General features: G+C 35.0%; 1 long non-coding RNA gene across 1 annotated transcript; it reads right to left on the bottom strand.

Moving 5' to 3' along the window:
- Positions 1-67,660: 67,660 nt before the first annotated feature.
- Positions 67,661-253,071, bottom strand: LOC129144975 (uncharacterized). Its single transcript, XR_008549902.1, has 3 exons — positions 252,980-253,071; positions 166,333-166,457; positions 67,661-67,724 (listed from the first exon to the last, which is right to left on the bottom strand). It is a non-coding gene; the product is annotated as an uncharacterized LOC129144975 (long non-coding RNA).
- Positions 253,072-288,358: the final 35,287 nt, after the last annotated feature.

Genomic DNA, 288,358 nt, shown 5'->3' with positions numbered 1-288,358 from the left:
GGCTAGAAAAAGGAGGCATTGGAAGAGGAAACCAGAGGTGAAAGAATACAGTATTCAGGTTCACAAAAATGCAGAACTAGTATAGCAAAATACAGTAACCAAAATATGTATTTGGTACAACTTGAAGTAGAGTCACTTCAACCTAAAACTAATATAGACAAACTCAAATTAAAGATGTTTAATTCACCAACCTAGATAAATTTAAATTCTAATTCCAGAGAGCCAACCAACTTGATGGTACATAAAAAGATCCACAGAAAACTGGGTCACACCTTTCACATTTTAGTTTCTTAAGTAATGTAGAATTTTATTTTATTTTATTTTTTTTAATAGAGGCATGTTTTTATTTGTTTGTTTGTTTGTTTGTTTTTTGTTTATACATGCACTGGGTACAGTCAGAAGCGCAGGAGGGTGAGAGAATTCACCAGAGTCAGAGCGGGGAGCAGAGCAGGCAGAAGGACCGAGGTACACTACTGAGGGGAGCAGCGGGAGGCAGGAGAGGTCTGCGCGCCATGTGGGACCCTCCTCTGGTGGCCGGGGAGCAGCTGGGGATTGAACTGGCGCTGCAGAGGCCGCGGGCAGCTTCGCAACCCAGCGCTCCAGCGCTCTACCGCTGCGCCACCGGGGAGGCCCAGTAATTTAGAATTTTAGAGATGAGAGTTCACATGCTACATTCAGATTAACCTTTGCAAACACTGATGAATTCAAGGAAGCCAGGATTGATAATGCTCAAACAAACTTAAATGAATTTTCAATGAATTTTTTTGAGGTAGCAATTGGTGAATACAGCAAAGCCCCAACATAGACAATAATACTTACTGATGCAGGACTCAAAACATAATTATTTTCAGCTACAGTGTACTGATGTCACCTACACAAATAAAAGAGAAAAAGAGAGCAAAGTTGCACAAAATAAAATCTTATATATTTAGTATAGGTAGCTACTCTACACCATAGTCTCCTTCATTTTATAGAGGTTGGGGGGGGGTGTGGTTTGACGGAATGAATTTGTTTTTGTCCATTATTCAATTCTAACCCTCAATCATTTTGGGACTTGATGACCAATTCTAATCAGAACTGTGGAAAAGAATCAGAAAATCAAGTTTTGAAATTCAGAAATCTAGTTTAAGCTCCATTTCTTGATATATTCCTAAAAGTGTAAATTATGAAAAAAATTTTCCTCTCTGAATGCCAGTATCACTTCTGTAAGTTGGGGATAAAATTAATGTCTGCTCAACAGGAAATTTTTAAGCATCACATGACATCATTGATATAAAAGTGCTTTGCCAATTGCCATATGCCATGCGATTGTTTAATTACTAGATGTGTTTGCTTGTCTCTAATGTGCCTTTGAATCCTAAGAATCAGGACCCTGAAAGGGTTATGAATATTGTGAGGAAATAAAGAGACATTGTAAGCCAGATTCAAGAAATATTTTCATGAATATAAGTAAGATAACCATTTATTTTCTAGACTTAGACTAATTTAGGGTATTCTGTATAGTTACATGTCAACTTCAAAACAAAATTACAAGCCTCCTGAGAACAGGATGGATTTTTTTTTTAAAGATTTTTTTATTTCTACAAGCACTGGGTACAGTCAGAAGTGCGGGAGGGCGAGAGAATTCACCAGAGCCAGAGCCGGGAGCAGAGCAGGCAGAAGGACCGAAATACACTGCTGAGGGGAGCAGCGGGCGGCAGGAGAGGTCTGCGCGCCATGTGGGACCCTCGCCAGGCGGCCGGGGATCCAACCAGCGCTGCAGAGGCTGCGGGCAGCTTCGCAACCCAGCGCTCAACCGCTATACCACCTGGGAGGCCCATGGATCTTATCTTCTATCTTCCATTCAGGCCCATCCTCTTGATGAACTAACTTCAATCTGCAGTACCTAATTAGTATATACAATTAAAGTTTTCTGAATCCAAGGATAATATAGCAGGTATGTATTTCTGTACAATGGGAAAGTTGTATTTTTAAAGAATTCATTTATTTCTTTATTCAGCATATTAGCCAGACACCTTGATTGGCAATAAGAATACAGCTGGTCCAAGGCATCACCATTGTCAGCTTAATTGTTACTTACTAACACCTCCTTGCTAAACTCACTGCATTTACTTTTACCTTTTCAGTGCAAAATTAACATGGTGGCCAGAATGATATTTTAAGGACAAAAGGTATATCATATCACTCCTCTTCAAAATTCTGCAATGGCCCCTCTTTCATCCCTTTACTGACTTCGCTGTAGTCATACCAACATTCCCCATCATTCTTAATGGATTCAATTACTACACTGCTGTAAAGCTTTTATTGCTGTTCTCTGTGACTATAACATTAATCTCCCAAATAAATGCTTTGCTGACTTTCTTCACCTCTCAAATCTTTGTTAAATAGAGCTTATCCTGAATGCATTTACATTGGAACATATGATGTCTTCTTATCCCCATAAAGGTCATCATTTTATCCCATTCCCTTCTTTCCAAGGTATTTATTATCTTCTCACATACTGCATACCTTATTTGTTATTTTCTGTCTCTCCCTACTAGGATCGGAGCTTCAGGATGGCAGGGGTGCTTTCTTTGTTCACTGACATATTACAATACCAATAACTATACCTGGCAAAAGACAGCCATACGTTAGGTTCCCTGACCTCAGGTTATAAGCCTCTTAAAAAGGCTTACAGTGAGAACCAATTATGAGTAAACACTCTCTATCTCTGCCTATGTCTATTTTGTGCTTTTTCTGGAATAGCTTAATTTGATATTAAATTCTGTTCTGACAAGTATTTATTATATAAACTTTGATAATGATATTCCATTTCCTCTATCATCTAATTTTGCTGTTGCAAAGTCTGCTTTAACAAAAATTGCTGTTCCACTGTAGGTCATTTTTTTCCTCTAGTTACACTTTTAGATGCCTTTATCTTTGATGTTCTTCAGTTTCACTAAGATATATCAGTTGGACAATATATCTAATGCAGACTTCACACTAAACCCCATGAAATTAGGCCGAGGGCTTTGAATAATTACAAATAACTATTTTTTTACCTGAAATCTCAGGAAAAGAGACAAATGTTCTTTTTGGTCTCCCTGTGCCATCAAACACATTTTATCAAGTCCAACTTTTTACCAAGCTTGTCAGTACTCAAAAAGCTGATTGACTAAAGATCTCATTCTTGGGCCTCCCCGGTGGCGCAGCGGTTGAGCGCTGGCTTGCGAAGCTGCCCGCAGCCTCTGTGGCGCCGGTTCGATCCCCGGCTGCTCCCCGGCCACCGGAGGAGGGTCCCACATGGCGCGCAGACCTCTCCTGCCGCCCGCTGCTCCCCTCAGCAGTGTACTTCGGTCCTTCTGCCTGCTCTGCTCCCCGCTCTGGCTCTGGTGAATTCTCTCACCCTCCCGCGCTTCTGACTGTACCCAGTGCATGTATAAACAAAAACAAACAAATAAAGAAAGAAAGAAAGAAAACATGCCTCTATAAAAAAAAAAAAAAAAAAAAAAAAAAAAAATAAAGATCTCATTCTCACCTCACAAAACCAAAGCTTTATTTCCCCTCTCTAGGCACTAAAATCAAAGAGGTTTCAATGTTGTAGAAAATTCCCACTCCAATTCATCCTCCATTCAGTGCTAGTGCAAAATCAGTCTAACACTCCCTCTTACTTTTGTAATTCTATTCTCATTTTGGAACATAAAGACACCCTTCCCTCTCCTGTGTACTCTCTATTTGCTTAAAATGCTGCATTTTTCAATATTTATTTATTTTGTAGTTGTTTAACTTCATTCCCCATTTCATGAGATTCTACATTGTGTGAAATGGAACACTTAAAAGTTTGTTTCAGCAAGGAAGAGCTTTTGTAAAACCACACACTCACACACACACACACATAAACCCTTTTAAAAAATAAATCAGTCATCTAGGAGATTCATTTGATGGAAAGGTGAAACAGCTAAAGAAATAATTGTATTTAATGTGGCAAGTGTGATGAGGGTGCTCTGAGAGCACAGAGGAGCACTGGGAAATGCAAGGAGGTCAAATAGCTATCAGAGAAGGCTTTACAGGGGAGTTAAATCTGCTGTCAAGAAAGAAAGAAAATGAACACTTTAGACCCAGATAAATGAAAATATTCAAAGAAATACAAGTAATTATTTGCGGATGACGCATAATGCAATCTGGAAGAGTAATTGAAGATAAAACTGAAGAGCGTAGTTGAAGCTGAGATCATAAAAGGACCTTTGCTTTGTTGATGAGTTTAATTTGCAAGATTTCAATGACTGGTAGATGTGCACTGTATAAACCACATATGACAACAATCAATGTGAAAGTTCGATTGAGAGGGTAGGGATAAAGATCATTGCAGTAAAATGGATCATAAAATGATGGAGGCCTAAGTAAAACACTGGAAATGTGAACAGGGAGAATGGACATCTTAAGCATTAATTAGGGGCAACGTAAATAATTTCAGGAATGTAATTGGATAAAGCAGAAATACTCTCAGGTTTCTACAATAGTTTGAGCACTTGAGTTTATATTTAATCACTAAATGAAAAACTGCAATGAACATGTATTTGCTAGAAAGATAATTTACTCATCTTCAGAGAAGTTAGATATGAAAAACATGAGGTATTTAGAGAAAGATAGCTTCCCTCTGAACACACACACACACTTTTTTTTTTTTCACGCCACATAAAAGCTCAGAATTTTGCCATTTAAATGATAAGATGGATACTTCCATTTTATCTAGTCACTGGTATAATTAGGCCTGCAAACAGGATTAGTTTCTTGGACTCATTTCATATGATAATTGGTAGATAGCTAAGCAAATGTTAAGACACACAGTCACCACCTATAGCCCCAAGACTAGAGATTCTGACTTTACTAGGTTCTAATGTATTCTAGGAATTTGTACTTTTTGCAATTGCCTTAACTGATTATGAAGTAGTTATTCCACTAAACACCCATTAAAAACACAGGCCAAGACCCTCCTATTCTTTAAACAAGACCTATAACCCCAATTCCTTTGCATACTGCTTTATTTTCATGTTAATCAATGTTGCAATAGCAGCAGAAAGTCTGTACTTACTTTGTTACTAAAGTCACCATCATGTTAACTTTTGACAAGAATTACACATAGAAATCGTATTACAGAATTTGACTAAAAAGTAAGTAGCCAGAACCAATTAAATGCCAGGTATGAAATTTTACACAGCCTATAAACGTTTCCAAATAAACTAGTTGAAATCACTGGTGTCATATATCCACCTGTCACATCACCAATAAAGCATCACCCACTGGTCATTTTCTTGGTTACTGTCTGGGTGTGGGATAGTGGGAACTGTCAAATGTGCAGTGGTGAGAGAAAATAGAATTTTTTTAGAAAGAAATGATGGGTATTAAAAGATATACCTGTCTTTTCAACAAATGGTGTCAGAACAACCAGTCATCCAGATTAAAAAAAAAAAAATTGAGTATAACGACAGACCTTACACATTTCACAAAAATTAATTCAAGAGGATCATAGTCCTAATGCAAAATGCAAAACTCCCAAACTTCTAGAAGATAACACAGGAGAAAAAAATCTAGGTGACCTTGAGTTTTATGATTACTTCTTAGGTACAGCAACAAAAAGATAACCATAATAGAAAAAATTATAAATTGGATTTAACTAAAATTTTAAAATTCTTTTCTGTGAAAAAGACTGATAAGAGAATAAAAAAAAAATAAGTCACTGAGAAAATAATTGTAAACATATATTGCATAAAGGACTGGTACCCATAATATACAAAAAAACTCTTAAAATTCAACAATAAAATAAACAACTAAAAAATGGCCAAAAGCTCTGACTATATGTCTCACCAGTGAAGATATATATGGCAATAAGCTTATGAAAAGATGTTCAATGTCATTTATCATTATGGAAATGCAAATTAAACAATGAGATGTCATTGTATACCTATTAGACTGGCTAAAACCCACAACACTGGTAACTGTGGAGAATATGGAACAATAGGAACTCATTCATTGCTGGTGAGAATTCAAAATGGTGTAGCCACTTTTGAACAGTTTGGAAGTTTCTTATAAAATGCTAAATATCATGAGGCAGGAACTAGAAAAGATCTCTGCATTTTATGAGAGGCATTTTAAAGAACAAAAACAGATACACTGACCACTCAATACTTCTTGTTACTTTATTTTAATACATCATTTGATCTAACTTCACAATCATCAGGGTCTCTGAGCAGGACCCACTATATTAGAAACACCTTATTTCGCATCTCAGTTCTAAAACACCTTTGAAACTTAAGACAAAGTAAAAGGAAAGTTTCAAAATATTATCTTTATTTTCTGATGAAATCTAAGGCTCAAGCATATAGCCAATAGGCTTCCTAGCCCCGAAAGAGGCCATTTTAGTTACTGAGGCAACAGCACTGAACCTATTGGGTCTCTTTCCTTACAAGGGAGGAACCTGCTCTTTGGAGGCTCTGCACATTGTAGATCAATGTGTTCTGTGGGCAGTGCATTCGTAAGTACAAGAGCAGCTGAACAAAATAAGCATGTGTGGATATTCCTGAATTTACCAATTTTATAAATGATTCCAGTGCTTCTTGAACAGCCTAAGAAAAGGAACAGAAAGGAACTAGAGCTGTTACATTTAATAAGGACACTTCACCTGGGAGGGATAATTAGGAATAGGGAAGACGCATTCACTCCCTCTCAACAATTATACTGAGATAGTTTGTATTATGTCCATAATATAAATTCTCAAATTGTGTTTTTGCCTTCAGACTAATATCATCAGTGGTTTGGAATGTTCCATAAATATATACATACATTCATAATATAGTACTTGGTATAGGATTATATATAAATATATATCATTTGTTTTCCATGACCAGAACACCAGGCTGTCTAGGTTTGCTGAGGATTGGTACTTAGAAATTAAACCTTAATATATTTTGCCTAGGCCAGAGAAGAGCAAACTCCAGTTTCCACTTTCTAAATATGATAATTCTATTTCTATAGTTTAACAATGACCTCTGCTAACATTTTTCAAGCTCCAATGTCTCATGCCAAACATTCTACATGAAGTTTTTTTATTCTGTCTCCCAAAACCCATAAGAAGTAGGCACTATTCTTGTCACATTAAACAAGAGAAAATTCAGGTCAAGGGAGATTAAAGGATTAAAAGAGATTAAGATCACACATTTGAAAAGAGAACTGGAACTAGAGCCATTTTTACCTCAAAGCCCATGCCACTAAACATGTCCTGTGCTCCTTTCTTTTAGATTACTTCAACCTTTCTTTTTCTTCCTTTTTTTTCCAGAGAGGAGGTAGTGATATCACAGAGGTAAATTCAGAATGTGCTAAAATGAATGATTATGAAACTTGATTACACATTTGAATCACCTTGAAAGTTTTTAAACTTTCTGTTTGAGCCTTACCCCAGACTAATTAACTTAAGTTTCTGAGAGTAGAAACTGTGCACTGGGAGTTTTTAATTCCACCCAGGTGATTGTCACATGTAGTCAGCGTCAAGATCTACTGCCTTAAATCCTTTTTATATATGTTGCTATTAAGTCTATCTTGCTTACCCTATGGCTAAGTAGTTGATTTGAAGATACATATGCAGACCTAACATGTATTACAATAAAATTTTCTGTTACTGGATTTGGTCCATTATTCCAGCCTGTCAAGACCTTCATAGAACCTGATTCTGTCACCCAGCATATTTTTTACACCTCCTATTTTTATATCATCTGAAAATGTCATAAGGATTTCTTTCATATTTTTATCCAAGTCTTAAAGGAAAAAAAAAATCAATGAGCAGGAAATAGCTTTTAAGCATGTTGGCTTGATATCCTTTGACATAGGCATACAAATACAAATTTACATAATTATGCCTGCCTCTGGTTCATTTCCCCATTTTATTCTTAGGAATGTCATTAATGACCTTTAAAAAGACTTGGAAAAATACAAATATAGTATCTGTAGCACATTTCTTTGCTCTACTAATAGTCTTTTGATAAAAAGAATTACTGTGTCCCTACTGTGGCTTACCCTTATTTATGGTTTATTAGCTATTTTTATTTATGGTTTATTCTTGGTCTTACTTTCTAAAAATCCTCCTGCATAACAATCCCCAACTCAGAATCTTCCTCCCAGGGAACTCAACCTATAGCACATAGGGTTCAGTGTGAGTCTGAAATTCACATAGCAGGATAGTGGGAATGTGTGAGATGAGTGAAAAAAAGTGAACACTAAGATGGCAGTGGACAGAGTCCACTATTTTAGGGACTTTGGGAAGTTTTGTGTTGATGGGGAACTGGAGACATAGGGAACAAGGAACGTTAAAAGTGGAATATCACAGTGGTCGAAAGAGGAAACAATTTCAAAAAATGCTGCAAGAAAGATGAGGATGATGATAGTTAAAGACACCCATGTTTTCATGTCTACACGCAGGAGGTCTTTGGGGAGGCCTTTTAGGATAGAAAACTATAGAAAGAGGTAAAAATGGCACAGGGAGAAATTGTAATATTTTGATACAGTCAAAGAAAACCTTCACCTTGCAAGGAATTATAAAGATAGGATGATGACGTTGGATGAGAAATATAGGCCTTAATGTTCCAGTGTTGATCAATCACTAAATGTGGGTGCCCCAGGAAGGTAGCAATCGTCTGACTATTGGCAGTTCTCGGTGGAACAGTCATAAGTGATCTTTCATAAATTTTTTATCATCCCTTTTTTAAAGTTGTATAAAGACTTCTAAAACATACTGCTTAGACTGACTGAATCAAGTTATCTCTCTGACTTTACTGCTCCTTCCACTCTCCTCTGTTCTCACTTTCAGATTGCTTTTGTAAAATGTCTGATGAATTTGTACCTTAAGGTCTTTCCAAATGTTGTCCCTTTTACCTTCCTAACTAACCCTAATTTGATCCCTCAGAAAGGCCATTCCCCATCAAACTAAAATAGACCTACCTCTGCCACTGAATTATGTAACTATTTTCCAACTTTAAATTATATACCTACATAATATGAACATCTAAAAATAACAACTTTCTATTATATATTTAAAAAGTTAATCATGGCCCTCAGCTAAGCATAATCCTTAACTTGACATGAAATAGACCACATACCATTGCAAGGCAGTTATATTTCTAAAAGACTTTAAAGTAGATTGTGGCAAAAGATTATTGATGCCTTGGTGGTAGGTATGGTGCAGTAACCTACACCTGAAAAGGTTATGAACCTAAACCCTTAAATCATATACAGTGTTTTAAAACAATGTAACTTCAAGGAAAAAATGATGCATTTTTAAAAATAAAGTGATAAGCATTGGATAAGACATTGAAACTAACAGTATTACAGCCTGAGATAAACCAGGAAGGACCATTTGGCTTCCTAAGAATGACAAGAAATTATTTTTCATCAAATTTAAATAATATCCATTCAATATTGTTTACTGCCTTGTTAAAAAATAAACTATATAAATACAACCTCATGTTTTAATCTAGGAGGAAACAATTATTTTTGATTTTATTGCATCATGCTTTATAATTGCAAAAAAAAAATCCATTTTGTGTTCAAAAATTGTCTACCTTTTTTTCTTTAATGCAATGTATTTATCTCATCTCCCTCCTGGATTGTGAGTTCCATTTACAACATGGACATTGTTTTGTTTACTGCTAGTCTTGTTCACTTAGTACTAGGAAGAGTTTAGTCTATTGAAGCCATTAAATAAGTATCTTTCAAATATAAGTAGAATTTGTTCTCTAGGGACTTTGAGAAACAATTTTTACGAGAATGTTACGGAAGAAAGCAAAAATGCAGAAGGATAATATATGAACATGACATAAGAATGTATAGCCAGATAACCCAGTCAAGAAGCCATCTATCAATTAAGGGAAGAAAAGAGAGTCCCAAAATGACCAAGAAGGAACATTTATATAACATATGGTTAAGATGGGACAATGGAGGGAGAAGCTGCTAAATGAATGGGAAGAAATGAAACGTCAAATAAGGAGGGAATATATTGTTCAAGACTCTTAGTTACAGAAACTCACATTGAATTAGATTGGACAAAAAGAAATGAAATGACTCAATTAAATTGAAAGAAAAAGTATGATGCTGACCTTAGTTGACCTCAAACAAAAGCAATCAGTTATTACAACAACAAATAGGATTTATTCAGAAACAAAAAAGAGCAGAGAAGGCAGATTGGAGAGTGTGTTCAAGGTGAGACCCACAAGTACTTCCTGGAATTCAAGGCTGATGAGTCCCTAACTAACCTCAGGAGGCTCTCCACCCTGCCCCGCCTTTTCAGATGATGAAACTGGATTTTTTCTTGTGGGAGATCCAAGACATGCTGGTACTACAGTTTGCTAATATGTATATATGGGCATTCTCTTTCTAGCCTCCAGACCTCATTTAAATAGAGCATTAAAAGATTAATGTTTCCACCCTCAAAAGCTAAAGCTAGTAACATTTATATTGTTAATATATTTCTTCTTTTTTATCTAAATTCATTTCTGCTTCTTTATGACACGTTTAGTATCATCTACTGCAGACTGACTTCACATTCTCATAACTACTAGTGGCTCCTAAACTAATACCTAAACTTTTAAACATGGGGAAAGAACATGTTCCCCAGAACCTGATGGGAAAAAAAAAATAGGAACTCTGACTGGTCCTCATTGGGTAAGAGGCTCACCCATATGTCAATCATAGTGATGAAGAAGAAGGGGACTTACAAGCATGTGATTCCCATTTGAAACATAGATTAAAGAAAAGATAAAATTAGGGCCTCCCTGGTGGCGCAAGGGGTGAAGATGCAACCTATAAAGCTGTCCACAGCCACTGAAGCACGAGTTCGATCCCCAGCCAGGGAGCTGCCCACATTACGCAGCAGACCTCTCCTGTCATGCCTGCTGCTCCCCTCAGCAGTGTATTTCAGTCATTCTGCCTGTTCTGTTCCCCACTCTGTCTCTGGTGAATACTCTCACCAACCCCCCTCACACCTCTGGCCTGTACCCCAGCTTTTGTATGCATAAATAAATAAATCTTTGAAAAAAGAAGAAGAAAAAGATAAAGACAAAAGTAGCTCCTCTAAAGAAAAACGGTAGATGAAAGAACAGGCAAGGCTGCAGCATGGTAAAGACAACTGGATTGCTTCCTTCAAATATTCACAAACAAATTACAACAAAAGGAAGTCAACAATCCCTGAAAGATAAACTGATGATTATCACATATAGCAGGAGCAACAGTATGGTGAAAAGGAGTAGAAGACACCATAACTAAAATGTGTTTAGAGTAATACCAATGCAGTACAATCCACCAGAAGGAGGGGCAGCTGCTGTATGGTGCCTCTCTGCTGTTGTTCACTCAAGGGCACTTGCCCACAATGAGGACATTAAAAACTGGGCACTAAATTGAAGAAGAGGGTGTACAAAGGTAGTGTGCAGGGCAGAGGACCCCTGTTACCCAGTTGGTGGAAACATAAACTATTACAGCCATTTTGGTAAGAAATCTGAAATTACCTTAAAAATACTAAAAGTGAAAACACCATATGACCCAGCAATCCCGCTCTGGGCATCTTTCCAAGGAACATGAAACCAGCAACTTCAAGAAATTATATGTTCTACAATGTTTACTGCAGCAAACATTATTTACAATGTTTATTGCAGCTATTATTATAGCTAGGACATGAAAACAGGCTAAGAACACAATGACAGGATTAGATCAAAAAGATATATTATGTCCACATGATGGAATACTATTCTGCCATAAGGAAAGATGAAATGTTACCATTTACATCAAGATGGAAGTGTTATAGGGCAGGTAGAGGGGCACCCCAGAATCCCCAAACCTGCCCCTTCTGTTTTCCCTGGGGACCACCCTGTACAGAAGGAGTTCAAGGGAATTATGTGTATTAAAGCAAGGCAGAATGATAAAGACTAATATTGGTTGTTTACACAGTGAACTGGATGATTCAACAAAGTAAATACTTACAAAAAACTAGAGCACACAAATAGAGTGAGGTTTCTGAGGTTAAGCCAGAAAAGGGAGAGGGAAGGGTCAAAAGAGTATGAAGTATTGGGGGGAAAGGAAGGATACACTTAAGATTTATTATAGGGCCACATGATAGTTAATACCATCAAGTTTAAAATATATTTCGATAAATCAAGAAACAAATTCAGGAAGGACCAAAAAGAGATTCCTTTTATGTAAATCTTTCAGGCATCTTTTTAATGCTTTTATAAATGTTGTATTTCTCAGTTTCTTGTGTAATATAGTACTCTCTTTGTTTTATCTTAAAAACACATTTCTAGTTTGCCTCTTAAAATCAACTATAAACTTCTAGTTACAGATGAAATAAATCCATTGTCAAAGATACGGATACCACTTTTTTCACATAACGTAAAATAAAAAGCAGCTTGTCTAAACATGCTAATATATTCAAATGACACTTTTCAATCACAATTTTAAATACATGGAAAAGAAATTCAATGACCTTAGAAGATGCCAGTGACTCAAGCTGCCAAGGAGCATAACCTGGCTGCATGGTGCTATGAAATCTCTTCTAATGAGTTTTCAATTTCTAGTGCACAATAGGCTTATCCAAATTCCAGGAAACAAAATATCAAGACATTTCTAGGCAAAGATATTGATTTATTTGAGTAAAAAATGATTCAGAACTACACATACATACAAATTAGCAAGACATATATTTTTTCCTTGATTTCCTTTATATCCAAAGTTCTGATACCTCATCATGCAAATTACCAGTTTTTGTCTCATTCCATCTTGTCACATTCAACATTATCATCAATTTTAAATTTCAAAAGGAATGGAAATTTTCATTTCTCTTCAGGCCTGGATCATTCTCCCTATTAAATCTTTATGCTTCTATTTCTTAAATGTCTCCATTTGCATAAAATTGTCTGCAAACAATTAAAGTTAATTAAGATAATTTATCACTTGGAAGTAAAGCCATCTTATCAGCAGGTATCAGCTTGTTAAGCAAACAAAGCACAAGTTTCAAGGAAAATAGTCAGCCCTTGGTACCAAGTAAGGCACAAGTAGAAAAAAAAAAAAGGACTCCTTTCTAATTCTCCCTATTTGAAGAAGGTGTTATGTTTTCAGAATCATTAGATGCAATTAGCTAATCATGCTTCTCTAGCAGTTTATTTTGCAACACAACACTATAGATTCAATAATTTACACTTTGGCAATCATCTTGCATATGAATTATGATAAATTCTCCTAAAAACAACAAGTCTTCAACTGCCAAAAGAGCTCTCTAGCCAGAGTTCTTTGGAAATTAAATCTTTTTTAGTGTATGAGGAAAGCAATATTCATTATCAGTCGTTACACTGATTTTAGATAGGCATTTGTGTAGCTTTCTTATATAAATAAGCAATTAAAAAGAATTGAAAGTGCTGAGGCTTCTCTAGGCATAAAACAGGGTAGCAAAATTATACATGGAAATTTTAAAATCCATGAGCGAGGCAAGAGAAACCTTCTGAAGATGATAAGAAATTTACTAGAATACTAAGTACATAGTAAAATTCAATAAATGTATTATGATTATTAATGTTAGGAGGTGAAAGAACATTTTTATTTTTGGAAAAATTATTTTCTGGGTGACAAATCAGAGGGTTCTGAAGCCATAAATTTAAATTTTCATATTAAACCTACCCTTTGTGGGAGGAAAAACAACTTTTACTCTACCCTTATGAATTCTCAGGTGAAATCCCCATGATAAAAAATAATTAATAAAAGAGAAAAAATAGAAACTTATTAACATGTTGTAAAGCAACCAACCTATTCCGGGTAGGTTTATGAACGGTTCTAGCAGCCACATGCTCTTCGCAGTTGTTTGTAGTCGCTGTACTCCTCTGTACACTCCACTCCTCCACCCTCGACACCGCACCACCTCCACACCGCTGCACCACCCTTATAAACCAGTCTCTTAGGTCCGTGTACCCACCTACGCATGCCCACACCCTACTCCAGGTGCCCGCCATCAGGCATGCACTCAGGACCACAGGGTTTCATCATTCATCCTAATGGTGGGAGAGCAGAAAAAGCCTGATACCTTTTACCTACCCTACACATGTATACCTCATAGTAGATGTGAGGAATTACAGTTTGTAACAGCTTGTCTGAGAGTGGTCACTTTTAGCTTCCTCCCTATGATGAGTCTATCTTTCCTGGTTAATGAAACGTCCCAGGAAGAAGTTTATAATCTTCCTTTTGGAAGACTAGAGGAGCAGGCAGACAAGAGGAGCTGAGAGAAAGCTACTGCCATTCTCTGACTGTGATATTTTTCAAGTACCTACAGCTTAAAATAATCAATATCCCAAAGTGGCATATTTTGGGGTGGCATATCCTGAACTCCTATACTCATATTTTGGGTTGCTATATTGATGAGCTTCTTATATTTTAAGGTAATGAAAGGACTATGTAGAATATAACAAAGTAGGGCACATATTGTAATATGTAAAATAACCACTAAAACTAGAAAAAAAGTCTATACTAACAAATATTAGCGGGTAAAATGGATGAATAAATAAACAGGAAAAATGAGCAGAAATCTTTAAAGGAACAATGAAAAGATGAGTCAAAGATAATTAGAAGAAAATATAAGTAATATTTATATGTCACTAATTGCATCAATGTAGATGAAAATTAACTCCCTAATTAGAATACAATGATATAAAACTAAAACAATTCCATATGAGACTTAGAAGAAAAATATAAGGATAAAAATCTATAATATTTTAAATTAATAAGGCAAGATTACTCAAAATATACCAAAATTTGTGTGATACAGGGAAATTAGAACTGAGAAATATAGCCATAAAGTATTAGTAAAATAAAGTCTAAAACTCAGTGATCTAGGCTTCAATCAGGAAGCTAATGAAGTAATATTTTAAATCACAAAATATAAAGCAAACTAAAGATATATAAGAGGAATATGAATAAATCAGGAAACAAATCTAAAATTTAAAAAATGAGTAGGCAAAAATTCAGGTATATTTAATAAAATTTTATAAAACCCTAGCAAAATTGATTAAAGAAAATAAAATTACCAAAATGTAAATTCAGTTATCAATACTGATCAATGAAAATTTAATTAAATAAAGTCCTTATGCCAAAAAATCAAAACCCAATTAAAGTTGATAAATTCAATTTCATTAAAAATAGAAAATTGGAATGTTGCTATAGCTACTAAAATGATTGAATATATTTAAATCTTTCCTACCAAGAAATGCTATGCTAGTTGTTTTAACTGATGAATTACTCTAAATATTAAGGATGAAATTATATTAACTTCAATAAACTCTTCCAGAAAATAGAAAATAAACATATATTTGCCATAAAACATTAAATGAAAGAGAAATTAACCATCTCCCTCATAAACATGACTCAAATTGTAAATGAAATATAATATTAAGAAATCAAGTCTCTCTCTCTCTCTCTCTTTCTCCCTCCCTCACAACCCTCCCCATCAGGATAATAATTAATGACCAAGTAGAAATTATTCCAGAAATGCAAGATCTATTTAACATGCAAAATGAATTTGTTTCTATACTGTTTGTTTCTATAATAAATACTATAAATGACTGAAAGAATAAAGGAAAATAATAAAGCTATTTGACAAAATCAATACCCACTCAAGACAATAAAGCTGGGTAAATTAATAGCCAAATAAAGAACATGCAAGAGAAACATGTAGCAAATTGTGCTCTCAACAGTAAAATAGTGACTACTCTGAGGTGAAGATTGCTATAAGAATGCCCACTATTAGTTACATCTTAAACATAAAAAGTAATTTTTCTATTATTTTATAATGTTTGATTATAAAAAAGATTTTAAAATTGCCAAGAAAAAGTTTGGTGAAAAAGGGCAATGTAATTAAACATTAAGTTACACTATAGGGCCTCCCTGGTGGTGCAAGGGGTTAAGCACTGCACTATGAAGCAATCCACAGCCTCTGCAGCACGAGTTTGATCCCTGGCCAGCCAGAGAGAAACCCACATGCTGCAGCAGGCCTCTCCTGTCTCCCTGCTGCTCCCCTCAGCAATGTATTTCAGTCAGTTTGCAAGTATGATCTGCTACTGATCACTGGAAATAGAAATCTGAACACTTTGGTCCACTTTATCCTAAGGAGTTGCCAAAGAAAATGCAATGCAGTCAAACACTAGACGAAACACCACTTCACTTACATAGAGAGAAAATGACAAAATCTGTATTAGTAGGTGGCATCTGTCCCACAAGGGCTGCAGGTTTCTTCTGGTGCCTTTGCCTCGTGCTGCCACAGAGCATCCACTATCTGCAGGCAGAGATAGAGTGGGCTTGACTAGGTGTCATGGGTTGTATACACTTAAAGAAAACAAAGGCACATACCTTGAGTCCAAAATAGGGAAAGATATTGTCACAAAGACTGACAAGGCCGATACAAACTATAGAACTCTGTTTCTTGCAAGTTTCCTCACTAACTTGTGTGTCAAAAGACTGCAAGACAACACTGTCTTTCCCAGTTTGGACAACATACATCATGCAGTGCAGTTATAAGAATTAAATAGAAAAATGTCTGAAATATATCTGGGATGATACCAACTAAGTGCTTATAACATAGATACACTATGCATTGGGTTATAATTATATAAACTATCTTTTAAAAATAAAACTGTATTTTAAAATGCACATTAAACTATACTCAAATTTTATTTATATATATTTTTTTCTGACAACTAAAGACAGGTTTCTTTTCTACAATGAAATATAGTAATTAGGTTTTTAGGCCCTATTAATTTACATTTGGATCCATTATTAAAGGACTTTGAAACAGACTCTTACATCTTCAATAATCAAAAAAAATTATTGCCCACAATATCTCTAACGCCAAAATAATAATCAGTGTCCTACATATATTATAGAAAGAATCATAAAATTATCTTTATTAAGACAGCTAGTCATATTCTGAAGGAACTCTTTTATTGTGTGCAAAATCAATAAAGTAGAAAAAGTCAGCTAAATTGTGATCCAAATTTTATGTAACTGACAAAATCCTAAGGGCATGTTAAAAACAAATGGTATACATGGGAGATTAGACCTATCAAATCTGGAAAAGATCAATTTGAAAAATACTGATTGGTTCAGAAAAGAAGTCACTGTCCCCAGAAGCTCTCCTATTTTCAGTTTGGCATGATTATAAAATGCTAAAAGCACCAATGTTTCATTTATCTTGAAAGTGCTAGGGACTAACGTAGCAAAGCAAAAATTCTTATGGAAAGTATATAATATTTACAGTCAAAATTTGGCATCACTGATGACAATTTTAAAAGTAAACAAACTCTCCATTATTACATCCCTGAAACACAACTTTAATTGTGAAAACACAACCCCAAAAAGTGGTGTGCTGCTTAATCAGGTCTTCCTGTGAGTAGTTGTATATTTGCATTTATAAAGGCATTAGTTCATCAGGGTAAACTGACTTAATGTTGTGCTAAAACTGCTAAAAGGCAATGAGGAACAGTCATTTTAAAAATTAATTTAAAACAATTTATGAATGTGCCATGGGAAAACAAAAGTCATTAGGCAGTATTATTAATATTCACAGCAGCTGTTACACAATCATGCATCAAGTCCCCGTGTTCAAACTTGCTTTTTAATCTAGTGCCTTAAAATACTCTATTAGTCTGCAGCCCATCATACATCAATGGACTGCAAATAGCTTTAGTTTCAATTTCTTAACAGTTTATCATAATGTTTATAAGAGGTATGTGATATATGCATGGGATTAACTCTTTTTGAGTTGCCTTAGAGAAACCTATCAAAATGCCTATTGTTACTTCCAAAGAAAATCCTGCAAACAAACTGAGATAGCTTTTTCACCTCTACCTGACTTCTTTGTTTAGGATACCTAGTGGCCTACAACCAGCGAACCATAATCTTCTGCTGTATCTACAGGTCATCTCTGCCTCTATTCATGCTGCCTACCATCCTTAAACATCATCCAAAGTCCTGGCAGGTCTCTAGAGACACTGAAGTGCTTGTATTAAATCCCACAGTGGAAAATACACAAGAAAACATATGACTGGCTGAACCAGGTTTGTCTAGATCGAGGTCAGGTCAAGATCATTTCACAATTTAAGATGATATGCTCCTACTTGTGCTCAAGAGAAAAGTGACAGAACCTTTTCCCAAGGAAATATTTGTATACAGGAATATGGGTTTAATGTCTCGAGATCGCAAAGCCACCATCTCCCTTCCAGTAGACTTTATTATTTTATTTCTTCTAAATAAGTATTTTCATTACTAATAGTTTTCTTCTAAAATAGTTTTCCTTACTTTTGTTTTATAGTAGTGTCCTAAATATTTCAAATGGTTCAGACAAGGATCTTAAAAGATATAACCTTTTCTTAATGCTGCCTATACAACCATATTGTATCTTATAGCAATGAAGTATGTTTGTGAATGAACAGATATGCATATATAAAATTGTGCAGTTATTTGTGGCCCAAGATGCTGAAGTTTAGGTATGTTGTAGGGAAAAAGGGCATACATAATTTAATTTGCCAAAATCATAAAGGATTCTGAAAGTTAGTTATTATTTGTTCAATATTGATGAGTCTTATAAAGATATTAAAGCCTTATACTTCTATAAAATATTTGGCTTAATATGCCTAACCATAATATAATAATTTGAAGGATTTTATTGTCAATAGTTTGTACTAGATTAGTGTCCCATTCTCAACAAGCTTTTTATGGTCACTTTTTCTTGAAATAAAAAAATACTTCTATTTTTTCTTTTACTTTTTTAAATTCGAAGTTGCCAAGACTTAGAGCTTAGCAAATAAACTGCTTTATTGGATTGTTCACTTTGAAATGTAAGATATGTACATATTTCAAATGAATGTTCTGTATACATATACATATGTATATAATGTATATAATATATAGGTAAATAGAATCTTCCTTCTGAAGCTGAATTGTCTTCAACAGAACAACAATCAGAATGACTGCTGACTTCTCAACAAAAACAGTCCATAATGGAAACTTCCTTTTGAAGAGTACACAGAATAATAAAACAAGATTATTAACACATTTCTACAGTGTTATACTGTAAGATATACATATATGAATTGTTTTTTATATATTAGGATATTCAAATTTAGAGATGTTAAAGAGGTAATTGAGGTGAGTCAAAATGTAGATATAATAAAAACATTACCTCCTGACAGCCAAATTTTTGTTGAATATACTATATTTAAGATTTATTCATTTACTTCTATCTTAGGTATTGGCAGGTAGGTAATTTTAAAGGACCATCTCACCAAGAACACTTTATGTATATGTCACATAAACATGTCACATATGTATTACCTGAAGTATATGTCACAATATATTATCCAAAAGCATCATAAAAGAACAAGGGGATTAATCATTATTTTAAAAAATCTTCTTTTTAAAAGATTTTATTTATTTATACAAGAGCTGGAGTACAGTCCAGAGGCATGGGAGGGTGAGAGGATTCACAGGGGACTGAGTGGGGAACAGAGCAGGCAGATTGACAGAAGTACACTACTGAAGGTAGCGGAGGGTGAATCAGGAGAGGTCTGCTGCACCATGTGGGCATCTCCCTGGATGGCAGGGAATTGAACCGGTGTTGCAGAGGCTGAGGGTTGAGGGCAGCACTATTTTAAAAAATCTTAAGGAAGGAAATTTATAGATGGAAACTTGACATTTAGGAATACTGTTCTCTAGCCAGGTCTTCAAGTTTCAGAAAAGGTAACAAAGTTACTAAAATGGTATAACTGTTTTTATATTCCTGGGGTTAGGATAAACAATGAAAGAGAAAATCTTGGGCCTCCCCGGTGGCGCAGCGGTTGAGCACTGGGTTGCGAGGCTGCCCGCAGCCTCTGCAGCGCCGGGTTCGATCCCTGGCTGCTCCCCGGCCACCGGAGGAGGGTCCCGCATGGTGCGCAGACCTCTCCTGCCGCCCGCTGCTCCCCTCAGCAGTGTACTTCGGTCCTTCTGCCTGCTCTGCTCCCGGCGAGAAAATATTTCAATATATCTTAATACTTCAATATATCTTAATATTTCAATATATCTTTCTGGTGGAAAGAAAATCAACCCACATGTAAGATATTAAAGGTAAATCTTGCTTTCTAATGATAAATGTGCAATGATTTCACAAAATAACAATAGTAGCTATATCATATACAACTAGAACACAGTATAGAAGGGAATTAAAAATTTAAAACATCAGTGACTTATAGGTGTGGAAGAAATAAAAGGAGTAAAGGGTACAAAGTATTGTATTTCCTGGTATGAGATTAAGGCAGTAATTAACATTAGGCTTTATTTAAAAATGCATATTATATATAACAACCATAAATATCAATAGAATAAAGTATATAAGTTCTAATCTAATATGATCTGAAAATTGGAATAATAAAACTAAAAATGAGTTAAAAGATAGAAAAAATAGTAAACAGTTTAAAAAATAGAAAACAATAAAATAAATTTTTTAATTTAAAATTTTACTTTTGCTTTAACAAATCAACATTAATGGAATTAAATATAATTGGAATATATACCTGACTTAACAGAGATAGACGGGTCAGAAAGTTGCATGGAAAAGAATAGACAAAGATACATTCTAAAAACACTAACCAGCGTCTCCCTGGTGGCGCAAGGGATTAAGGCAAGCCAGGGAGCAACCCACATGGTGCAGCAGACCTCTCCTGACTCACCCTCTGCTCCCCTCAGTAGTGTACTTCCATCAGGCTGCCTGTTCTGCTCCCCACTCAGTCTCTGGTGAATCCTCTCACCCCTACACCTCTGGCCTGTGCCCCAGCTCTTGTATGCAAAAATAAATAAATCTTAAAAAAATAACTAATCAAAAAAACAGATATCGTAACATAAACTGGATGAAAATGCAAGAAGCATAATATTTTATAATGATATAAAGGTCACTCTACCGGGAAGATATAACAATTTTAAATTTGTTGCCTCTACAAGTAAAGTCTCATATAATATAAAATAAAAATATATAAATCTTCAAAGATATAAATATTCACAATGGAAGAGTTTAATATGCTCTTTCCAGAAAATATTACAATAAGCATGTTAAAACTATGTATAGTTTTAGATAAACTGATTGGCATACTAAACAAATCTGATTTATTCACCCATATATAGAGTATTTCATGTAAAAAATATGACTTTTTTAATGGCATATAAGACATTTATATTAACCAGATCAGCAGTCATATAGCAAATGTCAACAAATTTCAGCGCATTTAAGTTTTACAGAGCAGGTATTCTGATTACAGAAAAATTGGGCTACATCAACAATTAAAAAGATAATTGGAAAACCATCAATCATTTGTGAATTAAACAATACATGTTCCATTGATGAAAGAAGCAAGTAAAATGAAAAGTAGAAAATATTTTAAAATAAATGACAATAAAAATCACATATATCAAAGTTTTGTGAGACACAGCTAAATTAATACTTGTGATGAGTTTATGACTTTAGATGTATGAAACAGAGAAAAGATAAAATCCAATGTATTACCATCAAGCCCCAAAACCTGGAAGATTAACAGCAAATTTTAAAAATTTAAAGTAGAATGAAGATAATGTAATCAAAACAGGACCTCAGAGATTAGGGATAGGAGTTATTAAGGCAGTTAATTGCTTGACTGATTTACTTTAACCATGACTCAACATACTTTGCAGACCAGGTTCCAACCACCTTTACCCCTCTGAGCAGCATGAAAGCTCAAGAAAGAGCCATGGCATGCGCAGTTTCCATTCTAAGTGATCTGAAATCGCCTAGAGCCTTATTATGTTTCTAAAATCTCCACTCAGGGAGGAACTAAATCACCATTTCCTGATCATACCACCTATATTGAAACTTGTTCTGCCTCCAGTGCCTGCACAGGTGTCCCAGTGCTTCCTAGTACTCCAGCACCCACTCATATAGTACTTTCCTTTTTACTTCTGCTCTTCTCCTTTTCAAATTGTTTACTCAGGAAGGCAATCTTTGGAGATCTGTCTTCCTGACTTCTTATTTGTCACAGTAACATAATTGTTCTTTCTTCCACAAACTTGGGTCTGGTTTATTAACTGACACTCCCAAGCAGCAAACCTCTTAAGTTTGTAACACTAATGATGAATATTAAATTTATTGATGGAAAAAAAATCAATAAATTAGAGATAAACATAAAATAGACATAAAAAATAGCAAAGTTTCTTTTAAAAGACTGAAAAGAACTGGTCCAGTCCCTATGGAAAACAGTGTGGAGGTTTCTCAAATCACTAAAAATAGATCTGCCACATGACCCAGCAATTCCAATTAACTCAAAGAACACAAAAACACTAATTCAAAAGGACATGCCAATGCTTATTGCAGCACTATTTACAATAGCCAAGATGTGAAAATAACCTAAATGCCCCCCAAAACACATGAATGGGTCAAGAAGATATGGTATATATATATATATGGTGTATATATATATATATATATATATATGGTATATATATATACACACACACACACACACACATGCAATGGAATACTATCCAGAGAACAAAAAAGATAAATTCATGCCATTTGTGGCAATGTGGATGAAGCTGGAAGAGATTATACTAAGTGAACTAAGTCAGAAGAAGAACAATAAATACTGGATGTGGAAAGACAAATACTTATATGTGGAATATTCAGAAACCAGGCAAAAGGTCAGATAAAGACAAACCTTGAAAATTAACCATGGATCTGGGGTATCCAAGAGGGGAGAGGGGAAAAAAGGAGGGGTGAAAACAGTAAGGATAAGAACACATACCATTTTAATTTAAATTTAACTTCAAATTTAAACTTCCTAAGAAAAACTCAGTTAAAATGTAAGTTAAGACTGAGAAAATATGACTTCCTACAAACAACTGAACTGCTTATGTTATAAATTAAAAGTAACTTCAAATTTATCAATGTAAAATTTTTTTCTGTTGAGATATGGATTATTCGATCTTTTTCCTAAAAATAAGCATTGTAAAAGCGATTTCAAATTAGTCCTTAAATGTTATACAATTAAATGTTTTTTGATGATCTTGTCAGATCATTATCTGGTTTCAAATATCTAACTGAACCAGTTTTGTGGAATGACGTCTGCTCCTTGACAATGTACAAATAATTGTCACTGAGTTTTCCTTAATGATAAATTATGTATCATCTTTGGCATTCTGCACAGGCAGATGCCAATTTAGCAGGATAGTCCATGAAATACTGACCTGCATAAAAGTCCTGACTTTCTCCACAGGCTATTTGTTTGCTTCCCTATTTTTTTCTTTAAATACATCCCCACTTTATGGGAAAAAAACTAACAAAATGATACAAAGCCCAACACAAAATTTAACAAAATTGGCTGGAGATCACTGATATCTTTGAAGTATACCAAGGACATTTAATGAGTGTATACAATTTGCATATACCCAAACTGTAAAAAAAAAGTTTACAAATTAATAAATACAAACAGAAAAGTGGAAAGGGGCACCACTCAATTCTACCAATCAGTAGGATTCAAGTCACAATTTTAGTGTGTATGTTTGAAAAAATATATGGTTTAATTGGAATGTTCAACTGTTTTAGCTACAGATGATATAACTGAATGACTATTACATTCATATTACATACATGTATTCAAATAAATGTTTCTTAATATTATTGAAGTCATTTTTACTCATGGTGAATTAGAGATTCACCTTGGTCATTTTCTTGTAGCGCCTAACATTCTCCCAAAAAATGTGACCCAAAAATATCAAGTTATTTTCACATATGTTTAGAATAGTAAGAAGAAACTTTGACTTTCAATAAATTCAATCATACCAGATGAATAATTTTTGCAATAATATAGTTGAGAGTTATGTGATCTAAAAAGTAAGTTGAGGGCCTCCCCTCGTGACGCAGGTGGTTGAGCACCGTGCCGTGAAGCTGTCCAAAGCCTCTGCAGCACCAGTTCGATCCGGGGCGGCCAGCAAGGGTCCCACATGGCGCGGCAGACCTCTCCTGTTGCACCCACTGCTCCCCTCAGCAGTGTATTTCATCAGTCTGCCTGTTCTGTTCCCCGCTCTGTCTCTGGTGAATCTTCTCACCCTCCCACGGATCTGACCTGTACCCCAGTTCTTGTAATAAATAAGTAAAATAATCTTTAAAAAAAAATTAAAAAAGTAAGTTGAATTTATTCACACCATGGATCCAAGTCACCATAATTCAACTGATATAAAATTATGTTTTGCTTAAATATACTTTTTTACTCCAAATATTCTTAAAAGAAATAATAGGCATATATTCACAATAGAACAAAGTTTTTATTTTACTATATTACCCAATATTTTTCTATACTTATTTAGTAAGTACCTACTGCATGCCAGATAAATGACAAGTGGGAAGCAGCCTATGCAGCAAAATCAAAGGAGATAACAATAAGATTTTGGGTTAACATAATGGGAGTTTAAAATGAGAAGCAAGTAGTGTCAATGAGCTGAGCCATTTGTAAAGACCAGAACAGAGGAGAATTTTTAAGGAGTTTGAACTTTGTCCTGAGTGTAATGGAAAGTCATTGCAGTAGTATGAACAGAAAAATGACATGACTAAATCTGAATTTTAGTAAGATTACTGAAGTACAGATGTTAGGTTAGAGAAAATGAAGTTGAAGAAAAACACTAGCAAAAAGTTTATATAATCTAAACAAGATTTATGATATAATACTAAAATTGTGGTAACAGGAGAGAAAGTAGTAAAAAAATGGGTGCTATATATTGAGGTTGAATCTATAATTAGGTGCTTACTCGGATTATGGAATAAGAGGGAGAAAGAAATCAAAGACAACACCAGGTCTGAGATTCATGTGCAGGAGAATATGGTGTGTGATACACTGGCACAAAGAGAGATGCATGTTATATATGGATGAGGATGACTGTAGTGGAGCATATATGAGTTTAAGATAATATGGGTTTCCAAGTGGGACTATCCAAGAGGTAGATGCAGTATAAGCTATAACAGAACTGAGCCCAAATCCACACATGCACATTATAAACATATCTGTAATATTGGAAGTCCTAAGAGTAGACAAGACAATCCAGAAGGGATGTTCAAGAGGACAGAATCCTAGGATAGAATTCCAGAAATGGTCAACATTTTTAAAAGGAAAGAAGTCAAGGATACATGTACCACTGATAAATTGAAACTAGAGAGGCAGGCAGAACACCAACACAATATGTTGTGCCCCTCAGAGTTCTACAGTCATACACTATAGGGAGCAAGAGAGTACAGGAAAGGAAAGAGAAAGTCAATAGTAAATTTACAACACAAAAATTATATTACTTTGTTTTGTTTGGTTATTTTTATCTCACTCATCTACAATATAATATGTTTCAGAATTTATACAAATAGCTCATATAAAGGAGTCACAAATCTCTCAGGAATAGTGAAAATAGGAAATATTGAAATGCTATGACATGTTGTCAACTCCAATAGTCCTGTGTCTGTGACATCTGAAAATATTATAAAATCAAAGATTTTAATTTTGAAGGACTGAAGTTTTAGCAGTTAGTAGAGTTAATAATTAAGTAAAGCATATTGCTAAAAAAAAATCAAAACCCTTGTTTATGTTACTATAACTCTCATTTACTTAAACTCTAGTACTTGATTATACATGGTCTTTGGAATATGCTTATTTTGAAAGAAGTATTTTACCTGATGTCTTCTATGACAAATCAGTATTTTCTAATTATTTAAGAAGTTTCTTTAGAAGAAACCCATTCCTATTGTGTACATCTTTATTTTTTTATTTTTTATTTATTATTTGCAAAATAGAACCTCATTTATTAACATGTGCTAAACATATTTATTCATTGTATCTTAAGAACTACTATGTATCATGTTCTGCAATAAGGCTGGCTATTTGGTGGGTAAATTAGAAGAAATAGCTTTTCCCTTATGAACAAATAAATTGTTCAATTTCCCTTAAACAAATAAATTCAAGTCTGAGACATGTGGTTTTATCAGCCCTGTATAATGGGGTTATCTAAGTCTACTTCGAGAATCTATAGAAATATATGGGTAGTCAGAGGACATAATCCTTTAAGTGTGTTTGAATATTTACACCTTAACTTCACATAAATATGTTAGCATAAATCAGAGTAATAAAACTCTTAGAAAATAATTTTTAATTAAACTCATTAGAGTTATGCATAATTATCCAAAGGCAGAAATATAATTTATGCAATATTGAAAGTTAAAAAAATGGAATGCTACATAACTAAGATGTGACAGATAATTGTTTTTTCTGGTTAATAGAGTTCTATGAGTTTTTATAGCAATGTCACATTTGAATTTTTTAGTACAATCATGTATTTTAATTGGTTACAAAACTATAATCTGAGATTGTCTACTATTCTACAGAGTGAATATTATAAAATTTGGGAATCATACATTCTAACAATCTTCCAAAGAACTGAAAGAAAAGCCAATGCAAATACCTTAAATGTAGGAGAACATACTTTAAATTCCCTTTTCCATTCACTCTTTGACTTCTTTTCCAAGTAGAATCATTTCCTGCTCTTCTGTTATCTCAATGTTGGCAGTGACAAACATAGGGATATTTTACAATGGGAACCTAAACCTTCTTATAAATCATCCCAGAGGACACATATTTTAGCTTGTCACTTCACAGGAAGATGTTATTAAAAGTGAGCTTGGTACAACATGCAATTCAAAATAAATTTGTTGCTGATGCCTTCAACATGCCTTACATTTTCATCAGTGCTAATAGAGGTAGAAGTGGAAAATAGCACCAGATGATTCATCTGACTAAATGATAATTGCTTTCTTTCAGTTAGGAGCAAGTCAGGTGCTTTTCTTTAATAATACAGGATGTAAGCATTTCTACAGGAGCTCTTACCAATTAGTGGGTACAGGGATGATAGGTTTATTGTTTAGACTTATTGGTGGAAATAACATAGTTAATGTGTTCACTTGTGGTTCTCAGAGGTCCCCTCACCAAATTTTAATGATGTTAAATTTTTTAAAACAGCACTGGCACATCTTCCTTTCCTCCTTTCTTTTTCCTTTCCTTTTTTTCTTAAGAAACTGCACAGACTTCCTACAAATAAATATTATTAAATTTATTTAAATTTCCAAAATGTTTTGAGATGGTACTCAACAAAAATGCATGTAAAATAATTTAGTAAAATAAAAACAGAATATCATGGAAAAGAAACAAATACTTGAGATAAATGTAATCACCTTGGGCCTCCCTGGTGACGCAAGGGGTTAAGACAGAACCTGAGAAGCTATCCGCAGCCACTGCAGGACAAGTTCGATCCCCAGCCAGGAAGCAACTCACATGGTGTAGCAGGCCTCTCCTGACTCACCTGCTGTTCCCCCCAGCAGTGTATTTCAGTCAACCTGCCTATTCTATTCCCCACTCTGTCTCTGGTGAATCCCCTTACCCCCCACACCTCTGGCCTGGACCCCAGTTATTGTATGCATAAATAAATAAATCTTTAAAAAAAATGTGACCACCTTGAATAATATTTGTATTTTGCCCAATACTTCCTGGTAGCTTGGGCAAAAAAAAGGAGAAAATAAATACAATACCTCTTATTATCAAAAAGAAATTACATCATCATCTCAAGAGAGAGAAAATTCTTCCTGGCACAAATTACAAAAGAAAATTCTCCCATAGAAACTGAAGTACAATTGATACAATGCATATAAACTAATGAAATAATTAGCAACTATATAAGTAAAAGAAAATGATTTCACAATTGTGTTTCTTTAAAATGAAGGAAATTTATCATTCCCTTAAATTTGTATGTGTGTGTGTTTTATTGCATTATGTAAAGATTTAATATATTTGCTTGGGTATAAACACCCTAAATTTGGTTCCATGGATATATGTAGTTTTAAATTCATGCATACACCAAAAGGCCTATTGTTCTTTGCATGAGCTTCATTTCCCAACATAGGTCTATGATTTACATTTAAAAAGCAAGCTTAGTGAATTTCCTTAAGAAAAAATAAACTGTAGTTATATTTCAAACACAATTATATATCAGGTTCTGCCCCAGGACATTTGAAATCATCCATAATCCTATGCTTTAGAAATGGCTGAGTGCCAAGATAGAAAAAGATAAAACACAGTGAGAAAATAGCTGGTAATTTTCACACTGACAGTGGATGGCAATTTTTAAAAGTAATTATTTTCCAAATAGATGGAAAGGGACATATTTATAATATATTATTTATAATTTCTCTCCTCTCCCCAAAACAAAAAAGTTAGACTCAGAATAAGATTTAGAGTGAGGAAAAAGAAAGCAATAATTGAATTTTGACTTTTAGGAATAAGCTACTTCAGAATATCAATTATGTGTTTAGCACCCTATAATAGTAAAATTTAACATGACATACAAACCTCATGTTAAAGAGTATATATAATTGAAAATTCTAATAGAACCTTAACAACAGAGGAAGATAACGATGTTCAGATCATTCTTTCTTAATAAAATTTAGTAGATATATTTTTTCATAGAAGATATGTGAATGGCCAATACGTACATGAAATGCTAAAGATACTTAATGTCATTAGTCATTTGGGAAATAAAAATTAAAACCACAATATCACCTTACAGCTATTAGAATGATCAGTATCAAAAAGCTATAACAAGTATTAGTGGGGATTCGGTGTTAGTGGGAGTGAAGTTGGTTTCTTTTTCCTTTTTGTATCCATATGAGATGATTAATGTTAACTAAATTTATTATGGCAAGCATTTTATACTAAATGTATGTCAAACAAATATGGCAGACATTAAACAATGCTGCATATCAATTATATCTCAAAGAAATTGGAAACAATGAAGAGTCATAATTGGGAAGGTATGAGACTAGAAATAAATCCAATGAAATATTCCCTTTGTGAAATATGATTTAAATAACTTGTTAACCACACAAATTTTTGAAGCTCTAACTCCATTAAAATATTGTGCACTATGTAAATTTTAAAAATAAAAGTGGCAGAATAAAAGAAGTTGAAAAGTAAAAAAAAAAAGGAATAAATAATAAAATGGTGTTTTAACAGCTTGGACTCTGGTCCCAGACTTCCTGATTTTTCTGGGACTCTGCCACTTACTAACAGATTAGGTTGGACAACTCATTATATTACTCTAGTTTCCTTACCTAAAAATAAAGATAATAGTAGGATGTAACTTAGTGATTGCTGGAAGAAGTAAATAAGTTATTGCAAGTAAAGCATTCAGAATAATGACTCACAGGTAGTAATTATAAAAAAAGGTTACATATTTTATGATGAGTCATAATATTTGATGTGGGAGATTGTAGCTATTCCTTTAATGTAAAGGCAATGAGAAAAATAATAACAAAATTTAAGATCAATAGTTGTTTCCTGTAGTGGTACTGCCCATATTTGGAAATAAGCACGCAGGGGGGTAGGCAGGTGAATGGAGAGTTACCTTATTGATTGGGAAGGAAGGTGATGAGTGCTTGCTACTATTATTTAGAGAGTACAGAAAAAAGAGAGTAAAGGTCCAGTAATGTGTAGGAAAACACCACAGTGTGATAAATCTTCTTGCCCCAAATGCCAATAGTGCATAGTTGAGACACACTGCTAGAAGAATCAAGTTCTAAAAACAAGTCTCTGTGGCTGCAAAGCAATTAGTAGAGCAAACTTATTGACCTCTTACAGAGTCTTTGTTTGATATGATCATATCTCAATTATATCTAGTTTTATTTATGAAACACAACAATTCCAGGAAAATAAGTAAGCTATTTTAGTACAGTGGCTACTTAGTATTCAGAAGGAATTACAAAGTAAAGGCCACTTTAAACTTGGCAAAGACAATTGGAAACTCAATGCTCAAACTAATTAGTAATGTCCTTAGTCATAGTAAAATTTTATTTTTAGTAATTATTTATGGAGGTTATGAAGGCATGTCTTGAGACATAAATTAAAAAGGACACTCCAAAATACAAAAACAGTTTAGGTAGAATGGAAGAGAAAAAGAATATCAGCAGGGGTTTCTATACAATTCATTTTGGTCAGTTATTTAAAAAGAACTTTCTTATACAACCCCAGTGAGTCATGAGAACAAACTGTTGAAGCTTACAGTGGCAATCACATGTTTTCACCATGACTTAGTATGTCAAAATTTGACTGCAGAATTGAGGCTAGCAGGAGGGGAGGATGGGGGAACAAACAATGCAGAGGGCTCGACGGACTATGGTGGAGGACTATAGGTACATTGGTGGTGGATGTGGTGTTGGAACATATATCTAAAAAGGTGTGACTCTATTTCCCTAAATCATGTATGGTATTGTAAACCAAACTATGACAATAAAGAAAAAATGAATGAATGAATGAATGAATGAATGAATGAATGAATAAATAAATAAATGAAAATTGGCCATTTTTGGGAAATAAATATAAGTAAACACATTTTTGAAAAAGATATGTTGAGAAATAACATTTTAAATTTCTTGTACACTGGAAGGTTGAAACCATTTTTTCCTAAAGAATATTTGTGTCTTCAGAATTGTTTGCAATAACTTTGTGTGATTCTTTATTACACAGATTTAGAAAAAAATCTTATGGGATTTCTTACCCAAAATAGAAAAAGTTATTATTTTCTCTGTTGCTGAGACTTATTTTTTCCTGTTTTGGAAACCAGTAGGTGACTGCCCCAGACTTAAAAACTGAGAAATAAATAGTTCTTAGTTATAGAGAAAGCTAACAATGAATTGTTGTGGAGAAAATATTTATCTTTGTGAAGTGCAAGTTTTCTAGTACATCTAAGCTATTCTTCAAGGAAAAAAGAGTTTTATTACATAAGGTCAATTCTATTCTAGGGAAAAAAATATATACACAGCCATATTACCCAATAGAAATAAAGTATGAGCCACAAATTCAAGCCACACAAGAAATTTTATATGTTAAATTTTTCAATTTTCTAGTATCCATATTAAAGTAAAAAAAATCAGGTGAAATTAAATAACCAATTATAAAATTAACTAGTTGATTAATCACAATAATATATTTTGTATATTCAAAGCAGATTTCAAAATGCATTCAATATAAAAATGTTACTATATTTACATTCCTGTATTTATACTTAATCTTCAAAATCCAGAGTGTATGTAATAGTTAAAGCATGTCTCAAAACATTTCAAGTGTTCAATAGCCACATGAGACTAGTGGCTACTACATCAAATAACACAGATCCTGAGTGTCTTCTTCATTCCCTATCAAGTCTACCTGGATCTTTTACCTTTTTCTAAAGATTTAGGTGCCTTTAGCATACACTGTTTAGTAAAAAAGAAAATTAATGAAGAACCAATTACCCAGCACCTCACAGTTACAAGCACATTATTCCTCCCTCTGACTTCAAGGATCTTACATTTATTATTTTTAAAAAATATATAAAAATAACCATAAGATTTAAAAAATAAGGAATAAAGTAAAAATTTTAAATGATGTGATAGGACTTATGCCTTTTAAAAAGTTAATATATCTGCTATGACTTTATTTTGCACATCTTCTGTTAATATTATCACAAAAAATCATTTTTCCATACTACCTGTATTAGTGATGATGGGAAGTTAATTTATCTTAGTTCCAAAATAGTTAATAATACAAACTAAGAATTGTAAAGTACATTTTATGTGATGAAGATATATATCTAAAAACAAAAATCAACACTAACAATTATCCAAATGTATGTCTAAAGGAAAATTAAGAGAAAAATCTCATTGGGCATAATTTATTCCCAAGAAATTATTATGGCATTATTATCCCTTATTTCCTATTTTCTAATTAGATGTTGAAAATAATAATCTATTCTTAATAATATCAGTTTCTACAAGAAAATTCAGAGTAAGTAGTTCTCCTGCCAAGTCTTTATATTCCTTTTTTGCTATTGCACATAGGAATTCTATTCTTTCTTATTTTCATATATAAATACTCTTTGCAACAAGTAAAGAAAAAAACTGAGTGGATTTACATGGTGATGTCTCAGAGATTTAATGCTTATCTATGGGAGGTATATGTGAATGTCTATGTTTTATTCAATAGTTATTCAGTTGAGGATTACCAAAAAGATGAACAGATACATCTGCATCTCATATAGGGAAACCACTTAAGGACACAACTTGGAGTTGGAATGTCAAACACTGTAACTGTGCTGTTTGTAGTACTTGAAGCGCAAAAGGCCAGTGAGACATGGCCTTCTGTTACTTATACTGAATAAATGATGCCTGGGGTATATACTGAGTCTCCCAGATTACCTAATCAGTAAGCATGAATTGGGGACAGACCCTGTGACAAAATTTCTCTGGATATGAGTTAAGGTCTTCCAAAGTGAGGAGTAATAGAGATTCAGACTATAGAGTTTTGAGGAAAGTCCTCAAGGAGGAAAAAGGCCTGCATATAGAGCATTATGGTTAGGAACTTGATAAGTCCACAAAAGAATTCCAATGGCTTGCCATTGAAATAAAGAAATAATCATATTTAGTAAATAGATTAAATGTGGAAGGCATTATATATTTTCCTTAATTTTCTCCAATTCTTTGGTAAAATCTGATACATCTGGCCAGTCCTCAGTGATAGAGGTTGGAAAGTAAAGGAAAAGGACATAAAAGAGAATGCAGCCTACCCATTTCTTCAACCAAGACCCATGCCGAGGTAGTACCTACTATGAAGAAGACTGGCAGGCAGCAGGAATAAGGGTGACTAGTACAAAGGAAGGATTTTCCCTAGCTGAAATTAGGAAGCATGGAGGGGCATCAGGTGTTGGAAAGAACTTCCAGGTTCTGAGTAAGATGGATATACGAAAACCTTACTTTGTCTCATATATCTGAGAAGGGTACTTTTATTAGGCTGAGTGATATAGCATGTACAAGGAAGGCTGGAGGAAGATGCACCTAATTTTTAATCTTGCTATCCCTAAGTAAGACAAGGTAGTTATCAAGAAGTGGGATATTAGGTATCTTGATATTTCCTATTTGAACTGAAACAAATTTTCTTCTTGGTTTCCCGTCAATAGAAATGATATTAATATTTTCTTTGTAGTGTTGTGAGAAATAAATATCATACATAAAACATTTTAGTGAAATACCTATTATAGAGTTAAATGTTTGATATTATGTAATATTATTAGGCTTATTATGATAGCCTTTATATTTTCATGCTTAGACACTGTTTTATTACTTTAATAATCATAAATTAATTTAGTTTTTCATTCTCAGTAAAGATACATCCATGTTGTGGGGGAAAAATACTGGTCATTAAAGGGATGTTATGAAATTTCCACTAAAGTTTTGGTATTCAAGAACTCCCCAATCAAATTGAAATTCACTTGCAAAATAGATTTCTTTAATTTTTAGTTATTTAGTAATCACTTACCCTGAGAAAAGTTGAGATATATACTAAGAGGTCATCTTTAAAGAGGTTACAATTAAAACATATAAATTAAGCAAACAAATAGTATAGATAAATCTAGGAAACATGAGTATGGCCAAATTGGATAGACAAGAGGTAGACTATAAACTTCAGACAGGATGGAGAATAAAAGGATGCACAATATGTTGAAAGCTAAGGGGAGAGAATTTCAAGAGAGAAAAGATAATCAGTGCCAACTGCTACAGAGAGAACATGGAGAACTGACAGGATTATTAAATTAAATTTGGCAGAATGTCAAAATGTAGGAATTTTTTTTTGAAAACCAGCAAGTTGCATAAATGTCAATTTTATTCTGTTTTCCCAAGAATTTTGAAAAAGAAAGACTAGATAGTGGAGGAGTAACTCAAAGTTGGATGGGCAAAACAAAGGATATTTTTGGTAGATAAAGAAGCTGATCAGTCTGAAGGCAGAGAGTAATTTGCTAATACAATTATTGGCAGAGTTTAAAGACTAAATTTTTATAATTTCTGAAGGGATATACTCTACAAAGCTGTCCCAACATCCCAAAGTGATAAATCTTGGAAACAATCTAGATTGGAAAATGAGTGAACATATGTTCGTTACCCTCTGTTCAGTGTGGGTCTATCTGCATGGGGCTATGCAGGGCAGCCCTGGATTCACAAACCAAAGCTATCAGTATCATTTATCTAGATTTACTATGTCTGAACAAGAATGTGCAGCCTTTTTCAGCCCTTCAGCCTCCTTCCCAATGTCCCCATTCTGGAAAAGAGAGTACATTCTCCTGACAATTACTGAGATTTCTCTTCATCCAATTAGAAGCAGAGGGAAACTAATTGCACAAGTAGTTTTTCCTCTGAGCCAGGTCTTTTACCTTTGAATCTTGTAAGATTCCTAAGCAAGAAGTTTTTAAAGAATTCAGAGAGCACAAGGGACTATGGTGATGGTGCACGGTGAATTGGTGGTGGGAATTCTATGGGGACTACACCTGAGAGGAGAAAGCAAACATTGTACAAAAATGAACAATGGGGCCTCCCCTGGTGGCGCAGCGGTTGAGCACCAGGCTGTGAAGCTGCCAGCAGCCTCTGCAGCGCCGGTTCAATCCCCGGCCACTGGGCGAGGGTCCCACATGGCGCGCAGACCTCTCCCGCTGCCCGCTGCTCGCCTCAGCAGTGTGCTTGGGTCCTTCTGCCTGCTCTGCTCCCAGCTCTGGCTCTGGTGAATTCTCTCACCCTCCCACGCTTCTGACTGTACCCAGTGCTTGTATAAATAAATAATTATATCAAAAAAAAAACAATGATGTAAAATAGATACAAATAAATTATATAGATACATATATAAAGAATTGAGAGAAAACTTCATCCTACCCCTACCTTCCCATATCAGATTTACTACCAGCTTTACCTTAGCTTTTTAGACAAATGTCTTTACATTCACCATCATCATCATCTACATGTTTATACCACTTTAATATCTCTGTTTTAGAAGATGGAACCTCAAAAAGACTGAGTGACTTGCCCAAGGACATATTCCAATGAATAGCAAAGTGTTTCTCATTAAACCTATAAGTTTTCATTATTGGCTAAGGGTTTTTATAAATTAACCAAAATGCATCTAATTTTTTTGAAAATACTAAGTTTTCAGTATAAAATAACAAATTTTGGGATGTTTTGCTGAAGAATCAAACCTTCTTATTATCTCTAAATAGATTTCTAGAGGGCACCCCATTTAATCACAAGTAAGAGAGGAGCTTTCATTTTATTTCATAGAATACCCTATTAATAGATTATTTCTACTCCATTAGGTTGAAAATAATATAGTACTAGAGTAGAATAATTGCACATGTTTTAGAGGATTTGCCATTTTTTATTATTTTTGAGGAATATTTCTACCTGTCTAAAAAGAAATGAATTAGTCAAAATGGAGGTGTCTTTCCTATCTATGGGCATACATTTTATAAATTTGACTCTGTACTGAATGACATGCCTTGAAAAATAGGCCCCTTATAGTCCTTTCATACCTTTCTCTGAATTCCTATTAGAGCTTCAGCTCAAGCAGCAAACTACTTGCTCAGAAATTGGTATGTTTGAATAAGAGAAGTTGAACTAGGCTTTGATAGAAAACATTTATAATGCTCTTTTAAATTTCAATTTGCAACTATGAAAGCCAAATTCTGCATTTTTTTCACTTTTAAAATATAATTTTTTTTTATAAAAGTGTGACTATAGGTAAAGTCTCTAGACTTTATTCTTGTAGAAGTAAAGAAACCCTTGGACAAAAATATGACTAGCATATTACATTGCAATTGTACTATCTTTAAAAATCTTTTCCATAAGACTTCAAAAATTACATTTTGCCTTCCCTAAGTCCATGATTCTCTGAAATGTCAGCAAGGATTTTCTTATCTCTTTTCTACTTTCTCTCCCTTCAGCACTCATCAATGAAGAGTTCTTTCTTTTTAAAATGTCCATTTTTCTGGAATTGTGATAGCTCACCCATCTGATTGCTATTTAAATTCTACAGGGATTCCCAGTTTCCTTCCTTGGCCACTCTTCTTTCTACAGGGCCCTGACTGATTTCCAGTGCTGACTTCTCTCTCACACAATCCTCTTTCTTTCTTAAAGAACTCGAAAGAATTCCATGGCAATAATTGGCATCTAAATTTTAGGCAAATAAATTAAAGGGGTCAAAGATACATATACACAAAAAAGGAAATCTTTTCTACATAAGCATAGTTTGTCTATGGGTCAGTTTTACAGATTGTTTTTCTATTATATAGAATTAATACACCCATTTATTATAACAAACATTAAAGCCAACACTTTAAACGAGGTCTCCTATATTTGTTACTGTGTTACTTTTTCCATGCCACCACTTTCACCAAGCTGTCTTTAAGATCAAGAATGGCTAACGCTCTACTCAAAGGAACTTCCCATCAAGTCTTCAGAATATTGCTTTAATAATGTGATTTTAGGGGCCTCCCTGGGGGCGCAAAGGTTAAAGTCTCAGCCCTATCAAGCTATGGCCAGCCACTGGGGCATGAGCAGCATCCCCAGCCAGAAAGCTAAACCACATAGCACAGCAGACCTCTCCTGTCTTGCCCGCTGCTCCCCTCAGCAGTGTGTTTCAGTAGATCCACCTGTTTTGCTCCCCACTCTGTCTCTGGTGAATCCTCTCATCCCTAACACCTCTGACCTACACTCCAGTTCTTGTATGCATAACTAAATTAAAAAATAAAAATGTAATTTTATAGTGTCACTCTCCTGTCCCTCATATAAGTCCATAACTAACACACAACACTATGAAAAAGCCCAAATCTTTAACATGGCTTTTGCCACTCTAGCCGCATAGTCTGTTCCCTTTCTCTATCTCCAATTTTATACACCTTCATTGTCTTCTCCATAAATCTTGCTCCAACTATAGTGGGATTCTTGCAAGTCTTTTCTACACTCAGAACTTAACATAAATGGTTTCCTTTTTCAAGAAAAATCACCCTCTCTTCCCAAAAACCCATCATATGGTTAATTTGTGTTCACATTTCATGTTCCTATTGAAAGTTACTTTCTCAGGTAGTATTTAATTACATTCATGTACAGACTACATACTCTATTGGTATACTATATAATTTTCTCATTTTATTTAATACAGCTGTAGTTAAGTAGGCATTTGTAATTATTTAAATTCAATCTTCTAGCCTAGCCCCCAGCTATTTCCACTCATTTTCTGTTCTTCAAAGATGACAAACTCACTCCTGCTCCAGAGTCGCTGTGATTGCTCTTCCCTCTACCCCTCTACTGGATACTTTCTTCTTTCAAATATTCACCCTCTTCCTGTGTTCTCTGTTCCAAAGTCACATCAGCAGAGAGACAATCCCAGGCCATGATATATAAAGTATCCTGCCCTTAATCACTCATTATCATTTCCCTCAATCTGCTTTAATCTTTTTCATTGTGCTTATTACCACTTAAAATATTATATATGTCTGTATATCTATATCAAATCTATGTATAGCTATCCATACAAACGCACATATATAGAGAAAGAGCTAGAGAGAGAGAGAGAGAGAGGAATGCAAGTTATTTAAATGTTATTGTGGAAATAATCTTTAATCCAACCTGATACACAAATATCAGCACCATAATTATCATCAATAGCATTCGTCTATATATAGACCTCACAAATGATTATGACATACTATAATAGCTAATCTAGTATAAACAGAGAGCAGCAGCAAAATACTATAACTTAAAAATTTTTTCAGTGTAATTTTTTGATAGACATCTAAACCAGTAAGAAAATCTTATCTTCATGTCTCACTCATTCAAATGTTCATGAGTGACTTCCATCCTACATATCTTTAGTATGAAGTATCAAAATATCCTTCTGATTTCACAAAAGACATTTTTTCTTTCTTTAAAGGTCACTAATTATAACTGTAATTTACCAATTATAAATAAATCATTCCAACAAAGAAAATACAATTATTTATAAATAAACCTACTTTAATAAATGCCTATTTGAAAAAAAGAACAGAATGAATTTAACAGTTTATCTAATAAGTGTTGCAAATGTGCTCCAAATGGCACATGTTGGAAAGGTTGCAGCCCACAAGCACAGCTAATAAAGGACAATAACACTGCTTAATGGTTTGATGGATGTGTGGAGTATCTACTTGAATGTTTAAATGGCAGTAATTTGAAAATGGAATACATTAGTGCTTACACACTAATATCATCTGAACAAATCCAAGTATGTAACAGCAATACAAACCTGAGGTACTGTATTTGCAGGTGTATAGTCTAAGTGACTCTGTATAGACAAGGGTACATGTTACACCTTTCTTCCTGAAACATGCTGTTGTATAAATGAAGCAAGTAGCATGCTGCGATCATGAATCTTTGCTAAACTGAAGCACATGTAATAGATATGTACTTTCTAACAAAAAAAAAAGGCACTAAGGAAAGTTTGAATTTGGTACTTTTAAATTTTGCTTGAATAAATCAGACAAATTATTCTCTTTCTAATCCACTTGTATTGGAATTAGGGATACTTAGTGCTTTCTTTTCAAGAAAATATATCAAAAATTATTATATTCCAAAACACAGATTTCACATTAACAAATGATCAGTTTATTCTTTCATTAACTGATTTTTAAAAAGTCTTACATGGTTTTTATTCCAAAATGACAAATAGTTAATACTTAATTTTCTGTCCCATGAAAACAATTACTACCCTGGAAAATATAGATGTGATTACTGTTTTCAGGCACTGAATAACAAACAGCATAGAACTGACATAATTAAAAAGGAGGAAAACACAATGAAAGTAATCCCCATGACTGTCCTATGACATTCTGCTTAGTGGCAATTTGCTAAGGAGCAGAGAAGTAGAACCTGAGTTGAGCAGAAGTATTCAATGATGAGGAGTCCAAGATAGGAATTAAAGGTTTGATGGGACACCAAATGATTTAAATTCTCCAATAAAATGTGAGCCAAATAACCGTTCAAATCCCACCCTCAGCCTCAGCATCCCAGGTCCCATAATTTCTTTGCTACTTAGAACCTCACTATAGCCTAGATATGCTATTTAATTTCCAGGTCTTATTAGCAATAAGCCTCTATTTTTTCACTTTCTTGATGATGGGCATCTTGCAATAATAATAGAACCCCAAGGGCTAGTCCAGTCATAATACTGACTTAGAGAAATATCTATGGGAAACTCACAAGAGCCCAGTCAGTGCCTCCAGGCATTTTCAACGGAAGCATTACTATCAATAGGCTAAAACCAACCCAAAACAATACTGATCTATCATCTATCCATCTATCTGTTAATTTATCCACAGAGAAGTAGAAATTAAATATGTTAATACATATACACACCTGTATTACACACAGATACACTGTTCTGTTCACTGAGTAGTTCTTAAAGCAATGATATCAGTAACAACAAACATGTATAATTCCAGTATCTTGATTTATTTCACCAACAGGGTTAGGAGCAATGATATAACAGTGGCAGTTAGCATACAATTTCCAAACTTGGATTCAAAATACCATTATCCACTAAACAAAAGTGGGCCACTTTTATCAAAATAGCTGACTTACAGATTAGGGTAGGGAAAACAGAATATGAACCTTGGGACATTATCTTGAGCCTAAAAGTGGTAGAAATCTATCAAAAAGATATAGAAATCAGCTTGAAGGGTCCTATTACCCAAAACTGATACAATTTAAGTACCAAAGAAAATAACTACAGCAAAGGATTGTTTCTACAGAATAAGATTCCATGAAACTATGGAGATTTTATATTATATACAAATATACTCATATATAACAGAAGGGGAGAGAGAAAAATTTTCTTCCTTAGAAATAGAATGTTAACTAATGCAGAAAGAAGGAATTATGGAATTAGAAAAAGCATTATTAGATACCATAGAGTGAACAAAAGTTTGCATAAAAGGATATTTATAGAATCTTAAAATAGGTATTCACAAATTAAAATAAAAAGACTTTAACATCATGGCAAAGTTAACATCATTAATACTGGAACAAACTGATACATTGTGCCTCCTCATAACATACAATGAAAAGGACATAATGTCAGTTTTGTGAAATTCTTGCCAAAAATTCATAAATTGAATCTAATACAGGAATTCAGACAAAGGTAAATTGTGGAAAATTCTGGCCAGTATTCTTCAAAATGTAAGTCAAAAAAGAGTAAGGACAGCCAATTAAAAGATATTTAAGGGACATGACAACTAAATTAAATGCTTGATCCCAGAAAAGGGTATTAAGGAAATTGACATGAAATTCTTCATATATAATGTGGATTAGATAATACTATATCAATATAAAAATTCTTACCTAAAATTTATACTGTGGGCCTGCTAATTCTACATGGCCTGTTCAGCCACCATTTTTGTTACCTACAGTTCTGCATTCCTATACAAGGTCAGAACTGCTCAGTCAATCAGTTATAGGAGCCCATCCCTGCAAGGTGTCTTTCCAATTAATCAATCAAGAGCAGAAAGCTTGATCACCTACCATGGGAAAGGTATGCATCTGAGGTATGACCAGGGGGGCCCATTGACTGATGTCTAACAAGGAAAGGACCCCAGAAGCAGATCATTGGAAGGCCCTGTTGATATGATTGAAACCATGGCTGGGGATCTAGGGCTTCATTTCAATTACAGTATCAAGTCATCAAACAGATGAGAAGTGTCTGGGGCAGAAACACGACCCCTGAAACTAGAGATGACATAGCACATTTTCTAGTTTCACCCCTCCCCTCCCTTTTCTTTTTGTCCTCTTTCCCCTTACAACTGATGCTGGATAATTCTTCTATCATTAAAAAGGCCAGGATCTTGCTCTTAAAGCAGCATCCTACATTATATAGCTTGCTCCACGAATGCCATTTGTCAGTGTGGTGTGTCAATGCAACATTATACTGTGGCTACTTCTTAGGAAATATATACTGGAGTATTCAGTGGCAAGTAAACACTAGATCTCTAATACACTTGTGAAAATTTTAGGGAAAATATACAACTATTAGAGCTTCATGTGAGCATGTGTGGCTATATGTATATTAGAGAATAATAAACTAAATAGAGGTGAAGCAAAATATAAACAAATGTTGGATCTGAGTAAAAGTATTAAGAATTTTATTATGCCATTGACATATTTGAAATTATGTAAAAAAATAACAAGGAAAAATTCTTATTTTGTGAAAGATATGCCTATGGAAAAAATTTCGTAAGAAAGCAGGAAAATTATTTTAAAAAATGAAGAAATTTCTGAACACTGACCCAGAGAACAGTAGCACATTACTTGATCAAAATGCCCAGGAAAACAGATTTATTAAAATGCACACAAGGTCCATGGGAATAAATTTAAATTATAGCTGATGTGACAGAGAATTAAATAAATATATAGGTAAAAAAAGTTGTGCCATATAGGCTTTGATAAATTATATATTTATTTCAAAAGTGAAGTTTCTGATCAAGATGAATCATTCTCCTCAACTAAATTTTGCTATCAGTGTTAGGATTTAAATTTGTTATTTTTATTCGCAGTCATTATGAAAATGGACATTGATCAATGAAACATTTATTCCAAAAAAGGAATTAACTTTTATTTAAATGGGTAGTATATAGGTCCATCTCTAAGCAATGTACAATTTAGAGTGGACAATAAAATTATATTTTGTCTCCATTATACACAGAAGCCCAATTTTATTAGGCTTTCAATTGCCTTTATACATCATTACCCTGCTGGCTAGGTCATTGGCCCATGAATTTCAAAGCAATGCATGGGATATTACCATATAACTCCCACCGACAAAATTCTTGTTTTGTCCAATGAAGCTACAGGGTTCAGAGACTGTGGAAATGGAAATGTCTCATTAGGTCATCCTGACCATTATTTTGAAAGATTATTACTCATATGGTCTCTATTCCCAACTGGTTTATCCAGTCAGACTTTTAACAACTCTAGCATTACAACTTTCTCTGCTGACTTCTGAAACTATTTTAAAATACCCTATGAATTGAACTCACAGATATATTTTCCACAAAGAACTTAAAGGATGAACTAACAAATTGTCTTGCTTCTCTGTCTAAATTTAATATCTTCACTAATTTCTTCAATACATTTTCTTTCTACAGAACATCACAAAATTTTGCATCAAATTTAGACTACAAGCAAAAAAATACTAATTCTTGTTTATATTTGACTCTTCAAGGGATGTATTCTGTAGACATAATATAAACGTAAATGTTTTACTCAGTAAGAAGAGACCCATTAATTAAAATCCAAAAAATTAATACTAAGAATATTTGATTCTAAAGTAAAATTTTACTGTAAAATTCATTTTTGATATGTAATATATATGGATAAATAAGCCACAAAAAAGTTTAATTTTTTTCCTGATTGTATTATTTATCTAAAGTACAGGGTCAATATTTATTTCAGTTACATGTTAGCATTACTTATAAACTGGCACTCTGAAAACTGTTTTTACATTCTTATTTAGGACTTGTCACTAAAGATTGCTTCTGAGATCATGATTACAGTTACTACCAAAGTTCTAAAATAGGTATGAAAGAGGGGCTTCCCTGGTGGCCTAGGTGTTAAGTCTCAGCATTATCACAACAATGGCCTGTGGAGTTTGATCCTGGACCAGGGAGCTAATCCATATGATGCAGCAGACCTCTCCTGTCCACCTGCTGCTCCTCTCAACAGTGTATTTCAGTAGAACTGCCTTTTCTACTCCCCACTGTGTCTCTGAGAATCCTACCACCCCCTGCCTCCACACCTCTGGCCTACACCCCAGTTCTTGTATGCATAAATAAATCTCTTTAAAAAACAAATAAAATAAAATAGCTAAAAAAGAGAGACTATTCTGTTCTTAAAACATGCAGTCATTGAGTCCTTGTATTTTTATATCATTTTCATATTAATCCAATATAAATAGAATACTATGTTTTTGGAAAATATTAGTTCTTTCTATGAGAACTTAAAATCAATCTAATTATTTGGCTGTCATTTTTAATCACCATGAAATATTTTGAAATGTTTTATTTAATATATCAATAAAATGATTTAATTAGTTCTGCTTTTTCAATATGTTTTAATTTAATCAAAAAGATATCTAAAAATGTCAAAAATCAAAAATAATACATACATACATCAAAAAAATACATACCCTGAGCACACTGTAAATAACATAATAGTTAAGAGCAAAAAACTTAATAAAATAGTCAAAACTCAATCATGTGTAAAATAACAAGCAAAACCTCTCCCTGACACTTGGATAAGAAAAAAATATTTTTATATAAATCTTGATTTTCCAATAAAAGTTTCTAGAAAATCTACTTTTTTAATTGATAAATTTATAATCTTGTTTATAAACTAGAAGAATTCTGTTTACAAGCAGTTATAATATTCAAAAATAAAATGCAAATGAAAAAAAAGCACCAAAGTAATCTCAGTTGCAGCCTCAAGAATTCTATCTCAGAATATATGACCAAAATCTAGAGTCTTTGATATTTTTAGAAAAAAACAAGATACTCAAATAGAATCAACAAATAGAATTTGCAGCAATTTATAACTAAAGAAAAAGACAATAGAATAATCATAACAACAATGTAAAATAAGTGCATCTAATTATTCTCTTTCAGTGTTCCCATATAAATTTATTCATGACTCTGCTAACATATTTATCACTTTTGTTATCATTTATTGCTCTGAATGTCAACTTCTATGAGAACACACAATAAATCATAGCAGTAATACTGTTTTATTCATTGATCTTTTCCCAATACCTAGTATAGTATCTTACACAAAATAGATCATCAAAACACATCTGTGCAGTTATATAAATGAACAGGTATAGATGAGCTATTGAATAAAGAAATATATAAACAGAAAAAAGTGCAGAACCAAGTTGACAAAGCAATATGGACCCTGAAAAGATGTCTGTAATTTATTTGTCAATAATAGGAGCCAAAAAAGTGTTAAGCAGATTAGCGTCTACTTTTGCTTGTTGATTTTTAATAATATTTTCATTAAGCTAATACTGGCTTACAATACTGTATATAATTCAGAGATACAGGATCACACCTCTTCGGATGTCTGTTATCACACCACAGCCTCACCAAGGCCCCACAGACCTGTGCTCTTTCCCACCTTTGTCTACTGTGCTCTTTCCCAGCTTTGCACCCCAACTTCCCTCTCCACTGGCAGCCTGAATATTGCATTTTTACAGTTAGATTTCAAGGGATTTTGCTGGTGTGGATTTTTTTGGTTTGGTTTTCTCTGATTTTTTTTTTCCTTTATATTACATATTAGTAAAACATCTGGTATTTGTCTTCCTCCTTCTGACTTATTTTGCTTACCATTATACCCTCCAGTTCTATCCCTGCTGTTACATGTCATAAGTGGCAACAGTTCATCCTTTTTTATAGCTAAGTAGTATGCTACGTGTGTGTGTATGTATGTATGTGTGTGTATATGTAAATATATACATATATAAACACACACCCCTCATATTCTAATTCACTTCGGGGCACTTAGGTTGTTTCCATAACTTGGCAATTGCAAATAGTGTTGCAATGAACATAGAAGTGCCTATGTCCCTTTGAATTAGTGTTTTTGCATTCTTCAGGTAGATATCTAGGAATGTAATTGCCAGATCATGTAGCAGATTTATTATTACTATTTTGAGAATCCTTCATACTGTTTTCCACATAGGTTGGACCAGTCTACATTCTACTAACAGGGTTCCTTTTTCTCTGCATCCAACAATTATTTCTGGTCTTTCTCATATAATTTATCCTCTCAAGTTTATCCATACCATCACTCTTATGTACTTTTATGTATATTGTATATATGTGTACATATATGGATCAAGTTAAGTCCCAATTCCATTACAAAGGTGATTGAAAATGGAGGAATTTAGCAATTCAGCATGATTTTATGATAATATTAATAAATAATACCAGCAATATCAAGAGGAAATAACATTACTGGATGCCTTTTCAAAAGAGACAATGAAATACCAGTTTGTGATAAAATATTCACATAAACTATTAAATATAATATTAACCCCAATTACAGAAATGAAAACACAAGTTAAGAAATAATAAGTAGGTTACACAGGGCTTCATAATTAAAAGTTGTGAAAACAGAATCCAAATTAGAATGATATATCTGGGCTTCCCCGGTGGCGCAGCGGTTGAGCGCTGGGTTGCGGAGCTGCCCGCGGCCTGCCGCGCCGGTTCGATCCCCGGCTGCTCCCCGGCCACCAGAGGAGGGTCCCACATGGCACGCAGACCTCTCCTGCCGCCTGCTACTCCCCTCAGCAGTGTACTTCGGTCCTTCTGCCTGCTCTGCTCCCCGCTCTGGCTCTGGTGAATTCTCTCACCCTCCCGCGCTTCTGACTGTACCCAGTGCATGTATAAACGAACGAACAAACAAACAAACAAATAAATAAATAAATAAATAAATGCCTCTATAAAAAAAAAAAAAAAAAAAAGAATGATATATCTGATTCTAAAGTCACTTTTTCATTTCTTGTAGTGCAAACATAATAGTAATATCTTACATATCACTTACAAGAGCATGTTTACTATTAGACCAAGCTAATTAAATTCTATTAAACAAATAATTTCAAGATTTTTCATAAAAGTAATTTCTGAGAAGTTAGAAAGGCACTGAAGTAGTTATCTCATTTAAATGTCAAATAATCTCCTAATTTCTATCAATCTAGTAATTCTTTCATTTTAAAAAAGTAATGCATTATAAACTAAACTGAAAAAGAGGTTTAAGTAAAGGCAATTTGTGGAACAATAGCTTTTCTTCTCCCGAATCTCTGTGGCTTTCATGGCAGACACTGTTCTGGTCAAATGGGAGGGGGGAATTATTCCCTGAGCCCCTAATCATGAATCTGAAAAAGGTAAATGTCTTAAGCACATTGGACAATGCCCCTTCAATATAGTTCCCAAAAATTTTGGAATATTTCCTATTACAATCCTAAGATAATTTAATTACATATCAATTCTATAATAAAGGTTATTTTTAAAAAACACTTTAGAAAATGACACCTGCAATTTATAAAAACCTTACAATTTTTATTTTACTCCAAATAAAGCCAGGGAACTAGAGATATAAAATGCATAGCTGTTAAGAAAAGCCCTATAAAGAGGATATACTGATTGTGTAATATATTTATTATTTATTTCCAAAAAGTATAATGTCATTTCAAAAAATACTGTAGAAAATAAATTTTTATGCCCAGGCTCATTGTGTTAGTTTTTTCTATATGCATTACTATATCACAGAATTGCTGATGAGTTCTTGATGTATTCCATTTACAAACATAATTATTTCAAGAGCTGATTGTCAAACTACCAATCAAATCATCAATGTTGTACTGTTCCCTTGTGACTATTCTAAATCTACTTCTTTCACTCCTTCTATAAGTTATTAAGTAAAGTCTTACTAAATTCTTATATTACTAAATGCACTAACAAATAGATGCAATCTGGAGCTTCTGTAGATATTTTATGTGAGAGTTTACCAAACATTCCCTATAGAAATCCTTCTTTTAAATGTGATGGGGGCTTTGGGAAAATCATTTTAAAATCAAAATTGGTTCTCTATTTTCTAAAGTGAATGGCTTTTTAATTCCCTAATGCAAAATAGTCTTTTGTGGGTTTTGAATAAAATGCCTTTCTGAGGCAGTGGCTGTAATTATGCTCAAGCATCAGCAGAAAAAAATAAAATAAAATCAGACAATGAGAATAAAATGTCAGAGCATTAAGCTGTCAACATATTTATGTTCCCAAGATTATTCACATTAGGACATTACATTTAAAGACCAAGGTAAAGTTCAGTGAGAGCTGTAAGTCTTTAAATTTCTGCCAAAGCATTTAGGAAATGAAATAGAAAAATCTATTATTCTGGTTTAGAATCACTTTGTAAAATGAAAACTTTCAATGCTTTCAAGTTTTAGACCTTCACAAAAACAAACCATTCCCCTAAAATTCCATTATATTTCCTAATTCTGATCCTAATGTCACATACTTCTCCCAACACTACAATTCTAATCTAATTCAGCAAATTGATTCAGGAACAATAGATTTGTAGAGTAGAAATTTCTCACTCACCAGAAGTTTAACAGATGAGGAGGAAAGAGATTATTTAATAATTTGTTAATTTATTTTTTAATCATCATTCAGTAATGACACTGAGCTAGAGAAGTCCTTTTATTTCTGAAATAAAACTACCCAGTGTGCAAGAAAAGGTATATATTTTCCATATAAAATGGGAGAAAAAAATATGCCCCAAGCATATTGTATTGAATTATCTTTTCCATGGGCTGTCCAATTCATCAAAGTTGAAATGATATATGCAGACATACACACTTATAAAAATATTTGAAAATGTCTGTGTTATCAAGTGAATCATACCATCTCCCTAAAATAATAATATTTAAGAAATATCTTTCTAAAGGCATGAAAGGGGAGAGAATATATTGTAGAAGAATGGAGGATAACAGAGAGATTCCACTACCTTCCAGCATGGTTTTGGGCAAGTTAACAGCAATATACATTGTTTCACCTAATATAAAATGTGGGCAATTATCTAATCATAAATGGCTAATAGGTTTTTCCTTATAAAAAAATTCTGAATTCATGTGACTATTGAAGTACATGTTGAAAAATAATCAGAGTTTATTTAACCTTACAGTCAGAATGCAAGAACCCGATGAATTAGAAACAACTACTACCATAATCATGGGATGAATCAATGGTAATGATGTATGCCTGAAATTAATCATTTCTAGACTAATTAACAGTCAAATGTCTCTTAGACATGTCTATAAATGTAGTAGCCCTATAGATGTGCTTCACAGAGTGCAAAAGACAAAGATATAATAGGTCAATATATTAGGCTTTGAATCACAGAAAGAGATAGTGAGGGAGGAGGGAGAGAAAGTAGGAGGGAGAGAGGCAAAATTTTAACAATAAAAGTTTTTTAAAATTTTTAGACTAATATATTTTGCTTTTACATGAAGTTCTCAGTTCAAAGATGTTCTGTTGCATGCACAGTATGCATGCACAGCTTTAAGTGATTGTAGCAAGGTAAAAAATGAATTCATTTCAATGAAAAATATAACAGCTTCTCATATGAACTCTCTTAATAACTGGAAAACTATATGAATAGAAAGAATTAAATACCCCCAGCTCCTGAAATGTTCACAGACATTCTGAAGGGAAAGAAGACAAATGATTTTTCACTCCATGAGTGGGCTGTTAAGTTTAACCACTCCCCTTCCCACAATCGTCTTAAAATTAGAGATTAATCTTTCCACTGACAATACTGGAGGTCATCATTTAATTTAATTATATGTTTTTAGCTGTTTACTTAACTTGTGGTTCCAGGAGTGGAATTAGTGAGTGATCCTCAAGAAAAAGCTGAACCTTTAAAGTAAGAGTTGAGCAGTGTACCTCAGTCCTTCTGCCTGCTCTGCTCCCCGCTCTGGCTCTGGTGAATTCTCTCACCCTCCCGTGCTTCTGACTGTACCCAGTGCTTGTATAAATAAATAAAAATAAATCTTAAAAAAAAAAAAGTTTCCATTTAAAAAAAAAAACCTCACCCTGGCCTTTTAAAAAAAAAAAAAAAAAAAGAGTTGAGAATGCAAGGATGAGCCATTTCCTGCAGAGGAATGCATTTCAAATCTTAAAATGTGACATTTAGAAGAATCATAAGTTTCTTTTATACAGTATACCAATAAATAGAGAGATGAGGTGTAAAAGTTTCAGTCTCATTCTGTCATAAGAAGCTAGAATTCTGGTGGCAAACATGAAGGAGTACTTACGGAGCACATAGTTTAAAAGACTACATCTGAAACCCATATGTTATAAAACCAACATTGCTTCAATTAAAAAATAAAATAAGTTCTGAAAGGAAATCATATACTAAACAAATTAAATTATGTGATAAATAAGGACATAAACAAGAGATCCCAGTTACCTTTCTATGGGGAATTAAGGAATTCTCCTTGAGGAAAAAAAGAATTTACGTATGAACAGTTTACCATTAAAAAGATGGAGATCAATACACTCAGATTAGGAAGGTATATGCTGAAATTGGTGGAGATAAGAGAGAACTTCTACATAAGATGAAAAGGAAAAAAGCCCGGCAATGACTGTATCAAATGGAGAAGGGGACAGGATTACAAGAAATTACAGAGAACTTTAGAATAATTTTATGGGAATCCAACTTTAGCAATAGATGAGCGTTACGCAAGTAAATCACTTGATCATATTTTTATGTTATAAATTATCATCCTAGTCACAAATAGATGTATGCAATAAAAACCTTAGAAGACTGAGCCTCCCTGGTAGCATAGGGGTTAAGTCTCAGTAGCCACTGACTGAGTTCAATCCTAGGCCAGGGAGTTAACCCACATGGCCCAGCAGACCTCTCCTGTCTCGCCTGCTGCTGCTCCCCACAGCAATGTATTTCAGTAGATCTGCCTCTTCTGCTCCCCACTCTGCCTCTGGTGAATCCTCTCAAGCCCCACCCACACTTTTGGCCTACACACTAGTTCTTGTATGTATAAATAAATAAAAATCTTAAAAAAAAAAAAACTTTAGAAGACTACTCCAGTATTCCAGCAGGAGATAATTGCCGTGACTATGGTGGTAGTAATGGGTTTAGATAATATATGGAATTTCAAATTTACTTTAAAAACTAAAATTAAAATTACTTACGACCTCCATAAAAGCAAATGCTTTCCTGCATTAATTTTTTTTTATCTCAATGTCTGCTACCTACTTAATATTAGACAGAGGTAGAATGAATTTTACTGAATTGAACATATATTAAGACAAACCACTTATTATTTGTTTCCCTAAATCCACAAGATAAATTAAAATAAAATTTTAACAATTTAAACAAGAAGTAATTGAACATTTTGACACCCACAAGGGCCAAAAAGAGGGAGTTGTGAAAGAAAAAATTTATAGTCACTCACAGAGTAAGTAAATTGGCATTTTTTTCATTTAGCTTTCAATTTTTTTTCAGAAAAGGAATATGATGTTATGATGAGAAAGTAAAATTACATTGACACTGCCTAAAATAATTGCTGTATTGTAATGAAAATGAAACCAGTGAGTGTACTTGCTTATCATAATATCACACATAATTATGGATTAATTGAAATTCTTGTAATTATATTGTATAAATGCCTGAGTTGAAAATTCTTTCAAAAATAATTCACATGGGAGGAATATTTAACAGTGCATATCTAGATCACCAACACCAACTGAAAGTAAGAAGACAATATTGGACTAAAAGTATAGTCAATGTGTGCAATATGAAATCACAATGTGACAAAGATGGGGAAAAAAAGATTTGAATCTCCTTCAAAGTCAGACTTAAAGACTTTAAAGTCATTATCACATAAATAGGCAATATTTCACTACATGTCTCACTCTAGATATCATGTCTGGGAACCTTTCTCTTCCATCATGGTAGGCATCTATTTTTCTTTTTTTCTTTAAAGATTTATTTATTTATCATACAAGAACTGGGGTCCAGGCCAGAGGTGGGGGGGGGGTGAGAGGATTCACCAGAGACGGAGCAGGGAGCATAACAGGCAGACTGACTGAAATACACTGCTGAGGGGAGCAGCAGGCAAGACAGGAGAGGACTGTCTGGCCGGCCGGGGGATCAAACTCATGCTGCAGTGGCTGGTGATAGCTTGATAGCACTGAGACTTTCACCCCTGTACCACCAGGGAGGCCCCATGACAACCATTTTCAAGAGGTGTTGTAATATAACTGAGTTACAGAGCAAGGTCCAAGCACCCATCCATGAAATCATGGAAATTCAGATCCCTTCAGTGATAACAGGCCTTGGACTTCTTATCATATTTACAGTGGTAGATCCTGCATTTGTTCTCTTACTTAAAAAAAAAAATAGGAGGAAAACACCTTGTTATCTGACAATGACTCCTGTTCTATGCTAGACAGTCTAAAGTATCTTGAACCCATGAAAGTATCTTAAAAACATAATACAGGGCCTCCCCGGTGGCGCAGTGGTTGAGCGCTGGGTTGCGAAGCTGCCCGCAGCCTCTGCAGAGCCGGTTCAATCCCCGGCTGCTCCCCGACCACTGGAGGAGGGTCCCACATGGTGCGCAGACCTCTCCTGCCGCCCGCTGCTCCCCTCAGCAGTGTACTTCGGTCCTCTGCCTGCTCTGCTCCCTGCTCTGGCTCTGGTGAATTCTCTCACCCTCCCGCGCTTCTGACTGTACCCAGTGCTTGTATAAACAAACAAATAAATAAGTAAGTCTTAAAAAAAAAATTGTTTAAAAAAAAAAAAAACATAATACATATTGCTAAGTTAGAGAAGCCAATATGGAAAAGGCTACCTACTATATGAGTCCAACTCTACAACATTCTACTGAGATTGGAAAGATCAGTGATTGCCAGGAATTGGGGGGAATGAATAGGTGGTCAAATAAATTTCTAGGTCAGTGAAGCTATTTTGTGTGATACTATAATAGTGAATAAATGCCAATACATTTATATTCAACCCATAGAATATTCAACACCAATAATGAAACCTAACATAAACTATGGACTTTGGGTGATAATGATGTGTCGATATAGGTTCATCACTTGTAATAAATGCACCACCAAGTGAACATGTGGATATTTGAGAAGGTTGGGGGTAGGGGAGATACATGGAAATCTATGTACTTTACATGCAAATTTGCTAAAACTGCTCTAAAAAATAAAACTGATTTTTTAAAAACAAGAAACATCCTAAGCATTTGACGCATCACAAGTATCGGGGTAAAAACTATATACCAACCTAGTGTAAAAGATGATGAGCTATATAGCAAATAAAAAATGATTTACAAAACAGTAAGAAAAAGATCTAAATCCTAAGGGTTATATACCTCATTATTAGAGCTATGTAAAATTTATACAAAAATAAATATAGGTAAAGAGAACTTGGGCTATTAAATAGTTTAAGTGAAAATAGTTATGTGGGGGCCTCCCTGGTGGCCTAGGATTGTTTCAGTGTTATCACCATAATGGCCTAAGTTTGATCCCCAGCCAGGGAGCTAACCCACATATGACCCAGCAGATCTCTCTAGTCTCTCCAGCTGCTCCCTTCAGCTGTGTATTTTAGTAGATCTGCCTGCCCTGCTCCTCTCTAGTCAATACTCTCACCCCCTGCCCTCTGGCCTACACCCCAGTTCTTCTAGGCAAAAATAAATAAAATCTTTTTTTAAAAAGAAAATAGTTACATGGTTTGTTTTGTTTGTTTGTTTTTTGCTTTAAATTCTTGCAATGATTTTTCTGTGTTGCAAAGAATAAATACTTCCCAAAGGAGGATCATGTTATGGTAGGACTCATTCAGTTGTAATCACACAGTTAGAAATATTATCAATGCTCACTGAGGATCAATAACCTTTACTATACTTTGGGATCCCAAATCCTAATTCAACAAATATCAAACAGAACATCAATTAAATGCTGCAAGTGCTATTGGTCACTGTGGCTAAAACTGTGAGCAAAACCTGACATAATTTCTACTTTCATGGAGCCCTGCATTTACAACTGGGGAATTATAAATGAAACAACAGGGCAGATTATTAAAATGTCCCACTGAATATATTTTACAAGAAAGAGTATATTAAGGTTACCTTAAAAACAAATAATGGGTGACTTTGATTTATTAGGAGGGTGAAGAAAGATTCTCCAAGAAGGGCACTTGCGTGAGGTTCAGAAGGATGAGTCAATATTAATTAGGTTTTTTATGGGGGGAGGAGAAAGCATTCCAAACAGGAAATAAAGCATGCAAAAAGCTTTTGGGCTGAAAAACATAGCAAATGAGTGATATTGAGACAAATTTGGTGCGACTACAGAGAGAAACAAGATTTGAGAAGCAAGTAGGACCTAGTAGTACAAGGTTTCAGGAACATCTTGAAGAAAATTCTCTTTAAAAGCCAAGAAAGCCTTTGAGAGTTTAAGAAAGCAGGGGAGGACAATTTTAAGTCTAAATTATGAAAAGTCATGTGTAATGAAAGTTGAAGTAAATTGATATATGAGCTATTAGAGTTCTAGACAAGAGATTAGAATGTTTTAGACTACATTGGCAGATGGAAGGAAAACTAAATTCATCTGGCAAATGGGATGTGGACCCATGAAATAAAGCAGTCAATAGGACATGGGTCATTTTCACTAGGATGTCTTGGAAAAATATTTCAAAGTCATTTTCAACCTACCTTTTTGCAACTTATACTCCATTCACATTGGAATATCCACCATTCTCTGAATATGATACACTCAAATATCTGCTTTTTCCTACCCCTAAATTATTCTATAATTTTTGCTCAAAATTCACTAGCTTAAATTTTACCTGTTCTGTAAGTCTTTTTTCCCCTTTCGTTCATGCTGACTTAGCTGTTCTCTGGGATGCCATTAAAGTTCTCATATGCCTTACTACACGTTATAGGTTGAATTGCTTTCCTACAGAACTCAGGTTGAGTCCTAACTCCATATTTTAGAATATTACTGTACTTGACTGTAGCAACTTTAAAAGGGTAATGAAAGTTAAATTAGGTCATCAGTTTGAGACCCTAATCTAATAGGATTGCTGTCATTGCAAGAAAAAGAAATAGCAGGAATGCACATGCATGGAGGAAAGTCCATGCAAAAACAGAGAGAAGATGACCATCCATTGCAATACAAGGAGAGAGATCTCAGAATAAATCAATGCAGACATCTTGATCTTGGACTTCTAGTTTCCAGACATCAAGAAAATTTCTGTTGTTTCAGCTACCTGGTGTGTAGTAATTTTTTATAGAAACCCTAGAAGACTAATATACTAAATTAAATTGGATTTATGTGCCCTTCTTTGTTAAAATAGACCACTGAGACATAAAATGGTCATTCTACTTTCTACTTCTAGTGTCTGGTACAGTGTCCACCCATACTAGATCTGTGACAAAATTTTGATTAAATTTTTTTACCTACCTGTATACAGTTCCCCAAAACATTACCTTTATTCTCTTCTCTTCCTTCTTCAAGAGTGTAACTAAACTTTTCACTAAGCCTTCCTTTATTGGTGTTCAAGTCAAAAATTTCCACTCACCTTCTACATATTTCTAGTTGACTATCACAACTTCACTTTAAGTTGAATTTATCCATAACTAATTTAGCATTTTTGCCATCCAAACACCTTCTTCTCTTAATCCCTGTCTCCTTATACTGACATTTGGTATCTTAGATTCATTTCATTTATCTTTCCACTCCATATGTCTAATAGTGGTTTCCCCATAGTGTCTCTCCAAACTGTATCCTCCCTTTTCCCCAGCACTTCTTTTAAACCAACTCATGCGTGTTTGTATGGCATTTCAAAAGCTATATATGTAAATTTTTGTTCTTTCTGTGTCTTTTCATATCTTTTAAAGTACCAATTTTTATTTGATCACTTATATATTCCAATGTATAAAATATCATGATTCATTAATAGATGCCTAACAAGAGATCATAAAGAGAACTAGGAAAGGCATGTGATTAAATTAATGAAGATTAATAAAAAGTAAAGCTCACTGGGCCTCCCCTAGTGCCACAGCAGTTGAGCACTGGGCTGTGAAGCTGCCGCCGGTTCAATCCCCAGCCGCCAGCGAGGGTCCCACTTGGCACGCAGACATCTCCTGCAGTGCCCGCTGCTCCCCTCAGCAGTGTATTTCATCGGTGTGCCTGTTCTGTTTCCCGCTCTGGCTCTGGTGAATTCTCTCACACTCCCACGCTTCTGACTGTACCCAGTTCTTGTATAAATAAATAAATCTTTAAAAAAAAGAAAAGCTCACAGATACAGGGAAATGAATTGAGGAACAGGAGGGACAACATAGTAGAACAAAAAAAGGGCAAACCATGGTAATATCTAAGTAATTGTCACATATAAGAATCATAACTATAAATAGGCAAGAGGCAGGATCTATATGCAGTCAACTTTTAGTTATCTGGAAATTGGCTAACTTTATTGGGATTTATCTCCTACCCCCTCTTTCCACACCAATCTATTTCTAGACTGTTTTCCACTTTTTTTTTTTTTTCATACAACAGCAGGACAAGACATAATAACTGTTTCAAGCAAAACATGAGTGTTTCAGGAAATATGGTGATTTGCTTGCTATTGGCCAGAATGATGTTTAAAGGATTATCTCTCAATTCTCATTTATAAGTGGAACATTTGCCTTGGTAATAAAGTATATAGATGCTGGATAATTCTCAGGTATTATATAATAAAATGCTACTCTCACTGAACAGGAACATAAGTCTCAAATTTATAGAAAAAAAATTTTCATATTGTTCCTTCTCCTTGCCAATGTATAGAGAATCCAACAACCTCAGGTATCTGTTAAGTTTTAGTTTTCAACTTACTTTAGCCTTGGAATTGGTCAGCTGATTTTTTTCCATGTCTGACTTAATAAGGAAAGAGGTCTCTGATGAGACATTTGTTAGCAGAAGAGAAAAAAAAGTCACTCTAAAAGGTGAGGTAAGTTACAGAACCAAATTTTCATATTCTAATAACCTTGGCAACTGCTTTGAGTATTTCTAGGGTAATATTGGCTTTTACTTTTAACTATCACTCATTTTCTAGCTTGTATATACATTTTTAGCTGACTTGGATTTGCTTGTGTGTATCAAAACCTATGAAAGGCAGAATGAAATTTTTGTCTTAGCCAGTTTAAACTCAATTATAAAGTGCTCTGCATCAAGAAACTTCCCAATGTTGAATTCAAATCTATTATTTTGCTTCCGTCATTCTATAAATAACCAAAAAAAGACAAGTTCATGTTATTATTACAATGATTTTCTTTCCACTCATTATTCTTCTAACTATGATATTTTAAAAGCAAAGCAACTGATCTTATGTCTTATTTTCTCTTTTGTTAAACTTTATATGAATCCCCATCAACGCATGTGGGAGGGAGAGTTAAAGTAGGGAGAGGGGTGAAATTTATGACTTTTCTAGGTTTTAGTTTTTGACGAGTTTTTTTTTCCTGAATCTAGCATTCTCCAAAAAGAAAATAATTACTTATCCATACTCCAATTGGACATAAAAAAGTCACTGACAAGTTAGATCATCTAAGATATTCACTTGAATATCAGGTAGTAACATTTGTATAGAGATATTAGATTGAAGATGCCAGATGAAGCAAGCATTCCAGGCTATTTTTAGGTGTAAAGATAATTTAGAAATAATTTTTTGCACTGATTCCTTTAACGCTAAGAAATAACTTATTGAACAATCCTAATGTCATCTAAGGAGTGTTATTTCCTTACCACCCAAACAGAGTAGTTATATTTTCAGTAGAAGTTTCACATGTCAAATATTTTCTTTGCCTGGCCCATTAGTCTGTAAATTTGAAAAAAATTGTTGACTCCATTTTATCAACCACCATTTACTTTCTTATTAATATCTTCTACATGTCAGATCATACATTAGTCACCTATGCTTTAAAAGACCCTGTTAACACTATGAAAACAAGACTATATAAATTAACTTTAATATTATACTCCAACATGCTTTTTATGTGACTATTGATTCCATTTTTATAAGCTATTCTACAGCCTGAATTACTAACCATTTTCAGTGTAAACAGCTTGAGACCAAGTTTCACAGAGATTTCTTGAAAAACATGACACATCATGACACATCTACTAATAAGCACGTTGAAAAAGCAATGTTGATTCTGCAATATGTTTCTGAAGTGCCAAAAAAGTAAAAGGTTTTTTAAAAGCCTTGTAAGCACACATAGCATTTTCAACACAGAAACAATGGATTCATGTGTGAACAAAATTTAGACAAGTATCAAAACCATCTTCTACTTTGTAATTTCTTATTTTCTATTCTTCAAACTTCCTCAGGAAAAACTTTTTTAAAAAATTGCAATTAATTGAAAACTCCCATTTTTCCCCCTCTCAGTAAGAATTTTCACCCAACAGTGAGAAAAGCAGTTCTAATAAGTAATATGTTGTTGTTAAGGACATACCAATCTGTCCAAAAACAAATTGTGAACTGCATATTGTTTCAAATGACTCAAGAATTTAAGTCTTCTTAAAAATAAGCAATGTATTTGGTCATTAAAATTAATATATGTGGTCATATTTATTTTCAAATGAAATTAAGGGTGATAGAAGCTCTCTTCTATGGTCTACAGTATTTCTTAAATTCAACCATTCTAACATAATCATTTTTTATTAGTCTGTTATAGTCTGTCCTCAGACCCAAAATAACTCATGTCCTTCTCAAATACAAAATATATTCAACACTCCCAAGGTTTCCAAAAGCCTGATCACATTATAGCATCTGGTCAATTTCCAAAATCTCATCATCTCATCAGTTCAATGTTCAAAATCTAAATCGGGCCCAAGTGCTGATGAGTCTTCTCCATTTAATCCATTAAATTAAAAAACAAAATTAACAGGCAACTACAAATCAGAGACATTCTGCAGGGGAGGAGGAGATAGAGGGATCAAAACAGGGGAAGGAAGTGCATAAGAGACTATGCTGATGGTGTGCAGGTGAATTGGTGGTGGGAATTTTACAGGGACTACACCTGAGAGAAGGAAGCATACATTGTACAAAAAAAAGGATGATATAAAATATATATAAAATAAAAAAGACAGTTGCTAAGGAACAATTCCTCTCTATCTACTGACAGTGAAATAAGACAAGTTATCAGATACTTCCAACACACAGTGGAAGGACAAAAAAGAACAGTTATAGATAACCAGTTCAAAAATGGGGGAAATGAATGTTAAAACATATCAGTTCTGATCCAAGTGAGCAAATGAATTTTTCTGCATTAGGGTGAATCATCTGGAAAATATTTCTGGTGGTTCTTGACCTTCCCTTCAAATATCTTGGTTCTACTTTTTGAGTCATCCTTTTTCTATGAAAAATAGCACATGTTTGCAGATGTCCAAGAATAAATTGTAAACAACATATTATTTTAAGTGATGAAAGAATTGTGTTTTAAGTAAAAGATTTTTTCATTATCTCTTTAATCTTCTTAAATTGAGGAATTGCAAATTCAATCCACAATGAGATACATATAGTCCTTTCCACCTAAATTTTTTTATACTTCCATATATCTGTTCGAGTGACTAAAAATGGATGAAATGGATAACACCAAATGTTGAGAAAGATGTAGAGCAACTAAATTCTCATACGGTTGAAATAGGAAATGTTATAACCACTTTGGAAAAGAGATTTTTTAACTTTTAATTTTTTAAAGAGTATCTTAAGATTTTTTTAAATAAGTTTTTAAATAGATTTTACACTTTTTAACTTTTTAAAGAAACTCATACATCTATGCTATCACTCAGTGATTCCACCCCTAGTTTCTTATTCATAACAAATGTAAACAAATGTCCATCAAGAGCCTTGTACAAAAATATCCATAGGAGCTTTATTCAAAATTGCTGGTAACTAAAAACAGTCCAGTTGTCCTTCTAAAGGAGAATGAATAATACACCTTGGTTATACTCACATAATATCACCTTGTGATAGAAATGAATAAACTACTGACATATACAATAACAGTGATGAATTCCGAAAACCTAATATTGGATGAAAAATCCAGACAGAGTAAATAAAGTGCATTATCATATGATGATTCAATTTGTAAGAAATTCTAGAATATGCTGGGCCTCCCTGGTGGTGCAACGAGTTAAGCACCGCACTATGAAGCAATCCACAGCCTCTGCAGCATGAGTTCAATTCCTGGCCGGCCAGAGAGCAACCCACATGGCGCAGCAGACCTCTCCTGTCTCGCCCCCTGCTCCCCTCAGCAGTGTATTCAGTCAGTCTGCCTGTTCTGTTCCCCACTCTGTCTCTGGTGGATCCTCTCACCCCCTGCATCTCTGGCCTGTGCCCCAACCCTTGTATACATAAATAAATAAATCTTAAAAAAAAAAGAAATTCTAGATTATGCAAAAAAAAATCTATGATAGAAATAAAATCAATTTTTTTTTTTTTTAGCAGTATGTAGGTGGGCTGTGACTAGGAAGAAGCTGATGGAATTATCTGGGGTGACAGAATCTTTCTGTAATCATGCAAATGTGAATTATATACATGTAGGATTTGCTAGAGCTAATGGAATACTGAACAACAGCCATAAAATGTAAGCATTTTATTGTAAATATATCTCAATTAAAAGGAGGATAAATTCATCAAAACACATTAGTACAAAAAAAAAAAAAAAAACACATTAGTACATTTCATGTATACCTTGAATCTTTATTAAAATGGGCACTACTATAACTGTAGGTATGGTGAGCATTTTCACTTGCTCTTTTTCAGAATCTCTTAGTAAAAGACATGCTTACTTTTAACATAAAAAATATCTGTAAACCACATGATTTCAATTATTAAAATGGAATTAACCATCTAAAGTTGTTTTGATTTTAAAATGTAGTCAAGTTCTTGCTAGGTTAAACAGACACCACTCAATTACAAAGAAAATGTTTATATTTCAAAATTGTTTCATCTTCAACTCTCAATTAAGGTGAAAAGAACAAATAAAACCTACAAGAGCAGAAATGTGTCCAATTACTATTTTCAATGATCAGAAAAATTATAAAAGTAAAATTAGCAAATTGTTATATTTCATATGTATGTCTTCCAATAAGCCTTTTGCTTTTATCTTTTTTCCTTTCTTTTTTTTTAAGTTCTAAGAGTTATAATTCAAGGTGATTGTTCTTTTTTAAAATTTATTATTTTTTTTAATTTTATATTTTTTACATCATTTTTCATTTTTGCACAATGTATGCATTTCATCTTGGTTATAGTCCCCATACGATCCCCACCTGCCTTATTTTGGTCCTACTCCCTCCACCCCCCCTTTAAGGTGATTGTTCTTCTAGAAGTTGCCCTAGGTGAAAATATTGTTCATTTTAATCAATCATTCCCAGGCATAAACCTTTAAAAAACTGATGAATATAATCACATTAACACAAAAGCTTGCTTTCTGGTCCATTGGAAGAATATTTGATACATACTTTTCTTCCTTCAAACTGAAAAATGTAGCACCTTCAAATCATATGAGTCCAATTTTATGTGGTTTTTTCCTTTAACAATTTGAAGGTAGTAATGTAATTTTAGCTAAAATGAAAAAGATTTTTACTCGTTTTCATTAGTTTTTTTAGTTATGTTCTGTATGTCAAACCAAGTATTCCTTTTTCTTTATTAGAGGCTCTAATATAGACACTTACTCATATATCCAATTTCCCCAAATTTCTCTAACTTGGATTCAATATACTATTTAAAATAATTGTGCAGACTTAAGGAGGCATTAAATGAGATACTCTTTATTAATTGCACCTAGGTTAAACAAATTGATAAAGCATGACTATTATCCAGGAAAGCTCCACGATGTAAAATCTTAAAACAGATCATTTTGAAACAAAAGGACTTTGGTCTCAATTTGTATATGTACTGGCACACCTCAAAGTTACTGCTAATGAAGTCTCAAACCACTGAAATAAATCAAATATCACAATAAAGCAAGTCATGTGACTTGTTGGGGGCCCATTGCATATAAAAGTTATTATTACACTAACTGTGGTCTACTAAGTGAGCAGTAACATTATTCGGGGGAAAAAAAGGAACACTGTGCAATTCTTGATTAAATGCTACACTAAGACACTAAGTAAGCATATGCCATTGGAAAAATGATAACTAAAGAAATGCTTGAGACAGGGTTCCTACAAACTTTTAACTTGTAAAAAATGTAGTATTTGTATGGTGTAAGCAAAATACAACCAAATGAGATTTGCTGTATAAAGAATAGTCAATTTTTCCCATTTTTATATATCTAAAATATGAATACATGTATTATTCCTTCAAGAATGCACATGAGAAAAATATTTATGCAGAACCCAAAATTTATTTTCATTGTGAATGATCGTATCTGGTCACCCACACAGCCCCAATTCACCAACCTGTCAATATTTCAACTTCATTTTTCACTGTGAATATTTGACTATTCAATTTATACTGCTAAATCTTCCATCTATCAAGTGCCTACTCTATGCCAGACACTATTCAAAATGCTTTATATCCAATGTTAATTTTGTTTGTATTAAATCTAATCAAGATGGATGTTATCTTTCCTATTTCACCTTAGACTGAATCTCAGAGATAATAAGTAGCTTGTCCAAGGTCAAGTGGTAAAGCTAGAATTTGAGTGCTGGTCTTTTGACTCCAACTCTCTAAGCATTATATCACATTACCATGTACAATTTCAGAAATTTTCAAATGGTTTACTTTTTTTTCTTTTTTTTACTATTGCTTTAAACTTATTTCAATAGTTAACTCATAGAGGAAGCAAAAAGCAGTTTTTGGTTAGGCAATATTAATGCCACCATAGGAACATTCATATAGTATCTTTCCAAATGTGTTTATGACCTACATTTGAGAATGAAACAAAAGATATTTGATTTCTTATGTTTCATATTAAGGTGATATTTTCCAGATAATCTTAATTTTTCTTTAGTAGCTAGATTTTGCAACTAATATTTTATGATTAATTCAATATTTGCTAAATATATATTAGATTTATGCCCTAAGCACAAAAAAAATGATCTTTATACCATTTGAGTTACTATGAAATCTGCTATACTGTTTCTCATGTATTTTCCTATACATTATACATCAGAAAGAACCACTCTAAATTCTTTTTTACCCATCACATTCATCTCTCATGCTGAGTGAACTGAAAGCTAAGTTGATGGCTCATAAAATCCCCTGCAATAAATTCATTTCAGGTTGTTCTCCCATTCCATTTTTGCACATGACATGTTTTACAGAGGCCATCAAAGTCATGTTTTCATTTGGTGTGAATTAAAAAGAGATAAAATATGAAATCTAGCAGTATAAAAATCTAAACATCTTGTTGATTGCCATTTAACAAAGCTATTTATAATCTTGTATTTTACTCAGAACAATCATATGCCACATATTGAGATTTGCTTGTTTGTGGATGAAGGAAAGTCTGAAAAGTACTCAATTAACCTTTGTGTAAGAAGCAGTGTGGCATATGATAAAAAATATGGATGAGTGAGGGTTTCAACATTATTTTGAACACTTACCCTCCCCAGATTCCAATCTTCTTAGCTGTATAAGCATAAAAACTTGATTTTTGCAGGTTGTTATGAGAACTTAATGAGATATAGGTAAAGTGCATTACAAATGACTAGTGTGGACTGAAAACAGATGTTCCAACTGAGAGCTCTAAGTAATCATGAACTTGCAAAACCTAACAATGCAAATAATTATTAAAAAACTTTACATTTTCAAACACATTTCATATAGTTTCCATAATAATACAATGATGACAGTAGAACCATTTCATATTTTACAAAAAGGACACTGCAAAACAGGAAGTTTACCTAAACTGAGAGCAATATAATATTATAATACCTAGAATTAATATTTAGTCATTTTAGAACATTTTCAACACCCCCAAAAGAAACTCCATGCCCACTATTAGTCACTTTTCATTTCTCCACAATTCTCCCCTCATCTCTAAGCAACTATTTACCTAGTTTCCTTCTCAACAGAGCCACCTATTAGCAAACATTTCACATAAATGAAATCATATACATACTGACTTCTTTCACTTAGCATACTGGCTTTGATACTTTGTTCCCTTTCTATTGACAAATAATATTCCATTTTATCATTCATTAGTTGATAAACATTTGAGATGTTCCTACTCTGGTGATTATGAACTATATTTTCTAGTGAAGATATTACTCTTCTTTTAGATGTCTGGCTGCTGGCAGTTTTTAAGACACTCCTCCCTCTTTCCCTTCTTCCCACCATCTGAGAAACCTGGTAAGAAATCCCAGGTACTCCCTCTTTTGGCACCAACAGAAAGTTCAAGTCATGCACGGAAATCCTCCTTCCAGTTCCTAATTAACACAAAAAACCCAAGCCACACTTCTTTTTCTGCCTTTTAAGCCATTTTAGACCTTCTGGGAGCCTTAAAAAGCCTTAAAAAGCTTTCAAATGTTAGTAAAAAAAAAAAAAAAAACACCACTTCAGTTTATGTGCTTGTGGGTGGCATCATCACTCTCAAATATGAACCAGTTTTGGTTGGGAGTCCATCTGCTTCTGCAAGATGGTTAAAAAACACTTCTGTGAATATTTGTATACAAGTCTTTGTATGGGGCTATTTTCAATTATCTTGAGTGTATACTTAAGAGGAGAATTATTGCATCATACAGAAACTCTGTATTTACCTTTTTGAAGATCTGCCAAAATGCTTTCCATAGTGACTCCATCTTACAATTCCACAAACAATGCATGAAAGTTCCAATTTCTCTATATCCCTGACAACACTTACTGTCTGAATATTTTTATTATAGTCATCCAAGTGTGTGTGGCAGTATCTCATTGTGGTTTAGATATGAATTTTCATTTCTTAATTACTAATATTACTAAGATGGGCTCATTAGGAATTTTTATACCTTCTCTGAAGAAATGTTTACTCAAACCCTATGCCCATTTTTACATTAGGTTGTTTTTTCTTGTGGACATTTTTCAGCTGAAATTTGTATATTAGTTCAAAGAAAGTTACTTCATAGTTCATCATTCTTTTGAATTGTATGTATTTTACATCACATTTGATGTCAAAATGATCATAATCTTATCTACACGTAATGCTATGAAGTATATGGAATATTTTGGGCTAACATTAGTGTTTATTTACTTGAAGTATTTCACTTTTTATGAAGAGTTCTTTATATATTCTATATACAAGTCCTTTTTCAGAGACATAGCTTGCAAATGTTTTTTCCCATTTTGTATGTTATCTTTTCCCTTTTGTAGTATTTTGTAGTATTTTTGGAGGCACTAAAGTCCCATTCAAGAACTTAAATCTTCAGCTCACTGATTCTAGTTATGTATTATGGCCACTTGTACTGCATAAGGGGTTGGGAAATGTTTTCTACCAGGAAAAAATAGGTACCTCCAACAAAATTGTGACTTCATTAGTATGAGGAAGGGCAGAATAAATATTATGGTAGCTACCGGCAGGTTGGCATTTAAGGTAAAGGGATGAGTCAACAAATCACTTATCAAAGCTTCAAAGCTCCTCAGAATATATCTTCTCAAAAGTCTGATTTAATCTCTTTTTCTTTATTTCCAAAATTCTGCCAACCTATGCAATGTCTTCCTTTCACTCTAAAGTCATAGACCAAAATTGGCTTATCAGAATCAATAATTGACAACCTCTGTATTCTACCAAGCTTTCTTGAGCTATTCATCATTGTTATAAATATCTTGCTAAAACCCATGGGAAGTTTTTCATATAATTTACTAATTACAAATGCATATAAAAGAGTTGTCCCTATATAATCATCTTTAGATTAATAATTTGATGCTACAAGCATAAATGAAGAAAATAATACAAGCAAACTGATATGCCTCATTTTAGATCATCACTGTTATTGTGTGTCTGCTTTGGTAAAGCTATGCTTTCCACTGCATAAAATTGCATTTTGTAAGTTTCCAGCCTCACTGTTTAGTATTGATTGCTTAATGAAAAATATAGGATTGGGCCTCCCCAGTGGCGCAGCGGTTGAGCGCTGGGTTGCGAAGCTGCTCGCAGCCTCTGCAGCGCTGGTTCGATCCCTGGCTGCCCCCTGGCCGCCGGAGGAAGGTCCCACATGGAGCGCAGACCTCTCCTGCCGCCTGCTGCTCCCCTCAGCAGTGTACTTCGGTCCTTCTGCCTGCTCTGCTCCCCGCTCTGGCTCTGGTAAATTCTCTCACCCTCCCATGCTTCTGACTGTACCCAGTGCTTGTATAAATAAATAAATAAATCTTAAAAAAAATATAGATATATATAGGACTATGGCTTATATATAGGACTATGGCCAAACACAGAATGTTAATTTACTTTTTATCCATTCATTTCCCATACACACACACACATACACACCCCACACATATATACACACACATACACACATACATATACACACACACATCAGGTATTTACTGTGTACAAGACTCTTTCCCTCAATGAGTTTACAGTTCAGAAGGAGACTGAGGTTCAAAAAAGCTTTGAACCTCAGGACATAGGATATATTCATTTAATATCAACATTGGGATTTTTCCTTCATTTTTTTCCTTTTAGATTTAAAATCCGTTATAGTATCTATGTTGTAGTTTTCAAAAGTATTAATTGTTGAGGGTACCAGAGGGGAAGGTAGAGAGCAAAGGAGGAAGAGATCCTGTGGACTAATGTGGAGGACTATGGGTGACTTAGTGGTGGATGTAATATGGTAATATGCATCTGCAGAGGTGTGAGCCTACAATTCTGAATCATATACAGTATTGTAAACCAATTTTATCTAAAAATCATTAAATATAAAAGTGAAGAAAGTGCAGTAGACTAATAAAAATTTTTAAGAATTAAGAATTAATCTTTAAACAAATTTAATACAGAAGTATATGTGTAGATAAAATTTGAAACATTCATATTTAATGGGTTTCTACATCTTTCAGTTAATTCAAACTTTTACAATTATTCGATTATTTTTTAGGTCTCTGTGTTCAAATTCTCATAGTGATTTCTGAAACTACAGGATATGCTAAGTATCAGTTATGGATACTGTGGAAGTGAAATAGGTAACATGACAAAGTTATATTATCTCAACGTTTGGTTTAAGAAAGCACAATGAGTAGGTATATTTAGGAACTATGTAATAGATTAATATATAGATATCTTTTTTTAAATTAAATAGTCTATAAAATTGAATATTTCATTCACAATGTATGCAAAAGGATATTTGGTATAAATTACAAGTATTTTCCAAATTGTATTACATAATTTCTAAGTCATTCATAATTTCCCTCATACTATTGATAAAGCCTGAAATTATCTTTTTTCTGAATTAAAGTATTTTGGTCTCCCCAAAATAATCACCACTTTTTTAAATTCTTCCAATCATCTCTGCAATCTTCCTCAATAAAAGTAAAAATAGAAAAAAAGGAGCATGTAACGGAGGATCGTGCTATAACCTTGAATGATTATTTGATCCCGGAGGCATGCTGTCTGCTTGGAGTTACTATGTCCATATCTCTATGAACATAATTGGGGTAATTGAAGTATGACTTACTTAAAATTATCTTGGCTACGGAAATAAAGGGGCAAATATCAGTTATTAAATTTTACATTAGGATGTATTTCTAGAGCCAGTGGAGTTTTATATCATCATGGATAAATCCTAGGAAGAGTCACAAACAGTACCACTTTTTAATGTGAATTATCCTTTTCATCAGCTGATCACTTAGCCTTGTTTACTACTTTATTTTAATGCTACAGAATGGCTGGCCTTCATTGCTGTCACGTCATTACTCTGTAAAGGACATTTTTCCATGGTCATACAAAAGCAATGCACCTAAATAGTGTAACAATTTTAAAATCAGTAGAGGGGAAAGGTTGCATGTAGATACTAATGCAGGAATAGAGATTGTAAATATTGCTATTACATTGTAAATATTTCTCTACATTTAACAATAGGTGGATTTGCTTTAGATGAGTATGTCTCAGTTTTGGAACAAGTATTAATCTAATGTTCCAGTCTTAATCTAATGTTCCAGTCCATTTGCCATATTCCATATTAACCTTCTTACACTTAAATATATTGAAGGAAAATTTCTCATCCCCAGTCAGATTCATGGATTTATACCATGAACCCAACATATATCTGAGACAATATCAACATTATACAACACCTGGTATACACAGCATGTAGAGAAGATCTACTAAATCCAAACTAGAATTTGAAAAATATCATGATTAGTTGACACTATTATATTAAGAATAATGAAATGTAATCACATAAGTGATCTATCTATGAAAGATGTCAGTATTTAAACTATTTCAGAATATAATATAGGAATTATAAAAGGATTTTGGTACAGGTTGCATTCATTAAACACTTGATAATTTGAGGAATAAGTCTGGCATAACTTTCTTTAAATTCTGAAGTATCTTTTAAAACTTAGATATTTAATAAATAAAAACAAAACCTAGATGTGCAATATCAAAAGAATATTCTAAAAAAGAATGTGTATAGTGTCACATGATAAACAACTAATTTTACTTTTTAAGCTGGTAAACTACTTCTATAGCATTACACAGCTTCAAATCATACTTTTGAAAACATACTTTTGCCTTCATTGAATTGTAATAAATTCAGTGCCTTATCTTCAAATGCAGACAATAAAATGCCCCCTGATAAGACTAACAAATGTTCACTTTTAATGAAATTCTAGTCCTACAAATGAAATTAAATGTACTTCTGTTAATGTATGACTTATAATATCTGTAACAAATATTGTAGAGAATAACTTTATAGAGTACAAAATTATGACCATTATTAAACTTGTGTTAGGGCTCCCTGGTGGCCTAGAGTTTAAGTCTTAGCATTATCATGGCTATGGCTTAAGTTTGATTCCCAGCCAGGTTGCTAACCCACATGGCATAGCAGACCTCTTCTGTCTCGCCCACTGCCTCAGTTAGGTGTGTATTTCAGTAAACCCACCTGTTCTGCTCCACTGGGTGGTGAATCCTCTCAACCACTGCACTTCTGGCCTGCATCCCAGTTCTTCTCTGCAAATAAAGAAGGAAAGAAAGAAAGAAAGAAAAAACAAAAAAAAGTTGTTTTATAGTCATAAGCAGTTTGAAAACAGATATTCAATAATATGAAATGTTATGAAATGTTTGTGCTTGACACATTCAAAATTCTACTTTGAGAACTTGAAGCATCTCAGTTTGCCTACTATGAAGGCAAAAGTTTACTTAAACTTAAAGCAAATTAGAAAAACAAACCCTATATTTTAATAGTTTACTTATTCTTTAAATAATATTCCAACCCCTATTTTCAGTTTTTCCTTCTTTGACATAAAGGTTTTATTTACTCTGCAAGAGCTAATAAATTTTTTTTAGTTCTCAACATTAAGTGTTGTAAGTGTTAATATATATGTTACAAATGTTCTCAAGGTTTTTACTCTTCTAAGTTTTAGTATAATTTTTGATATATTGAGGTTTTAAATCGATGCTATAATTTTGTTATGGTTTCTGATAACTTGTCCCAGAGTTAAGATAACATTAACATACTTGGGGAAACCCCAAGTATCTCTGGAATTTAGATACAAACCCAGGCCCCACAGAGTGAGGACACATCCTTTATACCTCCAAAGCCCCTCAGCTTTCCTACCATGACATTTAACAGGTTACATTAGCAATGTCTATATATTTATCTGTCTCCACCACAAACCATGAACTCCGTGAGGTTACAGATAGTCTTATTTATTTCTTGGCATCAATGGGAACTTTGCCAAATTAGATTTCTCAGGTATAGCCTTCACAGGCATTCATAACCTGTATTTCAGTTTACTGGCATAATTGCACTAACCTGGATTAACTGGTACAAGTATTCAATTATATAGGCATTTAGTGCCATATACTGCCCTTCAAAATAGATGCCACAATTGTAGTACTTATAGTAGTCATATATTTGCTAGATTAGTATTTGCTGCCTCTAATGAAAGAAATCAAATCTATTGTACATTATGGGACCATTACATAATAGGTGTACAATAAATGACATGATTGTGAAGGAATGAAAGAAAAAATAAAAAACATACTTTATGGAACTCTAGACATATCTATCACCATAGTTCTGACTTTTTTGGATTTAACAATTTAGTATTCCTACTTAAATTATGATAGAAAACACTATATGCTACAAAAGACCATGAAGATAATTTCTAGTTTAACTTCTACTTTCATATTTGTGTCATATAGAAACAACCCAGAGTGCCTTTATTATTTAAATTTTGAAATAACCATCAATGTCACCATGTTGAACACTTCACAGCAAAAGCATTTTACCTCAAGCTGCCAAGGAATTGGTCTTTTATTTTGATCATGGACTCATTTTATGTATAAACATCAAAGCACAATGCTGGACAGGAGAATAATAAAAACAGATGGAAGGCATTTTCAGTTGGATGACCTTTTAGTTTATAGGCTTGAATAAGACTGAATCCAGTTGTGCTAAATAACTAGTGGTACCTTGAGCACCTGTTCAGTCTCCTAAATGCATTCAACCTTTACTACTGGGTTCTTGAGAATAACAGGATCTTGTGATGGAAGGCAGATGTGACTTGATGTTGATGTGGTTGTACAAGCCATTTTAGTGAATCCTTAAGGGTGAGAAATGCACAACCTTGAAGATGAACCATAGAGGTGACAAACATTTTTTCATGGCATTTTCTCACCATAGGAAAAAAAATATTTTCAATGTAGATCATAATGCTGTACTTATTTTTCACTTTTTTAGTATAACAGCTGACAACAAAATCAAATTGGGTTTATTCACAATCTTTTTTAATATATAGAAGATTCAAAGTATATTAAACTCATTTTTAGTAAGCTAACCAACTGTTTTATTTAACAAAACAGTACCATAGCTCAGATGCTGGGTCAGCATCCATGGACTAAAACCTCAGTTCTAAGTTCAACATTGCATTAGCCATATGAAGTGGGACAAGTTCCTCAATGTCTGGGTTACTGGTTACAATGCCAATAACAATTGTCTCAAAACAATTAGATACTTCATCATGATCACTACCATATGTACATTAACTATAAACTATTAATGTACATAACTCAATAACTATTCCCAATTATTAAGATTATTACATGAATGAAAGCTAAATAAGCATAGAACCCTATCTAACCTCTAAGATCTAAATCATGAAGATTTCATTGTTTTATGTAATCTTTCTTACCAGGCAGATCTATTGATAAATGCTTATTCATCTGAGCAGCTATTTCCTCATGATTAGTTAATAAACTGAGATTGATTTCTTCGGTTACTATTTAGGTAAGTCACTTGGGAAGGGGTGAGAGTCTTCATATGATATTCCTTGAGCAGAAACAAGTATTCACAATTCTATTAATTATGGTGGATTTTGTTTTACTGAGTGAAGTAGCCACACAAAATTGCTTAGGGTAATACAGGCATCAGTATACTAGAGGAAAAAAAGTGGAGAAATGAGATGGTCAAGAGAATTGAGAAATCTTAGAGAGAATATAAATACGTGACGAAACTTATTGTTTCTGGTATGCATTATGCAATGTGGTTTTCATTTTTTATATTTTTAGTGAAATATCGATTTCTTACTAAATCCTTGTAAAGTTTGGCAGACTTAGAAGAAAGGATACTAAGTGCATGCTGAATGGTTCAAAGGGAAAAAGGGCCTCCCCTCGTGGCGCAGCAGTTGAGCACTGGGTTGTGAGGCTGCCCACAGCCTCTGCAGCGCCAGTGTGATACCCGGCCACCAGCAAGGGTCCCACCAAAAAAAAAAAAAAAAAAAAGAAGAAGACTGCTAGTGTGAGCTCTGCCATCTACTCATTTCCACAGTTACCCTGTGTGCTCCTCCAGATGGGAAAATGTCATTATAGTTATATCCTGGCAAAGACTCTACATAGGTCCTGGGGTTATAAGAAAAGTTCCTATAGGCTTTAACCTTTCCAAACTATGAAATCCTCTCTTCCATTAACACTGTGAGCTGAATGTGGAAATGTCGTCATATTATCCCTTTAAAAGAAGGTGTAATTTTTACAGTAATGATGTACCTAAACCTGATAGCAAATACATATAAACAGAAGTACTCTGATCACACTTACATATACAAAAAATCAGCTTATTAATGATTTTTCAAAGTTTTCCAAAAATTTATTCTTAACATGGCATCCTAAAAACTTATTTTAAAGCCAGTATATACCAAAACAGCATTTATGATTTAAAAATTTACTAATTACACAGTGATTTCCAACATTTCTTAATTATAAAATCACATATATATTGCTAAATATGGTACCTTTTCAGATGGGAATAATAAAGCTAAAACAAACTAGTAATACCAAAGATGTAGGGAGGGGAATCATATTTTGAAACATGGTATTGGAGCAGAAGAAAATGTGGTAAGCAAATCTAAATACATTGTAATAAATGCATTGTGTATATATATATAACTGAAATGTATTCCAGATAACAGTTTTCAAAATTAAGTCTATAAACATAGTCATTCCTATCTTTTTATTACAAAAATCCACTGGCAATTACAATTAAAAATATTAAGCACATCTTGCACACCTAATTACATGTTGGCAGATTGATCAATATAAATTCTCTCAAAAATGTGGATAGATTTGCTAGATTGTATTCCTTTTGCCCTTAGTTTCTAATTGAAGACTATGAGATTAGGCATGGATAATTTTACCTACAGTATGAAGAAAACTGAGGAATGAAACCAGTGATATACTCTAGTTGGGATGCCAAAACCCACAAAACTCTTAAATGTTTCACACATGGCTTCATCACTTGGACTGAACTTAATACTCACTAGTGTGTCCAACTTCGCTATTTAGAACCCGTTGAACTGATGCTGAAAAATAAGCACAAAGAATACTGGAGTCCCTCATTTCTCAAGCTTTGTAAGCTCTTCTAGGAACTAAGAAAGGGATAATAAGTCTTTGAATGTTCCCATAGTCTCTGCTTGAATATTCTAAGAATGTTTATGCCTACCTCCAACTGTTAAACTCTCTCTAATTTAAAGTTTTAATGGGATTACATAACTCAATGAAAGTTTTCACATCTTTTAAGTTGTGAACTTTGGGAGTTTTTTGTTTGTTTGTTTGTTTGTTTTACTTCCTATAGCTAGGTCTTTTAAAATTAGGATCCTATTAGCTGGCTTTGGAATGATGATAACATAGCTTGGCCAGTTCAATTACCACATTTTGTCTCTTGTTTTCCTCTCATACACTTAATGTCTGCTTTGTTCAAGATAAAAGACATTTAGTGCAAATCCCCCTTGAAAATGAACACATAGAAGTTCACATAGTCATAAATTAGTGACAGGCAATCTTTCATTTCTACCTGCTTGTATCCTTTTGTCTAATTGCTCCATTAGTCTCTCTCCTTTGAAGTTTCAAATAAAGAAAACATAATGCCACCTTTAAGTATAACTAGAATGGATAAATGAACAGAAAAGTGAGAAGTATTCACAGTCATTAATTGTCCTATTGGATTCTATCTGGAAAACATGGATAATGAATATGATAAACCAAAGAAAAAATACACAATTATGCTTAGAAATAAAGTAAAAATCAGCAAGATAATCAGCATACAAGAAGAAAATGCAGGATCCACATTGCTAAGAGTCAGTAAGCAAATGCTGTTTCTTTATTATGTTGTTATCATAGGTATGACAGCTATGCTGATAGAAAATTTTGTGTTTGGGTGGATGAATACTGGAATTCACAGTTCTATTGACAGGACTAATATTAAGATAACAAAGTCTCATTTTTAGATAGTGTTTAAGTATTCAAACTATTTGATCACTTATCTTTTATTTTGTTACTGAAAGTCAAAAGAGATTTTGTTGTTCACATGTGTTAAGAGATAACCTGATGCATATTAAAATTTTAAAGAGTTTATTTGAGCAAAAATATGTTCAAACTATTCAGTAAGAAATTGGAAGTGATTAGAAGTGGTCTGCTGACAGGAAGTCAGTTGAAAGACCTCTATAGACAAAAAGCAGAAGCATATCAAAGAAACAATTGCTTGGCTAATAGCTTAAACTCTAGCTGGTATTTGTAACTGGTTGTCCTTAGGTTTTGATTTTGTAACCTTGACACAGCTTTAGGCTTAGATTTTGGTTTGCTTATATAGGACAACAAGGTATTAAAGCCACCTCAGTCTAATTTAATTAACCTAATGTGTGGGGTGTGTGTGTGTGTGTGTGTGTGTGTGTGTGTATGAGAGAGAGAGAGAGAGAGAGAGAGAGCAAACTTTTAGACTTAGTTGCTAACATTGGTAAAAATTATATAGCAAGAGGTGAGAGGGCAACTGTACATCTAAACAACTCTAAATTTCTCCCCCTATCAGAGATAGTGTGGTAAGAAAGTTAAGACTCAAAAGCATATTTTTTGACTCAGATCTCAGCATTGTTACTTACTAGCTCTGTGATCTTGGGCAAAAAACTTTTTTCTCTATGCCTGTTTTCTTTGTAAAGTGGTAATATTTATGCCTAGCTAATGGGATTTGTGAAGAATAAGTGAATGACTATATAGAAACTGCTTAGAATAGTATGTAGCCTATGACACACACCCCTTAACAATCAGGTTAAATACAAAATATCATGACATAGTGCTCTCAATTGTGTTCTGACTAACATTGGAAGATGCTATCAAATTTTACTTGACAATGCAGCATTCAAACAATCTATCAAAATTCTGAAGAGATAGACTTTTGCAAAATATAAAAATACTAATGAATATTATTTATACTAAAGGACTGCTCTATTGAGCTGGACACAGTGAACTTTACCAAAATCATGAAGATAAGTTTGTTATCATAGACATCAGAGGCAGTTGCTTTCTCTGCCATCTCTGAACCTTTCTGGTCCCACTTCTAATGTAACATAAATCAGAAATTCAAAGTTCATACAAACTAATAGCCAAATGTCCCTTAGATGCAAAAGTATAATTTCTAAAGGTATCTAGTTCCTGTTTGCTATTCCTATTTAGCAGCTTATCAATAAAAAACTGACAAATTTGGGACTGAAGCAGAGAAATAGCTTGATCTGGGGAATATGTATTAGCAAACTAGTTTCTACTCTTGTCCCCACCCACCATTACAGCTCAAGTCAATAAAGCAGAGGAAATGGAGAAATAGGAAAATATGACTTGCTTGGAGAACTGCCAGGTATGAAGAGAAAGGGGAAAGCAGTGCATCTCCTGACAGCTCAACTTTATGACTTTTGGAAATAATAAGCATAATGGAAAGAAGAGAAAAGCAGTATGCCTCTGTCTACATCTCTTATTCCTAGTTCAAACCTGATGTGTATTTTGAGAGTAAGAAAACAAACTACAGAAATACCCAGATAGGAAAAGGAAAGTAAGGGAGTTAAGGACATGCTGCCTGCTCATGACCTTGAATAGCCCACAAGCTCCTAAAAGACACCCTCCAGCTACTCAACACCACATTTATTATGAAATGGGAGAGACAGCAATTCTTATCCATGCCATTGTAACTCTGCAGCAGTGCAATGGTGGCAGACTGCACAGAAAAAAGTATCAGGAAGAAGTAGAGACCAAAGACAGAAACCTAACACCTGAAAGCAAGGGTAAAATTAGACATCATGGGTCATTACGATCCAAAAGGTAAAGTAACAGGTTCATAGCAGCAAAGTTCAGAGGCAGAGCAGATTGGGCCAACCTACCTAGAAGGACAAGACCAGAGTACACAGACAGGAGACCCTCTCCTTTGTGTACATAAAATCAAATCGCTCTCCCACTCCAACACAGCAAGGTACAATAGTGGGAGTACAACAGAAAAAAAATCCACAAGTCAGATCATTTCACCAAATAATACTTAAGTAACTGCATTGAGTGCTTAAAACCCAAAGTCTAAAACATGTCTAAAATTTTCAGTTGAAATTATCTTTCCACCTTTACACACAATACTGTCCCAAACCAACTGAGGGGTTCTATTAATAATTACATTAGTTATAGAGAAAATAGAAAAATTACATTTTCTTTCTCAATAGTAGTGTTCATGAAAAGGTGACCCCATTCTGGGCCTCCCCTGGTGGCGCAGCGGTTGAGCGCTGGGTTGCGAGGCTGCCAGCAGCCTCTGCAGCGCCGGTTTGTTCCCCAGTTGCAGGCAAGAGTCCCACAAAAAAAAGTGACCCCATTCTACTTCCTTTCTATGTAAAACAATTGTAATGAAATACATGAAAATTTGCTCTACCCACACTATCAAGAGGCCAAATGTGTTCTCACATAGAAGTCAAAATAAATGAGTCTTGTTAGTACAGAGAAATAAAAAAAAAAAATGACAAAAAAGGGAGGGATATCTTCTAATGAATGGAAATTTGGGGTTGTTTATATTTTGTTGGCTTGGGGTTGAGGGACTTGGGATTTGGGGTTTTTTGTTTTTACATGCTGTCATAGCTTTTGTTTTTCAGGAAACTAAATTGTCCAAGGGAGAAGAAAACACTTACAAGTGAAGCAAAGAGGACACTGACAGCCCAGGAGAAATTAGTATGATTTTCTATGCCTAGAATTTGCATGCAATTTTAAACAGTTAGGACCTACAGGCCAAGAATGAACATTTAGATTGCACTACTTAGCATCTCAGTTCTTAGTTTTCCCTGAAAAAAAAGTCTACAAACACACACACACACACACAAACACACACATTTATTTAACCTCCTTTACTGGATATTATTAAACAAAATTTTTCCCAGGAAAAATGAAAAATATATTTCCCAATTTGAACTAATCATATTCTCTGACACTAACCCAATCTAAAGTCAAATATATGATGATCCATGAGGGGAAAAAAAGACATTGTTTTCTAATACAACTATAATAAAGTTTTAGCCAGATTTTCTTGACAATATCCCTAAATTTTTTTAAAAAGTAAATAAAAATTAAGTTTAGGGTAGGTAATTGTTTCCCTTTCTTACAAAACATACAGCAGTATTACATATACATGTACATATATTTAAATAATCTGGGTGTAAATATTTTTATTTAAACCTCAGAATTATACTGTGCTATACAGAAAGATTAAGAGAAAATGTCAGTGCAAGTTTAATAATGGATAAAAATTGTAATATATTCATAATTCACAAAGACAAGGCATCAGTATCCATTGGATTTTTTTAAGAAAGTAAGAGTTTTCAGTGTTTAAGATAGGAAACAAATACAGTAGCAGGTAGATATGAAAATCTGATCTCTAGATCTGAGTCTTAGAAAGAGTTAATCAGACCACACCAGGATCCAGATTTCATACATGTTTTTTTCCAGACACTTTTTTTCCATGCCTCCTTTAATGAAAAGAGCAAGTCTAACAGACCAGTGAGATGTTTAAGAAAAGGTGATCCTGATACCCATGGAAGGCATGTTTCCATCAGAAGCTGGGCAGTGAACTGTGTCTCTTGACTCCTTATCTCAATCTATATGCTCACTGTTTTATCTCTTTCCAAGGCATGCAAGGAAAGTGTAATTTGGAATAAAATTAAACTGATGACAAATAAGAAGACATAAATTCATCCGATGTTTCACCTCTTCCTTGGATGTCTATTTATATAGAAATTTTAAGGAATACCATTATAGAAGGATAAGGGCCAATGCATAATTAGCAACATGAGTCATGGACTGATAAATGATTTTTATGGATGCAGAATGGCAAGAATTAATACTGTGACCTTGTCATAAGTACAAGTCTATTTTTAAATTTTCTATTTTTTCCTTTTTTGTAACTTTGGTATTTTTATCCACTCTGACTCATAGTATTGTTTTATTAGCTCTGGGCTCATGAATCATAAAGGAACCTATATCAGCTGTTGGTAATTGGTACTATGGGTAGAAAGGTCAATGTATTTTGCTTCTCAAAAGTAGGCAGAAGCAATAAATAGTTTCAGAGATCCTCCTCAAAGATAAAACTCTAAGAAACTAATTCTTCCCACTAGCTGTATTCTTCTGTATAGAATCCATTCTTTCCATGCCTATTCAAATGTCTGTTTCTTTCCTCTCCAGGAAAATGATGTTATAGGAATTATTCAAGCCTCTCTCTTAGTCTTTCAGTGGAAAGACTTTAAGACTTTCTTAAAGGTTTGTGTGACCCCACAAAATAATCAAACAGCTAGAAATATAGCATTAATATAAATTACTCTCTGTTCTATTTAATGTGGAGTAAGGAAACTCAGAGATTATAGCATCCAAGATTTTAAAACAAATGAAGTTAAAACATCACACTAAATTGCCATTATGCTAAGCGAAATAAGTCAGAAGGAAAAAGATATCAGATGGTTTCATTTATATGTGGAATATAGAGAGGCCGAACAAAGGATTAGAAAAAAGACAAAATTTGCAAATAGATTATATATATGAGACATACAGCAAGGGAGGAGAGCAAGACAGATCAAAACAGGGGAGGGGAAAGCATAAGGGGTGGGGGAGATGGATCACGGGTGCTGTAGTGGTGGGAGAACTATGAGAACTAGCTAAGGGAAGAAATCAAATACTGTGCAAAATTAACTGTAAAAAATATCATACTAAGTAGTATCTATTTGCAACAAATAGCAGCAGAAACTTGTTGCAAGAAAAATTAAGTAGATCATTAGAATCATGATTAGTCATATTTTAAGGAAAATATTCCTTTATAGATATATTTTATAATTTTTAAAATTTTACAATAGTAAACATGAAAACAATGATAAAGATAACATTTTATCATATATCTTACAAGAAAAATATACCAAGATATTTTATAGTTTCTTAAACTATAGAAAATTAACAGGCTTGCCAATATTTATTAAGAATATTAGATTTGAAATTTCCCTTTAAAACATCTAATCCCAAAAAAGAAGCGAAAAGTTAAATTAACTACATTGAGTATAAATTTGTATAGTCATTTTGGAAAATTCTTTTGTGGAGACTTAATATGAATATATGTGAATGCTATAACCCAGAAAATTCTGCATTCAGGTATATAGCCAACAGAAATGTGATGATACATTTACCAAAATACATAAATATTGACTAGCAGCATTGTAATAGTCAATGTGAAACGATCCAAATTTTCACCTATATTTTAGAAAACAAAACATTTGATGTACTCTTACAACAAAATACTACACAGTGATAAGGATATATTAACTAGAATTAAATGCAACAAAAGGTATAAAGCTCACAAACACAACCAAAATGGAAGAAGCCTGGTCCAAAAAAAAGTGCATGTAAAGTTATGAGCCCTATATCAAAGAAATTTATGCCACCAAGCTGTCTGAAATGATGATATGGCAGCTCCTTGAAAAGAAATACCGCGTACTTGGTATAAATGAATAACAATATGTAGGGTTCCAGTATGATGTCATCAGCTGTATGAATTTTCTAGACAAGTGAGTAAGGGCCAGTGATACAAAATGACATAAAAAGTGAATCCCCCAATATATTTTCATTCTACGAGGGGCAAGACATAAGTAAGTCAACAACTACAGTGACATATAAGAGAAGAAATATGCATGAATTTTCGGTGTGCTGATAAGAGCACAAGTTAAAACACAAACCCCATATTTAAGATCTTCACAGAACATGTTACTATTGGGCAATGTCTTTAGTAAATGTGAATATAGAGGGAAGAGGAATCAACTAGGGAGATAGAATTCTGACCAGTGAAAATGGTATATGATTAAGTACAGATATCAAATCTCTAGTTCATTAGATGAATACAGATTTTTATATAAACCAGACAATAAAATAAGATGACTGCAAATAGTTTTTTAAAACAGGAAAGTGATTACATCTGTTCAAGTAGCAAGAGATGAAGTTAGAATAACAGGCTACAACCACATCATAAAATGTCTTATGTGGCAAATTGAAGATTATCTTTACCCTGAAGTAATTTGTCCAGTTGTAACAGATGAAAGGAGATCTAGGACTTCAATCCCTATCTGATTCCACAATTCATCTAATCATTATGCTATATTACTCAGAACTGATTTTAGAAAGTGCAAATATCTCTTTGAAGACAGAGTATACCAGATTGTGAGCAATTAAAACATTCTAAGGGTGATTGAAAGGATGAGGTCCTAAGTGGAAAGGAATGGGAAGAGGGATTCACTAGTCAAAAGACAAAGTTTAAAAATCAGTTCATGGGTTTAAGGATATTAATAAAATGCCTCCACAAAATTATGTTTAAGTAGGTTCTGTTGCATTTAGGATAAAGAAAGCATTTAGACAAACCCTAGAAATCTGATGGTAAAATTGAGGCTACCAGACAGGGTGGGGAATAAAGTCTGGAGGGAGCCCAGTGGTCTATGGTGAAGTATTATGGGTGCCTTTGTGGTGGCCGTAGAAAGGTAACATACATTTGAAGAGGTATGAACCTATAGCTCTGAATGGTACATGGTATATACCAAGGTTACTGTAATAACAATAATTCAATTAAAATGTTTTTTTAAAAAGAAAAAAAAAACAGATAAACCATCACCCCCAATCTTCGATTTGTTTGGAGTGTATCCGATCTATAAGTTAATTACACTAAGCCTTCACCAGTTGTCTGTGAAATGGGAGGAAAAATGCTTACTCCCATAGAGGAGTGAAAATTAAATGAAGGAATGCATTTTATAATATCTATCACAATGCCTAACACACAGTAAGCTTTCTCATACTAAGGTTAAAATCAAAGTTCAGCAAATACGACTCTTTACACAAGTAGAGTGGATCATTTCAATGCTATTCTCCTAAAAGATCCTATTAGGAAGTACGTAGTAAACACTATTTCCTTAGGAAGATAAATTAGATGGTAATTCTACATAGTACACTGATGCCACTGACTTGGTAATGTATGTTGTGCCAGTTTCCTCATGATATCAATGTTTAGGAACCACTTTGGGGAACAAGTAATGTTAAAGGATAGGTGCATATAAATAACATTTGTCCCTTTCTCTCAAAGCTCTTTTCCCTACTGCTCTTTTTTTCCTAAGGCTTTAAGAAATTTTTCTTTGTTTGTAACTTAAATAGGTTTACATTTATTTTGTTGTCTGTGAGTCAAGAAAAGGTGAGAAAATGTTTTTCTCATTGAGGAGAAAAGCATGTACTTGAAATATAAATCTGTCCCAGTAACATAAATGCATGAACCAGAAGTAAGGATTTCTTAGCTAATCAGTACCATGGATATAGATTCAATTTATCTCTACCTTTATCCCAGAGATAAATATTTTAGGTCAAAATAGGACATCAGAAAATAATCAGTAGACCAGAGATCTCACACTAGGGTAAATTTACAGTTATAACTATTTACCTTAATCATAACCCTTTTGTAATTTTCAAAGACAGTATGGTTTCCACACTTTGAAAGAACATAATGAAATGTCATTGTGCAAAATAAAACCACAGGTCACTGTTTCCCTAAATCTATGCCAAATTAAGGTCATTAGAAATGCCTATCCAAATTAGAAGTATAGAGTTGTAAGACACATATATCATGATCATGGAAAATTTTTAAAGACTTAATTTTCTTAACTAAGGTCTTTAAAAGTAGATTCATCCTCCATCTTCAATGCATTCTTTTTTTGCATTATGAAAAAGCTAAATAATAAAGAAAATTCAGCCTAAACAACACACCAAAGATGTGTGAATCTTGAAATCCCACAAATCTTTTTTTTTTTTTTTTAATAGAGGCATGTTTTATTTTATTTATTTATTTGTTTGTTTGTTTTGTTTATACATGCACTGGGTACAGTCAGAAGCGCGGGAGGGTGAGAGAATTCACCAGAGCCAGAGCGGGGAGCAGAGAAGGCAGAAGGACCGAAATACACTGCTGAGGGGAGCAGCGGGCGGCAGGAGAAGTCTGCCGCCATGTGGGACCCTCCTCCGGTGGCCGGGGAGCAGCCGGGGATCGAACCGGCGCTGCAGAGGCTGCGGGCAGCTTCGCAACCCAGCGCTCAACCACTGGGCCACCGGGGAGGCCCCCCACAAATCTTTGATAACATATTTACCTACTTTTATTTTATTTTTTGACAGATGACTTGACTTTATTTTTTTAATAAATTTTATTTTTATATTCCCCATACAATTGCAACCCCCTTATTTTGACCACAATCCCTCCCCTCCCCGCCCCCCACTCCCCATAGAGTGTCTCTGGTTCATAGTTTTTTGTTGATTTTGATTTTCACTTTCTTATAGTTATTCATTTTCCTGGTCCCTTATTTCAGTTTTCTAGATTCCTGCTATGAGTGAAACCATCCGGTATTTTTCTTTTTCTTTCTGGCTTATTTCGCTGAGCATGATCCCTTCCAGTGCCATCCATGTTGCTGCAAATTGCATGTGTTTATCTTTTTTGAATGCTGAGTAATATTCCATGGTGTATATGTACCACATCTTCTTGATCCAGTCATCTACTTTTGGGCATTTGGGTTGTTTCCAAAGCTTAGCTATTGTAAACAGTACTGCTATAAACATAGGGGTACAGGTGCTCTTTGGAATTGATGTTTCTGTGTCCTTTGGGTAACATATTTACCTATTTTTAATAGTCAGCTACAGTTTATACTTCTAGCCCTACATAGTTCTGTTTAAAGGTCAATAGACAATGCTGATAAAAACAGCAGAAATTTCCAGTAGGAATGCTTTCCTTCTGCACTGTGCTAAGGTTTATATTAACAACAAGGATTCAGGAAACAGCATAATTACTTTATATATTGCTAATCTTAAATAAAGTTTTAGTTATACATATATGCTAGCAATTGTTAAATAGCTACTACTAAAAAATATTATCTACATATCAAGATATTGCTGATAAATTGCTGTATAGAAAATATTCATTTGAAACTTCTTTCTACTGTAATTTAGAGATATGGTTTTCCTCCTTTGGAGTATTAATTTTTATTCCTAAGTATCTTTTTTAAAGATCTTATTATGCAATATATATAAGAATGTATAAAACACATTTACAATCTAAAAATAATTACGAAGGTTATAAGCCAGCGGAGGCTTACAATCATCTCTGAGGTTAGGAAATAGATCTTTTGTTGCACTGTTGAAGCACATTCTTTGTCCTTCCCTGTCAAAACTCCCTACCTTAGCCTAGGGTTAATTACTGTCCTTACTTCTGTGAGTAACACTTCATTGAAAGTTTGATTTAGAACTTTTGAAAGTTTTGATTTAGAACCATAGAAACTAAATGTTTTAGAATTGTGAAGGTCCGTTTGAAAAAAACTTGTTGATATTCTGATCTTTATTATAAAATGACAATGTTGTACCCAGTCCTCACTTAATGTTGTCATTAGGTTCTTGGAAACTGTAAATTTAAACAAAAATGATTAAGGGAACCAATTTTACCATGTGCTGATTGATATAAACAAGAAAGAAGTTCCTCAGCATATTCTCGTCGCAAAAATATCACCAAGATTCTTCATATAGATCCAAAATTCTTTTAATACTAAACAACAATTTGCATTCATGCATGCATGCATGCATTTTTCTAATGCACTTGTTCCAATGCAGGACCAGAAAAGGCTAGAACCTATCTAAGGCAGCTCAGGGTACAACACAGTAACCAACCCTGAACACAACCCCTTCTATGTCAGGGTTCCCTTACACACACACTCCTTAAGACTCAGACAGGTTAGACACACCAATGAATATAACTGCACATCTTTGAGATTTGGCAGGAAACTGAAGTAGCTGAAGAAAACCTATTAAGATGTGGACAGAATAGCAAACTCTACACCAACAGTGCCCCTAGCTGGGATCTCTCTCTCTCTTTTTTTAATCAATATTGTAAGTAAAGTTGAATGAAACAATGTTATTCTAGGTTTGATTGTCCCTCTATCAATATTATGTGCTGACACACGTAACATCTATACCATGGCATTGAGCACTCAAAGAGTCCATCTTCCTAATTGCTCGTGTAGAATTTCAAATAAGCTCAAAAGAGAAAAAAACCCCAATCCAAAGAAATAGGTCTCATGGTGCATTATGATAAATAGAAATGTCTGTTAAATAGGGATAGAGCAAACATTGATGGCCAATATAACTGAGATGTTTTAAAACTGTGAAGGTCTGTTTTGAGAAAATTAACAGTATAATCAAAAATCAACTATTAAACAAGGTAATGAATCTATCTAACATCTTGCATTTCAGGTTCTCAACTTTGGACTGATTTTACTTTTTAAACAAATTTCTTCTGAATTACATGAATTTTTAGAGTTACTGGAAACCAGTTGTTAAACAGGACCTTTTTCTTTTTACAGAGATAAACCATTTGACTCTATTATATTTGTAATAACAAGATAAACAATATTGTTGGATAGTTTCAAAGACTTCATAGTAGACTTGTTCAAAGATCTCTACATATATTCTAGCCCCCAAAGAAAAATAAAAGGTAATATAAACCACAAATACATGAGTCTAATATCAATTAGAATAAAAAATAGTCTTACTAATAATCAAGTATGCCAGCAAAAAGATTAAGCAAACAAATGAAAGATAGAAAAAATGAAAATTTTACATAATCCCTTTTTATTGTTATGGCAGTAACATTCATTCACGTCAAAGCCAAGGTCAATGTGTATCATGTTTAGTTTTACTTCATCTTTCACGAAATTAATCACCTTGAAGTGGCTACCACTGTCATATTAAAGGTTATAGATCTCTTCAAAATTGTTACTGTTCTCTCAGGAGAAAATAGTTTCAATATATATTAACCAGCTAGATGTATTTTGGTGATCACAGTGTGACTTCCTCATAACCTTTCAAAACACAGAAAATACTTAATGGCATAAAATCACATTCTCTTCGTTCTTTTTATTCTCCCAACTACCTTTTTTTTCATCTTTTCAAACCTGAATTTAATCCCACATGATGTTAAAAAAAAAGTACTTGTAAAATTATTCTTTACTTAAATAAAATAAAATAAAATAAAAGCCTCAGAATTTGTCTCCCAAAAAATCATTTAAAATTTTAAAGAAAAGGTTTTATAAGAGACAGTGTCTCTCAGCAATTCTCCATATTTCCCTATTAGTAATTCAGGGATTTAAGGCTTTATATTAACTTAAAAATTCAGAAAATACACAAGAAATTTTCACTTGCCTTTTTTATTCCCTCATATCCCCTAGTCCTATAAATATCATGAAATAATTGTGAATAGTGCTTTGCCCAATGTGACCATACAGTGCTTTGCCCAATGTGACCATACAGTAAAAATCCCAATGTAAAGAGACAGTAGGTTTCTGCCCATTGTGAAGACATCTCTTGTTTAAACACACATTAAATCTCTAATAGAGAGGACTGAGGTTGTATAACTACCAACCACTGGGCAGCACCACTCTAGCATTTATAGATTGAAGATACTCTTATAAATTCTCATCTGGTTAAGTATCTCAAGGAATGCACCATAGGTTTGTGAACATAAATGCAATTTCCACTCACTAGGATACTTGTCAGAGGAGTAAAATTATGGCCTGCTTCTACATGATTTTAATATGCTTGGAAATTCATATTCATAGTCATAACTTTCAATGTTTAGTTATTTGAAGAACAGTCACCTCTGTTTCTTCTCCCTTTCTTTCTTCTGTTCATATGTAATTAATTTATAAGTAAGGCATCTAACTCTTCCTTCACATCTCTTTAACGTTTGCTACTATATTCACCCCTTGCTGCCTCTGGTACATCACTGCACCTTTATGAATGGTATGGACTCTTCATTTAACAAATATTCCACCAGTTCATCAAGTACAGAAATTGTCTCCCCCAAATCTACTTAATCTGAGTCTTACCTAGCATTTTAGAAAACAATTTCAACTATTAGTTAGGAACACAGATTATTATTACTAGCAATTCAACATCATCCATCTACTAGTCATAAATTGGTAACTTTTCTCTTTCTTGATGGTCCCAACAGTGTAGCAGCTAATGAAATCCCAGGACAAAATTTTGTTTTTAAATACTGCTCTACAATTTACCTGAGTAACCATTAATAAGCTGTATTACTTTACAAAGATTCTTTTTTCTCATATATAAATTCTTCACATTTGAATAATTTCACTGTTCAATAGATGAAACTTCTAGTACCCTGTTATTATAAAAGTGATGAGATGGGACACAGTTACTTCATCCCTAATTAGGAGGAAAGTAAGTGTTCATTATTACTGTGAATATAACATTAGCTGTAGGGTTTTTTATGGGTTGTCTGCCAGGCATATATTAAACAGAAAATCAGCATCTTAAACCATCCCATCCTCAAATCTTATAGTTATACATATTTCCTTGTTGTATTTTCAACTGATATAAGCTAGAGCAGGGGGCAGAAATGACAGTTAAAGTTTGGCGATTTTAACTCACTTAAAAGGCTAAAAAAAAGTATAGTGCTATGTTTGTTGTCAGTAGAATGATTTTGTGCACCACAGATTCATTATTCTTTCAGGGAAAGCCATATCATTTATCCCTTTCAAATCTTAAACATTTCAATTTCCTCTGATAATTTCACCCCAAAATTAAAATGCATGTTAATGAGACATAATCTTAGTTTTCCCCTAGTGGGCTACTCAGAACTGAGAGAATTTAAAACTTTATTCTTCCTAGCTGGATTGAACCCATGAGAAAATATTTTCCCTTCTTAATAGATCATTACAAAATATCCACAGGGACACCAAGCTCACATGCACATATACTATCCCCCATTGTTAACAAAGATAGATTACTTCCTCATTATTTCTTCCTGCATGACAAACCATCTCCACTTTGTATGCTGTTTCAGATCCAGAGACAGTTTATAAGATTGAGCTTTCATTAATGTTTCATGTTTACAATAATTCTGAATCTGATTTATATTAGTGGTCTTTTTGGAGAATAGTATATTTGCAATAGTATATTTCTTCCTTTTTGACAAAATTATCTATTTTTTGTATATAATAAACAATAAACTTACATATTCTGTGAATTTGATAATAAAAACTGTGTTTGTTCTGGTGATATTAGGCATTATTGGTAATTTTCTCTATGATTCATCTTGCTTATTTCTTCAATATCAGAATTCTGCTACTTTAGTTTTCTTTATTTAAACAGATGTGAGAGATGGAATTCTAGGTTCCTGGTGAATAAAAGCAGTCACCTGAATTGATTTCTTCACACATCATCTAAAAATCATATCATTTAATAAATAGAGAACACAAAACCATCTATAAACCATACCTCTAGGACAACTGAAGGACAGAACATACTCGAAAACTTAATTTACATGTATATAAAGAAATAAACATTCCATACCAGCTCCACAATCCAGGCTAGACTGGAAAGCTAGCAAATACTAAGCATAAAATAGGAGTGAACTCTGTGCACAAAAAGACAATAAAACCATCATCACCATCTTCTAAAAAAGAGGCCTACCCTTTTCTGAGAGAAAATCTTAGATCTCTGGGTTCAGGAAAATGAAGTACATATTAACAGTAGTCATGGTTAAGAAATGCTTTCCTAAAAAAGGAGAGGGAAGGAACATAAACAGAAGCATAATTAAATATCTAGTGGTAAAGCAAAATAAAAAAGCAGGCAGTGGAATTTAAAGATCCTAACAAAAAAATCAATAAAATCACAAAATCAGAAGATACCCAAAAGAGCCCCACATTTTAAATAACCTAAACATCATACTAATAGAAGGCAGCAGTCCTAAAAAAGAAGACACAGAAAGACCCTCTAACTTTTCTCTCCACCCTAAATAGTATCACTTCTTGCTATTGATCCAGCAAAAAATAACAAGGGAAGGGGGTAACATAGATCTGGAAAAGGGGGTAATTACATAGTGATGGATAGGAGTGAACTTTTAGTGGTGAACTTAATGTAGTATACGCAAAGTTTGATCTCTAATGATGCACACCTAAAATTTATAAATATAATGTTATACTGCAGTGTTACTTCAATAACTTTTTAATGACACTGTAAAATAACAGAAAATGACATGTAATAACCATACAAAGTCATTATTAAAAGAAAATTAAAATGAGAACAGAAGCATTTTAATAGATAAAATGTCCCCTCAAAAACAACCATAAAACAAAGAATACAATAAACACTGTAAAGTAAGTATCATTAACAAATATTTATAGATATAAAAAGTTAAAATGAGAAATAAAGCCAGAAGATGTGAAATTATTCCCAATATTTGAATTTAAGAAGAAAATATCTAAATATGTAAAGAACTCTCCAAACTCAACAATAAGAATTGAAATAATCCAATTGAAAATGGGCAAAGAATTAGATATATCATTAGACATAAGAGCAAATGAACACATGAAAAGATATAAAACATAATTAACCTTAACCATTAGGGAAATGCAAATTAAAAATTGATGAGATTTTATAACATTATAAGTTATTAGAACAACTGAAATTAAAAAAAATACTAACTACAAAATGTCAGTGAGGAAGAACAGAAACTCAATCTGAGATACTGGCAGTGTACATATAAAATACTACAGCTACTCTGGAAATTATTCTGCTATCATCAACCAAATAATTAACTTGATTTATGTAAATTTAGGTCTCATGATTAGATTTAGATCTCTAGTTATTTCTCCCTCCAGTCAAACTAAACATCCTGGTATCCGTTTCAAACTTCTGTCCACTAGAAGTTTTTCCTGTACACCATCTTTCAAGAAGACCTTGGAGAAGGACTGTAGGCCTCAGATGAACCATTTGGTAACTAGGCCTAAATACTTTTCTTCAATTTCCTTTCATATAGTCACAGGTGGAGAATGAGAGGTAGGAGACCATGTAGCCACACAGTAGAATTACAGCATCTGGATCAATTACTCATGCAATTTTACTAGTGCCTTCAGGACTTATTTGAGCCTGGTCCTGTGTATGCTACTCTGATTGATATTGGAGTGCTGCTATACATGCCCAACTTTATGGCTAGCTCACAATATGGAAACTTACCGGACAATGGTCAAGCATTTAGCATTTACTAAGGTTTGCAGTTGTTTCTCCAAAATAGAATAAGCTGCAATTCACTATTAGAGAGATGCTAAAGTTTCTATACCTCATTTCTCTTAGCCACAGACATTTCAAGCCCTATTGGATTTACTTGGGCACATATCCCAAGTTGGCACAGAAGCTGGCACAGAAGCTTGGACCTCTTACTAAGACTTCCCTTATTCTGGGCACCATCCAAAACAGTCAATTTTCAGATATTTGTTAATACAGTCAGAGTAGCTCACTTAAATGAGGTATTTGTTGCCTCCAAAATCCAAAGAGGCCCATTTAAGCATTTTGTCTCTTTTAGTAGTGAGATGGACAAGATGAAGCAAATTTCATCCCTTGGAAGGGTATCTCAATATATCCCAATCTAGTGGACTTTTAGAAATGTTGTGGAGGTGAAAAGTCTCTGAAATTCTGTGGAATTTATTTTCCAATATTGGATATGCATGTGCTTTACCAAGGAACCTAGAGTAATTATTACTTCGTGGTCACCAGATTCAATCAGCATGATATCATCAATATAATAAACCTCGCACTATGGATTCCTCTGGAAAGGAAAAGCAATCAAGTTAACCACAGATTACATTTTGATATAAGACTGGAGAACTGAGATAGCTATAAAGTAGAACATTGAAGGCATAATGTTAGTTCTGCCAGCTAAAAGCAAGCAACCTCTGATAGCTTTTACTAACATATAATGAGAAGCATGACCTATATATCAAACTTGCATGCCAACTGCGGGGGATATATTGGTTTCGGATAGAAAACAATACCAACATATGTCTGGATAGACAATTACAGTCTGAATCACTGCCTTATTAAGTTTATGATAATCTATTCTTCACAGACTCCAACTATCTTCTGCACAGAGCAAATGGGCAAGTTGAGTGAGAAGTGGTAGGACTAACTAGTGCTACATCTTTCAATTCCTGGATTGAAATTGTGAGCTTTCATCTGTGAGCTATTATCATGAATATTGTATTGTTTTAATTTAGCTATTTTGGTAGGTACTGTATTAGTCAAGATTCTCCAGAGAAACATAATCAACAGGATATATGTGTGGAGAGAGAGAGAAGGGAGAAAGAATGTATCTTCTCACAGGCGTTAGATTATACTCTGAGGGACCATTAAATTGACCACTGGTCTCACTCATAGCAGGAATCTAGAAAACTTAAATAAGGGACCAGGAAAATGAATATAAGAAAGTGAAAATCAAAATCAACAAAAAACTATGAACCAGAGACACTTTTTGGGGGGCGGGGGGGAAAGGATTGGGGTCAGAATTGGGCGTTTGCAATTGTATGGGGGAATATAAAAATAAAATTTAATATTTAAAAAAAAAAAATTGACCACTGAAATTGATTTGTTCATTTAAAAAACTCAGAAGACAACAAAATAAGAAATTAACAAAAGCAAAGTACAAAAAGTCCTTACATCTGAAAATTATTACAAATTATTAAATTTTACTTATAAATTTATAAAATTTACTACAATTATGAAAATATTAAAACTTTAACATTAAACAACCATTATGTTAAAAAGCTCAAATTTAAAGTAAAGCATTGGTAAGATATAATAATAATGAGTATATGTCTTATCAATGATCAGAAAGGAATTCTTAGCTTTAGGTCCTGAGAGTAATAAAATTGGAAAATAGAACAAAAAAGATAAAAATTCTCAACTCAAGGGCCTCCCCAGTGGCGCAGCGGTTGAGCCCTGGGTTGTGAAGCTGCCCATAGCCTCTGCAGTGCCAGTTAGATCCCCGGCTGCTCCCCAGCCACGGGAGGAGGGTCCCACATGGCGCGCAGACCTCTCCTGCCACCCGCTGCTCCCCTCAGCAGTGTACTTTGGTCCTTCTGCTTGCTCTGCTCCCGGCTCTGGCTCTGGTGAATTCTCTCACCTTCCCGCGCTTCTGATTGTACCCAGTGCTTATATAAATCAATCAATCAATCAATCAATCTTTAAAAAAAAAATTCTCAACTCAAAAAAATTAGAAAAATTTTTAGAAGAATCTACTACATTCCAGGTCTTCTTAGCCACTTTGTTATTAAAGTCATTTATAAGCATTTACTCAAACTAGGTAATATACAGGTATTTACTTCATTTCATCCTTAAAATTCCATGAAGTGAAATTATCCCCAACTACAGATGAGTAAAATGAAACACAGAAGAATTTATCCTAGATCTACATTTAAGTGAGAGAATAAAAGTTTCAGAAGAGTCATTTGACAACTTAATCTCTTCACTCAGCCTTACTCTCAGATAACATACTTATACAGGCACTGCATACTGCATACTTGTATTATTTACAAGATTATCTTTCAACCATCTTATGTCTTTGGAATGTAGTTTTCTATTGCCTATCCCAATTCTGAGTCTACATTTCTTATCTCTTTAAGCATGAGTATATAGAACTCCAACATTTAAGAGAAAAAGAGGGATTTCTAAAGGCACCAAAGCAAATTTGTGAAAATTAAAATGCTTCATAGAATTAAACATTACTTGATGATAGGGATACAATGACAGCAAAAAAATTATTTTCATGCCTCTACCTGAATTTATGTGAATTTCTATTTTGAAGTATCCACAGAAACCATATAAATTAAGTTTTAAATATTAAATTGACCCTCCATGCTACATGCATATGATTTTCTAAATTCACCTAAATGTGTAGAGCTTCCAGCGGGCATGTGAATACATTCACACCTGGTGATTTTGTAAAATATGAGTCAGGTGTTCTTTCTGTTCCTAAAGCACTGGTGATCCAGCCTGAACATAATAAACCCTAAGCAGTCTGGTATTAAGTGTGCATCACTGTAATGCTATAGAAACATGATTGTTCTACATGAAATCTGTTATTACAGATAAGTACTGGAATTTATTCAATTTAAAGCATTTCAATGTCAGCTTCAAAACTTATGCTGAAATATGTAAGAGTTCAAGGTAGGAAGAGTAGGAGATACTGTCCAAATTGATTTAGTCATTTCTTTCATACTTTTATAGACATGCAATCTGTCTTAGTTTATTTAGATTGCCATACCAAAAATCCATAGACTGAGTATTTTATAAACAATAGAAATTTATTTCTCACAGTTCTGGAGGCTGGGTAGTCTAAAAACATGGTACCAGATTGGAATCTGGTGAAAATCCTCCTTTAGGGTGCTGACTATCAATTTCAATGTCTTCATATGGTAGAAGTGGGGAAGGATCACTATATATTCTTTCTTAAGAACACAAATTCCATTCTATTCTAAGCACCTCCTAAAGACCTCTCTCTTAATATCATCATATTTGGCAACAGGATTCCAACATGTAAATTGTGAGGGGGATACAAAACATTCAGACCATTAACATCAGCATATTGTACTTCCCTACAATAACTATGATCAGACAACTCTTCCAATCACACAAATTTTAATTCCCCTAGTAAATTATTTGATTTAATGGGCCTTGCAGTGAAATCTTCTGAAAGCTTGCCTTTCAATACAGTACAGGAATAGCCATTTAAGCAAAGAAGGTCAAGAAAACTTCCCTATGTACAACTCATATAAATACACAGTTAAGATAATCTATGACCTAGAGACCTCAAGATAATGTAACAATATTTAGTAGAAGAACTAGTGGCACAGGAATATAGAGAGCTGATTAAATTTCTACTCTGCCACAACTGACTATATATCCACAGGTGAGACTTTTACCTACTGAAATTATATAGGACCTGAACTTTTCAATGGAGAAAAAATCATATGCAATCTTTAAGTTTTAATTGAGGGCTAAAATTCTGTAGTACATTATAACATAATTCTTGACCAAATGGCAAACAAGCATGGCTTGCTGAATTTCAAAAGGAAATACATACTCAAAAAGAGAGAGGGGTGGGGAAAGAAAAATCGATTGGAAAAGAACAATTGAATATATGTTCCTGTCTTTATCTTTCATTAAATTGAGACAATCACTAAAGATCACCACAGGTATTATTATCAACAGCCTAGAATTCTGGTGAAAGTAAACAAGAAGTTCTAGCAAGTCAAAACAAAAAGTTATGCAATGATAAGGGAAGTCCCATAGTTGTAGTCAGGCATTTATTCGTCTGTACTTTCCACTACATACTCCCAGAGCTTGGGGATAAGAAACTAAAATGATATATTCCCTTAAGTGCTGTCTCTTCCTAAGGGTTCAAAGGTAAAACAAGGAGCAGAGAAATTATCTGGCATGGTGCAACAAATGGGAGCCACTCTACACATTTAGGTGAATTTAGAAAATCATATGCATATAGCATGGAGGGTCAATTTAATATTTAAAACTTAATTTATATGGTTTCTGTCATCGAGTGATGTTTAATTCTATGTTGGTCATGAAAGCACAAATTTGCTTAGGTGCCTTTAGAAATCCTTCTTTTTCTCTTAAATGTTAGAATTCTATATACTTATGCTTAAAGAGGTAAGAAATATAGACTCCGAATTGGGATAGGCAATAGAAAACTTGCAAACAGCTAAACAATTGAGGAGTACAATACCACAAAAATAAATCAACAATTTTAAATAGTTCAAAATTTGGAAAATTCAGGAGGGAACAAAATTGTTAGGACAGCTGGACCAACAGTTGTAATAAGACTGAAGAATATACAAGAGATAAGAAAAGATATTGATACATAAAAAGAAAAAAGATTAAAAGTCAATAACTATTAGGTATGAAATAATAGATGATCAAAAGAATGCTAAAGTATGATATAAATAGTATGACAGATGGGACAAATAGCATGATAGATACAAAAAAATAAGTCAGATGGATAATCATATTCAGAAACTCCTGGGAAAAGCAAACCAGGGGAATATCACGGCAAATGTAAGGTCTAGCAGATTTCCTTGGTAATAAAACAAGAAGCACTTTTAAGATTCATATATTTTTTATGAATTTAAATTCACAGTGAAAGGCAAAATAACCAAAGGCAGAATAACCAAAGAATTTCCTGTGCATCATCAATACCACAGGACAGCGCCGAATGAAAAGGATTTATGACTCCAACATGAATGGATACAGCACTGCTAAGGAAGCCAAGGCTATCCTGCATCTAGTTTCATAGTTTCATATCCCTCAGAATGAGTGAAGCAGATGCTCTCAGCCTTCACTGTAACCAGGGAGGTGATGCACGGCTGTCTCATAATAGCCTCCTTAGTAGATAGAGAGGCAAGGAATAAATGGCCTTTAAGCAGTTCTTCACAGTCTCCCATGGCCTTATGTTAAGGGAGGATTATGGGGCATACTGCTAAGACTCAGCCCACCTACGGTTTAAGCCTTTCCAATATTACCTATGAAATATGTTGAAGATTGCTTTGGTGCCATTGTAGGCATTCCCCTACAGAGAAATAGTATAATAAAAAAAAAATTAAAGCATGGATAATATAGGTAGAAATGCAAATATCTAGATAAAGGGAGAAACAAGAAAGAAGAACAAAAATGGACAGGAAGAAATTGTAGAAGGAATGAAGATAAATTTTATATAAAGTTAATAAAAATAAACTTCCTCAGATTAAAATGTCTAATAATGTTTCAAAAAGGAAGGAAAATGAAAAAAAAAATCTGTTTGAACATGAGAGCTGGAAATTTAAGAATATCAAAGGTAAAGGGAAATTTCTGAAAATCTCCAAAGAGAAAGAGAAGGTAACCAACAATTAAAAATAAGGTCTACACTTGATTTAACAAAAAAAGTGAATACATTAATACTTTTTTAATACTAAGGGAAAATAGTTTTTAAATTAGAGTTTTATATCAATCTGGTAGTCAAATATGAGGAAGTAATGATATTCTCAAGAACTTCTAAATAGAAGTTTGTGACTATAATATCCTAAAACAAAGAGGAAAAGCTATAAAATTCACAAAATCATATTTCAAATCTATCAAAGAACCATAGAAACAAGGACTAGATGCAAACAGACTCCATAAAGAATACAACTGTGTTCTGTGTGTGCTAGAAATTGCCAATTATATCTTTTCCCCCAAATATCTGCTATTCTAGACAAAATTTGAAAATCTTGTTTGTTCCAGGTAAATGGCTTCCTTTAGATCAAGAAAAATTAGCAAAGAATTTACTTGGAACTGAGTGACAAATTATAAATTTGAGGAGTCTCACTCAGATTACCATTACATATACACAAAAACAAGTATGTGTACATATACACATAATATTTGCTTATTTCTGGGGCTGTATTAGGAGGCTGGAAAGATATGCCAAAAGAATCTAAAATGTGTATTAAGTTCTCATAATGCTTATGAAGCAAAACCCAATGGTAGAAAGGAGTCTTTACAGATACTTAACTATCCTCTCCATCATACATTTGACAAATTTTGAAGCTACATGGGACAAAGGTTTAAAAAAATAAAATGAAAGCCCCAGGTGGGAATAATTAATCACCCAGTCTTTTGGAGATGTAGAGACAAAGACTCAAGAGATTCTTAGTGAATAACTCATGACTGTCACAACATGGGAATAGGTACAATCCAAAGACTGCAACTCAACCTGTTCTGTCTCAATTCCTGACTGAAATCATATAATCATCCTCCTTATTAGCTTTCATATAAAGGGAATAACTTTATGTCAATAAGAGTAGAGCGAACAATTCCTATTCTTTGATGTAAAATAAATAACATACAAAAAATACTAAACTTGAGAAGAGGAGCCACATGACTAGTAATCAATAGTCAATATAAACAATGGAAGCAATAAAATATTATCCAGCTACGTGGGTTAGCAGACAAAAACACTGAAACACATTAATGTATTAAAGAAAATAGTAGAAAAGATGACTAACAAAGATAAAATTTATAATATTACAACTGAACTTTTGTTAGGGGGAAAAGCCCCGATATTGAACAGGTTGCCTGGCTGTGGGTCCTCATCCGCGCGCTTAAAAGGGACTTATTAATACTCCACTACAGGCACACACAAAAGGTTAATGAAAGGTTTATTTACAAGGGAAAAGGAAATAAGGAAAATGTACAACTCAGGGAGAAAATAGGGAAATAAAGTCTTTAATGCATCCTACCCGATCCAGCGACCTGGAAACCCAATAAGCCACTCTCAGAGCTGGCTGGAGACTGCGAGCTGGCTTGAGCCAAAATGGGGGCCCCCTCCAAAGCCCACGTGTCTGGCTTTATACCAACCTGGCTGCTTAACCCCACCCTCAGGTCCCAGCCACCTTCCCTTTGGTGGTGATGGGATTTGGAGTTCCTGGTGGCTTTGGCTTTGGCCTGGGGTGGGGGTGGAGTCCACAAAGCCTGTATAGAATTAGCTTTAGGACATCCTTTTCCCCCTAACACTTTGACACACATATGAATCAACTGCATATCCTAGAACTAACTATTTCCTGAAATAAATAACTTAATTTATATTAACAGCAAAGCACAGGATTGGCAAAATGAAAAACATGTCAATATAAAATAAACAAAATGAAAAATTGGTGGAAAAATAATAAAAAACATAGGACATGTTCAAAGGTTTAATATATATGTGATTAAAGTCCTACAAAGAGAGACAAAAATAACAGAAAAGTAATTTTTGAAGAGATAGTTGAGAATTTTTCAAAATTGATAAATAATAATCAACTCAGATGGAAAAGTTTCATTAAACAAACTCACAGTTGGCATATCATGTTACATCAGTTGAAAGCATAAAACAAGAAAAATACTAAAAGAAGCAGGAAGAGAGTTACATATTGCCTTAGTAGGATGTAAGACTAAGAGCTAACTTCTCAGTACAAGTGATGAAAATCTTAAGATGGAATAGTACCTTTAAATTGCTAAAAGAAAATATTCTTTTTAAGATTTATTTTTTATTTATACAAGTGCTGGGGTACAAGCCAGACGCACAGGAGGGTGAGAGGAGTCACCAGAGACAGAGCAGGAACAGAACAGGCAGACTGAATGAAGTACACTGCTGAGGGAAGCAGCAGGCAATACAGGAGAGGTCTGCCGTGTCATGTGGGATTCTCACTGGCTGATGGGGATTGAATCCGCTCTGCAGAGGCTGCAAACAGCTTCACAGTGTGGCGCTCAACCGCCTGCACCACAAGGGCGGCCCCTAAAAGAAAATAATTAACACTCCTTGGTATTTTGGCTAAAAGCAAGTGCAAACGAAAATAACTATCAATCAATATTCTATATCCATCAGGGATATCTTTTAAAAATGAAGGCAGGGCCTCCCCTGGTGGCTCAGCGGTTGAGCACTGGGCTGCCAGGCTGCCCGAAGCCTCTGCACTGCCATTAGTTCCCCAGCCGCCGGCAAGGGTCCCACCAAAAAAAAAAAAAAAAGGCAAAAGAAAGATGTTTTTAGAAAAAACAAAAACCAAATGGAATATATATAAACTCTATACTTCAGTCAAATGTGATCACAGATAGAATTACGGACTATGGAAAAAAATAAAAACACTGAAGAGAGTAAATGTAAAATGAATATAAATTAACATTACTATAGTTTTTGTCTCTTCATAAGTCTCAGAGTGTCTGCTTGAATTACAGAAGTGTAGAAAAATAACACTAAAGATCCTGCTATAATAGCCTTCAAAATATCTACCAAAATCAGTAAGAAGCACAGTATGTGCCCAGAAGATGAGGGAAGGGAATGATTCCTTTGTGCTGAAATGTTTAATGTCTAGACTTTATGAAGTTAGACCTGAGATGAGCTTGAAGAATAGTTGAACTGTAAATAGAAAAGAGGCAAAAGGTAGATATTTATGTAGCAAGTGCATTCAGCACAGAATATGTATATCAAACAAATTGGAAGTAGAGGCAGAGAAATTGAGTCAATTAATTTAAAAAAATGTTAAACTTGAATGATGAGGAAAATAATAACAATTTGACCAAGTCAAAGAAGTCTGCAAGTAAAATTTTATTTAAGACATATTTAATTTTAAGTGATGGCAATGAATAAAATAAGTAGCCAGAAGAAAGATGTTAATGGAATACAGGGTCAAGGCAAGGTAAGGGCTAGAACTGATCACTTTGCTCTATGAAGTCACATCCTTCTTTTTTAAAGTAGTCAATTCAAATCAACTAACTTAGAAATTCATGTTCTTGTGGAAGCAATATTTCTTTCTATTTTAAACTTAATCAAAGCCTCAAATAAACCTAAAAATTGTATCTCAGTTTGTTCCTTTTTGTAATTCTATTCAACAACTTCCTTTGCAGAGTAAGAAAGAGAGCTTATTTAAAAATAGCTTGATATTCTGATTTTTGGGAATGAATTACTAATGTGTGAGTCACTATGGATGATTAAATATAAATTAGAATTAGTGGGTATTCGTTCTGCAGAGAATGAATATCAATGTGTCATTATTCAAGAAACTAAAATAACAACCAAAATGAATACCTTAATACATCTGGATATTGATGACCCCATCACTTTAACAAAAAGGAAAAGGTATGGTATTTTGATTCTAGCTAATGTTTTTCAAGTGCTTAAAGTAATGACTCTAAAGGGATTTTTTAAAATGAGGGTTTTTTTTTCCCATGTGAAATGATATCCATTGACACTTAATTTAGACAGCAATATGCAATCATCTAGGAAGCTTTATTTTTCAGGATGTTTTTATCTAAGTGAGACTGAGAATAATTTTCTTTGAAATTTTTGTAAAATACATTCACCATAATAATAAAGCATGAAATAAAAGTATTACTTTGATATTTTGAATAAAGTCGAAGTATTGTGTGTAATAAAACACTGTTTATTGCTAGTGTTCACATAGTTTTATATTTAAATTTTTCACAGAAGTTCTAACAATTTGGGGCAATCTAAAATTTATAGCATGCAGAAAAACATACACCATTTTTTAAAATGTATAAAGCTAATAAAACAATTCTTTATTCTCATTTTCCTTCAAAGAAAATAATTTCTACATTACTCATTATCTTTCCCTGTATGTGGAGAAATCACAGTAGTTTGGTCCAATAGTCAATGATAAAGATGGTCACTCAGACTGAAATGGGGGAAGGCAGTCCACAGCTCCACAGGAATCTGTTTACATGATCTTTTGATTTGATGGTATAAAAGGGCATATATACACACACACACACACACACTCTGCACACACACACACACTCTGTGTGCATTAAAAGACCCCAAAAGATCAACAGTTTCCAATACCTTAACTATAGCTCAGAACAAAGGCAAAGAACTTCCTTACCAGCATTCAAAGAATAAGGGGAATAGTACCCACAATAAAGGGAAAAGAGTCAATACAATTAAAACTGACTAGGAATTGACATAGATGTTAGTATAATAAGGAAAATAACAAGTTATTAAAATCACATGCCATGTGTTCACAAAGCCAATCAGATATATGGAAGATATTAACAAAAGGGACTCAAATCAAAATTTTACAGATGAATATAGCATGTGTAAAATTACAAAATATTGGATGGGACTTATGGAAAATTAAACTTTGCATAAAAAATAGTGATTTTGAAAATAACAGTAGGAATTATCCAAAAGGAAATAAAGAAAATAGAATTTAAAACATATAAAGAGGAATAGTAAGCTGTGAGACAACTTCCACAAGCTTTACAAACATTTAACTGAAGTCCTTGAAAAAGAGAAATGGAGGTAAGGTGCAGAAAAATATTTGAAGAAATAATGTCTGATTATCACAAAAGTCAAGACATGGAACAATGTACCTAGGCGTCTCTATTCATCAATAGATGAATAAAGAAAATGTGGTATATATTTACATCACATACTATAATGTTGTATATCTACAATTTTACAAAAGTAACACTCAATCCATGTAATTCCTCCTTTGTCTCTTTTGGTATACTATATTTCTTAAAGATAAGGATTAACATAATATAATTTAAATACCCATTGTGAAAATAGTACTAACCTAGCTAACTAGTTTAATTTGCTTCTTTTAATCTAATTTCTACAGAGTATTTAATGCCTCCATTAATACTGTCAAGGGAAATTTATAAAAGATTATACGTATTTAATTGCATGGTGCAAATCAAATGTAAGCTTTGAATTTGCAAAGTGATTCAGCCAAAACAGGGAAGAAAATTAAAGTTAGATTAGTATAGAGAAAGCAATAACATGGCAAAAATTCACAGTAGTAATTGATGGCCCAGAAATAAAAAGGGAGATATGTTTTTTAAGAAAGTTTAGATCAAAGGAATTGACTCATAGGCAATGAATTGAAAATATAAATTGTGTTATATGGAATAACAGAAGAAACCATATTTCTAACACATATTTAAAAATAAACATTCTACTCATTCATGGCAATAAAGTGACAATATATTACTAAGGAAAATTAAATTACTGATAACTGTATCTTAACTTCTCATTAGAGTCTATGGAAAATTAAATTTGAAAACTTGGAAACAAAATATCATTATCAAAAGAATAATTTTTAATTCATGGTTTATTTCATATACCCTCTATAAAAATGTATACTTTATTCATTTTTATTAAACCTAAATATAAATACCAATAGATCACCTTTAACTTACAGATAAAAGCTATGGTTAGTCTCACATGTTGTTATTATATAATTCAGGGATTTTAACTTTCATCACTCATTGGTTAATATGCACAGGCCCACATTTGACACAATTGGTATTTCCAAATAATATCTGGATTCTTGCCCATTGTGAAAAGATAAAAGTGATAATTTGAACAATCTAAAATCATGCAGGCTGGCAGGATTCATCAATTACAGTCATGATTTTTGGTTTCAGTTTAATTTTGTGGCTGAATATATCAAAATTTTCTCAATTGTCCTAAGAGATAAGGAAGAAATTTCAAAAGTTTTTGGTATCTCAAAAGCACCACCAACTCACCCTTATTTCACCACTATAGACCATTGTGCTTCCTTATCTCTTTGTTCTTACTCCTCCCCCAACATATCCCCCCCTTGATGCTTCAGCGTAGTCGGCTATCAAGGGTTAGCTTTTAAGCTTGTCTTTATCTGACTATTTAGTTACTCTTATACTAGTGACACCATTCCAGTATTTGTTTTTCTTTTTGACTTATTTCACGTAGCATTAGTCCTTCCAGCTCCATCCAAGTAGCTACAATTGGCATGACTTTATCTTTTTTATCACTGAGTAGTATTTCATTATGTATCTATACCACATCTTCTTGATCCACTCATCATCTGTTCTGGGGTACTTTGGTAAATAGCATAATAATCATAGGAGTGCAGGTTTCCTTTTGAATTAGTGTTTGTTTGTTTGTTTTTTAATTTGAGGGGGGTAGATGCCTAGGAGTGGCATTACTAGGTAGAATGGCAGATCTATGTTTCATGTTTGAGACACCACCAAGCTGCTTTCCATATGGACTGGACCAGTTTGCATTCTTACCAGCAGTATAGGAAGGTTCCCTTTCCTCCATATCTGTGCCAGCACAAGTTGTTTCTGGTCTTTCTGATAAGGGCCATTCTCACAGGTGTGAGATTGTTTCTCACTGTGGTATTGATTTGCATTTCTCTAATAATAGGTGATTTGCATTTCTCTAATAATAAGTGACTGTGAACATTTTCTCACATGTGTTGGCCATTTGAATGTCTTCTTTGAAGTGTCAGCATGGGATCTCACCAGTCTGGGCAGGCACTAGCAGCGTCTCACAGAAAGTCATGAAGCTTCTGCAGGTCCAGATGGGTGCTGGTGGGTTCTTGCAGAAGATCACAAAACCTATGCTGGTCTGGGCAGGGGCTGGCAGCATCTTACTCCTTTTTTAATACCAAATACATAGCTTTTATTTGTCTTTTCTTCAGTGGTAACTTTTTAAAACCATGGTTAACAATTAGTTATTTAAGAATTTCAGAAAATGACTCCTTATGATAACAGATTTATAGCTACCTCTGAGTCCTACTAAGAAGAATATCAAGACCAGAATTCTTTTTAAACAAAAACTAAAGCTTTCATAAGGAGTTGTGATTAAATTCTCTTTTTAATTTTTCCCTTGAGAAAGAACACCTGGACTAAGCCTCTGTATTCAAAGACAGTACCAGAAAACAAAATGATATAATATATAACTGTTCTGCATTTTTTAAAGAGCTATATTTCATCAATTTTCAGCATACACGAAACACCTGAAATGCAATTATGCATTTTCTATGGCCCAATCAAGATAAAATTCAGGAGATACACTTTGAATTCATGTCAAAGGCACTCTCAAGATGGATTATATATAAAGATAAATGTATCATGGGACCTGCCCTTCAGATCCTCACCATCTACGTTTATGAAGACCACCATGTGATGGCTAGAGAAATGCTGTTGGGGTTATATGTGCTAATTGCTTTCGAAACAAACTCTGCTCTAAGAATAAGTACTCCACCCACAATGCACCACCCATTGCTGCCTTTTAGTCCCTTATCTAGGATAGCAACATTTACCAGGTGCAATGGAGAAAAAAAACCCTCTTTTTTATGCTAATTCATACTAGAACTCTAAATTATATCTTACTAGAGCCAATGCATAGATGCAAATCCTCAGAAATATTTCCCAAAAGCACTTTTTTATTTCTTTACCGAAGTAATCATTACTATCACATGAATATTTTGAGAGTTATATTCTTGATGTTTATTCATGATTTACCTTACTTAGTGCTATGAAAATCTGGATAACTTTGTTCCCTGGATAATCATTCTGTATAGTTGCCTAATTTCTGGTCTATGTGTACTATGGTTTTCTCCAACATGTAATGAAAAGGCATTACACAAATTCCATCTGGAAATTAAATAGAAAAGCCATGCTTCTTTAAACTTGGCATATTTCATGGAATTGATGTCTACTAACACAATGCATTCTAAACCAATTACTCTAATGGTTTTCAAAGAATGTGTTTGAATATCATCATCTACATTATTCTCAAGAGACAGACTTTATGTACAGTGACTACATACACTTTTAAACAACAGATGCCTTAGGTGGAAGATGAACCTGTCATAAAGTATCTGCCACCTGCTTTTGCACATCATTATTCCCTTAATAGTTTACTACCTGTGGGTACATTGAGCAACCAAGAGAAGTGTCATTCCCAAAAGAACCACCACAAAAGTAATATGTATGAGGTTGGCATCAGAGAGCCAGATGAACAGCATTTCCCAGTATACTACTGCAATATGTCATTTTTGAAAATGCCATGTTAGTGAATATTACTTTGGGAATTGACTTAATAACAATAATAACAATAAAAATGGTTAGCACTTAGAAAGGAAAGTGTTTTTCATCCCAAAGGGCTCACAAGTGCTTTAGATTCAAATGCAGTCAACTAAAGGGTGATGGCACTCAACACAATAACAAAAGCTCAGAAAATGATTGCCAAGGAGAGCATACAAGTGCTCATCTAAAAGAGGTAATATAAGCTTTTTATTTTTGACATAGAACGCTACAACCTTGGATTTTCATCTCTTTACAAAGGTGCCAATGCATCAAAAATATCTTTTGTGTTTCACTATAGGGAAAAACTTTTGAGTGGTAAGGAAAATTGACTTTCCAACTATGGAACTCAGGTTTAGAAGGCATCAAAATGGATCTAAATCACCTTGGCATACCTTTTTACTACCAGAATTTCAACGTAGCCTTCCTAATAGAGAGATACTGTTAAAATATGGCCAACTGAGTTTCTACCTTAAAGAAAAGGAGGTAATGAAGATTGAATAGCTGGATAATTCCTAAACTCTCAAACCATGTTTACAGAAAAGGTTTCATCACATCAGCTAATAGCTTTTTGATCTTGCTGAATGAAACTGCCATTGCTAGGACTAGCTACTTCTTAGACTCATTTATTATATTCATGTACAATACTGGTTATGAGGATATTTTCCCTGACACACAGCAAGAAACGTTTGTGTACAAGAAATTATTGTGTACAAATGATTATCAAGAGTATTCTTTTCATGAGTCATAGTTTTCTTCTCTTTAACATAAACATGTCTTAAATATAGTTTTTAAGGTATGTATTGACAAGTTTGATCTATTATAAAATTACTTTGATTTAATACATATTATCTAGATAATATGTATAATATGATTTAATTCACATTATCTACATAGTCTGTCCTCTGGTTTTGCTGATAACGACAGACTAACCATGTTAAATGAGTTTATTTGTGAAGGTTTGACTTTTGCCAATAGATTTCAAAATTATAGATTACTCCATTATTTAGGTAAAACAGTACCTTATTTTGCTTTCATGTCCATACCACATCTCAAAAAAAAAAAAAATTTAAAAGTTAATTCAATTGGGTTTTTCTCTCAAAGGTAAATTTTCTCCTAGAAAATGTAATTATTGACAAAATGGTAATGGAATAAGGACTGCTTTCATCTCTGAGTAATGCATACATGATGTTTCTACTGTCCCTTGACAGGAATTTGTCTTCTGGAACTGATAAAAGCTAATTTGTATTCCTTAGAATAAAATCCCCATGACCCCAAAACCTACAGCATTATACTCTATAATAGTGTTCCAAAGTAGTATTAGTTAGCCCAGGGCCTTAGCTAAGATCCATACTGTATGAAAAGCTCTGAAGCTAGGGACCTATATCTTCAAAACTCTCCATAAGGGTGATTTATCAGTTAAAATCTATATATAGCTGTTAGTAATAAAAAAAAAACTTTAAATAACTATGCTTAAAACAGTGAAAGTTAACTTTTTTTTTTGTTTTAGAAGTTGAAGATAGGCAAGGTCAAGCTGGTATAGAAGCACCATCAAATCAGCAGATCCCCAGTCCCCTCTTTGTGTTCTGCCATTTTAATCATGGTTTTCACCCTCAAAGTCACCTAATGTTCCAAAATAACAGCTCATTATCCTGTCCCCTTTACAGACAAGCAATAGAAGAATAAGATATGAGGGAAAACTGAGGCACTTACATGATAAAGGATTTCTCTATAAGTAGCCTTCCTAGTATGCCAGACTGTGAGTACATACATCTCATAACAGTGAGTTCACACAAGACACTTTATATAGGATCCATTGTCATAACTGGATACCTGATAGCCCTAATAAAATTGGAACCTGTTTCTAGGTAAGACAGAGACAATAGACACAGTATAGACAACTAATAATCACTCCTCCAAATGCTCAACAGTTTTGAAAAGTGGAGGAAATTTTAGGCCAAGATGGTGACATAGTAGCCTCATGATCACATTAAATTTACAACTATACCTGAAACAATTTCCTGTGAAGGAAACCCAGAAACTAGTTGGGAGAGTCCTACATGTTAGAAGAATGAGATATTCACAGTACTCACACTGATTTGGGTAGAAAATGTTGAGGCATTTTCACCATAAACCCCAACCAAATGTAACATCATACTTTTGGGAGATAACTCTCAACCCCCAGTTACTTCCTGAGGTGCAAAGGATTTGAACCCCACATCTAACACTACAAAATCTAAGACTTCTACCTGAAGGGTAGGTCACCAAAATACCTATCTCTGAAACACAGGTTTGCAGCATAAGAATACAGCAAACAAAAACAAAAACAGTTCTTAAGGGGCTCTTGATAAGTCCCTGTAACTATCCCCCAGGTCTCAGTGCAGAGGGAGCAGCAAATTTCCTGCCTGAGAATCAGGTTTCTAACTTAGCAGGCACCTAAGTATTAATAGTGATCCTCCCCAGAGATAGGAAGGCAGCAGATACCACCTGTAACTTCTCACTCGAATCTATTACAAATCTCCAAAATCTCCCTGAAAAGCCCTCATACACATGTCTGGCACCAAAGAATTTGTGGCTGCCACCCAAGAGATGAGCACCCAGATTCTCTGGCTCTGGAGCCAAAGGGATTTGCATTCATGAGTCCCACAGGAATCTTGAAAATGAAGAAGTACTTATTAATTGACAGAGGTTAACTTACCAATCCTCCAGAACTATACACACACCTGAGTCCAAGGCAGAATAATTGGCAAATAGTGCATCTCCCAGGAAGGCACTAACAACATCCTTTCTCTTCTGCCTCCATCAGCCTGCATCTAGATGTTAACTGCCATCCTCCCCTTTCAGACACTGACAGGTCTAGGCACAACCCTCAACTACTGGGGCCCACAAATACCAATGAAGACAGTGGACCCTCACACATTTTTTAGACAGAGAGAAGAGTTTGGGTTAGGCTAATCTATAAGGTTCACCTTCTATACAAGATTACTCTGTCAAGACTGGGAGAGCGGCTGTGTGATCTAATGCACAGAATACATTACAGAGAGTCAAAGAAAATGAACAGAGAAATATGTTCCAAACCAAAAGAAAAAAAAAATCCATTATAAAACTTTAGGAAAAAAACTTAATGAAATGGAGAAAAGTGATCAAAATAATGGTCACAAAGATGTTCACTGGGGTCAGGAGAACAACACATGACAGAAAACACAGAACTGAAGAAAAGATTAACTGAACTGAAAAAAAAAAAAACAATAAAGGAGTTCAAATCCGATTAGATCAAGCAGAAAAAAAAAGATCAGCAAACTTAGAGACAGGTCAATAAAATTAATCAGGGGAGCTAAGTGAAACAAATGAAAGAGTAGAGAGAGCTGAGCAACATATGCATTACAGGGTTTCAAAGCAAGAAGTAAGAGAAAAGGAGCATAAAGCTTGTCCAAAGAACTAAAACTGAAAACTTCCCTAACCAGGAGAAAGAAATAGACATTTAAAGCTAGAGATTTAAAAAAAAAATGATAAACCCAAAGAAGTCCACACCAAGACAAATTAAAATTAAAATGTCACAAGTTAAAGACAAGGAAAGAAACGCAAAAGCAGGAAGACCAAATAAATAAATAAATAAATAAATAAATAAATAAATAAATAAATAAACAAACTACTTAAGATTATAAGCAGATATTTTGAGCAGAAACTTGAATATATATCAAGGTACTAGGAGGCAAAGATTCCCAATGAAGAACAATCTAACAGGCAAAATGGCTCTTAACAATCCTAGGAGAAATAAAGAACTTTCCAGACATGCAAAGCTGAAGGACTTTATCACCAGCAGATGGCCTGATAAGATGTTAAATGGATTTCCTCAAGCTGAAACAATAAGTGGCTAATTAATAACAGGAACACACATCAAAATATAAAACTCATTGATAAAAGTAAATATAGAATTAGAATAGAATTACATTTTGAATACTCTGATGTGAGTAAATTACTTATACCTCTAGGATGAAAGTTAAAAGGAATATTAAAAATAACAGAAACTAAAATAATTTGTTAATGTACACACAAGGTAAAAATGTGTGACAATAAAAATGTTAAACTAGGTAGTAAGAGAAAAAACATAGTTATACTATGTAATCAAATATATTATTACCAACTTCAAATATTTTGTAAAGTTTTAAAAATCTTATATTTGTAATTATAATTATATTATAATGTAATATCACTTCATAGACATAATAAAGTATAAATCTATAATAGATTCACAGAAAAGAAAGAGAATCTAAGCTACCACTATAGAGAAACCACCGATCAAAGGAAACAAGCAAGAGAAGATGAAAGGAATGAAGAAATAACAAAATAGTCAAGAAAAAAATTAACTAAATGGTAACAGAAAGCCTGTAAGAACTTTAAATGTAAATAAACTATATTCTCCAATAAAAAGACACTGAGTGGTTAAATGGCTACAAAGCAAAACCAAACCAAATGTTCTCACCAAAATAATAACAATAATATTAATATGTGCAGCAAATGGTGTATTAATTAATTTTTCTGTGTTATATGTATACATAACAAACCATCATTAATATTAATCATTAATATTTTACAATTTGTCAATTATACCTCAATAAAACTGAAAAATAGAGAAAATTAGTGTTCTAGTCAACTTGGCTAAGAGTGATTAGATAATTAATTTTTACCATAAATGTTATATGGTTGAACAAAATAATATTAACTAGTATTGAGCAATTACAGTTTGACAGGAACTAGCCTAAGAACTATACATGCCATTTAATCCTCACCCAAACTCTAACATGTGGCTTCTAAAGCCTCATTTACCTGGGACGAAACACGCACAGAGAGGTATAGTAACTTGTCCCAGAATACACAGTTAGTAATTGTTAGCGGTCAAGGCTTCAGACAGCTATCAAATTACACATTTTCATTCATTTAATTTCCAAATTACACATTTTTATGGCAGTTACTGCCAAAGTTTTGAGTATATTTCATATAGTTATACTTAAGGCAGAACAAGTTTATTGCTTTTCTAGGCACTAGCTATTTGCTGCCTTAAAACTGTCATTTTGAAACTTCCAAAAAGGCAAATTGTAATTTATCTTGATAGAGAAAATTCCCCTAAGAAAAACTGACAACCTTACAGAGTTATTAAGATATTTCCATGTCAAAATACTTTTTATCCCGCAGAAACTGCCTTTTCTAGCAAAATCCCTGAGGTGAATCTGCCAAAGTTACTTAGGTTTGTAATGTATGCTCTCTTACCACTCCCACATCTGGAAAATCTTTTTGTACAGCACTTAAAGATGCACTTCAGTGTAGCAGAATTGGATGTTACTGAAAAACACAAAGGATTCAGTCCACTGTGGCTAGAAAATGAAATTTTTTTAAAGAAGTTATAGGGAAGCACAGTTCCATATCATTCATATGGCAATTCACACACACAGCAGTAGATATGAAGATTATCTATATGTCCATTGACAAATAACATGAGGAAATTCTACAATCTTAGATATGTTTCTCTGTCACAAAAAACTTGTGTGACCTCAGGTAAATCACCTAATCCTTGAGATTTGGGGTAATCATGTATAACAAATTAAAGTAAATGAGCCTCAAGCTTTCTCCAAGTTCTGCAAATATGTTTTTACAAACTTTCTTTAAACATATTCTCCAGTGATCTGCACACCACTTTAGAGATATGAGGATTCAGTATGCATTGTATTGTTGGATGAATAGATATTTGATAGAAAAATATATGAATAGAGATGAAAGGGGGAATATATATATATACATATTTACAAAGTATATATATTTACAAAGTAAATATATTTATATTTACAAAGTAAATATATTTATATATACACACACAAAGCAGCTTTCTCACCCAGAAAAAATCACAGCCAGTATTTTTAATCATTTAACACATAACCTCCTTAATTACAAATTTATATTTTAAACTTTTTATAATGGGAATTTTCAGAGAAAAAAAGAAGACTAGGATAGATGTCCATATACTGCTCACCCAACTCCAAAAATATTGTTACCATTCTCTATTTAACCTATCCTCACCAACATTTTTCTATTAAAATAAAGCAAATCTCAGATATATCAATTCATTCACAAACCATACTGATCATAAATTCTACTTTCCATGTTACTATAGTAACTAAAATAGGGTACCTCAATTTAATTGCTGGCAATCCACCTGTCATTTTCTGTTTATTTTGAATGTTGTCAGAATCCTAATTTTAAAAATCATTGAATACTTAAACTTCTACACAACATTTTCCCTTTCAGAAGGATATGGAAGGGTAAGAATGTTTAGCTTATATTTTTATGAGTCCTACAATTCAGTTACAGTGTAAAATGAAAGCAAGACTGATAAAGATTCAGGAGAGGAAACTGGAATAAATTCCTGAAACAGATCTTTATAACATTTAGATTTTCACTTGATTTAAATTCCAGACACTAAGCAAAGCCATGTAAAATTAAGCTCCATATCCAATTTATAGCACACATGTATGAGTGCATGCACACACACATACACACTTTCAAAGTTAACTAAAAATATTTCAAAGTTATATATCTTTTGTAATTGACATTTCTGTTCCTATTTACATCAAGGGAAATAAAAAAATTAACTAAATTCTCTGTGTGTACACTTTTCCTTCCCTACCACATCTTTCTCTAGCTATTCTTTCTTGGCCTGCTTTTACTTACAGCTCCAAATTTTGGTTAAATATTAGGTAGCCATTAACATACACCTCAATTACCTGTAAATTCAACCAGATTCATCACTTTCTTATTTATTTATACTTTTTATTTATTCATTAATCTCCCTGAGCTATAAAAATTAACACAATAATATCAGTGAAATGAACTTGAATTTGCATTTCATTATAAATCAAATTTCCTGGTCTATACTATATTAAATCCCCATTATTAAAAAAAAAAAACACTATCATCAATTCTTCCTCAAGGATCACTTCTCATTTTTTTTTGTCAACCTATTTGGTTAATAAGGAATAGAAGAAGGAAATTTTAAAATTGAAATGTATCTAGTCTAGACAGATCAAAGGTAGGGCCAAATCAGAAAATTAACACCACAAAGTATTTAGAAAAAAAATACAGCAGAATATTTTCATAACATCAGTTTAGAGAAGGGCTTCTAAACAAGACACAAAAGTTATTAGCAATAAACAAAAATGATTAATGAATCTGGCAAAATGAAAATTAAGCACCTATTTTCATTAAGTCACTTTAAAGAAAAATTAAAAACAGGTAACAAGGGGAGAAGGCTGTTGCAATACATATCAAAGGCTAAGTATTGAGAAAACAAAAATATTTCGTCAACCTTAGACTAGTCTTTGTGGACAAGTCTCCAATGACAAGGGAAACAAAAGCAAAAATAATCAAATGAGACGATGTAAAACTAAAAAGTTTCTTCACAGTAAAAGATACCATCACAACATGACGTGGTATGTCTAAACTACAGCATGCTCAATTATAAAAAGAAAATGAAATCTTGCCATTTGCAATTACATGGGTAGACCATGAGGATATTATGCGAAGTGAAGTAAGTCAGATGGAGAAAGACAAGTATGGTAAGATTTCCTTTGTATGTGGAAGATAAAAAATAAAACTAACAAAAAACAAAAAAACCTCTTGAACTATAAGAACAAAATGGTGGTTACAAGAAAAGAAAGAGCAAGCGGAATGGAGATGGGTAAATTGGCTAAAAAGGGTCAAGTATATGGTGGAAGACAGAAATTAGGCTTTTGCTAGTGGCAATAATACTTTACATACAGATGTCAAATTATAATGATGCACACCTGAAATCTATATAATGCTACAAACCAATGTTCAATAAAAATTAAAAAAGCATTTCACCTGTAATAATAGTCTCAACACTGCAAAAGCAAACTGGGAAAAAGACATGCACAAGAGTATTTAAAAAGTGGAAATTTAAGTGACCCACAAACACTTGAATTAGTTGAGCTTATTCTTATCACTATTTAGAGAAACAACTTTGCAGAAAATACTATTATGCACTCATTCAGTTGGTGAAATATTTAATTAAATAATAACAAATGTTGGTAAAGATGTAGACAATTGGGACTTCAATGAACTGCTGGTAGAAATGATCACAAGAAGTCAGTTTAGTATGATAGTGAAGCTGAAGATAAACAATCCCTATGACCCTTCTATTTTATGCCTAAATATTTGTCTTAGATGAATTTACACATGTGTACACTAGGAAATACAAATGCAAACACACACATATGGATACATCTATCTATATATGTATGTATATATTATATATAAATATACACACACGGATATATGCCCATATACTTACACATACACACACATATTTGTTTCATATGTGTGTCTGTGTACATATGTGTTTATATACTATGTAAAATGCAAATGTGTTGAGAAGTATTTCATACAGCCAAAATAGAAAACAATTCAATATGAATTAACAGGTGGATGGATACATTCCATAGGACAATGACAATGAGTTAATGATAACTAAATGCAACATCATGGATAATTTTACAAACACAATGCTAAGCTAAAGTAGCAACATACAAAAGATATATATAGTATAATTTCATTCATAAAAAGTTTAAAAAATAGTAAAACTAAGCCCATTCTAATTTTAGTAGCTGTAATATTCTATTTCTTGACCTGAGTGGGAATTATATAGGCATTTATTTAAATATTTATTAAACAGTGTAATTGCATTTTATACTCTTTTCAGTATCAAATTTTATTCCACAGTAAATTTTTATGTTAAGTTGAACTCAGATTCAATATTTTCCCTTGTTAGTCCTTAACTATTAATATCTATATGTGGTCATGAGACTTACCACTTTTAACATAAGGATTTAAAAGTTTTTCTTAATATTTTAACATATAAGATAACATAAAGGAGACAAAATTAAGCACCAATTAAATTTTTATCATATTTACTACAGAGGCATCTATTAAACAAAGTAATAAAAATTGTAAGTATAGCTTCAGCTATATTTCTCCTTCTTCCCTTCACTAAGATAACTATTTTTTACTTTTCTGAAACTAGGGAATATCATTAGTATGCATTTTTTACACTCACACATACATATATAACTGCAACTATAAATAACAGAAAACTGGGTTTATAATTTATATAAACTGTATCATACCATAGTTACATTTTTGCAAATAATGGATGGAAACTAGACTTATGATAGTGGCTATGATGTACAGTGGAAACATATCTTACAAACCATTGTTACATAAATAAAAATTTACCTTAAAATTATACTTTTAATCATAATGTATATTGATTAATGTTCTAATTTCTTTTTCACATTTTAACTGATACAGAGTACTGTACTATACCAATAAAACTATCTATTAATTAATTCCCTAATTGAAGGATAATAGTTCTATTCTATTTTTTTGCTATGGCAAAGAATTCAGCTTTCAATTATACACACATACACACACCTATATACACACGTATCCTTGCATACATTAGAGTATCTCAAGAATTTTTAAAAATATACAGGCAACACTAAAATGAAACTTAAGTCACTCAATCTCACCACTAGAGATAACTGCTTTAAATATCTTTATGCATACTATTTTTTCATAGACATAATAAAATTGGGAAATTATACACCATATACACACGTGTTTGACAGTCTGCTTTTTACTTACAGTAAATAATTTATCATAAAATAGCCTTCAAATACATACATGGTCACCAATGGCTACAGGGTGTTCCTTTCCATAGATGGACCACAATTTATAAAATGATTTCTTATTGGTAGACATGTAGCTATTTCCAATTATTCTTTTCTCTCCAATTTCCTGTACTCCAGGCAATCTAACTTTCTCTCAGTTCTTCACATTTAACTGCTTGTTTCATGCATCACAACATCCGTACAGATGGATCACCCTTTCTCACACATTTTGCATGGGCAGTTTCTTCTCATCTTTGAGACCTCAAAGTCAATATTCTCTGGCAAAAGAGACATTCTCTAAAAGCTCTGTGTAAATTATTACTCTGTTGTTCAGTTGCTTTTTCCTTTCCCCAAATAATATTTCGCAGGCCATGTACACATAGATAGATAGCTGAGCTGATAGATTGGTAGAGAGTTGGTAGGAAGGTAGAGAGGTAAGGAGGGATGTGGGGAGGTAGAGAGGTAGATAGATAATTGATCGATTGGTTGGTTTTTATTTTTGTGTTTATTTCCAAGAGGGCAAAGATGTGGTTGCTCTTTATTACCTTCATATTCAGATAGGTTATGCATTATCTACATAACTGTAGAAGGGACACATTGCAGTCATCATATAATTGTACATTTATTACAATAGTACTCCAACAGATAGTCATAAAGTATCTTGAAAAAGGAGTCCCTATTTTTTTTTTTAGAGGCATGTTTTATTTATTTGTTTGTTTGTTTGTTTTGTTTATACATGCACTGGGTACAGTCAGAAGCACGGGAGGGTGAGAGAATTCACCAGAGCCAGAGCGGAGAGCAGAGCAGGCAGAAGGACCGAAGTACACTGCTAAGGGGAGCAGCGGGCGGCAGGAGAGATCTGCGCGCCATGTGGGACCCGCCTCCGGTGGCCGGGGAGCAGCCGGGGATCAAACCGACTCCACAGAGGCCGCGGGCAGCATCGCAACCCAGTGCTCAACTGCTGCGCCACCAAGGAGTCCCTATTTTAAATTTAATTCAGTGTTAGCTTTGGGATATTCAATAACTATTCATTGAATGATTGAACTCATAACTTATGGTTATCCCCAACAACAATATGCTTCATACATTCTTTTCTTCTATGGTTTCTTAGACATCCATGTTAACACTGATATTTACCACACAGGATGATTGCAATAAGCACAAGCACAGAATCTTTGTCAGTTTGGCTCTAGGACAGTAAATTGATATAAAAATTATTGAATAAAATATCATGTATTTTTGATAGTTAAAAACATGCCTAAATACCACATATATTTAATTAATTTGATAAAAATAAGTAAGTAGATGATCAACATGTTGCAAAATGGGCATCAGAATTTTGGTGTGTTCTGACAAAACTAACGAGACATTGTGCTTATTTTGTTGGCATTATTTTCATATTGTATATGTAAAAATTAAATGTTAGTATATACAAATAAATGTATCAAAGATTAGTTAATGTTGAAATTACAAACACTCCCATTTCTGACAATACTGTACACTGACACTTGTAGACCACAAGAATCTACTCTACTTTCACTAAAGCAAACACCATACTATGCTTGTAAATTCAAGAATAATGAAAGCATATTTGGCAAAATAAGAATAAGCCTCTTTCTACATCTGCCAGTATGAAAAATAAACCGTGGCAGCTGCATTTCAGCTATGTTAGGAATTTTCTGACAGCTTTCTTCTCTATTGCTCATAAGAGGACTTAAATGAATTAATGTCAGGCAGATTAGTCAAATTCTGTTCAAACTGACGGAATATCATGTCTGTATAGCTTCTTTAATCTCTCAACCTTGGTGTAAAGAAGGGAGAATGTCCTGCATTTAAGATTAAGTTTTTGGTTATCTAATGTATTTCCTTGAGAAAAGTCAACATTACCTCTAGTAATATAGTTTAAAAAAAATAAAGGTACAGCTCAGTCAAATATAGAATTAGGACAACCCATAAAGCTAGATTATAGTTTATGTATATGGGCACTTGGGTGTTTACCTTATAGACCCATAACTGATTTGGATCAAATATGATAACATAGTAGTAATATCTAATTTCAAAAGTTTCAAATCATAGTTTTTAAAATTGGCAAAGACACTTTAAGATTGAGTAAAGCAATTGTTTCACTTTATAGATAAGGAGCTAGGTGAGAAACAAGATAGTGATCAGAATTGCCTGAAGATATACAACTAGTTCATTTCATAGAAGACAAGAGTTTGTCTACATACTAGAGAATTTTATGTTTTACATCATCTACAATAACAGTGGGCACAAAAGAACACACAATACCATATCTACAATTATAGTAATTTGGGTTATCATTTTTAACAACATTAATATGTTTTTTATTGGTAACTTTACCAATATCCAAATAGATCTACCTCCACAATTATTGGTTAAGTTCTGAACTTTTTCTCACTAATAACCATTTCAAAAATACATGAAATGTCTAATGCATTTTAAATTTCAAAATTGCATTTAGGGCCTCCCCTGGTGGCGCAGGCAGTTGAGCGCCAGGCTGTGGAGCTGTCTGCAGCCTCTGCAGTGTCAGTTCGATCCTGGCCAGCCAGAGGGGGTCCCACATGGCGCGGCAGACCTCTCCTGTCTTGCCCGCTGTTCCCCTCAGCAGTGTATTTCGTGAGTCTGCCTGTTCTGTTCCCTGCTCTGTCTCTGGTGAGTCCTCTCGCCCTCCCACGCATCTGGCCTGTACCCGGTTCTTGTATAAATAAATAAATCTTTTTAAAAAATTGCATTTCAATATCTTAATGGTACTTCTGAATGACTAAAATATCATTCCCCTGCCACTCCAAAAAAAAAAAAAAAGTACCCTCAGAGAGAATTCTGGCTACAACCAAGTGAAGAATACAGTAAATTAATTCTCTCTAAAAAAAATTAATTCTCTATAAGCCTGGACATATTTGATTAAAAAAAAAAAAGAATGTAAACATAGTAAACATAGAAACCAGTCAAAGGAATACAACAATCTGAGAAGAATTTCCAGTTGGAAAACCTGCTGAAATTCAGGTAAGAATGGTGAAAATTCATGGATGTTCTTTTTTTTACCCCTCCCCAAACTCAGTATGTGTGAGCTTTGTCTGGGTGAGTTTTGACTCTGTTCTACTAGGTTAAAGTGTGGAACTGATTGAAGCAAGCATTCTCCCTGGATAAAACTCTGCATATGCACAGCTCTGTCAGAGAAGTCTCAAGCTATGGATACATTCCTGGTCTATCCGAAGTTACAGCGTGCACATGGAAACTCGAAATGACTGAGCAGAAAGTGAAATCTAAGGCAGCTCTGAAAACACCCTGAACTGTGAACATGTTCTTCCAACACACAAATCCATCATTAGATGATGGACACCAGCTGCAAGGAAATGACACCTAGATGTAGAAGTGGTAGAAATCCACAGGAATAAATGAAAAGTACCAGAAATGGTAAATATATGATTCAACTTGCAAGACTATGAATAATTTTTCATTTCATCTCTTCAAGAAAAAACATAAGATTGTACAAAACAAAAATTACAGCCCTTTATGTCAGGCTTATGACAGATATTAATGCAACATGGGTACCAGTAACAGCGCGATAGAGAATATAAGAAAGGGAGATACATTAAAGTTTCTGTATTTACTGGAATAAAATTAGTATTCACCTGAAGTAAGGTGTGATAAGACATACATTTTCTTTTTACTTCAAGAGGGACTTGTCTTGCTAAAAGAAAAGGAAGGTGCCATTCTGTTTCTTATGGCAGTGTGACTGTGGCTGAGTCAGTTCCCTTGCCCTTGCTTAAAACTGAAATACATTATTCCATTTAGGTAGTTTGCCATTATAATTACTTTATACCAGTCATATGCTTGCTTAATAATTATTTGAAAATATCCTAAATTTGCCATTGGGAAAACAGATTAAAGCAATGTGTAAAACCAAATCTCAAAGAATAGCATTTTTTTTTCTGTCACTAATTGCTCTACTTTAGTTCCACATTGAAGAAATAATTTTGATACAACTAATTCTACCTAGTTTGCACTCGTACTTTATCTTTTTCTATTTATTTATTTAAAAATAAATAAATTCTCATACAGCTTCCCTTAATTTTTATTCTTTAGTATGACCATACTTAAAATACAAGTGACAGGTTTCAAACTATGTGATATTTAGATGTAACATTTTAAGGACAATTAGAATTTACGAAATTCTGTGGTTTAAGTTAGATTTTACTTTGATGGTTTTTGCTAGTAAATTGTATTTTTATTTTAAAAGTATGTCTTGACTTTTCAAGCTTTCATCTTAACAAGAAAATAACCTCAGTAATTGCAATCCTGCTTGCTAAAAGTTTACTTCTACACCTAACATTAACCTTGACAACTAAAAGTATAAAGGAATAGATTTCATTGATCCATTGACTTTTCTCCTCTCACTTCAGGCTTTCACCATATCCTGGCCTTCAGAAAATTTTTTTCTTATAAGAAAAGATGTATTGGGCCTCCCCGGTGGCGCAGCGGTTGAGCGCTGGGTTGCGATGCTGCCCGCAGCCTCTGCAGCGCCGGTTCCATCCCCGGCTGCTCCCCGGCCACGGGAGGAGGGTCCCACATGGCGCGCAGACCTCTCCTGCCGCCCGCTGCTCCCCTCAGCGGTGTGCTTCGGTCCTTCTGCCTGTTCTGCTCCCCGCTCTGGCTCTGGTGAATTCTCTCACCCTCCCGCGCTTCTGACTGTCCCAGTGCTTGTATGTATGTATCAATCAATCAATCAATAAATAAATCTTTAAAAAAAAAAAAGAAATAGACATGCCTTCTTTCTTAAAAAAAAAAAGAGAAGTATTCTCAGTTAAATGTTATGACACAAAACAAGTGGCATAAATGACTGACAACTAAACATTCACTTAAAGGAAAATCAATTATCAAACATTTTAGTAAGTCTATTTACATATCTGCTATCAAATCCAAACATGAATATTTGCTTGAATATTCTCCTTTTATCATTAATTAAATATTAAGCAATTGAAATTGCTACATATTCATTCATAACAGAGGAAGACTGGTAATATTTTGATTAGCTATCATCAAGGTGCTAAGACTTACTTAAGTTAAAAAATTAATATTATTTATAATAGAATAAGGATCAAATATTACTTGCTTCTGCTGACCATAGAAATAACATGGTACTCCTTAGATATACAGTAAGAGTTAAGGAATCGCTGCTCTTTTAGGTAAGAGTAATGAAAGGATATTGATCAGAGGAAATGCTATTTTATTAAAAGGAAAGAATGTTTGCTTTTATTAACATGTACATTTAGATAAGCAGTAAAATTTATTCTTTTTAAAATAAATATATAACCTAAAAATTGAAATGGTTCCTTGAAAAATGCAGACATAAGTAGTGAAAGTAAAATAGGAATTACTATAAACTTGTTTTTTAAATTTTAAATAATTTAGGCTGTTACTTTCAGATTTCATTCTCAATGTGATAAGTATTAGACTTTGCTTTATTTAGCAAATAAGAGACTTGTGGCAAAGAGTGGCAAAGCGCTCTGGCGTATTCTAAGTTCAACCAGTTTGGAAAGTTAGAGAAATCACTTCAACTTCTATGCTTCAGCTTCCTTGTCATAAACAGTTATGGTGAAGATGAAATATGTTAGTTCATGTAAAACAAGATTATTACTTGATCACACAATAAGTACTCAATAAAAGGGCTATCTTATATGTTAATATATATATATACACTGTCTTAGCTCAGGCTGCTGTAATAAATACCAGAGACTGGAAGATTTAACCAATAAACATTTATTTCTTACAGTTCTGAAAGCTGGGAATTCCAAGATCAAGATGCTGGCAGATATGGTGCCTAGCGAGAGCCCTCTTTCAGATATACTGCAGGCTGTCCTTCTTTTATAGTATCATGTGATCTTTTCCTTGGTGTGCCCATGAGGGGGAAAAGTGAAATCTCCTGTCACTTCCCTTTTTATAAGGACTTTAATCCCATAATGAGGGCCCCATTATCTATCTGTTATATGAATATAAATAAAACATACACATAGTTAGAAAATATACAAATTATAAAGATGGAGGAAAATTCCTGAGGATCAGATAGTACCATTTCATTAATGCACACAAATTTAGCATAGCATCTGGCAAAATTGTAAGTACTAAATAAATATTATACTTGTATATTTTCTTAGAATCTGACTCAGTTCTGCTTTTAATTTTTTGTTCAAAAACTTTATTAAAAATGTTAGTGTAACTGATGTAAAAATACTTCTTTCCATTAAATTATCTTTTGAAAGCTTATGATTTGATTTTTCACAGAACATTATCTAAGTTCCATAAAAAGATCTAAAATACACACTTGTATCAGAATTTAAGTGCACTTGTACAAGGTAAATATGATACATTGTGGCATCTCCTCTATAGGCCATTTCATTAATAATATGGTTATAAAAAAAATCCCAAATCTTCAAAGCACAAAAAAGTTATAAATATTTCATGACAGATTCAGGCTATTAAATTACACTTACAGAGAATTCTGCAATCCACAGGCTAGACAGAGGTAATGACACTTGGCATCAAAGTGCCAAAAGATTCACCTGATAAGGAAAAAATAACCCCATTTTGTTTAAGCAGGAGGTCAATGTTCAGCAAGCTTTTCCTCCCTGGAAGGGTAATGATTTCAACACAATTACCCCTCAGCTGTCAAAATCCAAAGGTCAGATTTGACCATTTGCTATTTTTAAATGTACTTACAAGGCCTATCTATCACCTAGCCTGAAGTTTGTAGTTAACTATATAGATAATTTTGAGTGCTGGTGAGAAAGAAGGGAACCTTGAAATAGAAAGTGCAAGTTAACCTGTGAAATGGACATTCAGTAACAACTCTAATGTGTTGGGTGATTTTGAAATATTGAAGTTTGGAAACCTAGTTAATACCAGTTAATGAGAAAATAAACAGCTTTTATTCTATCTAATCTACCAGAGAATGGAGGAAATAATCTCAGTTGTTTTCAACATTACTCACAGCTTTCAAAAAATTCAAAGAATTTTTTTGTCATTCTCGTATTATTATTTTTTTCTTTCTGTATCCTCAAATACATTGCTTAGACACTCTCAGAGTTCATTTCTCAATGTGCCCCATAAAGAAATTCCAACTCTTTCACAGTTTCTGTGGTATTAATTATTAAATCTGTAAGACATTTAGACTATTGTGTCTAGTTTTTGAAATCAATAATTTGAAGATTCTCTTATTTCAAGAGTTAAAATACATAATTAGTCCTTCCACTGAGACAATAACATCTGACACAAACTTTTGTTTTCCTACAAAAGGAAGGTTTTGGCTGCCCATGGGGTGTTGATGTTCTGGAAATTCCACTCATTACTGGGTGGTGGGGTTGGGTTGGGGGGTTAGGGAGGAACCCTCTGGCTCCAACCCATTATTTCTCAGTCAGGTTGATAAATGGACTTGGAGTTGGGGCACCCTGTTCCTAACTGACTGAATATACCCATTTCCTAACTTCCTCCTTCAATGCCACCACATATTGAAAATTTATAGCATTTGCCCTGCATAACTTAAGCAGAAATACTCTCAGTAGATGTGGAAATCAATGAAACAATTATGTATACCTTTGGGAAAGCTGGACATATGTAACCCTGAGTTGTGAAAATAATGCCTGGAAGAAATAAACCATGCCATATATTCAATGGTAATATAACTGTCAAAACCTAACTTTGTACAGATAAAGAATTTTGATATGGTGGACACTAACTGGTTGCTTTGACTATCAGTTCGCAGTTATTAATTCTGTAGGTACTTGTCTGACAGTCTCTAAGAAAAACATTCTCAAACATACAATTTGGGTAAGTGTGGTGTGAGACATTGGGTTCCATAGTTATAAAACTTTTCTAAATGATCAAATGAGTAGCCATATTTGCATATAACTGGCTCAGGAGATCACTGTGGTCATTTGGACTCCATTTTTATCTCAATCTATAACATGAACTTTACAATGAGTTGCAATAGCAAGAATGGATATAAATTGTCACACTAAGAAATTTACAGCAGAGTATATCTTAAAGTTATTAAAAATTACTCTGACAAATCGCAGACAAATTTAGTTGCTTTTGCAAAATTTCTTGTTCTCAGTGAGGTCTCAAAATAAATTCAAAATGAAATATCTAAATAAATCTTTGTCCAATTTCACAAAACACACATAATAAATTATAAATAATAACTCTATTTTAAGACTACTGACCAGCAATATACATTGAGCAGATACAGTTTATTCTTATTTATGAAAGAGAGCATTTTAAAGAAAGAATAAAAAGTTATTTCTTAGAGAACAATGTAACTTTCTGGTGGGGGCCAGAGGGAGGACTCAGTTCCATCCATTTTTTGACTTGGTTAAAATCTATCACTTTGCATATTCACCTAGTCTTAGGGAGCAGAAAAACTATTTATCTTGGAAATAGAATTCAAATTACTAAATGAATATTTCCCTTCAGAACAAATCAGCTCAATACTTATGAAGTCCATTTTAATAAGTAAATTTGTTCAACATGCAGATCAAATTCCAATGTTAATTAACATCTTTCTAGAAAACCCTGAATAATAAAATTCAAACAGAGTTTAAATTATAATTTACATGAACATTGATTTCTATTTTGATAAATTATTTTCTCATAGCAACTTGCATTTTAATTGAAATGGTAATAACTCTATGTAACCAAAATTTTAGTTGTGGAGCATTTGAGCCACTAAAACTCATAAAAGAGAAGGACAAAGCTTAAATTGGAATTAACTAAAGGAGTGGATGAGGAACTAGCAGTAAAAGATTAAAGAGAGAAAGGTTTAGAAGGAGATGAAAAGAACCAGAAATATAAGTCGTTATTAAGGTATTAAGGTTTGGGTTTTTGGGTGGTTTTTTGTTTTTTGTTTTTTGTTTGTGTTTGTTTTTTTGTCCGTCCTTGATATGGGTGCAAACAGCTGGTGATGAATAGGGAAGAGAAAATATTAGAAAAATATTAGACGGTTGGCTAACTCCAGCTTAAATGATGGCCCAACCCAAAGGCTACTTGCCTGAAAATAGCATTGAAGTAAATGGATAGATTTTCAATTAGGAACATCGGTACTGGGGTTGATGATGCTTTGAAAACTCAGGAAAGTGACCCTCAGTGGGGCAATGATTAAAATCTAAGAAAGAAAACATAATCATGGGGAAAAATTATTTATTAATATTTGATGCTGCCGTAGACCTCCCCATATTAAAGCATTAGGGAATTTGGGATAAAATCCATTCATTAGTGTATAGATGTTTTTAGTTCCCTGACTTTTGACATGTAAAAAATTCCAAGCAGGACCATTAACATATGGCAGGCACAGGCTAATAGTGGAGCATGAAGAGACAAAGCAAGCAACTGGGCATGTGAAAAAAAAATGTTTATCATCACATATCATCAAGGAAATGCTAATCAAAATGACAATGAGATATAATCTCACACCTGTGAGAATGGCACATATTAAAAAGACAAAAAAAAACAAGTACTGGTGAGGGTATGGCAAAAAAAGGATCCTTCTCACACTGTTCATGAGAAAGTAGCCTGGTCCAGCCCCTATGGAAAGCAATGTGGAGATTTTCTCAAAAAACTAAAAATGGATTTTCCATATGACCAGCAATTCTACTCCCAGTTATCTACTCAAAGAATACAAAAACACTAATCTGAAAGAAACTTGTACCCCTGTGTTTATTACAATACTATTTACAATAGCCAACCTATGGAACAACTTAAGTGCCTAAAAACAGATGAGTGGATCAAGAGGATCAAGAAGATACGGTATATATACACAATGGAATACTATTCTGCAATCAAAAAAAAAAAAACTCTGACATTTGCAGCAACTTGGATGGAGCAGGAAGGGATTTTACTAAGTGAAATAAGCCAGAAGGAGAAAGATAAATACCAGATGGTGTCACTTCTATGTAAATTATAGAGAAACCAAACAAAGGTTCAGACAAAGGCAAACATTAAAACCAGCCCTTGCAAGCAGACCGCACAGCTGAGGTAACTAGAGGGAAAGAGGGGAAAGAAGGAGGGAGAACAGGCTGGGGAGACAACACATGGACTATGGTGGAGGACTATGGGTATGAGTTATGAGTATGCTGAGTTGTGGGTATGCTACAGAGACTACACCTGAAGGGGGAAACCCAATACTTTCAAAATACTAAGAATGATGTAAACCAATAGTACTACAGTAAAAAATATTTTTTAAAAAAATGGTCGTTGTATGCTTTAGAGCAGCATTTCCCAGACTTTAGCATGCATATCAAACAGCTGGGGATCTTGTTAAAATGCAAATTCTTATTCAGTAAGTCTGAGGATAGTTCTGATATTCTGTCTCTCTAGCAAACTCCCAGAAGATCCCAGTGTTAATGGTCTGAGGGACATGCTTTGAATAGCAAGGAATTAGAGACTGGAAACAATTTCTAGAAATAAAGAAAGGTAAAAAGTTCTTGGCACTGGATATGGAATAAGTAATACAAAAGAGAGGGCAACGTACAACCTATTGTGTATTAAAATATAGGAAGAACACAGTCGAACAACAACCTGGTACATCTCAATTCTGACTACCAGAAACTTCTTAGCAATTGCTTTTACAATGGGCAGTCCAAAACCCAACAAATGGAACACTAGTCCAGGAAAAACAATATGTGCATTCCTCCATACAGGATAAACCTTTATTAGATAATACATCTCCACACTAGACCTATTTAACGAATAATAAATCTTTATGAACTTGCATTAAATTTTATATTTTTCCATAAATATTATATTTAAATTCAAATCAGAAATATTATAGAACCCAAAGATATTATGAGTTGAGGTAAATTATAACCTTATATAAAAAGACATTTAAAAATACCCATTAACCTTCAATATACCTTAGATACGGCATGAAATCAATATTTAGTGACCAGAGAAGAACTTAGAAGAAAGAGAGCAAGAGACAGAATTCCACAACATCCAAGCTTGGCTAGGTATGCTCTGCAGCAAGAACACCATTTGAAAAACAGTGAAGAAAAATGATAGTCCAAAAAGTACAAAAGACAGATATCTATGGAAACATGTGTAAATTAGGTGACAATAACATCTATTCAGATAATAGATGGCTTGAAAACATATTGCATAAGTATAATAGCACAAATAACAAGGAAACAAAGGATGATCTTCATTTGACAAGTCCTTTTATTGCCACTATGCAGAAGAGTCAATATATACTTAGAAAGATCTATTTCCAAGGTAGGTACTTAGCTGGCATCTGGAAACTTGGATTTCAAGAGGATAGAGCTCCACTATCCCTAGAATGAGTCAGAGTCACTCACTGTGCCTAAACTTGGTAAACACAATGTGGTTTATGATACATGACTACTTTCTAAATGGAAAATGGGAAAGAAACTTGATACAGTATAGGCAAAGAGTACCAGCATGACTGGCCACAATAAAAAGTTTGGACATTGAAAATATAGGGAGTTTTCCTATTAGTATTTCAGGTATGTCATCTCAACTCATTGTCATGAAATTATGTATTCTCTGTGACTCTATTGGGAGAGTGAAGCAAGCAGTTCAGACCTGGCTTCATTGGGACTGTGACCCATAAGCCTTTTTCCTTTACTAATTTTGTTTTGGATCTTTTTACTATAACATGTCATATCTGTGAGTATGACTGACTATATGCCAAGCTATATGAGTTCTCATAGAAAAATCAACAAACCTGAAAATCATAGTTGTAGAGACTCTGACACACCATTCACAAGTGTGTCACAGGTATAAAATAACTATGGAGAAAAAAAACAACACTGAGTTCGGTTCATGCAATCATCTTTGAGCTTTGCAGCCCAATAGCATTAGGCATCATCTGTATTTAATGCACTTAGAACTTCTTGGTAGTCTTCATTTTCTCACTACAAATTTTTACTCTATTTTGAAACCCTACTTGCAGCCACTATCTTCTTACCATCTACATATTAATTAGATTTCTAATTCATTTAAGCTTCCCTAAATTTCACATAATCATTTTTACTGTGTGCCAGCTCTATCTTCATTACTATTGAAACACCCAGATTTATTTTAAAAAAAAAATCCTTATTTTAAATATATTACATACTAATATGGTAAAGACTAAAATCATAATATGACCTATAAAGTTCTGAATTGCCAAATCCTTACTGTTCTAATGTCACCATTCATCTCCTCCTCTGAGCTCCAAATATGTTGGCCTTTTTTTTCCATTGCTCAAATGCATCAAATTGCTTCAATCACAGGACCGATACATCTTTTTTCCCTTTTCCTGTTTAAATCCAACTCTTCTTCTATACCTTGACTCAATAGGAAGCCTCACTTATAATATGTTCTCATAGCACCATGAATGCACTTAGACATGGAGCCCTTCACAATGCAGTTGCATTAATTTATATTATTGTCAAATAAATGTCTTTATAGGGATGAGATATTCTACCAAGTTATGGATTATGTCTCTTTTTTTCTTTGCATTTATCCCTGCAGTACTTGAATAGCACCTGGAACATGTTAAGTGCTCAATAAGTATTTGTGAATGAACAAATGAATGAATAAATTTATGAAACTACTAGTTACTGTCCTAAAAAATGAAGCAGATAATAAAGGTAAATAGAATATAAAGTTTTCCAAAAGAGAATTCTATCTCAGAGGCAAAATAAGGAAATATACGCCACTAAAATACAAAGCAGACCATATTTTCAAGTGGAGATAGAAGAAAATACCACTTTCCACTAAAGTAACCAAGGGGGAGAAACTAGAGCAGTTTAATGGTCCCTTATCCTGGCTCTTCCCACAGCAACAATCCTATTTAAAGCTATAAGCATTTCTAGCCTGTAGTCAAGTATCTCAGCTAACCTTCTATATTCCAGTCTTTCCTCCCACCCCTTCAAAATTTTCTCCAAAATTCAGTAGGGAGATCTTAGTAAAATGTGATTCTAATAATATATTACCTCCCAGTTTCTTTTTTTAGCAAAGTCTTCTGGTTTTATTGTTGGCATTATCATAAAGAGCATGCTGTGCTTATTATCTGGTTAACGGGGTTTCATTCTATGTAATGGTGAAGTGAGATATAATCTTTTTTTGGTGTATTAATTTTTCTTTTTTTCTTTTATATATTTTTACATCATTTTTCATTGTTGTACAATGTATGCATTTTCATTTTTGTTATACTCCCCATAAAATTCCCACCACCCTTGTTTTGATCCTACTCCCTTCTCCCCCTTGTAGTGTGGAAAAAGACAAATTATGATAAAGTAAAAATCAAAATCAACAGGCAACTATAAACCAGAGATATATTACCTCCCTGTTTAAAACAAATAGTGGCTTGCAGGCTAGGAGATAAGTTTGTATGACCATGTTAAGTAGGTAAGAATTAAAAGAAAGAATACCATAATCCCACATTCCTGTATTATTACATACTCAACTCCACAAATACTGACATCATGCCCATTTTCAGGTCAAGAGCAATATGGGAAGAATTAATAACCCTTTTCAAGCTTTGTTGCACCATTAGAGTTTCTGTACTCCAACAAACTTTAACTAATTCTTGAAATAAATAAAAATGTTGCATAGGTAAATGCCTATTCTACCCCAATGAAAAGGAGAACCTCAATCCAAATGACATTTTTATGAGGAATAATATAAACAGTCTAAAGAACAATGCAATAAACAAAAGCTGAGCTTCCAACCAGTAGTGTGGATGAAAAATAGATTAACACGTTAGTGGATCTGAACCATAGTACTAGGCCACATATTCTAAAGATGACAGCTGCTACTGTGTCCAATAAATTGAGTTACTTTCACATGAATAACATTTCTGTCTTTATGGCAGTTTGCCACTTCTGGGAGTGACCAAGGAGTAGAAAAGGAGGTTGTCTAATAGTCTTAGTGCATGCAAGCAAGTAGGGTGACAGTTCTAAGGTAGCTTGCAGACTTCTCTTTGTTCTTGGGATAAAATTGTTATTATAACTCAGGACCTGACTATGGTAATTTACTACACACCACTCACTGGTGACTACACTCAAGTGTCCCTGGATGCTTTCAGTTCCTCCAGAACCATTTTCCTTTCTCCCTCCCTTCCTCCCTTCCTTCCGGTATTATCTCAAGCTCTTCATTATGCCTAGAAAAGGGTCATTTGCCTATATTTCATTAAGCTTTTTTCTAACACTGCTAAGGTGTTCAAATTCAAATCAGTCTCAAGTCTAGGATAGGACTTCATGGTAAACACACTTAACACAGTTGTGCTTTTCTGTCATAGCTCCTGACAGAAGTATGATTTATGTGAATTTTCTTCAATTTGTTTCTCACCAACTTGTAAGTTCTATAATGCAATGGGCCCTGTCTATCTTGTTCATTACTATAATCCTATTACTTAAAATGGTGTCTGGCCCACATTAGGCACTTAATAAATATTTGTTGAAAGCAGTAACTTTAAAGAATCATAGCATTCAATGTAAAATAATATAAGAAAAATCAAGGAATCACAGATATGGGTATTCTAGCAACTATGATTTTTGGGAGAAAAATAGTTGACAAAATCATAAGGTTAATTAGAGGTAATTTGAGCAAGAACTTAGTTTTATGATTAAATAGTACCAATTGAGTAGTTAGTAAAGAACATACATAAGTAAGTGACATGTTAAAGTGATGAATCAGCTGTGGGAGAATGGTTAGAAAGGTATTACAGTCATAGAGAAAACTTTATCCAAGATTGCTACATGAACACTTTTTTTCATGTGCACACAAACACTTTCAAGGATAGACATTGACTTGTGACACAAGTCAATTATCAATAATACCACAAAGACCAAAATTATATCTAATATTCTCTTTGACCATCCAATCATATAAGAAGTAACTATAAGGGAAAAAAACAGGAAAAGTTATGAATACATGGAGCGTAATTATGTCAATAAATTCAATAACCTTGAAGAAATGGATAAATTTCTAGATCAACATAATCCACCAAGAATAACCCTAGAAGAACAGATGAATTGAACAAACCAATCACAAACATGGAAAATGAAACAATAATAAAAACTCTTCCAAAAGCAAAACTCCAAGACCATAAGACTTTATAAATTAATTCTATCAAATTTTAAAGAAGAGCTAATGCCATCTTTCTCAAATTGTTTTTAAAAATACAAGAAGGAATCCTCCCTAATATATTTTATGATGCCAACATATCCTCCCGCTCTGCTAAAATTCTGGTTTTTCTAATGCACAAATTTTTTTCAACTCTATTGGTTCACCAGAATAGAACTGCTTTGTTAACACATGATCATACAATCTGTAAATATATTTAGTTCAGATACATTATAATGGATAATGCAACACTGTCCATATATTTCTACATTTGTAGTAACTGATCTTTTAACCTTTTAACTTATAAGTGAAATATATAATTATTAATTGTATGTTTGGAATTATGAGAAAATCCCTTCTAATATTTATGAATATAGAAGCTGCCAATTTAAACAAGCAGAGATTCATTAAGCTAAATGATATTAAAACAAACAACATAAACAAACAACCCAAATATCAGTAGCTTAATAAATTCATGGTTTCTTTCTCCTTCTCATGTTATAGTCAATAGACATATACATGTTTCCTGTCATGTCACATGTCACTGTCAGCAGCATGCTGGGGGGAGGGTGTTTTGGTCAACTACTTCACATGGTCACTTAGGAACGCAGGCATTTTGCATCTTGTAGTTCAACCATATTCCAGTCTCTTTTTATAAAAGCAGTATATGTATTATATTCCTTTGATTCCCAAAAGCCCTCATACTCTAATTCCATTCCATAAAAATTGCAGAAAAATTGCATTTTTCTAAAAAGTATAATCACTGAATCTAAATAACTGGAAAACCTTTAATAGAAAAACTCTTTATAGTTAAAGTTCCCAGCATGTAACTATGGTAAACATAGGCATAAATGTATAAAACTATAGTCTAAATTTTGATCATAACTCACCTTAAAGGGATAAAAGATAGAGACCTACAAGCTATAGCTCAAAAACCTGTATACCTTGCAGGAAAGGAACAATACTTTATTTCACCATATTATAAAAGCTAAAAATAATTAACTGCAAAAAATATAATCATGGTTATTAATGCTTCAAATGTCCTAGCTTTGTAAATCCTATAAAACTAGTAAAGTCTGATCCTCCAATATGAGTGTACAGACAGCACAGCAATACATTAACTCACACGGTCCATTTAATGTGAGCTATGATGCTTGGGTGCAAAAGGCCAATTAAAGATGAAGAGCTCGGAAGTATTTTCCCAGCCTCATGAATTAGGAAATATCCAGTGTACGCTATTGCCATTTGGTTCCTAAAGCTTATCTAAATCATACAACCTACTGGAAACCTAATAAAATAAATGTAACTCTTCTAACTCAGTTCATACAAAATTATTCCTATAGCAGGGATCAACATATCCCACTAGACTTTTGCCTTTTTAGAGTAGCTATTTCAAATAGCTTTTTCCTCACTCTAGTAAATAACCCAAAGTCTATGAGAAACTGCATTTGGCAAGCTAAGCCATGGTTTTCTAATTAACAGGAATGAGTGTTGGTCATAATGAGATGGGATGATTCCAAACACTGTAACTGAATTTTCTTTCACCTGCCTGTTATTATCCATAGTTCTTTAGGGAAATATTAAAAGGAGGTATTCCAGGCAGTTGTACATGTATCAGGAAGTTAAAATATAAGTCTTTCTGATTCAATTTCAGTTGAGAACAAAATAAAAAAGATATACATCAAACATGTAAATGAGCATAAGACAGTTGACCATATGAAAAAATTTACAAAGAATATAGTAATAGCAAGAATTCTTGTACTTCTCAAGCAAATCAGATAATAAATAAGTCAAGGTAGGAAAAGAGTGGATTTCTGCAAAGTTTCATTGGTTGAAGTAGCCACCTTCCCCAAAAGGAATGTGATGAATGAATGTGGGAGGTGCTAACTTTTCTATCTAAAACCTTAGAATGGGCATTTCCATTGCATTAGCCCCAGATCCTAAAATGTCAACTCCCTAAAGTTTGAAGTTACAGAGGAAGTCTCAGGGTCTAAAAGTGGCTTGTGCAGCACAATAAATGTGGCTGCCAGGCCCAAGATATTGAGCCATGCCTGGAAGAAAAAAAGGCAAGTCTGGAGTTATCTTAAGTGAGAGTCCCTACCTTTCCTCAGGAAACACAAACAAACACATACATACACACACACCCCTACGCATAAGAAAAAAAATCAGCCTATAATATCTATCAGCTCCATCAAGCTTGAAGTTAACTTATGACATAACCAGACATTTTCCAAGTAAGAGAGTTCTCTGTCCTATGTTATTTTCTCTCCACCTATTTCTATTTGTTGATGGTACAAAGTAGAAGAGGGAGTGTGGTAGGAAGGGGTATAGAAAAAAATAAGTTTATCATATATACTATCTTACTCCCTTTATTAAACCCAAGTGTGCCATCTATTACTGATCTTCACTAAAGGAGAGAGAAACTACCAAGAGCTGAAACTTCATGTAGAGGGAGAGGAGTTTGTAATCTTTAAGAAAGGTTAAAATGCTGTCTTTACATAGACTGAGATTTTTACTTAGCATTATATTTGTTAGTTAGAAGAACACAAACCATGAGGTTGTTGTTATTAAAGAAATGTCTGTCTGCCAAGATTCCATCAAGGATCAGGTTAAGAACAATGGTCCTCTGAATAAGTCATCATGGACATGGAAGCTAAATATAAAATTGTTTTTAATTACAAATAAATCATATATACTAAGCAAACAAGTGAAATTATATTCATGATTTAAAAGGACTTTGCCCAAAATGATTTTAGGGCCCACATCTTTGACAAATGGTTTAGAACATCTATATAGATCATCTTCTTGTTTATATTAGGAAGGTCAAAGCAGCCAAGTGATTTCCCTAAGGCCACAATGTTCTTTGGTTATCAGTATTCCATGCTGCTAATGTTAACAACACATCAAGGCTAAACCAGTGTAGGGTAAAGAAAATATCAGGCTTTTCTGCCCTTCCGCCATCAGGATAGATGATGGATCCTTGTGGTCCTGAATGCATGCCTGATGGCGGGCACCTGGAATAGGGTGTGGGCATAGGTAGATGGGATTCAGCTGAGCTAAGACTGTGCTTTTTAAGGGCGGCATCACGGGGGGACGCCAGCAGCACCAGTAGCAGCAGCAGCAGCCGAAGCAGAAGCTGAAAGAGAAGCCGAGATCACCAGAGAGCCCAGATAGAGTGAAGATTTGCTGGGGGCTGGGAGGCCTGCCAGCCTCCTGGCCCCCCAGCACCCCTGCCTGCCATATGCCTGGTGAACCCCAATAAAAGACCTGCAAAACCACTGAGGACTCTGACTCCTCCTTTACCCGGTCTGCATGGGATCAGAAAACCTGCACTGTATCCAGTCCTGCCTTTACAACCAGTTTCTCCCAAAAGCATAAAGCATTTGACTAAAGTTTTTTCAAATAAAACATCTACAACATGATATTACTAAAACAATTAATTTAAAACTAATACTCCAAAGAAGTAATCATAAAACAACAACCAAAGGAACACTAAACAAAAGAAATATAGTTTAATTCTAACATCTCTGTCAGATCTGGTTCTGCTGCTTGCGTTGTTTTTTACCTTTTAATATGCATGCAATTCTTGTCTTGATAGCCAGATATAAGGTGCTGGGTAAAAGAAATTGTTGTAAATAGGCCTATAGTAATATGGTGGGTGAAAAGAATTTTTGAATCTTGTGATAATTTCTCAATGTTTTAGTGAAATTTTGCCTCTACACTGTGAACTTCACGAGTGTTTATTTTTATCCCTTCCCACCGCACCCCTACTTTAGGTGGGACAAGAATTAGAAAGTGCTGGAATTGGGTATTTCCCTTCCTCCAAGTGACTTAGTTTCTGATAATACCCCAACAAGTGAAGTTCTGGTTAACTAGTTCCTCCTGAGAGTAATTCTTATTAAAAAGAACAAAATGTTCTGGTATTTCAAAATGGTTCCTATTCCCTTCTCCTTGGCAAAACCTCAAGGGGATTCTTCTGCCATATTAACTGGGAAACCAGGTGGAACTCCTGGATGTAAATCTCACAACATTGTGCCACATCCATGACAAGATCCCACTAAAGTTTTTAACCCTCTGAGGTGTCCTCCCTGAGACTCCAGCAATCCATCAATTATGGTTCACAGGAACCTAACTCTGGTTCCTGTGATATTTTCTGTTCCTGAGTCTCTATTTCTAGAAGCCATGACTCCCTTTATTCACCTGAGTCTCCGGACTTGGGGAAAGTGTGTCCCCCTCTCCTAACCCTATGTAAGTGAGAGGAGATGGCTAGAAAGAGTACCCACACATGTGTAAATCAACAAACTATAGGACCCAACATTCCTTGATTTTCTCCCTGCTTCCTGCTCAGCTGAAACTGAGGGATGTCCCCCAGATGTAATATAAGGGATAGTTAGACTTGGATTGGGGAAGTGTGTATTGCTCTAGCATGAATTAACTCTAACTTTCTGCTTTTCTATTGCTGTTTGTTTGCTTCCACATAAGCCCTATTTGTTGTCTATTTGTATAGAGAACAGTTTTAAGTTGAAAGCCCTCTAAATTTTATTTAAAGACCACAGCCTAGTGGAAGAGATGAGGGCTTGAATAAAAGGCAGAGGTTGACACATTCTCTACTTTACTAAATTGAATAAATATCAACAAATTAAAGTTTTATTTGCTATATCAAATTCAGGATACAAGTTCAAAAGAGCTCAACAACAAATCAAAAATGAATATAGTTCTCTTTACCACATATAACTTTCTACCAAAGGCTTTTATCTTCATATATGTAAATATAAATTCTTACTTCAAGGATACAAGGAGATGACAATTTTAGTGTTATTTTCTAACAATTGGCCCAATGTTTAAAAAACAATCATCTTAGGAATATTAAATATTAAAAATATGATTTTGAACTCAAAGTCTCAGAGCCATGGACAGCATCCCAGTATTAAATTCTGAAGACATTCTCTTAATCATTCTGAATGGAAAGGCAGCCAACTCCAAGCAAGTAGAGGTTACATTTAACTAAAATTTGTAAGGAGAACAGATAATTCTACAGTTGTTGTGATTGCAGGTGTTACTTAGAACCAGAGACTCACTGTGATATGTCCTGTGAGTTTGGAGTTCTCCTGATCTCCCCTACCACCACAACCACCAAAATGGGAAGTTAGACTCTTGTTAGTGGATTTTAAGCTATTAGATATTTTCAGTATAGGTGGTAGATGATTATAGGTAGCCTAGCGCCTGAGAAGAAAATAAGGGTCCTTCCTACTCAGGAATTTTATAGCAATATAAAACATAATTATTAGTTTAGTTGCTATCATCCTTCATCCTGATGAAACATTTTCCCATTAGTGTTGGTCTCATAAATATCCTATAATAATTTCTGGTCTACAAATATCTTCTTTACCTGGCTGCCAATTTAGAATTAGACCCTTTAGAATCCATGGTTTTTGACTTAAGACAGTTCCATTTAGCCAAGCTAAGCTGGGGGACTTTCAAATCTCAGTATTCTCCAAGCCAAATCCTCAGTTTCCAAATTAATTCATTTAGAGTAGAGTCCAGACAAGATTTTTTTGAAACAACAAAAAGGAATTGAGATAAGCTGATTTGGCATGTGTAGTACTTTTGTAGGAAGGTGCATTATATCAGGTGCCATGCATGTTAAAGTAGACAGAATACAAAATCCATAGAACCACTTAGAGGTATAAAGGAAAAAGGGAAAAAAAGACAAGATAGATACTTAAATTGTTCACTGCAATATTTGCTAAGACCAATTCTAATTCATCATCATGGTTAAAAGAGCAACAAAGCTTGATGAAAAGTAGATGGTCTTGCAAAAGTTTCACAAGGTGAATTTTACAAAACATGTCCTGAAAGTTTATTTATCATGGTTGACTTCTTTCTGAGAAGTTGCACAAAAATATTTGACATGCATTGTCTTCACCACAGTTCTTAGCTCAGCAGGTGTTTTCTCTATTTCAGATGGAGGAAATTTTCAGAGACAGTAAGTAAACCCCCCACCACCACCACCACAAACTCCAGGTCATCTAACATTCTCTGTCACTCCAAGAGGGAAAATAATAAGTTAAATTTAATAATAAGTTAAATTTAAAAATAATAAGTTAAATTATTTCAAAGAGAGCTAACACACATTTCCATGTGGAGGAAGGTGGCAAGACTCACATTCTCTCCTAGGTCAATGTTGCCAGTTAGACATGCAGATGAAAAAAAATTAAAGAGTTTATAGAAGGTCCCATTTCTATGCTTCAATTTCAAAAGCTTTAACACTGGTAAATAAAATTTAAAACCTTTTCAGAGTGCTATAAATTTTTGTGGATTAAAGATTTATTCTTAAAAGGATAGCAAGGCTAACTCCTAAAAAACAAAAGGAAAATAATACTTTCTAAATATTATAACCACCTTTGTTCAAAATACAGAAACATTTCAATAGATAAGTTTAAAATAAATGGTTTTTGTTTTAAGCTGGAAGCTAATCTTTTCTGTAACTTATTTTATTGCAATTCCAGTAAAATATGTGTTCTTTGTAACTTGCAAGCAGGGGTTCTTCACTTACTGGAGCATATCTGTGTTGACTGAGCATCTAAAGCAGTCAGGTGTGTTTTCTGGAGTTATACCAGTGTCAGGAGATTATAATAGCAACATGCTACAAATTGAATAGCACTGATGTAAACATTTAATTTTCCTTTTTTACCAGAAATTAGGTTTGGGAGTTAAATTATTTAGCAACCAAATGGAAAGTAAACAAATATATAAAATCATGTTACCTCTAGATGATGTTGTTAGCAACCAAGACTGATGACTGGGACATACAAATTACTGCCCTAAGGTGAACTGTGAGTCCATCTACTCCCCCCTATTCAATTTCTTGAAGTGATTCTAACTGCTAATTAACCGTTAAAAGTTGTGCTGTGAACCTTTCACCTGACATTCTTCCAAAAGAGTAACATTTTTCAGGAGAGCTCAGAGCAATGTATATATAATCAATTGCCATTTCAGTGGTGACCTGCTGTCCTGTGGAACAGAGCCTCAAACTGTGATTGTACAGTTCTGAGGGTAGGAACTTTCTTTTTTACCTTTATTTGTAATTATGCAAAAACACATCTACTGTTTTTCAGTCATTTGGTTTACTTCTCTCCCAGACCTCAGATCTTTAGATGATCACACTCAGGAACAGGGCAAAACTGATTCCTGCCTTATATGCAGAAAGTGCTAAAAGTGATCTAGCTTTGTATGCAGAGCCCAGACTTCAGACTCCAAATTTCTTGCTGCTGCTTATGGCTTCACAAACCAGAAAAGTGGCTCACAGTTTTAGCTACATAATGGAATACTACCTGGGAAGCTTTAAAAAACAAACAAACAAACAAACAAACACTGATGGCTTGGTTCTATCTCCAGAGATTTTGATTTAACTGATCTGGAATGAAACTTGGGCACCAGAGAAGCTTTAAGTTCCCCTCAGGATTCTAATATTCTGCCAAGGGTAAGAACAACTGATTTAAAAGGAGGCTCTAATTAGTGCTGATTATTGCCTTTGGAGACCGATTAAGACAAGTTTGTCAGGCTCTGGTTACCTTCAGAAACCACAAGAAGACTGACTCTAAGTCCTCTGATCTATGATCTCTGTGATACAGTTCCATACAACCCCTTATCAAATATCAATACATTTTCCCATTTCATTCTCATCTCCACATACTCTTCCACTTTACCCTAGAAAAGTCACACTCTGTCATCAGCAAAATAACCTGACTCCATAACTATTTATTACCAGTAACTATACTCATTCCAGTTTATTTCTAGTATTCCACGATCTATAACTAAGATATTGTTGGATCTTGCTGTCCAATCTCAAACAATTTTTGGCCTCACTGGGACCCTTAATCTATTGAAATATTTAAATTTTTGATGTTCCATCACGTACTTCATAATTTGTTTTATCCTTACCCTATTTAGAGTCCATGTTCTTCGATACTCATATCTTTGTCCATCTCTCACTCCAATACACTAATTTGACATATCCCAACTCTGGTTAACTTCTGGTCCTCACCTACCTCCTACTTTTATTTGAGCAGCTGAATGTTGCTATAAATAAATAAATAAATAAATAAATAAATAATCAATCAATCAATCAGAGCCATGCAGGTCTCATGTTAAGAACATGACCACAGACCTCAAGAAGAGAGTAATATTGCATGAATCCCCTGAAAAGTCCATAGTAAAATTAGACTGCTACACTCCTAGTAATAATTTCTTATATTATTTAGGCAACATTCAAAACCCATCTTACCTCCTAACTCTCATCTAGTTTCTTTCCTCTTAATGCTATAGGGAAAACAAGACCACCAAAGATAACTTACTCATCCTTCTACCATCTTATCACAATCAACAATGACCTCCACATTGCAAATTCAAATGTCACTGTTCAATTTCCTTAGGAATCCTCCTTATAATTACATTCCTTCTTTCTGAAACACTTCATTTGACCTCTAGAATCTCTCCATGCTTATCTTGCTTTCAGGTCTTACTACCTCATTGGCTGTAACATGTGGGATTTTTCTCTTTGCCAGACAACTCTTTTCTTGTATATTTTGCTAGGTTGATTTATCCAATCTTATATCTTTAAGTATGATCTCTTCCCTGAACCATAGACTCTATTTCCAATTGCTTTCTTGTCGTCTTCACTTCAATACCTAACACAAATTCCTTACTTAACATACTGTAAACAGAAGTCTTGCTCTAATTACACCCCCAAAACATCTCTGTCTCATCTTAAAAAAAAAAGTCCAGATCGAAGATAGTGAACTCCTATTTTGCCCTGTATATTCAAAGTAAAGCTCAATTTCAACCACTTTTCATATCATATGATATGATTAAAAACTCTCAGAAAATTTTGTTATAAAAGGAACATTTCTTCATATAATAAAGGCCATATATAACAAACCCACAGCTAACATCATACTTAAGGGCAAAAAATGGAAAGCTTTTCCTCTAGGGTCAGGAAAAGGACAAAGTAGTGAATTCAGTGTAGTATATACACATGTTGATTTTCAATGATACAGACCTGAACTTACATATGCAATCTTAAATAAATAAAAATTTAGTAAAAGATATTACAGGCAACTTGAAACTAAGAAACAGCAGAAATAACTATATTTATACAAGACAAGGAGGCTTTAAATAAAACATTTTTAACAAAAGACAAAGGTTATTGCATGATAACAAAGGGATCAAATCATGAAGAGAAAATAACAATCATAAACATATGTGCACTCAATATCAGATCACCTACATATATAAGCAAATATTAACAAATCTGAAGAGATAAATAGATAACACTACAATAATAATAATAAGGGGTTTCAATAACTCACTTTTCACAACCATTAGAAAATCCACTCAGAATCAATAAAGAAACATTGAACTTGCCTTATAATCTAGAACAGTCTTAACAGAAATATGTAGAAATAAACACTGCATATGTCAGCAGCAGAATGCACATTCTTCTCAGAAGCATATGGAACATTTTCTGCAACAGTCATAGATTAGGTTACAAATAAGTCTTAGCAAATTTAAGAAAACTGAAATCATGCCAAGTATCCTTTCTAATCATAATGGTAGATTCAATGCTATTCCAATCAAAATCTCAATGGCATTCTTCAAAGAAATAGAACAATTATTGATGAAATTCATATGGAATCACCAAAAACCACGAATAGCCAAAGCTCTACTGAAAAAAAAAGAAGGAAATGGAGGCATCACACTCCCAGACTTCAAACTATACTACAAAGCCATAATCATCAAAACTGCATGGTATTGGAACAAGAACAGACATACAGACCAATGGAATCGAATAGAAAATCCAGAAATAAACCCACAGATTTATGGTCAACTAATCTTTGACAAAGGAGCAAAGACTATGCATTGGAGCAAAGAAAGTTTGTTCAATAAATGGTGCTGGGAAAACTGGGTCGCTACATGCAAAAGAATGAAGCTTGACCACTACCTCACACCATACACAAAAATCAACTCAAAATGGATTAAAGAACTAGACATAAGACCTGAAACCATAAAATACATAGAAGGAAATATAGGCGAAACACTACGGGATTTGCACATCAAAGACATCTTTACAGACACATCACCCAAAGCAGTGATAGTGAAGAGAAAGATAAACAGCTGGGACTACATCAAATTAAAGAGCTTCTGCACAGCAAAAGAGACAATAACAAAAACAAAGAGAAACCCCACCAACTGGGAGAACATTTTTGCACCCAACACTAATGATAAAGGACTGATCACAAAAATCTGCAAAGAGCTGATGAGACTCAGCAACAACAAAGAAAATAATCCAGTCAAAAAATGGGCAGAAGAGCTAAAAAGAAACTTCTCTGAAGAGGAAATGCAAATGGCCAACAGACATATGAAAAAATGTTCGACATCACTTGTAATCAGGGAAATGCAAATCAAAACTACCATGAGATACCATCTCACACCAGTGAGAATGGCACATATTAAAAAAACTAGCAACAACAAATGTTGGCGAGGATGTGGAGAAAAAGGAACTCTTGTGCACTGTTGGTGGGAGTGCAAACTGGTCCAACCACTATGGAGAGCTGTGTGGAGATTTCTGGACCTACTAAACATAGAGCTTCCATATGATCCAGCAATTCCACTCCTAGGTATTTACCCAAAGGACACAGAAACATCAATTCCAAAGAGCACCTGCACCCCTATGTTTATAGCAGCACTGTTTACAATAGCTAAGCTTTGGAAACAACCCAAATGCCCAAAAATAGATGACTGGATCAAGAAGATGTGGTACATATATACCATGGAATATTACTCAGCATTCAAAAAAGATAAACACATGCAATTTGCAGCAACATGGATGGCACTGGAAGGGATCATGCTCAGCGAAATAAGCCAAAAAGAAAAAGAAAAATACCGGATGGTCTCACTCATAGCAGGAATCTAGAAAACTTAAATAAGGGACCAGGAAAATGAATATAAGAAAGTGAAAATCAAAATCAACAAAAAACTATGAACCAGAGACACTTTTTGGGGGGTGGGGGGCGGGAGGGGAAGGATTGGGGTCAGAATGGGGCGTTTGCAATTGTATGGGGGAATATAAAAATAAAATTTAATATTTAAAAAAAAAACAAGAGTAAAACTGGATAATTCACAAATATGTGGAAAAAAGCACTACTAAGCAATCAATAGGTCAAAGAAGTCAAAATGGAAATTCAAAAAAATACTTTGAAATAAACTACAATGGAAACATAACAGACCAAACTTACAAGATGCAAAAAAGCAGTTTTAAGATGGAAGTTTATAGCAATAAACACCAAAATTAAGAAAAAATATAGATCTCAACATACCTAAACTGGAACTGGAAGTGAATAACAAACAAAGCACAAAGTTAGCAGAAAAAATGAAATAACAACAATCAGAGCAGAAATAAACTTGAGACCAGAAAATCAATAAAAATAATCGATGAAATTAAGAACTATTTTTTTAATTGCAACTAGCCTTAGAGAGAGAGGACTCAGTAAGTAAAATAGGAAATGAAAGAAGAGACATTATAAATGATACTACAGAAATACAAAGACACATAGGAGACAGCTATGATTTATCATCATGTACATCACAATCAGAATGGACAAACCAAACTCTGAACTTGTAAAAGATTCATTCTTTAGGGCAATTTAAGACTACACTTTAAAGCAAAACTAACTTCCTATTAATAATGCAATTAATACCACATTCAAGGAATTTTTTGATATACAGAGAGATTCTGAAGCTTCAATAAAAATCATGAGCCAAGACTAAAAGTAGACAACCTCTTCCCTCATAAGTATAAAATGTTCAATCCTAAGCAATTGAAAAATACGTATGTGGAGAAAAATTAGAATAATTAGGATTTTCAAGAATTAGGTTTTTAAAAATTAGCATTTTTAAGAATCCCCAAATAGTACTGCAGTGAAATTTTTGTATGTATTTAGCAAATTAATGTAATTAGAGAATAGAAATTATACTGTATTTACAATTTTATTTCCATTTTCCATAAAGACTGTGATCATTTTCACATGTCATTAAATGTTCTTTGAAAACATCCTGTAGACATATTAAAATAAACCAATCCTTTAGGGAATATTTAGAATGTATTATAAAACAATATTCAAATGGCTTTCTATCACACACAGATTTTAGAACATAAGGGATTCCCTGTAGGGAGTAGGGACAAAGACTTTGTCCTCTAAAACACTTCTTGATCTTTATATAAATCTTGCTAACTGAAAACTGCTTTTCTCAACTTTTGTCCTACTTCAATTTTTTTCTGAGTAAATGTCACCCTACCTATGCAGAATTCTGTTATTTAACATTTCTGTCTTCAGAGATTTCCCACTTTGTAAATCCAGACAAATACAAGTTCCATAAATAACATATACAAGTCAATTACCAGAATTTTCTTTCATTAACTAAAACTTTTAAATCCTATATGAATTATGTAAATATTAGGCAAAAAAAATTTTATTTATAGAGTTCCAGCCACCATTTATGTACCATTGTTTAAATATATATACCCACTCTAACTAGACAACATTTCTCCCTTGTAATCTTGAGAGGCCATCTCAAAATTATATTTTGCTGCTCTGAGGTTAATACTCAGTAATCTTCAATTACCCTGGAAAACTTCATTTTTTTATCCAAATTAGAAGTAGTCATCTTCTTATCCAAAAGTTCTAATTTTAGTATATAGTCTTTTAAAAAGAAATGGATTATATGACTTAAGTAAAGGTTATATCTCACTTTCATAAAATGTTTAACTTAGAAAATTTCATAAAATGTTTAACTTAGAAAAAAATCTAGTTAAATAGTATGTAAACTCAGAATTTCTTATCCCACTCTAAATACTTGTTTGGATCAGGGTAATAACACATGTGGACTAATTTGAAATTATTTACATATGTTCTGTCAACTACTAGTGCTACAAGGAAACTGACTAAAATATCTTTCAGCAAATGTGAAAGACAGATTTTATAAGATGTTATAAGCCATCTTAAGTGATAAGGAGGTGTTTTTATTTCTTTTTCCCATTTTATTTTTTTAATTTTAATTTTTTATAACATAGTAATACTGAATTATAACACTATACAGGTTTCAGGTGTGAATCGTTGAAAACTCAACATGTATATATAATACTCTAAATTCATCACTACAAGTCCAGTTCTATTCTTCACCATACAATTGTCCCCTTTGTTCCAATTTACCCATCCCCCTTCCTCTTTCCCTTCTGGTAACCAATAATTGGTTTTACAGTCAAAAAATGTATTTAGGAAAACTGGACCTCCACATGCAAAAAAATGAAACTAGACCACTACCTCTCACCGTGCACAAAAAATCAACGCAAAATGTATGAAAGAACTGGACATAAGACCTGAAACCATAAAATATAAAGAAGAAAATACAGATAAAACACTACAAGACATACATCTCAGAAACATCTTTTTTTTTTTTTTTTTTTTTTTTTTGTGAGACCCTCGCTGGCGGCCGGAGAACGAACCAGCACTGCAGAGGCTGCGGCAGCCTCGCAGCCCAGTGCTCAACCGCTGCGCCACCAGGAGAGGCCCCATCTCAGAAACATCTTTAAAGATTCACCACCCAAAGCAGTGATAGTGAAGGCAAAGATAAACACCTGGGATAACATCAAACTGAAAAGCTTCTGCACAGCAAAAGTGACATTAACCAAAACAGAGAGACACCCCACTGATAGGGAAAAAATATTTGCACTCCATCCAGCTGATAAGGGACTGATCACAAAGATATACAAAGAACTCACATGGCTCAACAAAAATAAAATAAGCAATCCAGTCAAGAAATGGGCAGAAGAACTTAAAAGACATTTCTCCAAAGAGGAAATGCAAACGGCCAACAGGCATGTGGAAAAATGTTCAACATCCCTCATAATCAGGGAAATGCAAATCAAAACCACACTGAGATACCACCTTACACCAGTAAGAATGGCGCATATCAAAAAAAAACAAGCAACAACAAATGTTGGCAAGGATGTGGTGAAAAAGGAACTCTCCTACATTGCAAACTGGTCCAACCACTATGGAAAGCTGTCTGGAGCTTCCTCAGTCTACTAAAAATGGAGCTACCACATGACCCGGCAATTCCACTACTAGGGATCTACCCAAAGGACACAAAAACAGTGATTCAAAAGAGCACCTGTACCCCTATGTTTATTGCAGCACTATTTACAATAGGTAAATCCTGGAAACAATCCAAATGCCCAAAAATAGATGACTGGATCAAGAAGATGTGGTATAACTACACAATGGAATATTATTCAGCAATCAAAAAAGATAAACTCATGCCATTTGCGGCAATGTGGATGGAGCTAGAAGGACTTATGCTCAGTGAAATAAGCCAGAAGGAAAAAGAAAAATATTGGATGGTTTCACTTATAACAGGGATATAGGGCAACCAAAAGAGACATCAGTGTAAAAAAAAATAATAATAACAGTAAAAAACACAACAAAGCAAAAAACAGACCATTATAAATAAGACACATCCTGCAGGGGAGGAGGAAAAGGGATCAGAGGGAGGAACAGAAGAGCACAGGGGACTGTGGTGATGGTGTAAGTGTGCCTTGGGGAAGGAAATTCTATGGGGGCTCAATCCGAGGGGGTGCGGAGAAGCAAATATTTTTAAAAAATTTGTTTTAATTAAAAACAAAAACAAAAGAAAAGAAAAGTAGTTGATAGCAAAAAAAAAAAAGGTATTGAGGCCCTCCATTTGTTGGTTTTCTCTATATAACACATATGAGTAAAATCATATCATTTGTCTTTCTCTATTGTGCTATTTCACTAAGCATAATACCCTATAGGTCCATCCATATTGTTACAAATGACTATTTCATTATGTGTATGTAGCACATCTTCTGTATCCTTTTGCCAGTTGATGGGCACCTGGTTGTTTCCAGTTCTAGGCTATTGTAACTAATGCTATAATAAATATGGACATGCATACAACTCTTCAAATTAGTATTTTGTATTTTTTTCAGGTAAATACCTAGAAGTGGAATGACTGGATTGCAAGGAATTTTTAATTTTTTGAGGAATCTCCATAATGCTTCCCATAGTGGCTGTAGCAATTTACATTCCCAACAATGGTATATAAGGGTTTCCTTCCTCCATATCCTCTTCAACACTTGCTTCCTGTCATTTGGATAATAGCCATCTTCACAGGAGTGAGGTAATATCTCATTGTTTTTGATTTTCATTTCTTTTATAACAAAATATCATGGGCATCTTGTTGTGTATTCACTGGTTATGTGTATTTCTTCTTTGGAGAAGTGTCTCTTCAGATCCTCTGCTCACATTTTAATTTGGTTAGTTTTTCTACTATAGAATTTCATGAGTTCTTTGTATGTTTTGGATACTAGACCCCATCAGATACATCACATGCAAATATCTTCTCTCATTTAGGAGTATGTCTTTACATTTTGACGTGTGTCCTTTGCTGTGCAAGGTTTTAAATTTGATAGAGTCCCTTTTGCTAATTTTTTGCTTTTGTTTTCCTTAATTAAACACTCCAAATTAATTAAACACTCCAAACACATCTCCATGATTTTGTTAAAGAATACTGCTTATGTTTTCTTCTATGTATTTTATGGTTTCAGGTAATACATCCAAGTATTTAATCCATCTTGAATTAATTTTTGTGTGTTGTGTTACATATGGTCCAGTTTCATTCTTTTGCATAAATATAGTTTTCCAACACCATTTATTGAAAAGACTTTCCCTGCTCCATTATAAGTTCTTGGGTCCTTTGTTATAAATTGGTTTTCTGTATGTCTATGATTTCATTTCTGGGCCCTCAGTTTGTTCCATTGATCTGTGTGTCTGTTCTGGTTTTTTTTCCATTACAAGCTAATTTTAATTGCTGTCACTTTGTAGTATAGTTCAAAGTCAGGAGTGTGATACTTCCACTTTTGTTCTTTTTTCCTCAGGAGTATGTTTGCAATTCAGGATTTTTATTCTAAGTACAATGGAAGGCGATTATAGTTCCAAACAGAAGACTAATATAATTTGATTTATTTTTTAATATAACAAACTATCACTTAATATATATGTACAATTGTTAGACAATTTGCTAAATGATTTAGAAATGTCATTTAATCATTAAATCAATCTTGTTTTATACCCATTTTACCAAATAGGAAATACAAATAGAGGGAGGTTACAGAATTTACACAAATCACAAAATTGCCCAGTGCTGAAAGAGGAATTCTAATGCAAATTCCTCATTCTAGAGGCTGGCTCATAACTGTTCTACACTCCTATATGATGCTATGTTCCTCAGGACACATACACAATAGAGTTCAGTCACACAAAGGGACTTTAGGAATTTTTCACATAAATCACAGAGGAGAATTCAGGTATATAGCTATAATAGAATATTTCTTGATGCTAAAACTATATGATGTCTTAGTACTCAATATAAGTCATCAATTTTATTTAAACAAATTTTTGATCAATTTTATTTAAACTAATTGCTGACTAAAGATGTCAGCAATTACTACTTTCTACATCTTTTTCTTCTTAGGAACACTAGTTACCTCAAACATCTGAATTCTCTACATTCCCTAACACATTGTCTTTCAAAAAGTGAGAGCTTTAAAGCACTTGGGGAACTAATGAAATATCACAAAATAACAAAAAGAATATCCTTTTTCACTGCCTGGAACCATGGGAAATCCTGGGCCTAACAACCTCCTTGTATTGGTTAATATTGATACTGATTCTTAGCAAACCAGTTTCAGTGGGTTTGCATTGAAATTGAAGCTACACTTTGAGAAATCTTGAAAGTATCATTAAAAGTATTCAATACCTGGCATTAGACATTTTCACACTGTACATTCTAGATGTGTTTCCCTGATGTTTGAAATAACAGGTACCCAGTGGATATACTTAAGTCCCTGACTTTGTTTGTATTAACTAGATAATTTTACAGTCCCATTGTCAGTTGGATAAATATATCTCCTCCCCTGAAAATTTCCTACTCCCTTCTAAAATCCTCGGGAGGATTTATAACAGTAACCCCTCTCTGTTAAGTTCTGATCCTTCCTGTAATTTCTTGTTTCTTTCAGGATAAAATGTAATAACAACAGCTTTGATGTCTTTATTTTGCATTATCCTTTCTTCTTTAAGAAGCAGTTCTTGTTCATTCTTGGCTCTCAGGACGTGCTTTATGTAACATCAGCATGAAATGAATTAGAATGGAAATGTATATTCTTTTTTGGAACTGTACCTATTTACCTAATATAAAAGATACAGCAGTTTTTTTTTTTTTTTTAATGTGGAAGAACAATGCTGTACTCTTCACAATTTCACAGTAACATCTGAGTGTGACCAAACTGTTTGACAAGAATGAATATTAAATCAAGACATGGGGAAGAAAGATGATAAAGACCTTTCTTTAAGAACAAATTAATGATAGATGCATATTAAAATAAAAACTGATAATTAAAACATGGCTTGAAAGAGGAGATAGAAATAGCCACAAAATAATTTTTAAATGATTTGATTCTTTAATTTTTAAATGAATGGTTTCATTTTTTCAATGGAATGACACCTATTTTCATGTCCCCCACCCATCCAACTTTTTTTTGCATTGTTCTCTTCCCATCCCAAACTCTAAGAAATTATAAACAATCAACCATTATTTATGGAATATCTACTATGGGTCCATAATTATTATAGGCAAAATTATCTACAACATGGAACTTACCCTTGACAGAAATCTTGTTGACACAAAAATAACATAACCAAATAGAACAAAGATTATTAAAGCTAGAGCATAAATCATGATGAAAAGTATAACAGGATTTCCAAGACAGGAGAGAGTGATAAGAATTCAAACAGTCTAGGGTAAAATTATCAAAGAAAAGTTATTTTGAGCTAAATATTTAAGGTCAGATATATTCACAACACCTTAACTAGGCCTAATGGTTTTATGTAATCTGTCTCCTATCTCCTTATCTTCATACCCTGTGCAGACACAACTGGTTTGTTATTCAGTGCTGAGCTCATACACATGCTTCAAGCCTATGAATTCAAAAATTCAGAAAATAAATTGGAACTCCATTTAAGAACCATTATCCTAAATAACTTCAATCACAGTCTTAGGAATAAATTGTGACAACTCATCACCAACTTTAGAATTGGGACCTAAACAAAAAGCAAAAATATTTTCAGAGACTGAATGAAATACTACAGGAAATAAGTCTCTTAGATACTTGACTTTCAAAAGGATAAGACTGGCAAATTTTCAAATATACCTGGATCATATCAAAAATATTCTGATTCACAAAATCTGTAGCAGCAAAACTATTAACAAACTTCACCAAATATTTGTACACGTTTGCAGCAGAGCTACCGCCAACGTATTTCTAGCTTTGTCTAACTTGTCAGTGTATAAACTAGCCTAACACAGGGTTTTGTACTTACCAATTACTCAGTAAGACTCTATTAAGTAAACCGAAGTATAAAGGAAGAAATGAATGAATCACATCATTTGGTTTTCAACCAGACTGAACTATGACATCCTGGGAAAATGGCCTACCCTTGCACAGTCACACTAACTTGATTTTAACAAGTGCAACTAAAAGAGCTTCGCAAATTGGGCCTCATGAAATTTTTAATGTACTTTATATTTCATAGATCCTCTTATGACCTTAAATTTAGATTTTGAAGACTGTACCATTGTGTTCACTTCTGATTCTTCCTGATGAAATCTATCTCATTCTTTTAAACCTAGCTCTAAAATGCAATTTTCTGTTAAATCTTATCTGAATCCAGCAATTGCACTTTTATTTAGACTTTATCACAAAGAAATAACTGCACAAGTGTGTATAAATGCACAAGGATGTTCATCACAGAATTGCCTCTGATAGAAAAGAAAATGTTACCTGAGTCAAAAATGATTAGAATGTTAAATAAATTGTGACTTATCTACTTACAACTACTTTTAAGTCAATAAAAATTATTAATATCTATTTAAAAAGTCACAAAATACTGGTAAATAAAAAGAGAATGGAAAATATGGTTCCACTTATAATATATAATATATATTATATTATAATATTATGTTATTATTATAAATGGAATTTTGGAAAACTAAATGTTTTCCAACATTGAATCACATTGAAATGTTTAAAGTCATTAGTTCTGGGTGGTGGGATTATATACAATTCAAAAAGAAGTGTTAAATATGCTATAATTTTTCTATAGCAAGTATTACTTATAGTTTCAGAAAGGGACAAGTAAATATGAGAGTATAACTGCTATGAATCCTTGACTTATCTTGTTTTCTCATTTTGATTTACCTTCCAAGAAACATAGAATCAACTCTCAGGACCATAACTAGTGATATATCAAATCCATGGCTTATTTTTGTATATTAATCTTATATCTGATTTAATTTTATTTTTATATTTTGTCTTCATCCTGGTTCCTTCACTCATTTATACCTTCTATTTTATGCTTTTGTATGTGTTGTAGTTTTATGTACCATGGCACATCACAACACTGTGGTTTAGAGAGGGTGGTGTACAGAAGGGCCACACTAGGTCATCATTTATATTGGTAAATCCAATACAATATAGTCTGGTCTTCAGCCTTGTGGATTCATGAAGCTATTTTTCTGGATTTGTCTCTCCAACTCAGTTCCAGGGACCAATATAAAGTAGGAAAGGACTGTATTAATTCACAGTAAGGAAAAAATATATCATTTATACAAAGTGTCCTTATTGATATGAACAGCTGACCACTTTCTATGGGAAAACACAGAGGGACTCAAATTATCAAAAGGTTGCTTGGTGGTCTTGGAATTAGAAAAATGGGCATTTTAATCTTCTGTGTGGTCATTAGGCATTGAAATTACTTCTAAAATATAGGTGCTTGATTTTTAACAAACACTTTCTTAATATTATTCATATTTTCATCTATTATAGTTTTCCTCATTAGTCTTCACTAGAGAAAGAGTTGTAGCATTTTTGTTTTAGAAAAGGAAATTAAAGTTCAGAGAAATGGAACAAATTTTCCAAGCATGACTCTGGTAGATTTCTTAATTAAGAATATCAAACCCTGGGCCTCCCCTGGTGGCGCAGCGGTTGAGCACTGGGCTGCGAGGCTGCCCGCAGCCTCTGCAGTGCAGGTTCGTTCCCCAGCCACTGGCGAGGGTCCCACCAAAAAAAGAATATCAAACCCGATATTCTTTTTTTTAAAAGATTTATTTATTTATACTAGCACTGGGTACAGTCAGAAGCGGGAGGGTGAGAGAATTCACCAGAGTCAGAGCGGGGAACAGAACAGGCAGACCGACGAAGTACTCTGCTGAGGGGAGCAGCGGGGGCTGCAGGAGAGGTCTGCGTGCCATGTGGGACCCTCACCCGGTGTCTGGGGATTGAATCGGCGCTGCAGAGGCTGCGGGCAGCTTCGCAGCCCAGCGCTCAACCGATGCACCACCAGGGGAGGCCCAAACCCAATATTCTTTATGCATATTGCCTTTCTGCTGCTGAATTAGATATAATTCTATTTCTGATATAAATTATAACATGCTAACATTTAGTGTCTACCCTCTCCTTGTTGGTGAAAAACTGGAATGTCCTCGCACACATGAAAAGAAAATCAAATCATACTCTATTTTAATAGCTACGTTACCCTCAGTTTTACTGGTGTGTGTGTATGTTGATTTGTTGATTTATTTTAAATTTATAGACATTCCTTCTTTGATGACATAGTAACCAGATCAGAGACACATCCAAATGCACACTAGTCCAGAGTTATAAACAGAAAATGATACCAAGGGGAGCCAACCTGCCTAACAAAACAGTCCATAAGGCAGCATTACCTGTCAAGTCATAATTATGAATATGTTTATGGTCCTACATGAGACTTCAGTAATTCTTCTAATCAGTCTCAAAAGTTATCCATGGGATTTGAACAAAGTAGCACAGGAAACAATATGAACACTTTATGGTTATTGCTTTCTTTCAGAATGCATAATCAAAGTTTGGCTTCCCAGTCTCCGGTTAATTGAAAGCGAGAGAGATCAACCGCCAAGAGTAATAGCTATATACATGTTATATAAGTATCTATGAATTTTGTGGGAAGGGATTTCAGTTCATGTACTGTAATATATGAAAAAAATCTAGCACACCTTCCTGATATCTAGCAAGACAACACTAGAGATGAGAGAAAGAAGCAAGCAGATTTTGTAATTTCAAAGTTGCTATCTCCTTGATCTTGATGGTTGCACTGAAATTACATATCTTTTTACACAGAATAAAATCCTTCATTCACCAAAAAAAAAAAAAGAGAGAGAGAGAAAAAAATGGTAGTGAACAGCTCCTATGAATAACCAATAGCTGCCATAAAAATTTGAATTACTATCATTTTAGTGTCGTTTCTCTTTTATGAAAGGCATGCAGTAACAGTATTGGTTCGGATACAATAAAATACAGCAGAACTAGAGAGAAAATCTCAAAGTATTAAATTTATATGTACTCATAGTAAAATATACAGAAAAAGTAAACAATGACAATGACTGGGTATATTAGGGTTATATACTGGAGAAAAATATAAGTTTACGCTTTATCATTCTTTACTCCTGAGTAAAGAGTAATGCGTGCACACATGCACACACACACACACACACACACCCCACACATAATTTCAGAGTGACCATGAACTGGGATGAAAGAAATGAACTCATAATCCCTCTAGGTCAGATAGTCAGGCATTCTAGTTGAGTGAGCATACAGAAAGAAAGGCTGAACTAAAAGCATTCCCTCTATAAGTAAACCTATATAAATCCCATTTCATGAAATCATTCAAAATTTCTTAGAGAGAAAATGCTTTGGATGAAGGACTACCTTGGTAAATGATATTTAGAAATGTTGGCTAACTTATGATGACAACTTTTCCCTCCCTCACTGAAATAACCAAAATTGTAGCAGGGAGCAGTGATTATGTCACAAAAACATCCAGTTTGCCAAGCAAGATTCACAAAGCTCCAAAAAGAGATTATGTAGATCTGCAGATGAAAGAGAAAAGCATAACATTTTCTCAAAATGCTGGACCTCTCTTAAAACTCTTGTGGCAAATTAGAAGAGTACTATAACATGTCAAAAGGCTTAACTTGAAATAATTTCTCTCATGAGATATTATTGCCTCAACTGGGTACAATTTCATTAGCAACATTATTAACATCTTGGTCATTATGAAATATGCTGAGAATTTTAGAATCAATGTGTCATACTAGCAAGAATTTCTCATCTTGATTTTTCAGGTACCATTAGACTAATTTTGACAGTCATAATTTCTAGACAAGGGAAAAAAAAAAACCCAACCAGACATTTCAAAAAATGCAATAGCTTCATCATGGCTTTTTATTATATTCACTTCCCTTTTCCACCTTAAATTCTACTCCAAACCAGCCAAACCCAGTAAGTGCCTAGTTCATTCCAGTAGTGTTTCTCAAGGATAACTGCCTAATAGTTTTCATTCCGACATTTTTCTTTTACCAACAGCTTTATATACACAGAAAATGCCAACTGAAATCTAGACACCAAAGGTTCAAACACAAATGTGAATAAGAATAATCTAAACAGAACTCAACTCTCCCTACAATCAGCACCCTTTCCCTACCTTCCAATTACCATCAGCACCAGACTCCCCCCTCCTCCCACTTTACCATTCTTAGTTAATCAAAGGTCTGTCTAGTCCTCTTCTGAAACAAAATGTAGTCTGTGAATGATCTGCATCAGAATCATCTTGAAGTCTTGTTAAAATACATATTGCTGGGCCTCCCCGGTGGCGCAGTGGGTTGAGCGCAGTGCTGTGAACCTGTCCGCAGCCTCTGCAGCACAGTTTCCTGGCTGGCCAGGGAGATTCCCACAGGGTGTGGCAGACCTCTCCTGTCTTGCCTGCTGTTCCCCTCAGCAGTGTATTTCAGTTCTTCTGCCTGTTCTGCTCCCTGCTTCATCTCTGGTGAATCCTCTCACCCATGCCTCTGGCCTGTACCCTAGTGCTTGTATAAAATAAATAAACTTTAAAAAAAATACATATTGCTGTGATCCACTCAAACCTGTTGAATCTGAAATATCTGGGAGAGGATCTCAGGTATCTGTACTTGAAAACACTACACTGGGTACTCTTCAGGATCCCAGAAATACAGTATCATCCTTCCTAGTTACTTTTTAATTCCTCCTGTCACTTTCCTAGTGTGGATTCTTATCACTGCACATCAAGAAGTTGATACAAATCTGGCAGTTTATCTCTTTCCTCTAGTGCCTTCTCCAGTATCCCCAGCATACCACAGTAAAATCTCAATCCTTTCATCACATATCTTTTCTACCCGAACTCCTTAATTGGCTTTTTAACCATGTTTCAGGACAGTCCAAGTTTCCCAGCTGAGCATTTAAGTATTCCCATGAAACGACCCAATGTGTCTGCTCTACTAACATTTCTCACCACTCCACTCTGGAGTCCTTCTGTTCAGTTCGGATCAAACTAGATAACAGCCCTATTTCTTGGATGTCTTTCTCCTTCCCATCTCTGTATCATCAGTCTTTGACTTTATATGCCCTAAGGCTCTCTAGTTTTCCAAAATATAATATTTCTTCCAAAAAGGAAATCAGACTCATCTTCTTTAAAAGGGCAGCAAATATATTAAAATGCCATGAGATACTACACATTCAAAAAATTTTAGCAATATATTCACTACTATGTGCTTTGGAGCAAATTTGTCTAATAAATGTAAAATAATGTACCAGATATCTGGCACATTACAGGAGTTCAATAAACACTAATTTCTTCACTGTATCATTTGTTGTATAGTGCAACAGTTATGTTCTTTGTCTAATATTATCTTTCTATGGAATCTATTTCTGCTGGAAGTATATGTATGTGTGTGTGTATTTTCATGGGAAACTCATTTAATGAGGCCTAGATGGGGTTGACCTCTCCTGATCATCACTGCCACTGGAGTGGCCATGTTATACAAAACCAGGAAAACAGAGTAATCCATCCATCGCTCACCCATCCACACACTCACATACATACACAACAAACAGCAGCAACTGCTTCAGGAAGGGCATGCCTCTCAGGTCAATCAGATCAATCCCTTAAAATTTTGCTGGATCCTGAAAACTTTTCATTCAGGGGAGCTGATGAAGTCCTTTTAGGCTAAGGTAGTTTCCACTCTCATTTTTATAAAAAGACACTGACTGATATAGCAATATCACAAGTGGGATGTCACAAGTAAACCATTTTAAAATGTGAATGGGTTAACACAGGTGATAACTTGGGAGATAAGGACAGTCCTCGAATAAGATATTCACTTGTCTCTCTTTGCTTGTGAAGTAAGGTTGTAAATCTAATACTTCCAGTGTTAGGCAATGGCGATTTGAAATGATCCATATAGGAAGAAAGTTTTTTGTTGAAAACTGGGCTGTGAAAATTACAGTTTTTGTCTGTTCACCCTTCTTTTGCTTGCCCTCCTTTTGTTCTACAGCCTGCCCTTTTCACTGAAACCCTATTCATGACCCTTAACATCCAACCCTCACTTTCCACAGGAATGAGCACATAACTGAGGCTGGAACAATCAGGGTACCCTAATATTTGGTCACAAGGATAATCAGGATGGCCAAATGGTCTAGTTCAGAACAATTACAATCTTCCTTGGAACTTTAACTGCAAGAAATAAGCATATTCTTTAGTTGGACCTGCTAGCTGCAAAGAGAATATAAGTTATTGTTTCCCTCCAATAGCTAACACTATCACCAATGAGGAAGACACTGTCTGAGACTACAGACATTTAGGAAAGAGACAAGATGATAGATGGAGAGAGAATTAGTGACTTAATGGCATCCATTTAGCCAAAAGATAGCTCTAACCCCTGTGCTTCTGTTATGTAGCCCAATAAATCAATTTTCCTAAACTAATTAGACTAGGGTTTTTCTATTTGTACCTAAGAATCCTGCTTACATATCACCTTACAAATGTTCTCTAGGTTTTTTTATACAAATATTCCTCTAACTAAAGAATTATACCTTTGAGCAAAATATATTGTGTCATTAATTTCTCTCTGTCAATTCTTAGAGTTCCAATAGAACGTTACAACTAATTAAATGGAAATTTAGGCAGTCAACAAGTTAATTCCTAAGGATAATAAAAATCTACAGTCATCTACTTCTTTCCATTTAATAGTCATATTTAATTACTTTTCCCCAGAAATACCTAAGGGTATACCATCCTAAGCAAAAAATAAATTAATAAAATCATACCAAAAAAAAAAGAAACAGACCTGGCTTCCAATTCCTTTGCAGTTTTTCAGAAATTTTCAACTTTCATGTTAAAGGCCCCTTTCAAAGACTACAATTCTTCATACATGTGAACTATTTCAAACTCACAAAATAACTAGTCAGCAGTAATTATGACACAATCACCAGTGAAACATGACATTTTTCCATGTTTTTAAAAACACATATTCCAACAATAGTACATATAGTTCTACTCTCATCCTTGTGTCATTATTTGACTCTTTATTTCCATGACTCTGCTCTCTTATATACTCTTGGCTTAAAAATTATTATTACCAAAGGGTCCAATATTATGTTTGTGAACTTAGTGGGGGCAAGCACATTCAAATATTGTGTCCCAGATCATTTATTGGTGGATGCATTACATTAATGCAGAATGGCTAAAGGAAAACTAGACTCTGCCCATTTCCTCCCAATTCCTCTTTTTTCCCCTTTTCTTCTCATTTAATTGAATCAAAAATATACTTTCATGATATAGTCTTCTATAAACAAGAGTGTAATTAGAACATTGAATAATTCCTGGCTTTTCTTCATATGGAAACTAAAGAATAAAGAACCTTAGAGGAAACAGAATTCAGCCCCAGTTGGATTCAGATATAGAGACTGATAAGGTGAGATGGGTGAGCAGAAATAAGTGAATAGACAAAGAATGGAAAAGCAGGTAAAGGCCAGCATTAGCGGAAAGTCAATAACTCAAGAGCTGAAGGGACTAAAGAATAGCCTCACCTGAAGCCAGCAAAGTTGAAACTACAGAGGAGGGGCCACATGCAGAAGCTTTAGTGGTAAGAAAACAGCGATCACCAGAGGTGGTCAGGAAAGGATTAGGGAAGAAGTAACCTAGCTTCTATCTGTCATTTCTAATCTCCAGCCAATGCCTTCCATTGGCAAAATCAAAGAAGTCATTCTTGAGAGGCACAGATCTGGGCAGAGAAATGTGAAATGGTTCAAGGGGGTGGAAATGGACAAAGGGAGAACAACCAGATATCAAATACAGCCATCACCTCATGGAATATCCAAGGAGAAATACTTCAGGGTCAAGCTTTTCCTGCTAACTCTATTTTACTGCACCTTTGCATCACAGGAATGTGACTAGATGTTCTAGAAAAGAGATGGGGCCTGCACAAAAACTACAACTCTGAAACTAATAAATTTTTATGAAACCTTTCTCTAACTCAGGCTGACATTGGGATGAAGCCTGATTTCCATTCATGGAACACAACAGACTTACAAGAAAATTTCTTACAATTCTTCCAGTCAAAGAAGTCCACACATGTAGGGCTCTGGCAGCTTGTGGCCGTCATCCTACCAGAGAAAGTTTTTGCATGTTTCAGTGGTCACACCTTACTTCTTTGGTTGCTGCTGGCCTCTTTTTTTTTTTTTTTTTTTGAAGATTTATTTACTTGTGAATACAAGAGCTGGGGCAGAGGCCAGAGATGTGGGGGGTGAGAGGATTCACGAGAGACAGAGTGGGGAACAGAACAGGCAGACTAACCAAAGCACACTGCTGAGGGGAGCAGCAGGTGAGTCAGGAGAGGTCTGCTGCGCCATGTGGGTTGCTCCCTGGTGGGCTAGGGATCGAACTCATGCTGCAGAGGGCTTGGATTACTTCATAGTGCGGTGCTTAACCCCCTGCACCACCAGGGAGGCCCCATTTTAAACCTTCTTTCCTGCTTAATTACTACCAGTTGTGCCTATCATTCTCCACACTGCATCACCTGGCTCATCTTACTTGTCTCACCAAAGTTCCATCTGACAAGTATTACCCAAGTAGAATCCATTCCCAGTTATTCCAAAATTTAATTTTACCTGTTGGTTAATAGTTGGCAATGTTATACCCCCTTTTTTTGGCAATAGTATAGAGCAATTGGAAAATTTTTTAGTCTTTTTTTTTTTCAAAGATTTATTTATTTATACACACAAGAGCTGGGTGTAGGCCAAAGGTCCGGGGGGATGAGAGGATTCACCAAGGACAGAGTGGGAAGTAGAACAGCCAGATGGACTGAAATACATTGCTGAGGTAAGCAGTGGGCAAGACAGGAGAGGTCTGCTGTGCTATGTAGATTAGCTCCCTGCCAGGGATGGAACTCGTGCTACAGAGGCTGAGGACAGCTTCATAGTGCTGAGACTTAACCCCTTGCACCACCAGGGAGCCCCCAGATTTTTTAGTCTTTTGTGTGCTTTAATAATCAACTCTTTCCCTTCCCACTTATATTTTGAAAGACAATTATGACTTCCTGTTTTTAATATCTTTATCTCTCAAAATATGCTACTTTGCTTTATATCTTGAAATACTTTATAGAATATCTGTATCCTTTAAATCAATGCATTGGCTATTTACCTGCATTCTAAAAAAAAAAAAAAGATTCAACCCTGATTTGAAGAATTTGGACAAAGCATTTGTATTAAGGAACTGAATAAGAACTCTAAGCCTAAATGTCATTTCCCAGGAATCCTCTGGGATATTTTTCACTCGGTCCAATTCACTAAACATTTACTCAACACTATTTAACAGACACTTAATGTTACCCTAAACTACATATGCTTTTAACAAGGAGTAAGAAATCCTTAGCTGAATACTATGGTGGAGTGGTTGTTATTTGAAATGTGTAGGTAAAAAGGATGTTAGCCAGTAGGTTGACAGAGAAATGACTAAAGGAAAAGGGGTGGGAGATGGTGAAAAGGTTAGTCAGTGAAATCTCATTTCTGTGGATTTTTTCTTTAAATTCTGACATCCCCTCATTTGCTAGATTGCATCACTTCAGCATTTTGCTATCCTCCCTAGATCATATCCCTGGGCCTACTATAGCAAGCAAAACAATTCTTCTGACATAACAAGGCAGGGGGAAAATGTGATGAAAAAGGAAGGACAGACACCAAGATGCGAAATAGCAATGTCAGTGGCCCAAAGGTTTACAAATTGCTTCCCAGAGTTTGCATCACAGCAATTTTCACTCACTTTCAAGGTTTCTCAAGGGCAACGAATGTTTTCCTCTCCTAGCAAACAATTCTACTTGCGGCAGGAATAAGGTGTACTGTGTATATCCAGACACCAAAGCTAATAAAGAAAACCTGATAAGAGGAGGTTCAGAATTGAATCTCTTCCAAATGATCTTGTTCTCTCCACTGGGAGAGAAGCACTTAGTGTATTAGTCACACATTAGCAGACGATGCATGCAGAACTCATTGGTAAAGAAAAGATAGCTTTAAATGAAAACCAGAAATGTTGGATTTAAAAAAGAAACATTGATAAAAGACAAAGAAAAATGTTTGACTTGCCCTTGCTTATTCATTTCAAACTTTAGGAGACCAACTTTTACAACGATATCTACCAGTTAATGCTACTGGTGAGGAATTTACTAAAAGACAATTCTGAAGTGAACGTTACTATTATTTGGACAATGGTCCATGCCACTGCCTAACATGATCCATACAGAACTTCCTCATAAAGACAGTCATGTTAAAGCAGATTGCACCCGACTTTAGCAAACACTGAAAAGTAAAGTGAGTCCAAGTTTAACTTCTGCTAGAAAAAGTCAAAATGGTCAGATCAGTAGAAGTTTCTTTTGCATAATTTTTGCCACAGCATCCCTACTAGTAATGCAAAATAAAGCAGAAAATCAAAAATTAGACGAATTTTGCACAGGGATATAAAGCATAGGCTCTGAATCCTTTTTATTTCAGATATTTCACATATTAGGCCACTACCAAGTAACACTGTTTTAATCTTTTTTCTTCTTAAGAACTATATGTAAAAAAAAAAAAACCACAGAGAAACTTGCTTTGCATGGACTCACTACTTTTTGCTAGAGAAGTTGGTAATGACATTTACTGAAAAAAGAACATAATGATAAGCCACAATAAAATATTGCATATTAGGGGGCTTCCCCGGTGGCGCAGCGGTTGAGCGCTGGGTTGCAAAGCTGTCCGCAGCCTCTGCAGCGCCAGTTCGATCCCCGGCTGCTCCCCGGCCACCGGAGGAGGTTCCCACATGGCGCGCAGACCTCTCCTGCCGCCCGCTGCTCCCCTCAGCAGTGTACTTCGGTCCTTCTGCCTGTTCTGCTCCCTGCTCTGGCTCTGGTGAATTCTCTCACCCTCCTGCTCTTCTGACTGTACCCAGTGCTTGTACAAAAAAATAAATAAATCTTTAAAAAAAAAAACCATAAAAAAAAATTACAAATTGTCAATAACCATAAGGACATATTTCTTGATTCATTATTAATCAATGAAATGTAAGTTAAAACATCTGTTAGATGTGGGGTTTTTTGCCCAATAGATGAGAAAATATTTAAAAGCATTCATGAGGGGCCTCCCCGGTGGTGCAGCAGTTGAGCGCTGGGCTGCAAAGCTGCCTGCAGCATCTGCAGCGCCGGTTTGATACCCGGCCACCGGCGAGGATCCCACATGGCGCGGACCTCTCCTGCCATGCCCACTGCTCCCCTCAGCAGTGTACTTTGTCACTCTGACTGCTCTGTTCCCCGCTCTGGCTCTGGTGAATTTTCTCACCCTCCCACGCTTCTGACTGTACCCAGTGCTTGTATAAATAAATAAAAAAATCTTTAAAAAAAATTAAAATTATTAAAAAAAAAAATTTAAAAATAAATAAATAAATAAAAGCATTCATGAGGGATCACATCCAGGGTTGGGTGAGGAAACTAGGTTCTCATACCCTATACCTCCCCTGGGAAGAGAGGGAAGGCAAAAACTGTAACCACTCAAAAGCAATAAATATATGTGTAGTCTTCCTCCAAAATTTATTTCTCCGATTTTATGCAAAGGAAGTGATCACATGTCTAAAATTTAACGAGATGGTTTACAACAACCAAAAAATCTAAACAACATAAATGCCCAAAGTGAAAATGTGGTCTTCTTTTTATTCTTAGCATTTATTTTTGCAACAAGCACATGTTATGTTCCTATTCAGAAAATAAATATTGATTTCTTTGAGAAAATATGTGGGAAATACAGTAGAAAAACAAAAATTATAACAAAAGGAAAACAAAAGCAAGAAACATTCTGTAAAAATTTTTTAAAATCTTAGATCTGTTACCAAGGCATAATATTTGTAAATATATCTTAAAAATATATAACCCTTTTTCATTTAGAAGAAACATATGGTATTAGATCAAATGAACCAAACAGCTCATATGTTAATAGCAGCAGAGAAAAACTTAGAGATTTATATCAGGTTACAACTCTGATCCTGCGCATCCCAACTTTCATGAAATATGTTCTTTTTACACCACATAGATTCTACTACATCACCCTTGTGCCCTACCTTCCCAGGTCCTATGGTCTCTAATTCTCTCTCTCTTTCTCTATTTTTCTCTGTCTCTCACCTAAATATGTATTATTTGCCTATCTATTGAACTATCTACCTGGCTTGTTATCTAGTTGCCCACTTGCCTGTATGCCTTTCTCATCCATCTTCATCCCCTCTTAGCCCCCCTCTTTTCTCTCCCTCCTCCACAAAGTAAGACTTTAAAGTTTTTGTGAAATGAAATTGTACTTTTTAGAAATCAGTAAAAGCACAATATGAAACCATTGCAGATATCTGTCAGGGGACGATAAAGGAAAAAATTAGTATGTGAGCTGTATTGGGCTAGAATGAGGACAGGAGTAGGATGGGAGAAACCAAAAGATCTTTCATGAGATCACTGCAATCAATCAAGCATAAGGTAATACAAAAAATGAAAAATGAAGGCATTCAAATGTTCAAAGTCTGAGGGTAATCCACATACATAAAGTTATGAAGAATGCCACAGAGAGTTACACACACTGAGTTATACACAAGATAAACATTGTCATACCAGTTATATCAAGCATTCAGTCTATTTGGAATTCTATCTCTACAAAGTAGCTATGCACCAGAGCACTTAGCTAGACTTTTCACATTTTTCAATCTCTAATTTTTATACTAACTTTAAATGGTAGGTATATTATCTTGAATTTACAGAGAAAAAAGCTCAAGCTATTAGAGGTTATTTGCTCAATATCACACAACTAGCAAATGGCAAAGTTGTATTAAAATCTGGGCTTAAATGTAAAACCTACCATTGTGTTACATTTATTTCTTATGATTTATTCCGAAGGCTTAGCGATATTGAGCTTCTGATTTCTTAATAATAATCTACCTTTCATGAATTAATAAAAGAAATCCTGAGCTGTTTTTATTTTTTAATTTACATTAATGTATTCATGTTGAAGATGTATCTGAACACATATAAAGTTCATGTTCCTCAGTATGCAAATTTACTTTCTACTGGTAAAAATCCCTACAAGGTCTTGTGAGTTCCGCTTCCACAGTAAGAATGAAATCACATATGTTGGTTGGCTGAGTAGTACCTGCTACATCTGTCTTACAATCACCTATTCAAAGACATAAGACCTGAAACCATAAAATACATAGAAGGAAATTGAGGTGAAACACTATATGACATGCACCTCAAAGACATCTTTACAGACACATCACCAAAAGCAGTGATAGTGAAGGCAAAGATAAATAGCTGGGACTACATCAAATTAAAGAGCTTCTGCACAGCAAAAGAGACAATAACAAAAACAAAAAGAAACCCCACCAACTGGGAGAACATTTTTGCACACAACAGTAATGATAAAGGACTGATCACAAAAATCTACAAATTGCTGATGAGACTCAACAACAACAAGGAAAATAATCCAGTCAAAAAATGGGCAGAAGAGCTAAAAAGAAACTTCTCCAAAGAGGAAATGCAAATGGCCAACAGGCATATGAAAAAATGTTCAGCATCTCTTGTAATCAGGGAAATGCAAATCAAAACTACCATGAGATACCATCTTACACCAGTGAGAATGGCACATATTAAAAAAACTAGCAACAACAAATGTTGGCGAGGTTGTGGAGAAAAAGGAACTCTTCTGCACTTCTGGTGGGAATGCAAACTGGTCCAACCACTATGGAGAGTTGTGTGGAGAATTCTTGACCTACTAAAGATAGAGCTTCCATATGATCCAGCAATTCCACTCCTAGATATTTACCCAAATGACACAGAAACATCAATTCCAAAGAACACCTGCATCCCTATGTTTATAGCAGCACTATTTACAATAGCTAAGCTATGGAAACAACCCAAATGCCCAAAAATAGATGACTGGATCAAGAAGATGTGGTACATATACACAATGGAATATTACTCAGCAATCAAAAAAGATAAACACATGCAGTTTGCAGCAACATGGATGGAGCTAGAAGGGATCATGCTCAGTGAAATAAGTCAGAAAGAAAAAGAAAAACACCAGATGGTCTCATTCATAGCAGGAATTTAGAAAATCTAAATAAGGGACCAGGAAAAGGACTAATTAATACAAAGTAAAAATCAAAATCAACAAGCAACTATAAACCAGAGAGACACTATGGGGAGTAAGGGGGAGGGACTGGGAGAGTAAGGACTAGGGTCAAAATAGGGGAGGGGGTGCAATTATATGGGGAATATAACCAAAATGAAAATGCATACATTGTGCAAAAATGAAAAATGATGTAAGAATTATACAAAATAAACTATTTTTTTAAAAATCACCTAGTCAAGATTCAATACAAATCCTAATTTTGCCTTTTCTTCCTATCCATAAGTTTACAAATGTCATAAATTCTGTCTACTCACCCTTCCCAGACTGAAGACTTCTAGATTTTCAGTGCAGGCTTATCTAAAACTACTCTATTATAATGCTTCTTTTTAGTACACTTTCCTTCATGAGCTTCATTTTATCCAGATAAAGATGAAGTTAATCCTAGAAATTCAGTTACTGTCCTTCTAGCCTAATTTGCATTGTGACAAATCTTCTTAACTCTCTTGCAGCTGGTGTTCAGATGTGATTTTATTTATTCTATTAGACACATATGTGAGAGACATACTTCTGAGCTGAAGTAATTGAAGAAAAATAAAACTTATTCATCCACTTGCTGATGTGGATTGCTGCAGAGACAACGACGTTCTCAAGCCAGCAAGCTGTTGCAGCAAAACCCTTATTCAAACTGACCCAGACAGAAGCAAACAGCAACCTTGCATCTTATTTCTGTGGTGTGACTTTAGAACACTATTCTTCCCAATGATTGAAAAACCTATTTGATATTTGGTAATAAATCTGTTTATATTTAAATTAGAGTGGATTCAAGTCCAACGACTGATTTTCATCTGTATATTTAGCTATTACTATAAGAGATAAAGATCATCATTGAAATATATTTAAATGTGGCTAATTTTCTACATCACTAGTTGTTTTTACACAACTCTATATTGAAAAAAAACTAATATAAGTCATCTACATTCCAGAGATTTTTTTTCTCTTCCCAGAAGATATTAACTGTATTATGTGAGCTCTCTCTTATAAAGACTCAACGTTGAATCATTTTCAAGTGCATGATGAGATGAAACAAGAGATGAAACACACAACAAGGTTGGGGCTGTAGAATACACAAGTTTCTTAAAATTCCCTCATGCAGACTCTCCCATTAAGCAGATGTCAAAGTTGCTATTTGTGATTAATAGTGAGGTGGTACCCCTTTTCCATGTCTATGCAGTCACTGGGCAGGCAAAATCATTTGGTTTGCAGAACCAAATACTGCCCAACAGTATTTTGAGAGTAGTTGAAACATCTACTCAAATTCAACTCACATAAATAAATTCCCCCCCAAGAGTATATTAGCTATAAAAACAAGTCTCCCTTTTTATGGGGAATATAACCAAAATGAAAATGCATACATTGTGCAAAAATGAAAAATGATCTAAGAATTATATAAAATCAAATATTAAAAAAAGAACATGGAGGTTAATATCAATTCTGAACAGAATTAAAAAAAAAAAAAAACCACCAAGTCTCTCTTTAACTGCCTGGAACAGTGACTAGGGAATACCCCTATCTAACAGCATAAAACCAAATCCCATAACGAACATTTCCAACATTATAAGATAAAATAGCAAATTCTTCATCATCAATTTAGAGATACTTTTCATCAGTAATTCAGTATTTTTCTTTTCTTCTCATCAGTTTTGGCATCTCTTAACATGACCTCCCATTAGCAGTAGATAAGTTCCAGGTAGATGCAAGGCAGAATTATAATCTTAGCATGAGGATTATCACTGAAATAAAATGATTTTCAAAATTGCATATGTACCACTTATCAAATAAAGGAATAATCTAGCTTTCTACCTAATTTAATTGCCTAATACTCTAATTTCAAAAAGTAACTTCAAAAAGGAAATGACATTTATCTCCGGATGACCTTATCCATGGCTAAAGAGATGACAGACTTTAAAATACACAAAGTCCCATCTAAGAACACAAAAAAATAAATATAAACTCAGGCAAGATTGATACAGGTACTAACATTAAACCTCTGTCTCTACATTCAGATAGCTTAACGAATTTGGTTCTAGTGATCCCCTCTTTTAGGTTATGAAAACATGAACGCCAGCTTAGAGAATTGTCCTTGGTGAGAGTCACAATACCACCACTAGCACCAAAGGGAGGGAGGAAGGGAGCTAGGGGTGAGGGAGAGAGAACAACAAAGTGGAATTCCTGCCCCAAGGATTCCAACAACAAGCCTATGTCTCTAGTTCATATCAAGTCGTGAATGAGTAAAACTTAATCAGTTAAATACTTTTAGGGCCTCCCTGGTAGCACAAAGTGTTAAGATACAACCTATGAAGCTATCCACAGCCACAGCAGCACAAGCTCGATCCCCTGCCAGGGAACTACCCACATAGTACAGCAGACCTCTCCTGACTCCCCCGCTGCTCCCCTCAGCAGTGTATTTCAGTTAGTCTGCCTGTTCTGTTCCCCACTCTCTCTGGTGAATCATTTCACCCCCCACACCTCTGGCCTGAACCCCAGTTCTTACATGCATAAATAAATAAATCTTTAAAAATAAATAATTTTAGGCACAATTCTGGTGATGCACAGGACTGCTGCTCCTGACGGCTTGCAAAACTACACTGCCATGTGGCCAGAACCTCTGAAGTATGAAACTGTGGTGCTCCATCTGTTAGATCCTGCATGTAGTTGTCTCTGACCCTCAATGAATAAACTAAATAAAACATACAGATGAAGCAGGACTTCCTGGTGAATATGAATGACTGCAAATTAGTCAGAAAACAAGAAAGTGGATCTCCACCTGAGGGCTATCATAAACCCCATGCAATTCATGATTTCACTGATTTAGTAAGAATCTGTAACAAGCAAAGACTAGGATTATACTGTATGTGAGCAGTATTTGCCTCACTGATCAGAAAACAGAATTTGTAATTAACCTAGCTATAAGATTTAAAATAACTCTAGCTACCTAGCCACACACATTGTTTAAATGCTCTGAAATTCTGCCATCTTGTGGGAATTTAGACATATAACAAATGACTAGGTTCAAACTTTCATTTCTACATAACTTAAAATGTTGATTCAATTGCAAAAATGAATGAATAAGGTCTCTATCACCATCTAACATGCCAAAGAATTTTTTATTTTCATTTTTATTACATATTTCATAAAAAACAAAATCAAATAATTTTAACCTTAGTAATTTGAACTAAGCAAACCTATAATCAGAAATAATTTAAATGTAATAGAAACTTGAAATAAGTTATAACATTTGATCCCTATTTTTCTCATATATAGAATAATAAAAGTCTATTTTAAAGTTGTGTCCATTTACTATTCAGATTTTTTAGTTTTCATGTAGTATAATTTTCAAGAGTAATACTATATTTTATACCAGTTTATTATTTGAATATTTTATTCTTTTTCATTATCTTCCTCTCTCATTATTATTTACTAAATTTATATAATCATCATCATTTTATTATCTTCTTACGTAGGTATTATACTTTAGATAAGTCTATTTTTTTCTAGCTCAGCATTAGTTGAGATCCACATATATTTGGAAATAGAAAACAATGAAAATTAAATATTTATTTATTGGATACATAGCAAAGTCATTCAAGATTTTTTCCAGAGGCTCTGCTGTAGATGATACTTTCATCATAAATTACTAGTTGCCTATTCATGTCACTAAAGGGAAACAAAGCATGTGAACTCTAGCAATTCCAAATTTGTTTTCTAGTACAGGAAGGTGTTGCAAGGACATGTGAAAAAGAGAATTTGATGGGTTTACTCAAATTTTAATATAACTATTTATAGCCTTCTATACATATAGTCTTCAGTGCAGGTCTTCCTTGAAATTAAGTCTTGGATAAAATCATATTTCACATCAAATTCTATTTGTAGGGGTAGCAACTCAAACATGAGCAGAAACTTTCCAATGCAGAGAAGGTGATGAGGGATGGAATGCAGATGTTATTAAGAGATATCTTTTAAAGACACAGAATAATAGGATTTTAAGATTAATGATGAGAAGAACTGTATTCTTCCAGATTCCAGAATGGTACTTAGTTCATAACAGCTGCCAAAAATAAATTAAAATATATGCTATCCAAATAATGCAAAAAACTAAATTAAAGGAATAGATGCACTCCTATGTTCTTTGCAGCAATATTCACAATAACCAAGTTATGAAAACCACCTAAGTGCCCAATGACAAATGAGCGAATTAAGAAGATGTGGTATATCTACACAGTGGAATACTACTCAGCCATTAAAAAGGAAAAAGAAATCTTGGCCATTTGCAACAACATGGATGGAACTGGAGGGGATTATGCTAAGAGAAAGAAATCAGAAGATAAAGAAAAACACCAGATGATTTTACATTCTTTATATAAACATAAAGAACCCAAACAAAGAAACAAACTAAACTAAACTAAAAAAAAAAAAAAAAAAAAAACAACCTTAGAAATATAACTGTAGAACTAAGACTACCAGAGGACAAGGAGGAGTCTGGGGAGGCAGGACAGGGAAGGAAGTCTAATAAACTACAGTGGAGGGTTATGGGTTCCTTGATGGTAGGTATGATGTAGTAGCATAGATTTGAAGAGATGTGAACTTATACCTCTAAATCATATATGGTGTTATCAACCTACATTACCTCAATAAAAAATAAAACAACTAATAAATTAAAATATAGATAAATATATTTGCCAAATGGAGTGTCTATTTCCTTCATTTTAGGGCTACAGCAATAGTCTCCCATCTTAAAGAAAACTTTAAAGTCAATTTACATTTGTCTTTGAAAAACAATTTTTAGTTACTTAGTAAGTTTACAAAATGTACGCTAAATTAATGATTGCATTAGGCTTTATGATCTGAGTCCTAAAATAGGAGTCCCAAGGTTGAAGAGAAGAGAAACTTGAGCAAAACTAAAAATTAGCTACCAAGGACTCAGATATATAAAAAAATAATTGACTGATGTGATAAACTAATAGCTTGCTTTCAAAGCAAAAATCAGTCACATCCTGATAAGGAATGGAGTGCTCTTGTTTCATCAGGAGTAAAATTCACAAATGGATTTCCCAAAAGTGGACCCCTTCACCAAAAATTATAAAGTGGGTCACTGAACTTTCACTTTAAGAAATATCAAAGGATATGTAACTTTACTTTTTTCTTGTTTCTTCTGGTATCTTCTACAATCCTACACATACAAGGCTTAGGAAAGAGCCTGGCATATAGAAATGCCCAACACATTTTATTATGATGATATTACTCTTCAAATGCACAAGGTTTGAGGAAGGGTGAGAGAGAAAGGGGTGGGTGAACATATAACAATATAATTATTTGAATACTGTTAACTTTCCCAAAGGATCAAAGAGAATCCTTCATGCAGCTTTTTTTCCACAAAAACCCAGGATTTGATTTCTTTTTAGTTTTTTTCTTCACCAACAACAGCTATTTAAAAAAAAGGAAGGAGAACAAATGTCATAGACAACTGACTAGTTTGTGTACATTTGTTGTTGCTAATGAGAAAAACTTCCTTCGGGATAAGTAATTATTTAAGAGAAAGAACTTGAATTCCACCACAGGTGAACTTTAGGAGCTGAAAAGTATTTGCACAATGCATGTAGGTTACTAAGAAGGAAGCATCAGACAATTAAATTCTCTACCACGTTCATATTTGCTTGGTTAGTTCCTTTTCTTTCCTAAGGAGGTTATAAAATCCATGCTAATTACCCATCTACCTCATAGGGATGAATCAAGGAGTAAATGGCAAGGAAGCAGCTGGAAACCCCTGAATGTTACATATTCATGGGAAAAGAAAAAGTCCCACTTGATCTGGGAAGGCTGAGCCAAAGTCCTGGACCCAAACCTTGCATCATCAAGAGACTGCCAACAGGCACACCAGGTGCACTGCAAGGTCACAAGTTTAAAACAAGAACCCTCTGGGAACAGAAAAACTGCAGAGCAGCAAACAATAATATCCATCCTACCTAGAAGTAGCACTGTTCCAGGGTTATTCTCCAGAGAGCTAAAATCTCACACTTTTGTTAGAACAGGTAATTCAGCTACAATTTTTTGTCACCCGTGGCATTCTTGACCTCTTTCCTTCAATGTTAGCAATCATAGCTAATATATTGAATGCTTACTATATAATAATCATATTGCATTCCTTGTCTGAGTTAATTCTAGCCACTCTGGGAGATAGTTATTTCTATTACTCTTTGTTATGGATGAATTTGTGCCTGGAAAGATTAAGTAAGTTACCCAACAACTTGCATGGTGAAGGTATACCAGAATTAGACTCATATCTCTAGAATTTGCCTGAAAAATCATGATGGCTCTTAGATATTTCTGTGACCCCCTTTTAATTTCTAAATATTTAATTATGTCTTCTTGTCTTTCCCTGTAGGCTACTACCTGTTATCTAACTGCTACAAGGGTAGAACAACACACACACACACACACACACACACACAATGTTGTTATTAACCAGTTCCCATCCCTGGGCTCTAGATGCCGAGCAAACACCTTGGGGGGGTTGGGGGGAGTGGGGAAAACAATGTCCTACATCCGAACTTGGAAAAATGTAAAGATGTGAGCCACAGATCTATTTAACAACTATAACCTAAAGGGAAATGTCAAGCTATGCCCACTGGAAAAGGAGAGTCTTTTGAGTTTTCTTTGAAGGACTTGGCAAAGATCCAAATACTTGAATTTATTTTATGTTTCTGTTCTGAGACTGTGAAATGCTTTTAAGTATCTGCTAAATTTTACTCTAATGTAGAACAGTAGGGAGGTGTTCTACCTCCCTGGAGCCACTTGAAAAGCTCACCATTGCTGTTTATCTATGAAGTGAGTTTAAGAAACAAACCTGAAAAGTGGCACAAGTCCATCCTGTCTCCCTTCAGAAGCTCTAGCAGACCATGGAGTGCTCACAGAGAATGCAGCATTTCACACTACTTCACAGCAGCTTCTCAAATGAATTTTACATTTAGCCTGTGACCAAACAGAAAAAAGGAAAGGGAAAAAAAGAATTAAATGGCTTTTACCTGGTCTCTTCCATTTCACTTTGCATGAACACTTATAAGCTTGTTTACATATCAAAGTAGACAAAAGATGCTGTATTTTACTTTAAAGGATAAAATAAAAATAATGTATTTGGAGGGGAGGAAATTTGCCACCAAATATGTCTCCTTTTAATGCTTTTAACTCTGTTGAAATGCTAAGAGTCTATACAGGATCATCAAAGAAGCACAAAGTGAGAATGTATAGTCACAAGAATAAGGATGTAATTCAGCTCTATTCACTCTTAAAAGAAAAAAAATAGGGACTTTTAACAGTTCTCGGTCAACCGTTACAGTGTTTAATCACAATGTGAGGTGAAAAGCGTCTGAATAAATGAATTATATTATTCTTTTGCTGCAAATTAAGCCCCCTGCTTCTCTCTCATCCCCATTAGAGATAGAAGATAAATGAACACAATTCTTTTCAAAATTCCTTTTCAAATGCTTGAATATTATTGTGCATCTTCTCCAGCCTAATTAAAAAAAAAAAAGCCTCTCAATATATATTAACTCTTTGCTTTTCAAAATGTCCATGACTGTATTTCATCTTGTTGGCTCTCACTTTTGAACCCAAAGTTCAAAATCATAGCAATTCTCTAAAAACAAGTTTGAATGTAATAAATATGCCAGAAGAGTTACCTCTAGCTCCCTAATACCAACTATTTCCTATAGCTTTCCTAAATTAACATTTTTAATCAATTGCTCATTTTTAACTTACTATTGAGATTAAGTTGCTTACTTGTTCTATCCAGTCTTATTTTTGAATGCTTTATATAAATATATATTAAAAATGTCTCTGCTATATTAATCCATTCAATTTCCTTAAAAATTAATCTCATTTAGGGCGGGGGCAAAGGGAAGAGGAGGGGCTGATGGAGGATTACCAGGGCTGGGGGTTGGGGGGTGAAATAATATACAATAGTAGAGGCCTAAATCTATACTCCCAAGATACATACTGTGATGTAAACCATTACCTCAATAAACATAACTTAAATGTTAGTAATAATAATAATAATCTCAATTTAATAAAACACTTCTTAGATTTATCAAAGGAATTCTAAACCTCTTTTTCCAAGATAATATAAACCTAACCAAAATAGCTCTACAAGTTAATGGAAACAATATTAATTTCATCATCTGCCAAATTGTAAAATCCAAGATGTGAAGTAGTCCTTTAGAGGCAACTAGGTCCAATCCACTCACTTTAGAAATGAATCAATGAGAAGACAGGAGACGAAATGTCTTATACAACTCTTAGCAATCCAGGCCTCATCTCCAGATTCAGTTCCTCAAATACAGTGCCTGCTATGCATAATAATACCTCTGTTACATAGCTACTCTTATTCATTACACCATAAAAATTGTATTAGTCAGCCACATGGGATATTTCCTGACACCAGAGTCCTGTATAGGTGTACAATATACTCATATCTACTAATAACCTTGCTAAAAAGAACATTTGTTTAAGGAAAATACTGATTGTTCTTAATAATACATAAATATACAACTAGAAATACATCTTATATCCACATGTTCAAATATCTAAATAATATTCACCATCATGAAAAACTCAGTAAGATGAATTATTTTTATTTCTAAAGACACATGGATGAGTTCCATTTCTAATTGCTGTTACCACTGAGTTAGATCCACTAAGTTCTGCTTATTTTTGAAATGTTACCACATAATTTATCAATCATTATCCACTAGAGAATAGTCTGATCACTTTTTTTTTTTAAGATTTATTTATTTATTTATATAAGCACTAGGTATAGTCAGAAGCGAGGGAGGGTGAGGGAATGCACCAGAGTCAGAGCGGAGAGCAGAGCAGGCAGACTGACAAAGGACACTGCTGAGGGGTGCAGCGGGCGCAGCAGGAGAGGTCTGTCGCACCATGTGGGACCCTCACCCGGCGGCTAGGGATCGAACCGGTGGTGCTTTTCATCTAGCTCTCTTCAAATAATTTGTCTGGTTCAACCTTTATATCAGGTCAAAAATAGGAATGGTAGCAATACCTGAGGGGGGCAGGGAGCATCCTCTACTTCCAAAATATCAACAATCATGAAAGCCAATGTTACCTCAATTTAAAATAATAGTTAATTCATTGAAAAAAATTAGATGGAATGATAACAGACACAGTATACTAAGGAATCCTCACTCTGTCTCTCACTATTATCACTACTTCAGTCAGTAGTGGATGTCCTACAAATAAAGCCCTGGAACTACAGATGCAGCCAATCCTCAGTCACCATGTCAGTGCCCAGAGCCACAATCCAGATACTAGAATTAGAATTGAGCCGTCCTCGTACCTGAAACACAGGTAATAATAATGACACCTCTCGCTTCTCTTCACTCTGAAGTGGCCACCTATTGCAATTCAAGGTGTATGAAAGGGCTCTGCAGATATATGCGTTATGCAGTTCATCCTTTCACAGACCCTGAGAAGCAAGCACAAAAAAGGAGATTGGTCCATAACTGTATACCGATTTCAGCACCACCTTGAGACATAGGACACTCTGGAAAAACCTCTACGCCCACCTTCTAGCAAGCTTGAGTGTTGTGAATTTACAGAAGCTCTTCAAATTTCACTCTTTAGAAAAATAACTGATAATCTATGTTCCTGTCATTGTGCTAAGTATAACACATACATATTTTTTTACTCTTTCTTCACAACTCCATTAAAACATGAATTATTACCACACTCTACAAATAAGGAAGCCAAAGCCAAGAAGTAAAATGACTTTAATAAGGTCTCTTATCAAGAGACAGGACTCAACACCCAATCTGTTGATATTTTTCCATAATATCACACTGCTACAAATAAAAGATACAATGTTGTTAAATAATGCTTCTTTTTAAAGTCACAAGTTAGAAAAATAAATGTTTTCTTTTTTTGAAAATTAGGAACATGGCAGTAATTTTGGGAATATTATGCAAAACAGTTTTTTTTCTTTTTGAGAACATTCCATTCAAATTAAAAACTTTGACATGTTTGGCAAGAATAAAAACTATACATTGTGGGCCTCCCCTGGTGGCGCAGCGGTTGAGCACTGGGCTGCGAGGCTGCCCACAGCCTCTGCAGCGCTGGTTTGTTCCCCGGCCACCGGTGAGGGTCCCACACAAAAAAAAAAAAAAACTGGAAAATAAAATGTATGAGGTTTTCTTTTCTCTTAGTAAAACAGACAATCAAATAATTAAATTTAATAAGCAGGACTTAGTATCCTTCTGATGACCACCACATAGAATTATATACTTTAAATATCTTTAATCTTGCATTCAAAGATGGAAAAGGCACAAAAATCTAAACAGAGACAGGCTTATACTGAGATTAGTATCAGTTCAAACCATTAGAAACACTAGCATAAAAGAATATGATATAAAATAGTGAACAGTCTAATGAAATAATCATAAAATTTAGAAGTCAACCACGTTGTCACAGAAAACCACCTCTGATCCCTGAACTCTACACTCGCAATGCTTAAGATTTTAAGACAAATAAAAGCTATATATATTAATCAGAATTCTCACAAATACAAGTAACTAACTACAGAAAACAACACCAAAAAGAAAAAGATTAACTTCAAATTGTTTTTACAAAAAGCCTGGGAGAGTATTATTGATGCTCAAAACCACATGAGCTTCACATATGCTTTATCTTTGCATATCACTTGAATATTTAAAATATTCAAAATGCTGTTGTGATTAGTTTTCAAAATGAAACCATGAATTAATTAGAAATTTAACCTTTGTTACTTCAAGATAGAATAGATTTTTCTCTTTTTAGGTGCTGCTTATAATTAACATTTTCTCCTAGTTTCCCTTCAATGAAATATTTTATATTATCAAGTTTTTTTAAAAACTTACTTCTTTTCTAATTTTACTATGCAAAAACTAATAACAAAATGAACTTTTATTTCATAATTCTTTACCATTTTTATTCACCCTCTGGGCACTGAATTATAATTAATTCTGCTTTTCTTTCTCTAATAGATTTATGTGTATTATCATATATATTAAATTTTCAGTTCTATTTTTCATTTTATTGCTTTGCACATTGACAATGTACATTTCATTAAAAACATGTAATCCCTTAACAGTGATCAAGACATAATTGCAAATCTTTAAAATATAATAACATGCATATTCTTCATATTTTATTACAAAAACTCCCCTATTCCACTTGAAAATTCTTGATTTTCTATCCTCTTAAAATGCATTAAAAGGAGAAGATTTAAGTTTCCAAATTTTTATGACAAAACCAGCAATAAGCACGTCTATTTTTTTGCCTCCCTCTAAGTTTAAATGTACTTAACATCTATTTTTATAAAAGACGGAGGATTTATATAATTTGAAGAGAAACCAGAGTATTAGTCAACTATTTTTGTCAATCTGATATTTAGATTAATTTAGATAAACACAATATAAAAGGACTTTTTTTATCTTAAAGTGATGAACGTCTTGAGATAAAACGAAGCCACAACTCTCTGCTATTAAACTAGTCTTTGACTCAATTCACCTTTTCCAGAAGATGTTTTAACATAAACAAGTAGGGCCTCCCTGGTGGCACAGGGGGTTGAGCAAAGCGCTGTGAAGCTGTCCACAGCCTCTGCAATGCAGGTTCGATTCCTGGCTGGCCAGGGAGATACCCACATGGCACCGAACACCTCTCCTATCTTGCCCGCTGCTCCCCTCAGCAGTGTTTTCTCTCCGTCTGCCTGTTCTGCTCCCTGCTATGTCTCTGGTGAATCCTCTCACCCTCCTGCACCTCTGACCTGTACCCCAGTTCTTGTATGCATAAATAAATCTTTTTAAAAATAATAATAATAATAATAATAATAATATAAACAAGTCAAAAGTCCAAAGTACAAAATGCAGTGAACCAGGACAAGGAATAGAGGATTTGAATAATTCTCTATTCATTTGAAAAGAAGAGATACTAGTAATATCTCACAGATGCTATCATTGCCCCTCATCCCACATGAATTTTTGATAACATCCTAACCTGTCCAGAATCCATCCAGTCTTTTTGGGAGTTCTCAGAATAGTGGCCAAACTGGCCAAGGATTTTATGAAAGGTGATGGGATGGGCAGGGATTCTTGGAGATAATTGAAAGTATTCTGCAAAAGTTTGCTGGAAATTTCAAAGTACAAGGGTCTAAACTGTTTAGCACCATAATCTGAAAAACAAGACAAAGTTAATAAATCAGATTTAAAAATCATCCCTTAAATCACAAGAAATTGATGAATAGATTCAATAAAATTGTTTTCTCCTGCCTGAGCCATTTCTACTGTTTGTCTACACAAAGTGACTACTGGAAACAAAGTCCATCCTAAAAGATTAACTAAAGGACTTGAAATTATCAAAAGTCAAATACTTCCTGAGTTAAAAAAAAAATTCCTAAAAGGTAAACTTCCTCAGTTCAGAATACCTTGACTCTTTTTATTGTTCTTACAATTTAAAATAAGACTTTCGCGAGGTACTTTCTAAGATCGACTTACATTCTTGACTGCCAATCCTTTGACCACTGCAGTTCTTTTCTACTCTAGTGCTGTCCTTACTTGTTTGATCTTTGAAATATAAAGGTTCTCACTCCTGCTAAGAATATTAGAGTAAGCCACTAAATTAACCATTTCTTTTGCAAGCCATGAAGACAGAAGTCTTGTCTGTCTCTTGCACCACCATATTATTCCACAATGTAAGAGTAAAATAAATAAAAATGTAATGGCTCTATAACCTCTATTGTTCCATAGCTTACAACACACACACACACACACACACACACACGGCCCTTTTTACCTAAATACTTGTACCTTCTTAGATGTCATTCTCTCTGGGACATCTTGTCTAAAATTTCAAAGGTGGTGGGTACCCCTAGGATAGGTACTCCTATGGCATCCTATGCTCACCCTATGAGATCACATAACTGTCTTTTATACCACTTTAAAATATTTGAGAAGAGGGCCTCTGCCTTCTATTTCTTTTTTTTTTTTAAGATTTATTTATTTATACATACAAGAGCTGGGGTACAGGTCAGAGATGCAGGGGGGTGAGAGGATTCACCAGAGACAGTGTGCAACAGAACAGGCAGACTGAGTGAAATACACTGCTAAGAAGAGCAGCGAGTGAGACAAGAGAGGTCTGCTGCGCCATGTGGGTAGTTTCCTGGCTGGCCGGGGATTGAACTCGTGCTGCAGAGGCTGTGGATTGCTTCATAGTGCGGTGCCTAAGCCCTTGTGCCACCAGGGAGGCCCTACCTTCTATTTCTATTTCCTCAATATCATGCACAGAATCTGGAACGCAATAGAAATTAAATATATATTTAACTAATTCATGAACGAAAATATAGTAGCTGTCAGGGTAATGTGACAATATCCCTAACAAAACAGTATAGAAACCATGTTGCAGAAATGAGATTATATATGGAATTAATCTGCCCCCTTGCTTTGCCAGAGAATACAAAGTTAGAGCCTGTGATAGGGAGAACGATGGTCCTTAACAGCATTCACATTTTAAACTCAAGAAACTTTAAATGTTACTTTACATGAACTTTAACCTTAATGAGAATGAAACATTAGTCTGAATTATCTAGGTTGGCCAATCTAATTAGATAAACTTTAAAAGGAGAGACTCTTTCATGTCATGAGGAGATACGACAACAGTGACAGGATCTGAGAGATGTTACTATATTTGTTTTAAAGAAAATGTTCCAAACCAAGAAATAAAGCACCCTCAAGAAGCTGAAAAAGGCAGGGATGTAGTAACACCTAGTATCTCAAAAAAGAAATACAGCCATGCGGACACCTTGATTTTAGTCCAGTGAAGCCAGTAGAGCATTTACAGAACTGTAAAATAATAAATTTGTGTTGTTTTAAACCTTTAAATATGAAATGATTTGTAATGGTAGCAGTAGGAAACTACTGTAATACAGAGCCAAAGGCTGCCTTCTAAGAGGCTGCATCCCTAGACACATCTGGTATTGCTTGTAATAAAATTACCTCAAAAGTTTTTTAATAAAACCACCAAAATAAATCCATTGATATATGTACTGATTCTCTGTTTTGGTAAACATCTTGTTATATTAAACAAAATATTCAAATAATGATTGAAGATGTTCCCTCAAAATAAGATGTCTTTACCTATATCTGCTCATCCTACTTACTTTAGGGGAAGATTTATTCAGATTGAACATAGCATTAAGTTGTTGCAGCTTGCTCAGAGACTTAGCAGAATACAAAGTACATTGATCCATCTTCCTTCTATCAACTACACAACATTTCTGTTGTTTTAATGCGTATAAAACATATTACTAATATATATAAAACAATATAACTTCTCTATCACTCTGGTTCAAATAAGCATTTCCCAGTTTCTCCTTATATGCCCTGCTGGATGTGCCAGGTTTAAACTGAATGCTATTGTGGTATGCAGTATCACCCTACTCTCAAGGAAACTGTACTATTATGTCAACTTGTGACTAGCCTATAAAAAAGATCGTTCCATTTTCTTTGCAATATCAAGTTCTCCAACAATGTTCTATTATTTTTTCATGAAAACAATATACCACAAAAGTTTTGACTAGTAATTACCTTCTAATAACTGTCACCATAGGTAAAATTTGAATTTCAAGTTCAATAGGAAAGCATGAAGTGTTACACCATTTTCAACTCAAAATTAAAGACCATTTCAGTTAAAGAAGGCATTATGTGGACAACACCAAGATACCTGAATATTGATTACCATTAAATGAAAGTTTTTCTTTAAAATACCTACTCAGTGAACATAGAGGCTGATATTAATAAGTCACTAATACATGACCAAATTTTCATGTGAGTTAAAATTGCTTTTTCATTTTTGTTTTGTATTGTTTCTCTGTATTTTCCATGTCATGGAAAACAATTGACAAGTATTTAAATCCACAAATATGATTATCTGGGTAGCTTTGAGAGAAAACTTCTTATCTCATTCTGCATGAAGGGCTGTATAGTGTCAGGATACCTTACAAAGTAAGGATAAAGGCAGAGAATAAAAAAAGTCAAAGTTCCAGAAATTTGCCTCACTTCCCCACCCCCAGTAACAATACAACTGCACAGTCAGCAACGCTCATTTAACCTCAGAAATAGGTTTATTTACCCTGGATAAAGTGAACAGAGGATGTAAACTTACTACCTCAAGAACATTTGCATTGGGAAGGGGTACTCTCCTGGGTGGAGCAGGTGTTAAACACAGAATATCAAGCTATCCACAGCCACTGGGCATAAGTTTGACCCCCCACTGACCAGGGAGCTGACCCACATGGTGCAGCAGACCTCTCCTGTCCCGCCCAGTTCTCCCCTCAGCAGTGTATTTCAGTCAGTCTGACTGATCTGGTTCCCCACTCTTGTCTCTGGTGAATCCGCACACCCTCCCACACACACCTCTGGCCTGTACCCCAGTTCTTGTATGCATAAATAAATAAATCTTTAAAAAAATTAAAATAAATGGTATTTCCCCACAGACAAAATGTTTTATTTCTATCTGCTTATTGGTATAAAGGAAAGTTACTAACTTTATTTAATGTGTATACATATTTTACAGGCCTTAATGAATTATTTTAATTTTCATTAATAAAGGAATTAGGGCCTCCCTGGTGGCACAAGGAGTTACATCTCAGCACTATGAAGCTATTGGCAGCCACAGCCGCAAGAGTTCTATTATAGCCAGGGAGCTGACCCACATGGCGCAGCAGACCTCTCCTGCCCCGCCCACTGCTCCCCTCAGCAGTGTATTTCAGTAGATCTGCCTGTTCTGCTCCCCACTCTGTCTCTGGTAAATCCTCTTACCACCCACATCGCTGGCCTGTACCCCAGTTCTTGTATGCATAAATAAAAAATAAAATCTTTTTAAAAAAAAAAAGATCATTTTCATTGTGAGAAAGAGTGAAACTCAAGCTTGGAAATCTGGGGATTAAAGAGAAATCTCTATATTGAATGCTGGAATCCCATTCTTCTTTCCCTATTTTTAAAAAGTTGGTGTATACCCTTATACTCTAGGCAGAGACCCAAAAGGCTTCAGGAGGAAAACAGTGTCCAGATATTATGACTGGAGGTCATCACAGTGAAAATTGCAGCTCACCAGATACTATCAACAATGGTTAAATTCACTTCTCAAAATGTCTTATTTCCCCATATTGAGCTTCTAACATTTTAGCGACTCACTCTCAGAGATAAAGAACAAGTCATCAAATCTTGTGAAAATATTCCAAAATAAGAGGCAGGGAACAAAGTAAATAATTTTTAGTCGTGGCTACCTGTAATACGTCAGGAAGGGTGGGTAAAGGAGACTTACTTCACCCTTCAAAATGCAATTCTATATTCTTTGGATGTGGTTTCAACAATTTTTTTAAAAATTTAAGATGCATATAATTGCACAAGAAAAACCTGCTTTTGCTCTCTTGTCTAGGTGATCATAATGGCAGAGAGAGCTAGGTAAATTTCAGGAAAATATGCTCCATTTTTCTACAGCCAGACATTATGGCCTCTCTAGCATCTGCCAGAATATGAAGTCTCACAGAAACTCACTGAATCCAAAACCACTACCATTCAGTCCCTCAGCTATTTCATAACATGCCAATTAGTACACCATATTTTTTTTCTTTGTGCAGCAGATGGTGTAAGAGACAGTTTGCAAGACTTCTGCCTTCCAGAAAGATTTGATTCAGCTTGATTGGTTTCATGAATTGGTTATCAAGGGACAAAATGAAGACAAAAAGGATATTATGACTAGACTTTCCAGTTGGTGAACATACAGTAATCAAATTATTCCAACCAATCATATAATATTTTCCTACATGCACATGGAATGTTCCACAGTAGAATAGCCAGATTAACCATCCCAGTGGGGACAGGCAGCACAGACTCAATTTATTAAGTCTCTGAGTTGATTTTTACTCACTAACAACAGTGCCATTATAAAACAAATGGTGAAACATTGGAATATTATACCTGATTTGATTTGGTAAGCTTTTTAAAGTAATTTGTAATTGGAAAATTGGGTTGTATTTCTATTAGTTAAAAATGAAATCTACCTTTCCTAAATCATATATCCTGAATACTAACAATTTGACTTCAAAATTCTTGCTTAGTAGGGTATGCTAATTGAAATTTTTAAAAAATCCAAAACTGTATATTAGCTCAAGCACAGAAATGAATTTTTTTCTTGCTCAAAGTCTAAAGTGGGTGGATGGGCAGCTCTCTCCTAAGAGGTAATGCCAGGATTCTTCGTTCTTATGGCTACAAAATCTGCAATGTGCTATTTCCAGAGTCACAGGGTTTGTCTGCAATCTGTGAAGAAGAAAATGTCTAGAGTAACTTGTATAGATATAGTGTCTACACAGTTTGTCTAAGCCGGGCTACTTTCAGGAGAGGAAGGGCCACAAATCAGATTTGACAAGTGTAAACCAGGCACAGAAAGATGATGGTAGCTCTTTGCATGGGAGCTTTTGTAGACCAGGTCTAAAAGTGGTGTACTTTACTCCTCCTCACTTTCCAATTTACCATGTAACTATAATATTTCCCACTACAAGCAGGCTAAGCAATCAGGAATTGGCATGTCCCCAGAAAGAGAAGGATGCAGATTTGGCCAAAGCTAGTGAGCCAGCCTATCTTTGATATTCTTGTTTTTGCCACACTTAAAAATTCCATGGCAAATGTTCTACCTGAAATTATCCACTTATTCTATAATGTAGAGACAAAGTCTCTATTTGGAGGAAATTTGCATTCTAGTGTGGGAAACAGCAACAAATAAGTCAATATGTAAAGAGTACAGTGTCAGACATATATACATTTCAAAAAGGAAAAAAATAAGTCAGGTAGACAGTAAAAAGTAAAGTACTTATTAGGACAGTCAGAGAGAGTCTCACTATAAAATGGAACACTAACTTGAATGAGCATAAAAGGGAGTTGTTTGAGTATTTGGGAGAAGACTTTTCCAAGTAGAAGGAATGAAAATAATACGTATTTTATAAAGGATTCAAATAACTCAGTCAATAAATGTTTCCTTTGGTTTTTTGAGAAGTCTAATAAAAATAGTGAATGATGACAATCACCACTCCCACTGTCATATTTTTAAGAAATCTTTAAACTAAAATGAAACTTCATTTTTCAGGCTCTCTGAGAAATTATAACTAAAATTTTTCTTTCAATTACTGTTTTCCTTTTTTAAGAAGAAATTATGTTATTTTAAAACCCTATAGTGGCGCGCAGACCTCTCCTGCCGCCCGCTGCTCCCCTCAGCAGTGTACTTTGTCACTCTGCCTGTTCTGCTCTCCACTCTGGCTCTGGTGAATTCTCTCACCCTCCTGCACTTCTGACTGTACCCAGAATAAAATAAAATAAATAAATAATAATAATAAATAAATAAATCTTTAAAAAAAAAACCCTATAGTACAGAGTTTACAATGAAAGTGTTTTCATTACAATAGAGAACACTTTTTTATTATCTAAAAGAAATTCCTGATGATGTTTTATATGCTTTTTGTGACTTTAGGGATAAGCAACAATATTAACTCATATTAGTTCATACAAATTAGGGAGCTGTATTGACTCAATGGACTATATAAAATTTTGATTCAAGAACTCTTCTCTCTGTTATCAAGATTTTGTCTCATTCTGCCTTTAGTTTCTCGCTACATTGAGATTGTTTCTCTTACTTCAGATGACTTTCTCCAATTCTTTGGAAAGAACATGAAATGGCTTATATTATCAGTTACTACTAAACTTCCAGTTTACATTTTCTTATTATAGCAATCCTAAAGGAACTAGAAGTCTCCTCACTCTCTTTATATAACACAAGTATTCTGGATGGCCTTTCTTGAGTCACATGCCACCCCTCATGCTAATCACTGCAGTTGGGCAGTGATAGTTCCATCAACTGAAGGCTCTGAGAACTACTTTGCAATGGAAAGTAAGTGCTGTTAACAAAAAAAGGGAGGAAGTATTTCTGAAGAAACCAAAACAACAGATTTCACTCTTGCCCTCATTACAAATGCTGATCATTTCAAGGAAGGCGCCACATATTTACTATGTACCATGTGACACAGACATGAAGAATCAAGTAGAGTTGGGTAAGAACTTTGGCTCCATACACTACTAGTATGCAACTGTGGGCACATTGGTAAACTTAGTTAACTTAGTTTCTTCATCTCTATCACATATTTGGTACCTATGCCATATTTGGTACAAACTGTTATGATACAAATTAAGAAAATATTTAGCAAATGCTCAGTAAATGATTGCTACCATTTTTTTCTGGTTATTTAATTAGACTCTGAAAGAAAATTAGAACACTGATTTGTGAGTGTAAATTCTATTTGTGAGAGCAAACACAGATTTTGTAGTTGGTTTCTACGCTTTTTGACCAGCCATCTTACAAGACAGGAATGAGAACTAGGCCAGTTGGTACCATTTTAACTTTTTTCAGTAAAATCTCATGACAGTTCTATGAAATAGGCATTATTAGCTAAAGAAATTGAAATACAAAGAAGTTCAGTGACTTTGCCTGAAATAGAGAATCTGTGTTTGAGTTCAACCCCATGTTTGTAGGATTCCAAAGTCCATTCTCATTCCACCATACCACATTGTCTTAGTCATTATATTATATAACTCCTTATAATAATCTGCAGAGTCTACTGAAATACAAGAGAGTTATTTTCCCCTAAATTAAAAATCATCACCCTTGTCCCCTGTACATTGGATTTTCATGCCTCACCAGGTAATCTGTCAGTTCTTTTTATTGTTCATGTATACGTGACCATGGAGAAAATGAAATAGTCAAACAGAGAAAGTCAGTTCATTGCTGACAACAAGTGACAGGAGAAATCATCTAACCAGAGACTCATTTTATTAGTTTAATTTTTTTAAACTCTGAAAAGATGTCATATTCTAATAAGACAGCTATTAGTATGGAAAGACAGATTCTAGAGACCTCAACTCAAAACCCAGTTTCAGTATCTGAGTCTCAGTTTCATCATGAAATTGTTGTACTAATTTACAGAATTGTGTGATGATTGAATAATAAAAGAAAAATAAAAGTATTTTTGAAAGTAACAAAATAGTAAATAAATAGGAGGCATATTATTGATAATAAGGCCAAGAATAATACATTTTTATCAATTTTTTAAATCTTAGTATGAACAAGTTTCAGGTCCTATAATAAGAGCAGCTTTTGAAGAAAGAAAGAGTCTGGGTCTCAACACTTAACACGGGAAAAGAGAAAGTAAGAACTGCTTTACAAAAAATGTAGGGAAAAGGGAGCCTGAAGACAAGTAATCCTTCATAATTCTGCCTATGGCCCTGATAGTACACCTTTCCTTATATATAAAACAAAAATACACAATTATGTGGGTTAAGAGAGAATGGTCCTCTCTAGCACTCTCACAAAAATTTAACTACACTACAGCTAACTCCAAAAAAATGCGCAAGTTCAGAGACAATTTATAGTATATATTAAAACATCCATTTCAATGGGTGAACTTTGTGCATTTGCAAATGAAGAAATTAACACCAATAAATTGCTTTGGATACAATATTGTCACTTGTGTGTGCTATTAATTTACTGTACTAATTAACTTACTGTCTCTCACCAAATCAACATGCCTTCTCTGGGATGAACTCATGGACCTGCCTTAACTTTTTATAAGTACTCCTCAACATACAGACAGTATTTCCAAAAATTTGTCTATTAGTAAAATTTTTCATTTAAAAAGCCATTATTCCACAGTGATAATTATTTTATTTCTAGCATTTCTAATTAAAGAGCCATCAATCTTATATTTAGAATCTCGCTATATATATTTTTTTGATTGCAGGAAATTAAAATGTACTGAACCACTACACAGATGAAGGATGTTATTATAGAAAAACAGCTCACAAAATGAAAGCATAAGACATACTATATAGCTAGTCCATATGGGAACAGAAAAAAAACTAAAAAGTGGGTCCTTTTTCTATCTCTTAGAAACTACAGGGTTTGGTTTCTGCTTCACTTTCATTGTCTCTTCATTTTGCTCTATACCTATGCTCCATTTTTCTTTTCTCTCAACTTACATATCAGAATTGTAGCTCAGTGTGGCTTCCACAGCTAAATGTGTATGACCATTCATCTCAAGTACCTATGATAAACTAACAGCTGTTTTAGTTTGAATTCTCAAAAGGAAAAGGAGGAATATGATTGACTTCACCCATTCTAATGGATTAGTTTCCCTTGGGGAAGTTGTTTGTGCTAGTTTCAACCAGTTATGGGCAGAGGACACTTGTGGTAAAAACATGACCACCTAGCTTTCCCCTTCATCAAAGATTACAAACAGGATGAGTTATTGCATAGCATAGTATGAGACTATTTCAGTTTCAAATAGTAGAGTATATTTAAAATTTCTCTCTTCACATCTTAGAAATCACTTAAAAGTAACTAGGAAATTAAGAAGCTGCTAAGTATATCTATATTGGAAAAAAACTCAGAGACAACTAAAATCACAAATCAAAAATAGCTAAAATCACTTGAGTCATTAAAGATCAAAAAAGAGTTCAGAAAAACACGGAGGGAGAATACATGTTGCTGGTAATCTTGGCAAATCAAGGTGTCCAGTGTCAAAGGCAATTCTTTTAAAATAAAAACTAAAATCCCTTATTTCCAACAGTGGTAGGAGATAACAATATAGTAGTATGAGCTCTCAATGAAGCAATTTTGTTTTGAGAACAGAAGCAGTTCTGGGAGAGGAATCACCCAGATAAGTCATATTTGTGGGTAGATATCTATAGTTTAAGAGCAAAGGGGAGAAAAACTCAGTATTAATAGCCCCAAAACTTCTTATCTCTTTTGAAGAACTCAAGTAAAAGAACCTCCATACACATCCTTAAGCAACAGAGAAAATTCCTACTAACCTGCAACCCAGATCTTCACTTTAGAAAAATGTACAAATAGAGGTTCAAGAAGAACTCCTTTCATTCAAAGATGAGTAGGTAAAAGGACAAAACATAGTATACTACAAATATAGCATATGAGAAAAAGAATAAGGAGAGGAAGGCAAAAAATAAAAATTTCTTGTAAGAAAAATATTTTAATGGGCCAAATGAAAATTATAACCACACATAGCACTAAGATATCAAAACAACAAAGAAAGAAAGAAAATATCATAGGCAGTGTTTAATATAGAAAGAGCAAAAAATGAAAGCATCATAAAAATAAAGGTAAAATTGAAATTGCAGGTAACACACATATACACACAATAAAAACAGACATGCTAAAAGAACAACAAATGAAATAAGAGTACAACGATGAGGAAAATATATCAAGATAAAAAGAAAATAAAGCAAAAATATTGCTCATGTCATTTGTGTCTAGAATTAAATACACAACTTAAAGGAAATAAGTATAATATGATAACATAAACAAAACAAATACAATAACAGAATGAAGGGAAGGGAGTGGCAAAAATATACATTAATTTTGTCATTGATGAAAGTAAAAAGCCAATGCACCTGTCTTTTAAAAAAGAACATTGAAAGAATTATAATAAGATCTGATTTTAAAGACAACCACTAAACAAAAACTTAAATCTTACACATTAACAAAATAAACACACCACTAAAATAGAGAAAATGTTGATTACATCATGTACAAGCTCAAAAACTAAGACTAAATATGTAAATCACAAAACAAAAGACATAATACCAAATGTATCTCCCAATGTAAAAAGCTAAGTTTATCTATTAAAAGAAAAGTACTTTCACAAATAACCAGGAAAAAAAAAGCTGGGCTACATATATGATATACTTCAAAAATAAATAATTTTTAAATTATATATTATTTCCTTAAATCTAGTGTTAGATTTCCTCTTGAAACCCTCACTGGCAAAAAGCTGAACACACAAGTATAGCACTCATTGCTTTGGAAATATCTAGATTAGGTCATCCCTGATGGTTATCTTATAGGTCCAAAAGAAAAACAGCAACAGAATGAACAAATTATTTTTTAAAATATATGAAAAATGGCAATATAATATTAAAACTCAATCTAGGATTAAAACTCAGTAAGATTTACAGTAGGGATTAGACATAGGCATGTTAATAAGGAATTACTTCTGAGCTGAGGACAAAGGCATGAATTAAATGGCAACTCTTCTAGAAACTAGGATGGGGATGTAGATACCTACTTTTATGGTTAAAAAGATTTTTTCAAATGTTTTCTAAATATAATGAATATTTGCTGAACATAAATTTCCTTGCCTTGATCTGTGCAAACAAACAATATTTATCCTTACAACAATCCAATGGTGAAGATAATTATCTTCACTCTATAGATATGAAACCTCAAGTTTAGGAATATTGCCTGAGATTCCATGACTTACAAATCATAGAAATGGTATTTAAATCTGTATTTTTTTTTAAGATTTATTTATTTTATACAAGAATTGGGGTACAGGCCAGATGCATGGGAGGGTGAGAGGACCAACCAGAGACAGAGTGGGGAACAGAACAGGCAGCCTGAAGAAATATACTTCTTAGGGGAGGAGCGGGTGCGATAGGAGAGGTCCACCGCACCATGTGGGACCCTCGCTGGCCCGCCAGGATCTAACCGGCGCTACAGAGGCTGCAGACAGCTTCACAGTGCTGCGCTCAACCGCCTGCGCCACGAGGGAAGGCCTTTAATCTGTATATTTAAGTCTAGCATCTCTACTTTCTCCTTTAAACCATGTGAAATTCTTGGTTTGTATAATTTGAATCCTAAACTCAGTTGTGGTAAAGTAATCAAATTAAAACAAAACACATGTACACATAATCTCAAGATAAAATGTATATTCAGGGCCTCCCTTGGTGGCACAGGCAGTTGAATGCCACACTGTGAAGCTGTCCGCAGCCTCTGCAGCACCGGTTCGATCCCGGCCCGTCGGCGAGGGTCCCACATGGCGAAGCAGACCTCTCCTGTCTCGCCCGCTCTCCCTCAGCAGTGTATTTCATCACTCTGCCTGTTCTGTTCCCCACTTTGTCTCTGGTGAATCCTCTCACCCTCCCGTGCATCTGGCCTGTAACCCGGTTGTTGCATAAAATAAATAAATAAATCTTTAAAAAAAATGCATATTCATCTTTTCAACTACTCTATCTCCTTGTACAGAGACTGGCTCTTAGCAAGCATTCAATGGACTTTTTTTTTAATTTATTGATACAGGAAGTGGATTTGACTAACTGCTGATAAAACATAAAGGTGATGAAGGAAAAAAGAAAATAAAGGGAGCATGCTGAAATTTTCAGACAATTCTTTTTTTTCCATTATGTAAACTTTTACTCCCCTCATCAAATAATATAAATGACTATGATAAAAATCCGCCACTCTTCATTAGCATTTATGTCTAAAAGACTGCCCTGATCATAATTCTTAAGATAAATGTGAGATATTATTCAGATTCTATTAAAATGTGTTGAGAATCTTTTACAAGTAATATACCAGAAATGTTTAATATATCATTTCATTTAATCCTCATTACAAGGAAGGAGTGAAGTATACAGATAATAAGTAAATGTGTCTGGATTGCTATGACAGTAAGCATAGATACAAAATTGAAGCTCAGGACTTCCAAATCCTGTGTGGCTCTCATTTTATCCCTGGCCTCCAAAGTGGAGTGTATCACCCACAGAATTTTCAGAATCATCTAATAACATGGAAGGAAATTATCAAAACCTCTATTCATATATATTATAAATATTAAATTAATAGTATAAATTTTGTATTTAGATTTATATGTAAATTTTAATTCTTGCTTGTTTTATGACTTACAAAATATATTAGTGTAGTAGTACAAGTATATAACTCATTTATTATTTATATCATGTAAGCAAACGTTTATTGATGAAGATCATAGTCAAAAATCTACAATATAACATACTGTCTTTCCATGACATGATATTCTTTCTCAACCACATATGCAGGCATATACACACATTTAAAGGAGAAAATCTTCTAAAATCTTTGTCTATGCCCATTAGATGCTAAACCTTCACATAGATTGATCATCAGTTTAGATTTTTAGCTTCTCCATTTATAGGTCAAAATTGGTTCAAAAAGATTGACCAGGATGCCAATATACATGATATAGGACATCAAGAATAAAAGAGTCTAAAGAGAGCTAACAAAAAAGAAAAGCAGTCACTTAAGGTATTTTAAAAGTTTTTCTTATCATTTCAACTAAAATCCAACTCTAACTTTTTTAAAGTTGAAAATCAGTAAGATATTTTCAAAACAGATTCATCAAAATCTTTCAACAACATTCCAGCATAGAGCAATAGATTAACACCAGTTCCTTAAGCACTGTTTATTAAAATGTAGTTAATCAGAAAGGACAACCCAAGTAAACAACAAATAACCAACTTAGAAGAATTAAAACAGTAAGCAGAATACTGTCAGGAAAAAATTTAAAAGTATGAAGGAAAGGTAAAAATCTTACATCAGTTCAAACTGAATAGCTTAGTCGCAATAGCAAATTATCCTAAAGCTAAGAAAGGAAAGAACAGGAGAGGGACGAGGGGAAGCCTATCAGTTTAAGCTACCTTCAAATGTAAACCATAACATTGATAGTGTAAATGGGTAAAACACTTAAAAAGTTAAGAATTAAGCCAAGTAGTCCAATTTGGGGATAACCTCTAAAAATCTAATTATCATTGTATTATATCCACTGCTACCTCAAGGTAATAAGAATGATCTCAATAGCCCTTGTTTGGTCAGCACATATACTAAAACTGAAATGACAGGAAAGATTACTATAACACTATAACCCCTATGCAAGCATTTTTATGTGTATCACATTTTTCTTATTTCCAAAGGTAATGTGGGAAGAATAAATTAGAACTAATGAGACTGGTTAATGAAAGGGCTAAGTGAGAACAGAGAGAAAAAGAGTATGAAGAAAGCAGTGACTCTCAGTATACATTTCATATAGTTTCGAGTTTGACTTTTTGAATCATGTTAATGCTTTATGAATTCAAAATATAATTTTTAAATGCTAAGACAATAAAACTTAATATAAATAATACAGCCTAACTATATACCCAAATTAAAAATAAATAGCCACACTGAAGGGGAAAAAATAGAACTAACCTGAACAATTTGGGAAGACAGTTCTTTGACTATATATCCTGAGTCTATAACCAAAAAGAGCAGTAGACAAATATGGAACTCTGGCTAGAAAATCTGTTAGAGGGCCTTCTGTGTATCATAGCACTAAGCAAATGATTAAATATGTAAAAGGTTAAGGAAATCCTATTTCTCACCTTTGGAGAAGGTGATGACAAATACAAGGAAAGCTAGAATGAATCCTGTGGTATTGAATTGGAAGGAAAGTTATCAGTATCAATTGAAGGTTTTAATGGATGAATAAATGATGATAATAATGATGATAGATTAGATAGATAAGAGAGAGAGAGAGAGAAAATCGATGGAGATATAGTCATATTTCTTGTCTCTCCTGTCAAGAAGTTCTAGACGTCACCCCTGCAACAATGAACACACCCTAAATCCCAACCTTGTTTTCTAAATAGTATTTCCCATTAAAAGGAAATGGCCTTTTTGAAAATATGGTTGACTCTTATTGTCATGTCAGGCAAAGTAAAAGATGAGCCTGGATCATCTCATAGTTCCAGAAAGAAAAAGAATGCTCAAAACAAAAAAAAAGAAATATGGAGATGCATAGGAGTTAGGTTGAAGGGTTTCCACTACTAAATATGAAACAAATTGAGCATGAAAATGAAATAATGGTAATAATAGAATATTCAAGGGGCAAAAGGAAATCTATGAGTCTATACTTGCAGAAAAAACAAATGTACAAGTAACTTATGAGATAAGGAAAATAATTTTTATAACTAGTAAATTAAAGAATAAGTTTATAAAATTACCATTTGGCAATTATAGTCGGCTAAATTTAGCCAACAGTCCTTCTGAAACCTTGATGATGACAGATGTCAAATCAGTGACATCTATGTGGACAGGATAACAAGAGCTTCTTGTTTAAAAGATAAATCAACAAGAATATTGCCCTAGATTTCTATGGTGAGCTCAGAAAAATGGCCTTAGATTTTAATAACTGAAATTTCCTGGGTATTTAATAGCTTATAATATGTCTAATATGCTTCATTTTTCTATCAGGTTACCCAATTATGTCTCAAATCACCTTTCCTTTCAGGGCATACCAATGAACTAGAACATGTCTACTACTGATATATTCTAAATGCTTACCATTTTCATTTTGCTACAATGCAGGCTCAATTTAATATTACTAGTTTAGTCACATGGGGAAACAGAGCATTAAGCAATGGAGTTGATTTGATGATTGCATATTCCAAGATGATAACATATCCTTAACAGGAAATGTTTGTCATTTTAAAGGCAAGGTCATCTATAAACAATATTGAGTCAGGATTCATAAAAGGATTATCTGTAAGATCAGTTCTAGACATACCTCCTCAGTTACTGCTAACCACTTATGAAATTTCATTTTATCTGGAAAGACTAAGAGTTGAGCAATGTTTAATTGTGTTATGAGAAGCAAAAACTTAGGAAGAATTTGTATGCAATACAATGAATAACAGAGAGATGTTGAAAGTTGCATAGAAGTAACATATTGCACAGTACCATGTTATACCTTGATAATCACCATGCATTTATCCATGCATTTTTGGTAACTATATTTTAGTATCTGTTATATAACAATTACCAACAGATGAAAAGAACATTGTTATAGTATTAGTCAAGAGATCAAGAGCACCTTTAAAATGATGTTTTAAAAAATATCCTCTGTAGAATATTACACTGAGATTTGAACATAGTTGCTACTCAATAAATATCCATGGATTCACTATAATGTAATATTTCAACAATGGAAAAATAATCCTGCATACAGGACACTGGGGGCCTCCCTTGGTGGTGCAGGCGGTTGAGCGCTGTGCTGTGAAGCTGTCCGCAGCCTCTGCAGTGCTGGTTCGATCCCGACCAGCAGGCGAGGGTCCCACACATGGTGCAGCAGACCTCTCCTGTCTAGCCCGCTGCTCCCCTCAGCAGTGTATTTCTTCAGTCTGCCTGTTCTGTTCCCTGCTCTGACTCAGAAGAATCCTCTCACCCGCCTGTGCATTTGGCCTGTGCCTTGGTTCTTGTATAAATAAATAAATAATTTTTTTAAATAAATAAATAAATAAGACACTGGTTCAGCTGGTGGAATGAAGGAGAGGAACTGGGACCCAAATAAGCTAACATTGGTAACATTCAAATATTCAAGTTGATTTAGAAGAATTAATTTTTTTATTTTAATTTCATTAGTTCCAAACTCAAGATTTAGGGACATTTACAATTTTATGAAAAATATAAAACCAATAAATGGGAAATATGGGACAAAGGAACCAGCTATTTTTTTTAATTAATTTTTCCTCAGCAGGTTTGGACCCTTAGTTATCCTGTATAGTTCAATATAAAAATAAGTTCACAGTACTAAGTATAATAAGAAGAAATCTAAGATGTTCACCCCATGGTACCCATCCTGACTATACATACTCTACATAATGCTCCACCCTTCAGTGTGGGCTGGAGTATAAGTATGATGGATTATACTCCCTTGATTAAGTAACCTACTATGATAAAGATGAAAGGACGATGTAGCTGGAACTAAGATCTCAAATTATTTGATTTTAAGTTAAATAAAAGGGAGATCATCCTGAATGGGCTTGACCTAATTGAGTGAGCCATTTTAAAGAATAGAAGCATTCCCCCAAAGAAGGCATTTAAAGCTTGAAAAATTCTCCTGCTGGCTTTGAATTGGTAAATTTGTCAGGTTGTGACAGTCACAGGATTGGGACCCTTAAGTACTGAGCTGTCCCTAGCTGACAGTAAGAAAGCAGTGACCTTAGTCTAGTGCTTTCAGGAATGGAACTCAGCCAACAACCATGTGAAGCATGGAAGTGGATTAGGGCCTCAGACAAGGACACAGGCCAGCCAGTGCCTTGACTACAGTCTTCTCAGAGCCTGAACAAAAAAAAAAATCCAGCTGCAATGTGCCCAGAATTCTGACCTACAGAACTGTAAAATAATAAACAGGTATTGTTTTAAGTCACTATGTTTGTGGAAATTTACTATATAGCAGTAGAAACCCAATACGCAGAGGCAGGAATGGGACCAACTACACACTGAAAACATAAAAAACTGGCCTCTGACACAAGTACCCTAGAAAGCACAGAATCAACTGCCCTCAGGTATTCCATGCACATAGAAAAGCATACATCTCTAAACAAGTCTTACATAATCTGAGATTTTTATTGTTTTGTATTTTCACAAATGCAATAAAATAAAAATGAATGTCTCAATATTTAAATAATATGGGGGAACACCAGAGGCCAAATATAAATAACTTCAAAAACTCTTATAATAACAATTCTACATTCTCTCATCAAAACTATAATTTCCTTGACACTATGCATCTCAGGTTTCTGAAGGATTAAGTTTCTGTTTTGAGAATGATTTAAAGATGAACTCAAGTCTACCTATGCCTTTTTGCCATTAGTACTAAGACTTTGTTCACCCTGACTACTCACAATTTTTCAGGGACCAATTTTCTCTGCTTTTCTCATACTGGAATGGCTTGATATTGAGAATGAGACTATTGCAAGGATATTCAGCTTTATATCCTTGGAGCCCATATCTCCCTATCATTGATGCTTTTATAATGTTTATTTTATTGTAAGATTTTTTTTTTGCAAGATTTATTTTTATACAAGAGCTGGGTACAGGCCAGAGGCACAGGAGGTTGAGAGGATTCACCAGAGACAGAGAGGGGAGCAGAACAGGCAGACAACCGAAATACACTGCTGAGGGGAGCAGCAGGCATGACAGGAGAGGTCTGCCACGCCATGTGGGAATCTCCCTGGCTGGCCGGGAATCGAACCCATGCTGCAGGGGCTGTGGACAGCTTCACAGCACTGCGCTCAACCCACTGTGCCACCGGGGAGGCTCTTATAATGTTTAAATTATACAGTCAGAGGTGTTGAAAAATTGCATATTTCATTCAACCCTGATTCTCTCTCCACTCCAACCCCTCCCCGTTTATTGGTGGTTTTAAGAAATAAAACCAAAGAATTGAAGGTATTGTTTCCCAGTAGTATGAGAAATAGACTAACAGTCTGAATTCTGGCAATACAAAAATATTGTATGACTAAAAATTTACAAAGTAGTCCTTTAGCTACAAGCAATATATTTGCCATTTCAGAAGTTGAAATACTGAAAGTCCACAGATAGATTACAGGAGCACACAAAGCAAAGAACATTTTCAAGCTATTTCATTCACTGAGTAAGATCAATGTGGATCCCACTGAAAATCAGGATTGTTAACAAATCTAGATTGCACACTGGTTAGATCACACAAAATCCTTTTCTAAAATTACATTAATTCTTTAAATGTGAATTTATTCTTTGACAGATTATTATACATCTAAGAAAGAAGGTCTGGAATCTGCATTTCAAGACAACCTGGAACTGTCCTATTACCACAAAGATGAAGTGTATGCAACCAAAACACAAATTTTTTGAGATATTCCAAGAAAATCATGGATAAGTGAATCTATATAATGTGGAGATTATAAGTACAGCTATTTCTTTCCCATTAAAAAAATCATTTCTACCAGAGACACTTTTTGGGGGGTGGGGGGCGGGAGGGGAAGGATTGGGGTCAGAATGGGGCGTTTGCAATTGTATGGGGGAATATAAAAATAAAATTTATTATTTAAAAAATAAATAAATAATTAATTAATTTAAAAAAATCATTTCTAGCAATGCAGTGTTCTGAAAAACAAAACTAAATGATATCAAAATACCAGATTTTTAAAACAGGAAAACAACAAAAAAAAATAAGCTAAAAGTGCTGTTTTCCTTTATGAGAATGCTAATTTTGAAATGCGTAGCAGGAAAGAATAAAAGACAGAGAGAATTAAGGAAGGTGGGGAGAGATGAAGCAGGCGTGGGGCTGGGAAAAAAGAAAGGAAAAGATGAAGGGATGAGGGAGGAAGGTAGGATGGAGAAGGAGGGAAGAAAGAAAAAAAGGCAGAGAAAAAAGAAAGAAAATAGGTTGGTTGGAGAAAAAAAAGGAAGGAAAGAAATAAGAAATAAAGACAAGAACGCAAGGGAAGAAGCTTCAGAGGAAATATTTTGCAACCCAAATCTCCTTCAGTCATTCAACAAGGGTGTGTTATGAGTTAGACACTGCTCTTGTCACTGAAGATACAAAGTATTGATAGCTTAGGACAGAATCCAGTGAGAATAATAAAAATATATAAACAGATGATTACAATGCAAAATGAGAATCATAATACAGGTTTGAGCAAAGAAATGTTAACTCTGCTCTGAGACTAACAATTCTCTGAGAAGCGAGGAACAAAAAGGGAGGGGGTCCAATGTCTGTGGTTGAGGATTATGGGTGCTTTGGTGTGGTTGCAGTACACATTTAGTAAGGTCCAAACTTGCAACCCCTTAATCATATATGGTATTGAAAACTAGTATTATGCAATTACAAATAATTGTTTTTCAAAAAGATAAAGAAAAGTGTGGTGAACATAAGAGCCTATTTGTTAAATGCATGGAGAAGCTGACCAGAGTTCTTTTACTTAATATCTTAATTCAGAGATTTCTAATGATTTTTTGTGATCACATCAACCAAGTTCTTTTCTACAACTTACACATTCATCCAGTATTCTCATAGACAAAAAAGAATGGTGTAACTATAAAAACGATGATCATACACAATGGCTGAGTCTTTAGATTGAATAGAATAAGCAATAAATTTGACTGGAAAATGTAGAGTGCTGAGAAGGCTAAGGAGATTCAGGATGGCAAGTGTGGTGGGGCAAGTCTTATTATGGCACAATGCAATTGTCATGTTATTATTCTGTCATCCCACTATTCTCAGCTGATTTAAGACCAGAAGTAATTGAACACCACTACAGTGCTCTTCTCATGCATTCTCTGTTTGAGCAGAAGTACTAGAAGTTTACTGATAAAGTTCAAGTATTCAAGATTTATAACTCAATTCCTCTAACAGGGAGAGTTTGAGCAAATTGCCAAACCGAGATTTGTGTTTAAGACTTTACAGTGTAGAGTTGTATTCTACTGTCTACAATCAAGCATAATAATGAGTTATTTAAGTGATATTGCTGCAGTCAATTTTATCAAGTTTCTGCCCTGTTCAAACAGCCATAAAGTCAAGATTCACACTCCATTACAAAAAGAGCTTGACCATGTAAAAACTGCAAGTGAAAACAGTCAAGCAAGGATGAAACATTCTCAGTTTGTCATCAGGTAGCAAACAACATGTGATAAATCCTCTCCTAGAACTTGTACTAAAACTATTTTTACTGTGTGTTTACAGATCTTTTTATTTTGTTCATTATTTTTTAACTTGCTTTGATTACTGCTAGCATAGCAACTGATCAGGAGAATAATATATATTGTAGTCTGTTACTTCTCTGCACACACACCTCACTAATAGCTTCCTAAATCCACAGGGATAAAGTGAGGTAAATGTAGGATAAAAGCAATTTTTCCCTAATTTACAGCCCTCAGCTAGATGAGGCTGAGCTCCATCGATCTTCCTTAATCGCTTGGGAAGAATGCTCAATAAAGGCTTATCCTCCTCTTTACCTAAATAATAGCAATTGCTATAATTAGCAAACATTGTAAATACTCTTCCATTTACTCATCAGATACTCATACTCTCTCTGATTCCCAAATTTTACTATCAATGAGTAACCTGTGCAATGTTTAATGATTATAGTCACTCAAGTAAAAACGGGTCAAGTACGAATTCTTTCTTGCATCTTACTGATATTTAAAATTAAAATGGGTATTGTTCTAAGAAATACAATTATGGAAGTTTGTACCCTAAGTCTCAAACTCATATTCTGAAAATAGTATTACAGATATCCCTCTCTCTTCTTTAAAGAAATCGTATTTTGTTTGTTTTTAAACAAAATACAATGAAATATTTTTAAAATATTCTGCTCCAGTGAGACACATTATGTTTTATAAAAATTAATCTGATATGGTAGGAAAACTATCTCAGTTTTCAACTACTCACACTCTGCATCATGACAATAGGCAAGTGACAACTTCTCTGGGCCTCAATCTTTGCATTTAATTATCTGTTTAAAGGTACAGCAGAGGGCCTCCCTGGTGGCACAGGCAGTTGAGCGCTGTGCTGTGAAGCTGTCCGCAGCCTCTGCAGCACCCATTCGAGCCCAGCCTGTCAGCCGGCGAGGGTCCCACATGGTGCGGCAGACCTCTCCTGTCATGCCCACTGCTCCCCTCAGCAGTGTATTTCATCAGTCTGCCGTTCTGTTCCCCGTTTTGTCTCTGGTGAATCCTCTCACCCTTCCGTGCATCTGGCCTGTACCCCGGTTCTTGTATAAAAATAAATAAACCTTTAAAAAAATATAAAATAAAGGCACAGCAGAATAGACTATATAAGGTGCTGTGCAACCTTATATGTGCAAAATTCCTGATATATAAGCCATGAGAATGGAGTTGAGGGTCAAGAGAATAATAAAGCAAGCTGTAGATTTGTAGGGTCATTTCCACAGCAGCATCATTTTCCTCTTTATCTCATTTGAGCCTCACAACCTTCTATGTAATAAATGGGCTTGTATTATTAGACATTTTCACCAGATAAAGAAACTGAACCTCAGAGACCTTAATGCCTTTACAAAGATCACAGGCCTAATATACTGAGCCAACATAATCAACTTTTGATCTTCTGACTCCAAGTCTAATGCTCTTTCTATGGTGCCATATTTTGTCTCACAATAGGTCTCAAATTGTATTCTCAAATGCAACCTGTTAGCTTTTGAGAAAAGCACACCTTTCCAATTTTACACGGCAAAGTTAAATTTATAAACGTTAAAACTGAGTAGTGCAAGAATATGTTTTGAGTTTATGAGCGGTATCAAAGAAAAAATTTTCCAATTTTCATATATCTCTAAAGATAATCCACAAACAAATGGTTCTCATGCAGATAATTGAAAGTCAACTGCATACAGATGAAATACAAATTCACTGCTTGAAGATTTCTCTTCTCTTGCTATTTTTGCCTTCTATCGTCTGGAGAGATATTCTTGGTCCAAGCAACAGAATAGTCAACTGGCAGATGTAAACCAATTAAGACATCTGGTGATAAATGGAAGGACTAACCTAAGAAATAACCAACTAGAATTTATAGATTTTTTAAATGTAGATAAGAAACAATCAATATTTTAATACCCATTTCTAGTCTTTGTTCCTTCTTACACTCCCCCACAGCTACTCAAGCTTTACATTAATCTCTTCCTTGAAACCTTTATGGTCTGTACTATCCCTTCCTTTTACATTGTAACTTTTATTATATTTGAATTGCCACAATTGTGAAAACTTGACTTTAAAAATCACCTCTACATCCAAATGGTCATACTCCCTTTTTTCATACTTCCCATTTATCACCAGGCTACCAAACACATATCCCAGTCCCTGTGATATATGTAAAAGATATGTTTCTGATATTCCCAGTAAAATTTAGGATTATTTTCTCCTAGGAATATTTAAGTCTTATTTATTCCATCAAATGTAAGCATACTAGATTTTCTAGACTGTATACACAATTTATTTTCCTGTGAGGACAAAACATTCTGATTTCTAAGAGACTATTCTCCACATTTTTTTAAATACACTTCTTTATATATTGTGAACAGTCCATATTCCAACTTGCACTGTTCACTAAAAGCATGTCTTCTTACAATCATCCATTTGGATATGAGAGTTACTGCTCTATCCACTAAAATTTCTAAACTGTTTATCAGAGTCCTGAATCTATAGCACATGCTCCAAAAAAAAGAAATACTGACTGATCAAAAAACACAGTTGTTATACAAATATTAATAAAGTCACAGAAAAACCTATAAATTACTACTGTCCAAAATCAACAAGTATAGCAGCATATGTTGATATTCAAGCTATGTAAATATTTCACAGTATTCTGCCATATATATCGAGGTCCTGGGCTTGTTGCTTTAGGACAATAAGCAGAAAGGCAGAATGGGGGCCTCCCCTGGTGGCGCAGGTGGTTGAGTGCAGTGTTGTGAAGTTGTCCACAGCCTCTGCAGCACCAGTTCGATCTCGGCTGGCCGGGCAAGGGTCCCACATGGCATGGCAGACCTCTCCCATTTCGCCCACTGCTCCTCTCAGCAGTGTATTTCAGTCAGTCTGCCTGCTCTGTTCCCCGCTCTCTCTCTGGTGAATCCTCTCACCCTCCTGCGCATCTGGCCTGTACCCCAGTTCGTGTATAAATAAATAAATAAATCTTAAAAAAAAAAAAAAAAAGAAAGGCAGAATGGCATCAGGAGGTAAAGGGAGATGAGCTGGAGAGAGAAAGGGATAAAGAATAACACATAAGGGAAGAGAAAATGAACAAGAGAGTGGGAAAAGCAATGAGAGATCCAGGGACAAAAAGAAAAGCAAAGGGAAACAGACATTAAAATAAAGCTGAAATGCTACAAATAAAAAGTACCCAAAGGTAAGCAATTATTACTTATCTAAAGGAATATACTTTTTCCAGATTTTGTTTCTAGATTTTTTAACGTTAGTTTCTACTCAAAAATGAAAGAAAAATGAGAGTAGGAAACATAAAAATAATTAAATCTACTTAAAGTATACATTCCTGAAAGGTATTTCTCAGGGGGAAAAAAAATCCTGTGCAATAGAAATAGTTGTGACTATTTCCCAAAAATTCTTTAGAGTCCTTGCCTCCTCGTGATGGGATTTTTTTTTAAGTTTTATTTATTTATGCATGCAAGAACTGGGGTACAGGCCAGAGGTGTGGGGTTGAGAGGGTTCACCAGACACAGAATGGGGAACAGAAAAGGCAGACTGACTAAAATACACTGCTGAGGGGAGCAGGCAAGTCAGGAGAGGTCTGCTGCACCATGTGAGTATCTCTCTGGCCGGGGATCAAACTCGTGCTGCAGTGGCTGCAAACAGCTTCACAGGTTGTGTCTTAACCCTTTGTGCCACCAGGGAGGCCCCTTGATGGGATTTTTTAAAAGGGATTTAATTTTTTTATTGTTACTACAAAAGTCAAAGTTTTAACTTCAGTCATTTGAATAATGCAAGAGTGGACTGGAGCTAATCCTTACACAGGCACCAAGTCAGGCATAGTAGGTAGCTACAAATCATTAAAAAAAAAAAAAAAGTACTCTTTACCTTGGATTCTCATAATTCCTATCACGCAGTCTACCACACTCTGGAATTAGGTTGAAAAACACAATAAATCTAATTAGTTCCCTTTAATTCTCTGGTATTTTTTTTTAATCTATCTTTAGAAAAGGTTCTAACTTGCCTTCACACTACAGTTTAAAAGACTAAATCTAGTGTTTAGGGCAACTGGTTAACAGTAAAATGTCCAATTTCTTGTCAAAATAGGAACACTTTGAGAGTGAAAGGAGGTACTATTAATAATTATGCCAGGGAAGCAGATGTAAAGCAAGACTGATCTAGAGGAATGGGGATGTATGATCATCCCTAAGTAAGTGACAGACATTTTGGGAAAAGAGTTCTTACTGCTCCTGCACCACCTAGTAAAATCATCTCTACACTAGAGCCTCTTGGACCAAATTACTACACTGAAGTATTTTGTCTATTCTCTGGATGTTATGGAACAACAAGATATGCAACACTTCAAATTATGATCCTATCACAGTCATTCTAATGTGATCTGTCTTTCTGAATACCTAATGCAATAATTTACAAGAGTGTTGGCTTATATAGCCACAAATATCTGCCAATTAATTAGCAGTGCAAGTAGAAATGGTAACAATTGCCGATTTGCATTGATAGGTGATTTTAGATCATCCAGGTCAAGATCTCTCCTACTTTTTCCTATTTTTATAGAAAATTCATGTTAGAATTCAAAACATATATCCTAAAATAAAGCAGAGATAATTCTCAAATAGAATTTATACAATAATATATGTATATGATTCATTATATTTTTGAAGGTTAGCTCCACAAACCACATAATCAGCTGGCCAGAAAATTTAATACTAAAAATTGGCAAATATAGATAATAATATTGTGTTAATAATACAATATTACTTCAAATACAAACATTATAAAGTGCTTTATACATACCATATACATTTTTCTAAAACTATTCCACCCACAGTTCTTCAGTCACTTACTGAACAGAATCACCTACAAAGGAAAGGTGGGGTCTAGACTAAATTGGGTCATAAAACACCCACTTACTTCTAGTTGCCCACACCTGGTATTTTGTTAATCAATGGTACTGATGACATATTCTATGCAGGTTTCTTATAAACTTTCTATAAACAAAGAAACATGCAGGCAATAAATTCAAAGTTTACTGGAAAATATTCTAAGCTTACTTGAAGACTGTTCTGTGGGTGTCTCAACTATTTCTAGTATAAGTGTGAAAAATCAGCACATTGTAAAGTTTAAAAAAAAGTTGATAAAAGTAAGAAACATCAATTTGTTATTTATTGAAAAATATATGGAAATATAATTAAAGTAGTAACACTGTTACAGGATCCATGTATACTAGAATGAACCACACAACAGGATCCTTATCCCAATTGAGTTTACGTTGCAACAGGGAAGAGTAAAATATATATATATATATATATATATATATATATATATATATATCAAGGTCAGCACTAGACTATTCATATTTCCCTGCTGTGCAAAACAGAATTTAAGTAATTCCCAATCTATTTACATTAAGTGATATAAAGTGACTAGCATGCAATATGTGCTTACATGGGTAAGTCAAAGTGGGCAACTGATGTGTTACTGGGACTACAAATGTTAGAAGAGCATTTCTTCTTAACTGGTTAGGTTTAAACACTGAGATTTAACACTAATCCCTGTAACACTGAGATTTCATGATGCAGTTAAAATTCTGCTATGCTCTTCACAAATAAAGAATATAAGCTAGAGCCTCCCCGGTGGTGCATCGGTTGAGCGCTGGATTGAGAGGCTGCCCGCAGCCTCTGCAGTGCCAGTTCGATCCCCGGCAGCCTGGGAGGGTCTCACATGGCACACAGACCTCTCCTGCCACCCGCTGCTCCCCTCAGCAGTGTATTTCGTGGGTCTGCCTGTTCTGTTCCCCGCTCTGGCTCTGGTGAATTCTCTCACCCTCCTGTGCTTCTGACTGTACCCCATGCTTGTATAAATAAAAATTAAAAAAAAAAAAGAATATAAGCTAAAGAGCATAAGTATTAGTCATCAGATAATATAGGTAGTTAACATGTACTATACACTTGTCACTCAATGAGAAACACTCATCTTGCTTATTGCTTTTCACTTTTCCACAATTTCCATTCACACCTATCCCAGATAACTCAAGAAGGAATAATACTATGCTGCTCTCTCAAGACATCACATTATCTTAAGTACTATCTGAAAGAACTTATGTAGTGAAATGGGTCCTAAGACATGTCATTAGCAGAGTAGTTTTTAAATGGAAAATCTTTATGGAAATAGAATCAGTACTCTCTTTAAAATTAAAAACTAAGCAGATATAATAGAGTCACAGATTAAGTTTCATTTCATCTTCAAGTGCCAGGGTTATGGCTTATAGTTGTGCATTTTGCCATTAATAAAGGGATCTGTTAGAAGGTGTGAATGGGGATAAATTCAATCCATGCTCCACTCACTAAGCCTGTACTTCGATTTAGGGCTCCATCAGTTTTCAGGAAAAGGGTGCTTCTTTCTAACTCATTTCCTACAAATGCTTCCTTTTATAATTCTCCCCAAAGACTGTGTAGGCTAGCAGACCTTGAACAAGTGCTACTAGCACTACAGCCTATCACACAACTAAAGTCAGCAACAAATAACTAAACAAAGAAGGTCCCACAACACAGACTAATTCTTTTTCCTGTCAAGCAAGCACTTAGGGTTAATTTTGACAGTAAGAGTTGAAATGAAGAGAGTTATTTTCAAAAACTATAAGCCTAGGATAATCAAAAAAAAGTCTTAGAACTGAAAATGCTTCTAGAGCACATGCTACCAACCACTTTGGTCACATAATTTAAAGGCATTTTCCCCACAGTGGTAATGACTGACACAAATTCACACCTAGTCTATCACCAAGCCCCACTTGTGACTAGCAACAGGCCTGAGACAAGCCATAGAGAATACTGTCTGACTAAACAGACTGAAAGTATTAAACCAATTACCTTGACCTCAGCAACCTGTGATCTAAACTTTGAACTAATATAACACACCTATCCCAGATAACCATCCCTAAAGATGGGAGCCCTGTTGTTGGGAACCCCTTGAGGGTCTTGGCTCTTATTGACACCTCTCTATCCCTGCTCCCTGCATAACACTAGGCAAGTAGACTCAATAAATGTTACTTGAACAAATAGGAGACATTTAGAAATAGCCATTAAAAGGTCCTTAATATCCATGCTGTAAGCTCAACAGTGAAAGTAATTAAAATCCTATCAGCTGTGGAATGTATGCTCATTACCTCTTATTAGACTCTCAATTCAATTCTATAAATATTTATTAAATACCTATTAAATGTAAGGCACCACGCATCTAAAACTGTGAGGAATACAATGAATGATACATTCATACAGAGTTGCTGCTTTTAAGGTAATTAAAGGTGCAAAGACAGTGCATTAACCATCAAGTTGTCATTCTTTAGTAATAATAAGTGAAGGAAAAAAAAAAAAAAAACACCTACAGACAGCAGAATTCATATCAGAGACAGCTTAGGAATTTGAGCTGAGCTGTCATTGCATTGAAACAAACTGAATGGCAAGAGCTTTGACATTAGCAAGGAGATTTTGTTGAACATTTAATCCCAGATTTCACTAGGTTCCAACATTTAGTTGTTTTTCTAGGGAAGACAGAGTAGATGTTGTCATAGTACACAAGAAGGCAGCAACAGGATTGATAAGAATGGAAAATCTTTTAGCATGAAGCTAAAAAAAAACATAGGGACCCTAGACCACTGCCCAATAGAACTGGAAGTGTATTATACACTCCCTCACCTTGATTTCTTTCTATCCCCCAGGCTAGTCTAGGGCCATACCACCCTGAATGTGCCCGATCTCTTCTATCTTCCAGGCTATTGCCACCCCATCAGAATTTACAAGTCACTTATGTCAAGTAATTAATGCTTAACTTTCTAAGCCTCAGAAGTATAATGTTTGTAAATCTTATGCTTTTTGTATCCATCTTAAGAAATAGTAGAACTGTCCAATAGCCTATCAATACTATACCATATTTGGGGAGAAAAATGCAATTAGTTTGCATTGGTTTCAAAGTGCTGCTATCTAATTTTAATACCAATCATTTAAGGAAAGCAGTTCATAGTGTGATATTATCATACCTCACTACAATCTTGTTTAATGGGAAAATTGTATTGTAAGATTGACACTGCCTTTGAATTACAGGTTCTTAGCGTTCTGCATTTGAGTTATCTAACTCTTTGAACCATAAGTCAAAATGCTGCATAGTCAAACTGAATGAGACAGTTGCCCAGCAATATAGTATAGACAAAAAATAAATAAATTAAAATGTTACTGCACTCAGCTATCATTAATAAAATGTAATAGGCATTTCACAATCTTATATTTTCATCACAGAGAATATAATGAAAAAGAAAATGTCACATGATTAATCATTACTCCTGATAAAAACTTCAATAGGAAAGGGAGAAGAATGCAGTGTAACCAATGTAAATCAGTTATTATGGCCTTAATGTTTTATTTCCATGGCACTCCCATACCACTGTGTTCAAGATAGCCTGAATCTCACTTCTCCATAGGCATCCGCTGGTTTTGAGATAGTCCCCAGAATGTGACAAAGCTTAAAATACAGCAAAAAGTATACATAAATAATGGATAATTTAAGAAATAACTTGCCATTAATGATATGTTCTTCATTAAAATTAGCTCTTAATAAATTGAAGCATTGATGGAACATCTAGCTCCCCAAATACCAAGGACAGAAACACACTATTTCTTTCCATTAAAATACACAATAATTAGGATTATATCAAGAAAAACAAAATAAAATTAGAAGCAATGTGGAGGAAAAAATGGCTCATTAGTAAAGGAAATGCACTGACTATAGGATATATACTAAGTTCAACAGGCAGAAAATAGTTTTCACTACAGAAACACAGAAATTTCCTCTTAAAAAAAGAGATCAGAAAGCTTTATCAGTTTCAGTCCTAGAAGTTAATATATGTAATTTGCATTTAATTAAAAGCAGGATGATGGAAAATTAGCGAGCAACTATAAAACTTAATATTGGACTGTATGATGGAAATAAAATTGATATTAGGAATGAAATAGAATGCTAAAATATATTCATAAATTTAGCTCTGCAAATTACTTGGGAATTTCAAAATTAAAAATAACAGTGTGATTCAGTTCCTTTAATAAAGGCCCTTAATTTAGGAGGCATTAGCTAACAGGATGGCATCCTGTTCAAAAATGCATGTCAAGAACTGAAGAGAAAAGTGTAATTAATTTGGCTTTCTTCCATTCCACAAATCCAAGTGTGAACATATGCCTAAGAAACACAAAGACGAAAGACAACTGCTCTTCCCAAAGAGATTCATCTTTGATTTGAAAGAATATCTGCAAAGGCAGAGAAAGCAGCCGATTTGGCACATAGGTGGGTGGTAATGAACAGCACTGGGAGAAACAGCCATAAAAATACTCTCAGAAATTCCGAATGTTTTGACTCCTGAACCAATCACTTGTTTATAAAAAGAAATAATAATTCATATGTTTTGGTATGAACAGTAAAAATACAAGATATATAAAGCTTCATCTTTAAAGAAGGAAATTATTGAAGGATCTTGTGGACATAAAGCTTGCATGTTTTGGGCTCAATTAAATGACTGGAAATACTAAAACCATAGAAACAAAATACCATAAACTCAGGGAAAGAAGAGAACAGAAAGTTCCCAGCCAGGGATTTGTGGCAGCTGAGAGCTGTGTGCTGTGATGTGTGGCAGGGCCATGGGATTAGACACAGCTCCTGGAGGGCTGCTGTAAATTATAAACCAGCATATGTGCAAGGGGAAGAAGCAGCCCATTAGTAAACCTTTCAAATATAGATGGGCTCCCAAGAGGTTAGTTTGTACATTATTCACAGAAATAACTTTGACTGCACAAAGATTTGTGGAGCATTTCAATTGCCCTGAGATAATTAAAAATTTGTTCAGTGAACAAAAATGGAAACCTTAAAATCACAGTAGCCGAACAAATTATTTCAAAATGGCATCATTTATTTGATAGCAAAATAAGTTTGGACAAAAATTAACAGGAGATTCAGTTGGTCACTTAAACTGTCTGAAGGAGTGCAAAACAAAGAACAGAAGGCCATTGAGTTGTTGTGTTGCCCTTTCAAAGAAGGGTAAAGGGTGTCCATTAAGGACTGCAATTCAACATGTACCATATCTGACTGAAATTCAATGCATTTCTTGGCCTATAACTTAGAAAATGTCTCATAATAGATTCCCTATAATCATAGCATTGGTACAATCTGCTAAAATGTTCAATAAGGCAGTTGCACTTGGGCTCTAAGCAGCATACAATTTTCATTTCTGCTCTGTGATTGAGTGGCTAACACTGGTGAAAATTCCTCTGGCTAAATGCAGCTTTGAATAATAAACTCGCTGTCCTTTAGGAGAAGAGTGCTAGATGTATGAAATGAAGAATGGCTTTCACTTAAGCCTAGTTCCATTAATGCATCTTACTTACATTATTCCCGTGCTTGGGAGGGAAATATACTGGATGCAGCTGAGAGAAAAGCTACTTTCATCGTATATTTAAAGGAGACACATCAAACTCACACAAGCAGAGTACTCTACTATGCAAAAGAGTAGCTATAAATATAGATAACAAGAACAAAAGGAATATAAGGAGCAAGGACAAGCACACAACTGAAAAATAAACATGATCAGAAAAGTCAGGGAGCAAAAGGTGATGAGCAAAGTATTCATGATTTCACTTTTAACCACTTCTTACTATTTTCCCCCAATCTCTTTACCCCTCCTCAATATTTCTTCTAGAAGGATTTTGATAACAAATATACTAACACTATTTCTAAGATCCTCCTTTTATCGTGCTTATTGGTTTTATAGCAAGTCACTCTTCCTTTCTCACAGGGTTTTTTCCTAAGCATATTACATTTTGGGAGCCAAAGAAAATGTCAGTGGAGAAAATTCTGGGGGTCAGAGAGTTCAGATCATTATTCCTTCTCTGCCTTCTTTTAATGGAAGGAGTAAATTACTTTATTACTCATAGAACCAACTCAGAGAATAGAGAACAGCACCAGAGCTTGATATCTAAGCCTAAAACTGGATCTGGGCACATTCCTTGAGTCTAATAACTTATCATCCATGGTATTTATTTTTTAAAAAGCAATCCGAACACATTCCAAAAATTTCCAAAGTCACCTGCTCTCAAATCTAAGGTTCAATGTCATTTTGTTAACACCGTAGGTCATGAGCCTAGCAGATCCTAACAAAATCATTTCAGCTTACATCTCAAGTTTCTTATATAAATAAGTCCTGTTACATTATCCAAACACAGGAGGAAAAGAGTTGAATATATCCTTGGATTTTTCTAGCATGGACCAGTCATACTGATGCAAAAGCATACTTTCTCCACTTCCGTTCAGCTCATGATACCTAAATATTATAAATGGTGGTAAGACTCAGGTGGGCTAAAGAAGGTCCACATTCATTTCTCATAGCTACAAACATTATTTCCATCCTTATTTCTCAAAAATACATCTGTGTAACCAACCCTGACCTCTCCCCTATATTCAAGGCCTGTATTTCCAATTGCCAAGTGGACATCACCACTGATTATTCCATGTCCTCCAACACTAGACTCTATTTCCAAATATATCACTTCCCACCTTGAAATGAATCTTCTTAAATAAATAGTATGAAAGTGAGTAGCACAGTTCTTGGCATATTATTAGCCAGTGCTTCCAAAGAGTTAGGTTCTTTTTTAAAATTCCCTATCTTGATTAGAACTCCACAAATCTATTAGTCCTCAAGTTTAATATCTCAAATCTTACACATTCCCTCTGCTCTGTTGTCCTTATCTAGGTCTCTATTCCTACCTCTCCTATTCCAGGTCAGAGTTCTTTTTACCTGCATCACTGCATTAGATTCCTTAATTTATCTCTTTCTTAATTCATTTGCTCCCATTCTGTTCCCCACCACCCTCAATTTGATATTTCTCAGATTAATCTCAATAAAGACCTACATTTAGCAAATGGCTTCCCTTCACAAAACAGACAGTAGACTTGTAATGTGTAGGTATTTTGGTGGTGGGTGTGGTGTGGTAACACACATCTCAAGAGGTATGAACCTGTACCTCTAAATTGTATAGTGTTGTAAAACAACATTATCTCAATAAAAAATAACACAATAAAAAATAAAGTTTGAACATGTATATAGATGACAAGATATGTAAGTTGAGACACCCTAGTATTTCCATGCCGGAATTGCTTCCTGGCATTTCCTGGGAAACATATCTTTTCAAATCCCAAATCCCATAAAAATCAGACAATAAATGAGAAAGATGGAAAAAGTATTCTAACTCTCCTTCAAAAATTAAAGTTTAACAACAACAGTATTAATAGTGTGAGAAAATCACTAATGTCAAGTTAAAAGCAAGACCCACTGACACATAGATTGAAGGTAAAGTCTACATTTCTAGGAAAAAGGAAAAGAGCAATAGGAGAGAAGTATTCACAATCTGTTCAGTCAGTCTTGCTTCTCTAATATTAATGGTCAGACTTATCTATATTTATGGTCAGCCATTCTTTCAAGCAAAATAAGTATTAATGTGTTTATATGAGTATATTATAAACAAATTTTGTGAGTGAAGTTCTAAGAAATACTATTAATGGAAGCAAAATAAGTCCTTTTATTAAGACAAAATAAGTCCTTATATTTGACAGCTGATTCGGTAGTGCTATGAACATTGCTAAGAGATCCACATATTACACTATTCAAACACTATGCCATAATGTTGGCAAGCATTTTCCAGCTACAGGCTATTCTCCCTATAAATACTCCCAAGTTAGTACTCCCTATTTCCTGCACAACTTTTAAAATTTTAAAAATACCTTAGGACTTCAGGAATTCCCCAAAAGTCCTGGAAATTCCAATCTTATTCTTGAATCCCAAAGATTAGTATCTGTCAGGAATTTGGAAATAGTAAGAGATACATAAACATAATTCTAATAAGTTCAAAGAAAATAAAAATAAAACAGCAACAAAAGGCCAAGGACGTGATATGAAACTAGCTGTAAACATTAAAGCATAAAGAGTTCTATAAATGAGAGAAAATTAGTTAGATGGAGAAAGAAAAGCATACAGAGCACCATGGCAGTGTAAAGCCACAAGCATATTTGGGGAGCATTGAGTCATCTAATTTGGTTACTGTGTGGAGTACAAAAAGAGGATAGGGCAGATAAGACTAGGGTAGAAAAAATGTTGAGGCTACATTTTGAAGAGGGTTGAATGCTTAAAAGTTAAGTGTACCCAATGGAATACTATTCAGCAATCAAAAAAAAAGATAAACTCATGTCATTCGCAGCAACATAGATGGAGCTAGAAGGAATTATGCTCAGTGAAATAAGCCAGAAGGAAAAAGAAAAATATCGGATGGTTTCACTTATAAGAGGAATATAGGGGAACCAAATAAGACATCAGTGTAAAAAAAAATAATAACAGTACAAAACACAACAAAGCAAAAATAGACAATTATAAACCAGAGACATCCTGCAGGGGAGGAGGAGGGAGAGTGGTGAGAGGGATGGAGGGAGGAGCACAGGGGACTGTGTTGATGGTGCACAGGTGCCTTGGGGAAGGAGATTCTATGGGGACTCAATCTGAGGGGTTGGGGGGAAGCAAATATTGTCAAAAAAATAGAAAAGAAACTTCCAGGGGAAAAAAAAAAGTTAAGTGTACCTACCTGAAATTGGTTCACCATATAGTTGTTGAAGTATCTCCCAATAATTTTCACACCTCCTTCTTTGAACTCCTATATGTTAAATTCCTATAGAATTTAACATTTTTTTTACCAGACGGCTTAACAACTGTGAGCCTGTGAGTATCTCAGGGACAAGTTTCAGTGTTACTTGATTGTTTTACCACTGGGGAACGAGAACCGCCAGACTCTTGTCATTTCAAACATCTTATTTTTCCTTGTGGCTCCTGGGGGAGTCCTATGCACCAAGGAAAATAGCAGATTGGAAATCAAATTGTATTTATAGCTGAGTAAGTAGCAGCAGGCCCACATGCTTAATCAAACCTAACTTATAGGACCCGGAAGAAAGGTCAGAATCTTGGCACAGATCACCACAGGTTCTCCAAGACTTGAAACAACAAAACAAGAAGGCAGTCCACACACAACAAGGATAAACAATTCTCTCTGTTTTAGTATTTTCTGCGTCTTTAGTGAGAAAAAGCAGACTACACACAGAGCTCCCAATATCATTTATAGTTAACTGGATACAGTACTACTTAACTGTAGTGCAAACTGCTCTTAGTTCTATTTCTGTGCAGTAGATTCAGCTATCCCATATCCTTTCTTTCTGTGGTACTCAAGATGGCTAAACTAAAAAACTCATCAAGGTGAATATCCAGGTTAGTTAAACCACACATATCTATTTTGGTCACAAGCCTTGTGACAATTACTGTGTGGATGATCTACACATTTCAGCTATTCAACATCTATCTCTCACACAGTAACCTCTTGGCTCATACCCTAAAATTATCTCATCCTGCTTCTTATCTATGGAACAAAGAGGTGTCAAATGCAAAATGCACAGTTGCCAATATTCCTCCAGGCATTCTGGCTGTCACTACAATATTTACAGGGCACTTATTATAAGCTGGATACTCTGCTAGATAAAAAGTACACAATTCCTACCCTGTAGACAGGAGGGTCTATAAAAGGACAATGATAAGTAAACAAATACATTACATGACAATGTAAAGAGGTCACTGACAGAAAGAAGCTTCCGTGCCATCTGGATAAGAAATGATATAGAAGAAGGAGTGCTTAACTCATAATTCTAGAGGCATCAAAGATTACACATGGGATCTGAATCTATTATGATGTGGAATACACTACTCCCATTAAAAATCTAAAGAATCAAGATGACTGCATCTTTTTATCTTATTTTTTAACTTTTAATGTCAATTGATTTCTTTATTTCTTTTATTGAGATCACATATTTACAAACTGTATATGACCTAAAGAAAGAGGTTCACACCTCCTCTGATGTCTGTCACCACACCACACCCACTACCAGAGCACCCATAGCTCTCTTTCTATTTAAACATGCTTTTCCAGCTGAGTTTTCCATTTCATGATTGTTAATGTGTTACTGAATTGTCCTTAACCTCCCCCAAAAAGCCAAAATAGCAAAATGTACTGTAACTAAAAATTACAATATCGAAGGATGATCATCTTCTCACCATATTTTACAAGTTATTTTTAGAAGATATGGATTCTACATAAAATGTTACTTATGATTAAACCACATTTCATGTAATTGATCTTTATGACCTCATGCTTCCTTTGCTAGAGTCCTATAATTACTTTATAAAAGAAAGAACGAAGTAATAGATGACATAAACATTCACTGAATTCCCTCTCGCCCAGACTATCATCTGGAATCTCCAAGTCTCTCAACCTTTCTCTAAAGCTATTAATATTATAGCTGTGTTGACCTTTGCTGCCGTTTGCCATTTTGAAATTTACAGATCAGCAAGCTCCAGTAAATCTTGTCAGAATTAATGCAAATGTAAGACATAGTCATTACCGACTCCTCACAGTAAAGAATAGCTTGCTACAATGTTATTACTGAGACACAATTTATCCTGATTGCCAGAAAGATGAGACGCCCTGAATGTAAGCGGTAAACTCGCTCAAGAAATAAATTTCACTGGCGTTCCCCACACGGAAGTTTGCTCTCGCCGATGAATGCTGTCAGTGCCTCGAGTAGCGGAGTGATTGATTCACTCCCCAGCATCTCTCCTCTCCCCCTGCTGAAAAATGAAAGTTAACTTGCTCTCATTCGTTTTCTTCAGTACAGTAGACGTTTTTTAGGGATTCAACTCAAGAAATGAAGACAGGTAAATCACGGTCCAGATGATTCCTTCCCCACCTTCATCCTCTGCACTGAATGTTCCTTTATATTTCAGTCCTACACATTTCTTTGGTAGGGCTCTCTAGGATTGATATACCAATGAATTCCAGGCCTAAAAGAAAACATTCTTTGGTCTGTTGGATGTGCTTGTTTCAAATACATAAGTGATTCCAGAAAAGAGTTGAGAATATAGGTACAAGATTCCAATTCATGACAATTCCTCCTAGTTGGTGTGTTTTTAAAACACACTTTTCTCTATGAAGAATTCTGACAACATTTATTGAACTAAGAATTTTAATGCAGTAGTCTTTTTAGAAGAGTGGGAACAAATAAGCCCTAGAAAATAAAACTAAAGAGATTTTTTTAAATATATTTCCAGAATATAACTAGCTGAAATGTATGTGTTCATCAATCCTTGGGGAAAGGAACATTCACAACAAATAGATTCTAAATACATGGAAACAAACTTGTATATATGAGCAAAAGTGAATATAGATATGAGGTGGCTTCCAATCTCAACTGAAAACCTCAGACTTTGGATGGCAAGAGAAATCACAACTAGAAATACCTTAAAGGGATGCTTTTAAGAACAACTACCAAGAGGGAAAAATACCAAGATTAAGACAATGAGAACATATTTGCAAAACAAGCATTCAAAACACACAAAAAAAAGAAGCAGAAGTAATACTTTAGGAGAAATTAAAGCATATGGAAAAACCCATTGTAGAATTTTATAATCTTTCAAATAAATTATAAATCATAAAATTCTAAATGTAATTTGAAGAATAAGAAGATAAAATAAAAAACAATGTAGGGTTTAAGACCTATATAACTTTCATGACACACAAGAGTAGGTCCACTAAATAATCTGTAGTAAAATTTATATGGTTATATTTATAAACAGAAGGGCCTTGGAGAATGGGCTCTATAATAAAGAACACACATACACACATATGATTTAGGAACTTTAGGACCAATAATTTGATTCTTTGAATATTTATTGAGTGCTTTCCACATATTAAACATTATTCTAGATGCTGAGGATAAAAAGAGCCTCCCTTTAAGAAGTTTATGATCTAAAAAGAAAGTCAAATAATATGAATTTTAACTTGTGATGCTCTGTATATAGTGGAGAAAAGAAGTGAATCTTCTTTTTCAACAAATAAAAAAAGTGTGGGGAAAATGGAGGATAAAAATAGCTCCACTTCTGTGACTAGATAACTGATCCTTACAGAAATATTTTTTATTAAATCCTTTCCATTATCAGAAAAACTAAAATGCAAATACGAAGTGCCAATGTTAATAGCAGTTGATTAGCCAAGATAGTCCATTTACTCTGAAGTAAAACCTTTCTGAAGCACATATCATTCCAGGCACCCATAAGAGTGTCTGAAATTGCTGGAAATCAAAAAAAATATTTTGAAACCAAGAAATATTGCTCTATAATAAAACTTTAGTCAAAGAAAACTAAAAATGCATTAGTAAGAGTCCTAAATCTATACCGAACCTTTTCTCCCCTCCCCCCCCCAAAAAAAGTATACTAAAAATGAAAAATCAAAAAAGGATTTTGCAGTAGAGCTGGGGAAATAACCTGGTACTTTGGATTTTCAAACTAATGTCCCTTGAACAATAGTATTCTGCATTCCATATGTTATCTTTCCTCCATAAGAACAAAGGTTTTGCCTTTAAATTAATTACCGTAAATTTTATCAAAGTTTAAGAAAAATACAATTAAATAGACCTAAAATTAAAAATCTAAAGCTATAAATCTGTAAGAATGAATGGGAAAATATTTTCCCAATATTGGGGGAGGCAAGGATTCCTAAAGAGTAAACAAAGAGCATTAATTATAAAAGAAACAAAATGATAAATTGGATTTTATCAAATTAAAAATGTGGTCCTAAAGATATGCTAAGAAAATTAGTCAAGGCACACACACAGAGGCAGTCACATACATTCCCCACAAAGTCCCAGAATATGTAAAAACTGCTACAAATCAGTAAAAGAACACAGCCTTTTTTTTTAAATATTTATTTATTTGTTTATTCAAGTACTGGGTACAGTCAGAAGAGCGGGAGGGTGAGAGAATTCACCAGAGCCAGAGCAGGGAACAGAACAGGCAGACTGACGAAATACACTGCTGAGGGGAGCAGCAGGCACGGCAGGAGGGGTCTGCGTGCCATGTGGGACCCTCGCTGGTGGCCGGGGATCAAACCAATGCTGCAGAGGCTGCAGGCAGCTTCGCAGCCCAGCGCTCAACCGCTGCACCACCAGGGGAGGCCCCACAGCCTTATTTTTATGGGGAGAAGATATAACAAGCATATTTTTTAAATTTAGCAACTTTAGTCATCAGGAAATTGCAATTAAAGTCACAGTGATAATATTATTTAACTCACTAAACAGCTAAAATCCAATAGAGGACAAATTCAAAAGTTGGTAAGGAACTCCCAACTCCCAAAAGTTGGCTGATAGAATTATAAAATGGCATCTACTTTGGAAACATGCTTGGCAATTTCTAAGTAAAGTTAAATATATAGAGACCCCATAATTAAACATTTATATTCGTGGCCATTTACTCAGACAACTTGTACAAAAGTGGCTTTAATCATAGTAACCAAAACTGAAAAGAGCCTAAATAGACATCAACAGAAGAAAATAAATATTTTGGTACAAAAAAATGAGGGACAAAAGAAGGAGGAACAAACTACCGATAAAAGCAAGACAATTTCCAAAATATGTGCATGTGAAAGAAAGTAGACATAAAATAAAATAGATAGAATATTTCTTTTTCAACATAAAGTTTTCATACAATCCAAACCAGTATACAGTAATAGAAATCAGAACAGTGGTCACCTGCGTACAGAAAACTTTCTGCAAAGATTGAAATGTTAAATATTTGGATTGAGATGCTGTGTACCTGGATGCATACACATGTCAAAACTCATGGAATCACACATAAGACTCATGCATTTCACTATAGGCAAATTTGATTTCAATAAAGTATTTTAAAATATAAAATACCTTAGTTCATTAGTCAACAGCCATAGCTGAAATGACATTATATTGGGCCAGTTAAAGAAGTACATGTTCTAGAAAATAGAGTAAGGAATTTTGTGATACTACAGAGTCTAGGATATCTATTTTGGTGTTTGGAAATAGCAAAATCTTGACCAATGCATGAAAATGAAGTATATTATAACATACTTTATAATGGATACAAACACAAGGCACCATGAAAGAACAATGTACTTTGCCCAAACTATATTATCAGGTTATTTGCGATTAAAGGTTAAGTCTAAAATCCAAGGTTTTGGACTAGCATACAGGCTGGTAAAGAGAAAATGAAAATCATTAAGCATGTGGCCGACACACATTGAATTTTCTCATGATCAAGTCTGAATTTTCCAGGAAATACAAAGCATATTTCAGCTTTCTGAATTTTATGTGCCAACAAACAATATGCAGGGGTTTTTTACTATGTCCACTAAGGAAATGGCTATATCATGATTGAATTTATTTCATAAGTAGAAATACTGAAGAAAAGGGAAATTATAACTATATTCATAACTATTGTGATCAATGTGACTAGTTTAAAGAGGAATATTTCTAGTGGTCTGTCACCTGGTTGTCTTGATTGCTCAAAATCAAACAACTAATAAAATTTGTCCTTACTTATTAGACCATTTTTAAAATAAGCATCACAATCTGCTCTCCCAATATTAAATGACCATGCACTGGAAGAAAAACACTTTAAACTTCTGATTTGAAGTATTTTTTCCAGCAAATAGCTCCTTACAAACATCGATAGCAAAATAAAAGTGAGGTAATTATAAAAATACAGGTTAGTATAGGCAACATATTCCTGAAAGAATAAATAAATATATCTGAATTTTTTTAACTCTAGGCAATTGCAAGAGTATATTTAATTTATTGTTGGAATATGCCAGTCTCTCCTACAAAAGTTTTTCTTACTTGCTGACTTAGAATTTTTTTTCATTCCTTTGAAGTATAGTTTATTCAAGGAAATTCAGAGTGCACTCATTCTTTTTAGGTTCATCTCTACCCCTCATAGAGAAGTTTCCAATCTTGTTATGGTCACATACACTTTTGTTAATTAGATGAACATTGCTGTGGATTCTCTCTATTAAAATGAACATATGCTTGTTCACATAAAAGTTTGCAAGTAATTTCTAAGCGTCCATGAACTTATGGTTAAGAAACCCAGCTGTAAAAATCATATTTGAAACTTAGAGATTCTTTAATGACCAATTTAATTCTAGCTATTATTGAACATATTGGATAGAGAAGTGGTTCACAACTATGGTTATAAGAAATTCCTTTTTAGATTTATAGTCAAAATATTCATTTGATACAGGTGATACACTGAGAAGCTGTTAAGGAAATGAATAATAAAAAAATTACCATGCTTTCATTTCCATTTTAAATAAATTTAATCCCAACTTCTGCTATATTTAAAAATAATGACTCATGAATGTGAAAAACAGGTTATTCCATCGAGCAACAATGCTTGGTGCACAGACGGATTTACAGACCCTCGAGAATAACTCCAATACCCACCCACTCCCTCCCAGCATAGTCAAGAGACTTCAAACAAAAATGGGGGGATAAACAGAAATAGATTAAAAGTTCCTAAGAGAAAGTATTTTAATTTAAATACAGAAGGATATCCTCTGACAGAGAGACTATTAAGGAAAAAGTTTATTGTAATACAACCCCTATAATTATATAGCAATGCTCTTTTAAAATAGCCTTAGTTTGTTTCAATGTTATTTGCATTTTGTTTCAGAAAGATTTCTTAACAGCAAATTGTTTCCATTTTCATTTATAACCTGTGGTGACACAAAGTGAACCAGGTTCTATAAATTACCATGGAAAGTGGTAAGCCAACAATTTGGCAGAACAAAGCCCTGAGGATATGACAAGCAAGAGGGGAATATGGTGTTTGCAATTGCAGGCTAAAATTGAAAAAGAAAACCATTTGAATTGCAAATGCCATATTAAAAGTGGACCCTGCTCATGACTGCTTTATGCAGTAGTTTTGCAGGCCTGAGGTGAGAAATAAAATATTGGTTGCTCTGTTTAGTACCATTGAATACTTAGATACTTTTGTAGCCTGAAGTACACAGAGTATCTAGTTCTTCACTAGAAGTATACATTAAGGTCATTTGCCCTTGATTGCTTCAGGCTAATAAATATTTTTAAGGCGCTTTAAAGCTTTACTTTGGACAGAGTCATGATCAGAAAACTTAATAAAGTCACTTTGTGTGGGACCATGGCTAAGTTTTGCTGTGTTTACAGACAGTTTGTCACAGAATAAAAGTTAACTTTTTTTTAAATTCTCTTTGCCACAGAGGAGAACCCAGACATGCTCTATTTGCAAACTGACTGCATGAAACGAAAAGCACAGTAATTCTGAAGCTGGTGACTTGGATAAAATGAGAATGTAATTAAAAAGAAAAAGGTTAGTGAAAGAACATGCTGGGAATTGAAAATAAAAATCTGCGATGATGTCCCAGCCTGCCCATAAGGTCTTTTTCACAGTGAAGAGAGCCATCTAAATGCTCTACTTGTCCCAGAGTCTGTTTTTTCACTGCTGTTGCCTGTTCTTATGTCTTCTGTTTTAACAATCAAGTGCAAATAATCAAAATTATTTACATTCAGAATAATTGCTATATTTTTCTAATGCTAATAATTATATCAGGTTATTTGTTTGCATATTGAAAAGAAAAAAATTCTTTTTAGCGCTTCTAAACTCTGTCTTTATCTTAAATTCTAGCTCCTTTCCCAAAAACCATTCTATTTCCACCAAGGACACTATCAATATCTTCAGGAAAATTCCAGACCCATATTTTAATCTAAATTATTTGGGGGAGTATGAAGAGGGAAAATTTTTTCACTTTGTTTCTTCATATTTCAACAGTATAGAAAACACAGAAGCTCTTGAACACATTTTATGGGAATCACTGACTTAGAACTGAAGAGGATTTTGGGAATCATCTAGTGAAACACTCTCATTTTTCACATAAAGAAACAGTGACCCATATGATTTATTGGGGCTGACCCAGTTAGTGGCAGTTAGTGCCAGAGAGATCTCAAGTCCGTAAACCAAAAAGCCCCAATGATGCTAAATATGTGTGTACTGGAGTTAAAATCCTCCCAGTTGATAAGGAGTAATTTCATTTCATTTCTTCCATTTCTATTTATACAATGACTACCCTGGTTTTGGTTTTAATCTCTACCTTGTATGACTTCAGACTCATTTTTCTAATTACAAAACACTCCAATACTACACTAATCTTCCTGAACATCTCCTTTTGTCTACTTTGATCAAGACAAAGCCTCTTTTTCTAGCCTCTTTAAGAAGAAGCAGAATGAAAGTAGATTAAAAATAAACACACAGACCAATGGAACAGAACTGAAAGCCCAGAGATACACCCATACATATACAGATATTTAATTAAGGGAAAAAGCAGCCAAGAACACATAATGGAGAAAGAAATGTCTCTTCAGTAGTCACATGCAAAAGAATGGAACTAGACCACTACCATGTAGTACACAAAAATTAATTTAAAATGGATTAAAGACTTGAATGTATTACCTGAAAATACTTAGGGAAAAAAAAGGTTATCTACTCCTGACATTGGCCTTAAAGATGTCTTTAATTCTACTCCAACAACAAGGGGGAAAAAAACAAAAATAGATAAAAGGTACTACAGCTAATGTTATGGGCTTTTTATTCCATTAAATTAAATTTAAAATGTTGATTTTATTGAGAAAGAGTGAAATCTAAACTATCACTAATATTATCATCTTGGGGAAATTATTTAGTAACATGGAAGATCAAACACTTAGGAAAATAAAATATAAATCACAAAATAAATAAATGACATTTCCTACAGGGAAGCCTTTAGATAGAGGTCAGCAATTTTTTTTCCCTAAGTGATTAGATAGTAAATATCTTTGATTTTGGAGATCATATGGTCTCTGTTGCAACTACTCAACTCTGTTGATACAGTACAGGGCAACCACAGACAATGTGTAAACAAAGGAGAGTGGCTATGTTCAAATAATACTTTACCTATAATATTAAAATTTGGGTTTTATATAATTTTCATGTACCATAAAGAAGTTTTCTTTTGATGTTTTTCACACAAATAAAAGTATGAAAACCATACTTAGGTGGCAAGCCCTAAGAAATAGTGAACCAAATTTGATCAAAGGGATATGTATAATTTGCAAAGTCCTGCTTTATACATACCTGTTTCCTAATTTGGTCAATAACTAAAACTGGTTTTCTTATTAATTTCATTCTGAGTACTGCAGAAATGCTTTATTTACAAATTTAGCACTTAGAAGTATGTTACATGGTTATAACATGAAACAAATAACTTTCATGTGAAATATCTTCATGTGTTTTAAATTTTTGTTTAATCTATATTCAGTATTCAAATTTTAAAAACCTGGCACCGTTAAAAGTCTTTAGCAGAAGCTTTGGAAACAACCCAAATGCCCAAAAATAGATGACTGGATCAAGAAGATGTGGTACATATACAGCATGGAATATTACTCAGCATTCAAAAAAGATAAACACATGCAATTTGCAACAACATGGATGGAGCTGGAAGGTAAATGCTCAGCGAAATAAGCCAGAAAGAAAAAGAAAAATACCAGATGGTCTCACTCATAGCAGGAATCTAGAAAACTTAAATAAGGGACCAGGAAAAAGAATAACTGTAACAAAGAAAATATCAAAATCAACAAACAACTATGAACCAGTGACACTCTGTGGGGTTGGGGGGTGGGGAAAGGAGGGGTTGGGGTCAAAATAAGGGGGTTGTAATTGTATGGGGAATATAAAAATAAAATTTAAAAATAATAAAAATATAAATAAATAACTAAATAAATAAAAGTCTTTAGCAGGATTCAAGGTATAAAACAGCTGGAAGAACTATAAGTTATCAAAAAGATCATCTAAGTGACCTTGTAATATTACTATGTACATCAATGCAGGTGACCAAGTCCAGGGGAGAGTGAGCTTAACTTAAGGACTCTAAATGCAAAGGAGACTTTGGTTAGAAAATGATTACAAAGGAGAGAAGACCTCTACTGTGTGAGTGGAGTAGGAGCATCGTATGTGTTTGTATTGGCTTCTGGGGCAAAGGATGAAGAAAAAGCAGTCAACAACCTTTCTTTAAATAACTGCAACCACTTACAACAGTATAAAGAAAATCAAAGTGTAACAGAACACTGTTCTCCCAAGTAAAAAAGTGGATAAAGCAGGGGGTGGGGAGAATAAGAAGATGACCTTGGAGTTAATGAGTGCTCAAAATGCAACTTAATGCCTTCTTTCTGAAAACTTGCAAGCAATTAATTTGAAGACATAGTAAAACCATCTCTTCCAAATGCTTGAGTCCTTAAGTACCAAAGTCAAGAAGGGTGAGTCTATGAACTTTAGATGACTTCAATTCTAAGAAAAAAGTCAAAGTGACAATATTTTATTAATCATATTCTGAAGAATAAAAAAGCTAGTGTTCATCAATTGCCTACCAAGTACCTGGCAAAGTCACAGATGAACTTAGTATAACCAGTGTACAAAGATCTCATCTTTACGAAGAGTGAAGAAATAAGTAATCTTTCCAGTATTACACAACTATAAAGAAGCCAGCCAGAAATTTGAACCCAGCTTTGGGTCTAAAATTGAACCTCTTGACTTGACAAGCACCAATCAGGAAAACTATGCTCTCTGACCACGGCATGACAATGTGGCGCTGTGAGCACTCCCATGCACGCCTAAACAAACACTGCTCTTAAGAATGCCTAGTGGTCCAGCTGATGGCTCATATGGCATATGAATGTTGAATTTCTTAGTCAAACATCAAGCTGATTTTAAAAATGGCCATTCTTCATCCCCCATTCTTCATCCCTGCCAGCAGCACTGTACTAATGAGAGTTTCAGTTTCTCAATGTCCTCACTACCACTTGCTATGAGCAAACTTTTAAATTTGAAAGTTATGTAGGTGTTTGGTGACATCTTGTTATAGTTTTAATTTGCATTTCCCTAATAATTAATAACATTGGACATCTTATGTGTTGATTGGCCACTTTTATATTCTTTTCAGTGAAGTATCTGTGCTAATCTTTTGCACATTTTATACAGTCACGCCACTTAAAGGTCTTTAACAACAGGGATATGATCTAAGAAAATGTATTGTTAGGGGATCTTATCACTGTGAACTTCAGAGTGCAATTACACAGAGATGGTATAGCCTGCTGTGCAAGCAAACTGTACGGTCTTACATGTGGTTCATCATTGAATGAAATGTTAAACGAGGCATGATGATATTGGATGTCTGTTTCTAACCTACAAAATCATGATCTTTATAAAATGGTTGTTATTTTACACCACTAGAAAAATATTAATTAATTAACTAATCATTAAATTCATGCTCCTTCTGATTTTTTAGCAGTATAAAACTTACTGTGGTGTCCCAGAGCAACCTTTCCATACTTCTTAATGTGCAGAATGGTAATGTACTGTAAACAAGCCAGCAATACACAGAAAAAGGAGTCTAGATACCTAGCTGCCTGAAGATACAATTTTCAAGTCTCAGTATTTGTAGCAGAGAATAAAGGACAGAGAATACAAATATCAGTTAAAAATCCAGCTAAAATTTGGCAAATGTTCTGCAAAATAGTTTTTGAATACCTTTTGCACAACAACTTTGCTCATTATGAGTCTTGTAAGAGAACTGAAAAAGATTCAGGAATAGAATTAAAGAAAGATGGGGTAAACACTGAAAAAGAAATATAGAAGGTAGATGAACAACTATCCCATTTATCTTCATATTAAGTTAAGCATCCCTGGCCATTTTCCACAATTTGTGAATATGATGAGCAATTTTCTGACAGGACAATTTGTCTGTGATGTTAGAGCCCTTAGCATAAGGAAAATTCAGACTTTCTGATTCTGCATTTTCTGAAGATTGTTCCTCTCACATGACTTGGTCCTTTAGAGTTGTTCTTGTAACTGCAATTCTCCTGCTAATCACCCTGGCAGGCCTGGGAGGTTATTAACACCGACCTACTTTCAAAGACCTAAACCTAAGCCCCAAGGTACTCAGTTGTGAAGAGAAACATAGACAGGGACATGGCAGCATTTCTGTATCTTTACATGGAAGAATCATCCCTGTAAATTAAATGAAGAGATTGAAAGACTCTTGGAGAATTGTTTGTAGCTCTCTTGCAGAAAGTCTTTGGAAGTCAAAGCTCCAGTTCAAGCTTTTACTTTGTGAATTAGAATTTGAAATCTTTTCATTAAGGAAAATTAAATCTTTACAATCAAATCTCTAATTTCAAACAAAAATCATAATTTTCAAATGTATATTTGAATTACTTACCCATCTATTCTTGTAATTATAGCTCTAGGGAAATAGTCTAGAGATTCAAAATGATGAAATACATCATAGTATCAGGGACACTTGGAAGATAGAGTCCATTCAGTTTCACCGTTTCAGTATTACACTTCTGAAACTCATATCAAACTGAATGGGTCACATATTATAAAGTGAATGACAGAACTATACCAACTTCAATTGGAAAACTGTGGTATTACTGAGGTCTCCACATTCTTGACTTTCACACAGAATTTCTAACATAGACTTTGAGTTTAATCTGAAGTATGTCATGATTTTAAAATAACTTTTTTTTAAGTCAGTTAAAATTCCAGGTATATTATACCCTATGTATTTTCATTACTTTTAGAATTTCCATTAAATTGCAAATGAGTTATGCAAATTACACATTAATTCATTCTATAAAATGATGAAGATCTTATCTCTTTAAAAATAGTCCTTTCTATACTGAAAACAATTGTATACTTCTGTATTTCTATTTTTGTTGCTTCTGTCAAGATTTTACTATGAATTTTTAAGGAGTAATTTAAATTACAAATATAAACTATGTATTCAAATAAAATGATTTTTAAAAAAAACAATGGGCTGCAGTAGTTGGACTTGCAATAGGCATTAATACATGATCAAAAAAACAGAGTAACTATAAAGCTATTTTTTTTTTGAAGTTTAAATCCTTACTGTTTTATTTTTATTTTTTTTTTAATAAATTTTATTGTTATATTCCCCATACAATTGCAGCCCCCCCATTCTGACCCCAATCCCTCCCCTCCCACCCCCGCCCCCCTAAAAGTGTCTCTGGTTCATAGTTTTTTGTTGATTTTGATTTTCACTTTCTTATAGTTATTCATTTTCCTGGTCCCTTATTTCAGTTTTCTAGATTCCTGCTATGAGTGAGACCATCCGGTATTTTTCTTTTTCTTTTTGGCTTATTTCGCTGAGCATGATCCCTTCCAGCGCCATCCATGTTGCTGCAAATTGCATGTGTTTATCTTTTTTGAATGCTGAGTAATATTCCATGGTATATATGTACCACATCTTCTTGATCCAGTCATCTATTTTTGGGCATTTGGGTTGTTTCCAAAGCTTAGCTATTGTAAACAGTGCTGCTATAAACATAGGGGTGCAGGTGTTCTTTGGAATTGATGTTTCTGTGTCCTTTGGGTAAATACCTAGGAGTGGAATTGCTGGATCATATGGAAGCTCTATGTTTAGTAGGTCCAGAAATCTCCATACAGTTTTCCACAGTGGTTGGACCAGTTTGCACTCCCACCAACAGTGCAGAAGAGTTCCTTTTTCTCCACACCCTCGCCAACATTTGTTGTTGCTAGTTTTTTTAATATGTGCCATTCTCACTGGTGTAAGATGGTATCTCATGGTAGTTTTGATTTGCATTTCCCTGATGACAAGTGATGTTGAACATTTTTTCATATGCCTGTTGGCCATTTGCATTTCCTCTTCAGAGAAGTTTCTTTTAAGCTCTTCTGCCCATTTTTTGACTGGATTATTTTCTTTGTTGTTGTTGAGTCTCATCAGCTCTTTGCAGATTTTTGTGATCAGTCCTTTATCATTAGTGTTGGGTGCAAAAATGTTCTCCCAGTTGGTGGGGTTTCTCTTTGTTTTTGTTATTGTCTCTTTTGCTGTGCAAAAGCTCTTTAATTTGATGTAGTCCCAGCTGTTTATCTTTGCCTTCACTATCACTGCTTATAAAGCTATTTTTTCAAAAGATTGCAAAAACTTTGAGACTTTTTCATTTTTCTGATATGTGATAACAATTTTTTCCAAGAACCATCATTTCATTTCATTTAAGTATCTATCCTATCTACAAAAGGCAAAGTAGCAAGTTAACTTACTGTTGCACACCAGTGAAAACATGAAATTTTTTTTTTAAGATTTATTTATTTATTTATACAAGCACCAGGTACAGTCAGAAGCGTGGGAGGGTAAGAGAATTCACCAGATCCAAAGAGGGAACAGAACAGGCAGACTGACGAAACACACTGCTGAGGGGAGCAGCAGGCACAGCAGCAGAGGTCTGTCGCGCTATGTGGGACCCTTGCTGGTGGACAGGGATTCCTGCTCAACCGCCACGCCACCAGAGGAGGCCCAAAAACATGAAAATATTTTTAATTAGAAAATGTCATGTTCTTGTGTTCTAAATGATTAATTCATTTTCCACTATGAAAAGAAATGGGTGAAGATGACTCAACCCTATATGCTGTGATTACATAAGGTTCACTTCCTATTTCACTCAAAACCCAAAATTTTTACCAAGATCTACAAAACTTCATGTGATCTGCCCTCATTTCTATACCAATCCCAATCTTATCTCCAACCACTCTCCTTTTTTGCTCCTTCTCTTGATTTTTCATTCTTATGTTATTCCTTCTAGACCAGAGTACATCCCTGCCTCCAGTTCTTAGCACATACTGTAATGTTCTTCTCCCAGAATACCACATGTCTCAATTCATCAGGTCATTTAGCTCTATGCTCAATGCTAACTCAGAGAAGTCAGTCATCCCATCTAAAATATCTCATCTTTTATCCACCCCATTTTTTCTTCTGCTGCATATTGTAAGTGCTCAAATATTTGAAATGTCTGAATGACCACTGCAGTAAAACAATGAAGTCAAACATTAAACAATTCTTCCCAAATATAAGGGATGTCTTCTTTGCAACCCTTAATAAGAATCTAGAAGGGTGAGCTGAAACCCACTGGGCAAAAAAGAGTAAGCCATTGTGCAAAATGGCTAGTGGATCAGGAAACTGAGGTAGAGATTAAAAGCAGGTTAGTTGTTAGAGATGTGACCCTTTCTGCCCTGCAAAGTAACTTAGTCACTGGGGAGCAAGTGGGGGGTTTCAACTCTAGAAGAGTTAATACAGAACAAGAGCAGATCTTATGGAAAGACACTGCAGATAAATGTATGAAGGACAGATTTGGGGCAGGTAAGAATGGAGTTCAGGAGAAAATTTAGTAGGCTAGCATAACAGTCTAGGTGAAACATAGCTGGAGTTTGAACTGAGGCTATATAACATGGAATGTTAAGAGGATGACTTTTGATTCTAAAAAAAAAATTCAACAACAATAACTGGCAGTCAAAAATAATTTTCTTCATATTAACATACAGTGATATTTGTTGAACAGATGCAATATTAAAAAAAGAAATACAGAAAAATATCTAGTTCACCAAACAATTTACTATATTTCCTAAGAGACAACAGGTTCATTGAGATGGTCTTTCCAGGTGCTGCTACATCTTAAAAATGCAACCATTGAAATTACATACTAAAAAATGTTTCTAGAGCTTTTGGATTACTGAGACAAATGCATTTGAAAAGGTTTGCAGGTTGTACATGGAAAATAATTGTAAGCAGTATATAGGGAATCTGATGAGTAGGAAAAGCTGTTCACAGTAAGATTAATATATAGTATTAAACTTAAATCAATAAAATTCTCTCTGGATTCAAAAATTATCTGGTCTTCACTTGGGTGGTAAAACTGAATGATGAAACAAACCACTCCATTACTTTGCCAGAAAGAGGTATAGTATTACAGTCCAAAGATGGAATTTTTAAAATATTAGAAACTTTTTCATGTTCAAAATAGCTTCAGATCAAATAGGATTGTACCCAAATATATTGTTTTGTATAGAGAAAAACAAAAGGATTCATTTTTTGTTTTATTTTCTATTATATCAAAACTATTCTGTTTATAAATTCAAAGAATACACTTGACCACATTTGCAGATATATTGCCTCCCAACTCCAAACCCACCTTGTTTTTCCTGTAAAGACTACACTATTCCGGGCCTCCCTGGTGGCGCAAGGGGTTGGGATGCAACCTATGAAGCTGTCCACAGCCACTGCAGCATAAGTTCGATTCCCCATCCAGCCAGGGAGATGACCCACATGACACATCAGACCTCTCCTGCCTCACCTGCTGCTCCCCTCAGCAGTGTATTTCATCAGTCTGCCTGTTCTGTTCCCCGCTCTGTCTCTGATGAATCCTCTCACCCCCCACATCTCTGGCCTGTACCCCAGGTCTTGTATGCATAAATAAATAAATCTTAAAAAAAAAAAAAGACTACACTATTCCTTTGCCCTAGCTCACTGTTAGAAATAGTCATTCAAGAGTCCTGGAGGAACACTGCCAGGCTAGAAAAGGAAGGAAGAGACTTGTAAGGATCCACGCATCCAGCATCATTCCAGGCAGTTCAGCAGTGAGTGCCTATCAGCAAGGCATCACCTCAAGAGTAGTGCCTATCAAGTTTTCAAGCATCCAGTTCCCAACAAGCTCCTTGTCAGAGAAGGTCATCTAAAGGACATGACCTCTGGTTGACCTATGAACTAGACCCCAAGAACCTAAGGGTCCTCAACCCCTCCCATGTTTTTAAAATGCATATTCTTTCCATCATTCCTAAAGTAGGAACAATTTTCTAGGACTCAGCCTTGAGAAAGCAATGAATTATTGAGATTATCTGTTACATACATATTATATCCCATTGAAGACCTCTACAGAGACTTAAGTTTCTAGATCTACTCATTTCTTGGTTGCCTTGCTTATTAAATCTGCCATTTACCCTTCTGGAATGGTCTACCTTTTTCTTCAGGCTTTCCTTGCCCTCCATGTTTGGAGGCCAGTTTTAAATTTCACCAAGGATGAATTCCTTGTCCCAAGTACACAAACCAACAAACATTTATCACCCCAGTAGTGAATAGGATGATCTTGTGCAACCACACCTTCTCTTGAGAGAACTGAGTCAGAGTCTTGAAGGATCTTCCACTCAGTTCCTTCCATGTTGGCTTTTTCCCCCAGTTCTCAGCCAGTCTCTACAGATGCTACTTCTACAGATTTTGGTGTTCTCTTTTATCCTTTTTAATAGTTAATTACCTTTTATATAAAAAAATTCTTTATATTGAAGTTTTCTCTGTTCAGATGACTAGTTTGGCTTCTGATTGAACCTTGATACAGTGTATGTTTGACAACACGCCACATGGATGTTTTTCATCTCCATCAATATTAGCAGGAGTTAGGAAACTAATACACAAATCCAACTAAAAGGTATCTGAGAAATTTAAATATGTGTGTTCATGAATCCAGTAATCCACTTACAGGAAATTATCCTACAAAAAATCATTAGATAAGTGCCAAAATAATTAACGCACAAGAATGTTTCCATCAAAGTTGAACAAAAAAGAAGCAGATTGAAATGAGTTAAAATAAAAAGGAGAGTTATTAAAGTATACCTAATTATCACAAAAACTAAGTACTATAAATGAGAACAGCTGGGATGGATTCTGCAAACTGAATCTAAAAGCTAAAATGTTGCCGGGACCAAGGCTGCAGCTTTCCCCATTTGTTCCCTAAGAGGCACATCATTCATCCCTACAACCTATACTCCCATTTTCCTTATTCTTCTCTCCTTTTTCTTCTTTCCATAGCATTCCAGTAAGCTATATTGCTCATTTAAAATGTTGATTGTTTATTGTCCTGCTCCTCTAGGGTGAAAACAGACATTTTTGTTTTCTTCACTGATATATCCCAAGCAGCTAGAACAATGAGTGACGCACTGCAGCACTCTGTACATCTGCTCCCTTTTTTCTCTTTCTGTAGACTGACTCTTTAATCATCAGCTTGCAAATGGTCAAATATGACTCTTCTAGCCCCCAATTAAACTATTAGTAGCTATGACTATTGAATCACAGTTCCAAATTATTCAGCAAGAAATTTGACTACTTCTTATAATCATCACTTTGGTTTAAAACACATTAGTGAATCCTAGATTAATTAGCTAGTTGTGGGGAAGGGATAGATGCAATACTTTCTATTCTACCACCAAATCAGAAAAGCCTAAGGAGATTTGCTTGGGTCACGAAATGTCCTGCACCTCTAATACAAAAGTAATTTTTACTATTGTATTATTTTTCAACAACTATTAAGTAACATTAATTTTGAGGGAAAAATATAAGTTGTCTAAATATCCATAATGTATCTATCTATATCTGAAATTTTTTTATAGAGTTTATATTTATTCACATAGAATGCATTCACCATACATAAAGTTTAAAAGGATATCACAAAAACTGGGCCTCCCCGGTTGCGCGGCGGTTGAGCGCTGGCTTGCGAGGCTGCCCGCGGCCTCTGCAGCAACAGTTCGATCACCAGCTGCTCCCCGGCCACCAGAGGAGGGTCCCACATGGCGCGCAGACCTCTCCTGCCGCCCGCTGCTCCCCTCAGCGGTGTACTTCAGTCCTTCTGCCTGCTCTGCTCCCCGCTCTGGCTCTGGTGAATTCTCTCACCCTCCCGAGCTTCTGACTGTACCCAGTGCTTGCATAAATAAATAAATAAATAAATAAATAAATAAATAAATAAATAAATAAATAAATCTTTAAAAAAAAAAAAAGGATATCACAAAATAGAACTAAGAGTAATAGAGTAATATGTCATTTCTATATATTATGCATAGAAAATTCTATAAAATACTTACCAAATGTCATACTGGCTAGTTTTAAGTGGTAAGATTATGGTTTTATTTTCCTTTTAATACTTTTCTGAATTTTCTGATTTTTTACAATAGTATATCTTTTATTACAATAAAAGAATAAACCAGTTACTTACATTCTGTGAGAAGAAACAGAAAACAATAATGAAATAGAGCAAAAAAAACTTCAGTCAACGAATAAGCTATCCCTACCTAGATAACAATGACTGCCTCATAATGTAAGAATTAAACAAACGTTAGTCATATTGCATGTGACCTTCAACAATGATACAAATTTCAGTTAATTAAAATTTATCAACTATGTTAAAACATGACTTCATAGTATTTTAAATATTTTTCACTTTCAGGTGTTGATAGGGAACTAACTTATTATCTCAAAGACTAGTAAATAAAGGGACATAAGAAAACATTTATCAAGATTTTTCCCATATGAATTATACAAGTAGATATATCTAAATGGAAGATGTGATGAAGTATCTTTTCATAAAAGTGTTCCAGTGATAAATGAAAAAGAAGATAGAGATAGAAAATACAAATTTACAACTGCAATTAATGGTTAATACAGGCATTAAACATCAGAGCTTGCTAAATTCACAAAAAGAAAGACAACTAAACAGGCTTTCTTTCCTTTCTCTCTTCCTACAATCATTTCAAATACTATGTCCCGTCTTGTTAAAGGAATCAAGCCTGAAGTCAGATCTACCCTTGGATTTAGTAGCTAGTGTGCAAGAAATATCCACGACAAAGAAACAGGGAAGAATCATCAAAATCCAAAATCCTAGGGCCTCCCCAGTGGTGCAGCGGGTTGAGCACAGCGCTGTGAAGCTGTCCGCAGCCTCTGCAGCACAGGTTTGATTTCCAGCCGGGCAGGGAGATTCCCACATGGCACGGCAGACCTCTCCTGTCCCGCCTGCTGCTCCCCTCAGCAGTGTATTTCAGTCTGTCTACCTGTTCTGCTCCCCACTCTGTCTCTGGTGAATCCTCCCACCTTCCCATGCCTCTGGCCTGTACCCTAGGTATTGTATAAATAAAAAATAAATCTTTTAAAAAAAAATCCAGAATCCTAGATCTTTGAAAGATGCAGTATAAAAAAAAAAAAATGAAAGGAATGAAAAGGGAACATAGACACTCATTTTTTTAAAAGATTTAAAGTCTTGCCAAATTTTTTAATGTAAACTAAAATATAGTGGACAAGGATACATAGTTGAGTGATAAAACTATAAAAAGAAAAGTGCAAGTCAGTATAAAACTCAGGAAAATGTCAGGAGGGAAGGGGTTGTAATAAGGATAGGACAACTAGAAGGGACATCTCCGTGGTTGGAAGAGTGTTTTTTTCTTGACCACAATGAAGCTTACCTTAACTCAGTAAGTCATGCATTTGACTTGGGTGATTTTCTGTATCTGTGTTTTATTTTACAAAAAAAAAAAAAAAAAAACCAAAAAACCCACACCATTTAAAATGTAAACAGAGGGCCTCCCCGGTGGTGCAGCGGTTGAGCACCGGATTGCGAAGCTGCCTGCAGCCTCTGCAGCGCCGGTTCGATCCCCGGCTGCTCCCTGGCCACCGGCGGAGGGTCCCACATGGTGCGCAGACCTCTCCTGCCGCCCGCTGCTCCCCTCAGCAGTGTACTTTGGTCCTTCTGCCTGCTCTGCTCACCACTCTGGCTCTGCTGAATTCTCTCACCTTCCCGTGCTTCTGACTGTACCCAGTGCTTGTATAAATAAATAAATAAATCTTTAAAAAAAAATGTAAACAGAGATGACATAGAGTAGGATTTAATGAAGTTTTACCTTCTTTTTTTAGCAGATGAAGTCTCAGTAGGGTAAAAGTGAATGGCAGGAGACTGGTTAACAAGATGTTACATAGAGGGTGGAAAGTAAAGTGAAATACAGTATTATCCACTGGGCACAGTCATATGAGGACCTAGAGTGAAATGATCCTTCCCAGCCTGATTCTAGAGGACAGTTTTTCAGATAGTCTTGTACTTAATAGATATATATTAAGTATATTCATACAATTATGAGTAAGTGAAAGTTAAAAGGCAATAGAACATTGGAGATACATGTTAACTGAATCATCATTCAGTGGTTTCCAAACAAGCAAAATAATCTATAATTTTTAACAATTGGCACAGTTCAAACTCTAAATTAAATTAAACCACTTTAAGGATCTTAAAACAATATTTGCAAGTTGCAGCCTCACAGAACTAAAATATAAATCACTTGTGCAGAGTATCCAGGAAATAAAATCTCTCTCTCTCTCTTTTTTTTTTTGTCCTTCACCAAACTACCCATGCTGATACTCCATCTGCCTCCTTTTCCCTGTTCCTTCTGGTAACCATTATCTTCTTTTTTTGCCAAGTTCAGATTTTTATTTCTTCTATTGTTTGCATGTAGTTGTTTTCTGCAGATGAGTGTAACCATCTGATCTGTCTTTCACTTTTTGATTTCACTCAACACAGGCACCTCAAGGTCCATCCATTTTGTGCCAAATGCCACCACTTCATCTTTCCTCAAAACTGTATTATTCCATTAAACATATGCTCCACAGTATCCATTCATCTACTGCTCCACAGTTTCCATGGTTGTTTCTATGACTTGGCAATTATAAGCAATGCTGCTATGTACATAGGTGTAGCTCTTTTTGTGTTAAGTTCTCTCAGTTATTTGGATACAAACCTAATGGTGGTATTACTGGGTAAAATAGTATTTCCTTTTTTATTCTCTGAGACATCTCCATATCATTTCCAGCTTGCATTCCCACCATAGTGGATGGGAGTTCTTTTTTTCCCCACAATCTTGCCAACATATGTTAATTCCACCAAATTTATTTCAACTGTTTTATCTTGTCTTTTCCCATCTCAGTTATTTTTCTATTTACACTCATTTCTATTCTTCATTGATCACCATTCCAAACTTGGATGTCAACCCAAAGAGACTGAAATGGGGGAGGGGGAAAGCAGAAGAGGAACACACATCAAGTTCATGAGCAGAAGCAGGACACAAATGAAAGCATATTTTAGAAATAATATCTTTCCAAAGTTGTAAAGGATGCATTAGGGAAAGAATGATTCAAGGAAGCAAATGCATGGGGAAATCAGTACAGAAAATATTCCAAACTGTTTCTAAAACCTGGATTTTAAAACCAGACATGATCAGGGTGAACTCAGCTATTGCATAGACCCATCTGTCTCAAAGATTATGCCACACAAGTGGAGATAACAGAAGAGAGAAGAAGGTCCCTTTTAATCTAACTCTGCCCAACTTTCCCAGCCATGGAAAGATTTGAAAGGCATCTCTGTGAATGATACCTTGCACCCTGAAAGGAGAAATGTTAATCACTTAACACTAAAATTAATCTAACCATGGTGTTTCTTGAATGATTCCTAGGCTCCTAACTATGTAGCAGCAACTAAACTTATCATTATAAAAATCAACTACTACTGCATGTGTGATGTATTAAAAAAAAATGATATCTGAGACTTCTGATAAAGAGAACTCTAAATAAATAATAGCACTAAAAATGTGTTAGTAGGTTTCCTTTTAATAATCTTTTCTCCTTTTCTCCAGTCAAAATTAAAATACTTACTGAGAATATGTCTTCCAAAGCAAGTAAAATGACACTTAAAAAGTCTAACAACATTTTCCAAATCTAGGACACATGCTGTTTTTAAAATATATTTGGTCATAAATAAATATATTGAGCACATTAATAAATGCCCCTTTCAAAAGCTCTTCACTCACAAGGACTTTAAATCACTGTTCAGAAAATAGAGGACCATTGGGAATTTGAAAAGCAAGCATAATTCAGCCCTCTCCAAGTTATTCTGCATTTTTTCAAGGTTAGTTGTTCTTATAAAACATATATAAATATGCATATCTTGTCTCTGAGTCAGGCTCATTTCAATGTCCTGAAGCAAAAGGAAATAGGAAAGTCATAAGAGACTTCAGATACCACAGCCTGAATGAAACTTGAATGCCATCTATAAGCTTGTGCTGTTACGTGTTTTAATATATTTTAATGCATGAGCTGCATTTGTATCTGGCTGCAAGGCATTTATATTGGCTGCAAGTCTTGACAGCATCCTGAGCAATCCATTTTCAGTGGGCACTGTGGTTAATCCAACTACATGCAAAACCTGAATCCCACTGACTCCGCAATACTTAAAGAAACAATGTGTTTTTACATGGAAGACTGAACAAATAAAATCCTGTTCTTCCCATCATACTATAAAGACAGAGAAGTCAATTGACTATTTTCTGGGACAAAGTATTCTTTACAAATTTATTTTTTAGTTTATACCAATATTCAGTCTCTTCCATAAAGGGGCAGAAAGTTACTTTACAAAGCTAAAAACCTTACACAAACAGATGCCATATTTAGAGGGTTCATTCCATTCAGGAATGAGGTAGGCTTGTTGATACAAATCTTTCTCCACTATTTTCAGTATTGTTTCCTTATTGAATTAGGACTATTTGAAACTAAAGCTGAAAGGTCCCCTTCCTCATATTTAAGTAAACTAACATACCTTGTTACTTATTATTTTTAAACTAAACTCACTAATGAGAAAAATAAAACAAGAGAAAATGAGACAGAGAGAGTGAGAGAGAGAGAGAGAATCATGAAAACTCTTCTTACAGTGACCTGGAACATATGCTAAACTCAAGACTTGTCAAATAGGATAAAGCAAGACATTATTGCCACACTGAATATTAAGTGCTCAGATATAAAGGTTTATTTTTGTTTAAAATACTAGTGTTTATTCTTCTCACATTCTTCACTGAAAATTGCTGTAGTAGCCAAGAGATCTATGCAATACACAGACTTATAAATAGGATACTAACAGAATAATTTATCCAACCACATGTAAGTCATTTCAGCTACAATTTCCAAGTCAATGAACACATGAAAATAGGTTTCAGGTGATTTGATAAGTTATCAGACTACTTTCAAGACTTGTCCTTATGCTAATGTGGCAGAAACACTAGTGCAACTCAGAACATGATATGTCCAAAGCATGCATTGCTTCTTTTTGCATAAAATATTATGTGATCTCCCCTATTATAGCCAATGTGTAGCATAGGATGGAGTAAATTTCACCTTTGAACTCAAATAAGATGAATGGCAGTCTTGGAAATTTGGCTAAATTAACCAAGTATCATGATCCAAATTGAGTCTATTGTTCTCCTCTAAATTTATCCATTATCAAAAATTATAATAGGGCCTCCCTGGTGGTGGCCTAGGAGTTAAGTCTCATTGTTATCACCACTATCACTGCTATAGCCTGAATGTGATACCTGGCCAGGAAGCTAACCCACATATGGCTCTGCAGACCTCTCCTGTCTAGCCTGCTGTTCCCTTTAGCAGTGTATTTCAGTAGATCCACCTGTCCTGCTCCCCACTCTGTCTCTGGTGAATCCTCTCACCCCTCTCCCACTCCTCTGGCCTATACCCTAGTTCTTCCACACACAAAAAATTATAATAAAAGTTTTAGCTAAACATGATTCTTTCATATTAATTCAACAATATTATATATGCAATACCCTGTGCTCATCACTATAAAATATAAAAATAAAACACAATCTTTAAAAGTTAGAATGGGAGGCAAGAATATACTCAACCAGAAGGCAAACGATAAAGGAGTAAGCTTAAATTCTTTCTGTGAACAATGACATTGCATATTAAAGAATTCATAATCTGACAAATCCTCAGATCTTCTCATTTCTTTACTATATGTTCCATTTATAAATTAAAAAAAAACAATTTCATAGGAAAAAAGTCACTTTTAATGTACTAAATCAGATGAGTTCTTCAAAATCACCATGACTTACATATGTAATGAAGACTACTTCATGAAATGTCTAAACTATTTGGTAAGTCACTGGGCTCACTTGACAGAGATTTTCAAGTCCAAACAAAATGATTCTAATATCTTTAAGATTCAACAATATATCATAACCACAAGATAAGTACAGTGAATCCTGTTAATTAGAAATTATCATCCTACTAAAAAGCATCTAAAACAAATAGGAATATTAAATGTGACTTTATACCACAGACCCTAGAAAGTATTAGAAATAAAAATTTGGCAAAAGCCAAAGGATACAAGTTAGGGACAAAGGTCTGTTCAACTCCTTACATAATGATTTTCTTGACTGAGCAGGAAATGTTAGACATGCTGGTCTTGTGCACATTTGCTGAACAATCTTTATATTCAGTGGAATGCTGAGATAGACAAGAGAGCTATATCTTTGAATTTAAATCAATCAGGAAAAAATATTGCACCTTCAAAGTTTATTTTTCCTATTGGGTTCTGTCAAAAATACTCAAGTATATTCAGCTATATCCTATACCAGTAATGACAAATATTAATGACTGATACTCTCTGGAACTCATAAAATACTTTTCTACCAGAACTTAGCCATCTAGAACAGGACTGTATCTTCTCTGTCATTTTCCATCAATACCAGTACTGTAACACGGAAATTCTAGGAATGTCAGTCTTTCCACAATACATCATCAATAACATAACCTGCAGGAAAGTGATTCACCCAAGAGTATTAATATAACAAGAAAACTCTGGCAAAAGAAAAATGTTATTCCATATCTATAGTCCAGTTATAGATCTAAGTATCTGGTTAGATCTATAACTATCCAATGCATGCTTAATTTTAAAATTTATGTCATCCTTATAAATTCTAAGCACTCCAATTTTAGCATAAAAGCAAAGAAAGAAGCTATGAACACATAGTTTTGCAACTACACTAAACCTGAGCACTTCTCTATCCTTAGAAACAATTCTGAAAGCTGACAAGGAAAAAGAAATATAATCTAGGAACTCAATCATGATTAATTGCTTCCATTCTTTAAGCAGATTATTAATTGTGAAACACTGGATTGGCTTATCTTGTCCTGCAGAACTTGCATTTTATTTTTGTCAGAGAGACCAATTCATCTGAGGGAACCAAAAGGTTATTTTTTATATTTTTGATAAAGAGACATCCAGTCAAACTCCCCCTGGATGGATACTGTAGAGTGGATAGAAATATCTATTTCTTGGATTAGAAAAGTACATTATCCATTAAACTATTTTTTATATAAATTCAAAGCATATGTACTCTTGTGCAGTCCTCCTATGGAGATAATCTGAGTGTATTTTATGTTACTTACATCAATCATATTCATTTGGGCAGGGCCATCCTTTTGCAAAAACATTATGAGGCTTTGCAATTACAATGAACAATTCATGAAAAATTTTGTTGCACTATAATGCCGAAGTGGCTTCTTTTTTTTAAGATTTATTGATTATCAATACTTTATATAACTACATAAATTGGGGAGTACAACTTCACACCACCATATGTGAACATGCCTCACTCTCAACCAAAGCTCCAGCACCACAACCCTCTCACCTTCCCTCCCTTACTCCCATCACCCTAGCCCTGCCCCCATCCTTTCTGGTAACCTTAAAGCCACTATTTCATCTCTTTAATAGCTGGTTAGTGAAGTGGTATCTTAATAATTAAAGAATTTCTTCACTGAACCAAAGATCGGGAAATGTAGATTACAAGTCAAGGTTCTTATTTCAATTTTATTTATTTATTTTTTTAAAGATTTATTTATTCATTCATACAAGCACTGGGCCACTGGGCACAGTCAGAAGCACAAGTGGGTGAGAGAATTCACCAAAGCCAGAGCGGGGAACAGAACAGGCAGACCAACGGAGCACACCGCTGAGGGGAGCAGCTGGGGGCAGGAGAGGTCTGCACGCCATGTGGGACCCTCGCCCGGCGGCAGCCTGGGATCGAACCAGGCGCTGCAGAGGCTGCGGGCAGCTTCGCGACCCAGCGCTCAACTGCTGACCACCGGGGAGGCCCTCTTATTTCAATTTTAAAGCAAATATTGCAAAAGTCAACATAATGAGTAAATAGAGTTACAAAAAGAGAAATGCTTTTTGAGTATTCTATGAAGGGTTAAAAGAAATGACCAAATAAAAATTTAATAAATACATTAATAATATAAAATCAAGCTTTCATTTTAGTAATAAAAGTCACAATGTAATTATATTAAAATGATACAAAATTGCAATTGCATTTTTGAGTTGGAAGGGATTTTAAATTTAGGAGCACTGGCATACAAATAACATCCTTTCCTGGCTAAGTATAGAACAAACAACAATTTCCAAGCATGTTCTTTTTACAATCATTAATATAAATAAATGAAATAAAAAGGGTGGGTGATTGATTTTCAAAACTGAGAATTAAGAAAACTGACACTTATTTTTATACAAAAAAAAGTTTTTAAAAAAATGCCATCATAAAAAAAAATTTCTAAATATTTTCACAATCTTTCTAAAATTAAGAAATTTAACTCATACATAAAGTAAATAAAATCTGGAGTTAAAAACAGATTTACTACAGAGACACACTACGAGGGGAGAGGGGAGAGGGGAGAGAAAGGGTTGGGGTCAAAAAAGGGGGGTGCAATTGTATGGGGAATATAACCAAGATGAAAATGCATACATTGTGCAAAAATGAAAAATGATGTAAGAAATATATAAAAAATAAAAAAACAGGTTTACTATTAACCATAAAAGGAATACCCAAACTTTCACAATTTTAATCATTTGTGACTTTTTATAATTTTAACTATCAAGTCCTTGAACAAAACTAATTTATGATAGAACAATAATAATTACATTATCCATGAGCTTACTATTCAAAATTAACAAAAAGTACCAGTATTATCCTATTAAAGGTGATCAAAATCTTTTCTACCTCCAACTATCTGAACACAACATGGAATTACTCTGATAAAAATCAAATTTGCCCAAAGGCATGCTTAATCTAAACATGAAATGTCTCAAAGCTGAACGACTATAATGTGAGCCAAAAATAAAATAACTCAAGATAGAGAGTAGCCTGCTTTCTTCCTAAAAGCAAAAAAAAAAAAGGGGGGGGAATCTAATTACTGATCTGTTTCAACTCTGAGGTTTTATATTTAATCCACTAGAAGTTAAAAGGCAGTGCATCAAAACTATATGCCTGTGGGGAAAACGCTGCTCCAGAAAACCACCTGGTTTCACATCCATATATTTAAAGGTCCCCTGTTATTCTTTTTTTCTCTTTTTTGATCCTCTAAAACTTGCTATGTTAGAGACTTATGAGTACTATTTCTTTCAGTGACTTCAAAAATCACATATAAAAGACACTTGGATTAAATGCATTTAATGACCTTACAATTTAACAAATAGATTGTTTGGAAGGCAGATATTTCTCCATCAGTTTAAGAGGGGGGGAAATAGAAGATAAGACAGGGGAAAAGATTCAGATAAGAAGTCAGATTGATAAAAAGAAAATTGCAAATAAGAAAATCTGTAATCTTTTCCCAGACTCTTTCTAAAGAGTTAGCCACTTTTTCCCAAAGTGTTAGCAGACAGGGTGAGGGGCACTCTGGAACTCCCAAACCTGCATGTTCTAAATGGGTTCTGCCATCTACCACATCAAGACAAAACATTCTCTAGTGCAAAGACCCTCAATGTAAAGGAACTTTAATACAATTAGTATATGACAGAGAAAAGAAAAAGAATATAGTTTAAAAGTTTTCCCATGAAGCACACAAAGTTACCCATCCCCTCATGAGAAAATGCCCAGCCAAACAGGGTTGGCCCAAAGCAGGACCACTGAGACCCAAAAGCTTGCCACAAGTCTAAGGCACCTTCTGGCAGGGACCCGTAGAAAAGGGTCAGAAATGGCCAGACAAGTCAGGAAGGGAAAGAGCAAAATTAAAATCCAAGCCAAGATAAAGGCTGCCCATGTCAGCTTCCCTACAGGTCTCTCATCCATATCTCTGTCTCTTTTAAGTGTCTCTTTCCATGTCCCCCAAGTCCCTGGTACAAGCAGAAGGCTGAGAAGCAAGCATAGCTTCTTCAAATGTCTCTCTGCTCTTTTCTCTTATTTTCAGCATTACTATCTTTAAAGATTAAACTATTTTATACTGTCTCTAAGTATTTCATCTCATGGGAATTCAGAAAAAAAATCAAATATTATACTGTATATAGAGAAATTTTCTATACTACTACTAAAAAGTAGTAATGAAATGTTTTATATTAAGATATTTTTAATTAGAACCATAAAATAAGAAATAACATGATACTTAAAAGTAACATTTTTAATTCCTATACATCTTTTGTCTTTCTACATTGGGCTAATATTAGTAGGGGCTCTCTGTTTTCTTATTTCCCACCTCCTTTAAATTTAAGAGTCAGGAAATAGTTTCCTCTTTTTTTTTTTTTTTTTTTTTTTTTTTTTTTTTGTGGGACCCTGGCAGGCGGCCAGGAACTGAACCAGCGCTGCAGAGGCTGTGGGCAGCCTCGCAGCCCAGCGCTCAACCGCTGCGCCACAAGGGGAGGCCCTCATCTTCCCTTCTGAAGCAACCATTAGGTCACATGCTAAAATAGTGATATCATAAAATAAAGGAGCCATGATCAACCTGGGTCTGTGAATAACCACATTATATAAAGCTTCTGTCTTGAACATCTAGTCAAAGCAAGAAATAAACTAGTGTTAAGTCACTGACATTTTAGAGTAAATGATTTAATGCAACATAATCTATACTACCTAATGAATGCAGAATTCATGCCAAGATTGAGATGCTGCCATAACAAAAACCTAACATATGTCACTGGCCTAGAGGTTATATAGCTGGCAGCAATGAAATTGATATCAGAGACTAAAGGATGGTCATCCAGATCACACCATGGCAAAATATTTGGTAAATAGTTATATGATATAGCTTGGAAAGCAAACAACAAAGTGTTAACAAGCAGCTCTAAGGGAAGAGGATGGGAAAAATGAAACAGGCTATATGTTGGTTACTAATGGTTTAGTCTAGCATGTAGATACTAGAAAAAAGGAATTTACTGGTTCTAAGAAAAAATGAAGTAAGAAGAGAAAAAGTAAACATTAAAAATTCAGGACCTTGTAGCTTCTGTAAGTCTGTAAGGTTTTTTGCTTTTAAAAACCTAAACTAGGGAGGGACAGTGAAGATGACATCAGAGTAGCTTCCCTGCTTTGCTGCCAGAAGGATGGTCTGGATCCAGAGGGTCAAATGACCTAGGGCAAAACATTGGAGACCAGAGCTGACTATGCCAGAAGGGACATTGAAAAACTGAGCCCCACACAACTAAAGGTGGAGGAGAGAGAGAGATCTAGAGAGTATGCAAGAAGCAGAAACCTACCATGCAAATAGCAGAGCCTTTCTGCCATGTTTAGCTGGCAGCCCTAGGGACAGGAGACCTGAGTGGTGTGGAGACATCCCTGGGCTGAAGAGAAATGGGTGTGGAGAGATGGGGGTGTGTCAGCTACTAAAAGAAGTGTTTAGATACTAAAAGACAGGAACACTATTTTCAGAATTTATCCTTATCTATTCACTTTCCTTCTTTTCTAGAATATTTTTTAAATGACCTGTTTAAAGATGAGCTTTAAAGTGTCCCCCTCTGGATCTTTAAAATTACGGTAAGTGAAATAAGTCAGAGAAAAGCAAATAACACTCATGCATGTAGAAGATGAAGAAGCAAAACAAAAAATGAAACGAAACAAAAATGAACTCTTAGATAATAAGAACAATATGGTGGTTACCAAAGGGAAAGGGGAAGGCAAACTAGAGAGAGAAGATCAATTGTGTACTGGCTGGTGTGTAAAAACTAGACTTTTGGAGGTGATCATAATATAGTATATGAAGATGTCAAGTTATAATGCTGTACACCCAAAACTTATATCATCTTTTAAACCAATATTGCTTCAATAAAACAAAACATTTTAAAACAAAGCAATGACCCAAGGGGAACTATTAACACTGTATTTGTCATCAAACACATCTTATCACATAAAGGAGAAAACATTCAGAAGTGAGAACCATGCAAAAAAAGTCCATGGTGGGGCAAAAGGAGGCATCATCAGTTCTTTCTTTATTGATTTAACCCCTCCCCCCCCACCACACGCACATGCACACACACACTCACAAATTGAATTGCTTTTCAGTATCTGTGACTGAGAATGCCTAATTCCATCAGCTATGAAGTAGACCAAATGGGATTTGACAAAGCCAGTTCAGAAGTTTCTCAACAGACAAAGCCCCAAATGGACACTTTAAAGCTCTTCTTTAAACAGGTCATTTAAAAAATATTATAGGAAAGAAGGAAAGTGAATAGATAAGAATAAATTCTGGGGCCTCCCCTGGTGGCGCATAGGTTGAGCGCTGGGCTGCGAAGCTGCCCGCAGACCCTGCAGCACCAGGTTCGATCCCCGGCCACCAGCATGGGTCCCACATGGCTTGAAGACCTCTCCTGCCACGCCCGCTACTCCCCTCAGCAGTGTATTTCATCGGTCTGCCTGTTCTGTTCCCCACTCTGGCTCTAGTGAATTCTTTTACCCTCCCATGCTTCTGACTGTAGCCAGTGCTTGTATAAATAAATAAATCTTTAAAAAAATAATAATAATAATAAATTCTGAAAATAGTGTTACACAATGTGTTATACAGAAGGCCAAACCAGAGAAAAATAGGACTAATTCATCAAAGGAATATCAAGTGGAAACTTTTGTACTGCAATAATAACAAAAAAGGTTATTTATATATTTCCCAATTTTGTTTTAAACAAATTATCTTTTACCTCAGCTGTGAACATTTTTTAAAATAATTTTAAGAATTATTTTCTCGAAGGACATTTCCCAATCTCTACCAAAAGAAGTGTTACTAATACATAACTTTTCTTCATAGAAAAAAAAGGAAACATCTGAATTTCAGTATACATTTTTTTCAATCTAACAGATTATGAATTTTGAAAGAACTTTGTTAGTTTATAACACTTTTCTAATTAGCTGGCATCTCCCTACTTTGATGTTTAGGAAAATGGCCAGCCTCCAATGTAGCAAACTTATTTTCATCATTTTTCCCTACCATATCCCTTGTATTCCTTTGTCCCTTTCTCTCTTCCCTGCCATCACTAATTAAATTGAAAGTATTGTGTGATTTCCAAACAACAGCATTTGATAAAACATTTTGATCTAATAAATAATTTATTATAATATCTATGCTTAAATTTGTCCTTGAAACTTCAACTGTAATTTTGAAACTGTAATAGACAATATTTGTTGGAAGTTTGTTATTTTATACTGGGATTTATATATTTCCCAAGGAGATAACTTTACAAACAGGGTAATATAAACTTTGCAGATCCTGACTCAGATAATTTAGTTCTTGTTTTTTGAGCTATCCTTGAGATGGAAGGTCTAAATAGATAGTTTCTTCTGTTCATTTCCAGCTAAACTTTCGTCTACATTAGATTATTACAGATAATTTTTCTTTCAACATTCTAACCACTTTGACCATTCAACTTTTATTGTGATATTATCAAGTACCTCTATTTATATATAGGGTTTCACTGGCCATGATGGAAAACAAGGGAGGAAGGAAGGAAAGACAGGGAGAGGGGAGGAAAGGGATTATTCCAGTCTTTGAACTAAGACTGCACTGTCTGCTAAAAATGCAAATTGTGCCACAAATGTGAGTCATGTGTCATTTAAGTTGATAGCTACATTAAAATAGTAATGAGAAGCAGGTAGAATTTCTTTCAATATGATACTTTATTTTATTTGAACTGATTACAAAAATACTATCATCTTAACAGTTCATCAATAAAAAATTGAGACACTTTATAAATTTTTGTACTAAAAACTTTGAATTCCAATGTGTGTTTGACACAGTACATCTCAATTTGGACTACTCAGATTCACATGGTCAATCAATAGCCACATGTGGCTATCAGCCAACATATTGATCAAGATATGTCTAAAACGAAAGTTGGGGGGCACGGGAGAAAGAGAAGTACACACACAATAGAGTAAAACATACACATATGGAAATATTACGTATTTGAAATAAATAAAGCTGTTTGGTCAAGGAGCCCACTCAGGCATTAAGTGCTACCTCAGTCTATTTCTTCAATATTAATAATGCTCTTTCTCAAAGTACTGTTATTAAGTACTTGAAAATATTCACTGTATCTCTTGCACTAAATTTCTTGTTGAGTTTTTTAAAAGGAAGCCACCTTAATTTTCAAATTCTGATATATCAAATTTAAAGTTTCACAATGGATCATGTGGACATCATCACCTCCTGTTGAGATATTATTCCACATTCATAAAATTAATTTTTTAAAAAGGAAATTTATTTATAAAAACTAAGGCAAAATTCTAGGAATGATAAGTATAAATTCAGGGAAGTCACATAGTTAGAGAAAAGGAAGGATATTTTAGGGCTCAGAAGGTAATAATTAAGAAAAACTAAACTTCTAAGCAAAAGCAATAATTCTTAGCAGTCAAGCCAATTAATATTTGCTGTTAATGGTGAGTGACTATATTATACAATAAACTTGTTGCACAGTTCTAGTCCAAGACATTTGTCCCTGCTTTCTGGGACACTGCAATACTAAGTTAGAGCATGCACACTGTAAGATCAATCAAAAATTAGAAATGTGTTACTTGATTTTTCAAGGGGAATTGGATCTAAAGGTGACATAGGTGGGGGGCATTTAAAGACATGAAGTTGGAAACAAGACTCTCCAGGAAAGGAGGGTTTATATACCATGACAACCCTTATGTAGTACCAACATTTTCATATAGGTGAGTTCATATAGGTGTCTTTGTTTAATCACCTGGTATTTGTCTTCCTCCTAACATTTCAGTTAGCATAATCATCTCAAATTCCATCCAAGTTCTCAAAAAAGTGGTATGATTTCATCTTTTTTATATATACAGTTATCTGGGTAGCATTCCATTGTGTATCTGTACAACATATTTATTCAATCATCCTCTAATGGGCAGTAGTTTGTTTTTTTTTTAATATCTTGTCTATTGTAAACAGTGTGCAATAGACATAGAGGGGCATACAAATTTTGAATTAGCATTTTTATAGTCTTCATATATATATACCTAGAAGATGAATTTGCTGGGTCATATGATAGACCTATTTTTAATTTTTCAGGAAACTACACTACTTTCTGTATCTCACAATGTTTTTAAAAGCAGCATATGTACACAGGTTTTATGTTTGATCATAGAACAAACAACCTGTTTCACAGTAGGAACCATTAACTACATATTCTCTAAAGTTTGCAACCCTTGGTTAATGAGGCTTAGAGTTCACAGTATCATTTAAGTAGATAATGAGTCTTTCTTGGTACTTAGTATTTATAGCCTCCAAAGACAGTGAACCTGAGATCCAATTTAGATCACTCAGAACAGACCTACCCAGTCTAGACTTAGTCAACTACAAATGGCCGCTGGAATTATGAAAAAATAGTCATGGATCAGAAAATAAAACACACAGATATGTATTTTTCTATATTTGATTCCCTTTTCCTTAGAAGTCAAAATTTTGCCTGACCCAGAAGCTAAGCTCAGTCAGTAAGAAAGATTGAATAGAGTTTATAGACTCAAACAAGGTAATATTTAATGAGGCATAGGTTTGTGAATTTCCTTTACAATCAACACACGAGGAGTAAATTTATTTGCAAATGGAAAAACATATTTCTTTTTTCTGGATATGAACTATTTAGATGTTTACTCCACTTACTGATAAGCTCTTTAGAGTAATAAGCCCAAGAAAGAGAAAGTTCTAGCTGAGAATTCATGCCCTCTGGTCAGATCTTCCTCTCCTCTCAAGGATAATCAACAACAAAGTGAAAGCTCCAACAAGATATTAGCAATTTCCAAAGACAAAAACAGTCTACAAATTGCCTTTTCCTAAAATATGTTTCAAGGGACACTAGTCTCAAGAAATAATTTATAGAAAATAAGTGATATGGAAACCAGTGTTCAAATAAATTTGGGCAACACAACATACATACTTTACCCCTAACCCGAAGATTTCCTATATATGTTAACATATCAAAAACTTTGGGAAACATCTCTTTAAATAAATATGTAACTTTAATATAGCCCACATGACCTGGCTTATCCTATGAAATATTTCTTTAATGTAATTTTCTGAACAATTTCCAAAATATATTCTGGGACATTCTATCCAAGTGTTTCAGTGGAGGCCTCTAGCAGGAAGGGGAATTTTTGCCTGTTGCAGTCTTTCCTAAATTCTCACTAAAACACTTACGAAAACCAAGAATGGGAAGTCATATCATCAGTACAAATTAGGATTTATAGTCAGCTTAATGCCAGAATCTGGGGAGATTTTCCACTACCCCCTCACTATAAGTCATAGAATAAAATTTTAAAATAACATGCACACTGATAAATCTATACCTGGGTGATACCCCACACATACACCAAACTATATTCTTCTAGATCATAAAAAGGGATTGTTTCTTTGATTAGGAAAAAGAAAACAACCAGACCAGGTCAAAGTTTCTCTTAGCCTCTGGGACCTTCCCTATATTTAATTTAAAATAATCTACATTCACTAAGTAATAGTAATAGACTCATTTGTGGAGTCTCACTCCATGACTTCAATTTCTTTAGAAGAGAAAAAAGGCTCATCTATAAAGCTATAAGAACAAATCTTAGCAGGAAAATCGGAATATGTGAGGTGTGATGAAAGCCAAGAAAAGAGAAATACAGAAGAAAAAAATAGGAAAGAAAGTGGGGCATTTCCTTTTTCACCCAATATATCCAGGTACTATAGAGAAATAGCAGTGTAGAATGCTGTGGAAAATTGCAAAGAACTAAGATTAAGTAAAGAAGATTGTTGAGTTGTTAGGGAATAAAAAGGTTAGATGGAACAGAAATACTGACAAGAAAAACGAAACAAGAATAAAATTAGAAATTAGAAGAATCCACACTTGTCAATAAATACAAAGCAAATCAATTACTAAAAGTTAGAGTTAGCAACTGAAACAGAATTCAAGAACTGCCAAATCCAGAAGCAAAATAGAAGTCAATAAAAGATGAAACAAAGGCTTTCACAGCACCAGTGAACATTCAGCATGAAATTATAGTGGATCCAGCAAAAGTCAAAGCTTTGAGAGCAGAAAAAGAATGAAACTCACTCTGGCATGGGATTTGGCAAAGCAGGAGCAACAGAAAGCCAAGAGGGAAAGGATTCCAGAAAAGATGTGAGTATTCACTGGTGTGTTTTGTGGAAAAGCATTTGCTGGAGAAGGAAGCACATTTTTACTTTATTCAATGCTATAAGCCTGAAAATAAGCATAGCTCCTTTACCTAAAAGAAATTCCGTTAGAGGACCTCCATGTGGTATAGGAGTTAAGTCTCAGCACTGAAACCCTGAAGGCCCGAGTTCGCCATGATAACCTGAGTTTGATCAGACTAGGGAGCTAACCCACATATGGCACAGCAGACCTCTACTGTCTCACCCACTGCTCCCCTCAGCAGTGTATTTCAAAAGATCCACCTGTTCTGCTCCCCATTCTGTCTCTGGTGAATCCTCTCACCCCCTGCACCTCTGGCCTCCACCCCAGTTCTTATATTCATAAATAAATAAAAATAAATCTTAAAGAAAAAATTCAAGCAGATTGCATTAAAATATTAAGCGTCCTTATAAAATACTACATATCTGTACAGAGCAAAATGATAGTCACTGAATAAATTGAGCTGTGCCAATGAAGACCAGAATCATCATATTTTTTTTTACTTGTGAAACTGTAGTCAGAAACTGTTTTTGTTACAGGGCAGGGTGAGGGGCACCCTGGGAACCCTCAAACCTGGCTATTCTGCCATCCGCTGCAGACAAAACATACCCTAGTACATAAGACCTTTAACATGAAGGAATTATAATAAGATCAGTGTGCAATAAAGAGAAGGGTAAGAATAAATAAAATAGTTTTCATGCATAACACCCAAAATTATCCATTCCCTCTTGAGTAAATGCCCAACCAAACAGGGTTGGAGCCCAAAGCAGGACCGCTGAGACCCAAAAACTTGCCACAAGTCTAAGGATCTTCTAGTGGGAACCCATAGGAAAGGGGCAGAAGGGGCCAGACAAGTGTGGAAGGAAAAAAGCAAAACCAAAACCAAGATAAATGCTGCCATTGTCAACCTCCCCACAGGACTGTCACCCACATCTGTTTCAAGAGTCACCTTCCATGTCTCCCAAGTCCCTGGTACCAGTCTAAGGCTGAGAAGTAAATGTAGCTTCTTCATATCTCTCTGCTCCACGCACCTCCTCCTGGTCTCCTTCCTGCTCTCCTTCCTCCCTTTTCCCAGTCTTCTGTCCAGCTTCTCCTCCTTGCTCAGCTCCACCTTTCTTTGGGTGGAGGAACCTGGAACCTTCCCTCTCCTGGGGGACCACCCTATTACATCTTCAAAGTTCAAATTTATCTCACAAGGAATGGTCAAGCATGTTCACTCTGTTCTCTTTCCACCTATAACCCCTCACCTTTTTCAAAAACTTACACCAACTTGTTTTTGCAAGGTCAGCAGAGCCCAAGCAGCAGATACTGGTTAAAGCGAGTTCTAAAAGCCATTGAGTAATTCTGTTCTAGGGCACATGTGAGTAACCTTATGATATCAAACCATCCCAAACACCCCACAGAGCAAATGATAATCCCCACTCGCCAAGAACATGAAAAGACATGAGCAACCAATATGCCTGTCAATGGGAACTCCATGCCTCTCCTTTCCCTGACTAGTTCTGTCCTTTCCCCACCTCCCATTCACCCTTTAAATTTCCAAGCCTGATAATGGGCAGGGGGCATATTTGAGCCCTCTCCTGCCTCCACATTTGACCAGGGAAAGTTACTTCCCTTGATGTAAAATTCAGTGTGAATTTCAGGTCTCTCCTTCTGTCCTTGCTCTGAGACCTGCCTAACCTCTTGCCTGGGGTTCTCTGCTGAGAGATTCCTTAACTTGTTCTCCTGGTGACTTTGCAGTTCTGGGCTCTGCCTGATCAGCTGGGCACTCACCCATGAGGAGAAGGGTGATTTTGCAGTCTAATCAGGAGTCTCAGCCTTACTCCTCTCTCTATTACCCCCTTTAACCTCTCACCAATTAAAGATCTTTGAGCATACTACAGTGCTTCCTTTGTGCATGTGGGTGGGCAGGCCTTTTTGGAATGGACAAAAAGGGTTTTCTCCTGAACAGTTTAGGGTACCTAGATAGCCTTCAGCTTCATCAATTTTCTGAACTGTTTTTAAACCACACTGACAGCAGATAAATGAAGAACAAAGGTAAGGTGGCCATGCTTTAAAGTGCTTGGCTCTTTAATGAAGATTCAACTCTGATTTCTGGAGCTATGAAGAATGGATTTTTGTGGACTGATGGAAAAGTGCTGAAATGAATTTATTGAAGGTCATTTTTACAGTGAACAATTTTGGGAAAGGGAAGCCCCAGAGAAAATGAAGCTAAGACATATTGGAGGAAAGATGGCAAAGCAAACATAAACTGTGCATCTTCCAACAGATGACTCTGAGCAGATCAATAGGTTTCTTGAAAATCTGTTAAAGCAGTTTCATGGGCCTGGTAACTTGAGCAAAATGGCAACCCTCAGAGAAAACTCCTGTTTGGATTGGGCTGTTGAATTTATGGAAGCAAAGAAGAACTTGTCTATGAAAGAATCAAGATGCATTAGTATATGTGTGACAGTTGTTAATTATGTTACATATGGGATAAAACATTCTTGTTGTAAAGTGGAAAATCTTTTGTGATAACTATGTTCACTCCAAGTCATTTGTTATGAAAACAGTGAGCTTTTTAGCCTTTTTCAGTGTTAATCTTAGTCTCTGTAATTAACCACATGCCTGCAGAGCTGAAAAGACTTCCTGAGTGATTTTTGATTGGGTGATCTCTGAAGTGCTTGGTGGACAGGAGCTTAAGTGGTGGCTTCCTAACTCTATTCATAATTCCCTATGCAAAACAATTGTCCTTTATGCTCACTTTAAATTCAGAAAAGTTGTGTTCTGCTGTGGGAGTAGAAGAGCTATTATGTTTACCACTCTGTTTTAATTACTTTCAAATGGTCTGAATCTCATCAGACCCTTTGTTGGAATTGGCAACATCTGACCAGTTTGATGTGCTTGGACAATACCCCTAGAATTTACTGGGAGGAGCCAGGAAAGTAGCTTTTGATTTTGATGCAGATACTTGCAGAATCAAAGATAAAATTCAATGCATCAAGATCAGTTCTGTTTCTGCCCAAGCAAATATACCATTAGAATTCAGTGGTAATGTTCACCTTTTTGTTATCATTTTTATCCACTTGTATCACCATAAAAGGATTTAACACTATTTTAGTCAGTTTTCTCCCTAGTATTCTGAATAGGTGTGATCCACACTAAAGGAGACAAAATGATCTATGGAAATCATTTTTTTAATCAAGTACCACAGAAATGTGTACTTGTAAATATGTTTTTTTAAAAAAAATTTACTAGTAATATAACCATATTATAGTCAATCCCTTCCAGGGAATATATATTGTAGTATTGATAAAATGAATAAAATCATCAAGTTCTTATAAAAACGAGTATAACATTTACCTAGGTTAAAAAGAAAAAAATCTATTAGAGATTGGCATGCTCTATGTTCTTATTGTTGATTTAGACTTACTACTACTATAATCCTTAAGTGGAGTCTTTTATAAATTTGTTCAAACCCAGGATCTATGATGAGAATGAATGAAATAGCTGTCTTTCTCAATGCTTTTGTCTTGTTATACATCAGAACCTGGTCAAGCTCTTGGGTTCAAGGACTTTGCAATCCAGTTAGCTTTGTTTTTCTTCTATGTCAAAGGTTACCTTAGGCAATCAGTAAACTGTTTTCAACAATAGGGCAAGAAATGTGTGTGACTTGCTGCAAATAATTCACTGATCCTTGAAAACCCATCTAAATGGCATACCCTACTGTAACAGTGTAATCTAAAAAGGGTAGGTCTCATGTTCCCTGCCCCAACTAATGAAGGGTCGAGTTGAGTCAGAAAGGGAAGTTAAAAAGGACTTGAGAGAAAAGACTCAGAGAGAAGAGAAGAGTTGGAGGAAGCATGGGGAACAGAGACATGTAAAGAAGAAGCCATGCTTGTTTCCTGGCTTTGAACTTGCATTAAAGAGTTGCAGGTGGCACACGGATGGAGCTAGAAGGAATTATGCTCAGTGAAATGAGCCAGAAGGAAAAAGAAAAATATCAATGGTTTCACTTACAGCAGGAATATAGGGGAACCCAATAAGACATCAGTGTAAAAAAATAATAATAGTACAAAACACAGCAAATCAAAAATGGACAATTATAAATCAGAGACATCCTGCAGGGGAGGAGGAGAGAGGGATCAGAGGGAGGGAGGGAGGAGCACAGGGGACTGAGGTGATGGTGCACAGGTACATCGGTGAAGGAAACTATGGGGACTGCAGCTGAGGGGGTGGGGGAAGCAAATACTGTTTAAAAATGAACAAGGATGTTGTAAGGCAGGACTGGGCACAGTGCAGGTTTTCTGATCCCATGCAGACCGGGTAAAGGAGGAATCAGTCCTTAGTGAGTTTTTTGCAGGTCTTTTATTGGGGTTCAACAGGCATATGGCAGGCAGGGGTGCTGGGGGGGCGGGAGGCTGGCAGTCCTTCCAGGCCCCAGCAAATTCTCTCTATTTGGGCTCTCTGGCGTTCTCTGCTTCTGCTTCTTCTCTGCTTCTCTTTCGGCTTCTGCTGCTGCTGCTGGCGTCCCCATGACGCCGCCCTTAAAAGCACAGTCTTAGCCCAGGTGAATCCCATCTACCTATGCTCACACCCTATTCCAGGTGCCCGCCATCAGGCATGCATTCAGGACCTCAAGGATCCATCATCTATCCTGATGGTGGGAAGGCAGAAAAGCCTGACATTTTTCCTTACCGTACAGTCCACCCCCTCAGGGTTTTCTGCCATATAGTCTTCATATGTACAATTTTGTCTCTTAGCAAACACAAACAATGCAGCCATGGCCCACAAAAGCAAATACATCGCAATATAACAAAATACAACAGAACACAAATAAATCCAGGCAGGACACCAACCTAGTGCAAAAGACAATTATTGGTACCAGCAGATGAGCCACCAAATCTGCTGCCAAAGGCACTGCTCATACGAGGGAGGAGAACCACTCACGGCATCTATTATAACACACCAGGAGCCGTCAGGCTTCCTGGCCTTCTCTGGCTGTAGTCTCGGCTACAAGCCACACACATCATCCACCCCCAGGATGCACTAGCTCTGGGATTGGCGATTCTATTCTGTTGGGGGTAATCGCCAACCCTCAGGGTTTCTGTCTGCGGTCACTCCAACACTCGGCCTTCATAGCCACCCATGCGACACGCAGACCCCTGCACTCAGGCCAATCCACTGCACAAGCACATGGGTCGGGGATCCAAACTCTGCATTCGGCTTGGGCTCCACCCCAAGCCACGTTCCCCACCTGTCCCCCAAGGACGGGTTCCTCAGCTCCTCACCCTCACTCAAGAATGAGCAGGGCATCACCCACAGGTGATTTTACGAGACTCACAGGTCTTCAGCATACTCAGGCTGCTTAACAGCCACTCAGGGCTTCTCAACTTAGCATCAGCACCAGCTTTTGCCTTCTCAGTTGGCTTTTCTCCTCCACCTGGCTGCAGGGCATGCACAGGCTGCTTTTGGCCATCAAGGCCCACTGGCCACCCCCAGATTCCCATGTCCTGGGGTTTACAAACAAAACTGTTCCACCCCCAGGGTCCCAAAACATATCAACCTGCAAGGTCCTCCACCTTCTGGCGGGATTGTCAGTCCAACTCCATTAGTCCATCAGGCCTCTCCCTGCACCAGCACTGGCGAGCTCCGAAACATGGTCCTCTTTTCGCCGATGATTCTGCTGCCTCAGGGGTCATTGGCTGGTCCTCTCGGGCGTCTCCTCCTCCAGCTGAAGTCTCGTCCAGCAGCTCCCGGACAGTGTCCACCTTCTGTGCCGCCATGCGCCTCCAGCGTCGTCACAGGCAATCACTGTTACTCCTTAGTCCCTCCAGGTCTTCGGAGGGCTCCAATACCCGTCTGCATGGATCATCTTGCTGACTTACGCCAATTGTAAGGCAGGACTGGCCACAGTGCAGGTTTTCTGATCCCATGCAGACCGGGTAAAGGAGGAATCAGAGTCCTTAGTGGGTTTTTTGCAGGTCTTTTATTGGGGTTCACCAGGCATATGGCAGGCAGGGGTGCTGGGGGGGCCGGGAGGCTGGCAGTCCTTCCAGCCCCCAGCAAATCCTCTCTATCTGGGATCTCTGGCTTTCTCTGCTTCTGCTTCTTCTCTGCTTCTCTCTCGGCTTCTCTTTCGGCTGCTGCTGCTGCTGGCGTCCCCGTGACGCCGCCCTTAAAAGCCCAGTCTTAGCCCAGGTGAATCCCATCTACCTATGCCCACACCCTACTCCAGGTGCCCGCCATCAGGCACGCATTCAGCACCGCAAGGATCCATCATCTATCCTGATGGCAGGAGGGCAGAAAAGCCTGACATTTTTCCTTACCCTACAGATGTAAAAAATTTTTAAAAATTAATTAAGAAAAATATAACTGGAAAAAAAAAGAAAAAAAAAATATCCATAGGAGCATGCACCAGACATGGGGATATAGGGGTTGAGGTTCTTACAAATTAACCTAATCACACCCTATTAATGACTGATTTAACAATAGATAAAAATTTCACAAAGTAATCAACCCCTCCCCAAATAAAGAACACTTTATCAGAACAACTCTTCCTATAATGGCAAAGGACAGCTCTTTCTGCCCACTTGTTACTTTGCAAATGTCTTCTCCTTCATTTTTTCTCTAATATACCTGCCCTTTTGGCTATAACTTTCACCTGCCTGCTTTTGTGAAAACATCTTTGTCTCTTTTGACACACTCACCATGTGCCACTAAAGAGGGGAACTCTGCCAAAACTCTTCTGAGAGGTAACCCAAAGATCCTACTCACTGAACCCCAACTTCTCATCACAATCACATCAGTGGGTGCTTCATATTGTGGTAGGCTGGGAATGGAAAATATTTGGATCATCCTTACTCTGATTCAAAGGCACTTAAATAGGTAAGGAAGATGTTATTCAAGCCTATTATAGTAGGGAAGAGAAACTGGCAATAGGAGACACTGAACTCAATAAAACAGGGACAGTTGGGGATTTACAGCCCATGGGCAGATTACATTGATAGAAAACTACTGAGTCCTCTCTTGATTATATGTAAATAGTGGGGGGGGGAAGAATTTGATTAAATATCAAGGGTGGGAAAAAGGCTCATTACTACACACCAAGGGATTGGGAACAGTTCTTCCTAAATTGATTTAGTAGGATACTTGCAAAAACTGGACTCAACAGAATTCTTTGCTAAAACCAGGCCCAGCCAGTCAAGAACAGGGCCTAAACAAGATGATAAATCAAAATAATCCAGCTAAAGTCTGGTTAAGGAAAGCGTCATTGTCAATGCATAAGTTTTAAACAGCTCTCAGGTGTTCAAAGGCACATTTTATCAAACAGGTATCGGTTATCCTATTTGCTGATTTAAGAAAAGTTTAGTTAGAGTCTCCTGACAATTTTCAAATAAGAATTTTGCTTATTATGGTTTCTGTTTCTGTGTTCTTGCATGTTCATTTTAACTTGAGGTAGTAAAATCTAATGACTCCATCTGAATTACATCATCTAGATGAGTAACCTATTTTATAGTAATGTATCTCTCTTCCCTAACTATATGAAAAGAGATGCTGGCAGGGATTTAATTTTACTTTCTTGTGACAATTAAATTATACAAGTTAGAATTGGTGACTGGCAATGGGGTTGACTTCTGCTTTGAGAGAGAGATACTAGAATACTGAGAAGGTTCCTGTACTGTTGCCACTAATCATTGCAATGATATATTTGAATGTATCTGAAATGATTGATTTTAAATAACTAAAGCTCAGGAGAGGGAATAAGAAGAACAGATATATACACCATGCTTTACTCTGGGCATGCTGTGAGGCCTTGAGCTTTGATGTAGACTTTGGTTTGGTAAAATAAAAGTAAGAATCATTGCATCTGTTAAAAAGCAAAATTCACAAATTTAAAGATCTAATTGGCTTTATTAAACAAGTCATGAACTATGAAGCATCCCATCTATTGGTCCTGCATGGTCTAGCACAAAATGGAGCGTACCTAAGACAGAAAAGGGTGGGACAAATTACTAGCAAAAGAAAATATTATTTTAGATAAAATCATCTTCCCTTAGGAGTCCGGTTGGGGGGGGGGGGTAGGGTAAGGGTTATCATACAAATTACCTCATGGATGTCTATATGGAAATTCCAGATTAAATGGTTTAGGATTAACACTTTTGGGAGATCTTAAAACTTCAGTGAGATTAAGTCTGGATCAGTTTGGGGCCCAACATAAATGATTCCATTTAGGGCCTATTTTATCTATTTTTAATCCAGCCAACATTTAACTTACATTTTAAATTGTCTTACAGTAAATGCAAAATATTTATTGAATGAATAAAGCTTTGTACTTTTCAAAGTTCTCAGTGTTTCAAAGTGATTTAGTTCTAATAGTGATTACTGTGCATTACATAGGCATTAATGAAAAGCTGAAATTCATTGTACACACTCAATTTTTAAAAGAGGCTGTATAGAGAAGAAAAAAATCTGCCACCCCCAAATAAGTCTTTTTGGCAAGAGGTTCAGTCATGGGATAAGCTCTGAAAGCTGGGTGGAGGTTGCCCTTATTTGAAAGAGATATTTACCTGCATAAAGGAGAACATCTCTCCTATAAGTGTTTCTCCCTCCTGCTGGCCAGACCTAATTCCTTATCTCTTTAAATTGGAGAAGACAGCTTAAAACTGCATATCCTTCTTTATTGTGTCTTCCTTGGTAAACACCCTGTCTTCTTTAGTCTCTACTACTGTTTTTAACTAAGCTATTTTAAAATGGTGTCTGAAGCAAGGAGTGAGTTACTATATTTTACTTCTCCCAAGTATATAGTAAGTATACATGTTTTTATTAGACTTCTTTTTGGTTTTTTTCTTTTATCTGTCTGATACTTGTTTGATTATTTGCCAGCCTAGAAGAATCCAGAGGGGTATATGAAAATTGCCTTTGCACCCTGATAACTGCAAGGAAAGGAAAGGTAAAACATAAAACACCAAATGCAGGCCCTCCCTGGTGGCGCAGGGGTTTAAGACACAACCTATGAAGCTGTCCGCAGCCTCTGCAGCACGATTTCGACCCCTGGCCAACCAGGGAGCAACCCACGTGGCGCAGCAGACCTCTCCTGAGTCGCCCACTGCTCCCCTAAGCAGTGTACTTCAGCTGATCTGCCTGTTCTGTTCCCCATTCTGTCTCTGGTGAACCCTCTCACCACCCCCACCGCCCCACGCACACACCTCTGGCCTATACCCCAGTTCTTATATGCATAAATAAATAAATCTTTTAAATAAATAAATAAAACACTTAATGCAAAAGGGGCTGGTAGGAAGAAAGAATAAGAAACAAAGAATATGTTTCTCTGAGATTTAGGGATAAGAATGGTAATGTGAAAAGATAAAAAATTATAAAAAAATGAGTTTCTAATGAGATTCTCAAAACTACATTCATACATATGTAAGATATATCTCTTGTGAATATTTAAAGAAAATTCTTATTAATTTTAGTTTCTTCAAATTTTAAAATCATAAATTCTTTGAGAACAAAAGCAAACTTTCTATTTACTATTCAAGGAAAGGATTTGATATATGTGTTAGTGAGGTATACTGTGTTTTCCCTGTAAAGTGTTTTACCTTTCAACTTTGTTAGTCAGTCTATACAAAATGAATATCAAAGCATAATGTGTTTTCATCAGGCAAGTGAGACATGTTTAAGAAAAAAATCTTAAATCATGGCTATTGTTTAAAAAGCAAAAGAGGGCCTCCCTGGTGGTTAAAGGGGTTAAGACGCAACCAATGAAGCTGTCTGCAGCCGCTGACGCACAAGTTCGGTCCCCAGCCAGGAAGCTACCCACACGGCGCAGAAGACCTCTCCTGACTCGCCCACTGTTCCCCTCCGCAGTGTATTTCAGTCCATTTGCCTGTTCTGTTCCCCACCCTGTCTCTGGTGAATCCTTTCACCCCGCCCCCAAAAACACACAAATCTGGCCTATACCCCAGTTCTTGTATGCATAAATAAATAAATCTTATTTTTTTTTCCTTTTTTTTTGTGGGACCCTCGCCGGCGGCCGATGAACGAACCGGTGCTGCAGAGGCTTAGGGCAGTCTCGCAGCCCAGCGCTCAACCGCTGCGCCACCAGGGGAGGCCCTTAAAAAAATTTTTTTAAATACAGTACCATCATGTTCTAAGTTTGCAGGATATCACAAGTGAAAAATGTTGTCAGAAAGGTCAGGAATTTCCCCCTACCTTTATCGGTTCTTTTAGAGCTGGTCAAGCATCAAATTAACATCAGACAGATTAGTAGGAGGAAAAAATAAATTTAATTTTGTATGCATGGGGAATTGCCATAGATGTGGATTCAAAAACAATGAGGCAAAATGGGGTTATATATCCTGAGGTAAGGAATGGGATAAGCACCTGGGACTCCAAGGAGAGAAGAGGAGGATTCACATAACAAGGAGAAGATGATTCAAATGATGAAGCCCAGATTCTGTATAATTAGACATTTGCCATGCCATATAGATAGATTTCCCTGTCAGCAAGTTTACTTGCGCTAAAAATCCTAATTCTAGGTGATGCTCCCAATTTTCATTCTTCTGGGTAGTTAAAAGAAAACAAAAGTTTCTTATGAGCTCACAGTGCCTTGACTGAACTTATTTAATAAGTTTTGAAATATTCTACAAGCCAGAGTGACACATCATGGGAAAACCTGTTCTGAACATCTTGGAAAGGCCTATCCTTCAAAGCCAAAGGTATTTATCATCAGAGAAATTTCAAAACTGCCAGAGTTTCCATAATCTCATTTTAATAACAACTATATCACTTTAATATAGTACCATTCATTTCAAATCACTTACTTATACCTAAAAATACTTTCCTGGGCTATTTTACTCCAGTCAGCTATAGAAAGAAGAGGGGCAGTTGACCAACCATTGTAAAATGGAACTAAGGAACAATGTGTCTCAAGATGAGATGATTTAGAATTCAAGCTGTTGGTAAAATTGGACTTGGCAGTTATAATTGTAGGTGGAATGTCTGTGAAAAGAATGTAATTATCCAAACTGGATTTTAACCAGCACACCTGAGCACTTCAAAAAATATAATTTTAATACCATAAATAAATACCTCTTTTGTCCCATTTCTCAGTGGAAAGATACCTGTTCCTGGTGCAGGTTGAATTCCTGGAGGTTTGCTTTAGTTCTGGCTCAGTGGGAAGAGTGCCACCTCTCCAATTGCCAATCTTCTTCCTGTGGAGATCTTTGATCAAGCAAAGAAAACCATTATTAGGTATTTGATGGTTCTTATTAGCATTTGACATCTCAGAAATCTGTGTTCAAATACTTTTCATTAGGTAAGTCAAAAGTTTTAAGTTCAAACATGTTATCAAGGACACAACTATAAAGCACTAATTCAGTGACCTGAGTTGGGGGTGGCTTGAGAATCAGTTTTCCTCTTGGATCTCAATCAAGAAAATGTCCCTCCAATTACAGGAAACAGGTTAGAATTCCTTCCCACCACAGCAGCTGGGACTCAAAGGGCAGAATGTGAAGAAACACTGAAAGCTAAAGTTAGACTGCTAAGACAGTGCCAAACAGAAATCAGTAGTTTCTTACAATGGTATGTGAAGCAGACAGAATTCTTTTGAGCATTTTGGAAGAAACAAAACTTACTTTTAAACATAATTCTTAAATCTTGCAGTCCATGAACTTGGAAATATCTTCCAATTATTGTATTTCCCTAGTCTGCCTTATAACTTTCTATAAAAACATACTGTACATATTTTGCTAGATATATATTTAATTATATTATACATACATTTTGGTGCTACTATGACTTTTTCTTTCTATATTTCAACTTGTATATTGCTGGTATATAAGAAATTGATTCCTGTGTATTAACTTTATATGCTGCCCCTACACTTTTATGTACTTTATCTCCAGGAACCAAGAGAAAACATTCAGTGTCTTTGGCAGGGAGATGGGGATATGACCATGCTGGAATACATGGTAACAAAGAACTACTTGTCCAGTAAAAAAAAAAATCATTAATGGAGTCTTATCTCCCATAGACAGCCCCTTCTAGCTTTCCTGTCTCACTAAAGTAGAGGAGAAAATAAATGCAAAAAAAAATTGTAAAGGAATACAGTACCACTAAAAGTCTACAGTTTGATCATACGATTGTAGAATATGTCCCCTCTACAACTTCTTGCCAAGATATCAACAGTACAAGTGGATTAAAGTCAAAAGAACTGCAAGGCTCAGATTCTGCTTAAGAAAAATATCTTAGGGAAACCCAAAGATGGCAAAAGAGACAAAAACAAGAACCAGAGGAATTAGAAGCCTCTGGTACCTACATCTTGGCAAGCATTGGACACAATCTAACCACTAGTCACAGTAAGATGAAATCACACACGTTAAGGGACTATTCACCTCAATTCCTATTACCCATATATCATGTCCAGATTTCAACAAAAATTACAAGTGTGCTAAAAGGTAGGAAAAAGAACAATTTGAACCCAACACGAAAGTGAAGTACTCTCCAAGGGAGAGGGACTTCATAACCAACAGATCTACACAAAACAAAATAATAAGTTCTTTAGAGAGAAAGAAAATACATGTCAGAAACTCAGATCTAAATTTTTTTAAGGAAAAGTATCAGAGAAACAATGAAGGTGAAATTAAACATTTTTTTTCTTACTCTTAATTGTTCTAACAGTTAAGTATTTTTTTCAAAGTAATGATAGTAACTTTGTATACTGTTATCCTCCTATATTTGCTTATTACTTTCAGGGGGTTTGAGACATGATGGAGGTAATGAGTAGAAAATTTAGGGTGGAGGTGTCACTAGACCAGAAACTGGAGGTGAGGGTAGAGATGATTAGCATAGTAGTTGAACCAGCTATAGAAATGAAAAATTCTGGACCTTCCTGGTGGTGCAGGCTGTTGAGCGCCGCTGTGAGGCTGTCTGCAGCCTCTGCAGCACGGGTTCGATCCTGGCAGGCCAGCGAGAATCCCACATGGTGCGGCAGACCTCTCCTGTCTCGCCCACTGCTTCCCTCAGCAGTGTATTTCGTCAGTCTGCCTGTTCTGTTCCCCGCTCTGTCTCTGGTAAATCCTCTCACCCTCCTGCACATCTGGCCTGTACCCCAGTTCTTGAATAAATAAATAAATCTTTAAAAAAGAAATGAAAAATCCTTAGGTGCCTACTGCTATAGCAAGTATCAGACTGCTATAGAAAAGTATCTGGAGGCATAGGAATAGAAAAGTATCTGGGGATATGGAGATTAAGGACCATCACAGGTCCTTATAAATCAACCTAGTCACATCCTATAAGTGATTCACAATCCACAAAAGAATGAACCTTCCTAAAAAGAAGAATGCTGTATCAGTACAATATCTGCACTGGCAAGAGGCAGCTCTCTTGTGCACTTGTGACTATGCAGGTGTTTCTTTTCACAAAACTTTTCCCTTTGCAAAGCAGCAGCAGCAGCACTGCTGCCCACCTGTGACTAAGCAGATGTCATTTTCTTTCTCCTTTTGCTAATAAACCTGTCCTTTCAAAAGGTAATCTTTGCCTCTATGTGTGTGTACAAACATCTTTGACTCCTGGGCAAACTCACCATGTGCCATAGAAAGGGGAACTTTGTGAAACTTTCATCAGGTAACCCAAAGACCCCACTCACTGAATCGAACAGCTCATCAAAATGACATCGGACAGATTGTTTCTACATTTTTACATAGACAACCATATCATCTGTGAATAAAGATGACTGCTTTTCTTCTTTTCCAATCTCTATACATGTTATTTCTTTTTCTTATAGTATGGTACAGGTAGAACTTCCAGAAAGATGTTGAATTGAGTGGTGAGAGAAGGTATTTTAAGTAGATATTTTGTATCTGAGAATGTCTACCATGATATTGATTTTGTGTGTTAATTTATATGATGGTTTACATTGATTAATTTTCAAATGTTGAACCAGCTAGACACATCTGGAACAAAGCTCACTTGGTCATGACACACAGTAAATTTTTTGTAGACTGTTGGGCTTGGGCACTAATATTTTGCTGAGGATTTCCTGTTTATGTTCATGAGAGATAGTGATTTTCAGTTTTTAATTTTTTTAAATACACTTTAAGCTATTCCTTTCAAGTACATTCTATATTGTTCAATTAATCAATTTGTACAAAGCTTAAACTATCATAATTCAACAGAGAATCCAGTAGACTGTGGAACACAATGAAAGGCAGGATAATCTGATTAGCATTACCTAGGAAACAGTCAAACTTATTTATTTATTCATTAAATTAGTACTGTGATGAGGAAAAAAAACAAAGTTAATACTAAAAGAGAATTCCTTCTATAAGTCTTTATATATATTCATACATATATATTTATATATACATTATATTTATTATGTTAATAATAGTATAATGTTAGTTATGTAAAAACATACATATTAGTCCTAGTACTACAGCATAAAATTATTTCAAAGTTTACTTATACTTGCTTTCTCTGATGATAAATATACTCTAAACTTATTATGATAAGTTTTATTAAGTTATTGCATGAAATTAATATGCTAAAATTTGCCTGATTTTACTTTGGTTCACAAACTAATGAGCTCATCATTAATTTTATTAGGAATAATATCTGAAAGCTGATTACCACTTTAGGTAAATTTCTACACATTTAGAAGAATCATATTTTTTTTAAAGATTATTAATTTCTTTTTTTAAGATTTATTTATTTATTTATTTATTTATTTATTTATTTGTACAAGCACTGGGTACAGTCAGAAGCGTGGGAGGGTGAGAGAATTCACCAGAGCCACAGCAGGGAACAGAACAGGCAGACTGACGAAATACACTGTCTAAGGGAGCAGCAGGTGGTAGGAGAGGTCTGCACATCATGTGGGACCCTCGAAGGGGATCGAACCGGCAATACAGAGGCTGCAGGCAGATTTGCAGCCCAGCGCTCAACCGCTGCGCCACCAGGGGAGGCCCAGAAGAATCATATTTTTTAAAAGAAGGGTCTATAGTAAAATTAAAAGTGTTGGTTGGAATATTATTCCTCTGACAGCAACTCTCCTGACTATCACAGGTAATAATTACCAAAATTCTCTGATTTTTTTAATGATTTATATTGCAATTTTAGAGTCATGGAATGGACTTGAAAGGAAATATTGGGGAAAGCTCCATATTGATTTATTTCTCTATCCACGAGAGAAAAAAAAATATATATATATATCTATAAATTGGATAATGTTGACATTCTTGACCCTCATTTTATTCCCTTGTCTGTAATTTTGCTTAAAACATCATGGAACACATTCTGTATCCTTATTACTATATGATTTTTAGTTGTCTTTGTTAGTATAGTAGTGCAGTATCTTTGTCAGTAGATACAAAGGTAAGAATCATAGAAACACACACAGCAATGAAGAGTCCTGATGGTCTCTCTTTTTGTGTTAGTGTATATATCCTAACTTAATCATCCTATTGCATTTCCAAATAGCAACTCATTCGAATTGTTGTGGTGCACTCAAAAGTCTACTTAAATCTCTGTACAGTATTAAATAAAGTTCAATAGTGTTACTATTGTATTTAAGAGGGAACCAATCTTTAACACATACATTATAGCAACCTCTTTTTACAAAACACCTTCTTGAAGTCAATATTCTTCATGTCTTCATTCTAATGCAATGGAACTGTGCAGTTGAGAGAAGTCATGAGTGCCAGAACTAAAGGAATTTTCTATAACATAATAACTAAGACAGGCACAAGCTAAGAATTTCTTAGCTATTCTAATAGCTAAGGAAGCTTCAATGTTTAACACTTTGGAATTATCGGGGTTCTCAAATGTTTTGATATCAAGAGCTTACATGAATGTTTTCATACTTTAGAAACTGAAATTTTATGTCACCACTGTAAATGAATTTTACAGCTCCTAAGGAGAAAAACTGATTTCACAATTCCCTGGGTCATTTTGTTGGACATTTTTTTCCAAAAATATAATAGAATATTAAAATGTAAACTGTGCAATGCATTTGATTTTAAACCATTGTTTGACAAAAATGCTGCCTGCCTGCAATTCAAAATGAAGCCTGCCTGCAATTCAAAACACAAACATATAAGTAAATTAGAGGAGTAGTACTGCTAAAGTGCCTTATAAAATGATGTCAATACATTGTTTGCTTCCTCCATTCTATAAAAACCATCTTCTACCTTTTTTTTAGCTTTTTTGACCTTTCGTGTCCATACAGAAAGACTGAATGCCAAGGGCTGAATTGACACCAAATCTCACATGTCTTTCCTAACACTTGAAAATAGTCTGCTATTAAAAAGAAATGACTGCACCCCAAATACATTTTTAGAGATGTATTGCCTGACACTTCAGATATGTTCAGTTCTAGAATGATTCTGTCTGCAATCTGTTCGTTCTTTTTTTTTTTTCTCTCTCTCTCTCTGTAGTGTTTCTCTCCCTTTTCAACATTTCCCATTAGTTTCATTTTAGCATTGTCTCTGGAGTTCTCACCTTTACTCCTCTTTCCATTCTCAGTTTTTATTTTATGGTTTGTTTTTCTATCTTATTCTATTGGGATTCTACCCAGTCACTCTGGCTTCATGCAAGTGCAGTTAGCAATCAGCAAACTAAATCTGACAAAAAGTTGTGAACTGTTCATCATGACATCTTTTTCACATATACTAAATGATGGGGGAGACAGGGAAATGAAGGTTTTTTTGCACCTTAATTTGGAGTATTGGTGTGTTATCTTTGAAGGCTAGTGATTCCATCTTTTCCATTTTAGCACTTATCTGATACGTAAGGTAATTCTGTAAACCTCAAATGAAATCCATAAGTCTTCTGTGATGAAAACAGCTAAAATAAGAAAAAAAAATAGCTTTGTTCATATGTAGTTTGAAGGATAACAATATATTGATATACATACATATATATATAATGATGGATGGGGAAATAAAAAGTTGTATTTATGAAGATGACTTTAAAAAGATGATGCATATAGGGCCTCCCTAGTGGTGCAAGGGGTTAAGTACAGAACTGTGAAGCTATCTGCAGCCTCTGCAGCACAAGTTTGATCCCCAGTCGGTCAGGGAGCTACCCACATGGTGCAGCGGACTTCTCCTGTCTTGCCTGCTGCTCCCCTCAGCAGTGTATTTCAGTCAGTCTGCCTGTTCTGCTCCTCACTCTGTCTCTGGTGATTCCTCTTACCTCCGGCACTTCTGGCCTGTACCCCAGTTCTTATATGCATAAATAAATAAACCTTTTAAAAAAGATAATGCATATAATAAATATAGCTATCTAAAATATAGCTATCTAAAGTGGTCAGAGTAGAATAGAAAATAACTATATAGATTTATAAATCCTGAAAGAGGTGGTAAATTGAGACCTGAATTATAACAGCATTCGAATGAGAATTCAAACCATACATATCAACAGTAATTTAAAATTTTGTTTTTGAGCTTGTCAAAACAACAGAAAACTTATGTTTCTGTAACTAGAACCTCTTAGTCATTAAAATAAGTCTATTTTAATAGTCACATCAGGAGAACTCAAGTGTCGTATTTACCAAAACAAGATGAAAATACTGATTAAATACATAACTGTGACTTCTCTGGTTTTTAACCTCTGAAATTATGTATCTTGAGAATGCATACCATTTGACAATTTGATCTCTATTTGAACTCTATTTGATCTACTCTACTGTCTGTTATCTATTTTAATATGTGAAACAGGTAGGGAAAAGGGTAAACAGAACAACTAACAAACTAACAAATAGTTCCTCTTCATAGAGTATACAAAACAAACCACAGGATGATGATAACAGTTTTTAATGTGTTAACCTTCTTTTAGTATGGGGTTTTCTGCTGTCAGTTCTAATGAACTGAAAAAACAGACTAAGAAGTATTCGATTCTAAACCTGCATTTTGGAGATTTTTACAAGATTGCTCTACATCAGGATACCAAAGGTGTCTTTTGACTAAGACTAATCAACACTAAACTATCAAGTCACTATTCTTATTAATGTGGCATTCATTATTTGTGGAAAAGAAATTAATATGCCTTGTCAAAAATGTAAATATGCGCAGGGACAAGCCCACACCACAGAATCGACTCTTAAGCAGCCACAGTAGAAAAATGTACTGGGAAATGGTTTTTAATTCATTGAAACAGTGCCCCCTTTGCTACAACTATGAGTACTAAAATTTTGGGATGTTTTAGAACCGAACTATTCTCAGCATAGATGAGCCCGGTGCCACCTTAAATATTCACCATTCACAGACTGGCACTTCTGCCATGGGAACTCACACTTGTGACTTGTTTCCAAGGTAACCCGTAAATCACAGATCCCAAAGTCAGCTGCAAGGGAAAGAAAAATAAATTTAAAAAAAAAAAAAGACCCTTGCCCTAGTTCTTGGCAAAGTTATCCTGGACATCTTTGAAGCCTTTTTGGTTTGATTTCAAAACCAGCTCTGTCATAAGGGAGACAGTGAGATCATGCTTTATTCTGCAGATTGGCAATTAGAACCAAGCTGTCTTCTCATAAGCACGAATCTAAAACTAGACAGAGGAAGGAAAGAAAGCATTTTCATAAGTCATGCACCTGATAAGGGGCTCTTCATGAGCAGGCCTACTGATATCTTTTCCTGACTCTCCCTTGATGAATTGCAACTGCTTTAAGGAAGGCAGAAGCATCACAGGTCTGACTTTCTAATAAATAACCAATATGAATATAGAAAAGTATTTGATTATTCAGATAATGTCTAAGATTCAGACCTATAATCATCTTTAACTTATTTTTGAACAGGCAAGTATTTTTCTCGGCAGGACAGTGTGCTTTGGCAGCAATCAGATTTTAAAACCAAAATAATATGTGACCTTCTCAAGACTGAAGTGGGAGCCTCCATAAAGTGAGCAACTAGCTTTACCTGCACATTATCATATTTAATCTTCACACACATTTCTAAAGGGTGGAGGTTTCAATCCCATTTTATCAGTTGAGGAAACAGGCAAAGCTATTAAGTAACTTGTTCAGCATCCAGCCAATAAGTGGAATCAGAATTTAAACCGGCTTAAATGAACCACTCAACCTACAATAATCACATTTAAATACGGAATTCAGAGGGAAAAGTACTATTTCCTCACTTTTGTAATTTGAAAAAAATCTCAAGTTAATTTTTATATTGAGATTTTCTTTACAACACACACATACTTTGCAATAAAGGATAATATGTGCAGATAAATACATCAAACTGTGTGACTTATTAATGGTTTCACTCATTTAAAAAAAAAAAAAAGGAAAGGAAATAAATGCAGGCATTTACCACATAACAGGGCATTGTGCTTTTATCATCAATTGAGTTTCTGTGCACGTAGTTCAAGGACATCATAGGGCCTACTATAGGAACCCTTCTTGATTTATACTTTATTTCCTGTAGAACAACGGATTACAGTATGCCTTTTGTTTCAGATAAATTCAGGCCTCATAGAGTAGTGATGTTCTGACCTCCACCTAATGCTACCAAATTTATACAGATTTGCTACAAATTTATACACATTTTGGATTTATCACCAAGTCTGAAAAGCCTGGTTAAGACAGTCTTTGTGTTATACTGGGTTTGTTTGGAAGCTGTGTTGACATCAGCCTTAAATAACTATGAAAAGCGGTGCTTTTGCAAAAGTATTTGAGCTGGTCTCTGTTCTTAATTTATTTAAATGCCAATAAGCTGAGAATATCCTGAAAATCAAGCAGTCAGCTAAGTTTAGGTTTTTTCCTTTTCAGAGTGCTTTCCTGAATTAAAGTATATCTTAGTTCAATTCTATAAAGATGACCATAGAATTATTAAATTATATATATATGTATATATTCTAATTGAGGTAACATTGGTTCACAGCATTATGTTTTAGAAGTATAGGGTCTCCCCCTTCAGATGTGGTAACCACAGGGCACCCACCACCAAACACTCTTAATTGGGAACTATTTATTTATATTTTGTTCCTACCTAATTATTGACTAGAGTAAAACCTTTAACCCTAGTGACTATACATCACTAACATTAAAAAAGAAGTTCTTATTTCTGACAACACCAATGCCATCCTTTTTCTATATTACAGACTATTCCTTTTCTGCTGCTTAAAATGTCTTTTTAATTCTCACTACATATACATAAAACTCAAATTCCCTGCATACAAGGCTCTTCACAGGTAGACTTCCATTTATCATCCACTCTTCTATGAGTCAGAACACAGACTTCAATTCTATTAGACATGAATTCAGGTCCTGTCTCTTCGACTTTCTGCCTGTATATATTTGAGATATTCTTGTTTTGTTTTTACCTGACATGGGCTTAGATTCTGTTTGTGCAAAATGGGGGTAACAATACCTGACTGAGAATTTTTGTGAAGAGTAAATGTTATAAAATATTGAAAACAGTGACTGTTCATTCCTATCACACACGCCATCCTTCCCAACCCCAGTCCATCTCCAAATTCCCACCTACTCTTACTTTTTCTAATCACAATGAACTATTTTCCTTTCCCAAATAATAAATGTTTTCTTCCTCTACACTGACACATATATGAACACTGCCTGGAATAGCTCTGATTCCCTTTACTGCATTCTTCCTTTGGTCTTATGGGTGTCGTTTTTTTTTTAAGTTAATATCCTTGGGCCTCTCTGGTGGTGCAAGGGGTTAAGTCTCAGCACTATGAAGCTATAGGCAGCCACTACAGCACAAGTTTGATCCCTGGCCAGGGAACTAACCCACATGGTGCGGCAGACCTCTCTTGTCTCGCCCACTGCTCCCCTTAGCAGTGTATTTCAGTCAATCTACCTGTTCTGCTTCCTATTCTGTCTCTCGTGAACCCTCTCACATTCCACCCACACCTCTGGCCTAGACCCCGGCTCTTGTATACATAAATAAATAAAATAAATCTTTTTAAAAAAATAATATCTTTGACCTCACTCCCCAAGAATACAGAGTTTATATTTGTATTCTAAACTCTAGTGTAATCTTTCATTACCTTTGTTATAGCACTTATGACATTGTATTATAAAGATATGTTTAGCCCTAGGCTTCCCTATTAACCTGAGCCGCCTCAAAGACAGAGCTGCCATACAAAGCATGGTTGATTCCCTCAAGATTTGCTGAATAAAGAGGGGCCTCCTTGGTGGCACAAAGGGTAAAGCACAGCACTATGAGGCTGTCTGCAGCCTCTGCAGCACGAGTTTGATCCCTAGCCATCCAGGGAGCAACCCACATGGCGCAGCAGACCTCTCCTGTCTCACCCACTACTCCCCTCAGCAGTGCATTTCAGTAGATCTGCTTGTTCTGCTCCCCACTCTGTCTCTGGTGAGTCCTCTCACCCCACACACCGCAGGCCTGTACCCCAGTTATTGTATGCATAAGTAAATAAATCTTTAAAAAAAAAGATTTGCTGAATAAAGAAACCTACACTCAAGAAATGAATGACCTCTGTATTCCACTTCCTCTCGAATTCTTTTTAATGTGAATTCCTAGCCACAGCTAAGACAAGAGTGCTCTCTTGCTCTGGGACTTGGATTTAGTAGGCACTGAGCAAATGTCTGTCCAATTAAATACAGTGTGAACATCAGGAAATGGTGTTGTTGGAAGTAGGAAACTGATACTGGATGGGAAGCGGAGAATTAGGTGAAGTTGAAAGAGAAAGGAATATTGAACACTAGCTTCATTTATCATCCCCATTTTAATTTCTCTTTTGAAATCCTGACACATGTACCAGCAAATGTGAGCTGTGACCTGCAAAAGACAGATTTCTTTTTCTCCCCTTAACTTTTTAAAATCACACTCAAGGAGGTGAAAATGCAATTGGAAAATGTGGTTTTATGTTAAAAATCTGAGATGGATAGCTTTAAAAAGCCTTAGTGATGAAAAAACAGCATAGGTGAAGGTAGACAGTCTGCCTGAGATAAAAACATCCACCTTCCTTCTTAAAAACAAGAGGAGTACAGGGTTAAAATTAGTATGGATTCCAGAGAGAGAACAATATCATGAAATTCATTCCAATGTCAAAAGTCTCTTCTAGTCTGCTGACCCCAGCAGATGCTCAGGTAGATTGACTTCATCTCTATTACCAGTAGAGGAAAAGACAGTGGTGACTGATGACTTCCCCACTACCCATCTTTTTTATTTAAAGAAATCAAAAAGATACATTGAGATAAATGCTGAAAATAAGTACCATCTGTCTTTGGCCTACGATAAGGTTCATGATTTCCTAAGAATCTGAAATCAAAGGAAATGGAAAAAACAAAATGAGTGTTTTCAAAGAGAGATTAAAATTTTTGCTGACTCCCAATAACCTTAGCATCTTAAGTTTTCCTTATATGCACACAAAGGATAGCAATACTGAGATGAGAAAATTATGTAAAAAAAGCTTAATGTGCTAAGTGTGTTCAAAGTAATTTCTACTCTACAACCACCAGCAGTACATTTGTAAACTGGTTTCATGAGATGTAATAGTTATACATATTATCTTCTTGTAATTGTCATGTACACATGAAAAGCCTTAACCCTTCCTGATCCAGTCTTTCCAATCCACCATTGATAAAAGTTCCTAAAATATTTCTGCTTAGAATGTAGTCCAACCTAAACAATCATATACAAACACTTCCAGTTCAGTTTTCCAGGTTTTTGTCTAACTTCTCCAACATACTAATATACAATCAGACAAATGTGACAAAACACTATCTTCTTCAGCTTTGGAGAACTCTTAATACTCATGGCTGCCACCATCCTTTGTGTTCATTGACTTTTATTTCTTCAATTGTCTTTATTTAAAACAAATTTAAATGTATAATTATTAAATGACATCATCCTTGTATGGAATTTCAAATAACATAGTTGATGGTAAATTTCCTCTAGATTTCTATCCAAACACTAAATACTGCTCCCTTCTCAGAGTGGTAACCAATGTTTGCATATATTTTATATGCATTCACATATGTATGTACATATATGTAACATATAAATATAAAAAATATGACTTTGTGCATCTATATATTTATTTTACATAATTAAGATCACAGCCCAAAATGGGTTTAAACTTTTTCCTTACCCATTTTCTTCTGGATCTTTTCATATCAGTAACAGATATGCTATTAGTATTCCAAGTGTGGATATGTAGCACATTATTTAACAATCAACTCACAATGAATAATTAGATTGTCTCCATTTTTTTATTATTATTTTATTCACTCCTATTTTAAAGATACTTAAATTTTTTATCAATATTGCTTTATAAAACTTTATGATTCAGAGGTATATAATCACACTACTTCATATGTATGTTACCATTCCACAAAGTCCTCCAACATAAAGCATTGGACCAACTCCACACTTTGCTCGCCACATTTCTCCTCTACTTCTCCTAGCCTCACTTTTACTATCAGATTTCTAGGGTTTGTATTTTTGTTTGGTTTATCTAACTTACCCTTTCTTTCATTTCTTTACATTCCACATACGAGTGAAACCATCTCATATTTGTCCTTTCTTCTTCTCACTTATTTTGCTTAGCATAAGGCTCTTCAATTTCATACATGTTTCAATAACAAGGATTCATTTTTATAGCTGAATAGTATTCCATTGTAGATATACATCTTAATCCACTAACCTATGGAATGCAGTGATAGTATTACTTCTTCTTTCCCAATTTGGATTCCTTTGATATCTTTCTCATGATTAATCACTCTAACTAGAACTTCCAATACTATGTTTAGCAGTAGTGGTGAAAGCGGACATCCTTGTCTTGTACCTAATCTTAGATGAAAAGCTTTCAGTTTTTCACCACTGGGAACGATGTTAGCTGTGGGTTTGTCATATATGACCTTTATTATTTTGAGGGATATACCCTCTAGCCTCACTTTTTGAGAGTTTTTATCAGAAATGGCTATGGAATCTTCTCAATGCTTTCTCCACATCTATTTATAGGAACACATGCTTTTTATCTTTTCTTTTGTTGATGTGGAGAATTACAATGATCAGTTTCCAGATGTTGAACCATACTTGCATCCCTAGAATAAATCCCACTTGGTCAGGATGTACGATTCTTTTAATACATTGTTAATTCAGATTGCTAAGATTTTGTCGAAGATTCTTTCATCAATGTTCATGAGGGATATTGCCATTTTTTCCTTTTCTTTTCTTTTTTTTTGTAATTTCCTTGGCTGCTTTTGGAATCAGAGTAAAATTGGTCTCTTAAAATGCAATTGGAGGGCCTACCCGGTGGCGCAGCGGTTGAGCGCTGGGTTGCGAAGCTGCCCGCAGCCTCTGCAGTGCCGGTTCGATCCCCGGCTGCTCCCCGGCCACCAGAGGAGGGTCCCACATGGCGCGCAGACCTCTCCTGCCGCCCGCTGCTCCCCTCAGCAGTGTACCTCGGTCCTTCTGCCTGCTCTGCTCCCCGCTCTGGCTCTGGTGAATTCTCTCACCCTCCCGCGCTTCTGACTGTACCCAGTGCTTGTATAAATAAATAAATAAATCTTTAAAAAAAAAATGCAATTGGAAGCATCCCCCTTTCTTCAATTTTTCAGAAAAAAAATTGAATTTGAGAAGGACAGGTGTTAGTTCACCTTTGGAAGTTTGGCTAAACTCACTACTAAAACCTTCTGGGCCTCGGCTTTTGTTTTATGGGACAATTTTGATTACTATATCAATTTCCTTGCCTATATCTGATCTGTGGAGGTTTTTACTTGGTTCCAGTTTTTCGAAGAAAATTTGCTATCTCACTGTTTTAATTTGTATCCTCCAATTGTTATTGAGATTCTTTTAAAAGTGCAATGTTCATTGGCCATTTGTACTTTCCCTGTGTTCATTTTTCCACTGGGTTTTTGTTGTTTTTAATTTAAAGGAATACCTCATATATTCTGAATGCTAATCCAAAATGCCAATAAAGCACTGTAATAGCAGAGACTTTTATCTGCTTTTTCATTGCTAGATACTTGGGGCCTAAAACAGAACCTGGCACACAGTGTGTGCTCAATAACTATTTACGGGAAAAATTAATAAGAAAGTCAATGTATAAAGAGATTGCAAACATTTTCCAGAGTACTGCTTGTCCTGACTTTAATAGTATCTAATCTAAATAAAAGTTTGAAACTTCAAAATGATCATATTTATCAATCACTTTCACCAAATATTCTATAATTTGTTACTTTATAACCATTCCAACTGAAGGTTATAAACAGATTCTCCTTTGTTACTCCCCCTCCATTTCTATGCTGCTTCTTGTTAGGTTTTTTATACTTTTACTCAAATTAGTCTACTACTTTATTTGCTTATGATGTCTGTAGTCCAAACAAAACAGTAATTTTACCAATTTAAAAATTGCATTTAAAAATTGGTTCATATCTATTATCATGGGAATATTTATGAAAAATCGTATTAAAGAGGGACTGAATTTTTTTTATTTCTAAAGGTCTTAAAATATAATATTACTGTTTTCTATCTTGAGTTATTGCCCTCCTAAGCACATTCAAATGTGGAGCAGTATATAAGTTTATATTTCTGTAACAATGTGCTTTGATAGTATCAGTAATCTCAAGAATAAGACTCCAGGAAGTATGTTTTGGGAAACAGCACACTATTTCCATTTGCATTCAATTTATTATTTAAAATTAAATTACACAGTACGTTGGGTCCTGGATAAAATATTCTAAATAAGAGAGAGAATGTCAACACCACTATTTCTTTGCACGCATGCTAAGCAAAACTCAGGGAAGCAAAACCCTAAAACATGATGCCAAGCAAAGCCTTCAGGAACATAGCAACAGCATGTTTGGAAAATAAAAAAGTAAGATGTATGCACCAAAGTTACCTTGGGAATTAAAGCAGAAAAGGCTCCAATGAATGTTTCTTATCACAGCAATATTCTCTGGAAAGGATGGACAGTTATATCTGTCTTTTTGACCATGTTCCCACTCCTGAGTAGTAACACTGTCAACATATAATATGAAAGCCATCAATATATGTTGACAGTGTGTGCACTCAAGGTGGTGAGAAACCCTGTGAACTGAAGAAGAAAAAAACAAAGATCAGGGAGTAATATCTTGGACTGAGATGAGAACAGCTAACCACAGAAGAAGGGCGATGGAAATAAAAAGTTATCTAACAAGACAAAAGAGAAAAATGATTATTTGAGGAACAGATGCAAGACATCCATGTTTATTTTAATAAAAGCAAAAATAATTTTTATTTATTATTGCATTTCACATACAAAGATGGTTGGTGCAAATTACATGACCCATGTATTGTCATCCACTGAAAAGACCTACACATGACTAAGAACATTTCCCCTGATAAATAATTATTTTCATGGTGCTTTTCTTTTATGAGAAAAAAATATTAATCAGGTACAAACTGATTAATCCTGAACTATAGTTATAGAGAAGTTGGAGGATAAGAGTAACTTCAAAGTAAAATAACTTAGATATGGAGGAGACAGAATGACTTTAAGAAGATGCTCACCCGTGAAGAGGATGTAAGTTTACTGATTCAAAAAGTTTATAGCTGATTTTCAGGCATCTGTTGAACATAGTCCTGGCAACTATATGTTGTATATTCAGAAGTTAAAACAAAAGTTCTGTTCTTGAGAGATTTAGCACTGGTTAGTCATTCAAGATCCACACACCGATGCCAGAAAAACACACCAAGTCAAACAAGCAAAGACAGTGCACACTTGAGAGAGTGATTTAGCCAGTAAAGTATCATTGCAACTAGCTTTAAAATCAAATGTGTCTCTATCAGCATTATAAATTGAAAGTATACAAATTATAATACTCTCCAATTGCCATAAAATAAATGCTAAAGAAGTGTTATTTTGCACAATGAAGACATTAAATTCAACAAATAATAACTGAGCATCTACTCTGTGTTCAGAGCTACAAATGCGAAGTTAACTGGAAATGGTCCGTGTTCTTAAGATGCTCCCAATCTAATGAAGTCAATTTGGGAGGACTCTATGGAACTCAAAACACAGAGAACTACAGACAGACATTGAATTCTACTTGAACAGGGCCTCCCCGGTGGTGCAGCGAGTTGAGCGCAGCGCTGTGGGGCTGTCCTCAGCCTCTGCAGTGCGGGTTCAATTCCCAGACAGCCAGGGAGATACCCAAATGGCACAGCAGACCTCTCCTGTCTCACCCACTGCCCCCCTCAGCAGTGTTTTTGGTCGTCTGCCTGTTCTGCTCCCTGCTCTGTCTCTGGTGAATCCTCTTATCCTCCCATGCCTCTGGCCTGTACCGCAGCTCTTGTATAAATAAAATAAATCTTAAAAAAGAATTCTACTTGAACAGCAGAGTTATCTGAAGGAAGAACTGTTTAACAGTTGGGACATCAGATGTAAAGACACAGAATATGAATATTTGGGGTAACGCTTCTAAAAGGTATTGTATCACATGTGCAAGAGCAGGAGATAAAAACTGCGGGGTTCATCAAGGGCTCTGTTATGTTATTATATAAGAAATCAGAATACTAAATTTCCTAGTCACTATTTTTTTTCTGTGAAGCAAAAAGAAGAAACTCCTTCAACATTTCATTCCTACCAACAAACATGCCCACATCACTCCTCTCTCTGATCTTCATCGCACTAGATGACTAACCCCTTTGAACTCCCAATCAGATTCTCTATTATTACCTCTTTGGCTTTATTCCATCATTTACCTTTCTTTCTCTGATTTCAGCTTTTTTAGCATCTTCTTTTAAGACCATAAATATGCTGTCATCCTTAGAAACAATTTTGGGACTCCTAACTCCCTCTCTTCTCTCCTCTTCATAACCAAGTACCACAAAACTCCTCAAAACAACATTACAAATTCCATCTCACAAAGTGCACCTAACAATCACTCTTCAACCTGTTACCATACAACTTCTGTTCTTACTCATCCACTCATAAACAACCAAACCTGGTCTTTCACTTTTGCCCAGAAAGCCGAACTCTGAATCACTAGCATTGTCTCTACATGAAGGAATTATATTTAAGATGGTCATCAAGAGAGTTGGTGGGATAGGCATTTCTAGTTAAGTAGGTAGTGGGCAGTCTAGATGACAGAAGTCAAGATGCTTGACTTTCCCAGCAAGGTATTTTCTCAGCAAATTGTTGATGCTTGTTTCCAATGTTACTATCAACCCCAGAAGACATAGAAAATTTCATTAGGCATGTAATACAATCAATTTTCCAGGTTCCCAGGAATGCAAGTGAAGCCAGGTAATGGGTAATTATGAGGAGGGAATAGGGAAATGCATTCAGTGAGTTAACAGCTAGTTCCATTTATTCCTAATTTTTTTAGTTTGGGAATATTTTGTTGTTGTTTCAAAATGGAGAGGATCCAGCTACACACTGACATCTAATTGTATTTCTTTTTTGCACTTGACATTATTGACCCATCCTCTAATGCTCTGTTAGACATCATGTCTGTGCCCATCCAAAACTATTCTGTTGTCTTCTCCTCTCCTTTGCCAGTTGTTCTTTTTTTCAGTCCCCTTTACAACTGCAGTTCCTTGAACTACAACTATGTTCTTTTCTCTATAGTAAAATAAATTCCTCAGTGATAGTGTTTCCCCCTTAAATTACAACTATCTTTAAACTGTTCTTTAAACTTTGTTCTTGTCAGGCTAATGTATATTTGTGCCCTTATTTTTCCTAAATCTCCTTTCACTTTATCCATCAATAAAAACCCCAACATTGAAATGAATCTGTTCTCTTAATTGTCACAGATGTCCATCTAATAAGAATAGCTAATCACTTCCTAAGTCTTAGCCTTGGTCAACCATTCAGTAGCAGTCAACACTTTGTTTTTTTCTGACACATTCCCAATCCTGAAATCCAAGACACTTAGAAGATTTTCTTGTTTTCCCTTAACCACTTGGATTAACTTTTTCTTCAACCCCTGTCTAAAAGTACATATTCAGATTCTTGCCTGGGTAGCCCTAAATAGTCCAGCCTGATACTTAAGTATATTTATCTAGATCAGGACACCTATGTATAAAGGAATGGTTGGCAAAATGTTTGACTATTTTTTTCCTTGAATTCACCTTCAATTACACCCATTAATTGATCTTTGCTAATTCCAACTCTTTCATTTCTTTGCCAAAGGAAACATAAAATGCCCACAATCGTCCATAAAATATTTCCCATTACATAACGAAGTTTTTAAACTCTTGACCAAACATTAAAAGCCTCCTACCCCAGGTCCCTACTATCTTTAAATTCAACTGCAGCTCCTTGCCACCTACTCAGACTGATTAGAATCAAATTAAGTATTAAGAAGTGAATGGTGGGCCTCCCCGGTGGTGCAGCAGTTGAGCGCTGGGTTGCGAAGCTGCCCGCGGCCTCTGCAGCGCGGGCTTGATCCCCGGCTGCTCCCCGGCCACCGGAGGCGGGTCCTGCATGGCGCGCAGACCTCTCCTGCCGCCCGCTGCTCCCCTCAGCAGTGTACTTCGGTCCTTCTGCCTGCTCTGCTCTCTGCTCTGGCTCTGGTGAATTCTCTCACCCTCCCGCGCTTCTGACTATACCCAGTGCTTATATAAATAAATAAATCTTTAAAAAAAAAAAAAAAAAAAAAAAGGAAGTGAATGGTAAGGCAAAAAAGAATAGGTTTGGCCTTGGTTCAAATGTAGCCTGTATTACCTTATATAGCTTGGTTACAGCATTACTTCACTTATAGTATATATAAATAAAACAACTTAAACAAATACAATTTTTAACTGTCAATTGTAATTCAATTAAAATATATAGCCTGGACATCTATAGCAAGTCAACATTCCTCCCTTACTCCATGAACTTCTAACTGGTAATTTGACTAACATACATGAAACTAACTTTATGGCATGGTCTGAATGTGTTGTTTGTTTGTTTTTTTCCAAAAATTCATATGTAGAAATCTTAACCCCACAGGTGACAGTATTAGGAGGTGGACCTATGTGTAATTCATAAAAGCAGAACCCTCATAAATGGGATTAGTGCCTTACAAAAGAGACTCCAGAGAGACTGCTTGCCTCTTCCTCAATGTGAGGATACAATGAAAAGTCTGCACACTAAAAGAGAGTCCTAACCCTACCACACTGGCCTCATGATCTTAGATCTTAGGTTTTCAGTTCCCAGAATTCTGAGAAAAAAACAATCTGTTGTTTTATAAGCCACTCAGTGAATGATACTTTGTTAGAAAGCCCAAAGGACTAAAACACATGAATCTCACATATTTATGTAGGTAGGTAGGTAGGTAGGTAGGTAGAGAGACAGATAGATAGACAGTCAGGCAGACAGACTGAAACTGTCTTGAGAGATCCGAAAAGATAGAAATCATGTTTGGGTTTTCTTTCTAATCTTCTAACTATGAATCCTCTATTAATAATCTGATAAAATGCATTGCCTCAAATAACTATTCAATAAGTCTTTATTGAATACAATTTTAAGATTATCAGTATAATTCTGCTGGGATGTTTACTTGTAAAAAATTATAACATCTCTCTCCACTCTCCTGTGATATTTATTCATTCTCAGACCAGGCTGAATTTTTCATATAGATGCAACTGGAGTTTGAAAATAAAGCATGGAGCTTTAAAATATTATTCTAGTTGTAGGTCTCTTGCCAAAAAGCATATGCCACCAGATTTATATTGTCCATAAGAATGCATTAACTGAAAGGCAAACCTCCAAAGGACTGGTTGAACCACGCTGTGGTTCAATCATGAACAGAACAGATAATTGACTACTTACAGCAAAACATCTACTTAGTTTCATAGTACATATGAGCCCTTCCAGTGTACACAATGAACTAAAAGCTGCTGCCCACAAACTAAGTAGCATCAGCACCATCTGCAGGAAAAGCTTATGCAGCAGTTGTGTTTTTTCATGTATTTCTCTTTAGTTCCATCAGAAGGCTTTGTCATGCCTTTAGTTTCACCTGATTAAAAAAAACACTACAAGGCTCACCTCCTATCAAAGGTTTCCATCCATTCTCCTAAGTGGATGAAGCAGGTGCTGTTAAAATATAAGAAACCACAGCCAAAAAAGTCTAATGTACAAAATGTCACTGTAATATGATTTAAGAAATAAACAAAACCTGGGAAATAGAGGGAAGTCATTTTCTGTGCTAGCCTGAAGAGTACTAATAATCTCAGCCATGCAAACTGAATCTTTACCAGAAATTTTTAGTGTAGTTTTATTAGACCCAAATACCCAAAAACAAGGGATTTAAGAAAATGTCATTTGTTTTATAATTATTTTTAAAAAGTTTTTATTATGCAAGTTTGCTGTAACCTGAATTTACATTTGAATTCTGATATGCACAGCATATGCACAACAGTTTCTTAGCCTTCTTTTTGCCTATATTGTTCATCCTCTTATCCAAGTTTCAAGTACCCAACCTCTGAGTTCTATAAACACACACACACACAGAAAAAACGTTAACACTTATTTCTGGGTAGAACTATTTTCAATCCTATGGAAATTTTTATAACAGACCACCCTTTGTCCTGCCTAAAACTCAGTGGAAATACACACTATAAATTCCACACCTAAAGTAACCATGATTTAATTTCACCTCCAATAATGTAATATTCTCATATCCTCCCAATAAAAAAGCTAATCTCTCAAATCTGTAATCATAGTTAACAAGAAAAAAACATTGGAATAAGAAAAGCACTGTTACAGTATAGACTGGTGGCCAAGGAAACCACTTAAGTAATATTTTGACACAAGACTTTGTAGGGTTAAAAGCTCCATTCAGTTCCCCAAACAGCATTAGAAATAAACCAGTATATTCAGTGATAACTGAAATAACCAAAATTTCATGTAAAATAACATCAGTAACATTGAAATAATAAAAGTAAACATTTTGCACATGTGAGCACTAACCCTAGAATCATACAACAAAGTAGAAAGTGACAGGGAAGAAAAAAAAATCTATTGAAATAATACCTATTTCTAGAGGTAAAACTGTCATGATCTTCCAAAGCCTAAATTAAAACACTGAAGTAATGATGTATCATGAATAATTCACAGCATTTCACTTGATTTTTAAAAAATGGGTTTTCATAATTTCTATTAATTAAATAACAATGGCTATTTGTAGCTATAGAACCTACATGATAGAACCTATATGATAGCAAAATTAAACTGCGTATTTCTGCCCAGAAAAAATGAAATAATATCACATTTAAATGCTTATTTTTCAGTTTTCTCAGAACACAATTTTATCATGCATCACATTATTATATGTTTCAGTCCAGTGGTGCCCTCAACCTATGACCTACAAGGGGAAAAGCTACTCTATTGTGGGCAAAAGTTTCTAACTCACCAAGTATAAGGTTAGTTCTTTCCCATTCATCTTCTACATTTTATGCCACTCTTCTTTTTAAAAAGAGATCTCTCTACTGGGTTTATACATCATGAAGATATACCACTACACAGATAGCAGAAAAGTGAGTGTTACTGAGAAACTCTGTAAGTTTTATCATGCCCTACATGTCTCTTTCCACCAGCCTGCCAGAAAATCTAACTGTTAAGTAGATGTCCAGCAATTACATTGAGAAAACAATTTTAGAGATGAGAAATGCTACCTGCAATCACTGATGTTAACATGGGTGTGATGGAATGTACAAAACCCTGACAACCAACCAAATTGAATTGAAATGAACTTCAAGCTTAAATGTACAATACAGGTATATATAATCATGACCACAGAGATACTGTTGACAACTGCTGTGATAAGCCCATATTTTAGATGTAAAATAAGAGGACTTACCCTATTAAAAAAAAAAAAAAAACACTAGCCAGGTTGAAGGTAAGTACAGCAGAAGTAAATTAATGAAGATAAACATTTAGTAGAAATTTGTGGGAGGAAAAATGTGGGAAGTATTATGACAGTATTTTAACATTCCTGAGTCAATTCAAAGATGTGCTACTGAGACATGAAATTAGACCACCCTAAGATTCTCAGAACTGGTCTCAATACATACCATTTTGACATAGCAGAGGTTTTTGAAGTAAATGCAATGAAATCTCTTGAGGCAAAGAGGAAGCCTCCGTCCTTGCCCGAGTTCTTTGCCCTAATCAAAGAAGAGATCATGGCATTCTAAGCTTCCGCCCTTTTCCTAATCAGACAGGCAATCACTGTTTGCCCTTTTATGACCTAGAAGAATGTAGCTTGGAGGGCATCTCATACAGCTGTAAATTTATCAGTGAACATGTCCTCTCTAAGAATCTCATCTTTACTCTCTCAGAGACAAAAAATGAAAAGATTATGCCAAAAATGGCAAGAAAGCATAATAAAAAGTGATCTGAAAGCTGCATAGCTATTGTTTAATATAGAGAATAGAAAGAACCCAAGTATATAAAATACATAGACTCATCATGGCTGAAATTAGGTTGAGAGTCCCAAAGCCCCATTCAAATCCACCACCAGTTGGCTGAAAGGCTTTTGGAGCATTGTCTGAAACCACAGGTCTAGATCAATGCCCAGTTTGCTGCGTTTATCAAAAAACCTTTCTAATTCCATTCTCTGCCTGCTTTTTCCACTCCATCTCTCACTTCCTAACACACACACACACACACACACATTATCCACACTGCCATGCTCACTTCTACCTCTGTGCAAGCTTCACCCTAAAACATTAATTTCCTGAAGAACTTATTCATTAAGACCCAGTTCCTATATCATATCCTCAGTAAAAGTTTCTTATCCCCTCCCCACCAGCTGCAGTGACAGCCTTCTCAACTATGCTTACTTTGTTCTGTGAATGAACTGTATTTTCCCAGAGGAAGCTTAAGACTATAAAATGAGCTAGCATGAATCAGAGCAGAATTCACCTGCTTACAGGTAATAACTTTCTGCTACAGAAACTCCTTCTTGGCATCCTAATATTCAAACAATATTCTGATCTTGACCAACGATGTAAAGAAGCTAAGGAAATATTCACTATCCTGTGTTTGGTTGTAAACTAATGGGAAATGATGATATACCTACCCTACATTTAACACAATTTTAAGTTAGTCTTCAAATTAAATCTCTCAGGTGCATGACCAAAAAACCAGTTTACCTAAATAATTAAAGCCTGTTGAAGTTTTCCATGTGAAAGTCCAGCTTGCAGCTCTCCCTACTGGGCAAAGACAAGCATTAAAAGGGCATGGAATATAGAAGGTATGTGTTCTTCAGGGCAGTGTAGCTACACTGCACTGAGTTACAAAGAAATTAGCGAAAAATATAAATAGCAGTGTCTTGATGTTCATAATAAGAATTATAAATTAATTTCATTACTAGTTCTTTAATTTATTCTAATTTTTGCAAGGTATATCTGCATTTATTTTATGAAGACAATATCCATTTCATTAATCAGATTGCTAAAGTGGTTCATGACACACAATATATGACCACAAAATATACATATATAAGCATAAAATGGTCACACACACAGTCATGGACACATGGACACACATACACTCAAATACTAAAAGAAAATCAGTCCATTTTCATAAACATTTAGTCATTTGTGTTAGGCCTGCAAAACCAGGATTCTAGCTTTAGCATTTTATGTTTTCAGTCTTATTTTTTTATGGACTGAAGCCACTCTGGTAACCTCCAGTTCCAAATCCTGTGGAGAAGGGATGGTGAAAGATCTTTATGCAAACTGATCCAACTTTTCCCTTGGAAGTATCCTTATCAAACCTGGGACTTCAGCAAAAAGCCGTTTGATGAGTTCCTTCCAGATTTTTTTCAACCTAATCCTAGAACAGGGGTTGCAAATGCCCCTAACCTTGGCATAACTAAGGAGATCAGAAAAGTAATCCTCTCTAGAACAAGTAAATCCAGATAAAAGTTTATCCTTAAGCAAATTTTTATTTTGCAATGCAAGCATATGATTGTTACTTATCCCCCAACTCCAGGAAACTACTGAACTGGGTAAAAACAGATAAGCTCAGGAGCCTGAGACTATAGATAAACTCTCCTTTTCCTTCACATTCACCACAAATACTACTAGCAACAAATTAACAGTAATATGATTATTTAATTTTATCAAATACTTGGTGAAAACTTAGACATTTTCTTTCTTTTATGTTTCCAAAGAAACAAATGTTTTATACACACTGAATATTTTATTAGATGATTTCCTAACAGTAACTAACAACTTGTACTCAATATGCAACCCATAAAGGAAAGTGAAAAATACTTAACTTAACTTAGTCAAATGTAAAGAGAGGAAAATTCAAAATTTGATTATTGCCTTCGCCACACCTCATTAGCTGGGAAGATTTACAAAATGGAAATTAAATAACAATGTTAATCTGTGATTCAAAATTCTAGACTATAGTTCATAAATGTATTATACATTTTATAACTACCAAAATAGTTAATGTTGCTTTGCCTTTATCTAAAATTTAGCAAAAGACAAATTTCCTTAAAGCAAACACTTTAGAGTATACTGCATGAGGTAGGCTGCTGCTACTAGTGTTAAAATCTTATAGCTACTATGTTTATAGCAGCACTATTTACAATAGCTAAGCTTTGGAAACAGCCCAAATGCCCAAAAATAGATGACTGGATCAAGAAGATGTGGTACATATATACCATGGAATATTACTCAGCGTTCAAAAAAGATAAACACATGCAATTTGCAGCAACATGGATAGCGCTGGAAGGGATCATGCTCAGCGAAATAAGCCAGAAAGAAAAAGAAAAATACCGGATGGTCTCACTCATAGCAGGAATCTAGAAAACTTAAATAAGGGACCAGGAAAAAGAATAACTATAAGAAAGTGAAAATCAAAATCAACAAAAAACTATGAACCAGAGACACTTTTTGGGGGGTGGGGGCCGGGAGGGGAGGGATTGGGGTCAGAATGGGGCATGTGCAGTTGTATGGGGGAATATAAAAATAAAATTTATTATTTAATAAAAAAAAAAATCTTATAGCTACTGCTAAGGATTTTAAGCATCAACTATATGCATAACCAGATCATCCATCTAGTGAACCAATATGCTTTTTATATTTTTTTAAAGATTTATTTATTTATGCATACAAGAGCTGGGGTACAGGCCAAAGATGTGGCGGGGTGAGAGGATTCACCAGAGACAGAGTGGGGAACAGAATAGGCAGAATGACTGAAATACACTGCTGAGGGGAGCAGTGGGCGAGCCAGGAAAGGTCTGCCTCACCATGTAGTTTCTCCCTGGCCAGCAGGGGATTGAACTTGCACTGCAGAGGCTGCGGATTGCTTCATAGTGCAGTGCTTAACCCCTTGCGCCACCAGGGAGTCCCAATATACTTTTTAATTGAGACTCTACCCACCAAGTTCTCTCAGCACACTAACTACTATTTGTGGTAGTTGGCCCTTCTCAAAATAATAAATGGAGTTAATTTCTTGAAGAATTTACTTTGTTTATATAACCACTAGGGTAATTATAAATGATGGTAAGAAAATATGATTTTGTTTTCTTATTTATAAAAATAATACCATATTTACTTGCTAAATGAGAGCAATTTATAGAATTTTTAAACTGAAGTCAACTCAAGAAATCACAGGCATGAAGAATGGTAATGTACCATCAAATAAAATTGAAAAATAATAAAGAGTTCATTCTAATCAGTCACTTCCATTTCTGTCTTCCTCAAAACTTTTGTGAAGGCAATTAATAATGAACAAAATTAATTAACTGCATTCTTTCTTCTAGTGTATATGAAAAGGTCACAAGGCAGCAGAAGGAGTGAAATATGTAGGATCTGGAAACTTTAAATCAGATCACAATCAGTGATCCACGGTTGTTTACAAGTGACACTTGAGTTATTTATAATGCAGAAGTTCTGCAAACCAGACCTTGTTTAAAATATATCACAGACTTGGATGCTTTTTGTTATAGAATAATAAAACTGAAAGAGCTTGCACTGTGAAGATGACAGATCTACACACAAATTCCCAATGTGTGATCTTGGACTATTCACTCGATGTCTCTGATCATTGTCATACTTACAAACTGTGCTCTGTCTGGTGGGAAATGGTGCAAGTGTTGCATTAAGGAGAAAAAGTGTCTCAAGTGGCATCTGGCACCTAATAGGCATTCAGTAAATGATATGTATTCATGCAATTTTGAATAAAATATTTAAATGATCCTTTCCATTCATATAAACCCTCTCACACTCCACTCTCAAGCACACACATAAATAAAGACTTGAAGCTCTTTCATCTCTGTAATCTAGATTAATTGTGAAACAAAAACATTCATATAAATTAGTGCAGGCTACTGTGTCTTTGGTAAGGATGATTAGGATAATGCCTTTACTAGTCTTAATTTATTTTCCTTACAATTTTACTAATAGACTCTTAATGGTTAGAAAATTTAGAATGACAGAATTTTTAAATGAAGCACTTTCAATTGAAATAGGCCTAGCTATCTAGAATAATTAATATTTTATAGCAGGAAAACTCTGCCAAGCTACTTGAAAATCAGCCAGGAAGTTAGCAGGTAAGAGCTCCTTTTAGGTCACCAGTTAATACAGGTGTTTTGGGTTTCTGCAAGCTTTATTCCCAGAACAAAAACATTTCAGTGAATCTGGGAAAGCATCAGGGCGGCCATAATGAGTCTGAGACCAGATGCCAGTCATAATTTTAGGCCAGCTGCTGCCTCCTTTCGATTTTGAACAAAGACCTACCCTCTGAGAGCGGAGCTCTCCCCCTGCCTCGGGATTGCTATCATCGAGAAATGTATGAAGCAGACTCTAGCAGGATTTAAACATCATGCTGAGCTGTAGCATAGCTGCAGTGGAATGAGGTATTAGGTAGGATGGGGATTTTTCAAAACTGTGTAAAAAAAAAGACAGGTCATAAAAGTACAGTTGGTCAATATAAAGTATTAAGTTTAGCCAAACATAGTAGTTTCAAATAAGACTCTCAGAGCCTCAATTAAGTTTTATCTCCACCTGACAACATGCTGGAGTAGATAATACCCAAGCTTTAAATTCAAACAAATGAATTTGAAGCTACCTACTAGCTAGCTGATCTGGAAATTTATGTGACCCTTTTTCATTTCATTTTCCTCATTCTTTAAATCAGTGGAAGTAACAGCAATTATGTCATAGGGTAACTGTGCTAATTAAGTTAAAAATATAAAGTTCTTAACTATGACTGAAATATAATAGGACTCAAATAGAGGCTGCCATTATTACATGCAGTTATATTGGCATAAGCAGGAAACCTAAGCTAACGGTGGTTTAAATGACAAAAGTTTGCTTTTAATTCATATAAAAGAAGTTTGCAGATAGGAAGTCCAAGACTCTTCCTAGTTATTATTCCATCATCCTACCAATTACTGCCTCTCCTTAAGGGCATTTAATGTCCATAATGACTACTGAAGATTCAGTCATCATAGTATTTCCAAATTCCTGGAGACAGAAAAGAAGAAAGAGGGAAACAAAAATGGACTCATCTCTGTTATCTGCTCACTTCCAAAGCCCAACCTCTCCTTAGATCTCATTGGACAGAACTGAGCCAAGTCTTGCTACAGTGGGGCCTCCCTGGTGGCACAAGGGGTTAATACACAACCTATGAAGCTGTCTACAGCCACTGCAGCATGGGTTCGATCCCCTGACCGGCCACAGAGTAACCCACATGGCGCAGCAGACCTCTCCTGTCTCACCCGCTGCTCCCCTCAGCAGTGTATTTCAGTAAATACACCTTTTCTGCTCCCCACTCCCTCTCTGGTGAATCCTCTCACCTCCCCCACACCTCTGGCCTGTACCCCAGCATGCATAAATAAATCTTTAAAAAAAAAAGTCTTGCTACAATGGAAGAACAGAAAATATAACTGTGCAGCTAAAGAAATATTTTAATTGCACAACAAAAAATAGTGTTCTAGATGAGTGGATCAAGAAAATGTGAGGTATATATATCTATAAATACATATATACACCCATACACATACATATATACAAAGCATTGGAACACAACACAGTGATCAAAAAAGATAAACTCATACCATTTGCAGCAGCATTGATGGAACTAGAAGAGATTACCCTAAGTGAAGTGAGCCAGAAGGAGAAAGATAAATACTAGATGGTTTCACTTACAGGTGCAATATAGAGACAACAAGCTGTCAGAGAAAGACAAATTTTAAGACTGACCCTTGAAATCTGAGCATAGATCTGAGGTATCCAGGAAGGAAAGGGAAAGTGAAGAAGAAGAAGGGGAGTGGAGAAAACAGGGGAAGAGGGCACAATGGACTATGGTGGGCGGAGAGGCTATAGGTACTCTGGTGATAGGAAAATTATGGTGACCACACCTGAAGGGAGAAATCCTATATTGTGAAAAAAACAAACAAGGATGTAAAGTAATGCTACATCATTAATTTTTAAAAATCATGGTTCTTGGGGGCCTCCCTGGTGGCACAAGGGGTTAAGACGAAACCTATGTAGCTATCTGCAGCCACTGCAGCACAAGATCGATCCCCGGCCAGGGAGATACCCACATAGCGCAGCAGACCTCTCCTGACTTGCCTGCTACTCCTCACAACAGTGTATTTATCAACCTGCTTGTTCTTCTCTGGTGAATCCTCTCACCCTCCACACCTCTGGCCTGTACCCCAGTTCTTGTTTGCATAAATAAATAAATCTTTCGGAAAAAATATTTCTTAAAAAAAAATCATGGTCCTTCATCATATTTGCTTCTACTGGTGCCACCAAGGTTGTGGGCAAGTTCATTCCTGAGCTGAATGGGAAGCTGACTGGCATGGCCTCCCATCTCCCTACCTGTCAATGTGTCAGTAGTGGATCTGACCAAAAGCCTAGAGAAAGCTGTCAAATCAATGACATCAAGAAAGTGGTGAAGCAGGTTCACAGGTTCCCCTCAAGGGAATATTGGGCTACACTGAGGATCACGTTGTCTCCTGCAGTTTCAACAGTGACACCCACTCCTCCACCTTGAATTCTGAGGTTGGCACTGCACTCAGTGGCCCTTTGCCAAGCTGATTTCCTGGCATGACAATGAATTTGGTTAGAGCAAAAGGGTGGTTGACCTCATGGTCCATGTGACTTCCAAGGAGTAAGAGCCCCCTGGACCACCAGCTCCAGCAAGAGCACAAGAGAAAGAGAGGCTCCCTCAACTACTGGGGTATCCTTCTCACTGAGAATCTCCTGCCTGTCACAGATCCATCCCAGAGACCCTGGAAAAGAGGAAAGATGCCTTATCATGTACCATCAATAAAGTACACTGTACCCATGCAAAAAAATAATAATAATTAGGATTTTTTGCTTTTATATGGTCGTTGGGAATGTACACTGGTCCAGTCCCTATAGAAAGCTGTGTGGAGATTCCTCAGAAGGATAAAAATGGATCTGCTAAACTACCCAACAATTCCACTCCATCTACCCAAAGAACACAAAAAACACTAATTTGAAAGGAAACACGCACTCCTATGTTCATTGCAGCACTACTTACAATAGCCAAGATATTGAAACAACCTAAATGTCCCAAAACAGATAAATGGATTAAGAAGATGTGGCATATATACACAGTGGAATACTACTCAGTGATCAAAAAGGATAAACTCATGCCACTTGTGACAACATGGATGAGCTGGAAGGAATTATTCTAAGCAAAATGAGCCAGAAGGAAAAAGGTAAATACTGGGTTGTTTTACTTAATGTCAAATACAGAGAAACCAAACAAAGGATCAGAGAAAGACAAACTTTAAAACCAACCCCTGAAAACTGACCATAGATTTGAGGCATCCAGGAGGAGAAGGAAAGAAAGGGGGGTGGGGGGAAGGGAGAGAAGACAGGATGGTGGGGAGGAGAGCACAACAGACTATGGTGGAGGTCCATGGGTGCTTTGGTGGTGACCATGCCTTAGAGGAGAAAATCGTATACTGTCAAAAAATAAACAAGGATGTAAAACAACGCTACTTCATTAAAAAACAAAAAAAAACATACATATACTCATATATATGCAAATATGTAAGTCCAATCTTAAAAATAACTTTATAAGGCAAAAAATAAAATAAAGTAGGATTCTATGAATATGAACTAAAAATATGGACTTGGGTGGGAAATGAGCAGACTACCACAAGATGGAACATTTCTCCTCATCTATCACTCTGCTCTCTCATTGCAAATACTAAATTTTCTATCTGGAATAAAAACTAAAGTACAGACATGTTTTCTGTGGTGTTTTACCTCCAAGAGCCCCTCTATTATTCACCATCTCTATAAGGGGTAGTTCAAAAATTTAAATCTCTCTGCTTGCCTAAAGCAGAAGTCAGCTGGAGGTTTTAAGCCTCTTGCAACTAGAAAAGATTTGTTCATTTCCCACTTTCAAGATTCAAAGCCTTGCCTAAGATTTCTGGCAACTCCCATGGCTTCCATTCTCCTGATTATGTTTGATTTAAAGATCCTGCTATCATGAGTATCCTATACTATGCCACCTCAGTTGTAACACCCAGACCCTTTATGAGGGAGGGGGCGGGGGGGAAGGGGGGGAGGGATCGTGCATGCATACATGCAGACACACATACACACACCCCCACAGTGCATCTGTGGGTGAAATAGGCCTGATTCGAAATCTAAAACAGAAACATGACAACAATTTCAAAGGCGATATTTGACATTCACTTTCTTAAAATGTACCTCGCCCACCCACAGTGGGAAACCTTCATTGACCATTTCTCTTTCTGCTCTTTTATCCTTTCGCTGCCTCTTTCATCTCAGGAGAAAAATTAATCCTCCCATTTTCTGTCCTAGGTTATTGAAATAGCCTCCTAACTGGTCTCTCTACTTCCACTTTGCCCTTCAACTATCCATTTTCAACATAACAGCTCATGAAATCCTTTGAAAATGTGTCAATTGTGCCACTCGTCTGCTAAGAATCTTTCAACAGCTTCCCAGTATTACAGTGGAAAAGCCAAAGTCCTTATATGTGTCCTACACAAGCCCCTAATAACGCAGGCGTTTCTCCTACCAGCTCCCACCTTGTTCACCATCCCCCCGCCACAAAAGCCTCTTTGCTGTTCTGTGTATGAGCCTTTTTCCCTCTCTGCCTAGAATGCTCTTCTACCAGATATATTCTGTGGCTTACTCCCCAAGGTTCCATCCCACCTCCTACTTCCTTAAGCTTCTGCTCAAGTGTCAGTTCAGTGAAATATTACCCAAACCTACTTTTATAAAAGCAACCCTGCGCCTTCAAATTACCAATCCAACTTCCCCACCTTATTTTTCTCCATCGCACTTACCACGTTCGGATAATCTACTTAACTTGCATGTTTGTCTACTATCTTTTTCTACCCACTAAAATGTAAACCTCATGAGGGCAGAGATTGTCATCTGCTTTAATTGGGGCACTATTTTCACAATATCTAGCATGACATAAAGACTTCGTAAATATCAAGTAAAACATAAATGAATTTTTCTCATACTGAGGATCTTAGTTATAATCTGTATTGCTTAGGCTTCTGAAGACATGCTTTTTATATCAGTTTTCACTAGATATTTTTCCACAGCAAAATGCTTTCTTCTGAAAAGAAATTATTCTATTACAACTATTAAGAAACCAACCTTCCCATACTTTAAACCAAGTTCCATGGCCTTTGTGGCAACCATAGAAGAGTGCTGCTCAGATTCTCCTTACAATAAAAACCTTTTGCAAGGCATGGAGCTAGCTGACAACCTCCACCTTCATACACCACAGCACTCACACCCACAGTGAGGCCTTAACTTGGCAGCTGCTCCCTGTCGATGACCAGACATGGAGGGTGTACAGGTGCCATGTCACACCTGATCAACACAGGACTCTGATAGGGAATCTGCTCTGAGACTCCATCGGGCTGGTCAAGACTTCACAGTGCTCTGAGGTTCTTCCTACTCCACCCTCCTTCTTTCCCCCTCTCTTTTCTGAAGTATCATATCTGCTTCTGTAAATTCTCAGTGGACTCCTGATCCTTCTCCTTTCATCTTTCACAGGTATTTCTCTAATAACTTTCTTATACTGAAAATTCTAACCAGGTGACTGGGTCTCAGAAAACCCAGTCCAACACAACCTTCTAGACTCTGCCATTTGTATATACATACTATAGTCAGCTCAAATTCAACATGTTCAAAAGCAAACTCGAGAGGCTGTTGTGAAACTTGGCCTAAAACAATATGGGACAGATCAGTCATTTTGGGACTGAGACTGGCTTTGGAGAGGGGGAAATGACAGGAAAACATCTCCTGGGACTGAGTATAGCAGCACCTCCAGGTCAGGGCACCTCTGGTAGGAATGAATTACTCAGCAACTGAATAATTCAAATATGAAGAACAGCTAGGTTTGGTGTCAAAGGTCCAGACAGTTGAGGTGGCCTTTTTTTTAATAAGAGAAAAAGTCAAAAAGAAGTTTAATAGTAACATGTGTCCCTCCTGTTTGTACGGGAGAGACCCAGTAAAATTGAGTGGCTCACCCATATGGCTTCAGATGTCACCTTAAATAGCTTAAATAAGACTAGAGAAGTTGGGGCAAGGGAGAGAAGTGAAAAGGGAAGGTCAATTTAGAATTTTACCATGGAACAACAATAAACAAAGGTAAGCAGATTTAATTTTTGCCCACTCTATTGAAAAAAGATAAGGAGATTAGGTCTTCCCAGTACAGCTAGAGAGATACACTTAAGATAGAGAGCTTTTCCTTTACGCATGTAAATATCTCTTTCAAAAAGCATAAACTCCACCTGCCTTTAGAGCCCTTCCTATGAAATAAACCTCTAGCCAGAAAGATGTATTTGGGAAATGGCAAGTTTTTGCTTCCCTACAGTCCTGCTTTGGAATTTATCAAGAAGTTCCATAATTCAGAAATTGTCTTTTTAATTATTTTATTGAATCAGTCTCAGGTCCTGAGAATAGGTTGTCCAATTAAACAATTGAGTCCATTTTCTGAATGCGGTCCTATATGTGGTCCCAAAAATTAGCAAAACAAGCAAACAAAACAAGCAAAATAGGTATTTCTATGAAAATTTTAAAAAACAGAGGTTAATGAGTCAGGAGTTCTTAGGGCAGTCAGTGGAGACTTCTATATGTGAGGGGTGAAGCATTTTCAGATGACAGAATCTCATGGGCTGCAGTATCTCTAATGTTATCACATACTTAGAAAAAGCCATTGTGGAGGCATCACACTCCCAGACTTCAAACTATACTACAAAGCCATAATCATCAAAACTGCATGGTATTGGAACAAGAACAGACATACAGACCAATGGAATCGAATAGAAAATCCAGAAATAAACCCACAGATTTATGGTCAACTAATCTTTGACAAAGGAGCAAAGACTATGCATTGGAGCAAAGAAAGTTTGTTCAATAAATGGTGCTGGGAAAACTGGGTCGCTACATGCAAAAGAATGAAGCTTGACCACTACCTCACACCATATACAAAAATCAACTCAAAATGGATTAAAGAACTAGACATAAGACCTGAAACCATAAAATACATAGAAGGAAATATAGGCGAAACACTACGTGATTTGCACATCAAAGACATCTTTACAGACACATCACCCAAAGCAGTGATAGTGAAGAGAAAGATAAACAGCTGGGACTACATCAAATTAAAGAGCTTCTGCACAGCAAAAGAGACAATAACAAAAACAAAGAGAAACCCCACCAACTGGGAGAACATTTTTGCACCCAACACTAATGATAAAGGACTGATCACAAAAATCTGCAAAGAGCTGATGAGACTCAGCAACAACAAAGAAAATAATCCAGTCAAAAAATGGGCAGAAGAGCTAAAAAGAAACTTCTCTGAAGAGGAAATGCAAATGGCCAGCAGACATATGAAAAAATGTTCAACATCACTTGTAATCAGGGAAATGCAAATCAAAACTACCATGAGATACCATCTCACACCAGTGAGAATGGCACATATTAAAAAAACTAGCAACAACAAATGTTGGCGAGGATGTGGAGAAAAAGGAACTCTTGTGCACTGTTGGTGGGAGTGCAAACTGGTCCAACCACTATGGAGAGCTGTGTGGAGATTTCTGGACCTACTAAACATAGAGCTTCCATATGATCCAGCAATTCCACTCCTAGGTATTTACCCAAAGGACACAGAAACATCAATTCCAAAGAGCACCTGCACTCCTATGTTTATAGCAGCACTGTTTACAATAGCTAAGCTTTGGAAACAACCCAAATGCCCAAAAATAGATGACTGGATCAAGAAGATGTGGTACATATATACCATGGAATATTACTCAGCATTCAAAAAAGATAAACACATGCAATTTGCAGCAACATGGATGACACTGGAAGGGATCATGCTCAGCGAAATAAGCCAAAAAGAAAAAGAAAAATACCGGATGGTCTCACTCATAGCAGGAATCTAGAAAACTTAAATAAGGGACCAGGAAAATGAATATAAGAAAGTGAAAATCAAAATCAACAAAAAACTATGAACCAGAGACACTTTTTGGGGGGTGGGGGGCGGAAGGGGAAGGATTGGGGTCAGAATGGGGCATTTGCAATTGTATGGGGGAATATAAAAATAAAATTTAATATTAAAAAAAAAAAAAAGAAAAAGCCATTGTGGTGATTTCTCTGAAGTTGATATCAAGTTCTCCATTGTCAGCATGCATAGCTTCAGAAAAAGATAGTCTTTGTTTTTAACCAGCCCAAGTTTAAAAATTGGGAGAAAACTGGAAACTTTAATTTGTAAAGTCATAACCAGTTACTATAAAAATTTAGGAACCTATAGGGCCTCCCCGGTGGCGCAGCAGTTGAGCGCTGGGTTGCGAAGCTGCCCGCAGCCTCTGCAGCGCCGGCTGGATCCCCGGCCGCTGGGCTTGGGTCCCACATGGCGCGCAGACCTCTCCTGTCGCCCGCTGCTCCCCTCAGCAGTGTACTTCGTCAGTCTGCCTGTTCTGCGCTCCGCTCTGGCTCTGGTGAATTCTCTCACCCTCCCACACCTCTGACTGTACCCAGTGCTTGTATAAATAAATAAATAAATCTTAAATAAAAAATTCAGGAACATATAAAAATTTATAAGTGAAAAACAAAAGTTTTAAAACTAAGAGAAATAGAATCTGATGTCCTCAAAAAGTATGTTACTAAAACATATTTTTCTCTCCACCTTCACTCCAATTCCACCAAATAATCACAGTGACATTAACTATCATTTACAGATTATAGCATGTTTGCATATGTACAGTAGAAACAGAAATGGTCACACAGACATTTTTTATCTGCTTTGCAGGAAATTTTTATAAGGAACCTTGGCCAGATTTGGCCATTTTTAGAATGTATCAGTTATAAATAATTTTCACTTTAAAATTTATTAAAATAATGGAAATTTACTTTCTAAAAGACCAGGTTTGGGATAATTGTGACATGGAGTTTATTAAAATAATAGTGAAATTTAACTTATTGAAAGACCCAGACAGTTCAACCATATTTTGGTTAAAAACAGGTAATATATGTGATAAAGTATTTAAGCTGGAATTGCGGAATTTTTGCCCTCTTAACTATTTTTTGTTGGTG

The sequence above is a fragment of the Talpa occidentalis genome, unplaced genomic scaffold, assembly GCF_014898055.3.
Source record: "Talpa occidentalis isolate TD23 unplaced genomic scaffold, MPIMG_talOcc4v2.1 talOcc4.11, whole genome shotgun sequence".
NCBI classification, from domain to species: domain Eukaryota; kingdom Metazoa; phylum Chordata; class Mammalia; order Eulipotyphla; family Talpidae; genus Talpa; species Talpa occidentalis.
This window is presented reverse-complemented; position numbering and strand designations above follow the sequence as displayed.